The sequence below is a fragment of the Pangasianodon hypophthalmus genome, chromosome 19 (genome assembly GCF_027358585.1).
Source record: "Pangasianodon hypophthalmus isolate fPanHyp1 chromosome 19, fPanHyp1.pri, whole genome shotgun sequence".
Taxonomy (NCBI): Eukaryota; Metazoa; Chordata; class Actinopteri; order Siluriformes; family Pangasiidae; genus Pangasianodon; species Pangasianodon hypophthalmus.
Window position 1 is genome coordinate 12,678,974 of NC_069728.1, and position 274,875 is coordinate 12,953,848.

The window sequence follows — 274,875 nt, forward strand, 5'->3', positions numbered from 1 at the left end:
TAACTGTAGACCATCATGCTTGAGCGGAATCTGAAAGAGCGGCGAGCTTGTACAATAGCCAAGTAGCGGTCTAAACTGATGCAAGCCAGCAGTAGGGTGCCGCTGTACAGGTTGATGCTGTAGACTCCACGCAACAGCTTGCAGGACCAATCACCCAATGCCCAGCCACTCTGCTCACTAAAGATGATCAGAGGCAGGGCCACTACAAACAGGACATCTGCTATGGCCACGTTAAGTAGGTAAACATCTGTCATGGACTTGGTGCGCTTATAGAAAGCATATGTAAGGATCACCAGGACATTGCCAATGAAACCTACAATGCAGATAAGGGAGTGCACGTAGACCTGGAGATAGTACTTAACGTGAAGGTTTACTGAATTACTATTCATCTCACATGGACTCTCCATACTGTCATAGCTGTCATATTCCCCAGTCATATTCATCTTTGACACTGTGGAGAAAAGAAGAATGGAAATATGAGGGAAAAACATTTAACTAAAATTAACACAATTATGACTGTCCTTGCTTTTTCACCCACCTGATGTTTTTATAGATTTTTTTTTACATAATATGCTGCAACAAGGGATGTCTAATTGGCTCTGCCTAATAAACACAAGTGATTACATTTCTCAGTTTGCCAGATTTGATCCAAATTGATTTAGTAAGGCATAATGAAAGTCCGAGAACTAAAGGTCTTGCTCATGGGTGTCCTGGAATTTGAACAACACAACCTTCAGATCACTAACATAAGGTCTTAAACATGGAAACATAAATAACACATGGTACATCTTAAATAAGTGCAATGCAGACTGACAGCTGGCAGGTTTGATTCTCTCCCCAAAAATGTCATTTTTAAACTTGGCAACATGGTATGTATACACACACACACACACACGTCATGACATTCCAAAGTAATAAAAAATAAAAGTAAAAAAAAAACCTTATCAAGATGAAAAATCTGAAGGTTTAATGTTGCTTTAAAGTAAGTTGTCATTTTCATGAAGAAATTTGCAGGAACCATGCCACGTACATGTTCTAAAAGCCAGTGAGTCAATGTACCAGAACTCACGCACACTAAGGGACTGTGTAATTTAGTTTGTTCGGCAGCATTGCTTTCCTTTAGCAGTTTTTAAATAAATAGTCTCAAATATGGCAAAACACATGACAGGATAATACCACAGAAACTATGAATCAGTGGGATTTTTTTGAATAAGCAGAACTAAAAGTAACGTAGACTAGTTTTACTAACAAAATATGTTCTGTGCATGATTAATTCAAGAAAAAAAAGCAATCAGGTTCCCATAAAAAAGCCAATTATTATTGCACAGATTTAAATAACAAGCCTAACATTTGAACAATGTTTGAATAATGAATAATTGACTAATTCAGGCTGTTATAAACTTTATGTTTTTCCTTACCGGTCATGGAACAAGTAAATGAATTGAGCCAATAAAAGCAGAGAGATGAATATATAGAGCAAAATATATGTTCAGTTTAGATTTCAAATGGAGTGCCTTAGACAATTTACAATGACCATTTGAAACATTAATTAAGTGTTACCAATTACTTGGTCTAAATTCCACTTTTTTAAATCCAAATATTATCAATTTTGCTTATGTGACAATATAGACCATTCCTTTTTAAATAGATCATAGTTTAGCTAGACAATATATAATAAATATATAATATATAGACTGTAAAACAGTTTGACCCATTATCTTGTGTTTACCTTAAATATAATTAAGGTGCTATATTTTGTCTATTATATATAATAAAATATATAATAGACAAAATATAGCACCTTAATTATATTTAAGGTAAACACAAGATAACGGGACAAACTGTTTTACAGTCTAACTGGACAATTCAGTGGGTAAAAACAAGCCAATAAAATATAAAAAAAAAAAATACAAAAAAATAAAATAATGAAAGCAAGTTAAGAGGAAACAAGCATCTACCAGCCTGGCTGCAAGTCTTCTTCACAACTGATTTGTCCTGCGTAACTGCACGATCGGCACCATGTGCATACATGTACTTGAATGAGGTGGAGTTTTTGATACAATCTGAAAGTCTTTTGAATACATTACTTGATGTTTAGGCTGTTAGTATTCATAACCAGCATCACACTGAGGTTTATAGTCACATGCACACAGCAATTTTGGGCTAATTTACACTGTTGATGGGTTTAATACACCAAAAATGTCAATGTCTCGGTTCAAACTGTGAAGAAAACTTGAAATATACAACATAAGAAAAAGGAACGCAACACCGAACAATAGAGCTTTAACACGCACTACCGACATAAAGTTTACACAAATACATACATAAATACCCAAAAGGAGGATTAGCTGTTGTCTGCTTGTCACGCCACACCTTCCATGTAAACTGCAGCCTGACTTGTCTGAGACGCGCTCACGTCCTGAGTGATCTCTTCAAGCTGAAGAAAGACCAAGAAAAGTTGAATTTTTGACATCTGTTATGCTGGTAAAGAACCACAACATGCAAAAAAGCAAAAAAAAAAAAAAAAAAAAAAAAGTTATGCTCTTGCAAGGGTCAGGTTTACATTTTTCCCAAGCCTGAAAATTCTAATTCATTTCACCCCATTTAATGCCTGCTTTACCAACACTCTCTTCCTGCTTATCGTAGAATACCCAGCATCATGAGAGCAACCACACTGTCTTATCAAAGCCACAATCTGACGCCATGTGAAGGAGATTCATCAGGAGTTACCCTGTCACTGAGATCTGGTCCCTCAACAGAGGCCTCTTCAATCTCCTCCCTGATGCTCAGTTCACTCTGAGTTATGACTGTGGAAGAAGTGGAAGATAAGTGAAAAAACAACAGGAGTGAAACATTTTTGGCTGAGTATTCTGTTACTCTCACCTTGTTTTGTTTTTTTTTATTTGTGCTCTACAACAACCAGCTACACACTCAGACAAGTTTGTTTTATATAAGCTGCCTATAACAAAACACGAGCCATGGCAAATTATAAAGGAAATAAAAAAACGTATAAAATTATGTAAGGGATAAAACACATGGGGCGTGCTGTTATAGGAAAACAATTAAGGTCAGCATGGTATGATGCCCCGATGTGGATTATTTTCCAATAACAGCACATCCTAAAGTGTTTTATTCTTCTTATACTACAGCAATTTGCTAATGATTAAAATGTTTTAATCTATTAATAAATGTCATTTTAAATGTTAGTTTTAATGTTAGTTCTGGTTATCATTTAAGTTATAGCAGCTACAAACAGTCGTTCCCTCACCAACTTTTTTCCCCTCTTTCTTGAAGTTAATAAGACAAACTTTTGTTCTAATAACATTTTTTAATGTTTACTTATTAACCTTAGATTATGTTGTGTATAGATCTCTGAGTTACTATAGAAAAGATGATGTATTCTTTTTTTAATGGCGATTAAATTTTAAAAAATTTTATTGCTCACAAGATAATAGTAGTTTGTAACATGAATAAATAATGATGAACAATGTCTCATGATTTAGAAAAACTGCCAATATTTTAATATTTCAATATTTTAAATATCTCAGATTAAATGACTGAAACATTCATTTAATTCACTGGTTCAATGGAAGTCAATGCAGTTTAATCAGTTTCTGTTTTTTTATCACTCAATTCAATTTTATCAGTTTGTTTTACTTTCACCTCTCACATTGGAAATAGTAGAAGACACACTGTACAGAGCAGAATGAAATTAACTTGTTGAAGTCGTAATCGAGTTCTTCATCTGCTCAAACAATGGAAGGAGGCATCATAAAATAGAATGCTATAAACATGTTATATATACTTAATATAAAACACACTCAAAAAAAAAAAAAAAAAAAAACATGAATTTTTTTAACATATGCAACACTAGAAGTGACTCAAGAATTAAAAATCTCTCACCAAGCAGAGGGGATCCAGTTTTCTCTTCCAGTGTTTAAACCCTGAAGGCCCTTTTCTTTAGAGTCTGATGTGTGCAGGAGAAGAGAAAAAAATGTGAACATTAAAAACCACACTCTCAATCCGCGGCAAGACAAGTTATCAGGTTCCCACACTGTGACTGAATACACACTCTACCTTAACGTTTAGCTCTATGTTTAGTGCAGACATTTTCTGACTGATGGTGACATTTCTGGTGCTTAGAACAATTGCATTGTGTTTCCAGTGGCCTCATTCTTCTATCTTAAACAGCCTGTTTTGTTGTGTGTAATTTATTTGCACATGGGTCAAAGACAAAATGAGTGTGAGAATGTTTTAAAAACAACAAAATTTATGTATATATATATATATATATATATATATATATATATATATATATATATACACACCGATCAGCCATAACATTATGACAATCTGCCTAATATTGTGTTGGTCCCCCTTTTGCTGCCAAAACAGCTCTGACCCGTCGAGGCACGGACTCCACTTTTTTATGTCCTGTAAGTTGTGAGGTGGGGCCTCCATGGATCGGACTTGATGGCTAGCACACCCCACAGATGTTCTATTGGACTGAGATCTGGGGAATTTGGAGGCCAAGTCAACACCTTGAACTCTTTGTCATGTTCCTTGAACCATTCCTGAACAATTTTTACAGTGTGGCAGGGCGCATTATCCTGCTTAAAGAGATCACTTCCATTAGGGAATACCATTGCCATGAAGGGGTGTACCTGGTCTGCAACAATGTTTAGGTAGGTGGTATGTGTCAAAATAGCATCCACAAGAATGCCAGAACCCAAGGTTTCCCAGCAAAACATTACCCAGAGCATCACACTGCCTCCGCCAGCTTGCGTTCTTCCCATAGTGCATGCTGGTGCCATCTCTACCCCAGGTAAACGATGCACATGCACCCAGCCTTCCACATGATGTAAAAGAAAATGTGATTTATCGGACCAGGCCACCTTCTTCCATTGCTCCGCGGTCCAGTTCTGATGCTGAAGTGCCCATTGTAGGCACTTTTGGCAGTGGACAGAAGTCAGCATGGGCACTCTGACAGGTCTGTGGCTACACAGCCCCATACGCAGCAAGCTGCGATGCACTGTGTGTTCTGACACCTTTCTATCATAGCCAGCTTTAACTTTTCAGCAATTTGTGCTACAATAGCTCCTGTGGGATCAGACCAGGTGGACTAGCCTTCACTCCTCACGCGCATTCCTTGTCCTTCCTTGGACCACTTTTGGTAGGTACTAACCACTGCATACCAGGAACACCCCACAAGGCCTGCTGTTTTAAAGATGCTCTGACCCAGTCCTCCAGCCACCAATTTGGCCGCCGTTGTCAAAGTCTCTCTAATCCTTACGCTTGCCCATTTTTCCTGTTTCCAACACATCAACTTCGAGAACAGACTGGTCACCTGCTGCCTAATATATCTCAACCCTTTTGTAACGAGATAATCAATATTATTCACTTCACTTGTCAGTGGTCATAATGTTATAGCTGATCGGTGTGTGTGTACATATATATATATACACACACATGCTTTCACCATTAATAAAACAAATACACCAACACAAAATACATTTCTAGCATGGCTTATCCTTTTGTCAGATCTAACTGAAAACCATTTTAACATGTTTCATCATGAAATTCTAATATTGAATGAAGAGAGTAGACTCAGTAAACCTGACTAAATATTAAGATATTGGTAACGTAACTAATTTCTTACAGCAATAACCGTCATGCTCCGCTCCGACACCACACTTGCACTTCCGCATTCCAGCCCGGAGTTTTACTCCCGCCTCGACATCCGCCCTGCTTAAGCGCGAGCACACCTGTTTGCCATTTTCCCCACTGATTGCTATCTGTATAAATAAGCTACACGCCTCCACACATCGTTGGATTATCGAGTGCTTTTGATTTGGAATCACTGGCGGTCAGCATAATTTGACCCTCTTCCTCCCCAGTGGGAGTGGGATTTCTTTGTTGAAAAGGACAAATCACTGTGACCCTGTATTGATTATAATGGACTCAATGACCTCACCATCAAGAACTGTTACCTGTTACCTCTCATGACCACAGCCTTTGATCTTGTACTTTCACCAAACTAGAGACGCTCGGAGACGCTTATCAACTGGTCCAAATAAGAGAGTGGAAAACAGCTTTCAAGACCCCATCTGGCCATTATGAACATCTGGTAGTTCTCTTCGGGTTAACGAACGCACCTGCTGTCTTCCAGAACTACTGTATTGGGGATCGAGAGCTCCTTGCCATCAAATTGGCCTTGAAAGAATGGAGGCATTGGTTGGAGGGCACCCAACTTCCTTTTCTAGTCTGGACGGACCACCGAAATCTGGAGTATATCAGGACAGCCAAGAGATGTTCTTCTCGAGGTTTAACTTCACCATTTCTTACCGGCCTGGCTCCAAGAATACCAAGCCTGACGCCCTCTCATGGCAGTTCGCTCCTCCTCAAGAGTCCTCACCCATCGAAACTGTTCCACCCTCCCAGTGCCTTGTGGCCGCTTTTGTCTTCAATATTGAGCAAAAAGTCTGAGAGGCCCTGGAACATGAACCTGGTCCCAGCAACGTTCCCCTGAATCACCTGTTCTTACTTGTGTCCATGTGCCCACAGGTATTGGAATAATATAACAACTCCAAGTTAGCTTGCCACCTGGGAGGGACCCGCACCCACTTCCTCATTCAGCAACGTTGTGGGCCATCAGGAAGGAGGTCAATGGCTCATATGAAAGTAGAGACTCAGGGCTTTAAGAATTTGCAGTCTTTTGTAAGTATTTCTTTTTTAACTAGCCTACTAGGCTTAAATGTTCTCATTTTATTGTGGCAGTTGTATACATTGTTTTACTATCAAAAAGCTTTAGTTGTGCTGTCTGTTTTATCTCTGTACCAATATTATTGTGGAGAGGTGTGAATTGTTTGCCCAGCAAGGGGCTCACCCTCCTCCCTTTTCCCATTGCCCTGCCCACCAGCAGCTAAACACAGTCATAATACTCTACACATAGAAACCCAATAGTGTCCTGACTAATCTTATAACAGACTTGAGGAGATAAAATAATTCATTTGTTTATACTGATTGAAAATGTCTAAGTTGATTTCCATTCCGCCAGCGGTGTACTGTGAGAAATGGTTAATGTCTAAGTTGTTAATAGGTGAGTAGTTGGTAAGTAGGATCAAATGAAATTGAAGAGTAAAATATGTTGTAGTGCTGTTTTGAGGCAAACAGGGTCCAAATTAACCCGCAAACATCAATGATGTAGCTGATTTGTGAACATAATAGGAGGGTTAAGAGCCTCCTAACAAAGTTTTTTGTGCAATAGATTTTATGTTAACTTAATTAACTCTAATTTAAATATGCATAAATGTATCATGTTGAAATATCTTGCATTTTGTCCTATAAAGCTTACTTTCTTCATCTAGAAAATCTATCTCTGATGAACAGGTTGAGTGCTTTCCTGTGAAGGATACATGACTTCTGGCTGCAGTGTGAAGGTGTCTTGTGGTGGATGTTGTCCATCATGCTGCAGGCAGACATATCTCCACAACTGGGGTTTTAAAATAGAAGATTGTTCCTGTGAAATCTACTTTGGTGTGAGGTACCATGTAGTCACCTATCATTTTCTATTTATTGCAAAATAATACAGAAAATACATGGCATTTATTTAAAAGTGCACGTGTGTGCACGTGTGTGCGCTTTAACTCCCTCAATGACTGACCCTCTCTTTTTTTCCCATTTGCTTCAAACCACCAAAACCATGAATTTGTAAATGTTTCAAAACTGGCTATACCTAAATTCAAACTAAATGAATAAGAATATGGATTTTAAATTAAGAGCAGTTAGCTAAGTAACAAATACTGTATTTAACTAAGTCCAAACCCTAAAAATGACATGCTGTAGACAAACAGAAAATTGCCACATTTATCAAGTTGGACATGAACAAATTTATCCATAAATCAATCGTAGGAGCATTTACACAAGAAATGTAGTATTTATGAAATCCTGTTAGTTCAGAAAAATGTTAATATCCAACAAGAGCTCCTGAATTTGCATAAATGTATGTATAAGGTGACTCACAAACATGAACCTCAAATGATTAGCTTCAAGTCATATAATTGGTGATGAGTTACTGCAATTTTATACACGGATTATGCTGTCATGTTTTAATTGCTTATTTCAATTACACACAAATTTAATTAAAAAAATAGTGAAAATCATTTCAGGTTAATGGAATTAAAATATTCATATAAGAAGAGTCATTCAGTTAAGACAAAAACACCACTGTATAAAAGGAGGAAGGGCTGCAATGACTCAGCTGGCATATACAGTTAGTCAGTTCCATTTGCAATGGCATTTTCTTTTAATGCTGTGAAACACTTCATTAAAGGCACGACTAAGTGATCAATAAGTGGCCGATCTGGTATGTCTCTATCTGCAATGTGCCACACACGCCCTATTGTGCTGCATGCCATCAGGCTTCTTCCGAATTTCAATTCTTCAGGATTACATAGAACACATTCCCTCCTGCTTTTCCAAGACCTCATCATGGAGAGTTCACTGGTGTGCAAGAGGCTGAAGAGCATGTTGGCATGAGAGAGTTCTGGTCAAAGTCACCAAGACCTTTAAAACAATGAAACAAAATGAGTTTCCTTGTGTGAGGTGCTTGATGTCCATGATTACTTGCATATAGTGTAGATATATATTTTTCTCCTTTTTCATGCTGAACCCTTTTCACCTCACTTAATACATGTTTAATTCATCTTTTCTGTAATTTGCTGGTCTTATATTTTTTTATTTGCATAGTCAAAATGAAATTGAACTTAAGCCTGTGACAAATTCCTTTTCTTGCACCATTTTCCTTATTGCACGATTTTCAGCTCTCTGTAAGGATTACCTTTTCTGTTTTTTTTTTTGTTTGTTTTGTTTTTGGGTTTTTTTGGCACTAAATGCAAATGAACTGTGACATGAATGTGCTTTGCACTTTACCTCTAAGAAAAGATTGAGCCTGTAAAAAAAAAATAAATAAATAAAAATAAAAATAAGTAAGAAAACATGTTGATATTTGCATGGGACAACAAGGCATTTCCTCTCTCTCTTTCAGCACACATTAATTTTACAGCACACTGAATTAGTCCACTATCCCTAGCTAGTTGGCTAAAATAGAGTCTGAGTATTTTAATGTCTAACTGTTTTTTTTTCTACAGGCTGTCAAACATGTTAGACATGAGGCAGATAGTGTTAGCATGCTAGCTAAATTCATTCATTCATTCATTTCATTCATCTTCAGTAACCTCTTTATCCTGGTCAGGGTATGAACACTTGGTGTGAATACTCCCTGGATGGGACACCAGTCCATCACAAGGGACCATGCACACACATTCACATGATCCTTCACACCTAGACTCAATTTAGCACAGCCAATTAACCTACTGGCATGCCTTTGGGAGCTGGAAGAAAACCAAAAGTCCTGAGGAAAACCTTGCAGACATGCTGAGAATGGTGTGTCTTTGCACAGAAAATAACTCGAGCTCTTTAAACCACCCTTTAAGGAGTTTTTAAAGCTATTGATCCAATCAGAACAGTCCACAATTTCAAAATGTCCAATCACATGTGACACTGGGCCTGGTTTTCTACTGAACACAAGTTCATTTGACCTCACTGTCTCGTTTTCTCTTCAGCAGCAACAATGATCACACTTCTTGCTATTTTTGGCCTCTTCATAACTGGTGAGTGACAGTTTGAATGTTCTCATTGCAAGCAACAATACTGCATGTTAATTATTTTATTGATCAATATACTTTTTATTTTTCAGTTAAAACATTTGACATCAATGAGATTCAGGTGCAAACTGTGAGGCGTGGAGATAGTTACATTATCAAATGTAGTGAAAACTTGCTGAGAGACAACAAAGATAATTTAGTTTGGTACAAGCAGAGTTTTGGAAAGGTGCCTCAGTATGTAGCGAGAAAAATGAAAAGCACCTACAGATTTAATGACGCATTTAATGATGGCCGCTTCCATATTACTCAGAATGAAAAAAGATTTGATCTCAACATTGCTAGAACCAAGGAAGAGGATGCAGCAACATATTTCTGTGTACAAATCCTGGAAAATGTGATGGAGTTTATATCTGGAACACTTTTGGTTTTTCAGGGTATGTAGATGTTTTCTGCCAACATGCCTCTTTACTGTATCTGTATTTTACTGTATTTGTGGCTAAATATTTCACACTGCTAAATATTATTTCTCCTTATTTTATGCCTTCAGCATTCATTTTAAAGCAGAGAAGGCCAACCACCAGGCTCCAACTCTAACAGTTATCACGAGTGGAGAGTCTGACACACTTCAGTGCTCAGTACAAGCAATTACTTCAAGCTGTGCAGATGAACAGAGTGTGTACTGGTTTAAACATGGTTCAGGAGAATTCTCGAATACAGGAATCATTTACACTCATGGAGACAGCAGTGATCAGTGTAAGAAGAGCTCTGAGGCTGGTTTTCCCACACAGAGCTGCAGCTACACTCTTCCCAAGAGCAACCTTGGACCTGCTGGAATTTACTACTGTGCTGTGGCTGCATGTGGAAAGGTACTCTTTGGGAATGGGACAAAAGTTGATGGAAAAGGTCAGAGTTTTAAAATAAAGCTTCTCCCCATAATAAAATTTTACTCAGTGGCAATATGAATATATCATAATCTTATGAAAATTCTACTATTCATATAACTCTGTATGGTCCATCATATCTTCTAGCATGTCATGTGTTCAAAAAAAAAAAAAAAAAAAAAAAAATATATATATATATATATATATATATATATATATATATATATATATATATATATATATATATAATTTTTTTATTTTTATTTTTTTCTGTGCAGGTAACAACTGTACTAATCAGAAAGAGGGGTTGTGCTGTAACTTCATTTTAAGACTTGGACTTCTTGTCATGCTTATAATTCATATGATACTTCATGTTGTTTTTAAAATAAGTACTAATATTACATAAACTGATGTCCAATCCAAGAAATACTGACATACAAGAAATGCAGTGCACTGATATTTTGGATATGACATAGGTCTAACTGTAGTGAAGAACCATTTCCTAGCTACACTTGCCTTTGCATGAAATATATTTGTATTTATAATTTTTAAAGCATTTTTTTGAGAATTCTTTTTTAAGAATAATAAAGAACACATTTAAAAACATACGCATGACCAAGTAAGAGCTAAAATAAGCGTATACTGCAGCAGCTCTACTGTTATCTTCCTGTTGTCTCTTTTATGCATTCTTGTAATGTTTTCTAAAATAACACTTTATATATTATGGATTGTGGAAATTATGGTGTTCAATATAAAATGTTACTAGCCTGCTAAAATCCAGGATCTACATAGTCATGTACATTGTGTGTAATGTAATAATATAGTGCAGAGTCTGCCACAGATGTCAGTACATCTCTAAGGGTCTTCACCAGTGTTCAGATTATGCCAAAACTCACGCTGCCATGAGACCATAGGCATCTTATTAGGACTGTGATGTAGTTTTGATAAGACGCTATTAAACTGCAATCTATAGTGTCATATTTTGAGAATCTGGCCTGTTTACTGTAGGCTAAGATCTAAAACATCTGGTTAACTTTCCTTAATGTGTTAGTGCCTCTTATTGAACATGGAAACATTCGATTTAGTGAAAAATTTTCTATTTAATTTACAAAGGAATTGATAAAATAGTCCTGATCCTGTATCTTAGCCTGCAGTGTGCGTGGGTATTGTTCCCCATTTTCTCATTTGACTGTCAATGCAACTATTACGGGTCTTGGCGCTAGGATGTATAATAGCGTCGTGCAGGGAGAGCCCGCTTATCCGAGACAACAATATATAGTGTGGAGGTGAACCGCAAACCAGTTCCGCGTAATACACGAACACCTCGAAAGGGACACGAACCAGGTAGGTTACATACACCAATCCGTAGTGCTAGCAGCTGAGCTAACTCAGGAGGTCAGAGGTGTGAGGGTCGTAGGATACAAGCTTGGGAAATTCAAAGCCTATGGTTCAACACAAAAACACCACAGCGTGAGGGAAAATAACACAAAATGGCCCTGTCGTTTGGCCGAACTTGAAAGAACTAAATCTTTCCTTAATATTAAATATATCCAGACCCGAACCTTAATATTCGCTTTTTTTATACATATACCTCAATCTACACTAGACGGAGCAGCCTGCCGCCATTCTGCTGTCTGACAGCGCTGTGTCCGCGCGCGCAGTGCGGCGCTCGGAGGGCTTATGTGGAGGCGTGGCCAGGTGCTGCACGTTTACGCTGATTAGCTGCGTGAGAACGCCGCGTCATAAAAGCCCGTGCAGGTGGCCGCGGATTTGCCTGAGAAGGTACCTGCGGTGTTACAGCAACAGTGACATTACAATTGAACTGTAAGGATAAATAAGGAATTGGTCATACTCTTGTTCTAAAGCACACTTGCCTGCAGATGGAACGATCTTATTAATATAAGAAAACCAAAATTACGATGACTGTCTAGGCAGCATATTCTGGCTACACTAACTTGACCTCCCTTAGCTTGACTAAACATGGATGTCTTCTGACACTATTGTCATTTGCGTTTTTTTTTGTTGTTGTTGTTTTTTTTTGTGTGTTTTTTTTTTTTAGGAGGGGGTGGTATTTGGTTTTTGTTGCTGTTGCCTGTGAATATGGTAATATGTGATATGGTAACTCGTAGATGTGTGCAAGTCAAATGTACATTTCAATTGAACAGATACGATTTTCTGGAGTGTATATTGCTTTACCAATTCCTTTAATTCCTTTATTTACTAGTACAGTATACAGTTTAATGACAACAGTACACAGATAGATTATGACAGTGTAAGTAGTGCCCAAGTGTAATTAGTAAAATTCATTAATACATGATTTCCTGTTGAGTGAAGGGGTGAGAAGAAGCTGCCAGTGCACAGCATAGCAGATGTGCTGTTAACTTCAGCCAGAGGTGTAGCTGCAGGGCAGGCAAGGCAGACAATTGCCTGGGGCCCTGCATTCTGAGAGGGTCCCTAAGGGCTGACCATTTAAATAATCAGAAATTTTCAAATTAAATTAATGCAGTGTTTACTCTAGCTAAGGCTAGTAAGCAGTGTTTTTAAGGCGACAATGTACTGGACATTTTGCTTCCTCACTGGGGTTTGATTTCCTATTTGTAAAACACACCATGATGCTGTAAAAAATAAACAATTTATGTTCTATTAGATGTGTTTTGACTCCTTTTAAATGTACATTGTATATCTCTGGATAACATGACATAAAAATCTGTCAGAAGGGCCCCATGCATTTATTTTGACTAGGGCCCCCACATAATCTAGGTTCACCTCTGACTTCAGCACCTCAGCAGATCACTGAATAACATTTCAATCAACACACATTAGAAACACATTGTTATGTCTTGGATTGTTCACAAATTTAAGTAAAAGTAAATCGCTCATCTCATTTTCATTTTTAACAAGATACGGGTGGACGGGCAAAGCAGAACAGGCTCATATAGACAGGCAGAGCACAGAGCTTCTTGTCCCTTGCCATGTGAAAACCCCCTAACAGTTTCAGAAAATCTATCTGCTGTTTGTCATGCACCAAAACAGTGGTTTGGCTGTTTGCAAAAGTTTGCTATGTGTTAAGTTTTCCACCCACAATAGTGACCAAGCCATCTGTTTACTCACACCTTTGCTGCAAAACCACAAATGCACTGCAAACCCATATTTCCACTGTAAAGATATTGTAGGTTGTTACTCAGTTAGTACTTGAATATGAGTGCAGTTCCAGCAACTGGATATTTTCATTCGTCACACCTGCATAGCACAATAGAAAAGCATGTGGCCTATAATCAAACATTTGCAAGTTTGAATCGCAACAAAACCACAGTCATCCATGGTGGGGAGACTAAGGCATTCTCTCTCATCTGTCAAACATGGGTGCTAATGTATGTGAAAGAGGGCTCATAGTGATTTCCTGTGTGTTAAGTGTGTTAAGCTGCCCTGTGAGGTAGCATAAGCAACAGTTCAAAATGTAGAGGTCTTGGAGGAAGCACATGATAGGTTTCGCCCTTGCTGATTGGTAGCTGTTATGTGATAGGGGAGAGCTAACTAGTGGGTGGGAATTGGCATATGACCAAATGGGAGAAAACAGGGTTAAAAAAAAAATCCAAACAAAATTCACTCCCATTTTACACATTTTTTTTTTTTTTGCAATTTGTATAAACACTTATGTGACAGTAAATATCAATTTAAATTAACTTCAGGCATAGCTTTCAGCTCAAACACCACTGATGGTTTCTCTGTTCATTGTGTGCAGTATGTTACAGAACATTTTACTATGCAGTATCTTAAACGTGTGTTAGAACTTGATAGTTTAAACTTGCTAAGACCAAATCAATAGTTCTACTTCTAGTGTGTACGAAGCGGCCACTGGGTCTCACTTATTTGTGGTCAGCTTCTTACTGTGCAGCAAAACATCTCCCTGTGTTGAAACATGAAAATATTAAAATTGGTTCATTAAATACTAAAATGCATTTTTATTAATGCACAAATAATTATCTGATTTAAAATTCCAAATGTCAATGAATTATGGGCATTTAAAGAAGGCCTCTAGAAATGCATTAAACTTTATTGTATGACCTTGCCCCGAGAAGCTGCAACAACATCTCTAGGCTCATCAGTTCTAAATTGCAATGTGTGACTGGAATGATCCACCAAACTCCTCCCAAAAGATTAAAGAAGGCAGTCATCCAATTGAAGGCAGTCTGGGAACCACTGCTTTCTGCAACAATTTGTTGTAGTGGGGCTGAGGATCAGGCTAAAGCAATCATTGATGGTGGTCTGAGTTAATTATTACATTATTATTAATTATTACCATTAACAATAACATTGGGAGCTGCTGCTACTGTGATCAGAGTGTTCTCCATGAGCAAATAGGGTTTCCATTCACAGGAACAGATCAAATACAAGAGTTCCTCACTGATTCCCAGTGGTACAGCTCTGAGAACCTGAGAAATGGCTGCCCTCACTCCTGAGGCCAAAGAGAAGACATCAGTTACCATGGGTCATGGGTTGTGGCAGTTTAGTGTAATGTTGTTTAAGCTAGGTGAAGCCTCTGTTCCCTTTGGGTAGATGATGGAGAAAGTACTTACTGGATGGCATTGACTACTATATCTGTTGCCTGAACAGAGCAAATAGAAACAATTAAAAATCACCTATTAATAAAAAGAGCAGCAGTCCATCCCCTACATCCTGCATCCTCATTCACCATCCCAGCAACCAGGGTTATCACAATAATGCTTTTAATACATGGCACTACACTCCCTCTACAGATATGCTCTACTTGCCAGTGAAATAACTTTTTGCCAGCAAGTATACATGAATTGGACCAATCACAGCAATCTACAAGTTCAAAATGTCCAATCACATGTGACACTGGGCCTGGTTTTCTACTGAACACAAGTTCATTAGACCTCACTATCTCCTTTTCTCTTTAGCAGGAACAATGATCACACTTCTTGCTATTTTTGGCCTCTTCATAACTGGTGAGTGATAGTTTGAATGTTCTCATTCAAAACAACAATACTGCATATTATTTATTTTATTGATCAATATACTTTTTATTTTTCAGTTAAAACATCTGACATCAATGAGATTCGGGTGCAAACTGTGAGGCGTGGAGATAATGTAACTATCAAATGTAGTGAAAACTTGCTGAGAGACAACAAAGATAATTTAGTTTGGTACAAGCAGAGTTTTGGAAAGGTGCCTCAGTATGTAGGGAGAAAAATAAAAAATGCCTACAGATTTAATGACGCATTTAATGATGGCCACTTCCATATTACTCAGGATGAAAAAATATTTAATATTAACATTGCTAGAACCAAAGAAGAGGATGCAGCAACATATTTCTGTGTCCAAATCCTGGAAAATGTGATGGAGTTTATATCTGGAACACTTTTGGTTTTTCAGGGTATGTAGATGTTTTCTGCCAACATGCCTCTTTACTGTATCTGTATTTTACTGTATTTGTGGCTAAATATTTCACACTGCTAAATATTATTTCTCCTTATTTTATGCCTTCAATATTCACTTTAAAGCTGAGAAGGCCAACCACCAGGCTCCAACTCTAACAGTTATCACGAGTGGAGAGTCTGACACACTTCAGTGCTCAGTACAAGCAATTACTTCAAGCTGTGCAGATGAACAGAGTGTGTACTGGTTTAAACATGGTTCAGGAGAATTCTCGAATACAGGAATCATTTACACTCATGGAGACAGCAGTGATCAGTGTAAGAAGAGCTCTGAGGCTGGTTTTCCCACACAGAGCTGCAGCTACACTCTTCCCAAGAGCAACCTTGGACCCGCTAATGCAATTTACTACTGTGCTGTGGCTGCATGTGGAAAGGTACTCTTTGGGAATGGGACAAAAGTTGATGGAAAAGGTAAGACATTTGAATTACTAAAACATAATTTTAGTTTAGGGCAATTATCTCAATACATGATGCTACAGTCATTCATGCCCCAAAGTTTTTGTTGGGTAATTTTTCAATTTATCTACAACAAAATATAATTGTAAGGCATTAAAAATATGGGTACATCCTGCAAACTGATAGCAGTTTAAAGAACGAGACAAAATCAGTTATTAGAGAGTTATCAGTTATTAATCATTTAGAGAATATTTATTAAAGAATATTAATACCATATTCTGAATGGGAAATGCAAACCGTAGAACTGCTAGCATTCATTTTTACTATTGATATCTTAACATACACTATATCTTTTATGCTATTACTTGTCAGAATAAAGGAAACTAACATACTAAATGTCATGTTGGTATGAAATTTAAATAAATTTTGAGCCGTATATAAACCTTTCTATATTTAACTGTATATTAATCCACATTAATATATAAGTGCATTTTTTTTTTTTTTTTTTTTTTAGAAAAATGCATTTCAGAAAGTAACCACTGGAATGTCATTGTCTTGACAACATCCAATATAATATCTGGTATTATAATCATTGTTCTGGTTGGAGTTATACTTAAAAATAGGAAAGGTCAGTTTGTTTTTATTATTTGTCTCTGTTATTTTTGTTATGTGTTTAGTTATTATACACCATTCCCAACAAAATATGAACATGTTTATTATTGTTCTAAAGGTGCCACCGATAGCCATCCAAGTCACACAAATCAGGTAATCCAATATTCCATAAAGTAGATATTTCTTCAAATAAAGCCATATCTGTCCTAGAATTCGCAGTGCATTTAAAACTGGTGCTAGATTAAAAATTGACACAAATTTGCAAACTGTTACTTTAAATTTACATTATGGAAATTCAGTGACATTTAGAAAGTGGTGTTTTGAACATTGGCCAAACACAGACAGAATCTTGTTATACTGTAAGCTTAATTACTCTTTGGTTTTATAAGGTTTTCTCTGACTGTTTATAAAGCAATCTCCTAATCTTATTAAATAACTAAGAAATTGTATCACTTGGTGGCAGAAAACATTTTGAGCCTATTAAGACTACATTATGATCATAAATGTTTTTCAACAAGCTTTATTTTGAAGCTTTACTTTAAATAAAGCTTTATTTTATTTATAATGTATTCTCTAAGATTTAAATACACCTTTTTTTTATTAATTTATTTTATTTAAGCCGACATTATTCCTAAACACAACATTTCAATTTTTGAAACTTCAGCTTATTAAGCACATTACATGTAGCTTGATAATGTCAGTAATATTTAATATTATTGTTATCTGATGTGTGCCATAAAGTTAGCTTTCTGCTATGCTGAAGACTTTATTATTTGCCAGAATGTTTAAACACTGGAAAACCAGCAAATACAGTAGACCTATACTGTTTTTTACACTTACTTTTGTTACCGTCATAGAAAGCACAGAGAAGACATCTTCAGCTAAAAATGACTTTATCCTCTGGCTCACCATACGGAGGCCTCATGTCTGGTCTTTTCTGTTGGAGTGTAAATAGAACTTGGATATTGATTGGTTGAGGCTACCTATGTTGCTATGTTCATCCCGGATGATGACTGTCTGGCAGATGGAATCTTACAAAACCAAGTTTATCTGTGGAGATAAAATCTTTCTTTCTGTTTTTTCAAATATTCCATCAAAATCAGTGATTAAGTTTATGTGGTTTACTGATGTTCAACCAATGAGCAAGATAGAACCTTATAATACTAAGGTCATGAAGTTATAAGATTTTGTTTATAAGATTCATTTGTCTTCTAGTAATCTGTTCTCTGTGTGTGTTGTAATGACTGCACTTTTTTGTCAGGCCGAAGCTGAAAATGACTTGAACTATGCAACTGTGAGCTTTGCGAAGAAACCTTCTTCCTCCAGACTACACACGAGAGCCAAGACTGATCAAGACACTTATTCGGAGGTCAAATACAGTAGCTAAAAGAATGTGTGAATTATTCTCCCATTTTAGATAAGTTGTTGTCTCAGATAAAAATTATTCATGATCAACGCATGACCCAAAAGATGGTAGGCAGACTCTACTGCTGATTTTTATTTATTTTTGTCATACATGGTGTAAGCAGTTCTTAAACGAATAATGACTGTAATAATGAACCATTACTTATTTCACCTTGGCACGTGACCACTGTGACAAAAACAGAAAACCCGGAAAGTAAATATTGATCAAATATATACCGTTGGGTCATATACATGTTATGAAATATGCTTCACTTATTTATTATTATTTTACATTCATCTTTTTTGTCCTCCTAATAAAGTTTATATAAGCCATATTGCAGTGCAGACCATTGTCATTTTTGTACATGCAGTTAAATAATTCTGTATTTACTCCTGACTTCTCTGGACTAGAAACCTTGCGTATCTCACTCAAAAAATAAAGAGGCAATAAAGAGGAGCTGCATTTTATTAAAATTATACACTTATTGCAAACACCAGAATATATTGGGTGAATGTGATGAGCTGCATAATTTCTGGATCTTTAGTTTTATTAACCCACTATATTAGTTTTTGTTTTTGTTTCGGTTTGCATGCTTTTTGTTTCTTATGTTCTGTAAAGCTGCTTTGAGACAATGTTCATTGTTAAAAGCGCTATACAAATAAAATTGAATTGAATTGAATATTAATTATAAGAAAATGTGTCTCTGAGGCCTAGCCTTTGTAACATTGATCAAAGTATTACAGTGAACCACACTTCATCTAATGAACTATTAACCAGAAATGTTTAAATCTCTTGCCATATAAAACTATAATGTTACTTGTGGCCCTGATCATTTTCATTTCATGCTTTAAACAGTGGTCATGGTTCCATTAACTCTGACATACATTCTCTGATGTGAAATGGAAAAGGCTTCAAATTGAACAGCAATGGTGTTAAGGTGCAAGGTTTTAACCACATCAAAGATGTTCAAACTACCAGTCTCCTAGACTACAGCATTTCAGAACACTTGCTGAGTTTCCCCAACTTCTACCAGTTAATCATATCTAGCAAAATGTGAGCTGAATGATCATTTAATTCTTTTTCTTTGTTGAATATAAAATGCTTTGCTCATACTATTACCTAATAAATCTTATTGTGAATTAAACAGATTTATTTATGCATCTCTGCAACTGTTAATTATTCTTCACTCAATATCAATTTTCCTTAACGCCAGTTGCATCATTTAGATTTCATCAACCAGGAAAGATCAACTCCTATTTTGAATTTACCAAGGACAGATGGATGGTGCGCCATAAAAATTAGTAAAATTAAGTTTTAACAGTTTGAATGGATACTGCTCTTAATTCAATATTATATACAAATTTCATTTGCATGTCTACTGCATGCCATTACTTTCCTTTTAATAAACAGTACTGTGCAAAAGTCTTAGACACCTTTTTTTAATTTTAGGTTTCCAACCATTCATTATCCATTAAAAATAAAATGTTACAGAGAAATGTTTTGATGTCATTAAAGGTATTAATATTTTAAGTAACATACCACTTTTTAGATTAAAAACAACCTGAAGGTTGTCTTGTACAGGAGAAACAGAAGCAAGTGAAAAGTGTCCAGGAGAACAGTGGCAGAATCTCCATGATGCTTGGAAAAACTTACCAGTCAATTTCCTAATAAAACTTCTAAATATTCATAAAACATATAAAAATATATTTTTATGTTTCATTATTTTTGAGGGCATCTTTTCTTTACAGGATTTCTAAGACTTTTGCATAGCACTGTATATATTGAAGCATTTTTGGGTATTGCAGTAGGTGTCAATACTAGAAGCTGATGGTTAAAAAGTTTTTTTGTTCCTTGTTCGAAATGTTCATGATGCTTATAGTTATCACTTTACATATCACACATTACATTGTGTAGAATGTCTATTTGATACAACTACATACAACTTGATATTTTATTTTCAGTATGTGATCTACAAAGCAATATAGTAAAGTTTGAAATGTTGATTACACAATACTTTGTGTGCTTGTGACAGAACATTGATATTCACTGTATATAAGGTGATGCAAATAAATTATATGTTTTTATTTCTATGAGACTAGGTTTGTTTTCCAAGGTTGCCACAAAAATCAGTAGTACACAATATAGCTAGGTGTTTGTGAACACCTAACCTTCACACCCATATGTGCTTGTTGTACATGCTATTCCAGAAGTAGTAGCTAAAAATAATAGAAAAAACATACATAACTGATGACTGATTAAATAAAATATAAGTTGAATATAAATTACACCAGCTCTCATCTGATCTTCTACAGGGTTTCACTGTATAGTCCTCCTCTATCTTCTTATTCATTTGAAGGTCTTTTTGGATGAAAGTGGGGGTCACAGGTCTGAGGCCAAATATATCTAAAACCACAAACCACTGAAGGAATGATAGCAGCAGACATCTATATAAGGCAACTGTGTCAGTGGAACCTTACTGAAGAGGAGGCAGTGACTGATCTGTCATTTCCTGTTGAGCACTGAGATAGGAAGAAGCATGATGTGATCTTCAGAGGACCAGAATACACATGTAGAATTAATTTATGATACACATCAAAGAAGAAAAAGAAATGATATTGTACATACATACATACAGTACTGTGTGTGTGTGTGTGTGTGTGTGTGTATATATATATATATATATATATATATATATGTGTGTGTGTGTGTGTGTGTGTAACACTTTGCATAAAACAATGTGTGTGTGTGTGTATGTTGCTCTTTTTGTTGTTGTTGCTCTTGCATGCATGTCACCCACACAACTGCTTCCTTCTCTTTTTTCAATCTCTTTACAACACCAAAACCACAACAAATCATTTCTCTCCAGTGATGCTTCACTCTTTTTCTATAAACAGGAACTAAACTAGCCCAGTTTGTTACAGATTTGTAGCCACTCCTGTAATATCTGTACGCTTGATATGTTTTCATGGGCCATCTTTAGTAATGACACTAAACTTAAATTACTGGGTGTGAGTGAGTGAGTGAGTGAGTGAGTGAGTGAGAAGCTCTACAGAAACACAACCTGGATGTCAGTTTCTGTAATTTGTACAGGGGAACCAATTGTGTATTGGTTCAGACATGGCTCAGGAGAATCACATCTTGATTTGATCACATCCTGATCCCAATGACAGAAGAGGATGGTTCCACAGACCCTCTGACAATCAAAGTTTTGTTCTTTGGAAATGGTACTAAAGCTGACATAGAAGGTACCATTTTGATAATACCAAAGCTAGACTTTCCACAATATACTGTAATTCTAATCTGAGGCAAATCTCCATATGAATACATCATCTGATTTGATCTTTTTAGACAACCACTGAACTGATATTGTCCACAGTATTGTCTAAGGGTGAAACTCCCTCTTCCCGAATGGCAAAACTGATCAGGTCAAAATACATTAGTTAATAAGAAATTGGTAAACACCATTGTGGCACTACCAATGTGGGATTATTCTCCAAATTTGTATCAAGCTGTGTGTCTCAATTACAATTTACTCATATTCAGAGCAGATTAAGAGCCCTATTAGCTGAAGAGGAAAGGTATTCTGCATTTAAAGTACAAACACTGAGATGTAACATTACTTGTATGAACTTTTATGTTTATGTATAAATATATATTACATGGCTAATATTTTAAGAGAATATTTTAAGAGAGCCTTTTGACCATCTATGTCTACAGAATACATATTACAGTACAGTTTGATATAAGATCATTTTCTTAATGTTTCGTCCCCCTGTGATTAGATAATAAGCCTCCATAATTATATAGATTGCTGTATGTCTTACACTTCATACTGAGTGATGTTATGTCCTTTATGTCCACAAGAGGGCAAACATGGACTACAACATTGTAAAGCATTGCCACAATTTCACAAACCCAGTGTTTACAACTAATCAGTATTCAAGTGGTTTTCAAGTTGCTCCCACTCTTACAATATTTATATGATTTTACCCTCATGCACTGTATATCTTGCTTCTTTTGTTTGTTTATTTCAAGTTTATTTCTATGTCTTTTAACACTATGAACACTGTGGAAGGCTGTGCATGTTTAATATTAAAATTTTAACTTTGCCTATAAATGCATAATCTGATATTAATCCACATATTTTTATATAATTTCACAAAACAGCCACTCCATTGTTATTCTGTTGAAAACATAAATATACAAATTGTGGTCCAGGATAAACTCAATATAAAAATTAAAGCATTTCATTATTATTATTATTATTATTATTATTATTATTATTATTTCAGTGACTGCTAGCATAATCAACAAAATGTCAGCATTTCCAACAGGAAAAACAGAATATATGTTTATTACTGATTTATAAAGGTTATCCCAATGTCTGTGCGAGTCAAACAATACATGTAATCTAGTATATTATCAAGTTCTTCATATTCATTCGAATAATGACAGATCTCTGCTAGAATCAACAATATACATAGTGTTATTTTAAGAATAGCACTATATTTTTATTCTAAGAATTATAAAATTGCTAAAGATTTCTTGTAATTTGCACACTATGCAAGTAATTAATCTTATTATTAGTCAGGCTGAATTATTTGAATCTATAATATAATAAAAATAATTTTAAGGACTTACACACAAAAACCTGAATGCAAAAGCTGGCAATTGCTATATAACTCATCAGAAATACTAACTCTACTGTGTAATTCATCATTCCATTGTTTCACCTGAAATGAAATTCCACTAAATTCCTGTGTGTGAAATGTCACTTTTTAGTGGGTTTTATATGTTAATGAATGAATGAATGAATTATCGTATTCCAAACAACATATAAAATATTAGGACACGTCCCTTAGATGTTAGATGTTAGATGCTCCTAACAGGCCTCCATGACAGTAGAAATTATCTGAGTACAGTCTGCATTACTGGTGTTATCTATTATCTAATATTATCTATTATTATGACATAATATTAATATTAGTGTGATTTTCTATTATTTATTAGATGTTTATGAGATGTTTTTCCTGACAAATTTATAATAAAAAGTAAATAAAAAACATAACTAGATTACAAGTTTAGTTTCATTCTCTCAACTCTCACACTTTAAATGACAGGTGGTGAACTGCATCTTAAAACATTACTGTGTGGATTAGTTTTATTAACCCATGAATATAGCCTTAATTTAGAGACTATATCATAGAGACTACAAAGCACTTCTATAAGTCACTCTGGAGAAAAGAGTCTGTCATATGTTGTAAATGTAAATGTAATTTCTGGGTCAGATATTATACAAGTTTCTCTTGGCTGTGGCTTGTTTTGTGGCCTTGGCCTAGATTTTTGTATTTTTTTGGCACTTTTAGTCTGCAATACTTGGAGAATAACCAAACTTGTGAATCCTTCAGAGCAATTTGGTTGTCCTGCACAGTAGAAAACATCCACAAAGTGTCAGACTCAAGCTCTTTTTTCACAGATAAGAGCAAGATGGGCTCTTCCTGACTGCAGGATGCAGATGATACAGACGGCATGAAGTTCTCTGCCATGTTTGATAAAACTATTTGTGCCATTCTTTGCTTCTTTGTATTCTGAGCTTATCGTAGTTGGCAACACAGACATACAATTTTTCATGCAGGGTTCTGATGCAGCATCACATCGTTTCTCCTACTGTATGTTGTTATGCTTGAGTGAGGTAAAACTTTCACAGCATAGAACAGGGATCAATAATAAATGATTTACTTAATAGTATTATTTAATATTAGTAACTGTTTTTAACTGTACTTGACTATATCTTTCTATAAGAGTTCCCAGTTTAAGTCAATCTACATAGACTTTAGATTTCAGAGCCTCTCACCATTTCTAACGAAAACAGTCATAGGACTTACTAGTTGTTTTTTTTTTTGTTTTTGTTTTTTTCGCAAAGAATACAAAAAAATAATCCAAAGCATAAAAATGCATTCATGAAGAGCACATCCAATATACCATAGCAAAATAGTGCTGATCATAGATTATTAAGCAAACAGTGAATATCTTGGCACACTAAGCTTAAATACTGCAATGACAGGAAGGAGATGGGTTGCATCACTCTGACCAGAATCAAAGCACTGACTTGAATACAAACAGTCAGAGTTTTATTTAAACATAAAGCAAATCAATCCACTCATGTGGGCTTCTGATGTCCCCTGGGTTCCCTCAACCTTTCTGCTGTTGAAACAAACAGGTCTTTTGATAACATGGCAATTATGCTGTTCTTTTTGCCTGATTTTTTGCCAAATCTAATGACAAAAGCTAAGAAAAGCTGAGGGAGTTCACTCACTTCCCAGTCAGGCTCACATTCTCCACCATGAATTGGTGTATTTATCTGACCAGTTAACAAGCATGCATATAGCCCAATAATGGCACAACAGTGGCTAATAGTGTGTCAAGATATGAGCCTCTTCCTTACCTCATATTTAAGTGAACAGTGAGTAGGCATTTTTCCACCTGGGCCTTATTATAGAAAAATGACCAAAGGCTTAACCCCTTAAATTCCCAGGACTATCAGTGGGTCCAGACCACATTCCTCACTCTTTTAACTCCATATCTTTCCTATTAGTGTAACTGCAGTTACATAGTACTGTCAGAGTTCATGCTATATAGCACATAGTACATCAAAGTACTGTGTTTTAAGATTGATAGCAGAAATATAAGACTTTTAGGGGTTAAAATGGATATATGACTTTTGGTAAAAGTGGGCACACACTGGTTACATTCATTCCTAAAAATGTTTTTGATCTAGGTCAAGGGAGTCCAATCTTATCCACAAAAGGCCGGTGCAGCTGCAGGTTTTTGTTCCACCCAATCCAGAGCCATACTTGATTGCAATCTACTATCAGGTGTGGCTCCTTTGGAGTGCACTTTCAGGTCATTACAGATAGATTGCTTCTTTTTTTTCAGTGACATAATCAGATTTCAAACCATGGTGCCATTTATCATTCTGTCTATCAGTTGCTCAGTTCTGATTGGAGCACTGAACACACTCCCCCACCAGGCTTAATGTTGTTTAGACATCAAGGCCATTGAGGCAACACAACTTCCTGTTCCTGTTCAAAAAATAGAAAGTGGAAGATAAACAGTAGGTGTAGCTTATGATCTGTGAGTGCATCACTGTGAAGATGACTTCTTTTCCTTACTTATTAGCACTTGACATCATATGTCATAAATATTGCAAACTGTTAGACATTTAAGTGGTTACTTGATGTCACAATCATTCAGTGCTGATAAATAATCATCCTCAAGGGTTTCTGCAGCTGAAATTACTGGAATGTGATACAGACATTCACCAGGCTGCAGGTCAGTAACAGGCTATGTGAATTCCTTCCCATCAGCTCCATGCCGTTAAATCTGTTCACCATTATGGCATGTCAAAAGGGCTTGTCCATTATCTTTACTCAGAAATCCCATGTGTGGGTCCTACACACATATATAATCTGATGTGTTTGAGTCTAGCTCTTTAATGTTGGGAATTCAGAGTTTACTCACTTGTGTCTATGTTTGAAACATGTTCAGTAATCTGAGACAGTCTGATGGACAGTGGGCCATGAAATAATCATGATATTTTGAAGATTTTGTTTAAACACATGGGTTTAATTAAGCAAAAAATAATTCACACACCATCACTATCCACCCTTCCACATTTTCCTCTCTATGTAGCTATGATGTATTAATGGCATGTATATGCACTCACATATGCACATGCATACACTTTGCGTGAGAAGCCATGTCTCACATTCCTTCTCTCGGTTTTATAACTGACATGCCTCTCACTAATCTTTGTCTTCCTGTACACAGAAACCCACTCCCCATTTTCCTACTGCCAGGATGTTTTTTTCTATTTCTTTCTAGTCGCAATCATTTCAGTTTCTACACAGATGCACTGATAAGGAGGTTGTAGCCAGAGTTTCGCTGCTAAAGGAAGGGTGGGCCGTGGGACGTTAAAGTCAAGATGACGATATTTATATACTGTTAAAAGGTTATCAGAAAGGACTACGAATTCCTTGACAGCAGTGAGACTATATCAAGAACTGTATTTCACACATTTTGTTTATACCCAAAAATGAAAGAGTCACAAATAAAATATGATGAGGTAAAAGTACAGAATATAACATTTCTGTTCTGTGGGGTGTGGTGTTGTTTTTTATGAACTGTAACACATTTTATGGCTAAATGCAGAGCAGGTTAGAATCAGTCGGCCAAATGTTTTTGACTGATGAAAACAAAAATTTACTTTTATAGAAATAAAAGCACAACCAGAAACAATCATCCTTAACTGTTTCTGAAAATTTGAAATCTCTCATACTGGCTTATAATGTTTTTCAGTTGCTCCATGCAGCTTATTGTTTGTCTTACCTTAAAACCTAAATGTTTTCGGATCAACATCATGTCTGATTTCATTCAGTCATTTTACGTATGCTATGCAGCACAGGCTATAACATTACAGTTCATGGATTAAGAAACAAATTACACTCACTATAAATGTTTTCTTGGTGTAAAAGTTTTATGTTAAAACATTATTTAATATTTATTACAATTATGTAAATGCATTAGACAGACAAGCCTGTTTGCTAATGTGCCTGAGGTGAGTGAGAGAGCTGGAATGATGAAAGGGCTGTTTTAGAGAGATGAAGCAAGGGCTAATTCCCACCTGCACCACTATCAGCGAGTACTCAGATGGCATTGTGGGTAATGTAGGAAACTGCTTAAAATAAAACAGCAAGTTAAAATAAAACAGCATGTTGATGAAAAAACTTTAAACCAAAAAGTCAGCTAAGAATGTCATCATGAAAATAAATAGCCTTTTTCCAATGGACATCATTGAATCTCACATTTTAATTAAATATTAATTAAAATGTTAATGTGCAAGTTGTTCCAGTTGGATTGTTTTTCTTTAATTTACCAGGCATCTAGTAACCTTGCATGGCTGCTCATATTCTAACAGGAGTTATTATTTAGTCTGTGTACAGTATTTACTGCTTGTAGTGCATCTTCTTTTACATTAGTTGTCTTAGCTTGATCATTTCCCTAAATTAAGGATTATGGGTCTTGCTCAAGGGTATAACAGTGATTTTTCTGCCACTTCCACCAATCCTCATTAGTCAATCATTAGTTCAGAACCTCCACCACCAAGCTGTCACTGTCCTGAATCAGTGTGTGTGAGCTGCCCTTTCTCATTGATTATTTGTTTTCTGTATTTGTTTCATGGTATGTTGTAATCATACCAATCAAATACTAGTTTCAATATTCTCATTAATTTATTTATGAAAAAAACATTAATTTCAACAATACTACAGTAAATAGTGAATGGAAAAATACAATAATTTACAATTTAAAAGCCAAGAGGATCAAAATAGTAAATGTAGTGGTTGGAAACTGTACAGAAATAAACTGCTCAGCTCATTTATCAATTATAATTTTGTCTATCTTAAATCAGATTAAATTGACCCCACTACTAGCACTTATGTACATCTACACACAATAAAATAATGATATACTTCTTTTAACCAACTGAGTATGTTGTGCATCTCCGGTTGACAATAATGAGGGGGAATGGATTTGCTTTTAACTATCTTATGAGGATGAATCCACAGCCACTTCAAGGCCAGCAGAGACACACGGAGCATGTGGCAGGGCATCCAGGCCATCACCAACTACAGGACAACATCACCTGCCTGTGACAGTGATGTCTCCCTCCCAGATGCGCTGAACAACTTCTACGCTCCGTTTGAGGCACAGAATGGCGTGACGGCGAGGAAGACCACCCCTCCTCCCAATGACCAGGTGCTGTGTCTAACCACGGCCGATGTGAGGAAGACTCTACACAGAGTCAACCCGCGGAAGGCTGCTGGACCAGACAACATTCCTGGCAGGATGCTCAGAGGATGTGCAGACCAGCCGGCAGATGTTTTCATGGACATCTTCAACACCTCCCTGAGCAGCACTGTTGTTCCGACGTGCTTCAAGGCCACCACCATCGTTCCCGTGCCAAAGAAGTCTCCAGTGTCCTGCCTCAACGACTACTGTCCCGTTGCACTCACACCCATCATTATGAAGTGCTTCGAGAGGCTCGTCATGAGGCACATCAAGACCCTGCTGCCCCCTTCACTGGACCCCCTGCAATTCGCTTACCGCCCCAACCGCTCAACAGATGACGCCATCACCACCACCCTTCATCTGGCCCTCACCCACCTGGACAATAAAGACACATATGTACCAATGCTGTTCATAGACTTCAGTTCAGCATTCAACACAATCATTTCTCAGCACCTGCTTGGAAAGCTGAACCTGCTGGGCCTGAACACCTCCCTCTATAACTGGATCCTGGACTTCCTGACTGGGAGACCTCAGTCAGTCTGGATCAGGAACAGCATCTCCAACATCACCACACTGAGCACTGGGGCCCCCCAGGGCTGTGTGCTCAGTCCATTGCTGTTCACTCTGCTGACTCACGACTGTGTAGCAATGCACAGCTTGAATCACATCATCAAGTTCACCGATGACACGACCGTGGTGGGTCTTATCAGCAAGAACGACGAGTCAGCATACAGAGAGGAGGTGCAGCGGCTAACGGACTGGTGCAGAGCCAACAACCTGTCTCTGAACGTGGACAAAACTAAAGAGATGGTTGTTGACTTCAGAAGAGCACAGAATGACCACTCTCCGCTGAACATCAGCGGCTTCTCCGTGGAGATCGTCAAGAGCACCAAGTTTCTTGGTGTTCACCTGGCGGAGAACCTCACCTGGTCGCTCAACACCAGTTTCATAACGAAGAAAGCCCAGCAGAACCTGTACTTTCTGCGAAGGCTGAGGACAGCACATCTCCCACCCCCCATCCTCACCATGTTCTACAGAGGGACTCTCGAGAGCATCCTGTGCAGCTGCATCACTGCCTGGTTTGGGAATTGCACCGTCTCGGACCGCAAGACCCTGCAGCAGATAGTGAGGGCAGCTGAGAAGATCATTGGGGTCTCTCTTCCCTCCATCACGGACATTTACACCTCACGCTGCATCCGCAAAGCCAGCAGCATTGTGGATGACCCCACACACCCCTCTCACACACTCTTTACCCTCGTGCCATCTGGTAAATGGTACCGAAGCATTCGGGCCCTCACGACCAGACTGTGCAATAGTTTCTTCCCCCATGCATTCAGACTCCTCAATACTCAGAAACTGGACTGAAGGAACACACACACACACATACATATATACACACAACTGAGCATCCTCCATCCTCTCTGCAATTTTTTGCAAGTTTTTGCACATGTTTATGCTGCTACAATACTTATTATACTGTACATAGGCTGCTACTCTTATGTTTACACTTATGTTTACACTATTTCAGCTACTCTTGTACTATTTGCACTATTGTCACAGGTTCACTTTTAAATAGAACTGTGTACTGGTTGGCGCTGCACTGGGACTTACTATGCCCATTGTCTGTCCCAGTAGTCATTGTACTGTCTTGTACTGTCTGCACATGTTTGCACTTGTGCACTTTATGTATAAATTATGTAGTCCCTTGTAGTTCTGTGTTGTTCTGTGTTTGTCTTATGTAGCACCTTGGTCCTGGAGAAACGTTGTTTCGTTTCACTATGTACTTGTATATGGTTGAAATGACAATAAACTCCACTTGAACTTGAACTTGAAGGAAGCCGCACAGATAAGTAAAAAGTAATTAGCAAATTAGCTAAAGATTTTTTTCTTTTTTGCAGAAAGAATGGAATGCACATGAATATTTTAAACTATTATCCTCTGATCAAAACAACCAATTTTAACTGTTTATTAAAAGTGGAAAAATAGAAGGTTATAAGTTCAAATCCCAGCACCACCAAGCTCTCACTTTTTGATCCATCACAACTGTACAGCCCCTCCCAAACACCCTTAAGTTCCTTCACCTTCAAAGCATGCTGGAAGCTTGGAAGAACTTTGAGCCTACCTTGCGTAGAGGGGCAAACAGATGGCTGGGGTATGTGGAATCCCAGGTATGTTCAGAGCCTTTCTAGAGATCCTTTGTTATTAATGTTATATATGGCTAGGAGAGGCATCCCAGTTGCTTCTCTGAACTGTTCAGTCAAACATTATGAACCTACCCTACTCGAATACATTGTCTCTGTCATATCTGTAGAATTTTGGGGGATTTGTGGGTGTTGGTTGACTTTTCTCAGCTTCCTAAGGAAGCATTGGCATTGTACATGAAATAACAGGAAATGTGTAGGGCCTATAAGTTATGTGTTATAGTTATAGTTATAGTTTCGAGTTATGTGGTCTCTTGAAGTTTGAAGATGTCAAAACTCTACAGCTGTCCCTTTGTTGAGAACCATTTTGAGGTTCACACTAATCTGACTGAAGTCAGCAATAAGCTTGTCTTGCTGAAATTGAGGTACAGGCTGCTTTCAGTACACTGGTCTGTTGGCAATTCTACTACTTCTCCATAGGCTATCACATCATTGCTGACTTGATGAGGCCTACCACCATAGTAATATTTGCAAGTTTATTATTTAAAATTTATGATAGAGTTTAGATCATTCTAGAAGGTGGTCTTGGTGGTTGGCTGGTTATGTTACCAGTTCAAGTTCTATCAGTTCTTCTATCGGTGCACACTGGGCACTCTGAGGTGTGATTCCTTTAGATATCCTTCAACTGATATGAGCAGTTTTGCTACGATGGCTTAGGACTACAGTTGCTATGATAGATTTAGGACTGCAATTCCCACTAACAGTTTTGCACTCAAGTCTCCATCAATGAACGGTTGATAACTTCAACAAAATAGACTTCACATGAAAACTATAATGAATTTCCATGGTTACACAATTACGCTTTCTGACCATGTAGTACACGGTTATAGAAGGGAAATTATTTATAATCACACTATCTGGCATCACTCAGATGGGGATGGGTTCCCTTTTGAGTCTGGTTCCTTTCAAGGTTTCTTCCTCATATCGTCTCAGGGAGTTTTTCCTCGCCACCGTCGCCTCTGGCTTGCTCATTAGGGATAAATTTGCAAATTTAAAATTTATATCTTGAATTTATGTATTTCTTTAAAGCTGCTTTGTGACAATGTCCATTGTTAAAAGTGCTATACAAATAAAACTTAATTGAATTGAGTTGAGATATGCACATGTAGGCGCTTTCACATACTGTACACGTTTGACACTATAAATGGTTCAAAAACAGAAAAAAATGATAATTTCAAAGCATTTCATTTTTATACACGTGCTAAACGTGAAAAAAGAAGAATGGGTGTAATAAAAAGGGTATATATACAGAGAGATAGATAGATAGATAGATAGACAGACATGTTGAGATCACAGACACATATGATCCAGCATCAGAGTAGCAGTAAAGTCTATGCATTGCAAGGTAACGTTTTTGTGCTTCTTTTGAATACATTTCAATCTAGTTAAAACAAGGATAAATAAAATGTTATTAGCAGCCATGTCATGTAGCAATATGTTTCATTAGCAGAAAGTTTTCTTTTTCTCAGTTTTGTGGTGTTTATAGGCCTGTTAACTGTTTTATTTACATGTTGACTCTGTGCAAAAATGTAAATTAAATGTTAATTCATTTTACCTGCTGTTGTCATTCTTGTATAGCCCTATATTTCAGTGATTTTTCGCAGCAGTAGTAATTAACATATGACCAGAATTATACTCATTTGTAAACTGAATCTTTCCTGGACACTGTGATTGGCACCAAAAATTCCTAGCAGAAACTCTGGATACAACAGCAGAAGACCACTTCAGGTTCCACTCCTGTCAGCCAAGAACAAGAATCCGAGCCTGTCATGGGCACAGACTCACCAAAACTGGACACGTGAATACTGGAAAAAGACCAGGTAATTTTTCAGTTTCGGTGAGACTGTGGCCATGATAGCCTCAGATTCTTGTCCAACTCTGACGAAACATTATATCTGACGTAACTTATATAACTTAACTTATTTAAACGTATAAATAAAGATGAAGTTCAGTGTAGCCTATTTAAAATAATATTAATGGTTAGGAGATCATTAACTAATAGTAATATAGTAATAAAAGTAATAAAGTAAAAAGTAATAATAGTAATAAAAGTTTGCCTCAAATGATTTCTCTTCTGACTCCACAAGCTGAAACAACACCCAGCCATAATCACAGATACTGTTGGTAAATTCTGTTGATGGTGTATCTCTGTATTTCTTCTCTGTCCACATCTCTCATTCTTTACTTCACAGATTACAGACCGCTATCCTTAAAAGGGAGGGCAGGAAGAAACAAAGCCCCCCAAGGACTTTCCTCCAAGATTTGTGATTTGTTCTGTTTCAGAGGTGACCCACCCTCACTCTTACATACCATTCCATCCTCAAACGTGCTCTGGATTATGTCTCACACACAAACATGTATTGCTGTACTTCTGGGGAACAAATGTTGTCCTAAGCAAAGTAAGTTGACAAAGTGACTAATGAGGTCCTTTTGTTGGTCCAACAAAAAGGTTGTTAATAATAAAGAGAATTTCTAGGGCTCATGGCTTCTCATTGATTAGATGTTCCCATGAAAAGATGAAAGAGGGGTGTCAATTTAAGTACACCATCTGGTCAAAGTTGTCAGTGAAAATTGCCAGTGCACAGATTTTGCTAAATTGCCTCAAAAGCAGGGGCTTATACAGATATACTATATTGTATGACACTGAGCAGTCAGCTTGAGACATAATTTCTCACTTTAGCAAAGTGAAATAAATACAGTGAAATAAATAATAGATCAGCAGCATTCAGAATCAGCAACATTAGAATATTTATGATATCTTCATTACTATAATGTTGCTAGCTATATTGGTAGCTAGCTATTCTCTCTAGCTTATTCATTTCTCAAACTAGTTGTAGCCTGATGTTATTAAAGAATTATAAACATGACAGATAGTTCTCTTGTTTGTTTTCATGACAGACAGGATTTGGGGATCATGTGCATTCCAGCAGGAATCTCTCCAGTGGAAAGGTCTTGTAGTTTGTCAGCCTCCTCTGCAGGCGATCATGTAGTGTGCACACCCCTACAAAACCAAAAAACTGCTTGCAAGCGATTCAAGACATGTAGTGTAAAAGGGTCAGCAATTCTGTGATTTTGAAAGTAATGTAGAATGCACTTGGCATTTGCAATTTGCATAGTCGTAGAATCTGGATTTCATAATGAAAGTAAATAGGCGGGTGGAAGCACTTCTGTGGAAGCACTACATCAAGTAATTTCATTCATTCATTCATTCATTAATCTTCAGTAACCGCTTTATCCTGGCCCGCTGTGGAAGACATCAAGATGGTCATGGCTTTAATTGATCCACTGGAAAAACTGTGTGCGAGGTAGGAATACACCTGGAATGGGATGCGAATTCATTGCAGGGCACCACACACACACACACACACACACACACACTTTGGGGCAATTTTATAGTAGTCAAAAAGTGGGAGGAAACCAAAGAAACCCTGCTCGCGTGGACACACATACAAAACTCCACACAGACTGTAACCCAAGCTTAGTTTAGAACTGAGAATGTTTCGAATTTAGAATGGTTAAATTTTAGAATGCTTAGAATTTAGAATATTTCAATTAAAGAATGTTTCAAATTTAGAATGTTTAGATTTTACGTTTTCTAGATTTTAGAATCGTTAAAATTTAAAATGTTTCTATTTTATGATGTTTAGAATTTAGAAAGTTTCTAGTAGCTGGACAACATGCTTGTGAAACATCACAGAGAACATAAGCAGTTGTAGTATTATGTGCTAACCAGTTAAGAGGCACCGTTGTGAACAAGTAAGTTGGTGCTAGTGTGATCAGAGATGTGGTCAGGCTGAGGCTGGGGCAGGAAAGCAAGGAAGTAAAGAAGTAAACAGGAGGCCCTTGTGACCAGATCACACATGTACAGGACACAGGAAACATGCACCCCTCGCTTTCAAAATAACTTAATTCTATATCGCACACTCTTTAATAATGTGTTAAACAGAATTAGTTCTCCATATGTGCGCAAAGTTTGTCAGTTCTTGAATATCCATTTAAATCCTGCATACAAATGGAAGCTTCAGAAACAATGTTGATACTCAACATTCCCTCTTGCTACTTACTGCCCATTGCAGAGGTTTACATGCCAACCCGGCTCTTCAACCTCACAATACCTAGCATGTCTTTCTCTGAGATCTAAACGTGTTCGTAGTGCAAGATCGCGCTTCCTCTCACTGCAGAAGATATGCTGCCTCTCACTACGCAAGATCTCACTGCCACTCACTGCACTCTCACTGCTTCTGGTTAAGCCAGATCTCGCTGCCTCTTGCTGCCCAAGATCTCACTGCTTCTCACTGCGCAAGATCTGACTGCCTCTCGCTGTGGAAGATCTTGTTGCTGCTCACTATGCTAGATCATGCTAGATCATGCTGTCTGGAATGAGCTACCCACTCTGAACAACCATCTCTGCTCCTTATGCAAACACCTTATTGCACTTACCATGCACGAAACGATTTTGTATTACTTCTGGATATTTAATTTTATTTAACAGTACTATTACTTAATGCATGGACATTTGAATTTGTACCTATGGTACTGATTGTCTTTTGTATTGTCTATACACTGATGTTGAAATTGTCTTTTTGTAACTACCCACATCATACTAGCACTTGAAGAAACTAGCATTTGATATTTGTATTTCTGGCCTTGATTCTTTGCCAGTGCTTTAGGTGCTTTGTATCACAGCATTTGCACACCATTTGCATGTTTCAAGAGTTTCAAGTCTGATAAATGAAATGAAATAAAGATGTAAATGTTTTAGCAGTCTCAGACTAAGCCATAGACAGGATTTACCTTACATCTCTAACTATAAGGCTGCCTTTTGTGCAGTGGGGGTAAATATAAAAAAGGACACCAAAAAAGATAAAGCTGGCTATCTAGATCATTTTGGCCGTGCACTTGAACACTACATATATCGTAATTACGACTTGGCAAATGTGAAATAAGTCCATCCAATAACAACGTCAGCACTAGACATTTGAAAATGACCTTGAAAATGATCACATATGAAGACACACATGTAGTGGTTCTGTCATTTTTTTGGTTAACACGCCCTTCTGCTGTAAATCACACACTCCACCTTTCCTGTGGTGAAATATTTGTGCATGCTGATAAGGAGGCAGAGAGGAAAAACCAACACAAACCCTCAATCAGCAAGCTAAATGTTAGTAATCAAGAACAATCGCTTTATTTTTGTGTTTGTTTTTACACATGGTCCCCATACATTTGTTGCACAATGCACAGTGCTGCTTTGCAAGTGCAGATAAAGTGTCAATACCATTAAATGTGGCATGCATTCATTCATGGCATTCATTCCACGTGGCCATTGAATACATTAACGTATTCTTTTCATTAAAGGTTACTATTTCGTACTTTTCTAATTTATTTATCTCCTTAACCATTTCCTTTATCAGTGACTCTAAAAGTTAATAAAATAAAATGAGTAAATGAATGAGGAGTTTGCATGTTCTCCCCGTGCTTTGGGGATACGCCGGTTTCCTCCCCAGTCCAAAGACATGCATTGTAGGCTGATTGGCATCTCTAAATTGTCCGTAGTGTGTGCTATTGTGCCCTGCGATGGATTAGCACCCCGTCCAGGGTGTCCCCCGACTTGTGCCCCGAGTCCCCTGGGATAGGCTCCAGGATCCCCATGACCCTGTGTAGGATAAGTGGTACAGAAAATGAATGGTTGGATGGATGGATGGATGGATGGAGTGAATAACTGAAAAGATTTTAACATTTTAATTAACAGTCATAAGCAGCCTGGTGCTGCTGCGGTTTGTGTTTGAGCCCAACAGTTCTAAGGTTCCTGAGCTCAGGTTACTGAGTTGGGGTGTCCATGGGAGTTTCCCCACATCCATGTGAGTTCCAAAAGGTTCTCCAGTGTCCCCCAACTGTCGATATTTTAAATTACCTCTAAGTGAGAATGAATAGTGAGTATCATCAGCTTTGCTTCTCTTTTTCATAAAGCTTTTTCAGTAACCTCTGCACAGTTAAACCTATAGTATTTTAATTTGTGCTATAAAACTTGTAGCTTTTCTACCAACAGTAGTACATGCTCAAAAGTCAACATATAGCCCTGTTTTTAGTGTCTGGTTTGTGTTATTTAGATCTGTACTGTATACATTTTTATCCAGTAAAAGAGTATAGTATATGTTTCTGCATTTTCTCCACTTTCATGCTTACTTGATAACTAAGATTAAAAACATCAGACATGCAAGAATGGCAAATGTCATTTCAACATGGATGAATGTTGCCATTTGTCTAAATATTGAGACCAATAAGAATCCATTTAATTTATATAGTTGCTTTTCAAAAATCAAGGATGTTTCAGACAATATTACAATAATACTGCAATCACTATAATGTACTACAGGGCACAGACACACACCCAAGCATTGTTATAATTGACCTCTTTTCCACCACATTGTTATGATTGAGCTCTGAGATATTTTCCACAAACCCTCTCACATCACATACCTCAGAGTTCATCTGTAATTACTGTAGACCAGAGGTGTCCGATCTTATATAGGCCAGTGTGGGTGCAGGTTTTCATTCCAACCAAGCAGAAGCCACACGACAGTCTTTGAATATCATGATCAACTGATTAAACAGGTGGAATCAGGTCTCAACACTGTGCATGCTGAATATCACATTACAATTAAATACTGGTACATAACTAGAACATGAGAAATAGAGGATGGAAATATGGAAAAAAAAAATATTGTGAAACACAAAACTGACTGGTATCAACTTTTCTGATCTTGGTCTACAGTAGGGGTGCCCAGTCTTATCCAGAAAGTGGTGGTGTGGATGCAGGTTTCAAAAGGAAATATATCAACATACAGAATCAATTAATGACTCTCAAGCCATTTCATTAGAACTTTAATGCCAATTAGTTATTACACAGCAAAACCAGTAATCTAAATGAGGCTACAGCCACGTGTGGTGACAGCTGTAAGTAGATCAATGTGACATGCTCAATCTGCTAGAAATGATGACTTATCCTCAAGCTGAATCTTGAATGAGGTGCTGCCAGGGTTTAATTACAGTTAATCCTTCCAAATGCAAACAGCTTCAGGTAAACAGAGTCCTTGTGTTTGCGTGAAGAAGATATAAATGCATTAATAAAGTAGCTGCACGGTTTCAGTGATCCCAAAGGAGGCAAAGAAAAACAAAGTTTGCTTGAAATGAAGCAGGAAGCAAAGAGAATGATTAGCGTCACCTGTGTCATGGTGTGTTGTATGATGTATGATGATCTGAAGTACACACATCCTGTGTTTCGTTTTCATAAGACAACCACATTCCTCTATTGTGTGATATGCAAATATCTGGAGGATGTCAGTGTTGTTTGGCCTGGATCATCTCCATAGTTCAGTACACTATTTTTATTAAGTTGTTTTTTTTTTGCTTTTTTTTTTTAAATTTATTTATTTACTTATTTATTTATTTAATGGGTGATACATATATACAATTTACTGGGTCCCTGGAGGGCTAGCGGTTAGGCCACAGCGATCTCACCGCTGCAGCCCAGGTTCGATTCCCAGCCAGGGAACCAAGCCCAGCCACTGGGGTTGCGTGCAACAGTGTGCTTTCAGCGCCAGTCCCAAGCCTGGATAAAAATTTGGGGCGGGTTGCGTCAGGAAGGGCATCCGGCATAAAAACTGTGCCAAATCAAATATATGCAGACCAATGATCCGCTGTGGCGACCCCTAATGGGAGCAGCCGAAAGAGGAACAACAACAGATATACAATTAATCAAAGCAAACAACTTAGGCCAATATTCAGGTTTAAACGTAGAATACCAGTAGCAGGATATTTCAGCTGTGAAACCTGCATGCCTCTGCCATGCTCAAAGGCAACACTGAAATGGCTACAGAAACCCAAATGGCCATCTAAGTCTCTGAATATAAACCTGTGGTCTGAATTCAAGAGGAAAGTCCATATGCACAAACCTAAAACCAACTAAGAAGATGATGGACAGTAAAAGACAAGGTAATGTTAAAACCATAGGCAACCTATGCATGTGTATAAGTTATAGCCAATGTTGAGTAATCATCATGTCGTATCAGCAAGTTTTATTTAGCCTCATTTAATGCAGTAGATTATGAAAGACAATATATTTTATAAGAATCAACTAAGAATGTGGATCAAGATCCCTCTCCAATGGCTCCAACTTCGTTAAACCAACCAGTGCTCTTATTCTCTCAATGCCTTCACTATAAGTGCTGAAACCAATCATTTGAAAACAAAGTTTTGCAGACATTGAACTACTTAGAAAATCTTATGTTTGAAAAATTATTGTAGTTGGTGTCAGTTTACATACATTAATATTCCTCTATCTCTCCTGATCCAGTTTCCTGTTTTTCTCATGGTTTATTTGGCTCTGTCCTGACCACTCCTTATAGTCATTGTTTGCACCTTTCCATTTAGCTCACTGTGTCTTGTTAGTCACAGTGTGTGTGTGTGTGTGTGTGTGTGTGTGCTTCTTTGTTTGGAGCGTGTCCTTCCTCTGTAAAAAGCTGCAGTTATGAACAAAATTAAATTTGTTTAGATTATATTAAAGTTCCAATTTCTGTATTTCATTTTTAGTACATGAAACTGTTTATGTACATATAGTATTAGTGAGCTAAACAATATGACAATGCAACATTACCCTTGTATCCTTGCAGTTCCAGTGCAAAATTACAAATGCAAACGTCACATACCAACATATACCATATATCTAAAAAATAAGCAAGAACTATGTAAAAATAAAAAATTTGGCAGAACTATGCTTGCATATTGTTTCAACTCATGTGGCCAGAAAAAAGCAAACTTTACATTTATTCTTTTGGAAGATCGTTTAATCCAATATAAGATCCAATACACACATACAGTATCACTGCTTGTGCTTTGTTGGAGCTGCCAAGGTTTATTCCACACAATGTTGTTATCTGCTGTTCCACTGGCCCTACAGTGAATAATAGTTGAAGTTGCTCAGTTTCCTTATATCATTTGGGCAGCTGCCTGTCATACTTCCTATTAGCTATTATTCATCATACTGGAATAATAGTGGCACCAATAGCACCATTCACTTGTTTAAACAATCAAATTAACTTCACATAGAAACATTCAGTTAGGTTTCTTGTTGCCAAGATATGAAAGTGTGTTAACAAAATCTTTCCAGAGAGAATTGGCCACAATCCATTGATTACTCTTTGCTCCAAACTTTAGTGTAGCACTTGCAAAGATATTTAACATTTTTTGCACGCTTAAAAAAGCTTCATGAATTACATTTTAATGCATTATTTTCAAATATGTGTAGTAGTGTAGTAAAAGTGTAAAGTTAGACAGAAAACTACATAACTGGTACAACTGGTACAGCTATTGTTGTGTATCATTGTATACAATGCAACATTAAAGATGATGGACAGTAAAAGAGAAGGTAATGTTAATACTAATGTAAACTGTGAGCAACCTATCCATGTGTATAGGCTATAGCCCATGTAGACTAACCATCATAAGTCATAACAGCAAATTTAATGTAGTTTTATTTATATGCTGTAGATTATAATTCAGTTTAATTTAGTATGTCATTAATGTTTTATTTTTACATAAATGAGAAATACAATTAAATTGCTTTTGATTGTTTATTTGCTATCTACAGCACAGTCCACCATTGTGTCCCATTAAAACAGTGAGTCCAGGAAAGGCCCTGATTTTTGGAGTTTTTACTAGCAAACTGAAAGAAACCCTGTGTAGCTTATTGAGACATACCTGACTGGCTCTGACAGTTTATATTAATGCACTCACTCTAATGTTATTATTCCTTTAGTAACTGCTAATTCACAGTGAATCTTATGGCAGACACTCCACTCTCAATGCCTAATAATAGTAATAAATGAATTAGGTGGCACAGTGGGTAGCACTGAACCAAAAGGGGATTGTACATTGTGATTGTTATATAGTTGTCTTTACTATCAATTTTTAATGTGCATTAAGGGAGAATTTCTCACCTCTATTCCCAGAGGCCCATTGTCCTGAAGAGTTTTACTTTTGATCATTTGATAAGATGTTGGGAGTAGAGCAAACTCCTGCATGGCAGTAGAAAAAATCTGCCTGAAGGCATGTTCAGGCCTTCGCTCTGTCTCCAAGTGAATTGTTTATATAATTTCTGTCTTGATCCATATCTTCTTGCAATCAGAATTTCCTCTCTCTTAATCTGTTCTCCTTCTAGTAAGCAAAGTATCTAAACCAGTAGTGTTAAACTTCCTCCCATGACACCCTACTGGGTTGCATTATCATAATCTAATACCTTGACATTACAGTATATAACTTTACAAGTCAGCGAGATTAAAAAGGTCTGTTTTCAGTTCCAGATGAAAAAGACTAAATTAGTAAGCAATACCAAGACATTCATAGCATAGATGTGCTTTGGCTAATATCTATATTTCTATCTTCAGGGGAAAACAAGAAAGAGCTAACCATAACACAAATAAAATGACCAGTTTATACAAGAACATACTCTAAATAACTCAACAGGCTAAAAAATAGTATAATTTTCTCTACAGCACCAGCTCTAGAATTAGTTTGCTATAATGATTTTGCAAATTATTTAGTTAAATATTATCTGTGTGTATCCTAAAGCTGATCCATCAGCAACCAAAGCAAATAGTTTATTTTACCTAACAAAAATCTTTAATGAAGAACCTAAAAACTTTCATTTTTAATTCAAATCTTTTTTAACTTCGATTTTTTTAACAACTCTTTTTAGGAGTTTTCATTCTCATACCAGGAAAAATGCAAGACCTCTACAATTACATGCAAAACCTTTCTACAATTATAGTTCAGTTACTCTAAAAGTTGTTTGTGAAAACATGAACACTGTGTGGAGGTAATTTACTAAAGCTAATGACACTGTCACATTACTTACATGATGTATTACACAGTGGAAACTAGCTATAGTACTCCAGTGGTTTGAATCCTGTGAACATAACAAGATTTCTGATGAATGGATCCTAATCTGTCTTATTTAACCTACATTAACATACACCATGTTACAGTGGCAATATCTTTATGTGAAACCATATATTTATTACAGTCAGGTCAATAAGTATTTGGACAGTGACACAATTTTTGTAATTTTGCCTCTGTACACCACCACAGTGGATTTGAAATGAAGCAATCAAGATGTGATTGAAGTGTAGACTTTCAGCTTTACTTCAAGGAGTTTAACAAAAATATTGCATTAACTGTTTAGAAATTACAGCCATTTTTTACAGAGTCCCTCCGTTCTCACAGACTCAAAAGTAATTGGACAAACTAACATAATCATAAATATTAGGATTATTTTTAAGACTTGGATGCAAATCCTTTGCAGTCAATGACTCCCTGAAGTCTGGAACCCACGGACATCACCAAATGCTGAGTTTCCTCCCTTGAGATGCTTTGCCAGGCCTTTACTGCAGCTGCCTTCAGTAGCTGCTTGTTTGTGAGTCTTTCTGCCTTCACTTTTGTCTTCAGTAAGTTAATGCAATATTTAATGCAACGGTTAATGCAATATTTTTGTTAAACCCTTTGAATCAAAGCTGAAAGTCTACACGTCAATCATATCTTGATTGCTTCATTTCAAATCCACTGAGGTGGTGTATAGAGGCAATATTATGAAAATTGTGTCATTGTCCAAATACTTATGGACCTGACTGAATATATTAGCACCAACTTCTTATCAGTCCTTGCTTATCAGGGATTTAGCCAATATACTGATGCAAATCTAAATTCATGCATTTGCTAAGAGCAATGACCCTTAAAGTCACATCACTACACCATTGTTGCTTTTATGCAGAAGCTTTCAATTTAAGTTGAGGCTAAATGTAGGGTTGGAGGATCAGTGACTACTGTTGATTAACATACAGTAGTTAATAGTCATCTGGCTTTTTATCCAGTGTTTAATATGGAATAATTTGAATCTGTCATCTCCTAAAACCCATGGCCTACAGTATGTATACTGGTTAGAGATGTGAACATGGTTAGAGATGTGAACATCATGCCCGAATGACAACTTTTCTAAGAACATCAGCAGATTGAGGGCCCTTTTCTGGTTCATGACCTTTTGAATATTTTTCTCATGAGGTATTCTGAAATTTCTCACGGCTAAAGAGCAGAAAATATGAACAGAATTCTGTTTTAACAAGCAAATAAACAAAAGTGCGTGAGAGCACATGTTTTATAGGTCAGCCATGGGAAGGGTAACAGTAATGTTTCTACAGTGTTAGTTCTAGCTGTGAATGTTGTGTGAGCAACATTTACTAGCTAGATTCATGTGTAGTGTGTTAAGTCTGCACAGGCTAATTAATTTCATGGTTCCAAGTATACACCTTTAGATAGAATGCAAGGCTGTGTCCCAAACCACACATTGCACACTAAGAAGTATACCTAAATGCTGTTCTATCTTCCATACATCATGCCATTCTATCTTCCATACTAGTAAACTTAAATACTTGCTTCCCACAAAATTAGAGAATGTGTGCTTTACCTGTTCAGTAAGAAAAATATTAAAAATCTTTTTCCTCTTAATGTGTAGTATGAACTCTTACACTCTCTCCCTCCTTTAAATAAACTTTTATGAATAGAACTACATCTACCTGTTGAGTCTGTCTTGGTATAATTGTTTGTGTTCGTTGATCAAAATTGTAGGTTTAATAAAATGCTGACATGTTATGAGCCCTTTTTGGGAAATTTAAGGCATTCCAAAGAGGTCACAAGCTCTCACTTTGATGTTTTCCTATGGCTGTGCCCCTTCAACACTCATAGTTTCCCAATTGACTAACAGCAATTTAATAGAGACTGGGGATTGTGTTTTTAATAGGGCATGAGAAACATCCATGGGAGCATACATAGTGTGTAAGTGTGTAGTATAAAGTAAAATGTATGCACATATAGTACACTGATATAATGTATGTATGCACATTGATATTGATTCATGTCATGTACTAGTATAATGAGTATTGCTCTGACAGTCTTCTCCAGCTTCACACGCTAAACAAAATATGGCACCTGTACTTTAACAAATGGGAGCCAGAGGCAGCTGAATGTACATGCTGTTTGTGTATTCAAGTGTTTCCTATTAACATGCTCAGAATGTGTTGCAGTTTCATCAGACGTTTGGACAAATCCATAATCATTATCCAGACAAGCAGGGAGAAGTTAAAATCAGGAAACACCTGAAGCATGACTTGGATGGAAAGCATAGAACCATGAGAACCACAGAGCTACAACTAGGAGCTAGGAGACAGATGAATGAGAAACTGGGAAATTCTGGGACTATAACTCAGGACTGAAGAGATATCACTTAAACAAACTTTAAACTTTTGAACTTTAAGCTACTGACCCACTGTTTATCAGATGTTATTTGGATGGTGGATCATCCTAAACACAGCAGTGGTACTGATAAGGTAGCATGTGTTACTGGAATGAGTGTAAACCCAAACCTCATTGCTGGGTCCTGAATCCATCTGACAGCAGACTTGTTGTCAAAAACTGACACAGATGAAAGGGTGAAATGTTTGACATACACTATGCATGAAAAAATGAGATACAACCTCTATCTGTAGTCCTACAAGGTGCAATAACAAGGAGGGTGTGTCTAATAAAGTGGCCAGTGAAAACTGCTGCTATGCCTGATACACTTGTAGCACCTCAGCATACACTACCATGTCAGTCTCAGCATTTACCCAGATGCCTGTTTCCTTTTCTATATGCAGCAAGTGTGTCTTTGAATTATTTTTATGTAGTCTTTGAAACCAGAGAATCAGGTTCAACTCTGATGACTATATTTATAGTTTGCATTTTATTTTAAATATATAATCTTATTCTATGACTTTTTGTTTTGAAACTCATTTTGTAGTAATGTTTCACTTAAAGAAAATATAAACTAATGTGTCATTTTGATCCAAATTGAGTATGAGTTAACCCCTGACTGTCATTTCTGTAGTAGCAACATTCTCTAAAATCTGCTACTGTGTTTTCCTGTGCAGCAAAGGACACTCCTTGTTTGTTTAGTTTTTTTAAGCAGACTTCAGTAGGAGGTGTGACCATTGGCCTTTTCTTTCCAGCGTCTATCATTGGTCGTCCTCAAACCTGCAGCCAATTTAAACTCAGACATCACTCTGAGGCCCCTCTCACAACCCACACACACACACAAACACACACTCACACACACTATAGATAGTGAGGAAGTGTGAAGCAGGAGAGCTAGGGTAGAACCATGCCGGCGTTTTCAACCAACATGAGGCTGAAGTTTCCGATTGTGGCCTTGCTGCTGGAGGCCATCACCATTGCCCTGTATGCTGTGTTTGTGGTGTACGAAACTGGAGATGCCCACCATGCTTCAGCTCATCATGGCACTGAAAATAAATCTGATGAGGCAAGCCCAATGACTCTCTACCCTAGTAAGTACCCATACATACTGCATCTGAAAGATCTTTACAGTTAACTAGAGATAAATATACAGACTATTAGGTATCTTATGATGCTGTTTGGGGAATTGCATTCCAGCATCAAAAATATAGCATATAATAAATACAAAAGTAAATACAAAAGTATACAATATATGACACTGTCTTTCTGTAATGTTTCTGAAAATAATAATGTAATAAGCATTAAATAAGGCATTAGTCAAAAGACAGATGATGTGTTGCATTATGAATATACATTTTATTGCCTTTATGGTTTATATCACTGCATGTAAACTGAAGTCAAGATAATGTCAACTTCATCAAAACTCAAATAGTAAGTTAACAGAATGTAAAACTGATTATTATGTTATATGTTATTGTAACCACTTAAGTTATTATTTTATTTTGGAGAAAAAAACAGAGAGCGATAGGGTGGATAGATTAATAACAACTAACTTTAACCAACACTAACAGTTTAATTGCCTTTATTAGAAAGATTCTCCATTTTAATAACCTTCTCAATAGGGAGAAAGAGAGAGAGAGAGGGATGTAAAGAGAGACAAAGTGAGAGAAAATATGAGGCAGAGAGACAAAAAATGGAGTGAAATACAGAGTCCATTTTCATAATTCATAAAACATCCATGTTTATTCACATGGCTGTATATACACTACTCTATAATGTGGTCTAAAATGAAGGTCTGGATGCCTTTAAATGATAACTTTATTGAAACTCAAAATAATTGGATATCAAACCTGATTTGAAAGGCTTGCATTAAGATTTCTTGTTCTTTTAAAACTGCCACTTCCAGATATTTATTTTACCAATGAATTCTGCCTGTGGGAAGCCAACTGAAGATGGTGTGTGTTTGTAGTGCAATATTCAAACAGTAAAAGCGTGCAGACATTGAGGGTCATGTGCAGGTCATCGGTTGAGAGCAGATGGAGAGATGATGAGGAATTAATGGAGACGTTCACAGTGTAACACACGCAAACCTCAAGCATACACGCAAGAAACAGGAGAAGCTGCATTCCCTCCCTGTGAGGGGGGATTAAAAGGGAGACAGAAAGCAAGACAGCCATCTTTTTCACGTCATTTAAACATCTTCTTGCTAACTAGGGAAAAAGGAAAATAGACAGACAGAAAGAATTAGTGAAACAGGACAAACAGAAAAAGACAGCATCAGAATGAAAGACAGAGAAATAGAGTGCAGAGAAAAAATGAGAGAATGAGTGAATAAAGAAAGAAAGAAAGAAAACAAAATAAAAAAGAGACTGTGTGAGGGAGTTAAAGGAAGAGAGGATAGAAAAGGGGAAAGAAGAAATAAAGAGAGAAAAAAGCAGAAAGAAGGAGGAGAGGAGACAGTGTCAAGATAATGAAACGGATTTATAGAAAGAAATATAGATAAATATTATTCTACAATATTATTAATATTGTTAATATTATTAATATTTTAGCATTAATGATTATTGTTGTTTTGTTAGTCACGATTATTTTCAAATTATATGTGGTAGATTTGTCGTGTTTTCTCTCCAGCTATAAATTGGGCCGTTTGAGTAGGTTTTTTATCTCCACGGTGCAGTAACAGCTTTAGGGGCGGGAAGGGTGTGAACGAGCAAGATTAACTTCCACGTCATATCTGAGCTCTAAACTTTCCATTTGTGTTGCGAAGTCATTATATGATCTCATATTAGTCAAATATAAGCTTATAGATTTAATGAGAATTACAAAACTTCCAGAACAGAGGATAAATTTAATGATGTCTAATGCAAATTCAGAATATCATGTCACAATATTGAAGTGTCTATGATAATACTGTGCATGTAGATTATTGCGGTGTAGCAGAAAACCAGTAATACACTAATTCATGCATAACTTTCTAATCAGTCATTAACTTCATGTTAATGCAAAGAAAATTAACTTGTTTCCTTCACTTTTGAAAAGAATGGACCCCAGAAGTGAAGGATCCTAGCAGGGAAAGGGAAGGGAGTGGGGGAGAGAGATGGAGAAAGGAGCCAGATGTTTTAGCAGTCTGGGAAAATCTTATGGATCAATCTCTTTGGGCTGAGGTCAAAAGTAGCATGATTACGGTTTCAAAGAAATAAAAACAAACTGAGGAATGCAGCTTTGAGAAAAAGCACACACCCATACAAAGATAAGCTTTGTCATCAAGCATCAAATTAGTGCTGATAGAAAGTAATTGAGTCGCTCTGCAGATCCAGCGGCGAAAAAAGAAACCTTCTTCCTGTTTGGCAACAAGCTTTTGAGATTTTTATCACGAGTTGTATTATGCATGATGGACAGCAAATAAAAGATGTGAAAAGTTTGAATTATACTGAAACTCTTAGTGTCCCACGCTAGGCCTTAATTGCCATGTTTTCCACACTCAGTGAGCCTAGTATAATCCATGTTCGAGTGCATATTGGATTATCTGCTACTGGATGGATGAAAATACTCACAAACACTCATTTAGAATGATCATGCAAATAAGATTGATCTAATCTAGGCTAGAATAAATTAGAGTTTGAGATTTAATTGTCTTCTACTTATTAAAAACCACAAAGATGGATAACTTCATGATGTTAGGTTCTATTGAGTTTTTCACTTTTTGAAGTTGTACGTTCCTTGGTTAAAGAATGAGCTAAGTGTACTTGATCCTATTTCTACATCATGCAGCCTGTTTTTGTATTTGTGTGAACAAGTGATACCAGCTGTATTCTTTTTTCTAATAGTTACATTTCAATGGTTCCAAACTTTTCATTTGCTAGCGATCATAGCTGATGTTTGATCCTTGGACCAACTGAGTGGGAAAAAAGAGCCAGAATTATGCTTTTTGAGTGCAAAAGCTGAACTAATGTGCTGGAATTTATGTACCAGCTTGATGATAATTTTTTTTTCATGGAGACTACAAAGCATTTCTGTAAGTCACTCTAGATAAGAGCATCTGGCAAATGCTGCAAATGTAATTGCAAGCATACACAGTTGCGTCCATCACAGGGCCCCACACATTCATACATTCATGGAGGCGGGAAGAAACCAGAGAACACAGAAACCTACACGGACATGGGGAGAACATGAAAAACACTGCACAGACATTAAACTGAGCTCAGGATTGAAATGGAGACCCTGAAGCTGTGAGGCAGCAACACTACCTGCTGTACCACCATGCCACCTGGAATCATTATTAAGTTATTATTATTATTATTATTATTATTATTGCTACATTTGTTAGCAACAGCAACTCAGAAGCCCCTGTGAAATACATTAACTTCAGACAGTCGCCCAAGAGAACCAGATCCATCAAGTTGTTGAATTAGGCTCAGTACTAGTATCATTATTCATCCAGTCACTGTGCACCAGACAGACCAGTTAATAAGCTCTGGATGGTTCTTCAGAGTGGCACCATCCTAAACAGATCTCTTCTTTCATAACTTGTGTTTATGATAAGATATCTGGCATTTGTTTTGAAGCCATCTTTTTTCCTGTTTAGTCTGTGCCTCTATCTCAGCATAAACATCTCTGAGCAGTTACTATGAAAATGCCATTGACCACAAGGGGCAGTCTTAGCAACTCCACAGTACTATATGTTCACAGTTTTACATGTTGGCTTTTTTTTCACATGGTTTGCATTGGAAATGATCTTTCAGAGATTATCTTTAATTCACTCATCTTCAGTAACCACTTTATCCTGGTCAGAGTTGCAGTGGCTCCAGGGCCTATCCCAGTAACACTGGGCACAAGGCAGAATACACCCTGGATGGGATGCTGATCACACAACACCCAAGCTTACATAGTCAGCCACAATAATACAATACAATAATGAGCAAAACAAACTTTTGTGGACAGCCAATAGTCAATGCCCAAATGATTCATTAATGTCTGTTAGCATGTCAAAGTAAACCATGACATTATCTTTACATTCATGTAAAACAGTTACTCGACTGTCGTTGTGAAAATGATCACTAAACAATTTAACCATTACAGGTGTACAAGTTGTTTCCACTTCTGACTGTGGACCTTAAAATGCGACGAGACTGCTCTGAGCTGTTTAAACTTGTATACATTTTCCAGATGTGATACCTAAAGCACAGACTCTGATTACATGCAGAGTTTAATGGCTTCCTCCAGTAGAAAGCAAGTGGAAGGGTTGGAAGGTTTTCAGAGAAAGCTGGGCGTCTATATATGTCCCAGCAACACCACACCTCAGACACCTCCAGATTTCATTGTTTGGTGTCAGTCTCTGGGGAGTTGACTTTATAGCCTGTTATCCAAAGAAGATGCTGTGATGTAGACTTATACACTATACACAGTACACTGGTTTCAGTGAATACGCTGAGGTGACATTATGGTCTGACCACAAATTAAAATATTATGGCAAAGATTTTATGACTACAAAGTACCTAACACAAGGCAGATACAGTGTTTTTAAATGAGGAGACAGAAATCAATTGAATTGAAATTAATTGAATTGTGGCCACAGGAACCTGGAGATGATTGTAAGTAATAACCTTAAAAATAATATTACACTGATAATATTACACTTTACATCAGTCTTGGTATGATGCATAAAGACAGCGTCATTGCATCATAGATATACAATTAGCCCACGTCACCTTAAGCAAGTGAATTCACCTATTCCAGTCAAATATTTAACTGATAATTAAATAATTCAGGGGGTCAAGTTACACAATTCATGGCCACAATTTTGGTATCTTGTGGCCACAACATAATAATTTGACCATCAGATACTTACCACACATTATTTAAAAAAATAAATAAAAAAACATTACCTCAGAGGCTCTTTAGGGTATAGTACTAAAGACGAGAGGAGACTTTAATTTTATCTTTTCCACAGGCCTCATTCACAAACTGATTGAGCAGCTTGAGTCTAAATGTGCTTATTTTGACCAAGACCAGACTGAGCACTATGGCAGCTCTTTAATCTGCTCCCTATTTTCTAAATTTTAAGTGTTTCAGGATGTGCATGTGATGATCTTCATCGGTTTTGGCTTCCTCATGACCTTCCTGAAACGGTACGGCTTCAGCAGCGTGGGCATGAACCTGCTCCTTGCTGCCTTTGGCCTTCAGTGGGGTTTACTACTGCAGAATATCTGGCACCTAAAAGATGGAAAAATTAGGGTTTCAATCTCAAGGTAAGTTCATCTCTATCTATCTGTCTATCTATCTATCTATACAGGAGTGTCAAACTAAAAAAATGCTGTCTAAATGTAAAATGATGAAACAATTTCTACAGTAAATTGCACACTGTGTAAGACTACAGTGGGGAAAAGATGTGGGGTTTCTATCACTTTGTGTGATATGTTTTTACTTTGTCACTATGTGGTGGTGGCATTAGATCTTTGGATTGTCTGTGCTTCTGTACAGCCAATATTACCATAATATCTCAAGAATGAGTGGTTGAATATTCATAAGATTAGTATGGAATTATCATTGTAACCAGCAGATGAGCTGATTAGCTTTTGGAATAGATCCAAACAAGGTCAAGGTCACAGCAAGGTCAAATGTCTGAAATAGTTTTTCTCTAATAGCTTCTTTCCTGTTTGAAGTATATTTTAAAGGTATTTCAAGCCTACAAATTAGTAAGAAGTTGATGCCATTGGCATCAGGTTCTACTTGTTTTAATTAGGCGTACTGGTCAACTGTTAAAAATTAATAACACCATGAAAGACATTTTAGAAGCACTCACAAGGGCTGGTATACTAAGAGCATACATGTCCTTAGTCTCCCATCTCTTTTGTCTTGTTTCAATTTTTATTTGTAGGTCTCTACTCTGGATGATACATTTCTTGATTTATAGTTAATCACTGAATAATCACTAAAAGCCAGCACCCTATGACAGCATTTTAAGGCCACTGTTTAAAAAATAAAACATACAAAAACACAAGTCATACTATTTCAAGGAAAAAGTCATAATATATCAAGAAAAAAGGCACAATGGCTGATATTATGAGGGAAAAATTTGCAATATTTTGAGAATAAATACTCTGACAAAATAGTGCATATCATATCATTGTTTACTATTGGTTTTACAATCTTTAGTGTTGGTTTTACAAATAAAGAAACACTTAATCTACTGGGGCATTAGCACCAGAAGAATCCTGGAAGTAACTATATTCCGCAACTAGATATAGAATCCAGGAAGTAAGTGTTCTTCAGTGCTTCTGAGGCTGTAGTGAAACCAGTGGATCTATTTTATGGATGGATGGATGGATGGATAGGCAATTAATGTTGCATATTATGGTATATCATATAACTAAACTGACTGATCTTCTACATTAAACCAAATTAAATATTCCTTTACTTTCCTGTCTTTCACTTTCTCTCCAGCATGATTAATGCAGATTTCAGCACGGCAACAGTGCTCATCTCATTCGGTGCAGTTTTGGGGAAGACGAGCCCAGTGCAGCTGCTCATCATGACCCTGCTGGAAATCACCACATTCTGCATGAATGAGCACATTGTTGTTGAAGTTCTGCAAGTACGAATTAATAATTATTTGTCCATTAATTAAGTCAAGTTTTATTATCATCCCATCCATTTACTTTTATGTGACGTATGATGACTTCTCCAGAATCATTATGCAAGACATGATACTGTACACATCTACAAGCAGAAAAGAAGGGGTGTGGGGGTAGTGTAGAGGAAGGATTCCTCCCAGATAAAATGCATGACTTTTCCATAATGGGCTATGAAATTATATTTCAAGCATTTATTTTTTAGAAAATAGCCATAATTATCTGACAATAGTATAATACAATTTTATACTTGAAATAAGGAACTATATCTAGAAATAAGCTTAATAACCATAGAATTATTTATATATAGTTCATAATAAGAAGTATTAGGTCAATTTGCCAAAATCCAAGATGTTTTCACTCGCTAAGATTTCGTTTTTCATGATATAGTCATTACGAGACCAGTTTACATGTACCAAAGTTTGAATGAATCTTTTTAGACTGTATAACTTTTTAATGCAAAATTTGATTGAATGTGCAGTAGTATTGAAATAACTTTATGCATTAATTTAATCTCATTTCATTAGTTTTTTCTTAATAATTGAAGAAGACATCATTTACAGTACTGCAGAGATACAAAAGCATAATACTTAGAGCCATATAGAAATGTTTCTTTGTGTCCAGGCATCTGATATTGGTGCTTCCATGACCATCCATGCGTTTGGAGCTTACTTCGGTCTTGCTGTTGCTCGTATGCTTTACCGCCCAGGACTTCGCAATGGCCACGACAACGAGGGATCTGTTTATCACTCTGATCTGTTTGCAATGATTGGTACATCTACATCATACGCTTACACAACTGCAATTAGTGTCCCATTGCCAGTGGATGACTATATTTACATTACAGCATCTGTTTTATGTTCTCCTACATTTATGTTGCTATAAATATGTGTATTAATGTGTATAAATGTAAATATAGAAATCTACATATAAAAAGGTAGGGTATTATTATTGGTTATCTCCATGCATATTATTACACATACAAATGAATTTATAAGAAAATACAAAACTCTATAATATGCAGAGTCATGTATATGTGACAGGTGAAACAAATTAAAGGAAAAAACAAACACCAAGTGTCTTAGTAAGGGGTTGGGCCACCATGAGCTACCAAAACAGCTTCACTGCACCATGGCATTGATTCTGTACAGCTTTCAAGCTGTACTGAAGGGATGGAAGCCATTTTCCAAAAGATATTCCCTTAATTGGTGTTTTGATGATGGTAGTGGAGAGCGTTGTATAACACGTCACTCCCACAGATGTTCAATTGGGTTGAGATATGATGACTGTGAAGGCATGATTTACTTTATTTTCATCCTCATCAAACCATTCAGTCACCCATCGTGCCCTGTAGATATGGGCGGGGTCATTCTGGAAGAGACCACTCCCATCAGAATACAAATGTTTCATTACATATACATCATTCCTATATATACATATCTGTATATTCATCATTTACATCATTATAGATAGATAGATAGACTAGATAGACTGTACGTATATTCATCATCTACATGATGGAAATCGTGTAATGTAAAAGCAAGATTCTGTGTATTGATCCCCATCATTTATGCTCCCAGTGAACATGGAAGATTAGGCAGAATGTTTGTATATGCATATGTTGCACAGGATAGTTTCTTTTATGACTAAATTAGATTTTTGTGTTCTTTGCATAATGTTATAATTCATTTACTCTTTCATTCATCAACTAATATAACAGTCTTATTGGAATAAATAGTGTGAATGTGCTGTATTTTTTTCTGTCTATAGGTACTGTATTTCTGTGGATGTTCTGGCCAAGTTTTAACTCTGCTATTGCCAACCCTGGAGATGCACAACTCACTGCCATCATTAATACTTATTTCTCTCTGGCCGCCTGTGCACTCGCTGCTTACGCTACATCCAGCCTGGTGGAGGAGAAAGGCAAACTGGACATGGTGAGACAAACCAGAAATCTAGTCATTTTGGTTATTAGTTGTAATAAATTAAAACCAAAACTATTAAATAAAAATGCTGTTTACCAAGATGGAATAACTTCCGTTCACCTGAATTGAATTCTTAATTGCCAACCAACATTTTTTTCTGTATTGTCAAGAATTTAAGCCTGAAACATGTATGCATTATAATCAACCTATCTTGTCAATTTGACAATTAAATGTTTAGCTTACAGGATATTTAGATAGAGGCAGGGCTTTATTAGCTTTATGTGGTCCCTAAGTAGCTCAACAACACTACATGGAAAACTGAAGTCATGAAAGGAAAAATACTACATACATGTCACACATTTGTAAGTTATGAACTTTGATCCTCTTACAAAACTACAAAAAAAAGCTGCTGACTGTAGTGTAAACCTATCAACTACACAATTTATTGGGGCTGCCTGTGGGATACTTGTATATTGTACTTTGTCAACGTTCCTAGAGTATATATATATATGCCATATATAAGAAAATGACAGCAACATGATGGCAACGTCTTCCGCAATTAATTATGTAATATAATTACAATCACAGTAAAATGCAATGTACTTACAAAATATTAAGACCTAGAACATTTAATTATTTTTCACACTAGTTATGTAATCCACAATACAGCTCATGCAATCAAAAATCAACAAAACACAAACATTAGTCTAGTTACTATTAGTCCTTAGGGGTGATTCAGTATATCATACATTGAAATTTTAAAGGATGCATCATTTTTGGAATAGTGATGTTGCTGGCACAGTGCTGCCATTATGTGCATCAATGTACCATAGAAAAATATCATAAAAAGATATGGACTGCTGGGATTTACAATTATTTAAACTCAAGAATAATGGCGGCACTCTGAGAAGACCATCTGTTTGAGCGGAAAATCAGTATTTCTTTAATCAGCCATTCCAACATCATTGAAAGGTTTGTGTGTTATTATGCCATTGTTATTTACTTTGCTGGCTTACTTCACTTATGCCTTGGGCTGGCCCTGGATTGGGACTGGAGTTTTCCAACATTGTGACTAGCAAAATAACTACCAATGCCTAGTGCTAGTATGCTTGCTAGCTAATGTTAATGTAAATTGTAAAACTTTATGTAATGTCGCAACAAACACATCAAAAAAACTTTTATCATTGTAACATGGTCATTTTTAATAGGAGGTATGCATGATGATTAGAGCCTGTAGTCATGGCTAGGCTTGTAAAATAATTCCCTGCTCCCCGAGCAGCTGCATTATTTTATTAACTGGTGGCTAACTAGATGACCCAGAAAGGCATGATAACTAGAAGCCTCGGTTTTAAATAATGTCTTGTGCTTGAATTACTTGCATGCTTCTGATACAAAACCCACACAAACTTCTGACATTATCATGAATGTATCATATTTAAGTGTTTAGATATTTAGCGTGTATCATATTTAACAGAAACTATCACAGTGGATATTACTAACGGAATAATAAGATGGAATAACCGTGCCCTTCCAAAGAAAATCTGAAGGTTAAACATGCCAGTTTTCTCTCACAGGTTCACATTCAGAATGCAACTCTGGCCGGTGGAGTCGCTGTGGGAACGTGTGCTGATATGAGCATTGCGCCGTATGGAGCCATGCTGATCGGCGTTATTGCCGGAATCATCTCTACTCTCGGCTTCAAATTCCTCACTGTAAGCACCCGAATACACTTACACAATTCACAACTTAATATTTCTGAAGTGTCAACATGTAGTACACATATTAGTTCATAGTAAAGTGTAATAAAACATAAAACACTAATTCAGTCATACATTATAACAGCATATTTATTGGTATTTTCTTTGTTATTCTCTTGTTTATTTTATCTGTAGCCTGTCCTTGCATCAAGCTTGGGAATTCAGGATACGTGTGGAGTGCATAACCTTCATGGCATGCCTGGGATTTTGGGTGGTCTGGCTGGCATCGTAGCAGCATCGCTGGGCAGAAAAGCCAAGTAAGACTGGCACCGAAACAAACACAGTGTTTTCCAAACTATAGGATACATTCAAAGGAAAAGGAAAATAAACCGTTCTAAGCAAGAACATGGCCAGAAATAAGCATTGCTGGAAATAGCACATACCCAGTGTGACCACTCCTGAATTATTACCAGTTCCTCCTTTTGATTTATTTTTTCTCTCAGAAAAAAAGGAGAGCACAGCCCACCCTCTTGTTGCCTCTTGGCCCATGTGAAATGACCTGATGCCTAGTCAAAGTCCACCTTCACATTTCCCAATGTTCTTCCCCATTCAAATGAATGAACCTTTTCATCAGGCTAATTTTGTTCACTTGTAGTCGGAACAATTCAGACTTGTTATAGCCTAAACGTGAAATGCACTTGAAATCAGCTGTCCTGTTTCTTATGTTTAACAGTGAAATTAAAGATGACAGACAAAAACAAAGACTGAAATCAAAAACAAAAACAGAAAGAGGATCATTGTTAAATATAGACAGAATAAAAGAGTATATACACATGCTGTGTGTACAGGAAGTGATAACGGACACACATTTTCGGACCAAAATTAGTTTGAAAATCCAACTGCACCAGTGGATTTTAAATTCCACATGCCCACGCCAGGACACCACATTCATTTATGACCATAAAAACATGTTTTTTTTTTTGTTTTTGTTTTTTAAATGGCTTGCACCAAACTAAAATGACAATGCATTATCAAGCATTAATAAGCAACTACTCTTGCACCAGCATGAAACTAGAGCCCCAGGACTACAGCTTAAAAAAAATTGCAGCACTGCTCTAGGGCAACACTAACAGGACAAACACTAAACTAAACTTCAATAGTAGAGGTGGCAGATGTGAAACAAATTAAGAGAGAGAATGATTAACGAGAACAGGAAACAAAGACTAAATATGGAAATTTGGAAACCAAAAAAGTGTTAGGTGGGCATACAGAATTTGCCAAAAGAGTCCGGATCATAGTGATGGTTTAGGTTGATAGTTGTGGACCATATAAATAGTATTTATCTCTAATAGGTGCAATTAATTGATTGATATTGCTGCTGTTGATCAGCAACATGTTTACAGACAAAAGAGTGGCAACCATATAATTTTAATACTCTGAGAATTGTTCTTGATACTGCGAGAATTGTTCTTTCTCTCTCTCTCTCTCTCATTGTTCTTGTGTTTGTATAATAGCATTACCATTAGGATAATACATAATGTAAATATCTCTTCATTTCCTATCTTTAGCATTACTGCTGGTTATCAGGCTGCTGCTTTAGCTTCATCCCTTGGGTTCGCCCTCGTCGGAGGAGCCATCACAGGTGCGTACACACAGGCTTTTACAGTTTTATCTATCTTCATAACCACCATTAAAAAATCTAAATAACTGAAGTAGTGATGGAAACATTGAATATGTCTGTAATTCAGTGTTCACACATTTTCCACTTTCACTAAGAGAGTAGGAATCAGAGGACATGAACTTACACTGAATACTTATAGCATGTAAAAGCTATTACATATTTTAAGATTGTTCACATGAAACTGAGCTCATGTTGTGTTAGAAGAGCCAAAATGATAAAGTACCCAACTTCCCCACACTCCAAATGTAGCTGATCAGACAGAAGATGTTTGATGTCTACAGTCTACTACTAGTTTTGCACTGGAGCTGCAAGCTAATGTAGCTAACATGAAAGAGGAGCTTATACACTCCAGTTTAGCATTGTGCTAACTACATTTCAAAATCATCACTGCTTCACTTCACACAGCTTCACAGACTTGCTTACATAAGTGGATTATGATACTGTACGATACATTGTTATCTATAAACTGCACACAGTGACACTGCAGAACTAAAAACAGTAGTTGCAGTCATATTAGTATCTGAAGTATTTTGGCTGATAATATAGCTCCAATATGATATGTATATTTATTTTCTTTAAGAAGGACTTCTGTAACTTTATGAAACAGTTGAACTATATGTGGTATTCTTGAGCCAAAGAATGTGCAGTGTCAAATGTGTCATAATTGTATGCCATGCAGTTTAGATTAAACTAAACTGGAGGTGATAAGCTTCCTCCACTATTGTACTATTAGCATATACATGTATGTAGCTGTGTGTTATTTTTGTGTACCTGAGTAGAGGGATGTAAGGCAAAAAATTCACTTGATTTGATTTGATGCTACAGGTCTTATACTGAAGCTGCCATTTTGGGGACAGCCACCTGATCAGAACTGCTTTGATGACTCTCTCTACTGGGAGGTGAGAACATCAGAAACTGACTGGTCCTTGTAAATATGAATAAGAAAGGTGATGTAAGTGATGACATGTTGTTCCTGAAACCATGTGGGTTTCCTGGGATTCTCAGGTTTTCCCCCACCTACAAAAAACAAGCTGCTAGGTGGATTGGCTGCTCTAAATTGCCCCTAGGTGTGAATGAGTGTGTGAATGTGTGTGCAGGGTGTACTTCCGCCTCACACCTAGTGCTCCTGCGATAGGCTCCTGATCCACTGCAACCCTGACTAGGATAAAGCGGTTACTGAAAATGAATGAAAGAATAAAGGAAGGAAGGTATGACAGAATGAATAGTAAGCAATCCCTTTTAATCAGAAGAAAGAAAGACAAAAAGCAAGAAATCCCTTTTAATCATCCCTTTTAATCAGGATTTTTCTATATTAATGTTCAATGATCATCATGAAGACATGATGTTACATTTGTATTGCTATGCATCTATGCAGTAGGAACAGAATACCTTTAAGCAGAAAACACTGCACGATCTGTGTATCATTATTCTATAATTAATTATCATTAATTTGATGTTTTTTTTCTGCAGGTACCTGAGGAAGAGGAGGCTGGTGAAAGTCTTACTCACACTGATCACTCTAAGAACAAAGCAGAGGCTTAAAACTCTGACTTTGTGCTCTTCACACATAACTCAAATCCAAAATCCATAACCAACTCAGGGACCTTGAACAATATTCATTTTTTTAAGCAGCTCAAACAAACTCTAATCTCCAAAGCAACCACTGCTCAGTAACTAACACATATAGACATCTGTCCCTGCATTCTTCCACTATACACTTCCATTCAGGGAACACACATTATCCACAGATGGAGCTGCATTTGCAAACTAAATACGATTATGCAGCAAAAATTAGTATAAGAAAAAATGATCGCAATTTATAGGACATATTCCTGATTACAGATTTAGGAAGCAGCTTTAAAAAACTTCCTTCAGCTACTTAATCTTCCATTATGCATATTGTGATATTTTTTAACTCCTACGACTGACAGTTTGTGCCTGTCTGCAACTGATCTCAGATTGGTCTATGTAAAAACATGTCTATTTGCATGCTTTACTATTACCTTTATTTTATACCTTTATTCCTTACCGTGTTTGACACAGTCAGTCACTTTTCTGCTCTTGTTCATATCAGGATCATATCTTTGAGTTCACTACCTTCAAAACAGGTTTTCATTTCATCAGCTATTAAACACTAACAGAGTTTGTTCACATGATATGTCTCAAACAAGATACCACAATCATTTACGAACCTAAATTCAAGCCTAGGACAGTGTGTTCTTACTAAATGAAAGCAGTAGGAATGATCAAACAAAACTGAGTCAAGTGATGTTAGAAGCGTGTTAGGAGAATACGTGCATATTTGTTTAAATGAAATGTTATGACATCACAAATTTTTGAATAATAATGATTTGAAACAGTTGTTGTTAGTGAACTCAGACATTTGGTCCTGATTGTACATTAAACATCACAGATAGGTGACTGAATTTGAATGTGTGTGTGTGTGTGTGTGTGTGTGTTAGTATAATTTTCTCAGCATAGTTAGGATGTAGGTAGCTTGGCAGCACCACAAAATATTATTAAAAGGATAAAAATGTAACAAACATATTATTTCATTAATAAATGTTTTTATACAACTTTCCTGCATTACTCAGAGTATTGTTTTGTGTTCAGTGTTAAATAAGGAATAAAGTACATTGGGACATGATGTCATAGGAAAATAATCAATGATGTGCTGGTGTAATGAGGCCGGATGAGAAATAGATTTTCTTATAACAGCACGTCGCAAAGTGTTTGTAATTAACACGATTCGGAGAGAGTGTGCGTATCCACGTACAGGAGGATTAATAACAAAATCCACAATCCAAAAACACAACTTGAAACAGGCCAAGATCAACACACAATAGTCCACATGATTGAATCCAATATGGAAGGGTGAATTAAAAGAGTAGTTAAAAGGCAAAGCAAGAGTCAAACATGATAAGGCAATAATAATAATAATAATAATAATAATAATAATAATTATAATACAAAAGGCTCAGAACGAGAGAGAACTATTGGCAAGTCTTCTTAATGAACATAAGCATGTGGTTGAAAGGTGGTGAACAGTGATAAAGTGTGTGATAAATGAGGAAGAGTCTCTAAAATGCATATATCAGCTGAACAAACAGGTAGGTGTATTTTGCTCCAGTCTCTCAGTGGAAAACAGTGGATTTAGACATCATGACCGGTCGGGTTACAGCAGATCCCCACTAACACTAGAACAGTCCAAATTACCTGCTATAATGGCAGTGGAACCTCCAAGTGCCATACATACACTGATGCAAAAACTGTCAGGAACACACCCTGGCATATAAACTTTCCACTTTATATTTTTTCTGAAACAGACAGAATTTACAGCCATATTACTGAATCTGTGGCAGGCATCCTCCCCTTTAAGGAGCTTATTAGATCAGTAATAAGTGATCTTCTGCCTATTCATTTTTAAAATCACCCAAAACTTGTTTAAATCTTATAATTTTTCTGTACTGAAGAATACATTGGTGTAGTCTACTGAAAAAAGTCACACAACCACCTACTTTTTTTCTTTCTTTCCTTTTTTTTTTTTTTTTTTTACAACATACAGATATCCAGCTACAATGAATATGCATATATATATCAAGAAGCTCCGTACACGACACAAATGAACCCCCTCCCCCTGGTTTGGCCTTCATTTGCATATTAGAGTATGCTATTTTATGACAGAATAACACTTGCTAGTCAATGGTTTATTACTAAACAAGCCTCTCCTTTTAACACTCTGACCAGCCTGTGCGCTCAATTTAATTTCCCTGTTTTATGAAGTTCTTCCTCCTTAGATCGTTCTTTGGTCACATTGCCAAGTGACTGGTGTTTTTATTGGGTTCATATGTTCTTCCTACACCTTTTGGCATGTATAATACTGTCTGTACTATTAACTGAGTACTACATAAGGGAAGCTGTAGACATACAATAACAGATGTATAGGCTACACACATTATAGAGGGTTTTCACAATGACAAAAAAATACAGTTTACATTATTTAATAAACATTGCTGTGTATCTTGCAATTCCACACAGTGGAACTAGTGCAAAGCTGCTCTATCATGACAAACAAAGGAAAGTATTTTGGAGATTTTGGTCGAAATTTTAGGAAATCCAGGTTAGGCTATTGTTGCAGTACCGCAGAGGGACGGTAGAGGGCAGTAGTACAATGAATACTACTTAGTGAACAGTTAGTAGAAGAAGTACAAAATTACGTAATCTTAGTAGGCTCATAAAATGGCCTCCTAGTGGACATGTAGTCCACTAGGCGCTCCGTAGAATGTCATTCTTTCAGACTCAATGTAGTGCACAGATGTAGGGAGTAGGGAGAGATTTCGTATTTAACCGCAATGAATGACGGGAAAACGGGTTGACAATAATGGCTTCGCTCTGGTTGTGATCTTATTGAAAGTTTGAGTAAACCTCTTGTCTAAAAATAATAGGAATTAAACAAAAGTAAAAATTTTATATAATGAAGCAGGTATCGTCTGAATAGTAGGAGCGTTTTCGTCACGATTTACACCGCTTCATCCAGACCGGCCTTTCCTTTTTCACTATGGTAAGGTGTAAATATAATTAGCATTAGCCTAGTGCTAACTGAACAAAACACTCCATTCTAACTTATTCGCCCGTCAGTTCTTATTAAGGTGCAAATGAGATATGCACAGAGACATTCTCTGGTGGGATTGTTTGGAAACCACGCATTCAGTGTTAATGTTACCCTCATTATAAACTTACCTTTATTGTTAGCTTTACGGAGGAAAATGCGACTGAAGTTGAGCCACAGTGAACTTAGTGGAATACAAGTAGCTGTTCTTGCAGCAGTTTTTCTTTTACGCTCAACAGAAATCCATTTAACAAATTTCTACACATGACTGTACACCCTGTAGCTTTACACAACCCTGTGTGTCCGCTAGTGATACTCCTGTATGCCTGAGACAACAGGAAAGCTGTTTGTTCACTGGCTCTCTGTCATTCATGTGTTAAACACCGTTGACTTTGTTGATAAAACTGAAGCTGGTGTTCTAAACATTTATCCTACCGCTTTAAAGTGTCCTATAAACCATTAGCGCCGGTATTTTGTGCTGTTTTATCTCCTTTATTACTGTAACCTCATCTGAAACATAAAACTATAGGCAGCATGTTTTGCTAGGCTATTTTATATTCAGACAATGGTGAGGCATGAAGTTGTGAACGTGCAACAGTGGAGTGCGCATGCGCAGAAACCCTGGCGCGTGTGTTGTGGATTTGGGGTTTCAGGGATAAAATGGAGGATAAAGTTTGCTAGCTAGCTAAAGTGACAAAAAGTATTTGGTTCAGTATTTGGTCACTTGTTTGTGTTTGGCTTTATCACTTAAGATTGCAGATTATTTAATTAAACTACAATTAAATTTTATCTGGAGCCATAGTTTTGTCTAAATATTAGTTTCTTCACACTTTGTATGTAAGCATGTGACAATTTGATCCATTTTTTAACATATTTTGGAAAGAATCTGTGACTGAAGGTGCTAAATCCACTCTAATAAAATGGTTTAAAACACTACTGATTATAACAGATCATTAGCTGTTTATAAGATTTGGATAGCCCCCTTTCATAGCAGTGATGTTGCAGGGCTTCATGATGTGTGTTTGTGAAACAGTTCAGTGATCATCCTTTCAACAAACTTATTACTGTATGACTTTACTCCATACAGTCATGGAAGAGAAATAATTTATAATCACGCTATCCGGTGTCACTCAGAAGAGGCTGGGTTCCCTTTTGAGTCAGGTTCCTCTCAAGGTTTCTTCCTCATGTTGTCTCAGGGGGTTTTTCCTTGCCAATGTCGCCTCTGGTTTGCTCATTAGGGATCGAAATCTGCATCCATATTTCTGTTAAGCTGCTGGATGTGAAGGTCTGTTGTTATAAGTGCTATAATGTAAAATGGAATTGAATTGAATCGATTAGATTATGCACTGCCTCTTGTATAAGTCAATTTAGGCCTACGGTGTCTGTCACTTGAGTAAATGTAAGTCTTTATGTTTAACAGTCTGCAAAAGTGGATCGCCAGGAGAGCAGCAGGTCAAGCACAGACACGAAGGAGCGGAGACGCTCGAGAAGCAGAGGTTAGTGTTTATGAATCAGAGACACCCTGCACATTCATAGTGATTTTCTTTCTTTAAAACAAAGCTCAGAAGTTAACCAGGCTTAGTAGGTGTGTTAGAGTAAGGTGTGTGTGCGTGTGTGAATATGTATGTTTGCATATGTTGTTGTCGAGAGAGTGGAAAATACTTGTAAATATATAGCACTTTGGTCAACAGACATTGTTTTAAATGTGCTTTATAATTTAAATTTATTTAAGTATGTCTATATTTCTGCTTGACACAAACAGAAGCAAGAGTATAACCCAGAGTTGTCATATTGATCAAAAAAGGGTGCTGTCAGTCACAGAGAATCTGATGCTGACCTTCATTATTCTCAGTCAAGTTTTCCCACCACTGTTCCTACTTTTGAGATGTGGGCAAGAGTGCTGGGAAATTTGTTATATCTGGAAGAAATAAGATTTGCTATAAGGGACAAATTAAGCAATTTTAATAAGATTTGAAAAAAAAAATTAGATCCCACTTGGAAAGAAATGTTTAAGGACAAATAAATGTCTTGGTATTTGATCTGAAGAAGTCTACAATTTGTCATTAGTGTTTTTTTTGTTTTGTTTTTTTTTAATAATTTTTACTGGCCGATAACTATGTGTAAAAATTAACTATTGTTATTGTTGTAATTTTTCATTTAGAGCATATTCAATATACTACTTATGTTCTGCTGTGTTGAAAGCCTTCCATATAATGAGTAGTTTAAGGGAATGTTTGTAACTGTTAATATGTTTTTCAGGTATTATGTAAGTAAGCAATGATGTGTAAAGTTCTGATAAGTGGTGTTAGGTTAGTATTTGTGTATTTTGTGAGAAGTATCTTTGATTCTGTTAACTACATTACATTGCTTGGTTTATTCTTTTGATGTTTATTTGAAGGAATACAGAATATTTGCAGCAGCTGTATTATGCTGCAAAATTAAAAAAAAGTTTTGCCACAACTGAAATTTAACATCCATGGTGCCAGATTTTTTACAGCAGTTACTGCATTTGTTTATGAGCAGTTGTAAGCTTTAAGTTACATAACAATGTTTAGAAGGCTGCAATCTATGCTGCAATGTTTAGAATGATGCAAACATTTATTAGTGTATAAACTTTATTAGTGTTTGTATTTTAACTCTGGGTGACTACAGGAAAGGTGGCGCCGTCTGGCAGCGGGTAACATTGCCACCTCACAGTTTCAGGGTCTGCAGTTCAATCCTGTGCTCTGGTTACTGTCTGTGCAGAGTTTCGCATGTTCTCCCAGTGTCTGTGTGGGTTCTCTGGTTTCCTCCCACTTTACTAAAACATGATGGTGAGTGGATTGGCTACTCTAAACTGCCCGTAGGTGTGACTGTATGAGTGAATGTGTGTATGCCATAGCACTCTGTGATGTACTGGCGACCCTTGTGTCTGTAAACCAAGAGTGTTCATACGCACAGACTACTGAAGGGTATGCCATTCAGTAGTGTAGATACCGTAGAGAGAGTGTTATTGAGAACAGGAAGCCATGACCAGATATGGAAAGCAGAAAGAGGTCAGCACAATAGAAGTACTAAACAATACATTCATATTGACTGAGAGCAGCAGGGACAGTAACACAACACGAAGCAGGCAAGATCATGTCTTTAAGAGGTCACAACAACCAATGGCATCTGTGTTACAGTTCACAACACTGAACAGTAGATCTGTCTCAGTATTAGTCTTTCTCAGTAATGGAGTCTTGAATAACAAGATCGGATTTAATTACTGAGGTTTTGACTGAAAAGGGTTTGTCTGTTTTTTGTTTCTGTGTTGGACTGATTGACAGGAAGAGACGAAAAGAATCGAAAACGCAGCCGAAGCAGATCCTCATCTGTCAGTTCATCTTCCTCCTCACCATCATCCTCCTCTTCATCGTCATCATCTTCATCTTGCTCCTCTTCTAGCAGTGACTCGTCACGCAGCAGGAGCAGCTCTAGTAGCAGTGGTGAGTTCATATGTAACTGAACAAACTTTGTTTTTAAGTACAGAATGCAGTAGAGCAGATTTACAGAGAACAACAACTTGGTGTATAGTTGGAGCAGTTGCACAAGTTTATTACTGGTGAAACCCAAAATCACCAGATTTTATAGAAAGACTGCAGGCCTCTGTGTCTCAGTCCCAGTGAGGGAGGAATTGATAGTATCATCATATTGAAACAGCTCTTAATTAGATCATGTACTGAAATGTTGGCATCTTTTAGATATTGTACAGGGGTCATTGTCATCCTGGAAAGATGTACTTCTGCAAACTGTTAGTCATACATGTCAAAAATATTGAGAAATAAATGTTATATAAAATCACTTAATTCATGTTAGCCATATATTTATTTGTGAAGTTACTAATATAAAATGTACCAAGTCCTCATTGCAGCTTTGATGGGGGAAAGTTGACATGTCACTTTATTCTTTCTCGCCAGATTCATGCCGAAAGAAAAGAAAGGTTTCAAAGAAAAGAAAAAAGGAAAAGCCTGGCAAAAAGGTATGTTTTTGTTATTGGACATAGTTGTATTGTGATGTCAAATATTCACCTGTGTGTGACTGCAAGTGAATCACCTAGAAAGTCATTCACTGATTTTGCACAGTTAATCTCAGTTTAGTTGCTTAACGTGCCCAAGACACCCCCCCCCCCCCCCCCCCCCCCCCCCCCCCCCCACACACACACACACACACACACACACACACACACACACACACACACACACCCTACAGTAATGACATGCTCAGTGTTCTTCCTCCATAGATAAATCAGTTGCTCTCTTTTTTTTTTTTTTTTTTTTTTTTTATAAATAGAAGCAGAAAAAAGACAAAGCACGCAAGCGAAAGAAGGACAAGAAACATAAAGGAGAGGAAGACGCCTCTGGTCCTGTTCAGATTTCAAAGGTAGTTTTATAACTCATAATCTACACTAGAGTTCAATAATAAATTCCTGTCACGCTGATGTGTGTCTGTGTTGCAGTACCTGAAGGAGAAGAAGCGGAGTGGCAAGTACAGCATGATCTCAGGGAAGAAGATCAAAATGAAGGTGAAGAAATCAAAGAAGGACAAGCAAGTGAGTCGTCAACTTAATAATATTGTATTTTTATAGTATTATACAGTGATGTTATACTGTATGATGTTATGAACCATTTTGTACTACACAACATTTACTGTTGTTGTGTATACTATGTAAAATAAATTATAAATAAATTGTATTTATTTATTTATTTTATTTTATCTTTTTTTTTTTTTTTTCCTCGTTTCAGAGAGACAAGAACCGCGCTGAGCTGTTGGAGTTTCTGAACTCGACTTGCTAATTTGGACTCTCTACTTCCACTTTCCCCATAATTATTTTATTTTTTTATTTTTATTGACTTTGTCTTGGCCAATCAGCTCTCAGGGAAATGCCTGTAATTTCCTGTAATGGACAGCACTGTGGGGCCTCATACAGCTCACCACAACTGGAGAAACATTTTATTTTGTTATCTTGTTATCTTTCTACATTATTTTGTTAACATCCAATGCTATTCACATATTATTCCTGTTATAAAGCATCACTCTCGTATGTGCTTGCTATTTTGGACTTTTTAATACAGTTAAGTTTTTAATCCACCTGCATTTAGACCACTGTTACTGTAACAAGATTGCCCGGGTTTTTAAAATGAGAAAAACACAGTGACTTTTTTTTTTATCCAGACTGACTTTTTTTCTTCAATACCCCAAATTTCAGAATTACAGCAAAAACCAGTATCACCTAAAAAGACGTATGAGACATTGAAAGTGACATGTAAAAAATATCCATAGACACAGTGATGGCACATATTACATAAATATGAAAAAAGTGGTGCAGCATTCACAAAATGTGTGTTATTTGTCGTGTTAAATTTAAGTGGGTAAGAATTGAGAACATGCAGACAACTGTAAGGATTCTTAGATAAATAAAAATAAATCAGTCCAAATGTGCTGCTGGATTTATTTAAAGAATTTCTTTAGCTGTGCAATGCAAAAAATGACAAAGGCATACTGGGCATGTACTGCATGTTTCCAGTGCTTTTGAAGTTGCTCCTTCTCACTTGTTAACAGTGCGCTTTTTGTCTGTAGCCATGACTAAATATCATTCAGTAAATTAATTTGCAGGTGTAGTCAGAGGGGGAAAAAAAGGCTCTTTCAATCTAGCTGAGTTAACACAGTCTGCTGGAGGTCATCTAACATTCAAACATTTAACATCTGTCCACTGACTTTGGACACTCTGGATGATTTTTATCTTAAACTAAGTCATTTTGCCTGAAAACTTCATGCAATCTCTGTAAGTTTGCAGTATTTGCCATTAACTAGGATTTGACCTGCTGCCTAGCCAATTTATGTTAGCTACTGGAATGGAAGCTAGTCTGTCCTGGCATTAGCAAAGGAAACAGACTAACTCCGTTGAATATATTTCAGTTAATGCTAATATTAGCAAATTAGTGAAACTTATTTCAACAAAATATTTCAGATGCCTTCCAGGGAGGTAAAGAAGATGCATTTTGTATGAGTATTTGTTTAATCTAGCATATTGTAAAATTTTACTGAGGTAGGCCCATGGTTGCTCATCCTCAACTCCATCTTCATACACACATGGATAACTATAGCTCTAACTACAATTATATAAATGACATAAAACTGATATTTATATTGAAATGACAATATCAAGAATTTAGGACATCCTTTGTCTGTCCTAAGCACTCCTATCCATTTTTTGGTCAAATTAGTATTATAAATGCCTATAGTTCTATTTAAGATTGCCTTTATTATCATTTCTATGCACTTGCATACAAAAAAAATGAATATTTAAATATCTACATTAATATAAAACCTCAAGTACAATGTAACAACATGACATCACTTTAAGTGTTGATGTGGCACAAATCCAGACAAATTGTTTTTGTTTAAATTGAACAAATCAGAACTGTCTCACAGCTGTGTGGGTAAATCTTTACACATCAGATCTGTGTTGCTTGTATATGCTGTTCTCGATTGAATACATATACAGTCTGGGGTTGTGCATTAAATAAATAAATAAATAAAACAGATAAGGGCCGGCAGCTTTGGGTAATGTTTACATCAGCCACTGGAATGAGGAAAATTGTGATCTCAGTGATTTTGACCATGGCGTGATTATTGGCGCCAGACAGGCTGGTTTGAGTGTTTCTATAACTGCTGATGTCCTGGGATTTTCACACACACCAGTCAGACTTGAATATTAACGCTTGTATAATTAATGTAGCAACTACATTATACATGTAATATAATAAAGCTAGAACATTTTTCTGCCATTTTTCTTTTATCACAATTGATATACACGCCTATCTGTCATCAGTGGAATGGTTTAAATAGAGTAATTAATTTATCAATTTATTTATCATTTGATTAAAAAAATTCACATTTCACACTTACTGAAGATTTGGAAAATGCTACTATTTTTTTTTTAAAAAAACATTGCTTTAATTTAACATATTGTACAACATTCTAAGCTTCTGTATGTAATCTTTAGGTTTGTGTCTTAGAAAAAGATTTTTTTGCAATTTAAAAAGTGGTTTGTCAGGTACAGACTGCTAAATGCCATACAAACCAGCCCCTGAAAACATCCTCCACTGAAATTCACAGCTGTTAAAGGATCTATAAGTTTAAATTTTTCAATTTTTAGCACTAAACCTAAACCATATACATGGCATTTACATAGAGTAAGTGCCAAACTGTCTTTGGAAACTCAGCAGGAGTGTTACAATACCATCAGTATGAAGGTATGTTGCAATCAGAGAAATCATTACATATATATATAATTACCATTTTTATATAGAAAATGAAATAAAAAGGTTATTTATTGTTGTGCTTTTGAAAATGGAAAGTGATGTGCAGAAAACTATTGTACGATGTTTGGTGAATTTACCTTCTAGGGTTTTTTTTGTTTGTTTGTTTGTTTTTTTGTTTTTTTTATCCCCAGTGCAGCTCCATTCGTGAAGTTGCGTTTTTGGAGTCCAAACATCCATCACACATGACCATTAATGCCTTTGTGTCTGAAATCAGGCATGCTAAACACACGTTGTGTCTTTTCAGCTGTGTGTCCAAGTCCTTTTTCGACATCCTGAGATATGGTGTGGACTTCCTCTAATCCAGAACTGCTGGAGGTGAGAGCCACAGAGCTGCCGAACGGATTGATTCTCATTCGAGATTTGAATGTAAGCATGGACAGGCTGATGGAGCGCTTGTTATTCCACTGCCGAGCCAAACGCTGTGCCTCTTTCTCCTCCTGAATGCGCTCCAGTGTCTCGAGAAGAACGGCACGGAAAAGCCCGGAAACCTCTTGCACCTCTGGCTCGTTCTCTGTCAGGACCTGACGAAACCTGCCAAGAAAAAAGAATGTCAGGTTTAAGAGATCACTAGCTACTAAGGTGCCCAGATATAACATACAAATGCTCCAACAATATCACTGAGTTAAAAAGCTGAATATTGGTGCTGGGACTTCAACAATTTACTGTGGCCAGTCCAACTACCTGCATGCTTTTGGACTAATGAAAAAATAAAATAAAGAGTGTTGTGGAAGATAATGCCCGGGATGGCATGGTTGTGCATTAATAACTGTGTGCTTGGACTGTGTTTTCTCTCTTCACTTGTAGAAGTATGCCAGTTTGTCAGTGTATTAAGCTTACTGATCTAGTAGCTAAAAAGCTGACACTGTATGACGGTTAGCTGTTCCAGAAGAGTGGGTGTTAGTGTAGGATGGGTTTGTGCTAAAGTGTAAATTTATGCTTGTTATATAACAGGGAAACATGTCTTCTGAGTTCAACTCACATTTCTTTTTTTTTTTTGGTTTGACTAGATGTCACAAACAGAGGTATCTAGCACTGTATGACTCCAGCACAGTTTGTTGTCTTTGCTGCTTTAACATAACAACTAAACCTGTTAATTAATTGACTGGTTCATTTATGAGATTTACAACCTAGATAAAATACAGTCAGGATGATGTGGTTGTGCAGTGGGTAGCCTAAGGGATTAAAGGATCATTTTGGACCCCTAGATTCGACCAAGAACTTTCAGATAGTGTGCAATCTGTATCTGCTAACTGTATTGGCCTTTGTTTATCCAGAAAAGCTCTCAAGCTCATTAGGGCCAGAGGTTATAATGGTTCTGTCGTGTGTTCCACAAAGCCACTTTGGCAAAGCCACTCGTTCTACCCTCAAGAGACCTAGATGTTCTTAGGGAGCCTTAAAATAGCTCACCGTGGTAGGTTTTATCTCTATAATTGAATCATTCTGTGTGTGTTTGCTGCATGTGCCTCCTAGGCATGGACATATACAAAGCTCTTCCTGCATCTGAGGGTGTGAGTGGAAAAACTAAAAAAGAAAAACTATATTTATAAATACTGACTCTCAGCTTCTTCGATTTGGTATAATATTCTTTTATGCAAAATGATGCAGCTATCAATTTTTAAAACACATCTGCATGCACCAACCCATATACTGCTCATATTGATACTTAGCCATTATGGCATGTCCCATTTCCCAAACTAAATCCATTTTTCTAGATTTAGATTTTATAGTAATACAGCTGTGACATTAATTTTTTTAATTCCCAATCTATATTCTTTTAATCACAATAATGGTGAATATGAACAATCTTGATGGTTATGGAGCCCCTGGTGTGTGAGCACAGAAAGATTAGCACTGATCACATAAACACTCTGGAATATAGCTGAAAAGATCAGCACTGACTACACACATGTCCAGGCAACCTGTTCCACAAACTCAGGAAAGAGATTAGGATAAGCATTAGAACAAGTATCACATATATATTCACATAAAACAGGACAGACAAGACAAGGTATGATGATGACATAAGTATCAGAGTTATGGGCAAATCCCCTTGCTAGCCTATTCACACATCAGTTTAAAATATGGAATATTTTTTACACACTAGTGGCCTGTCATTTTTAATAATAATCTATTTCAAATTAATTATAATGAATTATAATTTTTAATAATCTATTGATGATCAATTAATTCCAACTGGTGCCTTTTAAATCGACACATCAATCCAAATCGTCCTATCATTACACTCCTAACATGGAGTATTATACATAACCTTTGTTTGTTGTCGATGGGAGTTCTATAAGGCCCAAGTGTAACTGCAATTACAATTAAAAAAAAGTGAAAAATGGCTCCAATTGCTTTGGTGTTTAATTAACCATCAGGGATAAACATGTTCTCTTCATGCCAAATTATTACAGTTTTAACTACTACTACTACTACTACAATAATAATAAAAAAAAAATAATAATAATAATATTTTTTTAGGTTTAAAATATATAGGCATATTTGTTCATATGTTTATAGTTGGCATTAGGTAATAGTATGTAAAATATACATAAACATACTACTCACATGTAGAAAACATGTGAAGGTGTATTTTACTATGTTATGAAAATAATATAGCCCAGAAATCACATAGGAATTCAACATATGTGGCATCATGTGAATATGTGACCATGTCTGGAAAAAAAAATGGAAAAAAAATGAAAAAATTGCATGTGAAATAAATGAATTGTGGGGAAAAATCACATGCGGAAAAAATATAAGCACATGAAATGTCCACATGTCATGGCATGTCTAAAATGATCTGTGTAAACTTCACATGTGAGGTTGGTGTGAGGGTAAGCTGGGGTAGATTACTGTAACTGCTGCAGGCAGGGGAAATAAGCTGAGGAGAGGGGCTGTTATAGGACATTTTCACGACTTGCACCCGTTTTACCGGCGCCCTTGATTTCATCACTAGTAGCTGAGCATTTTCCCGGAAGTCTGAAACACTGTGTGTGTAGTTACAGGTGTCTGATGTTGTGAGTCTGAGATAAAGAGGAAAGATGTATAATTAGAAAGGAGTGATAAGGTGAGGCGGTGCTGTGGTGCTGTGGTGTGATTACCGGAGGATCACGGCTCCGCAGTAGGACGGATGTACTTTGCTGCACAGGTCCTCGAGCGCCAGTCTCTCTCCGTGGCTGATGTCGTAGGACACGCGCGGCGCGCTCACCAGCCAGCTGTAGTCCACGCCGGTGCGCAGCCGCCGGTACTCGTTATCGCGCTCGCGCTGCAGCCGCTCCGCCTCTTTCATCTGCCAGCTGAGCTCGAGCATCAGCGTGTCCGTCACCACCTCAGCCGGCTCGCGCCGCGCGCTCCGGTACTGAGGCTCGCTCCAGCCGAACCACGACATGGCCACGTCACGTGCGCACGTGCTCCTTCCTCACACTGAGCCTGGAAAGATAAAGTTACGGATTAGTCATTTCCGGCTAATCTGTGTGGATTTACTTCAGTTTAATATCTCAGTAACGGAAACGTTATGCAAATTTACCTCGAAACAAAGTCACACAAAAGTCACACGTGGAAAAGCAGAAGCATCAGTTTTCAGATACTTAGCATGTTATGTTTCACACGTTTCACTGCTTGTAATTTTAGTTTTATGTGATTTTGTCACGATTCACTTTCATGATTACTTTTTCACGTACAGGGCACGTGGTTTCATTTCTCAGTGATAATTCATTTTCACCTGACTCCATATTATTCACATGATGTCGTGTGTTTAGTTGAATTCACATGGGCAATTTCAGGGCATAATAACATGTGGAAATGTGCCTTCACTTGTTTTTCCACTTATGATCACATGGTTGGAAAGTTATGTGATTTATTGCATGAGTGAGATTACAACAGTCATGTTTTGGGCATTTTTTTAATTACCACACACCCTGTAGACGTTTGATGTTACCATTGTATTTAGATTACAATCAGATTTAAAAACTTGTTTATTTATTTATTTATTTATTTATTTATTTATTTATTTATTTATTTATTTTTAACAAAATGTGTAAAGACAATGGGTAAGTTGCAGATACTGGGTTATAATAGTTCTCATGCCATTTAACTATAAGGCTATAGACAAGACTATTATAATAGGTAAAATCTAAATGTGATATTCTTCTGATCTGTTTGGATTTTATTTATTCCTTCTGAAATTGGTCACTAGTATAAAAATGACCATATCTTTCAGAAAAATATATGTCTATCGGTCTTTGAAAACAGCCAAAAATGACTAATCTGATTTTGACTACAAGTAATATACTGTGAAATCTCTACTTACAGAAAATATAAACACATTTTAACCAAGTGACATGGAAATGATTCCATTTAACAAACACAGCTGTTAAATCAGGCAGTCTGACTATCTATGTCTAAAACCTTGCTAGGTAATTGTGCTTTACTCACACAGTGTATGTCACGATTTGATCAAGCTGTTGGAAAGCCATGTGCCATAGCACAATGGACATAAGCCTAATTATTTCAGATTGCAATGAGATGCCAATTGTGAAAATGTAAATAATACTCCTTCACCATTATATCATCATCAAAACAGAGAAAAGCACTTGCACATTCTTTACAGATGACAGAGGAGAAAGTTTTAAAAATGTCTAAATGACCTAATAAAAGCATATTAATGAAAAAGAAATTTCCTCAGCAGAACAGAACTGACTGAACTGAATTAATCAGCAATGATTCCCCCACTAATGTGAGCATGAACAGAGAGCAGAGATCAGTCGAGTGAACAGACGATGGTGTTTGATGTGCTTGATGTGAACGAGACTGATATGGATGATGCTGATGATGAAAGTGATGAGTCATTTCCCACTTTTAACTCAATCCATAATCCTTTAAAATTTGGCAGTGACAGTGTTGTGTGTAACATATTAAAAATATTGTATATGTGTTTTATACAGTGTGTGTGTGTGTGTTACTTTAAAGTAAATGGATCATAACATGTTTAATTTCAAGGCACAAGGAATGAAAACAAGGCGAGAATGTAAAATGATCCCAAAAGAGAAGGTCTGGAGGTCTGTAGCTGAAACCTTCACCAGTAAAAGAGAACATTATCATGTGCGTGCAGAGTAAATATCAGTCATCAAGCTTGAGGCACAAACAAGATATTTACCATGTTATGGGGGGTTGAGATATATATATATAGGTATGATTATATTTCTAGCAGTTTCTCTCACCCACTACTCACAGAGTCCTCACACTATTGTAGTGTTAAATGCTGTTTGATGTCATGCTGATTTGGACGATTATCACACTTTGATTTAATATAACAGCTACTCTATTGTATCACTCTGTATCACTCTAACTTTTTTTGCATTTATATTGTATTGATATGATAGATTTATAAGTTATCATTAAAGTGTGATCATTAAATGAACACACTGCAGGTACTGTAGCAGCTGAAATAATAAGCTGTTACAAAAATAATCCGCCATTGTTGGTACATACCTTAAACTCTTTTCTTAACACTTCAGACTTTGAGAATGAATAAACTCCAACTCCAAATCTTCACCAGACTTCAGGTTGCAAATTTCAAGATGTGGCAATTTGGTTTGCTTATTGCTTTCCAGTGACTGTTTTTGTATACTGTACTCTCTCTCTCCTTCTCTCTCCCTCCTTCTCTCTCTCTCTCTTTCTCTCAGTACACAGTACAGTCCACCCACTTTTCTATCTCTTTCTGTTTAACTTTCTTGCCCTCTCCCTTGTGCTCTTTACTTCAGTCCACTCTCTCTCTCTCTCTCTCTCTCTCTCTCTCTCTCTTTCTGCTCGTCCCTGGAGCGCTGATCCAGCACAGGCTGCTTTATAGTGAACGGCCTAATTCACATTCTCCCTTCCTCCCTCCCTCACTGAAGTAGCTCCTCACTCACAGTTGCTATAGCAATGTTGTGTAAGCCTTACAAAGACAAGAGGCTGACGCACAGAGAGACAGAGAGAGAGAGAGAGAGAGAGAGAGAGAGAGACAGAGGTCACACAGGCTGTAAATAGATTACATGCATCCATGTGGGCTATGACGGCAGTGTTCTGCAGCATTAAACTCATTAAAAGTCATTATTTAACATGTTTATTTCACTTTGTATCGAGGAGTGTGATGAGTATGATGAGTCATTTACAATGATTTTTAAAAATGTGATTTCAAACTAATAATTAAATGTTTTTAGAGATTCAAGGTGGATATTTTGTTATTATTAAAGCTTTCCTGTGTTTCAGCAATAATTAATATGGGTTTTGCTGTACAGGTAAGATTTGCATACCATTTGGTATTCACACACCCACTGTTTGAAGAAAAGAAGAGCTGAGCCAAAAACATATGTTTTTTTTTTTTTTTGCCCTGGATCTATGAGTGTAATTAATTTAGGGATGTCTATTAAACCGAAGGTAGTAACCAATGGACAACTAAATGTTATTTAGAGATCCAATGCAGAGATTTTGTCATTATGAAAGCTTTCGTGTCTTTCAGCAATAATTAACATGGGTTTTATTGTACAAATAAGAATCACTTGCTAGGAATTTTGCATTTGCACACCCACTGTTAGAAGAAAAGAACAGCTCAGCCAAAAATATATGTTTCTTTGCACTGAAGCTATGAGGCTATTTCACTTAAAACAGCCTTCTGAATGGATGCTGAAGGCATCGACTGGTAGACACTTTGCTCTTCATTTTCTATTCAGTGTTTTCACCTATAAATCACCTAGAGAAAAAGTTCTAGCAGAAATCATATTACCATTCAATTTAGGAATAATATAATATATGCCACAGCAGGGCGGCTACCTCCACAGAGCTGTGCTGGTCATATTCTGCTTATATTAATGCAGATTATAGCATATAGCAAGATAATGTACCTCAGACCTAGCCATGCTTAGAAAAAACTACAGAAGCCAGAAGGCTGACAGATGGATAAGAGATGGATAAAGCTCTAAATCCAAACATATGTCTCAGCTAATCAGGATTACACACACACACAAACACACACACACCTGCATGAGCCCCTCTTCTCAGTACTGCTCCCGAAGACAGGTCAACTGTCGGCTAAAAATCAGTTAGTATTAAATTACTTAAATTCCCATCTCCAGGGCCGCGGGTTCAATCCTGAGCTTGGGTTAATTTCTGTGTATCATTTTGCATGTTACTTCCACCTCCCAAAAATATGCCATCAAGGCATGGTGGATTAAATACTCTAAATTGCCCGTAGCTGCAATTGTGTGTGAGTGTGTTTGTTCATGGTGCCCTGCAATGGACTGGACCCATTGTTCCCATAATAGGCTCTGGATTCACCACAGCCCTGGCCCAAATAAAGTAGTTACTAAAGATGAATTCATTAATTTAATTACACCAGTTTGCTTTGCAGTGGCATCATTGCATAATAAATCATTTTTCTCCATTCTCAGAAGTGATACCTTCTGTAGCAAATGTATATGATTGCTTTATTTGTTTAGGTTGTTGACTACTGGACAACAGTTTGTTTGTTTAGTCTTTGGCATTATTGTTATGTATTTAAAGTAACTTCATACAGTATCTCCAACTGTACCATTTAGAAATCTGAAAGTCAGAATTTTATCACCCTGAAACCCCAAAGTGTATCTTTAACTGTGTATCATTGCTGTGTGAAATTGCTGTAATAGGCCTGTGAGAGAAAGTACTGCAGGTTTGGATTACAGGTTTGGATTAGCCCAGTGCTATTGAAGCAACAGTTTGCTGAAAAATGAAATGTACATCATGTTTACTTCACCTGAAATGTAACTGATCAACTAGGGCATGTTTGGTGTCTGAAGTTTGCTTCTTCGGGGTATAGAGAATATTTTGACATGAAATCAAAAACTATATATATATACGTTGTTTAATTTCTTTTATTTAAAGCATATATATATATATATATATATATATATATATATATATATATATGTATATATATATATATATATATATATATATATATATATATATATATATATATATATACACACTTTATTTACTGTACCCAGGCGAACCTGGACACCAAGCAGTGTCTCAGCGACTGTCAGCAAGAGGTCTAGCGTGCACCAATGGGCCCTCCCTGATGCCACGTTGGAAAAGCAGAAGAGAATATGTCATTAGGTTGGCATAAGTTGGCAGACAGCACATTGCAGCTTGAGACATACCAGATCAGTCACTTAATCCTGGCTCTGAAGTGTTGCACAGCATTAAAAAAAGATGCTATGATAAAAGGAACTGATTAATACACTGATCCATTGCAGCATGGCCTCCTTTTATATAGCAGCATTTCTTCTTAATTAAATGACTGGTCTTATTTATCTTACTTTATGGTTTTGTGTTGGCTTACTTTCTATAATTTATTACATATGTAATACTTCTTTGGTTAATGCCATTAATATGAAATGACTGGGTTTCACAAAACTCTTGTGTGTAAACAAATAAGCTATTTAAATGGACAGAGTAATTCAAGTTTAAAATTGTAGTAACTCATTGCAGATTATACGATTTGAAGGTGAACAGTTAGGTAGTCATATTAGGTAGTCTGCTTAAGTGTGAATTTACACATAATCAGGAACATGAGAAGGATACAAACATTTTTCTGAAATTACTGAAATGCTCTTATGAACAATTTTGAATGAATCCGTTCATATCTAGTTCATATCTATTTCATATAAATGAGGGCCAAGGCTCTGTGAGCAGATGTCAGTTTTAATACTGAGAAATGTCTGAGAGCACTGATCCTCAAGGATGTAACGTTCAAATGACTATATAATGAAATAAAGTTAAGTTTTCAGGACAAATAAGAACCTGTCTATCAAACAGTAGTGTAGATAACTTTAAGCAGCGACTGCCAAGAAGCTAGCAAATGCACACACCCACTAAACTAAGACGGTGTGTTTAAGATCTCTACCATTGCACTTCCCGCTGTGTCTCAGGAGAGCCCTCCACTACACACTTTTCTGTTTTCCCAAGCCTAACACATCTGATTCAGCTTCATTAAGAGTGTGACCTTTAGCTGTGGAGAATCAGCTGTAGTAGCTTACTAAACTCTGAGTGTGAAAGTCCTTAGAGGGCTGAAGACATTTTTTTTTTGCTGATGAGATTGCTAGGAAGTACGTGAGGTCATCAGAACACATAAGGATATCTATGCACTATGCTTAATTTTTACTCAATCTACTATATATAGTATATTTTCTCATCCACTTGTCCGATTCACGAACAAATAGTTCTTTTGAATTGATTATTTAAAATAAATCACATGAATCAGTTTAGAAGTCAGTCTTACTCAAACTTTGTGTGACATCACAGCAATGTTAGTGCTATTGATTTAACCTAATCAAAAAAGCTCAGTTCTATGCACTAAAACCTGAATAGCAATGCCAGACTGAGCCAATAATGCACACAGGTCGAAATGATTAACTTACTCAGTGAATGAAATGTCACTGTGAGTGGCTATGTTAGACTAAAGGAACCGAAAACCTGTGATTCTAGTGGTTGTGCCAATTTACAATGGCCGTTCATAAGCTCTACAAGATTAATGTCATGGATTGACTCACTCACTGAGGCTAACCAGTTGGGCGAATTGGTTTCTGCATATTCAATTGAAATCCACTGATAAGCACAAACTCAAGAGCCGATCCTCATAAACCAATGAGGCTGGTAGAATAGACTGTTTATAAAAGTTAGATATTGTATATATTTATGAAATAATTAATAATTAGCCTGTGACAATTATAAAAATATATTAAATGTTTTCAACATTTAATCACAACAGCTGGTGTTATAAATTCATGAAACAACTGTTATGTGGCACAATTTAGAGGTTTTAAATTTCTCAAGTTAAACAGAATCAGTTGAATACATTTAAATACACAATTTGCTAGAATTGGCTCAATAAATAGAATTGAACTTCCTATCTCTGTCTTTCATCCATACACTTCATACATCCTGAACTTCACTGTCTTTTCTGCTCCACTGCAATTAATTTCTTTACCCACTTCAGATTATTAAATGATTAAATCATTAAATTTGTTATTAATTATTACATTTGTACACAATTATTTGATTCAATTTAAGTGTATTCTAGTCAATTAACATTTTTCTTTTCTTTTTAGGTAAAAGCTGCAAAAATCCAGCTTCATAGCAGTTTCTGTGTTTTTGTACTATTCTAGTCATTGTTTGTTGTGTACATAACTGTATAACTGTACATAACTTGTGTACATAACTGTGTTCACACTGAGAAATACAAACAAATGTAGTACAGTAAAAAGAGCCTGGTGATGGATTATAGTTGTCAAACTTCTATGCAAAATGGTTAGTGTTCTTAATAATTTAATAAACCCCAGGTATTAAGAAATGCCTCATAACAACTGTTGCCATATTTTTTTCAATTAAGCTATAATTTAAAAGAGTGAAAAAAGTGTGATCATGGTCCAAACTATTACATATTACATATTACTAAATAGTATTTTGAATAGTAATCTAATCAGTTATGGTGATGCATCTGTACCTATACTGGTGTACCATTTGGACGTAGTATTTAGTGTAGTAATTTGGGGTTTTGGACACAGCCCATACCTTGAAATTAATAACCTGAGCCAATTACGCCAGTTGTTTTGGCTTTTAGTTAGGAAATAATTAATGATCGATCTGGATCAGTTATCTGTAAAATTGTAACTTAGTTAGGACCTCACAAATATCTGATGTGTGAATGATTGTATCCAGCGTAATTCAGGTTAAATTAGCCAGATAGTAATTTGTTATTTACACAACTCTTCTTTTAGTTATTTACAGTAATCTACAAAGCACAGGCTAAACTAGGTAGCTACTGTTTAAGTTACAAATGTTTGTGGTGCCACTGTTCCATATCATGACAGCAATAGAAATCAGTAAAGCCATTTTAAATAAAGAATACAGGATTGAAAAATTATTCATCTCAGGGAGTATTTTAAAGGTGGTGTAAGTGCACAGGGAAGTGTTATGGCTGCTGAAATATATTGCTGATTTACAATAATGTGACTTCTGGATATTCATGCTGTTAGAACATCATGCAGGATTGTGGCTGGTACTCACAGAATCAGATGTGTGTCAACCAAAGCTTTAAGGCTCACACAAGAGCTTTAAATGCTGTAACGGATATAACCAATTCACTTTCTGACCACTAGATGAAGCTCTTTTCCCACTTATTTTGCTACATCAGTCAGCTGGGAAACAATTTTTCTAGCACACCTGGTTCAGTCACATTATATATTTTTACTAGATGCATATCCGAGCTAAATATACAAATACTTTAAAGAACTTATAGATGGGTGTATGGATGGCACTAAAAAAACACAACAAAAAAACAAAACAATGGAGACCAAGGACGGATTAGATAATCCTTAGGTTCCTAGCCAGGGGCCCCTCCCCACCCCACTATGCATGAACCACTGCTGGGAGTACTCATTACAAATGTCGAAGATCTCTTCTTCGCTCATCCAGACAGTGACTGTATACTATGCATCAACAGAATTGGCTCAGTTTAGCATCCAATCGTTTCAGTTTAGCATCCAATCATTTCACCTCCAATGGACAGTTTGATCTCCAATTAAATTAATCAGTGTAGAAAAAAACTATCAAGAATTGTGCCAATTCATCATCTGTAGTGAGCTTCACGTGCTACACAATGTAGTTAGCACTACAGCTATCTGTGTGTATTTAAACATACAGTATGTACCTCAGTAAAATGTTTCAATACGCTGGAGCAAGCAAATACTTGTATAAAATGAGGCGTCATCTTTGCCTTCCTATAAGCCATGAACTCTAATTTGAAAAAGCATGTTTAGGAGAGTTTCACTAATAATTACTAACATTAACTGGGTTTATTCAACTAGGTTAGCCTGTTTTCTTTGCTAATGCTGTGTTAGATTAGCATTGATTCCAGTAGCTAATATAAATCATCTAAGCAGCAAATCTAATTCTAGCTAATGATGCCTTTAGGCAAAACAGCATAGTTGCTTTAAAAAAAAATCAGTTTTAGAGCAGTAATAGTTACATTCACATTAAAAAAAGATTAAATTAATTTCATCAATTAAAACATTTACTTTTACTTTTAATATTTGAGTGCATTTAAAAGTAGCAACTATTCACTTTCACTTGAGTACATTTTTGGCTGGATATTTCCACTTTTGTGTAAGACTTTGACATATTATCTATATTTTTATAGTATTTATATTCACTTAAGTATAATTTCTCAGTACTCTGTCCACCCCTGGCTACGCAGAAGGTCTTTATTTCTTTTCACCTCACGATCTCATTCACCAAATCATCAAGTCCAGCTCTTTAACCAGCTCTGACTGGGTAGTAGTCTTCTTCGGCCCATTTTAGACTGGAGTTCATTTTTAATCAGACCCATTGGAGAAAATGAACATTCTCTGCCTTCTCTTTGCTTTTTAAGTTTTCTTTTCATTGACACACTTGGTTTTACATATATATCCTTTTTTTTTTTACCCACTAATCTAGCTCCAGTTAAAAAGTTAGGTCATAACTGACTGCTCATTGGTTACAAATTCAGAACCACACACCAAAAACATTCCGGATTTTTTATTTATTTATTTATTTATTTCATATTCTGTGACTTTACATTCATTGGCTCATGTTGCGTGTGACAATGTAATGGCCTAATCATTTACTTCAATTCTATGCTCGGTGAGGGCCCCCTAGTGGCCAGGAACCCTGGGCATTTGCTTTGCAACAGTGTCTATTGTTAAATGTTTGTCTATTGCTAAAAAGACAAATAAAATTGAATTAAATAATAATAGGGACAGTAAATATATTATAGCCATTAACTACAACAAGTATAGCCATATATACCATCTTCATCTAATCCTCACAGCCCCATTGAATCAGCCTTGTTAATCCTATAATATCTTGGGGGGTTATATGAACCAGTGGCTGAACTAATGATGGAGTAAGATATTTCAAACCCCGTTAAACACCTGGCAGCTCTCAGGTGACTTATCAGTGTGGACTGAGACATTGCTTACTGTACTCAGTGAACTCGGCATGCGATCAAAGTCTGAGGCACACACACAAATTTAACTTACCATACAGTCCTTATCTTGTGACCTAGGTCAAAATGTAGATATGCACATTTTTATTGTACTCAGTCACATCACCAACTGATTAAATGAAATATTTAAACCAAGTAAAATAATAAGAAGGTAATAAGAGATGTCACATACATAAAAACAAAAACTAAAGATACCTAAGCAGCATTGGAATGATGATGAATATGGAGTGAACTACTGAGACTTAACTCCATTAAACTACAATACAATAAAAATAAAATAATTAACAATAAAAATACTTTTCAAACTTTATGCATTAAATGCCCTGTGGTGGCTCATCCAACCTTCTTTTTTGACTAGTGCTTTTTTCCTGTTCTTTTTTCTTCTCTAATTCTAACTAGAATATTGATCATATTCAGAGAAGTCCTAAACACAAAATCATGTTTTGTTTTGGTTTTTTTTGCCAGGGAATATTCATACAGTGTTAATCTGAGTGGCCATGGCTTTAAAGGGCTGAAATAAAGCTTAAAGCTAGCTACTTCATCTGTAATCCATACTGTAGTTAAAGGTCGTGTGTTTTCAGCATCTCTATGTCCTGCCAGGCTTTAGCTGGGTGTTCTGTAATAACTGCTAAACTGCCTAAAGATATTAGCTATCTACTAGTAACGCTGGAAACTTATAGTAATCCTGGCTAGCAGTAATAGAACTTATCATTCTTCTCCTCTTATCATTTAAAAGTGGGTTTTGGCTATTTAAGAACATATAGGTAGCAATGTACAGTCATGTGAAAAAATTAGGACATCCCATGAAAGCCTGTGCTTTTTTTTTAACATAGTTAAAAATATGGACATTTGATCTTCATTTTAACAATATTGGGAGATTCAAGCAATATAACTAAACAAATAAAACCAAAGAAAAGCCTTTTTAAAATGATCTGTACAATGTAATTTAAAAAAAATCCAATCTCTTGTGAGGAAAAAGTAAGGACACCCCCACATTTATCTGTACTTAAAATGGCAAAATTATCTACAGGTGTATCACATCAGGTGCAAATTATTAGAACATCGTTACAGAGCATTTTGAAGGAGGCTTGCCTTATTTAAACCTCAGACATTTAGTTTGGTTCGCTCTTAATTGTTGAAGTGTCACCATGGTGAGATCCAAAGAGCTCTCTGAGGCCTTCAGAAAGAAGATTGTTGATGCTTATGAGTCTGGTAAGGGATATAAAAAGATCTCAAAAGAATTTGTAATCAGCCATTCCACTGTCCGGAAAATCATTTACAAGTGGAGAGCATTTAAAACAACTGCCAACATGGCCAGGTCAGGCCGTCCAAGCAAATTCACCCCTAGAGCAGACCGCAAGAAGCTTAAAGAAGTCTCCAAAAACCCTAAAATATCATGGGACCTACAGCAAGCTCTTGCTATAGCTGATGTCAAAGTGCATGAATCTACAGTCAGAAAGAGACTGCACAACTTTAATTATCACGGGAGGTGTGCAAAAAGGAAACCTTTGCTGTCAAAGAAAAACATGAGGGCAAGACTGAGGTTTGCCAAAGAACACATAGTTAAAGGGCAAGACTTCTGGAATAATGTGCTTTGGACAGATGAGTCTGTCCAAAGCACATTATTCATTAGATCATTTGGACACCACAACAGAGGGTATACAATACAGTATAATATATAATATAATATATACAGTATATAATACAGGAATTTCAGCAAAAGAACCTCATACCAACTGTGAAACAATGAGGTGGAAGTGTTATGGTGTTGGGGATGCTTTGCTGCAGCAGGACCTGGCCAGCTCACCATCACAGAATCCACTATGAATTCTACATTGTGTCAGAAGGTGCTTGAGGAACATGTGAGACCATCTGTCAAAAAATTGAAGCTGAAGCAGACCTGGACCTTGCAATATGACAATGACCCAAAACATACCAGTAAATCCAGCAAGGACTGGCTGAAAAATAAAAAATGGAGAGTTCTGGAATGGCCAAGTCAAAGCCCAGATCTAAATCCTATTGAGATCCTGTGGGGTGATTTGAAACGGACTTTGCATGCAAGAAACCCCTCAAACATCACACAGCTGAAAGAATTCTGCATTGAGGAGTGCTGGAAACTTTCTTCCAGTCGATGTCAGAAACTGGTAGATGGCTACAAGAAACGTCTCACTGAGGTTATTTCAGCCAAAGGGGCAAACACTAGTTATTAGGGCATAGGGTGTCCTAACTTTTTCCTCAGTTGAAATACTCATTTTTGTTGATTTCTTTTGTTTAATAAGTGAAAACAAAGTGATTTTTGTACAAAATTAAAACAAGTCCTAATTTTTTCACATAACTGTGCACATATATATAATATGGGCAACACTGCTAGCTTGATAATTAGCTGGTATAGTTGGATATTGCAGTGTTGCTAGCGCTTATTCTACATGTACATTCTTGTTAAGGGATAACTTTTGTTCTAGCAGCTCTTCATTGTGATGCAGTATCTATGTGCACCATTCCAAACCACATTCCCTTAACATCCATTATATTTTACACTGATTTTTAACAAAAACTCTCCTATCAGACTTTGATAGCAACTAGTGTTTGGGATGCACTGAACCTGGTTATTTCCTCTGCATCACAGTCATTAAAAATGTAGCCTGAAGCAACAACAAGTATCATAGTGGACTCATGTAGCATTACATAACTCATAGTCACGAGTCACACTTTGCTTTGCTGGCTTTGAATTCCTCTTTTATTTCCTGTTTGTTCATCAAATTCCATATATGAAACAATGCCCTGTGTTCTACTGCTGTTACTACATGCCCTTGTCACACACAAGTGTGTGTCAGTTCGAAGTGGGAGCAGATTTACCAACAGGAACTCTATGAAGTTGGTAGTAAGAACAATGCAGCTGTAGCGACGACTTCTGAGATTCTTGGGATGATCCTATGTTATGTTAAGTTTCTTGTGCACTGCTAACATGAGCCAGTTAGCCAGTTTGAGCTACAGTACATTGATGTCTTTCTAACTTTTCCCGATATTGTAAAAATGTGCATAATGCAACCAGTGATTAGAAATATAAGACTAATTGTGGCTATGGCCTAATCACTGGTTTAAAAAAATCTGTACAGAAAAAAAAACTGGATCAAAAGAAAATGGTCAGTAACAGCTCAGAAGTTCAAATATCAAAATTGTTTCCAATATTGCCAGTTGTAATTACAGTTTATAGGGACTTTATGTGCTACTTTTAGGTTGGGAGCTCTAAAACATGTATTGTATTGGTCCTATTTACTGAGCAATTGTAAACCGTTTTAATGGCTTGTTGATATGCAATGGGAAAAACACTTCACACTTTTCAGTTTCGCAACATGGACTGAAATAGCACTGTCAACATTTCAAAGGAACACCAAAATCACGCCACTGTCCCCCCCCCCCCCCCCGACACTTCTAGCTTGTAAATCTAGCATAGTTAAGTTACAATTGTACTGCGCATACTTGAAAAAGTATGGAAAAGAATGGAAAAGGCTTGGCCAATTGTGAAGCAGATACTGTTTATGAATCCCAATTTGTTGTACAGAAACGTGTTTTTTTTTTGTTTGTTTGTTTTTTTTTTTAAAAACACGAGCATTTTAATCTCAAATTCTGTGGAAAGTTTTCTGTTCAACATGGTATGTTCCTAGTATAAGCTGCACAAAAAAAGGAAGTAGAGCGTGAAATGGGATTGGTCAGTGATTAATGGGCATTTTATCAGTTTTTTTTTTTTTTTTAAATAAAAGGTTTTTAATATCCCCAATCTAATCAAAAAATCTCTGTCCCCCTTGCCATGTCTATTAGAAATATCTATGTTAATGGGATGCAGGAATCCTTTCTTTGAAAGTATTGTGTTATCATTTCTCATGTCCTTTTTAAAAATATTTTGTGGTACTTTGGCTAAATTTGTCAAACTTGTAACTCTTAATTAATCATGTTCAGGGCTGTTGAGGGTCCAGCTGCTATACACAATTACCTTCAAAACCTGAAATACGATGACAATTTTATCTAGACATCTTTAGCAAGATATGGTTTAAGTCAAACAGCAAAAGAAATTACATATCATGCTATATTTATCTTTATAAAGTCTTAGTTCAGGAATAATGAATAAAGTTAATGTAGGCCAATGATTGGCAAAAGCTTCAGAAAATGCAATGCAATTTTGAAAGCTGATGAATCTCTTCTTCCTTCCTTTTTTTCTGCAAATTTTAGTGTGTCAGTCAATTCTGAAAAGAGGAAGCTTCTTCACTTTGGCTTGATGGTGGTTTAGACATGGAGTCCAATTTTCCTATTCATTAACTATTTGTTTTTCTCTTGAATTGTATTGGGTTCTAGGTCACATTAAACATGGAAAATTGTGATTTTTATCATGATTTCTGGCTTTTCACCACTAAAACCTGTGATTTCAATAAGTGTAGACTTTATATCCAATGTATGCCATTCTTATGCTAACCATTAAAATATAGGATTGTTTCTCTAACCATAAAAATATGCATTGTTTTAAACTTTATGTTAGAAATACATCACAAATCTTTTTTTAAACCATAAGAAATATTCTTTAAAACCATATGTATCAACTGTTGTGCGTGAAATCCCAGAAGATTAGACGTTTCTGAAATACTCAAACCACCCTGTCTGGTACAAATAACCATGCCTTGGTCAACGTCACTGAGATCCTGATTTCCATTTGATTTGAAGTAAACCCGAGCTTTTGACCTGTACCTGTGCTATTTTATGCACTGCACTACAACCACGTGATTTGGCTGATTGGATAATTGCATGAATGTGCAGGTGTCCAGGCAAGGTGTCTTTCAGGATTCCTGTTAATGCAGCTGATAAAATAATAATAATAATAATAATAATAATAATAATAATAATAATACTACACAAACTTTAATATAGAGTATTTTTGAGAAGTCCAATTTTGGAGTGCTGCCATCAACTTAAGATAAAAAAATTTTTTTTTTTTTTTTTTTAAATTGAGAACAGCGCTAGTACAGTTCCAGGGACATGTAGAATCTTGTAGATCTTTTCCAACCATAAAAATATCAATGGCATTATGATTATATTTAGGAATGACATTAGTACACACTGTAAATACACTTACATCAGGAAAAACACAGAGGGCTGATGGACAGTGAATACTGAACAGCCATGTTTAATTCACAATTACATATATCCAACATGAAAATATCAAAAACATTTCAGCTGGTGTGTTCTAGCCTAAAATCCTTACAACTACAATATATAGAAAGAGGATGTGTGTTCATTTGTTTAAAAAAAAAAAAAAAATACAAGTCAGAGTAACTATTGAGTACAAACACGAAGGCATGTTGCATATGTTCTCATCAGGAATATAAAATGCATCGGATGGATCATTAGTTAAATAATAATAAAGAGAATGGCCAATTTAAGGACATGCTGAGCATTTTGAAAACCACATTTTATCATCGCAAATTAATTTCACAGTAGCTGCTAATTGTTTGTATGACATATTGTGATATTTAATGTGCACAATATTATTGTAAAGGCTAAAGTAGCCCTCAGGAGGCTGCCAGGACAGGTACCATGTTTTGGCATCTCTGATAGTTTTCAAAGTGTTTCCATTTTGGACAAATTTGAAAGAAAATCATGTGCCCTTCTTAGATAAGGCAGTTCTTACTTCCTTATTCCACCTACACACATAGCTTCCTCCCAAATACAGCATTTGGGTTAGTAACAATGTTGTGCTTGATAAATATCTCAATATATTGTATAATTGATTAAACGGCAGTTATTACTAATTTTAATTTACTAATATTGAGTGTTAGCAAGCAAAACCTTAAAGTTCCTGTGTGTCCAAACCATTCAAAGATTCAGTGTTTGTTTCTTTGTACATCGAAAAATTCAGTTTCAAGCAACAATTTGGCCAAAAAAAAAAAAATACACAATTGTACAATGTTGCCCTTAAATCAAAATGTCTTTTATAGCAAAAAAAATGTTTGGTGTTTGAAGCTTGCTTCTTTAGTTTTGTACTGCAGCTGTGAGGCTGATACAGAGGCAAAGGCAGCGTACAGCCTCCAGTTTAGCATTGTGCATACTGTATGTCTAACTCAGCTCACACTCGCTTCAATACATCACAAAATCAAATTAAATAGCATAAAATAAGAATACGTCCAAATGAATAAAAAGAAGCAACAAAAATTCTGAACAAAATTCTGTCCTCAAGCTTTTTGCCAAACTTCATGTACGAGTAATACATATATATATGATAAACTATGTGCTGAGGAAGATATCATTCTGGCTTCAACATGGCCGCTACTGCTGTTTAACTCTGTGACATTCATCATTTTGAACATTTAATGATTACAGACTCCATTTACACTTGGTTGTTTCATGCGTCATGAGTATCAGAATTATATCTGCATAGCAATGTTTTACATAAAAAATGAACGACGCAATGACTGCTTAAATTACTTCCGGTGGTCTGAGACACTTTTTAGCCATATTTGACAACCAAAACCAGCCCCAATAGGTGCGGCACAACACTGAACATTGGAGTTCGAATGTAATGAGCTAATCTGTATTTTAACAGACACAGCTATCAGATTTCAGTCTGTCTGAACACTACGAGTGTAAATGCATGTGATTAAATTCTCATCAGAATACAATCCAAGATATAAGATGCATGAAATTGCCAGGTATAAATCAGCTCACGGTGTCAGAACACGCATAAACAAATCTATTTGAGATACTAACTAACTAACAAAAACCCTTTGAGGTGAGCATTTCAAAAAATAAGGGAATGGGTACACTGTATACATGCAGTTTTGTATGACGCAAAATTGGAAATAAGCTAAACAAATGTGTACATTCAATTTCTGGCCAAAATGTTCCATTAATTTATATTACGTGGAGGGAAAACAATGAGGACTTTGTACTGCTTAAGCCCAGCTCAAGCATTACAGAATGAGGACAGACAGGAGATCCAAACACCTGGGAACTCTGGTTTGCATGCTGAAACTGATGAGATGGAAATAACTGACATGAGACACAAATTATTGTGGCTAAATATCAAGTTAAAAATACGTGTCCTTCTGTGTGCGTCGATGAACAAAATGGTGGCTGTGCTTTAGTGCCCTGTATACAGAGCTCAGCATTACTGGAATAAAAGAAATCTTATGCTGAATACCTTCTAATGCATCCTCGTTGACTTTTCCGTGACTTGGCCACCATCACAGGGCTGTGCACTTACTGCACAAGGGTTAGGAGTGTGTACTGGGGAGCGGACTTAACAAAAGGAACACACGACACAGGCACCACATTTACATCCACACCAGTGCTTCATACATTGTTGGTCGGTTCATATATGATCAAGTAAACAGCACAATCTGATTCTCACAGTCCTACTGATTCACTAAAGTACGTCTCCATCAACATATACCAATTCTGGTATATGTTTTTTATTATTACGTATACTACAGTGTTGTTGAAATCTCAAATCCGATTAGTCCGAATCTCAGATTACAGCAGCACTGACAGTAGTTCCAGCTCTAATTCAAATAATAGGTTTATATTAATGCGCTCATTTTAACAAGTTATAATTTCTCTAGTAGCAGTAGTATTTACACACTCCACAAGCCTAATAATAAACAGGTTTTAAATAGCATTGTTATTTAACAAAGAAACATGTGTAGTCACGCTTTCCATAACATTTATGGAAGGAGTCTCCAGTGTCAGCACTTTGTAACAGTCAGTACGTTTTCTGCCATAGGAAAGTCTTCATGACAGAGTGATAACGGTTAAATAGCATGAAGCGTCATACATTAATAAATTAAATAATGTATTCGTTGGCAAATTGCTGTGGCACAGGAGGAATAAATCACTCTGTGGTGTGCTGTTATAGGAAAATAAACCACTTCAGGGTGGTAACAGTAACTCCTTCATGCTTCATGTCGGGTTGCATCGCACCGATTAGTTTCCTGTAACAACACACGCTGTCATGTTTTATTCCTTATGTAATTCCATGTTATCAAAAATACAATGGAGTGGGTGAGTCTGTTTTCTTAATCATAATGTGCATCAGCTGTCCATGCTCTTCCAATTCATTTGAAATGTCAGTTTTGAAATGATGCTTAGTTATTTTTTCAGATATTACAAAGTGAATGAGCAGCTCCAAGGTATGATGCTTGGATATGAATTAATAATTGTTTTGTTGGCAGTCATAATGACCAGCAGTCTACCCTGTCCTGTTTGGATTAACACAATCAGACAGAGATTTCTACTGAGATGGACAAAATGCTGCATGCGAACACGTACTGTTAGTCAACCTAGACTCTATCTCGGCTCAGATATACACTTAGATTGCACTGAGGTGAACTTTAGAGCCACTCTCAATGAAAATGAAAGCAGCGGAACACAGCATTTCTAATAATCATTACTACTGCGGAGTGAACTGCATAGTCTGGTAGCAGTTTGAAAAGGATGGTAACTTGTAGAGGTGTATAGGAGGAGCACAGTCAGCCTGCGCTGGAGTGCAAACAGGTCCAGAAAAGGACTAGCATTTTACACAACTCAAAAATATCTTGCTTCAGTCTAGAAAAGGAGAGATCTTTTGGCTATTTTGTGCATGTAAAGGCAGTTTGTTGCTAAAGCAGCTGAAGCGATGTCCTTGTAGATTTCTCACATCCACTTGCTAAACTTGCTAACATGCTAATTGGCTGTCACGTACAGATGGACAGGCCAAAGTAATAAAACCATGCCTGAACAACTAATTATCCATTTTTTGATCAGACTTGGTAATTTCTACACCAGTGATGCATCTTAAACTTCACTTCAGCTGTTAGACTGATGCAACAGCCCTTAAGATGGTGGCAGGGATTCAATCAAGGGGAAGTCAGTGAGGGCACCTTAAAACTAGTTTCAAAACACAGCCATAGTGTTAGTACTAACTAAGCTATTGATGTTTGGTCATGCAAGAACTGTAGGTACGAATGTTTAAGGAACTCGAGCCAGCTGTCTCTCGGCATTTTTCCAAACCCTCCAGCATTGTTCAACACTGCTTTTAATGCTTCAACATGGACTTGTGAGTCATGCTCGTGTGACACGAACACCACGACTCATGAAGCATCAGCATTTCCCATAAATGAGGAAACGAAAAGATTGCAAAATTCATTTCAGCATTAAAGACTTGCTGAAATGGTATTCAAACTGCATTTATCTGTCAGAAATACAACAAGTCTCAGCAGCACAGTTTAAAATACTAGTACAAATATTCTACCTTACAGCATAGTTTCTTTAAAAAAAGGATGTGAGCCTCTTTTTAAATGCATTACCAAATCTAAATATTATCAAAGTCTCTGGAAAGGAAAACAAAATCATTACTAATAAATTAAACACATAAATTATTATTTGTTTATGAAATAAATTGCTTATGGATGTATCCAGAAGGGGAAAAGAATATGTATTTATCATTACAATAATACAAAAAAAAAAAAAAAAAAAAAAGTCCTTAAACGTGAGCCAGCAGCTGGATTTTGCATGCCTGTGTTGCACTAGATCCACAAGATAATGACGACACAGCAGGTTCTCAAACGCGAGAAGCTTTTTGCATAGACACACGCACACACATGCTTAGACTTAGACAACGCTTCACAAACACAGCACTCGCAACGCACACATGCAGCAGCAGGCCTGATCAGAGTTCAGCCAGCCATCAGGTAGTGACGGCTCAAGGTTCAGAGTGTGTGTGTGTGTGTGTGTGTGTGTGTGTAGGGAACATGTGGAATGTGTTTGGACCCCAGAGCAGATTTGTTTCACTTGTCAGAACAGCAATCAGGAAATTTCTCTTGCAAATCTTTTTCCAGTTGATTCACTCCATGTTTGAAGCGAGAGACAGCTCTCTTGTCTTATTTCACTCTCTATGGACACACCGATCCAATTTTAGCTTCAGGATCCACTGCGTCCCTGAACAGGATGAAGTGGTCACTGAAGACAAACATATGAATAAATGAATAAATTAGAAAATGAAGCCTTTTCAATGCTCCTTCTCCTGGCAACAGTGTTGTCACACCTTCTGCCACTCGAATGAGCTTATTGTGTGTTCCCGTGTCAAAAGCACAAATTCATGAGCTCCATTTGAACCAACCATTGTCTCCATGTAACTGCCAATAACCACAAAAGACTGTGTGTGTTGGGGGGAGGGGGGGGGGGGGTTGGGGGTAAACGCCCCATTTGCCATTATTCCCTTTCAGGTAATGGTGAGCTAGTATAGAAATAATGACCATTGCTTGTGGTTTCACTCTCAGCCGCCGAGTGCAACGCGTCTTCACAGTGAGCTCGCTGTCCCTCAGTTAGCTTCTGTCGAGAGGTGTGCGCAAAGATTTGTGTTCTGTGTTTACATGCAAGTTCAGTCGATATCTCTTGATGAAATAAAATACAGCAAGTGGTCAGATGATGTGTCAAATCAGATCCAATATGATCCAGCGTTTCGATATTGATGCTCAACATCGGATTGGTGCATCCCTCTTTGTCTCAAATGGCTCTGATTTTCTAATTCATCAAATTTGCAAGTCCTTTTGGATATATTTATGTTTTGTGGTATCTTTATTAATGAATTCTTTGTATTCATTCTTCCTTATAAAGATGACTCCACTTCTCTGCTGACGGTCACTTCCTGTGGAGCCACTTGAACGTTAGGCTCACTTTCCAGAGACTCACTGATGACCTCCAGAGTGGTGGAGACAGGGGGTTCGGCTTCACTCCCGCTCTCCATACTTGTGTTTTTGTTGTCGGGGGCTTTGGCATTTTGACAGCAGAGTTTAGCGGCGCACTGCGTGCGGCAGGAGAGCTCACAGAGCGAGGCGTGTGACTCAGAGCTCACCATGACGAACTCAGGCTGGATGGTGGTGGCATGGATGCCCTCGTCATGGAAGAAGGCCTTGAGGCGCTTGGCCACACTCATGTAGGAGGCAGGGTCTCGGCATTTGATGTGTGCCGTGGCGATGATGCGACTCCCGGCGAGCTGCCAGATATGGAGCTCGTGCACAGCCAGAACGCCATCAAGCTGGCGCAGGCGAGTGCTCAGGAGGCTCACGTCGATCTGCTTGGGTACAGTCTGCAGCAGGATGAGCGCTGACTCCTTCAAGAGCGGGTACGTCGTGTACAGAAGAATGCAGACCATGATGAGGCACAGAGTCGGGTCCAGGTACAGCACCCAGCAGGGCCCAGCTGTGGAGAATGCGGAGGCGCTCGCATTGCTGTCTTCTGCCTCGCCAAAGCCCACAAGCGTGTGGTTAAGGTGTTGGTGGTCACTGCAGTGTGTGTTGGCACTGCATGGGTTGTTGCAGGGAACACCGGGGTCACACGGACGCCACACAAAGGTGAAGATGATGGCGTTGACCACGACGATGACGGAGCCAAGCGCGTCACCCAGAACATGAAGGAAAACACCACGCATGTTCAGCTGGGATGACGAGGATGAATCATGATCATGCTCAAGGTCGTGCTCGTGATCCAGCTCACCGTTCAGCTGCACAGCTGATAACTCTGCTACACCAACACAAAAAACACAGTTAGACAAAGCACAAAGAAAACATTAAACACATAAGTGGTTCATGTTCAAAATTACGAATAACTAAATTTCTCTAACTGTTAACAATACCTCTATCAGTTAAACAAATTAACCAGTATTAGTCACTCAAAGTACAACTGGGAATTTTAATCAATAAATTATGAATAAAAGAAGATGGTGGTAAAAAATAAAATAAAATAATAAAAATCTGCTCAAACACCTGAATGGAACAAGAGAGAGGTTAACATTTAAACAATCTTTCATTGGTTTAATTAGAAAATCAATGACAAATAAAATGTAAAAGATATATTTCTCACCCATAAATGATCCTTCATTTAAAAAAAAAAATCAAGAAATCAAGAATTCAGTTAAGAAAATGAATTAGCCGACTTCACCTAGCCAGCAGGTTTAGGGACATTCAGTGAATGAAGGGGTTTCTGAATCCAAAGAGATTTTCCAAAACTGCCATATAAGATTTTATGCCAACACTACCTGGTCAAAAACTACGTGACTAACATTAATATGGATTTTTAACAAAAACTGTAAGTGAACATGTAGTTTATCATTTAAGAGAAAAAATTGGTTGACTTGGTATAATAAGAGTTTTTTCAGAAATCATGTAAAAAATGGCTTCAAATTTAAGCATAATCCTTTAAGATAAATGTTGAAAGAGAACAAATATCCAGAAAACTCCCAAAAGTAGACCCAAAAAGCTTTATGCTGAAATGGATTAACAAATAAGAAACTGCATTTCTGCAAACAAATTAACTTATTAATTTCTATTTGTAGTTTGAACTGCTTCAACAGTTGCAAAAAACATAAATCTTCCAAAATAAAACTTCACACTAATTACCACAGTCACATGTTATTGAAGTACTTTAATTAGAATCACAGATATTAATCCTAAAATAGTCTAAAAAGTAGTTATTTTAGGGCACATAGTCTGTCACGACAATATAATATTCAAACCCATGTGTTTCTTTGTGTGCTAAGGAATATGAGATCTATTACCACAGACTAATGTAATTATTTATTCATTATTTATTTATTCATTGAGTGGTATGGCATGCACAGATTATCAGCCTTTTTTTTGCACTGCTACATGCCCTGCATTCTCACAAAACGACATTTGATGTTTCCGTGTGACCCAGTTAAGATTGGAATCCATGCAGAGGTAACTCTGTGTGTGTGTGTGTGTGTGTGTGTGTTTGTGCGTGCCCTTACATTGTGCGTTTTTTAATACAGGGTGGACAGATCATAAATTCATTAACTAGCGCACCAGGCAACAGAAAGTTCCAATGTGCTAGCCCAGTTTTTAACAAGGCTAAAAAAAAAAAAAAGCACAGCTTACGTAACTCAGTAGTGTGATGAGCTAATTATGTGCATTAATTCAGACTGTGGAAAATAAGCAAGTACTTGAATCCCTGTGGGGGCGACATTTTGCAGCCAAGCCTGATCATCTTCTGATCATGTCTCTGGTGATGAAACATCGTGTTTGCACCCTTTGTCTATGTGTTCTATGTTTCTAGCTATCATTTTCATTTTTACTCAATGAATGGCTTAAATGTGGACTGACTGTGCGTTGTGCTAGCATTAGACTTACAGTATATAACAGTTTTGTGTTGCACTTTACTGTATTTTGGTCAGTGTGTTACTGTATTCACAGCCTTTTGTTTCGGATGGGCTAGCCAAACCTGCCAACTCCAGTGAGCAGTTCTGCCGGGAGTCTCTTATCTAAGGTAGAAACTGTGTTTTCATACTGGGTTATACGATAACTAAAACAGACGGGTTGGTGGTTAAGATGTAGACACTAGAAAAGTTTACGTGCAGGAAATGAGGAAAAGGTTATTCTAAGAGCAGTTCTAGGACAAAAGATGTTACACATAAGAAAGTGCACATATTTTAATAAGACGTTGCATACCTCTATTAATAAGAAGGTGTGCATGTAAACTTTTCTAATGTCTATATTTTAACTAAAACAGATGAGCGGCAACTTTTTCCCCAAGCGCCTAGTTGTGACTGTACAACGTTGTATATACGCACACTCCAGATTTTACCATGACAGGCTTTAGTGCGCTGTGTGAACAGTGATTTAATCACTTCTGAATTATCACTACCAATTAGAAGTATTTGTAAACTGTTAGATTTGACACTTCATTGTAGGCTTATTTAATCTTTTCCCCTTTTTTTCTCTTTCATCCAAAAAAATGTCTCTTTCGACTGAAAAAAAAAAAGTGACATTTTTGACCATTTAACCAAATGAACTCGGCTGAAAATAGTCAAAAACATCACTTTAAGATTAATTTTTTGTGGTATTCCTAATAAATAAATAATATAGTTCAGTGATGTTCACTATACTTGAGCAGTGATATTCAAGTCAAACACAAACTGATACTTTATTTCACATTAATGAACCCAAAATACTCTCCATTTACCACTGCTTCTGCGTCTTTCAGGCAAAAAGATGAAAACGAAACAAGATATTAATATGAAATGGGAGTAAAGAGGTGGGGCTTAATATCGAAGTGTTTGAAACAACTGTCAATCATTCCAAATTCATGTGGCTACGTGCACCTCCGATGTTGAAATGTGGAGGGTGGCAAGTTTGTCCAGCATTTGTTCAAGGTAATTAACATACCTAGCAAAAATAGTTCCTCCCAACAGCGAGACTGTGTAGGAGGCAGGACTAGAAGAAGAGTAGCATACACCGTATCACAGAAATGCTCTGCACCACTGAAAGTTTTTCCATCAAGTTGTTAGATCAATGAAGTAAAAAAATAAATAAATAAATAAAAAATGCTGATGACAATTATATCAACGGCCCACTAAACCTGCTTGTTCACTGTGAATGAATAAGTGATATGTGATGATACATAAAAATCTGATAATCTGATAAAATCTGATGTCCTGGCACCAGGGATTAGCGATTTGTCCACCCTTCTTAATATAAGCAAACCAGAAGTAAAAATTGTGTTCCTGGGATGAGTGATATGAGATATATTACGATAAATTACATCCCAAGCCATCTTTCTGATCGTATCTCATGTGTGGTTAGTACAGTGATGGCTGAACACAGACCGAACTTTAGTGACTGAAAGGCTACTGTGTGATAACAGTTATCAATTGTGCAGATGTGCTGTGTGTCACTGATAGGAGTCCAGGAGTGATGAACTTGAAACAGCTACTCTTAACCCAGTTTATTATTGCATTACACAAGAAAGCGCTTTTCCAAGAACATGAGTTTGGATTAAGAGTCCAGGTTTCAGAGCTCATGCTGAAACATGCCAGACAATAAACTCACCTGTGAACACTACATAAGCAGTCTTTAGAGCGAGTCCCACAGGCCTGCCACTCTTATTGCATATATTTGTCTGCACACAATTATTTTGTATAAATTTGTTGTCCTTCATGTGAATATTTTTACCATACACTGCGTCCAGCAGGATCTTTATTTGCTGGTAACACAGAGTTTTTACAGTAAAATACGCTATATATAATGAGCTGCTGTTATAAGTGAATTTCCCCACTGTGGGATCAATAAAGTTTATCTTATCTTATCTTACTGTCTATTTTGGGTGAGTCTGTGCCAGTGATAGCCTCAGGTTCCTGTTCTTGGCTGACAGGAGTGGAACTTAATGTGGTATTCTGCTGTTGTAGCCCATCCACCTCAAGGTTCAATGTTTGAGCATGTTAGATGCTTTTCTGCTCACTATGGTTGTAAAGAGTGATTATTTGAGTTTCTATATCCTTCCTGGCAGCTCGAACCAATCTGGCCATTTTCCTCTCTTATCAACATCAACCTCTCTGATCAACAAGGTGTTTCCACCCACAGAACTGTTGCTAACTCAATGCTTTTTGTTTTCCGCACCATTATGCATAAACTCTAGAGACTTGCTGTGTGTGAAATTCCCATGAGATCAGCAGTTTCTGAAATACTCAAACCAGCCCTTCTGGTACCATCATCCATGCCACACTCAAAGTCACAGAGATCACACTTTTTCTGATGTTTGATCTGAACATTAACTGAAGCTCTTGACCTGTATATGCATGATTTATACATTGTGCTGCTACGTGACTGCATATACATATACAGTGTATATATATATATATATATATATATATATATATATATATATATAGAGAGAGAGAGAGGACTTGAAGATATAAAATAATGAATATGAGCTGATTATATATATATATATATATATATATATATATATATATATATATATATATATATATATATATATATATATACACATATATATATATATATATATATATATATATACACACACACACACATACACAATATATATATAGAGGAGTTGAAGATATAAAATAATGAATATGAGCTGAATGTAATTAATTTGAGGGTATTTACAATAGGAATAACAACACTTTTTATATGTGGTCCCTGCTATTTCAGAGACCAACAGTAACTGGACAAACTAACAATCATAAATTAATTTGTCTTTTATGAATTGCATTTGGTTGCAAATTCACTTTTAAGAATTTCAAGAAAGGTTTTCCATGCTTAGTGGTCAACCCTTCTCAGTGTTAACTCTGCACTTTTTGTCTGTAGCCATGATTAAATATCATTCAGGAAATTAATTTGCAGCTGTAGTCAGAGAAAAAAGACTCTTGCATTTTAGCTAACTGTATCAACACAGTCTGATGCCACCGTCAGGAGAAAAGAAAAACTGCAACGTGCTGGCCAACAGGCCACCAATCATACGTTCTAATAGAGACGCTGCGGGCCAGTTAACATCTCTCCACGGGCCACTTTTGGCCCTGGGGTCGGACATTGGACACCGCTGGCCTAAAGTCATGTGCTTATTTCTGTAGCACATTAATACGAAGGCTAAAATTAAATAATTTGTAGCAAGCACACAATGCAACTTTTTCTTTTCCAACAGAGATACTGAAAAAACTTGCCAGTGATGCATTACAGCGGATTTATCATAAAGAAACAACTAAATATTTAACAAGCTGTTAATTATTAGCTGCTCTAATATGGATTTATAAATCACAGTTACATATTGGTCAGGATTTAGGCTACTGCATTAAAATGAGCAGTAAATCTGCACACAGATGAGCTGTCAAACATCTGCTAGGACAATGTAGCCACAAAAGTTTGCTACAGTAATGTAAGCATTTAATAAATATACATATTGTTTACTAAACTGGCCATGTGTGTCAATTCTGATTTCAATTCTAAACACAATGTTATGCTGTTTGAAAAGCAAGAATGTGCTATTTTAATTCAAAGCCTGCAGAAATGTTCATTCATTCATTCATTCATTTTCAGTAAGCGTCAGGGTCGTGGTGGATCCAAAGCCTACCCAGAGAACACTGTGTGTGAGTTGGGAATACAGTCGGGAGGAGATGCCAATCACACACACATTCCCACCTAATATTTTTCTAAAATCATGCTGAACAAACAGAAACATTTCAGCTGACGAAATGACCTATCAGTCAGATCAATAACTGATTGTTAGGTTTGATGTAAACAGAGCTACTGTGACTTTTTCAGTCCTCTCTCTAGTGAGTGAAAAATGACCTGGAACACCAAAGTTCCACTGGTTCCTGTTTGGACCACTTCGTGCATGTACTGCAGGAAAGCATCCAAAGTCCTAGGTTATTCACATGTTCATGTAAACTGCCAACGAAAATATCTTATATCAGAATAAAGCCTAATAAACTAGTTAATCATTGCTTGGTTAGTGGAGTTCATTAATCTGGTATCTTTTGTTCTTCCATGTTTGCAGAATCGTAACTGAAGAAACAGAAAACAGCTGCCTTGTACACATCCACAGGCTGCCCAAAAAAAATTAAAAATTGCAAGTAAAGCAGTCCACATGAAACGAGCAGGAAAATTTGAATTTCGTGTCACATCCTTTTTCTTTGGTAGTTTTGTTGCCTGGCTGCAAATGGGACTGTAGATATACCACTTTATGAATGTAAGAAAGACATCCAACTACCGACACAAAATTATTTTATGTATTTACAACTATTTTTTTTTCTCAAAATTATTTTATGTATACAACTTTGTGTTACTTTGACTAACACATGTTTAAATGGTAAACCTGCTACCTCAACAATGGTGCAACAATAATCATTAGAAACATGTTGCACAACATGAAGACGAATGACTAATATTGTAACATATTATGGTGGTTTAGTTAATCGCTGCTAAAATGATAACTACATTTGTCATCCTTCAATCTTAACATTATTTGTAAAAAAAAAAAAAAAAAATCCAAGGTCCTTATTCTTTGTCTTTTTGCTAGTCATGCGTCTCCCATGTGACAGTCAGTAGGGGGAAGCCTGAAGCTTGTCTCTGACTGATTATCCAGTAGACCTTCTCTTTTATGCACTAGACTAAATCACGTGATTGTTGTTATATGCTGTCCCTGAAGGAGTTATTGTAGTTGGGTGGTGTGCGTGTGTGTGTGAGTGTGTGTGTGTGTGTGGGATGATTCTACTTCTTGTGCTTTCACCGTTATGGTGTAAACGTGTCACAGCATTACTCGGTGTCCTAGCGCTGTGTGATTTTCACACGAGTGTTTGACGCAAGAACATTTCCGGCCCGCAGCGGTTCAAGGTCCTTTAACATAATTCCAAAACCAACCCATATATTAAAGTTACACAGTTAACACTGACTTACCTGAACTGAACAATGTGCTTAGGATTATACCATGCTCTAAGGGTACTTGGTCTGAGACGGAGTAAAAATGTGAATCTTCAGAGCGCATTTATCGAAACTGTTAGCCCTTTTCACCAATAAGGTAGTGGAGTTGAGCTGAATCGCAACCCATTCTGTACAGAATTGGTTCATTTTCCACACAAAAATGCTGAACCAGTGATATCAGGAGCTCGAAGGCATCATCCTTCGGTCGCCATGATAACAACGCTATCGTTATGACCACCATTAAACAAGATATAAAGATATATAAGAGAATTATCAGTGAGAACACTTTGTGAAACTGAAATCACATTGACAAATCAAAGATGTGAAGAAGAAACAACTATTGAACAGGAGACACATTGGTAATGTTGATAAAACTTCCTTTAAAGTGCTACACACCTCAGAAAAAAAACAGCTAAAACCAATCATTTGTGTACTTCATTATCTTGTAATTGCGTAATTGCTGTCTATAACACTGTCGCTGTGCTGTGTGTAGACGCTAAAGAATTTGACTTTGAATAGTAAAAAATGTTCTGAAAGAAAATATAGTTGTATGGGGTATTTTCTTAGTGAACAGTTTTTAACAGGTATGGAAATAGGCCCATAACTCTGATACTTAAAAATAGTCATTTTTTTATGTCATCATTCATGAATTAACAGTAGGCCTGTCCAAATTCTGAACAAAATCAGTCACGTATCCATCGGAGGCTTATAAACTGAATCATATCTTAGCAGATTCAGTGATGTCAAATATCAATTTAGTATTATATCACATATAATATTATATCATATAATATTATATCACAGGTTTACACCTTTAATCCTGACATATGAAACAGTGGAAATTACAACCCACTAATATCAAAGTTGTACCTATTATTGAGTCTTTATAATTATTAGCCTGTTTGACAGCTCACTTAACTTAATTTGGTTTAATCCAAACCTTAATACCTGAAAAACAAGAACATCTGTAAATCAGTCAACTGGGACCTGTTGTGTCAGTGGAAGGTTTAGGAATAAAAACTAAAAAATAAACAGCCAAAATCTTACAGTACATATTGAATAAAGAGACTATTATTTAATTATTACATAAAATAATTCTGTACTGAGGAGCATATGGATTTTTTGCTTACAGTTGATGGGGTCTCAGGCTACAAAACGTCTGAGAACTCCAAGTACAAAAGATTTAAAGGCTAGTCAGCTAAATAGTTAGCAGAAGTCTTTAGCTAGCATATACGAGGAGTCCATGGTGCCTGGTTGCCTAGCAACCGCGTTCACGTTACTTGAACCACTTGAACAGTGACCCGTTCATTTCCGGTTCCTAACACACCTGAGCAGGTATTAAAGCTGATTAAAGATTACCTGGAAAATACTGAGGAAAAACCATCTGGTTTGAAGTAAACTCTGATTTAGAGCCCTACAGTGCTGTAATGGGCCTCTTTAAGCCTGAGCAGGTTAATGAATGAAAACTGAAAAGCACATGAATGGAGAATGAGGTGAAAGGTGAAAGGTGGAAGTGTGGACTGAAAGCCCGCTCTCACCGGAGGCTCCCCTGCTCTCGGTGTTCACGCCGTTCGGGCTGCTGCTCCCGGGACCTCCGACCAGGTTGTTGGTCTCCTCCGCGGCGGACCCGCAGTCAGTGGAGGTCTCGCTCTTGCTGGTGTTCGCCCTGGAGTGCTTCCCCTTGCCGTGGCTGTGCGAGTGAGCGTGGCCGTGGAAGAGACACAGCCCTAGCAGGTTCACCACGAGCCCCGCGGCCCCGACGGCGATCACCACGAGCGGGCTCTCGATCTCGTGCGGCTCGGTGAAGCGCTCGATGGCCTCGAGCACGATGGTGAAGCAGAGCGCGGTGAGGAACACGGCGTTGACCAGGGCGCCCATCACCTCGGCGCGGATCCAGCCGAACGTGTTCTTGTTGGTGGACTGGGTGCGCTCGGCGAAACGCACCGCCACCAGCGCCACGATCAGCGCCATCACATCCGACAGCATGTGGAAGGAGTCCGAGAGCATCGCGAGCGACGCCGTGAGCCGGCTCACCACCACCTCGACCACGAAGAACCCGAACGTTAACGACAGCATGCACAGCAACCGGGCGCGGTTCGGTTCACAAGCCATGGTTTCCTCCGAGAGCGTCTCAGCTACCACACACACGCGCGCACACACGCACAGCTAACACAACATACAAACAAAACAATGCTAACCGGCACTGGCTAGCGAATTCACCCCAGTCACACGAGATTTCGCCTTCACTTCTGATCTATTCCCGCAAAACCCAACAGAACTCGGGTGATAAACCTCACTCGCGACGTCTCGCGCCTCGTTCAAGCGAATCGTGACAAACGAAGAAAAGCACCGAGCGGCGTTTTGCAGACGGAGTTCAAACTTTGCACCCGGACCGGCAAAGTTTCCACACGGAACAAGGCAGATTCTCGTGACCACGCCCACTGAATCACACGTCATTAGCCAGCGGTTAGGGATCGAGTGTAAATTACAATGTGGAGAAAATTCCGTTTGTTCCTGCAGCTGTATTGTTAACAAGTGAAATGAGATCCATTCTTTCCATGAAATCTCCTTTTGGCTGCATCTAATTTATGAACAATTTGCAAATAATAAAAGGAAGCACGTATATATTGAATGTAAACATTCACACACTGTCTTGTTTAATGGGATTTTAATGTTCTTTTTCATATAAAGAGATTAGAGATTAGAATATAAATATTTTATTAAAATTCCACCACTGTTACAATAGAAGAGAAATGAACCCCTGGTTATGTTTCATGCACCTCACTTTATGAACAATGGGTTTATTGGTTGTTGGCTGAGTTCAGCGCTGTGTTTAGAAAGCGATTGTACTCTGAAAAAAAAATGTCTTTAATTTAAAAATAATACAAAAAAACTTGAACTGTGTTTAAATATCCTGAGTCCAGGGGTGGCTGGTATAAGGGGGATAGCATTTAAAGGTAAAAAGACATCAATATCAGGTTGAGGGGAGTTAGCGGGGCCTTTAATCATTCGGGGCTGAGCCCAGATTCTTCTGTATCAAAAAACGTTTAAAATGTACTTCTAAATAGACTGTTTTTTTTTTATTTTTATTTTTTCTTGTATATGAGGGCTAATTGCTTAAAAAATGTGAAAATTGGAGAAGGAAGGAATGGTTTGGATTCGATTTACCATATAATCTGCCCATGAATAATCCAGCCATTCGAATGTCTCAAACCAGTGTCATATCAGATACCTAGTACCAGACCGATAAAATATAAAACTTTTTGGCAATCTAACACGAGACTAGGCTAGTTTGGTGTCACTAAGCTATCTTTGTATCGGTTTAGCTGGCTACAGTACCATGCAAAGTATGTTAGCTGTCCTTATGTTCTGCTCATATTATGTTCACGTAACTTGGAACTCATATAGACATTTACACAATTGAGACCTGTCAGCCAATAAGACACGAGTATTTCCACATATTTTCATGTAAATCCTGTCTGATTGGTCTTACTTCCATTCACTGAAGTTAAAATGCACCTCTCTGTGTACTGAAGATACAACATTACAGCACTGATGTCTTCTTTTACTGACTTTCAGTTACATAGTGACAAACTGCTCCAAGTGGAGAAGTATTTGGGCTAAAGAAAAAAATCTTCAGGTCTACAGCCCTGAATGCACAGGCCAGGTTACGCCCCTGATCAGGTTTAATTTTTGGCATCTGCATCACATTATTTGTTGTTAAAAATGTCTAAAAGTGGATCATTTTGGATTTTTGTGGAACCAAATGCCACCAGTGGTCATAAGAAAAATACATAGAATGGCATGAAGAAGCAAGGCTAGGGCTGATTTCTTTCTTGCCCAGAGTGTAGATTCATGCAGCCTATCAGTGTCAGGTGATTAAACAGAGTGAAATGGCCCCTAGATTTGAGCTCCATTTGGGCTGATATTTTCAGAGGAGAAATTAAAATTACAAAGCCTGAGCACACATTGTTCAAAGCACAAAGACAGGAAAGACAAGAGAACTGTAAGTTTAGTGGGGTTTTTTTGTTTGTTTGTTGGAATGAAAGGGTTAGAGCTTTTCTGTTTACTGTAGTTGATATTCAGAGGAAACACGGCAGTAACCCAGTAGAGTCGAGTAGAATCCAGTAGATCATTACAGACTTGAAACACACAAATGCAGCTCCCTATCTGTTTGCAGGTGTGTGTGTAATAGTTTGTTCCATATTATTATTGAATTTTCAATCCCTTTATATTTATTACATTGCACACTGTATATACACTGGATATAAAAAAAGTCTACACACCCCTGTCAAAATGTCAGGTTTTTGTGATGTAAAAAATGAAACCTAGATAAATCATGTCAGATCTTTTTAAACCTTTAATGTGAAAAACAAATAGAAAGGTTTTAGGGCAAAAAGAAGAAAAAGGAAAACAAAACTCACAATAAACTGGTTGCATAAGTGCACACACCCCTTGCCTAATACTTTATTAAAGCACTTTTTGCTTGCAACAGAGCACTCAGTCTTTTTGTATCAGTCTACCAGCTTAGCACTTACACTCACCAATACTGGAGTTTTTCAGCAGTATAGGAATTTATACACAGCCCCTAACCTCTACAGTCCGAATGAAACCCGTAATCCGCGCTGCTTTGCTCTCACTCGTTTTTACACGCGCCTGTTTTTTGCAAGTGGCACAAAAGGATAGAGCAAAACCGAGCGCGTGTGCACAGCTTAAAGATACATGTTATGATTTCAAATTAAAAAAAAAAAAAAGCAAGTAACGGATCAAGACTGTTAGCAGAAGTGACTGGTTTTTCTGACAGATGTGTTTTAAAACACATTAATGGAACAGTTCCTGTCTGAAAGACTCATCAGTCCACACATTCATCTTCCATCATTCAGGGAATCACGGTGCGACTTGTTGCATGTTTTCGGGGGAAAGAGGAAAAGAGGGATCAAAACACACACTTTTGTGTAATGTGTGCTTATAACGTTGCTGTTCACACGTTTCGCAACATACCGTGTAACGGTTGCCAAGCAGCGGGTGACGTGCTGGAATTCAGCAGCTGTGGTGTGTAAGATCTCTGACCTTAAGCAAAGTCCTCCATACAGTCTCTGCCAAGTCGCTCGTGCCTGCACCAGCCTGCATGGTATAACTCAATATTTGGGTCCCTAATGTTCCAGTTTTAAAAATATGTTTCAGCTTTCTAGCTAAAAGGGTGTTTTCACTATAGTTCTTGAACCAAACTGGACCCGAAAGGAAGCTAATGCAAATGGCCTCAGTGCCTTTAGTGTTCACAGTATTCACAATACTCCCAGTACAAAACCAACTCATGCCCCAGATGAAGAACCCAGCCTGGTCTGGACAGCTACGAGCCACCTAAACACAGGCCAAGCTGGTCAGACTGGTAGACCATCTTCACCAACTGGTGTTATTTTAACTAACTTTATCAATAAAGGTTTCAGTTTTCTAATTGATTTATTGTTGTGCAATATTAGTAGCAGTAATTCAGAGACAGTTTCCTTTCTATCAGCTTGAACCACATACATAGTGTTGATCATTATGGCTAAATAGTTCAGTTTTTGTTTCATCTAACCAGAGAACACTCATTCAAAAGGCTGGTGATCACCTGTAAACTTCAGGCAGTCAGAATTACTCCTAATGAGGAACCAGACATGTGGAGCCAGAGGAGGAACCAGACATCCACAATTTATTTTCTGAAATCTTGGCTTAGTTACTTGTATTTCCTCATGTATCAAGGGCAAAAAGGCAACAAAATGACAACAAAAATGAAAACTGGCCAATCAGAAGCTTCTAAACGTCATTCGATCAATTTCTTCAATCTTCCCAACAGTTTAAAAAGACAATCAACTTGGTGAATGTAAACTTTTGACCCACTGGAATGAATTAAAGCTGAAATATACAGTATATGGCCAAAAGTATGTGGACACCTGACCATTCCACCTATATGTGGGTCTTTCCTAAACTGTTGCCACAAAGTTGGAAACATGCAATTGTATAGGATGTCTTTGTATGCTGTAGCTTTTACTGGAACTAAGAGGCCCAAACCTGTTCCAGCATGACAACGCCCCTGTGCATAAAGTGAGGTCCATGAAGACATGATTTGCAAAGGTTGGAGTGGAAATCTAAATCTAATTTTTTTCTTTTTTCATCAATAATTTTGTGCTATTGTTTTCATTTGTTGTATTTTTTACTTTCCCCTTGTGCTGCATAATTATTATTTACAGACCCCCAGGCCCATATTCTGAATTTCTTTATGAATCTGCAGATTTCATCTCAAATCTGCTTGTTCCTGTAGACAAAGCATTAATTGTTGGAGACTTTAATATTCATTTTGATATTCCACAAGACCCTCTGCGAACAATGTTTGTGTTCATTCTAGATTCATTAGGGGTCAATCAGAACATAATAGGACCCACTCATAACGGTGGTCACACACTTGATTTAATACTAGATTAAACCTAGAAAATATAGTCACATCTAAATTTAAATGTGTCTTTGTCATAATATATGCACTTTGCCACGCTACTGCATCAAACATATATTCACGTCAGCTACTGCACATAGCTTTATCAATAATCTCCCAGAGTTATCAACCCATGGAACTCAATCAGGCGACTGAATGCTTAGAGTCAGTGTTCCGCTACACTCTAGACAATGTAGCTCCATTTAAAAGAAAAATAATTACAGAGAAAAAACTAGCACCCTGGTATAATGATCACATGCACACCTTAAAAAGACCACTCGAAAATTAGAACGTAAGTGGCATCAAACTACATTGGTAGAATTCCAAACAGCATGAAAGGAGAGCCGTCTTAGCTATAGAAAGACTCTTAGTGCTCTTAGTACTCTTAGACTCTTAGATTAGCATATCTCTCCATCTGAACAGAAGATAACAGAAATAATCCTAGATTCTTACTTAATACTTCTATTTAGGAATAAGACCACCACAGAAGCATGCACATCATCAATCGATGGTGAAAAATTCAGACTATTAATTTAAAGTCGGACAATTTGATAACTTACCATGTAGATAACAATATAACCACATCAGAACCGTGATTAGAATGTATTACTCGCCTTCGAGAGACTGAACTAATTTCACTAATTTCCTCATCAAAATCATCAACCTGTGTACTAGATCCATTTACCCACACATTTCTTCAAACAGATACTACCAAAAGTAATCAAACCTCTTTAATTTTTATACAAATAATCACAGTTATCAAACCCCTGATTAAAATACTTGATCTCGACCCATGTCACCTTTCTATAGGCCAATATCAAACCTCCCTCCCCTTTATCTCCAAGATCCTAGAAAAGGTTGTAGCACAAAAGTTACACTCATACCTATGTAAGAATAACATTCATGAAATGTAGCAGTCAGGATTTAGGCCTCATCATAGCACAGAGACAGCGCTGGTTAAAGTGGTAAATGACCTACTACTGGGCTCTGATCAGGGTTGTGTCTCCTTGCTTGTGTTGCTTGACCTTGGTTTTGGCACCATTGATCATATTATTGTCCTTGATAGGCTAGAAAATGTTGGACTTAAAAGAACATCCCTTTCTTGGCTCAGGTCTTATTTGACTGATCATTATCAATTTGTAGATGTAAATATTGAGTTCTGTGCATACTATGGTATGGTTTGGTGTTCCACAAAGAAGTACTTGAGTTAGGACCACAGGCAGCTAGAAGTAATATTTCTGATTACATAGTAACTCTGGGTGGCCTTTCTGTTACATCATGTGTAGCAGTAAAAGACCTTGGTGTAATTATTGACTCTAGTCTCTCATTTGAAGCTCATGTAGATAATATTACTAGGATAGCCGAAAAATAAGTTCATACTTTTCTTACCTTGGTTGGATTATTGTAATGGCTTGCTATCTGTATGTTCCAGTAGGTGCATAAACAAGCTCCAGGTAGTCCAGAATGCAGCAGCCAGAGTCCTTACTATAACCAAAAGATATGACCACATCACCCCTATCTTATCCACACTGCATTGGCTTCCAGTAAAATTTCACATTGATTATAAAATACTACTACTGACGTATAAAGCACTGAATGGTCTTGTGCTGCAGTACATGAGCAAACCTATGGACTTTCATGAACTGCCACTCCTAATTCTACCAAAAGTAGAAGGCTCTTTGTTGGTACCTAGAAAAATGAAGGCAGAGCTTTCTCTTACAAAGCCCCACAGTTAAGGAACAGCCTTCCAATTAGTGTCAGGGATTCAGACACAGTCTCAGTGTTTAAGTCTAGGCTGAAAACATATTTGTTTAGTCAAGCCTTTTGTTAATAGCTTTTCTCTTAGGTAAAGGTGCAGATCTGAAGGGTTCATGGGCATAGAGTGGTTTGGTGACCTGGGATGTTTGGCTGCTGTCACCCCCCCACTCTCACACATTCACTCAGGTGTGTTGATGGTGGAGTCGCTGGCTGCATAATGTCCAAGGGCACCCTCATATCTATGTAACCTTATGGTTCTCCCTTTTAGTTATGCTGTTGTAGCTATGCTGTTGCCAGAGTCCCTACTTGCATTCTGCGCACAATGTACATTTTCTTAAACCATTACAGAACAAGAGCATACCTAATAACCCATGTTATTTTCCCCCTACACATGATACTCCTGAGATACCAGTGATCCTGACTCCTTCTACCCTCAGGAACTGCCTGATCCATCTTGATTCCCCACTTTTGCATGGAGGTTTCATGACCTGAAAATCACCCGCTGCTGCTAAGGATGGCCCCACCTAGACAGCCTAAAGATCACCAAGAGATTTACTGTGGATGATACCACATAGAAACCATAAAGTTGACTGTGGATGTTCTTACTTGGATAGACATAGGACTGCAATTGCTAAGAAAAGTTTGCACTCAAGTCTCTATTCAACGGTTAATAACTTCAGTTTGATAGGATAAACTTAAAGTTAAAACTATAACGTTGCTCATAATCAAGTTCCTGTAAGCACAATTGGTACTTTTTGACTATATAGTATACAGTTATAGATATATAAATGATATATAATCAGGTGTCACCCAGATGAAGATACGTTCCCTTTTGAGTCTGGTTCCTCTCAAGGTTTCTTCCTCTTGTTGCCTCAGGGAGTTCTTCTTTGCCACCATGGCCTGTGGCTTGCTCATTTGGGATAAATTTATAAATTTCAAAATTAAAATTTATAGCCAGATTTCTTAAAAACTGCTTTGCGACAATATCCATTGTTAAAAGATATAAACAAAACTGAATTAAATCTACAATGGGATGTTCAACAAACACATATAGGTGTGATTGGTCAAGTGTCCATATACTGTTGGCAATATAGTGTATCTGTCGCTAATCCATTGTTTTAAACTGACTTCTGATGTGAAGGTAGATGCCCTAATTGACTTGCAAAAAAGGTATGGTAACCTGAAATGTGGAGTTTTGAAAAAAATGAGATTGAATCTCTTCAGCCTAGGTGTATATAAAATTTGGGCCTCATGCTTAGGTCAACACTATGAGTCTCATTTTCTATTAATTATTTTTTCAATTAATAATCATAACTGCACAACAATTTTTTAAAGATTTCCTAATATGTTTGAAAGAACCGCATGGCAAAAACAACTGCAAAATAACCAGACAAGAAAGTTTTTTTCTCTTCTTTTGATCTACACAATAAATGTACAAACATTTACAACATACAACACTACTAAAAATAAAATGACTAAAATAAAGTTAAGCACCAACACAATTTACACTCACATTCTCAGAAACACATAACTAACATTAAATACAATTATCCAGTGTTAGACCTTTGGCCAAACTTCACTTTCTAAAACACAATAAATATAACACTTCTTGAAATCCTTGATATTAAGCTGTATGAAAAGGCATGAACTTAAAACAAGGCCAAGTTGTCCAGCTAAGATTGATTTCGTGTCTTATAAGGAAAGCCCACAATCTTTCTGAAGCCTTTCACAATGAAGTCTTTAGTAGATGCTTCTGATGCTTTGTGGAGAGTTTATGTCATTTTTCAGGGATGATACATTGTGCTGAAATCAGGATTTGCTTGTAATCCGTCAGTGTTAGCGAATACCCTGCATGGGCCTGCACTTCAGCTGATAATTCCTCTCCATTTCTCCTATATTAACGGCCTGCAGTTTCTTAATGAGCACACGCTCCTGAGTTCTGATGCCGAGTTTCTGCTCAGGACACATGTTCTCTTTGCTGTCACCCGCAAAATGGACTTTCTTCTTTCCAGGTGACATGTTCTTGCTCTCATCTGGAAGTCAAGACACAAACATGATCAGCATCATTCGCCTGCAAGACGGAAGTGAACTAGAATAAAGCACTGGGTGGACAAGATCATGAGGGGTGAAGCAATGAGATTTAAATAGTACTTAACCAGACATTGAATATGGACTCAGTGAACATTTAGAGGATTTATTTAAACTGAAATAAAGCCATTTGATGTGGCCCATTAATGATGTTTCTGCACTTCATTTTCTGTATGGCCTTGTCACAAGACAACCCCACCTCCCTTTTATAGTGGATATAATGAAAAATATTAAGTGTGTTTGTATGATACTAGGGAAGAAAAATCATAGTCAACACTTGGTGCCAGTAGTAGGTGAGGCTGTGACAAAGTTTTCCAACACAGTTAAAGTCTTCAGGATGGAGGGCTTTTTGCAGTTTCTCTAACATGAAAAGCTGTGTTTTTTGTATTATTAACTTCAGGAGAGAGAAAAAAGGAGACGCTACTGAGGGAATGATGTTTTATGGCTCCTGTAAGATGTGCAACAACATATACAAATAAAAAGTATGTCACTCCTACGTTAAGAAAAGTTATATCACTGGAAATTTGCTGTGGTATAAGAGGAATAAAACACCTCAGGATGTGCTGTCGTCCCCCCCCCCCCCCCCCTTACTCCTCATAATGTTTTTATTCTGATTCAGAGATTTGTACATTTTAAGCATTATAATCTGTCTTAACCATGTGAGATTGTGAAATAAAAGGCTGTGTTCTGTTAGAAAAAAATTGTCAGTACAATAAAAGTATTTAATTTCTAACTTGGCTGAAGGATAGTGATCCATAATTATGATTTTAATGCTGAGAAAGAGATTCATTTTAATATTGTGAATCATTTAACAACTAAGCAGCCTGACTGGAATCTTTTGGAATCCCTGCAGTTGCGAATGTCAGTTTGTGGCCCGTTTGCAGGCATTTTATTAATTATTAAAATCATGTATAAAAAAACAAACAAACAAACAAACAAAATCATATAAAACACACAAAACCAACATGTAGCACATTCGAAACAACACTGAACACATTCATTTACACAAGCCATGGTTAGCTGTTCTCTGTGTTCAGAGGGTGCAGCGGCTTCCGTTTCACCTGCATACCTCTGTCTTCTGTAAACAGTGGAGAGTGTGCCCTCTGCTGCCTCATCACATTATAGGCCTTCATCAAACTCTCTGCTCTGTGGAGAGGGAGAGGGACATTATTTCCATTTCAAATTTAAAGCATTCATTTTAGAGCAAAGGTGTGACACCACAAATGTATTAATGCAAAACAAAATGTAGTTTTAGGGACATGTTTTGTGTCTGAAGTACAACAGTTTAATAGCTAATATTAACAGCAGTGGTGGAAATCTGGTGAAAATGTCCTTTAGTTATTTACATTTTAGGTCTATATTTGATACAACTAATCTGACAATGTTCCCGTCTATTCTGCTCTTACGTTAACTAAATGTAGCATGGTTGAAGATTCTCTTTTCTTTTCAAAAACTATGACTTAATTCCACTCAAAAAAGTTACTGTGAATCATGTCCTCAAGTACTGTATGTCCTCAAGGAGAGTACATGCAGTTACTTTGCACCCCCTGACTAACAGCAACCTGCATTCATAAACCAGCACACTGGCATGCGCACATTCCTTCAGTCACACGCACACAGTGTGGTCTAAAGATTAAGGGTGGATTGTACTTGAATATTTCTTATCATTATTATACATTTTATAAAAAGTACAAACTGTATTAGAAATTATGTACTTTTTATTTATGCCCAAACTGTCTAACTCTGGCACAACGAACAGCCTTTAAAGGTTTACCTGGTCAGCTTCTCGTTCGCTAGTCTCTCTCTAATGCACAGCTCCTGCTCCTTCTCTGCGAGAGGAAGAGAAAACATGAACAGTTACAGTGTAGTAACAATGCAGGATCTGGGTGATGGGCGTCAGAAGATGAGTGTACAGAAGATGGTTTCTTTGTAAAAAGCAGTTAGCAAATCAGAGCAGTGGGGACAGTTGAGAGACAGGGAGAGTTTACTGCACTAATGACCCCATTCTGCTCTGCTCATACTCGGCCACACTTATCACTTATCTTCTCAGTGGAATGTGTGAGTTCAGGCCCTGGATTTGAACCCTATTTAAAACCTTTGGTCTGAACTGAAAAGGACGTCTACATGTGTAACCTGAGCTCTAAACATTCTGCATGTACAAGACATTTCTAAAAGTATCTCCAAGTTGTTAGACATTACAGGAGGAGATTCAGTGCTGTTATTCTTTTCCAAATATTAACTGTGCAGGTGCAGATAATATTGTAACCACATATCTAAATATTACTCACTGCATGAGTGGTTTGGTTTTGCTCAATTGCAAAGGTGCCAACAACACTGGATAGGACTGTGTTACTTTATTATAGCATGAGAGCTAAAAATGAAGACAGCTATTTAGCTATTCTAGTAACACTGATGAAACACCAGATTGTGTTACGTAAAGTCTTATTTTATGACGTCATTAGCTAACTTATGTTTAGCTAACCTAATGACCCTCATTACAATGCTATCTTTTCTAAAAGGTAAGGAAACAATGTAGCTAGTTTTAGTGTACAGAAAAATCTAGTCAAATTTGCCATTTAATTCAAATACTGACTGGCATACAGACAAACTGAAGCAACAATTATAATTAAGCAATATCGCACAAGCTAGAGTACTGCTATACTGAAACTCATCCTGCGGCCTCGTGCCTACAGCCAAATCGCAGCCATGCTGATGTTCAGTAAAACAGCATGATGTGATAATAGAACTGTGGTATAAAAGCAATAAAAAATGAGTATCAAGTAACAGACATTTTAGACACACTATATGGCAAAATATTTGTTACTTTATTTTTGCTCCATCAATGAAAACAGTTCCCAAAGAAGCCGCAGCTGGATAGAGCGTTGCTTGTTGCCATGCCAACGCACAGACTGACTGACAGCCCTTAGTAAGTGCAGTTACGTTTTCAACGTAACGAACTATTGCAAGAATTGGAATTTTATGTAGCAGTGATACACAGTACTAAATATCATCACTCTTTGAAGGCCACTTGACCAATCAAATTAGTGGACAAGAAATAACTTGTATAATTAAGTATAATTAAGATTATAATTAAGAATAATTATTCTTACGCTCCAGTCTCTCTTCTCGCTCCTTAAGGTCCTGCTCGCGCTGGCGTAGTGCCTGCTCCTTCAGCTTCAGTTCCACCAGTTTAGGCTGCTCCAGGTCACATGACCCCCGCTGCTGCCTCGCCTGAGCCTTCTTCTGCTCCTGAGTCACATACGTGGAGATTAACAAGCTCTGGAGGATCGAGTCCACCGAGGGACGCAGGTAATCCTGACAACAGAGCCAGGCAGAATGAGAAACTGGTTTGAGCAGAAAGCATTTCAAGGTTATATTAAAAACAGTGTATTATCCAGACTATAAGATTATTTAGTCCTCGATCAAGTGGCACATGCTGCAAAATTCTCGAATCTGATTGGTCAGAATGTATTGATTAATTTTCTATAACAGCAGCTCTGATAGTCGTTCCAGATGTAATTAAAATCATAAGTATATACTAATATGCACATTCTAATGTTGCTGTTGTTTCCATAGTAACAGCTAATTCACAGGGACTTGTACAGTGGACTACATAATCTAAGCCTGATAAGGAAGAATGTGTTTAACAAAGAAAAACATTATTTGCAAGTGTGAAGCTTTCTATAAGGAAACATTTATTTAAATGTTTATGTAAGGAGTCTCCACTGCCAGTGCTTTTCTCCCTGCAGCAGATCTTAAATGATGCAGCAAACCTGGATTTTTTTTTTTATTTTTTAAATTTAACATCTAAACAGACCTTTAGATGCAGCATCCTGCACAGCAGCGTGTTCAGCTCATCCGAGTATCGGTATGGAATCCTCCTGAACTTCCCCTCGTTGATCTTCTCAGCCAGTTCCTCCTGGTTATAGGCTGTGAAGGGGGGACTGCGAATTCCAAGAGGGATTAAAAACAAAACGTAACCCCAAAAAAAAAAAAAAAAAAACCACACACAAATGTACAACCTCATAAGAAGCTGTGACACCAAAATGTTTGATGGGGAATGTTTGACTACTCACGACAAGGCACAGAGTTCATACAGCAAACATCCTAATGACCAGATGTCTGACTTTTCGTTGTAGGACATGCGATTCATTTGTTCCTGTGGGCAAAACCAGCATGCAGTCACTACTAGAGTAATGCAAATGGCTAATAAGGTAAAGCACTGTAAAGACTTTAAAGGCTCCTGCTATCTAACATGGAGGACATCCAGCTTCCAGTGCAAAAGTTCTGGGTTGAGTTTCCCAAAAACATATCAAAATTAAGATCATCTTAACTGGGAGAGAGAGTATTTATTCTGATGCGTACTCTACCTATTTAACATCATCTTTGTGCTGTGATGCTTTGAGGAAACATGGCCCTGTTCAATTACTCAAATACACAAATGAGTAGAATATTTGGAAGGAACGAGAGACAGTGTTTTTTTTGTGTGGGATGTGGGACTAATCTTCAATTACAGGAACTACAGGATGTTGCCGTGAAATTCAGGACAGTGGTCAGCTTACTCTCTAAGCACTGAAGCTAACAGTGAGTATGTAGCATGTAGCATTCTTACAGGAATTTGTGTAAAATACCAGCGATTTTGAAAAGGGTTTTTTTTTAAAAAAAAAAAAAAAAAAAAAAAAGAGTGCCTTACTTACAGGTGACATGTAATACGGAGTCCCCACAAAGGTTTTAGCAAAGCTTGTGTCATGTTTAAGAATCCTTGCCAGGCCAAAATCGCCGAGTTTTACATTTTGCTTGGCATCGAGGAAGATGTTAGCAGGTTTCAGATCACGATGAAGGACCGTGCTGCCTCCATCATTCCGGCCATGACACTCCTTCAGGGCCAGAGACAGCTGAGCCATGACGCGTAGGATAAACTCCTCCTCCAGATACCTCCTGTCAGACAGCAGCACGCACAGACACACACCACAGACAGTAGAAAATACAGAAGAGAGAAGATTTAGTGTTACTATAAATAAAAATAACAGAACACACAAAGAATAAAACAATAAAACGCATTCTGTTACAGGCAAATAATCAATGACGAGGTAGTGCGATACAGCCTGACGTGAACCCCAAAAGTTGATTATTTTCCAAATGACAGCATGTCCTGAAGTGTTTTATTCCTCTTACATCACAGCAAATTGCCAAAAAACACAAATTTTAATTCATTAATGACTGAAGCATCATACATTTAACAGTTCCTATTTTGGTTTTATTGCATTTACCTTCACCTTTACCTGGATTGTCCACCTTACGAGTCCCTGTGAATGAGTTGTTTCTATAACATGTTAGCATTAATATACATAAACTATAAATTCAAGAATTCAACAATGCTGTTATAAAGAGTAACATGACCAACATGGCAATAAGCCAATATTCAGTTTAAATATTATAACTGCCTAAGCTAATCATTATGGAACTCAACAGTGTTTAATTCAGAATTCATGCTCATTAAAAACAAACAGAATTATGGGATTAGGATTATGTCACGCTCCTTGAAATTTGTTCAAAACAAAATGCATTAGAAGGCAGCTGTCATTAGTTATGCTTGGACAGAGTTCACCTTGTGAGCTATGTCTCCTCCATAGGCTGCATCTTCCTTCCAAATGGAGTTAAAGAGCCCAAACTAAATGAGGCATTCTGAATATTTCAGTATAACATATAACCAATGCCTAATACACCGTGCTAAAAGGATATACATAAGCAGTTACCTCTCTTTAATGCACTTGCTTATGAGAGTGGCCAGGTCACCGCCCTCGCAGAACTCCATCACGATATACAGAGTGGTGTTGGTGCGGTCGATGATGCGGTCGTAGTATCTGACGATGTTAGGGTGTCTCAGCTCCCGCAGCAGGTTCACTTCCGACACCAACATCTGCTTCTCCACCTCTGCCATGGTGCCATAATCCAGCTCCTTCCACACCAGGATCTAACACACAAAACACTTCAGCTTCACGTGTGCCATATTAATAATTAAAAGACTGACTGTTCCTTTGTTTATTTTCTCTATCAATCCACACATCCTTTTTTTTTTTTTATCCACAGACAGGAAACACAGATGATGAAGGAACTATAACCAAAAACAGTCCAGTTATCAATAAACATAATAAATAAACATACATTTTAATGTATCTGTCCATCATCTGTTTTACATTGTGGTCTCAATTATTTATTTTCTTTAAAAGATGTTTTTGGCCTTAATATCAACATGTAATTGCCTAAAAAAAATGGAGAGAAGTTTTTTTAAAAAACATGTCAAATTCATTCAAACAAGTCAAACAGGTTTACGGCACTGAATAAAAAAAGGAAACTGTAAGATAGTATAAAAGTGTGAATGTAGCTTATAAATCACACAGTGCTGTTGAATTCTTGAATCTGATTGGTCAGAAGGTGTTGATTAATTTTCTCTAGCAGCAGCTCTGACAGTAGTTCCGGCTGCAAGGCGAATCACAGGTTTATATCAATGCGCTCGTCCTAATAGCTTATCGTTTCTATAGTAACAGCTCAGCCACATCTCCAGATGATCTAATATTAATAATAGACTGATAAAAAGCGTGTTATTTAACCTAACAGCGAGATTATTTCTTACTTAACCAAGTTCAACTCTACCTCACATAACTTCCCAAAGCAATACTGTGTATGTTAGGGTACTGTGTGTGTGTGTGTGTGTGTGTGTGAGGAGAAAACAGACGGTTTAACAGCAGTGTGTGAGTCAGAAACGCGGTGTTACACCAGCTTCAGCTTGAGGAGGTTTCTCAATTGTATTTCCTTATTTTTAAGCAGGAGAAGTTGTTTACTGTAAAGAGTGTAGGAGTTTTATACGTTGTTTCTCATACAATAGCACGATAATCTTTTTTTTTTTCCCTAAAGCGTTAAATTCCTGGGTATTTTACTAGCATTGCTAACATGCTAACTCACTGCGGCTACAAACACAAAGCGACACGGTGAAGCGGGGTCACTAGGTCAGCTCTAGTTACCTTTCCGTCGGATTTTCTCCTAATTTTCTGGCATTTTCCGTACGAGCCGGAGCCTATGGTGCTGAGAACTTCGTAGTCCTCCGTGCGGGACGGCATTGTGGCGACAAAAGCGCTGAAACATACAACAACCCTGAAATGTTTGGAAGAGCAACGTAGCGTTAATTTAATGAAGGGCAAACACTACACTAGCTGCTCAGCTGCACTCATTCAAAGTATAAAGCTTAACTTTAATATTATAGCGTTCCGGTCTTATAGCAACATTAAACTTTTCACTATGAAAACACACGTCCTAACTCACTCAACAAGGTGTGCAAATGTTCCACCTTTTATACTGACAGCGACAAAGTTGACTAGGCTGAATCTCAAACGCCTTCTTACGCCCTATATAAGTACACTACATAGTGTGTAACAGTACAGCTCTTGTCCCCTGAGTAGTGCACACTACAACCGATAATCAGCAGTTTTAGATCGAACCCGAAAGAACAATTTTTAAACTGCCACTCAAACCCTGAAATCTGATTGGCTCACAGAGCGAAGCTGGCGATGATTTCATTGGTCGAAAGCAGCGAAACAAACGCTGCAGGTCGCCTAGCACCAGTAACCTACCAACCAGATTTAACCGCGAGAGCACGCGGGACAGGAGTGGGCGTGTCGCCATTTTTAAAGGAACCGCATAGAGTATGTAAATAAACCCTAATCATTCTAGGGATAAATAAATCCTTTTAAAACGGAAAATCCAAGTAGATTAGCTCAGTGATTCGCCCAGAGCAGAGCAGGAGAAGTCTATATTTTTAAAATAGAGTTTCAGTGCCGACTTCTAGATGTTTCTTTGCCTTATTTTGACTTATATGATATATATATATATATATATATATTCTACTCATCTGATATGGGCCTGCTTGCAAGGAAAAAACAAAACAAAACCCAAACAAACAAACAAACAAAAAAACCTTTAGCTTCTTTTTCTTCTTCTTTTATTTATTTATTTTTTTACTCATTAACACGATTGTCTTGATTCACTGATCTTTCTAAATTTATAATTTAATCGAAATGTGGAATTGAAATTCTTTGGAATAAACTCACCGTTTACACTCATGAAAACTGAAAACTTCATAGAAATAAAAAATATATAATTTTTGTTAACTACATAAACTATTTGTATTATCTTATTAACTTCAGTACAAATATAAAGATGTGATATATCAGGGGTTTTTTTTTTCCAAAAACAAAAAGATCACTACACAACACATTGTATATATGTAAATCAAACATTATTTTCAAAGTAAACAAAGAAGGATTTGGACAGCAAATGTATTATGAGCAATCATTTGGCTTTAACGATGACAACCTTGCACAAGTATGCCAACGGGGACTCTGTATCTTGGAGGCATTTCTCCATGGCCCATATCATCTCCATGGGCCATAACTTATCCCCTGTAGGCACTGAAATACCGAACTAATGACAGCAGACTGCTTTGGGTTTCAGCCAGGGAATGGTTTTCATCACCTGTACTTTATGGTAAAAGGAGGGAAGTCAGATCATTTTTTTCTGAGTAATTGAATATAATATTGTATATCCAGACTTTTATTTAAAAAATCATAATCGAAACATCCATGAATACCTCATGAAGTGTTTTTGTATGTTTTTAGTAACGTGTGTGTGTTTTTTTTTAATAATGTTGACAACCGTCCTATTAAATCACACTGAAATCTTAGGTGCAGAAACTAATACAGTAAACCAGTTAAACACAGCAACAGCTTCACACTCAGACACTTGGTGGTTCATTGATATTTATCGTTTTTATTCCAGCACAATTAAACCGTGTTGTAAAATGGCTGGGCAGCTGGAAAGAGAAGGGCAACAGGAGTACAAAATGAAAACTAAAGACCAGTCTAGCATAATTTGTTAAAATTCCTAAAAACAAACAAACAAACAAAAAAGGTAAAACTAAAAGACAGGGATGACATGATGAGGGTTGAGTTCCCTTTCCTTTTCTGTTGGATGGAAGTCCTCGCATGTTCATCAGTCTGAACAGCCATGAATGTATTCCGCATCTTTCTTCTGTGAAGCTGCATCATACACATTTCAGACTTCAGCAAGCTGGGCAAAAACACAAAGACACTCCCACAAGTGGCACATTTAGGCAAGCTCTGGTCTGTTAATTAGTCTAGTGGTTTGTACAGCTCAATTGCTTCCTACTGTTGCACCTTATTGCTAGACGATGGACAAATTTCATTTAGACAACACAGAAGCTTCGTTCTTCTCATTATTACTAAATGCTAATAGCCCATAGGTCAAATTTAACCCCTGGCTGATCCAGCTACTCTATATCTAGTCACAGGCCCTGTTCCAATACTGTTTTTATGCACCCTTGTCCAAACATCCTTGTCAGTTTCACTTGGTTGAATCCTGAGGAGCAGAACTTCATTAGAAGGCATTCCTGCAGTCTAAGAAAGTTGCATTTTCAAAACAGTGAAAATGGCAGATGAAGCTGTATATATAAAAACAGAAGCAAAAAAAAAAAAAAAAAAAAAAACCTTCATATTTAAAAATGACCCAACGCCTCCATCTCCATGTACATAACAACTGATGCAATTTGGCAAGACAACATGAGTCAAAGGAAAAAGACTGTGCAAAAGTCAACAACAGGGCATTAAAGGAACAGTTCCTCTAAAAATGAAATGTATACAATGATCCCCTTGTGCAAAAAGTAGTCAATGAGCCAAGAAATGTCTGGTGTCTGAAGTTTGCTTCTTTAGTTTTGCTCTGGACCTAGAAGGCTAATGTAGCTAATGTAGCTGACAAGAATGCAAGCTTGTAGTTTCCAGTTTATCATCATACATAAACATAACATTACATAACAGCATAAGTTCAATATTTGACTAATTGGAGATGAATTACTTTTAACAAACAATTCCCCAATCCTCGAACTGATGTGCTGAGGAAGAATAGAAAATTCCAAAGAAGAAAAACAGAATTCTGACAGCACACAAAGGCAGCACGAGTCCAGAAGAAGTGAGAAGCTTGGAGGATGTAGGCCATTAATGAGTAAAGACGCACACCAGCTGTGTCTTTTCCTCCTCCCTGCTATTGTCTTCTTCCCTATTTCAACTTTCTGTCCTCAGAAACTCACCATGAATGCTATCTATGGGTGCACGACTTCCTCTCTTTAAGCCCTACTCTTCACACTACTCACCAATCGTCAGTTGGCTTGGGACATATTTGGTGCATGTTTGATGCAACATTTCAGTACTGCTCTGTGATAAATACTTCCTGTGAAGGATGTTTGTACTGTGTAACATTAGGATGAGTTTGGGAGTCTATCTGCCAACTTCAGCTTCCCTTTCTCTCTCTTTGTTGTCTCCAAGCAGACCATATTGTTTTATAAATTGAGCTTGTTTCTGAGGTCACACCCTGATTGTGAGACTGCTTGTTCTGCAATGTCCATTTGTCTGTTCATAGATAATGGTGCATCATATTTGTGTGGTGGTCTGGGAAAACCCATCGAATGATGCTGTGGCTGAAAAAGACAAAAAAAATCGAGTTTTTCTGCCTATAATGTATTTTGGCACTAGGCTTGTGCAATATTTATTTTTCCTTATTCGCGATTTACCCTTTAAAAAATCGTGATAAACGATTTAACTGTCCACAACCAACAGAAACAAGCATTTCCACCATTTCAGGCTTAAGGAGAATAGGGGAGGAAGTAATATTACTACCAGCTGTGCAGCTGTGGAACTGCTTGCTGGCAGTGGCAATCGTGAAAACTCAGCTGGACGGTGGATTTTTTTTTTTTTTAGGTGATTCCGCTAACAATCTTTTCTAGATCAAAATTTTTGGCTTTTTTTAATCTTTTGGCCGAAACCCAAAAGAACAGTTTTTGACCGTTTTAAGCTGAGATTTTCAGTGGCATATAGATATAGTTAATAGATTCTGTTTTATTCCATGAGTATGAAAAACAAACATGAGTATGTTCTTTGGCGTATTTCTTGAGCAAGCACTCATAATAGCATACACCGATGTTAAATCGGAGCTACTACGCAAAACACGTAAAGCTTGGCAGGTCTGGTAATATAATCTGAGTAAACGTCGCTGGATATTGAGGGAATGTAAAATCTATTAGGGACGATTAAATCATTATATGGCACAAGCCTATTTGACACATCAACTTTAAGAAACAATAAATATATTTAACCAAAACGGCAGAGGAATGTTTTTATTTATGTTCTGATCTCGCATTTTTGGTTGGTAATAAGCCTATGTAACAAACACAGTGGTAAATGCAGTCAGTCTGCCTAAAGATGTCAAAACACTTGCTAGCTAAGAGTGATTTCCTCACACTGTGACGGCCAGGGCTTGATCAAGTTGTTGGATAACTACATGCTGTAGTGAAACAGACATAAGAGTAATCAGGTTTGGAATCAGATACCGGCTGTTAAATTGTCTGCGATTCACACACACTGCAAAAAGCCTGTTGTCAGAACTATATATAGTACATAATTTCACCAAGTGAAGGGTTTTCCCAGGTTCTCTCTCTGTCTCTCTCTCTCACACAAAAACAGTTTTAGTGCTAAACTAAATACTTTGCCATTTTTTTCTCTCTCATTCCCCACTTATGCATATTGTATTTTGTTTATTGTAGTCCCATCGTACTTATTTTATTCTGTTTTAAGCTTTATTTTTTTCTATTTAAGCTCTTCTGTGTGTTTTCTGCTACACATAAAAATTTTTCTGAGCCTTAAGCATACATAAGTCTCAACATACTGTACAAATGATACATCATCCTGACTTGACTTAAACTAAACAAGCAAACTTCAGACGCCAGGCTAGTCTTGGCTAATTGACTAAATTTGGCGTAAAAGAGAACATTGTTTACATTTCATTTTTGGATGAACTATGAGTCAGTATTGAAAGACAGAGTCAGATTTCCTCACAGAACATGGAAAGCAGGTTATTATGAGCCAGACAGACAGCTCTGTCCTAACAGGCAGCAATAATAATAATAATAATAATAATAATAATAATAATAATCTCTACTCTTTGATGTGAAATAACTAAACAGTAAACTGCAGTTGGTCAAACTAATCAGGCTCACGCACCACCATTTATGTTTCTTTAAACCGCAGAAAGAGAAATTTCTAGAAACACCAGCACAGAGGGGTATCATTATATTTTTTATCCTTTTATCTTAACATTCAGGATATTTTGAAACTAAAAACAACTGAAATGCCGCAGTCACGACATGGATTCTATCTCAGCGTTTATAATACCAAATGTTCATGTTAATAATAATAATAATAATAATAATAAAAAAAAAAATTAAAATAAACAGTGATTCGCAGAGTGAGCGCTGAGAGAACATACAGCAAACAGACGTTAATCTAAAAAAAAACAAAACAAAAAAAAAACAAAACAAAAAAAAAAAAACAAACAAAAAAACGTTGACCGGCACACTTCGGCAGGTTACGCTGTTCTAATTTTACAGTAATGACACCTGGGCCCTAATTTCACACTTCATTCAGTCAACATTGAGTCCTTCCCGGTATCGGTCCTCACATACGAAGCATATGGCTTAATTATATCTGTAAAACACCAACATGATTTCAACTAGGGCGACAAAGAGGGGTTTTATCTCTACTAGAAAGCAGTTCAGTGTTATGAAATGTGTGAGATGCGGAGCGGAAAAACAAGGTCCCCTACTGAGACAGAAGGTGAATTGGAGATCATCCGGCGATGTCTAAGTGTCCAGTGTAAACGAGAGCAAACTGCAATACTGTCTAGACACAGAGACAAAAACAGAGCACACAGGACAATGAAGGAAAAGCAGGAGAGAGGAGGACAGAAATGACGACAAGAAGTCCAGAGCACAATCCGTTTCAGTACGTTTGCAGGACGTTCTCCTCACGACATAGATGTAAGCAAGACAATGTTACTGATGGCAGGTGAATGAAATTGGCTTATTCCTGAGCCTAATTTATGATTGGAATTAAAATTAAAACATGATGTGTCAGCATGTGCATGAGTAAACATTGAGATATAGAATTATATATATATATTTATATGGACATGTATATGTGTAAACATGATGTCACTGTTCACCTATTTCATTGAATGGATGTTCGTATTGCAGAACTGCATGTGTGTGTCTGAGTGTGTGTGTGTGTGTGTGTGTATGTGTGTGTGTGCGCGCATGTGTGCCCAGATGGGATGCAGGTTTGGGATTTAGGATCAAATACAATTTTCCTCCATGATCATCTTGCCATCCAGTGAGTTAAGACAGCGTCTGTGGCATTCCAACAGATCCAAGATCGTCATTGATGGCTGTTCCTCCTTCCTCTATCATCGTCCCTCTTTCCATCCCTTTCTCCCTCTCTCTATCTTTCTCTTCACCACAGCAGTGAGCAGAGCCAGCAGTAGACGTATTGAAGTATGCTGTACCACATGTAGCCCGAGATAAAGGCAAACGACTGGACAGCACACAGCCACGCTAGGTCCAGTGTCATCGCCCGGGAAACGGCCTCCTTCTGACCTTTCGATGGAGGGAACACTCCTGCAAAACACACAGCACATTGTGTTATTATTCATATGCGTGGGGTAGGTACATAGAGAGTGACACAGAGATTGATAGATGGAAATATCAGACAGGTATAAAGATAGTCATGTTTACAGACGCACAGAAAGATCGATACACAGAAATACAGACAGGTATAAAAATAGGCAGGTATATAGGCAGAGGTTCAATAGACAGAAATATCAGACAGACTGGTATAAAGATAGGCTTGTAGATAAACAAACATACAGACTGATAAACAAAAAATATCAGACTGACTTGTTTAAAGATAGTCAGGCATAAAGACAGTATACTGGATAAATTATCTGGTATAAAAAAAAGTATAAAAAGAGGCAGGTATATAGACAGACAGTTCAACAGACAGAAATAATAGATAGACTGGCATAGTCAAGTCTACAGACAGACAGGTATAAAGATATCAGGTATATAGACAGACAAATCAATAAATAAACAGAAATATTAGACAGACAGGTAACTATGTATGTAGATATGTAGAAAGACAGATATTAGACCGGTAACTAACAAACAGATAAACAGAAAGACAGATATTAGACAGGTAGATTGATAGACATAAATATATCAGACAGACAGGTATAAAGATAGTCTGGTATATAGACAAACAGACAGACGGACATATCAGCTAGAGAAATGATGAAAGATGAACAGACAGAAAAACAGTCATATAGGACAGAGATGAACAGACTAAACCTAGACCCACAGCCTTATAGAAAGACAGATAAACAGGCAGACACACACACAAAGGGAAAGCAGATGAATAAAAAAAAAACAAAAAGCACATATGGGTGTGATGGTCAGATGCCCACATACTTTCAGCCATATAATGTAGATATACACATAGTCAGATATATAGACCGACAGATAGAAACACAGATATATCAAACAGACCCACACACCCTAGACACACATCCTGACAGACAGCCAGAATAAGAACAAAGATGTAAAGATAGACAGATTATTCTTTATTAGTGGTGTTGTAAGAAGACATTAAACAGCCAGAATGGCATGTTCAAGAACAGAAGAAGTCTGAGCTGGTGTAACCCCTCACCTGTCTGATAGAAGTGTGCGAGAAGTTCTTCTTTCTCCACAAACCTCTGATAGAGCCAATCTGTGAGAGCCTCCGTCTCCACCGGCACCTCTTTTACCGGGTAGATCCTGACACAGGCAAACACACAGACAAACAAACACATACTCAAATGTTTGTAAAGTAACTGTTTGTGGTTATGTATTTGTTCTGTTGAATATTGTGGACAGGGAGACACACAGATCCGGGTTGTCTCATGCCATGTCATAAACAGTGTGTTGAAGTAGCACACTACCACTGCTACGTACACTTTAGCACACACTGTTAGCTAGTAAACATGAAGCTTTTCTGTTTTACTTTATGGGTTTACACATTACCATTTATACCATTTAACAAGCAGTTTTAGTAGTTTATGACTCATAGAACTGTTTATTTCAGTTCCTCACCTCTCTGCAACAATGCACCTGGCTCAGTCCTCTCAGCTGCCTAGACACATCCTGAACCTCAAGGTTTCCACCAGGCTCTCACTGGTGCCATCCCCCTCACCTGCCCCCTCAGTTCCTGGGGCCATCCAGATGGCTCCATCCTCCTCAACTCCCAGGAACCATCCATCTAGCCATACCCCCTCAACTCTCAGGAGCCATCCAATAGCCAAGCCCCTTCAGTTCCTGGGACCATCCACATGGCTCAGTTTTCAGGAAACATCCACCTGGCCATGCCCCCTCTGTTTCAGGGGCCATCCACCTCGCCCCACCCCCTCAGCTCTGTAGAGCGAACCAGCTATCTAAAGCACTTGCATCTAGGGCCATCCCCCTCATAATGAAACATTTCAGGTGATACACTCAAGTTTGGTGATTCATAAATGTACTAGGAACAATATACCCATCAATCCATTCATTTTCCATACCGCTTATCCTACACAGGGAAGTGGGGGGGCCTGGAGCCTATCCCAGGGAACTCAAGGCAAAAGGGGAGACCCTGGACGGGATGCCAACCCATCACAGGACACAATCGCGTGCACACACACACACACACACACACACACACATTAGGCATATTATTTCAGCATACTCCATGGCATATTGGTGCTACGGTATTATGTGGTTTGGGAAACTGGATCATACATTACATTATCTATTCCAAACCATCATCTATTTCAAAAATCTCTTTCCATTTCCCATTACCACATCTTTTTTTTTATCCACACCTCAACTTTTCCAGTTCAGACAAATTTTAGACATGCTTTCTTCTCAAAAAATTCTCATTACAAAAGTTGGATGATACACTACTGAGGGACACTGCAGGAGGAGAAGAAAAATCATTAACGGTGAATCTGTGATTATGAGTCAGAGTCCAACCAAACCACGTGTGATTAGCAAGCTTCTGAAAAAGCACTACACTCTGCTCAGTGTTTTAAAAAAAGCACCACGCAGATGTGCAGCTTTCGAACTATTTCCGCTGATGAAGAGCTTGTGTGTGTGAACAGCTTGGCGAAATGCAGCCGTGGCACTGCAAGAAACGCTGAGAAGGAAACACAAACGGCTAACAGGCGACTAAATCCACCAACATCATCAATTATTCACCGGGAGATTGAAAAACAATACACATGCAGCAAACACAACAAAAAAACAACACACAACCTATGTGTACAAAACAGAGAGGGACTGAGGAGAACCTTACTTATGAAAATGTAAATACATACTGCTTCTATGACTGCAAAGAGTTTGAGAGTGACAAAAGATTAGAAAAATACAACACAATATTAGAGTTGTATACAGTGCCCTCTAGATATATTGGCACCCTTCACAAAAATGATTGTATAAAATATATCTTAGACATAATAATTCACATGTTCCATTCAAACAACAAGAGAAACTATATTTACTTGAGCAAAAAAAAAAAAAAAAAAAACCAAAACTTTAGAACGTCTCATTAGAACTTTACAGTAATAGTATTTTCTCTCGAAAATATGTCACAATGGTCAAAACTCCTTAGAAATAGTTTAAATAAATGGAAACAAACTGTCATTTTTGAAAAACCTATAAATAAAATATTATGTTTCTTTTGCTTCAACCAGGTCTTGTTTCTCTGGGGTATAAATATGAGGTTGCACACCTGTAAAATCCCTTCATCCTCCATTACTAAAAATGTGCAACACAAAAGGACAGATAGTTGTTGACCTGCACAAATCAGGGAAGGCTTAAGGTTTCACAGTCATTTACACATCCAAAAGAATGAGGTCCAAAAGTCTGAGAGCACACTGAAAATCTAATTTTTTTCATTTAAAACTGTAAATATTTGAGAATTGAGAAAAGGCGATTTGAGATATTGACCATGTTAACTCCTTTGTAGAAAAGGTCAGATTTTCCTTAAGCATTATTCTTTGAATTATCTACTGAAGCATGTGTTCAGACTCTGAGACATTTGATCTCACATGGATAATCAGGTTTTATACAAACTTCTGGAGTGGATGCCAGCTCAAGTGCACACTGTCATCAAAGCAAAAGAGGGATGCACCAAATACTAAGAAATTCTGAAATTCATGTAAATATTTCTAAGAGTCTGCTTTTCACTCAAGTTACTGTTAATATTATAATTTTTATTTAATATGAGAAATTCAATTAATGAAGAATGCAAGATAAAAGCATTTTCACTGATGGTCTCAGATCTAAGACCATAATCTTGCTATCAGTAATCGTAATCATGAAAGCTAAAATTTGAGAGTGTTCAGTAAAGCGGCCTCCGCATGACTCTAATCAGCTGAGCGAGCTCTCTAATGGATGTTTACTGCTCGCTGATGATGCTGTTCCTGTTGAGTGAAAAAAATCACAGCTGCTTTCACAGCCTGAAGAAAAATCAGGCAGAGAGTGTTGGGAAACAGAAGAACTGCTATTTACACACACACACACACACACACACACACACACACACACACACACACACCATATCATGATGATGGTAAATTAATTTTAAAATTACTGACTTATAATTGAATTATATTTATATATTATAATTGACTTATTGAATTATATACACTTAACGTTATATACACACCATAACTGTGAATAATGTGCATGATGGTGAGGGATGGCGGTGTGAATCTCACTGCCACACCTCCCATGTCCTGAAGTGAACTCACTATTCAGTCATTCAGAGAGGCAGACTTTAACCAGCTAAACTCGATTTGGAAGCATACAGCACATTTCACACTCGTATTTAATCAGATTATTCCTTATAACTCTGAATCGATGAGTGGAGATGATGGAGTGAACCGACTCGGAGCTCGCTCTGTACTGCCTGATAGCTCAGATTAGCCTGCGCTGTTTACAGGGTCTTATTTCACTTTTATCCAATTGATTCGGAATTGTTCTAGGAATTGTTGTTGGTCCTTTTCTTACCATACGTGGTTGGAATAATAATAACTATATCTATATTTCCAGAAGCTAATACCTTTTATTGCATGTGCAATAAAAGACACAACAGTGAGGGACTTCAATCAAGCAACCAACCTATCAATCAAAAATGTAATATCTTTCTTTCTATCATGTCTTTAGACACACATTAGTTTCTACATTATGTTCTATCCTAAGTAGCCAGTTGGTATTTGGCCCAACTAGAAGATTTTACTTGGACCACAGGGAGGAAATGTAAGATCACGCAGTAAAAAAGTTACTGTAGGTAAATAAGTTAAAATGAATCTGAATCATTAAATGGCCTGCATGATGGTGCAGCGGGTAGCATTGCTGCTTCACAGCTCCAGGGTTCACGGTTCGATCCTGAGCTCGAGTTACTGTCTGTAAAGTGCTTCTTTAAAGTGCTTTAAATTGTCCCTAGGTGTGAATGATTGTGTGTGTGTGTGTGCACGTGGTGCCCTGCAATGGACTGGTGTCCCATCCTGGGGGTATTCCCACCTCCTGCCCAGTGTTCCTGGGATAGGCTCCAGATCCATTGTGACCCTGACCAGAATAAGCTATTACTGATGATAATAATAACAAGAAGAAGAAGAAAAGGAAGAATGAATGAATAACAATAATAGATAACAGAAAGATAAAACTTCTTAAATTACCTAAATTGCTGGTCTTTTAGATCTATCCCAAAAGGCACTTTAGAAAAGAATGAGAGTGGTAGTAAAGATATTTGTGCTGGTAGAGACGTAACTTCAGGACGTCTGTGCAACTGTGTTTGATCAGCACTATTTTTAGCTAAACCCGTATGCACCAGCTCAGCGCACATGGTACCTAGGTAAGAAGAGTAGCCAAATTCAGCATGGCTTCTTAAGTACAGCACAGCTTGCTTGGTGGTGGAACATATGACAACAGGGATGATAATATAGTAATCGGCTGAGCTGAGTGGTGAAAAAGCGCTATAAATGTGGCCCAGAACAACCGACTTTCTCTGGAAGAGGCTGTTACACTGACATCATGTTTACTCACTGCCTTTTCAATCAAAACCTAATAACATTTATTTACAAGACAAAATGAAACGAGCTCTTTTTCCATCTAGACTATATGCTGTGTTGAGAAGCTTATTGTGTCACAGAGTTCAAATATTTGTTTTCCTGTTTGAACCTGTTCTAAAGCTTGTAGACACTTAAGTGTACAGAAAATATCAGACAAATGTTGCTATGCAGTGTTGCAATTTATCAGCGTTGCCTCCCTCTGAACAGTGTTGTGGTATTTGGTTTAAAAAAGGAAATTGTGTCAGATCACAATGTCTTGAGCAAGCTGTGTTCCCAAAGTCTACAGTGATGTCGACTCCTTGAGCTGATGAACTACTGGAACAGCCCTTAAAATGGCAAAGGGGATTCAAGCATGGGGAAAATGGAGAGGAAAAGTTATAAATAGATTTAGGATGCAGCCTGGTAATGGTAATGGAGCCATATTAGCATTCATTAGCATGGAATCAGATATAGTGTAATGCAGCAACTTCTTTAAACAGCATGGTAATGCAGATCTATGCAACCCTGTACTGTACAACCAGGATATCAGGAAACTTGTATAACAACATGTCAGTTTCTTATTGATAACTATTACAGATATACAATAATAGTTAGTAAGCAGCTAGCATAAATCTGTCCGGGCCCAGCTGTGATTGAGGACTCAGGGCTTTTAGCTCAAGTCACTGAAGTTAAGCTACTTATTCATTTTTATCAGAAGGTGACACTTCAGAGTTATCTGAGCAAGATGTTTCATTCTCAAAGTGTCTGTGTGTGTGTGTGTGTGTGTGTGTGTGTGTGTGTGTGTGTGTGTGTGGCCCCAACAACACTTTGTCTCCTGCTGGGCTAAAAACAGCTTTCAGGCAGCTTCACAGTCTCACACTTGTGCCCAGAATACAGAGGTAGCATCTTTTCCTTAGCCTAGCAAAACTAAACTAGCATTTTTAATAGCAAAGTGCTTTTCAATGTAACTGGTAAATTCATAAAAACCCTGATTAATTCTATCACATTTTAATTTAACTTCCTTTCCTGAGAATCACATCTGGAATTGTGTATTATGATCAGAAGAGTGTGAAGTCAAACCTTTTGGCCACATACACCATTAGCACATTTAGAGAGAAAATTGGGACCAAGTACAAGATAATGGCCCCAAAAGCCACTGTTAAACATTGGGGGTGTTGGTGTGATGCAGCTGGTGATCAAGGGACTATAGTGAAGACTGAATCACAGTATGTAGAAGAATATTTTAGCCAAAAACCTGGTTGCCTCTGCCAAGAGATTGAGACTTCCTCGTAGATGGACCTTTCATTAAAATGAATAAATAAATAAATAAATAAATCAACATACATATAGATGCAGGACACAAAATCAATGTTTGGAGTGGCGATCTCAGTCTCTGGATTTGAGCCCTATTGAAAACCTCTGGTCTGAAATGAAGAGGACGTCTACTTCTGTAAACATAACAATATATCTCTAACCTTGTTAGACATTACAGGAAGAGACTCAGTGCTGTTAAAATAGTGTTAAAATTAAAACTACACAATGTCCACGTACATTATATGGCCAAATGTATATTGACACCTGAACGGCACACATATATGTGCTCACTGAACATCCCATTCCAAGTTTAGTCCCCTCTTTGCTGTTATAATAACCTCCACTCTTCTGGGAAGGCTTTCCACTAGATTTTGGAGTATGGCTGTGGGGATTTGTGCTCATTCAGCCACAAGAGCAATAGTGAGGTTAAGCATTGATGCTGGGTGAGGAAACCTGGAGTGCAGTCAGGGTTGAAGTCAGGTCTCTGTGCAGGACACTCGAGTTCTTCCACACTAACCTTGGCAAACCATGTCTTCATGTAGCTCATGTTGTGCACAGGGGCATTGACATGCTGGAACAGGTTTGGGCCTCTTAGATCCAGTGAAGGGAAATTGTAATGCTACAGCATACAGTGACATTCTATACAATTGTATGCTTCCAACTTTGTGACAACAGTTTGGGGAAGAGCCACATATGGGTGTGATGATCAAGTGTCCACATACTTTTGGCCATATAGCGTACGTTTAAGTATTGCTCGCTGCATGGGTTATTAATTGTTTTTGATCAATTCTTTAATGAATGATGCCAATAATTCTAGAGTTCATTGTAGCTGGGTGCAGTAGTAGAAGTTAGTAGTAGAGATTATGGCATGAAGGCCTGATTCTGCCTGATTAATCCTGATTCTCATCATAGCACTTAGCAGCCAATAAAATGTAATTAAACAAACTAAGGGACTAGTTCATTTGACATCTGGGGAAGTTTAATATTGAGGACTTGTAATGATGATGTAATTTATGAATACCATAAGGAAAATCTCAGGGTCAACTACGGTGGAAAACCTCAGGGTCAACTACGGTGAACGCTGATAAATATTTGAGTATCTATGATGTTGATGAGCACAGCAGTCTACATACACAGAGTAAAAGTCTAAAAGCCTTAGCAGTGCCATGCAGGGCCTAAGAGGAAAGAAAGACATTCTGACTTCTCCTTTATCTTTCCTGTAAACCTCCTGTAAACCTGTGGTTGTCAGTTCCTTCAACAAATACACTGAACACTGAACAGTCACCCACACACCTCCAACATTCAGCACATCTAATGAGGACACCGAAGAAATGTTCTGTTTCAAGAGGAACACCCTACATGCTCTCTGCATACACACAGACATTCACAGCACATACACACACACATAAATGAGTTTAGTGAAATTATTATGGGCTTTTTATCCCTCTTGACCTGGGCTATAACATCATATTATTATTTTTTTTTTTTTTTACCCCATGATCCGTACAATTATACTGATACGTGTGACACTCTCATGTATGCTGGGTGGATGCCAGGTAGTAGTAGTAGTTAGTAGCACAGATTATGGCATGAAGGCCTGATTCTGTCTGATTAATCCCGTTTCTCATCATAGCACTTAGCAGCCAATAAAATGTGATTAAACAAACTAAGGGACTAGTTCATTTGACATCTGGGGCAGTTTAATATTGAGGACTTGTAATGATGATGTAATTTATGAATACCATTATTGTGTAATTACTCCACAAAACATTGTTATTTGCGATGTATATAGTCAGCTGTGCTTTGTGCAGTTCCAGATCCTGACACACTTCTACTGCTCAGGCTCCTCTCACCCTCCGGATCTGTCAGATTCATGTTCTGGACCTTTCTAAGCTCCTCTAGTTGTGGATAATCCCACGTGGATACTGTAGACTCGCATAGATATATTCTTTGCTCAATCCGAGACTCCTATTCTTAATGTGATCACACTGAACATTCTGTATCCTTTCAACATGATTTATAATCGCGCTATCCGGTGTCACCCGAAGAGGTTCCCTATTGAGTCTGGTTGCATTTATTTGGGCCAAATACACTTGATGCGCAGGTCCTTCTCTTTTTTTGTTGCTCACACACACATGCGCGCGTACACACACACACACACACACACACACACACACACACACACACACACACACACACACACACACACACACACACACACACACACAAAGCCTTCATTTAAATAATAATTAAAAAAAAGTACATATGCGATGTTGCCTTCTTTGCATGACTGGCCATATGCCTACTGCCCTTGAATGCTGCATACCTAGTGAGCTACATCTAAAATAAAACACAGGGTAGTCAGGATATCTGTAAGCATCTCTGATATTAATATCACGCATGTGATCATTAAAATAACAGAGCATTGGCAGATAGTAATTTTGCGGTATATAAAGAGTTGTTAGACATCAGTTCAGTGACAGCAGAGCAAAAACAGTATGTGAATGTGAAATGAAATCTTCAGAAGCTCAACAGCAGGAGAATGTAATCAGACTCAACAGCAGGAGAATGTAACCTGACCTTGTTTAAATTCGGTTTGGTTTTGGCTTTGGTGATGGATTAAAAAATGTTTAGCAGAAAAAAAGAAACCCAGATAACCAGTAGTAACAAAAATTGCCAAATGATAATTTGCTGTGACGAGACAAGCTGATCTACGGTGACTATCTGTCCTGATTTATTGAACAACTAGCACTTTGTGTTTTCTTGCCGTCATCAATATCAACTTGTGAGCTATGTGCTGTAAGACCTTAGAGGTGTTATTCCTGAGGCTATCACCATGGCAACATTTACATAGCTGCATGTTGTCTTCAGACGCCCCTTTGCTACATCATCATATACTAAACTTACCCCAAATTTCACACTAGAGCCTGATGCAGGATGGCTGTAAACTCACTGAGCTTCAACACTTTACACAACCACCCAACTGACACACTGTGAGCTTACACACACCTCTTACACTGTTATATATTTCCCAACTGGTCAGCTGTGCTTGTGCTCTTTACTTCACTTTAACTGGCTTTGCTGAGCTCAGCTGCCATCTGCTCGGCCATTTCTGCACTTCCTCAACAATCGAACGTGCTCCTGAGCTAAGCGACATTCTGTCCTGTCCTCTTTACATTCTGCACTGGTATTTATGCTGAAGAATCAGAATGAGGAGGTAACATGGTTACATTTAGTTATTAATAAAAACACTGAGGAAAAAGAATACACAGACAGGGATAGACAGACAGAGACAGACAGACAGACAGACAGACAGAGACAGAGACAGACAGAAAGACAAATAACCACATGCATGGACAGACAGGGACAGATAAACAGAGAGACAGACAGACTGATAAAAAGATTTATAGCCACATGCATAGACAAACAGGGATCAATAGAAAGAGACAGACAGGAATACACAGACAGACAGACAGACAAACAGGAATACACAGACAGACAGACAGACAGACAAACAGGAATACACAGACAGACAGACAGACACACAGATATACAGCCAGATGTATAGACTGAGAGGGATAGTTACACAGAAAGACAGACAGACAGACAGACAGACAGATAGACAGACAGATAGACAAAACTGATGGGCAGCAACAGACAAACAAGACTGAGCAATGGACAAACAGTCAGGAATCTGTTGTGATTAAATGAATAAATCATTGAAAAAACAGTGAATAAGCAAGGAGTCCAATCACACACCCTGGCTGATGGCCACGTCTCATTAAATCATTCATACAGTCCTGTTCCAATCACCCAAGTGCAGAGAGCCGGACTCCCAACCTCACTCACCTGTTCACCTGAAACCCACAAACCCCAGCCGGTAAAACAATACCACAGAAAACAGCAACACAGGAACAGTGCTGACTAGAAGGCTGTGGGTTCAAATCCCCCACTTCTGGGCTTTGATTAAGAACCTTAACCTTAACTGCTCATCTCTACTCTTGACTGGATTTCCAGGATTCTGTGCAGAGCAAATACTCCAAAATGTAGATTCAAAATAAAGACTCTATTAATATTACATATCAAATAGTACATAAAAGCTAGTCAGTGCCAGACTGTAACAGATGAATAATGAGACAATGAGACGATGCATGCAGATGAGAATGAGACAAATTTTTGGTGCTCTCCAAAAAAAAACTTCACTGCTATGTGAATGTAGTTTTTCTTCCACACAGCATCTTGTCATCTCTATTTTTTTCACTTGTGTATGAGAGTTAAGTGTAACCTTCATCATACAATCTATGCAGTATAAACGTAACTTTCAATTAATTTGAGTGTCTAGCCAAAAATATTGTTATCTGCTAGTTATTCAGTTTGATTCTGTGGCTAGGCAAGATTTTTTCCCCCATGTTCTCCCCAGCTTCGTCACCTGCCAATTCCCATCCACCAGCCAGCTCTGTCTTATCATATGACAGCTGTCGACCCGGGGAGGGTGATGGCTGATGTGTTTCCCCCGAGACATGTGAAGCCAAACAAATGCATCTTTTTAAACTGCTGCTCATGCCACGTCACAGGGCAGCATAACGGAGAATGTTATCTACCCTCTTCCGCATACATGAGTTCACAGACACCCATGATTGGCTAGTGTCATGTGATTGACAGGGTAGAGGGAGTATTAAATCCCTCCCACCCAGAAAGCACGGACGAATTTGCTCCCTTGGCTCTCGACCACCGATGGCTGGGGCAAATGTTTTTTGGTTGCGTTACTTGGGAGCGTACACAAATTTTTAATTGGAATGTCCTATAATGGTATACAACCACAGTATTTCATGATCCAGTGAAGGTGTCTTAAACGGAACTTCATAATTGTATGAGAAATATAAGTTTTTCCATTTTTATTTACCCACAGTAATCCTCATACTACACATCTGCATCATCCATCATGTATATGGTTTATATGCTCAAACCAGAGTGTCTACTGAAAAACTGCAATAATAAAAAGAACTTTATATTTTCTCACCCTGGGATCTTCTCAGAGTGAGTGCATAGAGTGCAGTGTGCAGCGCTCACCCATAAAGACACCGTTACTCACTTACAGCTCAGGTTAGGGGCGATAGCTATCACCTGCCAACTTTTATTTCAGTTCCTGCCAGGTAATAAGGACAAGGCAAGTGTGTTGGTGTCACAGTTTGACCGACTGTTAACATTTATAACAATCAGCTGATAACTTGGTGAAACTGGTTACTGTTCACACTACAGGACAATGACCAAAATTTCTGACATACCGCAAGTTCATCCAGCCTCTGCAAACAGCCTCGTGGTATTTTTGCTTAGTAAAACAAAACATACTCCTTAATTAGATGTCCCTCTCTTCCTCTTAATTCACTTTAATTACAGCTTGACAGCCAGCTGCTATATAGGATCCTTCCCTAATTATATCGATATGGTGTTATACTCGGAGGTGTGATATTCTTACTAACACATTGCATACTAACTGATAATATAATACAATCAGTTGTCATGATACCTAATACACACTAAGAACTAATATAATATTTAATACAATAATATAGTATTATATTTAAGATTAACATAAAGTAATACTGGTGACTGAACGGAACAGTAGTTTCCAGTAGTAGTTAAAAGATAGAACATGCCTGGATTAAATCACATACTTGGAAAGGAGCTGAGGGTGTTTCTGCAGATGCTCTTGGGAGAACTGAGTCTCCAGACATTTGTGCCCTGCTACATAAAGTTTCCATCCCCCATCCCTTCTGGTTAAAAAAAGAAAAGGAAAAAAAAGAAAAATTTGCCTATAGTTCTAACTTTATAAAGGTAATATGAAACGTGAGCATATCCCTCCCTTCCTCAATCCCAAATATAAAGCAAGGCCAACAGAAATGTAAATTACATAAACCACAGAAACCAGAAATCAAAGTTTTATCGTGACCCTCTTGGTCTCCAGACCTGATATGAGAAAGATAGTGAACTTGTGACCTGATCTGAATAACGGCTAGTGATCTAGTGACCTGATCTGAATAACGGCTGCAGCACGTCTGACATAGTTTGTACAGGTTTCTGGCCACAAGCTTCAGGCTAAGTGACAGTTTCAAGCATGTTCCAAATGAGTAAACAAACTTTTAAACACTGATACACAATAAGTTTCTCAAAGCAAGTTGAAAGAAATAGCAAGGAAGTTTTTAAATGTTATTTAAGAGCTTTCTTTGAAATAGTTAATAGTTGATAAATGAAAAGGTATATGGTTTCTCAGTTTCAAAGGAAGTCAATTGAAAGTAGGCACATACTGGTCATGTTTAGTGAGACAAACACCAGACCTTATAGTGAAAGCTAGTGTTGCAGTTTGCAAGACATAGAGAGTTTTCACGCTTGGTTCGAATACTTGACTGCACAATCAGGACCGATTCTGGGCTTGTTCGTATTATCACAAGTTTACCATCACAAAGAAGAATTCCTTCCACGACTGTGGAATTCCCTCACATTAGTGCATGCTGGGCTGCAAAGTGGTAGGCATGAGTTTCATCCGTTTGCCATTTATTAATTATTTTCCTGTGGTACCAACACTCATGTTGCATCACAAAAGTAGAAACAAGACATAACGTGACAAGTTGAACCAACTGCGTTACTTAACAAGACAGCCCTGAGCAAGCATAGCTTCCATAACTGATGTGGACTCCACCATGGTTCATTTAAACTAACTCCAAACCACTGTTTTCAAGAGAGCCAAGGATCGGGTCTGTGGACTGCTCCCGGGCTCAAAAACAGCATTCACACTTTCATTAACTGTACCAAACTCTGGGCTCAAATGGCCCCAAATCCAGAAAAACGTACAAGTGTTAAAACCTAAGTAGTGTATAATGTGTAGTGTATGAGGTGGCAATGAGGTCTGACTGAGGGGCAACTGTTACAACTGAAAGGATCCAAAAGCTGCTCAGTAGATATAAAAGCAGTTGGAGGCACTTACAAAAGCAAAGACTGGTATTATATTATTTATATATTACTTATACATAATAGATATACAGCATACATACGTATATAAGCTCTTTTTGTTGACTAATATGTAAGATTAATGATTAATATAAACAGCTAAAAGAAGAGACAGAGACAGCAATAAAGAAGAAGAGAGACACAAAGAGAAAGGAGGTGGATAGAATGAGAGAGACAGAAAGAGAGGAAGAGACAGAGAAATGAGAAAGAAGGGGGGCAGGGAGGTACTGTTAACCACAAATCATTGCAGTTGACAATGTTAGAGCATTATTATCCAGATCCAGGCTTAAAAGAGAAAGCACAACTACAAAGAGGTGACTGATAGAGAGAGGAGAGAGGGCCTCTGTAAAACAAGGTCTTAAAGGCCTGGGGTAAAATGAGGTCATTGGGGACAAAGCAGCAGCAGTCAGCTGAGAGCGAGTAAGGTGAGTGTGTGTGAGAGCAATAATGTGTGTGTGTGTGTGTGAGACAGAGCATGATTGCTGCAGGTCATTCAGCCGGCTCATCAGTGAGCAGAAAAAAGTTTATGGCTCATCATTTCTCTGTTTATTTCTTATAGTAATCCTGGAATTCTCCATCCATTGTGAAACGCCAATCAGTTGTTAACTCTGCTGAGTAAAATAATCATTTACTCAGGAAAGTTTTTTTTTTTTTTTTACAAAACGTTCATACAGGATGGGTCAGGAATATTTTGCAGTTGTTTGCACTGTCTATGACAATACAAAAAAAAAAATACAGTATTTGAACATGCTAATATGAAAATGTTCTCTTTGGTCTTATTATCTTCGACCGATATAAAAAAAAAAAAAAAAAAAAGACAAGCTGGTAGGAAATGACTTTTTATAGCTCATATAAGTGATAACAGGAACTAACTGGTTTCAGGGACATTTCACAACATTAAACATACCTATAAACAGATAAAATGTATGACAGTGCTCGTTAATAAATAAAAGATTGCTAGCAAATTGCTGTGGTATAAAGCAAAGGGTACGATACGAGCCCGAAGTTGATTCACTTCCAATATAAGCATGTCCTGAACTGTTTTATTCCTTACATATTAAACACTCAAGCTATTTCCATCTTGCTTTGTTTGGTTGTGTTCTAATTTCCATGTCCTGCTTTGTTTTTAACCTGATTTCCTGTGCCCTCGTCCAAGATGATGACCAGGCGTGTTACAAAACCTCGGTAAATCACAGCAGCTCTCCTGAGAGCGACATGCTGTATCAGCAAGAATGCAGAGTGAAAAAGTGAGAGAGAACGAGAGATGATGACACTGCCTACGAGGAGAGAAGACGGGACACGGAACCTGAGCATTAACACACAATCCCATGTACAGATTATCCAGCGACACAGATATGAAAATAAGATTGCAGAGAGAGAGAGAGAGATTAACAACAGTGATGCAACAGAAAAGCGCTGGCCCTACTGGAGGTCGTAAGTTTGAATCCTGATGATGCCACAACCATCTTGGAGTTTAAGGGAGCAAATCTAACTATGGTATCTGGACGGGAGGGATGGCATACTCATTCTCCCCTGTCAATCACAGCGACACTAGCCAATCGTGGGCGTCTGTGAGCTCATGTATGTGGAAAAGGGTGGATAGCAGCATGACGCAGCATGAACAGGAGCTCGAAAAGATGCAATCTTTTATAATTATTATAATAAATTATAAGGCTGGTAAGTTTCTTCTGTAGACTTTGTCGCACCCGATAGCCAGTATTTTTAGCCAGTGGTCTATTACATAGTATTTTACTTTCTTTACTGATATACAAACTTTTTTTGGGTAACATTTCATTTTTGTTGGAAAAGTAATGTTTGGAAATCTAAAATATGTTTAAGATTTTGATCCAATATTGCAGAAGTCATAAAACAAACATCCAAGACAAGTATACAGTACTGTACAATACAGCTACATATTTATTTGATGATGATAATAATAATAATAATAATAATAATAATAATAATAATAATGTTGATTGCATGATAATACGGTCATCTGGGATAGATTTATCATGAGAATTTAATCCAGCACCTTCTGTGATTGTAAGCAGTACTGTATGATTTGAAATTTTGTTTTAGCCATATTATTTCTGAAGATTTATGTGAAATATGGTTTAACTGCAGCTACAGTACTAACATTTACCTCTATTTCAATTTAAAGTGCATTAAATTGTAATGCAAAGTGCATTAAATTGCAACGCAAAGTGCATTATGGGAGTTTTGTATGCTCTAGGGCACATCATTTAGACACTAACCCTTAACAGAGCACTGTGGAATTTCTTGAGCACACTAGATATTCCCCACTGTGCTTTTGGACATAACCGCAAAATAGCAAACTGCTTGCTATTTTCTGTCTTGCTAACCTGCCTGCGGTTGTTTAATCCATTTGCATGGTTTTAATTAATATGATTACTCTAAAATATAAGCACTGAGCAGGATATACTCCTCTTCTGAGAAAACAAATACTGAATATTAAAATGACTCTGGTTTAAACTGCAGATCTGTAAATTCTGCATAATTATTGTCACAGTGAGTTTTTTAATAAAATGTTACTCATATGATGAGTTTTTTTTGTCCAGCCTAAGGGAAAAAACACACAGCTTTGAGACAAGCCAGATAAATGAAGATAACAGGTACTGTTGCTACAACAACTGAAAGTAGGCATTACAATCCTTCAGAGATCAAAGATCAACACACGCACAACAACAACAACAACAACAACAACAACAACAACAACATGAGCTTCAAGCCACAGAGCTCATATGCTCACTGCTGGTAACTTTCAGCACAGTGTGTGAAAACACAGCTAGAGCACAGACACACTGTGTAACGTGACAACATGAGCATGAAAACGTTCCGCTCAGACGCACCGAGCCTCGATAGTCCAAAATCATAAAAGTTACAGTTAGAATTTCATCATATGCTGCGTCACAAAGAAGAGTCACTAGAAAAGAGAACTTTTCCTTATTGTAGCATACTCAGTAGTTAAATCAGGAGACTTAGCTAACAGAAAACACAGCGATGCGCAACAGATCCTTTATCAATATACTCAATTTACACACTCATTTCATTGTTATATTTATATTTTTAACATATATTTTATATTTTTTGGCGGCTGAGATTTCTTATTAAAACAGATACTATGTGTTATAGTGTATGAGTTTTTTTCTTTTTTCTTTTAAATAAATAATTATTCTACTAAGAAGTCCAGTGTTTGGGACAGAGCATGGTTTTACCTGTAGTGCACGTGTGTGACAGTGGGACTTCTGTAGCCAAAAATCCACGTCTGGATATCCATGGGTTTGGCTTCGGGGTATGCTACTGTCACATCCACTACCCACTGTAGGCCTCTGGATTTACTATCTACAAACACACACACATACACACACAGTTTAAGAGAGTCTAGAAAAAGAAACTGTATTTGCAAAAACAAGTGTGTTTACATAGTTGAGAATTTCTATTTCAGGCTAAACGGCAGAAACTTATTTTTAAAAATTTAATTTACACACCGTAATGTGATTATTATTGCTGCTATTTAGCTCACCTTCACATAGTACATTTATTTATTTATTTATTTAGAACTCCTCCAACATCCTGCCAATCCACTACATATGCTCACAACATAGGGTACAACACAGTAACCTAAGACCTACACAGTGCTCTATACGCCCAGCAGAACTCCATTTGAGATTCAGATACAGTAAAAGTATTAACTTTACATCCTGTTAGAAATGAACTGTTTCAAAGTACTAGCACTTTTAGGGCACATACTTTGCTTGCTTTTTAATAATTAACTGTAAACATCATAAAATGAAAATTAAGTTGCCATGCATTTATTCACAGCTTTTTAATCAAGTAGCAAGCATTTTGGCTTTTAGATAGATGTACATATGCTGTTTATCTTGGCACGTCAAACCCTGCCCAAAAATGCTGCTTACTTGGCAGCCTGCTATCAAATCCCCTTCACAAATGTCATTAGATATTGTAACTAAAGGTCACTGAACATGAAATTAGTATCGGCCTGGATTATTATTTTTTTTAAACAAATGTTTCCTCTTTATCCCACCCACATAACAAAGTGCATTAATCTCAGTTATGACTGATTTTACAGTGAGGAGGATGAAGAGGATTACAGAGTTTCAAGCTTTGTATATTTAGGGATCAACTCCAAGTAAAAAAATCCCACCAGCAGGCATTAAAAGTGAGCAAAATGCAGTGTATCTAACTTCAGATGTACTGAAGGAAGTCGCAGCATGGATGTTGGCATAATCAATCGTAATCATGACCATAATCATAATCATAATCATAATCGTAACCATAGCAACAATCATAAATAATTGTTTAAAATAAGCCTATGTTTACAATGGCCTAAAAAAGTATTTGGACACTTCAGCCATACTTACAAATGTGTAGATTTCACTGCATTAGGGAAAAAAAAAAACCCAAAACAATTCAAGTAGCATTTATTTTAAAGAAAGATACCACTTTTCCAACAAACTATTTCCCCCAAAATAGACTGTTATGCTTAAAATAACTGTGATTCATTAAAGATCACAGTTACAGTGTTTTAGTATTTAGTTTGCCATGCTTTGTTTCGCAGAACTTCTTGACAGTACCTGGGCATGGAATCGATCAGCTTCTGTCACCGTTGTGGTGGACGTTTTCTCCAAGTTTCAAGCAACAAATCTTTCGGTTCATCCACACTAGAGCAACAACAATCTGCTAACTTCATCTTTATTACATGCTCTGGGAGAGCCGCTCTAAGACATTCATTTTCTTTTAGGGAAAAAAGAAGGACGGCTGGTACGTTCTGGATGATTATCCTCCTGAAGAATTCTGTCGCTTGAATAATTTGTTCACGAAATTTCTCAGTTCATCAATAAACACAAGCATGTTTTTTTTTTTTTTTTTTTCCCGCAAATTTCTTATTCTCGAGGCTGATGAATGGTTTCTGCCGCATTCCTCTCCCTCTCTCATTGATCCTGTTTTGAATAGTTTGTGCTCTATTGTATCTGGAAATTCTCATTGATCTCTGAAGCAGTCCTTGCTGCTGTTTCTCGCCTGTTTCTCTTGATTTTACTCACATTTATCCTGCCCAATCTGCTGGTAGTCTGCTGGGTCTGCCGGTACGTTGTCTGTTTCCATTCACAAGTCCTTCAACTTTGATTTTTTTTTCTTGCTGCTTGCTGAACTGCGATTATTATCTATTGAGTGGCCTTCTTTGTGCAAACAGATGATGCTAGACCTTTTCTCAAAACTTACTTCCCTTTTCTTAGCCATTTTTGCAATTACTTTTAAGCAGTTGGTCCCAGGGTAATTTATAGTGGATGTATGTAGTCAGTTACCTTCCATTTCATACAGGTGCCCCTAGCAGAGAAACCAAATGGTGTAGTTCATCACATTAACTATGGGTTAACTGTGACAACCAGAATTATCTTAAGTGTCCAAATACTTTTTGGTCTAAATATGAACAGTATCTCTCTTATTTTCTATATTTTTAAATATAACTATAATATATAATCTATTTTTTTTTAAAGTTATGCTTGAAAAATATGCTTGTGGGATCTTTCTCTAAAATAAATGCCACTTGGTTTGGTTGTATTCTAATGCAGTGAAATTTATACATTCGTAAGTGTGGCTTAAGTGTCCAAATACTTTTCTGGGCTACAATTAAACGAAGGCCACAGTGTGTGTAAATATTTTAATTTGAAAGTATCACGTATCAGATCTCAGCCAAAAACCCAATAAGTGGTGGAATTGGTGCATCCTTAACCTCTTATGTTCTTACCTTTCTGTGCTGACGAGCTGGTGTCGTTTCCCAGCATGCCATTCTCCTGCTGTGGTCCAAGTGTCTTCAGGATTACCTGAGTGGCCCCGAGACGTGGCAGCGTCACATGTGTTAAATGGGGTAAATCATTCTTCTTGGCAAATGACTGACTCGTCTCTCGCCTTTTTCTCAGGAAGCCACCCTCAGGAAACAGAACAATCCACTTCCTGTCTCGGCTGTAGTAATACTTGTCCAGGTGACTCTTCAGGTAAATGAGCTGCTTATCCCGATGCGCTTTGCCCTGTGCATGATACAAGATACACTAGTTTTACTAACTCCATTTATGATTTTTTACATTTCTCCATCTGTAGTATGGACTTTGTTGGCTCACCTGTCTGATGAAGAAATCTCCATGGATCAGAGACACCAGGCCAAAGTTGGTGTATTTAAATACATGGTCCATTAACCACATCATCTTCCGCACCACCTAGCAAAGACAATAATGGTTATAAAACATGAGAAACTTTTTTTTTTAATTAAAAAAAAGAAGAAAAAAACAGTTCTAGTGTTAGCTTGCTGTAAAATAAACTAGCTAGCAATGCAAAAAAGAGGCTGTCATTAACCAAATATTCTTTCCACTGGAGGAAACGTGTTGGTGGCTGCCAGGGAACAAAGGAGAACTAGCTAGTGGGTGGAAATTGGGGACGAAAGTAACAAAAATGGGGTAAAAAATTGAATGAATGAATGAATGAATGAATTGAATGAAGTTCCAATAACATTTCATTAAATATAAATAAGGTAAAAATAAAATAAAATAAAAATAAATTTATCCTGGAAGCACTATTACAGAGAACAACTTCCAAATTTCATTGTAACTCTTTCTTTATCTGAATCTCAAATGGTGATCTACTGGGCACTATGTAGGTTCTACAGCACCAATATGTTAGACCTTACGTAGTGAACAGGTGTAGTGAATAGGAAGCCATTTGGGATTTGTCCTAACTGTGTGTTGGAAGCTAAATCAAACCAGTTACTGCTGCAAGAAGACAAGTTGAAGGTGACAGATTTTTAAACAGATCACGGATCACCTGTTTTGCTTCACTGCAGCTGGCCAATAATACAGTAGGGTCATGTTTACATATACTCTGGAAACTAAGGAGCAACTATTCGGGGGAAAAAAATTAAAAAGAACTCATAGAAAAGAAGTACTCTGCCATAATTCATCATAATCATATCACCCATAAGTAGGCTACAGAGTAGAGATGGCACCAATCCAATACCCAGGATCGGTATTGGCTTGACCCCAGCAAAAGATGGTGGATCAGATATCGGGGGGAAAAAAGAATGAACTCAAGCCAATCCTGTCATAAATGGAAAAGACTGGAATTGGATATGGAAAAGATTTTTTTTTTAACTGGAAATGTTTACATATAAACACACTACAGTAGAATTTATACTTTATTATATTTATTACATAAGAGATTTTTGTGTGAAAGTTAAAAAAAAATTCAATTCAATTCAAAAAACTTTCTAAAGCTTAGTAATTTTTAAAGAAAAAAAATGGATGGGTATCAATATCAGCTGATGCTCAATGTTTCAGTAATGGTAAAGAAAAAACTTGTATCGTGCCATCTCCGTATTATTTATACGTAATGTAGCCTTTACAGATTCTCTCAATCCTCAGCTATTTACACCTACACAATGTTTATCTATAATCTCACTACATAAGACCATTTTCCCGCAGGAATTTCAGAGGTGTGACTACACACAGCACACCCGCAGGCATGTGGGCATGCGGGTTTATGAGTGAGAGTTCAGCCAGGGCTAAAGAGACTTCGACGTCTTCCGTCTGCGTGTCGGAGTTGATCTCCTGATCTCTGTTCTTCCCACATAAAAACACAGGCTTTCAATGAAGTCACTGTTTAAATAAACGCAATATGTTCTGCGAAATCCACCTGCCATTAAACACTTCCAGGGTGCATATACCGCATACTCTTATTTATATAAAGAATATATTCTAATACTTCTTGCTGAACACTATTTAGTGCACTACATTCTGCACCTACAGCTAGCAAAGAAACTGCGGCAGCTTGACGTGTCTTCAGCCCACATCCCTGTACCACGGAATCACCAGAGAGATTTGTTTATCAAACCGGTTTCACCTGCAGCGGTTTTACATGCACTTGCCTTGGACTTCCTTGTAGATATGCAAATGTGAGGACCAGCCTGTGCCTCACACAAGCAACCTGAATCAAGTCCCTTACACCTGCACACGGTTAATGGACTGTAACTAACAACCTTTAATCTCTCTCAAAGTACACAAACACACACAGTGGACCTCATTACACAGACTGTTACACATTCACTCATTGCTCCACACTCTAACAGTGTTAGTGACCATACAGTGTGAACAACTGCGTTATTGCACTGTCACGTTAGAACATTTGAGGCCTAAGTGACATTTCTTTTGGTCAGTAAGACACAATGGGGAGTGCTGTTAGAGGAAAATCATTAAGTGAAGTAAAGTGACGTGTAGCCAAGTATGGTGAACCATACTCAGAATTTGTGCTCTGCATTTAACCCATCCAAGTGCACATGCACAGTAGTGAACACACACACAGTAGCGAACACACACCCGGTGGGCAGCCTTTTTTGCTGCGGGGAGCAGTCGGGGGTTCGGTGGGGGTCCCTTGCTCAAGGGTCTCACCTCAGTGGTGGTATTGAGGGTGGGAGAGAGCGCTGGTCATTCACTCCCCCCACCTACAATCCCTGCCGGACCTGAGACTCAAACCCATGACCTTCAGGTCCACCTACGGGTTACAAGTCCGAGACTCTAACCATTACGCCACGACTGCCCCAGACAGCTTTTTATCCATTTATAGTTACATTTAATGTTGTGTAAAACAAGCTTCTTAATAAGCCATAAAGAAAAAAAAAAAACAATTTGGTATTGAGAAACTACAAAACATGGCAGAGAACGTAAAGGAACAGCTTTACCTCTTGACTGTTAAGTGCTGACAGTGGAGACTCCTTCCAAAAATGCTACGGAAACATCTCCTTACAGAAAAATTATATCTCTTATAAAATATCATATACTTATATCATCAAGTATACAAGCATGTTATTCCTTGTTAAATAAAGACATGTTTTTCAACCTATTATTTATTATATGGAGCATCTGCCAAGTCCTTGTGAATAAGCTGTTACTACAGAAACGATAACTTCTTATAACAAGTGCATTAATATATACCCGTGATCTCTGTAGCAGGAAGAATTACTGTCAGAACCGTGTTATTGAAAATTAATCAACACCATCTGACCAGTCAGACTCGACAACTTAACAGCGCTGAGGTATAATAAGGTATATTAACATTTAAGTTATTGACTTATCTTGAAATTAAATTATAAGCGGATATAATGTTTTCATGTTTGTTTCTGTTTCTGCTGTTTATCATATCAGTAAAGCCCTGTTTTTTAACCCAGTGATATCAAATATCAAAAAGATTTCAAAAAGATATCAAAAGGAACACAACCGCTGGAGGTCAAACGAAGTCCGTTACGCTCTGATATCAGGTCGGCTTGATGCTGTTGTCTAGTTTAGCTTCCTTATAACTGTGTATGCTGTGGTTATGATGTTGCTATGGTAACGTCTCTGAGGTGGTCACTCCTTAATTAAATCTTTTTCATGAATTGTCAACAATAATTATCTTCCGCCAAATGAAAAGATAACGCTTTAATTGAAAAAGTAATTTTGTTAGGACAAATAATTGAGGTAATTAAACAACAACATTTAGTGAGTTTCTGTTTGTCATCCATCTTTTCCCCCCGCTTTTGCTGCAGGAACCTTCACGGCAATAAAAACGAATTCAACCTTTTCACTGATGTGGAATTTATCCGTGAAATAGACAGAGCATGGTGTTTAGATGTTTTCGATAGGGATTAGTCCCTGTCAGCATTAGGATAGACAGTGGAGTGTTTTTGCTGCCAGATCGAGGGTGATGAATTACAACACTTCCACACACTGCAGTTTAATAAGCATTCCTTTCTGTCCTTTCTGCCTAATTGAAATAATTAGCTTAATTGTGATAGAAGAGTGTAAATAGTGGTCTAGTCCTGAACCGTTATTTATGCTTATTGTCATGGTCAGTAAGTATCCTTACGTAGTATCAGGAGCATTGATGTACTGATGCATCGAATGCATTTTGGTCCAATTTAGAGAAGTCTCAATATAAGAGCATAACACACACCTAACACACACCTAACACACAACTAACACACAACTAACACACATCTAACACACATCTAACACACACCTAACACACACCTAACACACACCTAACACACACCTAACACATACATAACACACATCTAACACACATCTAACCAGCTAATCAGTAACTAGAATTTCAGTGGCCCTGATGGATATTGATTATTATGATTTTTAGCTCCTAAAACTGCCAATGGTGACAAAAATGTTCATATCAATATATTTCATACTTCATATTTTCATATTGTATACTTCGTATTTTCGTACTTCATATTGCATTCAACATTAACCTGCTCTGCTGGTTATGTAATGAGATGTCTGCACTAATCCTTTAGCATTTCCCTAGAAATTGAATTGTACCAAGAATGTGTGTGTTATTCCATCTCTCAAACATGTAGGCAACCTAAGACTTTATAATGTGTAATGTGAAAAACAAAACTGATTGCGCAGACACTCGATATACTGGACAGATGACTTCCAGAGAAGGAGGAGACATTTCCGCAATCAGATGCAAAACAAAATGGTGGATGATTCCATTTATGGTTTATAACTTCTGGGACTTCATTACTGTACTCTCCTAGCTAACTGGCAGTCTGGAATATGTTTGTTGAAACACAGGGTTAGAAGCTGACATGAGGCTGTATAAATCCATACAGAGTCAAATCTCAGATAAAGTCACCAATTGTATGACACAGTTCATATAAAGATGATGATGAAGGCACTGGGTCAGTAATAAAAACAACAAAAACAACAACACAATAGCTTTTTTAAGCACTACTGAGTCATAATACACTCATAAAACTGTATCATAGTAAAATAACCAAGAAGTAGGATGTTTTCTCTGACCTCTGTCTTACTAAAGCTTAGTGGCCCCAGACATTTTAACCTGCACACTCTTTATAATAGAGAATTTCAACCATCTTGACTAATCAGAGGCTCAGGCTCTGTGTTTGATAGCAGAGTGATTAAGGTCAGTGGCTCTTCATCTGCCCTAGCTGGGTCTAAGCCACCCTGACTACTTACTCACTCTCTAAAGCCTAGAACTGAGATTGACTCGGGTGCTGCTGTGTGTGCGTAATGGAGCTGTGCCATTATTTGCAATTTTTAAGCTGTTTTTTTGAAGCCTTTCAACAATGTGCTTTGTGGAAATGTGTCGAGATTAAAAATAATAATAATAATACAATTAATCATGCAGCCCTACTAGTTAAGAGTAGTGAATGACCTAAGAAGCTTCATAATATTTACAGTACTTTTGCATTAAGGCTCAGTTATTCTTCCAAATAATACATTAAGTAAAAGGAGCAGAATCTCTAACCATTTCATTATTATTTATTTAATCTGGCATTGATACCATAGAAGAGGAAGTTAGCCATCTTTACATCTCTCCACCTTCTCCAAGTTCATGGGTCCACACACTTGTGACAAAACTTTACCTGACTGGCAAAACGCAACACAGCATCACATTGTGCTCTGAAAATTTGCTGTGAGCCACATTTAGCAATCGGAACACAAGACTTTAAGGAACTACAACAATTAACGCCATGTCTTCAGAGTGTACGTGTGTTAGTGTTTGAATGAAAAACATGGTGACAACAATAAAAAAAAATAATAATAAATAAATAAATGAAGAGAACAGTGTGTGAAGATAAATTTTAAGTAAGCATTTCTCACACATCTAAACACTGCTTCTATCGCAGCGTTTAACACCATGACCCTTAAATAACACGGGATGAGTTTATATTAGTGTTTGGTAAGTGATGGAATAAAAATGGCTCCCGGTAGAAGACACAGACTTTTGGATCCTAATGATTATGTGCTGCCTTCCTTCTAGCACTTAGTGAGTTGATATGTAACTTGAATATGTTGTGCTAAAATGATCACAGCGACCAGGGAAACAGTCTGCACTGACTAAACAGTCTGATACTGTTCACTGATCACACACACACACACACACACACACACGCACACAAACGTTCGCAACATGGCTGAGTAAATATACTAAAGCCAGAGAATGAAATGAATCATCAGTGACAGCAGTTCCTGTGCTGATAGGAGAAAGGGGGGGGGTTCACATTTCTGTTACTGTATCGTTTGATATCCTTCACGGTCTATTAAAAAGAGAAAGAGATGGAATGATATCTTTAGTGGTGTATTAAAAAATAAGAAAGGATGGAACGATAACTTTAGTGTTCTAATAGTAAGAGGAAGGGGATGCCAATAATCAGTTACACAATATAATCTCAATATTTGTACATGCAAGATATTTTGGCCAGTAATTGGAAATCTCAGCCTGTGTACTTTGCGTACTTAATTGAGACTATTTAGTGAGAGTTTTGTGAAATATAGCACACTATTAATACCCAGATCACTTGCCAAAATTGCCAAGAAATTGTCTACACCATGTATAACTCGGAGGCATTTTAAAAATGAATGATATACCAACCCAGAATGCTGAAAAAAAATGAGGAAAGCAAAGTTTCAGGCTGTGATTTTCTCACGCAAAAGTGATATCCTTTCTATTTAGTGCAAAATGTTTGTGCTTGATTTGAGAAGATACTGCTTTACAAACATCCACGTACTTGTCAGTCAAGTATATAGTGTAAACATATAGTGCATAAAGAGTGATTTTATGCAAGGCCAACGCCGACAGCTGTGCCACCAACAAGTCTGGGCCTTCTTCTTACTAATTTATATGCCAGAAATACCCTTAAAATATACTGCAAACAGGGGAGAAGGTACTGGAGAAAAACTATTTCCGAGACTTAACCTTGCTGTGACCTTGTTTAGATCAACTCAAAATCTAATCAGTTCATCTGCTGGTTACAATGAAAATTCCTTACCAATCATACAAACATTCACTTGTTCTTGAGATATCGCGCTAAAGGAATCTCAGATGGACGACCTGAAAACACAATGAATGCCTCAACCACCTACTTCAACACTAAAAATGACTTTTCCAACATTAAGCTTGCATGCTTTTGGCTCAACTTCTCAAATTCTCTGTTATATAAAAAAAGTTTCCTTCTACAGAGGTGATGTTCTAGTCTTCTTGAGTCTGTGAGTAACAACGTGAAATCAGTGTTGGTAATTCCATCCCATTTTCTCCGTTTCTCATTTCCACTTGCCTTCAGCATTAGCCCAGAGCATGACTAGAGACTTTAGTCTCTGTTTATATCAGCACTGTTTATATTGAGAAGTGGATTAAATAGATACATAAAATAAATCTAAAATCTAATAGTCTAAAGTGATGCCCTATGTGTTGGATAACAGCTCAATGTAAACAATTTAGTCTCAGCTCGTACCGTTCCTTTATCCTGCAAGCACATCATTAGAGTGCAGACGTCCCCGGTGGCCTGATGGTTGACGATGACCATCGCTTCGTCTTCAGATATCGGCCTCACGTCGTCGCCCCACTCCGTCACTGAGCAACGAGAGAAAGAGAGCGATCAGACAAATTACTACTAAGCAGAATTTCAAGCAATCAGAATAAACCTATTTATAGATAAAGATAAAGTGCATGAAAATAGAACTGTAGTACTCTATATTTAGTGCAGTTCATATTTCACTATTTAAAATGCAGAATATTAGTAAATCCATCAATGAGGTTCTACAGATATATCAGCATCTGGGAAAATCACAGGGGTAATATCTCTTTAAAACTGGCTAGGAACTAAAAACACTCTCTGAAATGGTGTAATGCTTAGTATTCAATAATTAATAATATTGCAATAATTAATATAAAATTACATATTATAATATTATATTAAAATCATCCTAAATGCATTTTTAAGGTTGTGTAGGTTTTATGTAATGCTATTAAAGTTTCTCTTTTATTTGTTCATTTTAATCTTTCTCTAAAGCACATAATTTTTTAAATTCCCATGTATCATTGATACATCAAGCATTATTGCTAAAGATTATTGCTGAAGATCTGACAAGTTTTGCCATGATTTCTTTATGCTATTGTGGAAATTATGTACTCTCATCCGTGATGTTCCCTCATGACTCAAGCATTTACGAGCAAGGTGAAATATGATCCACAGCACACTTGTGTCGACTTGTACAGACGTTCGAGATCGATGCTCGCCTGTCAGACAGCATAGAGCTACACAGACGCACATCAGGCTGCCATGTTCACTACGTGAAGTGGCTAAGTGGATTAGAACGTATCCATCAACACTGATTTACAGTCTGAAGTGGATAAGAGTGTCTGGTTTAAGCAATGCTGTGTTGTTATTTTCATGATCAGTTACATGCAAGGGTGTTACAATACACAAAGTTCAAATTTGATATAATACAACACATTTTCAATACAGCGAAAATAAGCATAGCCTGAATATGTGCCTAAGGTTTCCATTTTCACTTGAATAAAACATTCAACATTATAAAACAACTGTAACTGTACAATAAATGACAGTGTTTGTCAGATCCTTTTAGGCTTGCAGCAGCATATAATGAAACAAAAGCTGTGCATGAGAATGTAACAAAAAAATTTAGATAACTTTCCAAGGGGCATGTCTGAAGCACTGGCTTTTTATTAATCTGCTGTTAGCTAGATATGCTCTCAGAGTCATGTAGCTCTCTGTGGCCCTAGATGAGTGAACTTCCCAGCTGCTGCTGTGATTCCTTTAGCCTGGATTGAATCAGCGAGGAAAGGCTTTCTGAGTGAGGAGAGAGAGCTGTGAGTGCATGCACATGTGTTGCTTCATGTTTTCATCTAGTTTTAGAGACCAACATAGAAGGGGAATCTCAGATATCTTTGTGGTATTAGCACCAGCCTATGGTATGCTTAATTTGCAGATTCGGCACTTTGTAATATTTCGGTCCACTACTCACTGGTCAGCGTCGTAACTTACCGGGAAGCTGAAGTGCTCCCACATACCAGATCATAAAGATTTATAGCAGTCTTCCAGTTCCTGCCTGCTGCAGAATCTAGCCTTTCCCAAGCTGCTACACTAGTACACTTGTATGAAAAACAGTGTGTTTAGGAGATTTAAAATAAAGAGGAAGCTACGCTTTGAGAGGAGGGAGTGTGTGCTTGATCAAGTCAAACTGTTTTACACCTCAAGTAATATAAGCAGTATTTTCTGATGAATAACATATTTTATTATCTAGTCTCTTTAATGCATTGCATTGAAAGCATGATATTGAATGATATGATATGCTGTATCTTCTTATTCTACTTATTATTTATATCTTTTATAGTGAAATTACTATCAGTTTCAAAAGAACGTATAATGTTTCTAACCTCATGCATTAATAAGAACTATGAATAAGAGGTCAAGACCATTAAGCAAGAAAGTTAAAGGTAATTAAACATTAAAGGTAAAGAGAATTAATGTTGCAGAAATGTTCCCTACACGTTTAAGCCGAGTGCTGAAAAAGGTAGTCTTGAGGTTAATTAACCTCTACCTGCGGCTGTGCAGTCAGCGTGAGAGTAGGCAGTTAAATGCGAGGGAAGTAAAACTCATTTTAGACGCAAAGGCACTAACTGTACAACAATACAATGCTGATCAGTGTAGCTGTTTAAACCACACATGAAGCGGTGGAGCAGCAATCAACACACAAAACCCCAATCAAAGCTTATTTTGTCACTTGTCATGAGTGTTTAACTATAAAACCAAAAGTTCCTAAGTATAAATTATTTCAAAGCATGCTGACAACAGCATCAGTTTAAACCACTTAGATGAGAGCTTCTCAATCCAGACCTCCAGCAAATGCACATTTCAGTTCTGTTTCAACACTTCAGATTAGATTAGATTAGATTAGATTAGATTCAGCTTTATTGGCATTGTGCAGAGTACGAGTACAGAGCCAATGAAATGCAGTTTTTCACATATCCCAGCTGATTAGGAAGCTAGGGTCAGAGCGCAGGGTCAGCCATGATACAGCGCCCCTGGAGCAGATGTGGTTAAGGGCCTTGCTCAAGGGCCCAACAGCAGCAGCTTGACAGTGCTGGGGTTTAAACCCCCCGACCTTCTGATCAGTAACCCAATGCCTTAACTGTTCAGCCACCACTGCCACTTCTAACCACATAATAGCATTTTTTTTTTTAACCAAACCATGTTAGAAGCTGGAGGACTTCCTCAGGGATGAAGGTATGTAAGCTAAAATATTATTATATTATTTTGTAATTCTGAACTGTTACTCTGAAATGCATCCATATTAAATAAATTAGCAAACAGGTCTTTAACATACAGCACTTTAGCACTATGTGAGAGTTGCACATTTTATCTGTAAGGAAAATAAAGGTTGAGAAGCCCAGAAATAATCAGTGCATATAGCAAGACGATGTGAATTTAGTTTTTTTGTCAGCTAGATTTCAGATTAACCAGCATTGTGCCTAAATAAAATTACATAAAATAAAACAAAAAACAACAAAGATATGACTTAATTTAATACAAAAACAAAGAATAAAAAATTATATTAAGTTCAAATATAAATTGAGTTTAGTATGATATGGTTATGATTACACAAGGTTATGCAACATTTATATGCTCGTATTACAACAGAGGCCAGACTCTTCAGAGCCAAAATAGCAGTCACATGTTTGTCGATGTTGTATTTCTATGCCGAGTATAATCGCACGGAGAGTGATTCCTCGTGAGTGCCATGCAGGACATAAGTGGTGTATCGTCCCGTCATGTCTCTGTGTCATGTCTCCGTCATTCTCATGGAGACGATTCTTGACATTTGAAATCTGATAATTATTGACTTGAATGGAGCTCCAACGGAGGTGTAATATCAGAGCCGTTCGTTTTAGTCGTGACGGTGCAATATCTTTGTCTTGCAGGGGTAAATAATGAGATAAAAAGCCCTAGTTTGTCGAAAATCGTCATGTTAGGGCTCATAGGTTCACTGTGGCTACAGTCCAATATTGCTTACTGTAATGCAAAAGGCTGCTGTTTTGGAAATTAGCATGTTTACTCATTATGTACTGCTATGGCCAAAAATTAACAGTAGACCTATTAAAGTATACATTCATATGGTTACATCATCACAGCTGTGGTTCATGATGGTGTTAGGTATATAGTATGTATGTTAAGCAATTTTTCTATTCATCTTGAGATTGTTATTACTAATACTACTTTAATTATTAATACCCATTCATAGTCATATTTATTACTCTACCACTCATAAGCACTCTAACTTTCAAAGGGACAGAAACATGAATCTGTGCTATCCCTGGTTATCTGTCTAATCTGGGCTAATTAGCATGACCCGTGTGACGTCCCTGGACACATGCCAACGTTTTCGTGAATTTCTCTCTCAAGCCCTCTCCTGTGCCGCTGGAAGACTGACAGATATGAAGCCGTGACAGAGCAAACATCATCATAGTGTTCGAAATGTGTGGAAAGGAGGCAAGTGGAGCTGTGTCTGAGAGCCTTCTCACGTATGTCTTTTTGTACATTTTTGAAAATACCAGCTTTAAGCTAGCCTTCATCTGCAGATTCTAGGTTACGTTAGATATAAGATACTGAATACTATGTAGATTGCTTTTTAGATCATTGTAATGAGGTTACCACATGAAAACCATTGTGGTGAGTGCTGATTATTTCGAGATAACTGGGTTCTCTCCTGTTCTTGCTTTGGTAGTGATAAAGGTTTAATCATTGTATTTTCTTTTGTTGTAGTCAAGAGTGCCTGACATCCCTCATGTTTCCCTCTCTAGAACACTTTCGACAAGGTTACTTGGTCCTTTTTCCTCACTCAGCTCTGGAATAGTCAGTCAGTTCAGGGGTTTTAGTCATCAGAGTCCCTGTACAAAAGGGCAACCTAAAAACAAATCAGCATGTGCTGGCTGGCAGCCATCTTTTCTCTCCTGTATTGACCTCAAAGAGCTGTCAGAACACTTAGTCTGCAGTCCAGAGTGTTAGAATACTCAACAGAATAAGAATAAATTAAAAGAATGTCTTTAATTTTTTTTTCTTGCAAGTACAACATAATTATGCTTGTGAGTTTAATGCTTACAGAAAAATAAATAAATAAATAAGTACATACATACATACATACATACACATACAGATGAGTGACAAATTAAAGGGGAGAAAATTTTTTTTTAAAAAATCACACGAATGTGTTAGGCTGAGGGGGGAAATTTGGTAGCATGGTTTGGGTCCAATTGTCCCCTTTGACGGAACAGTCACTGCAAATCAATACACAGTTACTCTGACTGATCACATTTATCCTATACAGTATATGAAACTTTTCTACTCCAATGGTCTCTTCCAGGATGACCCCACCCACATCCACAGGACATGAGGGCTGACTGAATGGTTTGATGAGGATAAAAAAAGATGTAAATATGCTATATGCATATCCATATGCTACGACCTTCATATCCACCCACCAGATCTCAACCCAAGTGATCACCTATGGGAGAGTCTGGAGTAATGTGATAGACAGTGCTCTCTACCACCATCATCAAAACAGCAGCTGGGGCAATACCATTTGGACGAATGCTGTTCATCACTCCAGTAAAGTTCCAGAGACTTATATAATCTTTTCCAAGGTGCACTGAAACTGTTCTGGTGGCAAATGGTGTCCCAGAACCATCCAAAGACACCTTGTTGTCTTTCCTTTAATTTGTCAGCCATGTGCGTATAGAAATGCATGAACATAAACAATATTAATATGCTGGAACACTTTTCTATATATACACCTATATATATATACACACACACACACACATTGTATATATACTGTATATATATATGTGTGTATGTGTGTATGTGTATATATATATATATATATATATATATATATATATATATATATATATATATACACATATATATACATATATATACACACACACACATATATTTCTATATTTCTATATTTATCTATCTCGCCTCTCCCTCAATGACCTCAGAGAGCTGTCAAAGCACTTAGCATGCAGTGCAGTGTGTTAACAGGAGTGTGTCCTTCCCTAAAGGCTTGGCAAACAGCACAGAAGCTCTCAAAATCATCAACTCATTTAATGCATGTGACTCTCAGCATAGACTCATATCTCTGAATAACAAAGACCAGGGCTGACTATTTCCAGGATAGTCTAGGCTAGTTGCACTGTGACATAAAATTTTCATATCATGACAGTTGTCTAAGCTTCTGGAGTTTATATTTATATTATGAATTTATATTTTATTATTTATATTATCAATTATTTTTCATTATTAATGACAAAAGGATCAGTATTTTAACTGAACCTGTCGGTTACTGAGACTAATGATGATTTAAAATGCTGCAAGTTTTATTTTTGAAAATTTTAAAAATAAACACGTCAAGTGCTGCTTATTATCTGATGGTTTCGAAATTCACACTTATTCTTGATTATGTTAGCAACATATGACCTGCCTGTTGAGTTGTGTTACCTGGTGATCTGCAAACACAAATATGTCGTAAGCTAACTCACATCTGTAAACATATTCATCAGCGACAGTTCTGTTTGCCATGGTTTTTTTTTCATTTGCCCAAAATAACAATCCAGAGAAAAGAGCTGTCTTTATGCCGTGGATCAAACACTACTCGAAAATTATACCTACCTAGCCAGCCTACTAATGAATGGGGCATTCAATTCACAATAAACCAAAAACAATAATAAATAGTGATAACAGGGATATACTGTATATCAAATTATTGCCATATACCTAATCTAAACCAGCAATTTGCCAATATCTCTAATCATGAAAAGTGATATCAGTGCCTCATGCAATATATTAAAAATCCACCCACTCTGATCTCTTCAGATATTCATAAAGCTCGATGGTGGTTTTTCTAGATTAACAGTCCTGGCATTCAATATGCACAAGGCAGGTTCTCTGCACAATACCAACAGAGAAAGCAGAACAGAATTCCATTCCCTGCTCATCTTTTTCAATAGGCATTTAAGCTGTTCAATAACCACTCCACTCCAAGCATTTCCCACAATTTACATTTCTGAAAGCTTAAAAAGAGCTGTAAATACTGCAGACATGTCCCTTTGTATTCCAAACTGCAAATCAAATGGCAAGCAAAAATTAACGGTTGATCAACCAAAGTGCAATACTAAAAGGTGTAGCTAACAAGTAAGAAATGTCCATCTCCCACCAAAAGTAAAGCCTATTTACCAAAACGAAGTCTCAAAAGACCCTCACCTCTAAAAATCCATGTACCATAAAAATGTCCATCTCAACTCACTCTGACAAGAAGTCCATTTTCCATAAAAGAAAAGTCCACCTATACCAGAAGAAGCCAATTTCTTATCACCCAAACCAAAAGTCCATCTCACCCAAAAGAAAAATTCAATCTCACCTGAATCCATCTACTCCAAAGATAAGTCTATCTCCCAAAAGAAAAGTCCATATCACCCAAAAGATTAGTCCATCTTACCTAAAAGAAGAATCCATCTCATCTCACCCAAAAGAACAGTCCATTTTCCCTAAAACTACACCAGAAGAAAATCTTCCCCAAAAGAAAAGTCAATCTCTTATCACTCAAAGCAAGTCACTCAATCTCAAAAGTCCATCTCATTCAAAAGAAAAAGTCCCTCCACCACAAAAGAACAGTGAATCCCAAAGATAAGTTCATCTCCCAAAAAGAAATTCCTATCTCACCCCAAAGATTAGCCCCATCTCATCTAAAAGAAAAGTCCATCTCAGTTCACAAAAATGTCCATCTCAATTCACCCAAAAGAAAAGTCCATCTCAATTCACCCAAATGTCCATCAATTCACCCAAAAGAAAAGTCCATTTCACCCATTCCAACTACCCCAAAAGAAAAGTCCATCTCAATTCACCCAAATGTCCATCTCAATTCACCCAAATGTCCATCTCAATTCACACAAATGTCCATCTCAATCCACCCAAATGTCCATCTCAATTCACACAAATGTCCATCTCAATCCACCCAAAAGAAAAGTCCATCTCAATTCACCCAAAAGAAAAGTCCATCTCAATTCACCCAAAAGAAAAGTCCATCTCAATTCACACAAATGTCCATCTCAATCCACCCAAATGTCCATCTCAATCCACCCAAATGTCCATCTCAATTCACACAAATGTCCATCTCAATCCACCCAAAAGAAAAGTCCATCTCAATTCACCCAAAAGAAAAGTCCATCTCAATTCACCCAAAAGAAAAGTCCATCTCAATTCACACAAATGTCCATCTCAATCCACCCAAATGTCCATCTCAATTCACACAAATGTCCATCTCAATCCACCCAAAAGAAAAGTCCATCTCAATTCACCCAAAAGAAAAGTCCATCTCAATTCACACAAATGTCCATCTCAATTCACACAAATGTCCATCTCAATCTACCCAAATGTCCATCTCAATTCACACAAATGTCCATCTCAATTCACCCAAAAGAAAAGTCCATCTCAATTCACCCAAAAGAAAAGTCCATCTCACCCAAATGTCCATCCCAACTACCCCAAAAGAAAACAGAATTTTACTGAAACATATTGTAAATATGACAAGGTGGTTATAGTGGAACATAGTATTTATTGTAATCTATGAAAAATAAGCTAAAGTAAATTTGGAGGGGTAATTGTACCAGAAAGCTAGAAGTGATACAAATGATACTGTTTTATGTAAAATCCATAAATAAGACTATCCCTGAGATTTTACGCAAACAGCTTATTTGCGATGTGGTTAAGCAACTATACGGACATTTGAGCTTATACTAGCTGAATAGGTGAAACCTCAAACAAAACATGGCTGAATGACTACATTTAGGGCAAGGGGAATATTGTGCAACTTAGACGTTTTACAGAAATATTCATTTGAGGAGTAAGGGTTATTGATTTGAACATGTAAAGGTAATTGAGGACAGCTGAAACAGCATGAGGTTTGGCAAGGTATACATGTACACCATCTCAAAGAAGTTACTAGAAAAGGGAATATAATAACTTCACACTATACAGCAGTTAGCTAATAGGCTAATTAATCTTTAGAGTAGCTGAAACCTGACATAAGACACAAAGATGCTTAAGACACATTAGCTCCAGCTGTACGTTACAGATAACTAAGCTAACAGGGATGATTTATTACATAATCATTGACTGTTACGTTTGTAAACTGACTGCGCTCAGCCATTTTTCAGTGTTCAATCTGACGCACGCTCACAGTACTTTATGTCTCTCAGCCACTGAGAACAACAATGTATGAACACAATAACAAAAACACCACTATCAAGATTTTTTTGTTCAAACACGCTCCATGTATTCTAGTGTTATATGCTGTGACATTTTAGTAAGAAAACAGGTGTAGACATGATCGCTAGCATATATGACAGAGCCACTGTGTCTCAGTGCAGTCACTTGGTAAAAGCAAAGCAGAATGCAGATAAATAAATCATTAATCAAGTAGTCTTTCCTTGTCATTCATCGCATATGTAACCTGCACTTTGCTCCCAGTTCACCATGACCAGCCTCGGGTGGTCATGACATGACACTTGTAGCAACTTTCATTCCAACTATTACATGCTAATATTTATTTCTGTCTTTTCCATAATCCATTGCCTAGTTTTTTCAGCAGATCGATTTCCCAACGGTAAAGTTTGACTACGCTTGTAAACACATTTAGATGAGTATCGTGTCCCCTCTGTCACTGAACAGACTGCACGTCTGGCTGAAGAAATCCATTCAGACTACAACAACAGAAGGAAATGGCAATACTGCTACTTCTTAATGAGGGGTTCTGAGAACTGTCTATATTTTCAGAGAAGATCTTATGCACATGCTCTGTGTTGCATTCTTTTAGTTGAAATCCTGGTACAATAACATCATCTAACATAAAATATTTCTATCATCACTATTATTATAGATAATGCAATTCAGTGAAACATTCTTTTACCTAGTAATGTACAGTATTCTAGGTATTTAAAAGCAGATTTGATTACCTGTGTATCCTGCACACCAGCCCCACGACGCCACCATGGCCAGTAGCCACCGGAACATGACGCCCTCGATGTGCCAGAAAGCAGAGCTGTGTACCATCCTCAGCGGCTGCAAGACGATCAGGTACAAGCAGTAGGATGGAATCGCCACGCAGTTATTGATGAACATGAAGGTGAAGCGCAGCAGAGCTTTGATGAGAATCCAGCCCAGTCTGCGCAGCTCTTCAACCAGCGGGGCCATTCTGCTACAAGCAAACTGCACAACATAAAGAATAAAGCACCAGTAAGGGAAGGATGTGCTGAGTGTATAAACATTAGGAATGAGCCAATAGCTATATAATTCCCTGCAATAATAATTAGTAAGGCTTCAAAATATTGTTATTTCCCCTGTGGTCTAATTGGAAAGGAAGCTGCCTAGGTAGTAGCAGTGTGACACAATGCCTGTGACTGTATCTGTGTAGTGCTCCAAATATTCATATCTGTACTCAAATATGAAAATATGAAGTGTTGTGCCATATCTCTATTTAAAAAAAAAAATCTTCTGGTTTAGGCTGCGCATACTCACTCCCCCTGTCAATCACAGCGACACTAGCCAATTGTGGGAGTCATGTATGCAGAAGAGGGTAGATAGCGCTTTCCTCCTGACTTGTGTGCAACTCAGTTTTTTTTTTTTTAAATCCCACTCACACAATACTATTTTTGTTTGTAATTGCTTGCGACATTTTCCAAGGAATTGAGTTTGTTCCATTTTCAAAAACATACACACACTAGTAGCCTAATTTAAACCACCTCAATCCTGACCTGAATTAATTCTGTAACTACATCGTTCATCATTACTTTAAAGAATATGGTCTTTCTCTGTCATGCAAGCTTTACAGTTGGCCGTTCTCTCATGCCCATAAGCTTTATATGTGACCGCTTACCCACACAAAAGTAAAAACCATCCGTTTGCGTGACTCTTTTGTTGCATCATGCGGGATCCCAGTGCCAATGCACGCTTCTTGTCTCAACCAGATTTCTGGCAAGCTCTCTTAAACAAACAAACAAACAGCGTGCCTCCTATTCGCATCTGTATTTGTATCTGCTTACTACACATCATCTGTTCATGAATAATGCATTCATATTTGCTTACATCCCTACTAGCTAGGCAAGATGTCTTGGGAAGAATTTGTGTGTAGTCCCACTATACAGACAGCTGTCTAGGGTCACTAATCCTGGACAAATCTGAATGGTCTTTTACCGTTACAATTCTACAGAATAACATGGGGGCATAAAGTAAAAATCAGTATTAGATGAAATTTTACACATTTTAAAATTTTAAAGTTTACACATTTCTTGTATAATAAAATAAGATGTATGAGCATATGTGTATAGTATGCATATAATAAGTGTATAACTAATGTACAATACAATGTGTATAATAAGAGTACTATTTGTGCATAACAATTGGATAAAATAGATTATGTGTTTTAATATAATATTATTAGTATTACTAGAACTGAGCTTTTAGAATCTATTGTCGGGCAGTTATTTGAAAATGAGATGTTCGAGATGTTCTCTTTTGATTAATATACATTTAAATCATTCAGTTTATCTAATTACAAAATGCACTCTCTCATTTTTAAAGATATCACCCCCCACCCCCCAAATAAAATAAGATATAATAAGATTATGAGATATGGGGACACAAATAATAATGTATTGCCTCTGTGAAGTGCCTGCACAAAATACCGCCAGTACTGCAGGCACAGAGCTACTGAAGTATTAACTATTACACCACTCTTGATTCTGATTGGTTAGAAGGTGTTGATCAACAGCAGCTCTGACAGTTGCAATGGCTGCAAGTCAAAATCACAGGTTTATACTAATGTGCTCATTTTAATATGTTAGCGTTTCTATAGTAACTACTAATTCACAGAGACAATTACACAGAGGCTAAATACACACAGACGATCCAAATAATCCAAGAGGAATAATAAACGTGTTAAAAAATGTGCTGTCATTTAACAAAGAAAATGACATTTCCTGTTAAGGGATTTTATTTAACATTTATGGAAGGAGTCTCCAGTGTCAGAGCTTTGTAACAGTCAGAAATAATGCTGGATTTGTGCTTTGCAGTTTTTCGGTAGTATGACAAGTTGCTATACTGAAAAGAGAGGCTGGTGAGAGAAGGACTGCTTAAAGCGGCTGTAAGTGGATAACAGTAACTGGATAACAGTAACTGGAAACTGATTAAAAAATAATAATAGTAATCTTAAAAAAATATAATCATTGGCAAATTGCTGTGGTATAAGAGAAATAAAACACTTCAGAATGTGCTGTTACTGAGAAATAATCAACAGTGGGGTGGGATCAGTAAGTCTGTTTCACGTTAGGTCACATCACATCACCCAGTTGCTGAGAAAATAAAGGTTCTCGGCAGTGGACTCAGACTTTCGAACTTACTGTACAGAGTCATCTGAAGACACGCCTTGGAAATAAAAGCTAATTTTATTGCCTAATGTGAACTCCATAATCGCCTACAGACTTACAGTATTATACATTCCCAGCATACTAAGCATCCAAGCAAATCTGATGGTTTGCACTACGGTTTGTTCAAAGAAGATATAAAAGTGCAGAGACGGTGTGAGGGCTCATCATGCCCCTAATTTACACACAGTCTAGTTAATCTCTGGTGTAATACCAGGGCAGATACAGCTAACTACTGGCCAAAGCATACCCTACTGATTGGCTGGGGAAAACTGTAATCAATGAGGCAGAATATGTTCACATTCACGGATATTACATTTTCACAAGACAATAACTTCCTAATCTTGTAATGCAGTTTAAAATATCACAACACCATTTTTACCATTTTAAAAATCTGTACAGAGATTTTTCTCAGATTATATCTGAAACCTTCCGCTCAAAGGAGAACAGAATTTTGACCTTTTGAATACGGATACTTATGCAAAAACAGCAGAAAAACTAAAAAGCTCTAAAAAGTGTGCACAATAACAGTATTGTGCATTACGAATACAGCAATATGCCAACTATAGCTAAAAGTATTTTACAGAGTCGTTTTAGATTTTAGTCTTAACAAAGCCTACAAAATCAAAGTGAAGTCCAAAATGTAGACGAGACAGAGTACGACAAAGGGTCAAGTTAACGATCAAAACACAGAAATATAGCTGGCATGCTTCAGTCATGTTAGTTAAATATATAGCAAAATAGTACATATTGCAAACCTAAGGATATTAAAGAGTATCTCAAAAGTGCTGTGCTGAGTTAATCTGAACCAAACAGCTCACCTACAGGGCTCTTCCTCTGTGTGTGTCCTCAGTGCTCAATAAAGACAATCACAGACAAACCCTCACAGCCCTATGCTTCTATCAGTTACGGCCTTAGACACGGCGACTTAATGATTAACCTGCAAGTCACTAACACACTTTGCTTTTTGAATCACTTAGCCATTACTGGAAAAGCGTGCAATTGTAACATAAAGAGGGAGGAGCAAGTTAGGTTCACTGAGGTGAGAGTTCACTGGTGCTGAAACACTGCGCAACTACACAATGTGATTCAAACGGCTTGGCGACACAACCAGCTTAAATACAAAGTTTTTTGTACAAAACGTTAGGCTGTCTAAATCGCGTTGTTCCATATAAGAAAGTTTAATATTTAAATAGGTTATATACAGATGAGTGACAAATTAAAGGAAATAAGGTAGCTTTGTTATGCTAAGGGGCATTTTATGGGCATGGCTGGTTTCTCCCATGAGACTGAAGAGTCACTGCAAATCAATACAAGTTTTTCTGATTCTATACTGATGGGAGTGGTCTCTTCCAGAAAGACCACACCCTCATCCACAGGACACGAGGGCTGCCTGAATGGTTTCATGTATATGAAAATGCTGTGGCAGATCTCAATCGAATTTGAACACCAATGGGAGATTCTGGCGTGACTTTTTAGACAGAATTGTGAACAGAATTATGTTTATCCTTCCAGTACAGCTCCAGAGACTTGCCAAGGCACATATAAGATTAATATATAGACACACACACACACACACACACACACAGAGTTTTTACTATTTGCATTAATGGAAAAATAACCCTTAATCTCTAACCCTAACTCTAGCACAAAACTCAATGTCCAATTATTAACCTCCAAGCATCAACGTCCAAGCGTCAATGTCGGAGACTCAGCCGCCAAGCGCCAAACTTGAAACGTCAAGCTCCAAGACTCATCCACCAAACAAACTTCCAAGTGTCAAGCATGGAAGAAATTTTGTCTCATGCTTGAGATTTTCATGTATGAACAAAAAGCTATTGTAAGGTTAGGGAACTTAGCAGAAGAATGGTAGAAACTTGTTTGCAACAGCCTGTGCTGTTCAGAGGATAGGAGGAAGCGGCTCTGTGTGTGTGTGGGTGTGTGTGTGTGCGTACGTGTGCTGGGGGGGAAGTTGGGGGGATGTTTACGTAGTAATATGAACAAAGATAGAAAAGTAGCCACTGTCCTCATGGATAAGGATGGCTAAGCAACAGTGCAGGTGGAATATGCATGCAACTATGGGGTAACTTGTTTAATTTGCCTTTTTAACCAATGAAATATGATTTTTTGGTCTGTAATAACCAATCACATGAGACAATAACCTATGTGAAAAGTTATATAATCTTTGCTTTTTCTACAAACTGGTGGAGATGATCTGAGGTCAGACTCCCTGGCTATGAGTATTGCAATAAAGAAATTTGTTCATGAAGAAGAGACCTCATTCTGTCTTAAGGTGAATTTCCATCACACAAGCTCCAAGCATCACCCTCCTAGCGTCACCCTCCATGCATCACCCTCCTAGCGTCACCCTCCAAGACTCATCCCCCAAGCGTCACCCTCCAAGACTCATCCCCCAAGCGTCACCCTTGAAGCGTCATCCAGCGAGACTCTACCTCCGAGACTCTACCTCCGAGACTCACCTTAGGTGTGATTTATACAACAGTGACTGTATGTGCAGACATCTGCACTGACATCTGCCAACACACTTGCACATAAAGTTAAAATGAACACTGTGGGGCAAACCAGGAAAAGGAAAAACAATAAAGAAATTCTGTTATTTCACTGTAGAAGAAGTAGTAAAGGACTAAAAGTGATAGCATACTTTTAGTGATATTTAGGACTTTTAACTCAGCAGGAAGAGAAACGAATCCACGAAATGGATTCCTTTTTAAATACTGTTAAATACTTCAGCTGGGTGGAGCCATAGTTATCTCTGCTGGAGTAGTCAAGCATGCCTGGAATGGGGGTTGGGGGGGTTGTCCCATGGTTCAGGTCTCAACCCTACTGAATACAGTGACCTCCTCAACCAATTAGCATGTGTGTGATGCACAGTACCACAGATTCACACAGAACAATAAAGGATTTTGGAGGTGCATGCTGGCTCCTCTGTGGACCTCTGCAAACTCTGCTTACACAAAAACTCCCTTTTTGCATCATAACACAGATACACAGAAATGCAGCAATATAAATGAGCTTTAACCTCCAACTCTAATCTTCACCAACACTAACTTTTAAACGTAACCCCAGTGGACCCCCAAACCTTAAACACTCCCCACAAATAAATACCACTAACCACAAATACTCCCAAACTACAAACCCTCCCCACAACCAAATACCACCAACCACAAATACCTCCAAACTACAAACCCTCCCCACAACCAAATACCACCAACCACAAATACCTCCAAACTACAAACACTTCCCACAACCAATCACCACCAACCACAAATACCTCCAAACTACAAACACTTCCCACAACCAAATACCACCAACCACAAATACCTCCAAACTACAAACACTTCCCACAACCAATCACCACCAACCACAAATACCTCCAAACTACAAACACTTCCCACAACCAATCACCACCAACCACAAATACCTCCAAACTACAAACACTTCCCACAACCAATCACCACCAACCACAAATACCTCCAAACTACAAACACTTCCCACAACCAAATACCACCAACCACAAATACCTCCAAACTACAAACACTTCCCACAACCAATCACCACCAACCACAAATACCTCCAAACTACAAACACTTCCCACAACCAATCACCACCAACCACAAATACCTCCAAACTACAAACACTTCCCACAACCAATCACCACCAACCACAAATACCCCCAAACTACAAACACTTCCCACAACCAAATATCACCAACCACAAATACCTCCAAACTACAAACACTTCCCACAACCAATCACCACCAACCACAAATACCTCCAAACTACAAACACTTCCCACAACCAATCACCACCAACCACAAATACCCCCAGACTACAAACACTTCCCACAACCAAATACCACCAACCACAAATACCTCCAAACTACAAACACTTCCCACAACCAATCACCACCAACCACAAATACCTCCAAACTACAAACACTTCCCACAACCAAATACCACCAACCACAAATACCTCCAAACTACAAACACACCCCACAACCAAATACCACCAACCACAAATACCTCCAAACTACAAACACTTTCCACAACCAAATACCACCAACCACAAATACCTCCAAACTACAAACACTTCCCACAACCAAAACACCTCCAAACTACAAACACTTCCCACAACCAATCACCACCAACCACAAATACCTCCAAACTACAAACACTTCCCACAACCAATCACCACCAACCACAAATACCCCCAAACTACAAACACTTCCCACAACCAAATATCACCAACCACAAATACCTCCAAACTACAAACACTTCCCACAACCAATCACCACCAACCACAAATACCTCCAAACTACAAACACTTCCCACAACCAATCACCACCAACCACAAATACCCCCAAACTACAAACACTTCCCACAACCAAATACCACCAACCACAAATACCTCCAAACTACAAACACTTCCCACAACCAAATACCACCAACCACAAATACCTCCAAACTACAAACACACCCCACAACCAAATACCACCAACCACAAATACCTCCAAACTACAAACACTTTCCACAACCAAATACCACCAACCACAAATACCTCCAAACTACAAACACTTCCCACAACCAAAACACCTCCAAACTACAAACACTTCCCACAACCAATCACCACCAACCACAAATACCTCCAAACTACAAACACTTCCCACAACCAAATACCACCAACCACAAATACCTCCAAACTACAAACACTTTCCACAACCAAATACCACCAACCACAAATACCCCAAAACTACAAACACTTCCCACAACCAAAACACCTCCAAACTACAAACACTTCCCACAACCAATCACCACCAACCACAAATACCCCCACACTACAAACACTAGCAACAGCCAAACACCTCCAACCACAAATACCCCCAAACTGCAAACAGCCCTCACAACCAAGTATCTCCAACCACAAATACCACTACATCCAAACACCCCTACATCTAAAAGCACTGCTCACCAATACCACCTACATTTAAAAAACCCTGACCACAAATACCCCTACATCTAAAAGCTCTGTCCATCCTACATCCACACCCACTTTACTTCCAAATACCCTAACCAGATATATCACAGCCACCAAAAATACTGTCTCAATCCAAAAGTCAAATTTTAAACAAGCTGATCTTGAATGCTCACTTTTCTAATCCCCAGATATCGCCTCAGGCCTGGAAATTAGCAAAACCTCTAGAACTTTAAAAGTTTAATCCCACCAAAATACTTCAGGCTCTTCACCCAAACAGCTTAACTCTCTTACCGTATAAAATGATTGTTGTGCTATAAATGACCAACAAATAAAATAAAATTCTCATTGTTACTCTCTCAAAAACTAGTGGGAGTTTGAGGCACTAAAACGGTATACTTTAAAAGTTTGCGGATACAAATTCTGAAAGAAAAAAAATTTTTTTTTTTTTTTTTTTTGAGGAAGAAGCAGCCAGCAAACGGCTAAGCGGTTAGCATAAAACATGGAAAAGAAGAAACTCAACAATGGCATTACGCGGCTTAGCATCGCTAAAACATGTATAATTAGTTGTGTTTGAGCACATAATTAGGTCAAAGGCTTTAAAATTTAAACAGGCAGTGTAACTAATGCTAGCTAACTAAGGAAGTAAGAAATGTGCCGCTTGTTTCTGAAAGACTGAAGGACGAAGCTGCAGTTGTGTTCAGTTGTGCAGGACTTTGAGGACTAGACCATTAGCAGCACTACAGACTTGTACAAGGTCACTAAAGCTAAACCGAGCTGACAGCTGGACAGGACACAGAATACTGTTTACTATAATCATGATCAAATCCAACATGACTAAAGCTAATCAGAGGTGGATCATCTGCCAGTCCCATGCACACAGGAAGCTTATTCATCCCCAGTGATCATAAAACGTAGAGGTCACAGCAATAATAATAATAATAAGAAGAAGAAGAATGCAAGGAAGAGAATTTCTGAGCATTGAAGCTCACTGGCTTTAACTGAGCTGTGTTAGTGCAGTTGATCTGGAGACAGCATTAGTACTCACAGTGGGTGCAAATGCCGGACGATGAAAGGAGAAAATGAGCCAGCTGAGAGGAGCTGGGCTAAACCACACACTGATGCAAAGTCACATGGAGATTACGATGATTATTCTAGATTAGATTTGATACAGCTAAATAATCCGGGCCGCTGAAGAAGTCGTTGCCATGTCAACCACGCCGGTGTGCACGAGCCCTTCCCGCTGCATCTGCTTTAGTCAATCGATCGATCAATCAATCGATCAATCAATCAATCAAAGCATCGATTAATCAGTAGTGCTGGAGTAATAATTTGTGCGATGCATCCAAGTGAGGTCTGAGCAGGAAGCAGACAGATGAATGAAGCTCCTCTGATGATGATGATGAAGATGATGATGATGATGGTGGTGCCGCTCGCTGATGTCAAATCCCCTCCAAAAAACTACGAGGTCGAGCGAAGAAAAAATATAATAAAGGAAGGTACAATTCCGTTATTTTTGCTCCCCGGATAAAACACCTAACGTTTCAGGTAAAAATGCAAATGGTCAAGATGAATAATTCGTAATTATCATTTTAATGAACGGAAAAGCGGAGACTTTTGCAGATGGAGGAGCGTCGAGTGAAAAACGCAACGGGCTGCTGCTGCTTCTTCTTCGTGCGCTTCTTCCTCCGCTTAATTCTTCTTCTTCTTCGCTCGCTCGCTCGCTCGCTCTATTGTGTGGGTTACCAGAGCAACGCGAGTCAATCTACCGCCACCACACGGCCAAACAAGGAACTAATCTTTGTTCTTTGCACATTTTGTGATTTCCAGCTTGATCAGATCCAAATAAATCACAGAAAGGATTTGATAAATATAAAATTCTCAGTTAAATCACGTGGATTAGAGCAGGAAAAAAGCAATAATACAGGGTGAAATATAGGTCACTCCAGCTGGGAGTGATGGTCAATGCTGTCCCTCAGCTTTGTAACCAATAACATCAACTTTCAATAAAAAAAATCACAGAAAAATGTGTTTATATTTATATGTACCACTTATAATCACAGCAAAGCATCTAAAGTAACACCTAATTCAAGTTTTAAAAAAAAATACACATACAAGGAATTTGTCTTGGGTTGGGTTGGTCTCACTCTGCTTGCATCCACATTTGGTGAAGACTGGACAAAAGTTGTAGAAGAAGAAGCCAAAAAAAAACCTGTTTCAAATAATTCAAAATGGCAGAAAATCTAATATGGCGAAAATTAACATTATCATTATGGTATCCGTTGAACTTTGCATGACCTGGCAAATCAGAGGAAAGTAGAATCACATTTCTATGACATTGTGTTGTGAAGTTATTATTGTAAAAGTAAGTGAAAATTTGCCTTATTGATGGCGCTAGAGCACTTGAGAAGAGTATGTCAAAATTGGTGCTTAGGTAGCTGAGACTGTCCTCAATCATTACGGCAAATTTCACAAAAAGCGTATGATGCGTTCTATGGGGTGCCATAGAGTCCAATATCAACGTATAAAAATTAATAATAAAGAAAATATATTCTAATTTCAATAGGGTGTCTACTTGCCTTTGGTGCCTGGACCCCTAATTACAGTAAAATAAAAGAAAGGAGAATAAAGGGGGGAAAGTAGACAAAGGACTTTTAGGAAGAGTCATGGTGTAGAATTGCTAAACAATGGGTACTGAACATGTGTATTTGTGCATGAACTGGTCTACTGTATCCTAGTGCACATTTGTAGAATGTTATATATATCGAAACAATGAAACAGGGAAAATACTGAAGTGAAATACTGAACTCTGAAGTGTTGTGGCTCTCCAGGACTGAGGTCTGGTACGATAACACCTGTTCGGACATTTTAAATAGAATATGTCACAGTGTGCTTTAAATATCACATCTCAAATATCACAATCAGTCCTTCACTGGAACATCACAGAGACTGAAAGGCACAAAAGCCACACCCCCTTTACTGGGTCAGCCAGGCCACACCCCCTGAGAGTGTGTGAATTGTCTGGTGTTAATTTTTCTAAATGCTAATACATTTGCAATAAAAAGAGCTGTGAATGTGTGTGTGTGTGTGTGTGTGTGTGTGTATGTGTGTGGTATCAGACTTATTCAACTCAGTATTATTAGCTTATTTGGATCAAACAGATGATGATTTAATCACAGAATCACCCAGTGGCCTGCACTGTAAAGATTAACGACAGTTAAGTTGCATGTCTGGGGAAAAAAAAATCATATCAAGATCAGTTTGTATGTTTGTACAATAAAGATTGTACAATGAGCTTAGGTTTATGCTATGCTACAAAAAAATAAATTCACAAATCAATAAAAAGAACAATGACAATAAAGAAAACTAAAACAAGAAAAATCATACTAGTTTGTCCCCTAGATGCTTTTTTGACATATGATTGAAATCGGGATGTGACTCACAACATCTTGAAAGCATTCATGTGTATACATTCTGAAGTGTGTGTGTGTTTTGGAGATGTCACAGTCAGAACGTAGCTATATCCAAATCCACACGGTGGCCTATACTGTATGATGTCAAAATAACGTCAGTAGAAGCAAGTAGAGTCTTGCTGCAGTTTCATCAGAGAATTTATTCCACAGAGCTCATCCGTATTCAGCCTTATGTTTATGGAACAGACTGTAGAACAGTTGCTACGCTTGAAATAGGCACAAAAAAGTGGCAGCTGAGGTGCTTTAAGGGTGTGGGCATGACTGGGAATGCACAGCAATGGTCTACATTCTGCTGAACTGAACAATGAGGTACAGATTCCAGAAGTTTGATTAACTCAACACCTCATCGTTAGTCATCTACACAGCCAGCACAGTGAACCTAACAGCTGCCAGGAGAATACGCTGTACACGTAGGAGGCTGCATGAGCACAAAAATGACAACACACACAGACAACAGAACATATTGTACAGATCCCATTCCCAGCCTTATGCTAATTAAATAGACTGCATGATAGCAGTTAGAATATTTAAAATATGCAGCGGAGGAATTTTTTTCTTACCCATGAGAAAATTGCAGTGTGAAAAGTTTCAATCCCGACTGCATATTTGATTACAATAGATCTGATTAGGTTTGCGTCCATTTTGCTTTGGCATGTAGCTATGCAAAAACATCAGCAATACATGACGAGCACTTTGTAAAGAAATCACACGCTTGAAAGGTTAGATATCTCGAAGCAGACTGTTCTGGTCATCTGTGTTCCTTCAACTGGCTACTTGTATAAATGTGACACAGCGCTCCAGAAAGAAGCGATATTTCAATTGAGATTTTCTTCATTTTATGCAAATGAATTCAATTGCCATAAAAGGAACAAACCACATTCATGATTTCAGTACATTTCTCTGACTAATTCCTCCAAATTCTCTACTTTTCCTCCCAGTTCCTCTCTAAGTTTAGTTCACATTCAGCTGTTTCAGGTAAAAACATGATTTAAATTGAAAGACCCTTTTTTTATTATTATTAACAACAAAGTTTAAACTTAATAAATTTTTAACATTTGAATTTTTTTTTTCAAAACCTGTAATTACAAAATATCAAAGAAACAGGGCTTTTTTTTTTTCCAGGTCTGTAAATTAGCTGAAAGAGAACTGCTCACCTCTTCCTTTGCCCCATAAAAAGGCATACATTGTTTCAACAGAGGAGGGTGAGGTCGATCTGGAGGGGTAGAAAGTTTTCTTTGCAAATGCATTTTACCTCATAGGCAGCAGAAAGCACAAAAATGACAAACTGCTTCTTTAAACAGAAGTAAATCGGTCATGTGTAGAAATTATACAGTAGAACGTAGACATTTTTTGCTCCTACCATTTGTTGAATTCTCAAACCTGATTGGTAAGAAGGATGTTGCTTTATTTTTCTATAACAAATATAGAAAAGCCAAATCACAAGTTTCTAGTAATGCGCTAGTTGTAATATATTATCACTTCAAAGTGATCATGGTATCGTTGTTTATTTTCCTATAACAGCATAACCTGAGTGTGAGACTTGCTAGTCTGAACACTGGACCAAGTATGCAAGTGTCACTGGATGGACATCTGGTAGAGGGATGAACTACAAATGCAGGCGTCTGAAACACAAGGCTGAAATGTTACTGGAAGCGGGCGGTGACGTTGCGCTGAGCTGCCTGAGCTCCAGCCTGCTGATGGCGGAGCTGTTGTGAGAACGGATCCTCCATGGATTTAACGCTCACTGTACTCTTGGGCCCGGTTTTCCACTGTACCCCGCTCTCATCCACCACACACGCCTCCACCGTCACACTGTGGGTCCCCGGCACAGAGAAGTTCAGCAGGAACTGAGTGCTGAAGTAGTCGTTATGAGGCTCCACCTGCTGCTCGATCTCATTGGCCTTGGACTCGAGAGGAATCTAAAGGGAAGATATGAAGGAGTTAGGGCTGGGTGATATGACTACGCAATATCAATATCGTCATGAATTCTCTCGCAATCCACTTTTCTGAAATGTTCTAGATATCATGATATCTTTTTATTAAATTAAAAAAAAAAATTATTCATTTTTTTAGTTACTAACTGACTGGAAGCAGCTGAGCTGATTATTTATAATACATTTTTTAAATATAAAAAATAAAAATCCAATTGTTTTTGTAGACATTAAATAAAGTAGCAAAATAAAGAAAGTACCAAAGTACCAATGCAACACTTTTACTGTCAGCAAACCTATGTACTGTGATGCATTTCATGTATCTTAGAAATGTCTTTGAGAATCATATGATACTTTCCATCACAAGCTACAGTATTGTATATTTCACAGTCAGAGACAGAGCCTCTATAGAGAAAGCTCAAATCTTATAGTTCCACATGACCAAGATGGAGTAGGTAAAACTCAAATTTCACCGTATGATACAAATAATCTCCGATGTTATAGAAGAGTAAAATACTGTTGATAATAGCAACATCTTCATTTACAACACTTGAACTGATCAAAATCATGTTGAAAGTGAAAAAAAAATCCACATTGATTCATGAATATTTATAGATTTTTTTTAAACAGTCTGGACACACTTTTTGATTTTTAAAAAGTCAAAAAGAGCAAAAGATAAAACATAGCATATGTCATCAGAGAAGATGTGGATATTGTGGATAATATGGGAATATCTAAAGACAATGGATTTCGAAACATTTCTGAACGTTCATCCTTTCCTAGCACTGAAAATGAGTGCCTTTAAATTCCTCAAGAACCCCTTTTTAATGCGACAATCCTCACTTCAAGCCTATGCATTCAGTTTAAGACATCTGACATCTGTAAATTTATTTATTTAGCTTTTGTCAGTAACTTAAACATGTGACAGACTGTAAAAACCTGTTGAATGCCATTATGGGTGGGTATTGGAAAACAACCAAAAACAGACGACCAAAATTGGGTTTTTCTGCATGATAACTTCACCTCAGCCATAAATATACTTCACCAAAGCAATGCGGAAATGTTTTTATTTACTTTTTAATCTTGCGTTGAGTGTCTTCATGCAGAGATCGTGTTGGGTAAGACTGACTGGATAACTGCATGAACATCCTGGTGTACAGGTATTCCTATTAAAGTGAATGGTGAGTGGATTTCTATTGCATTCTGGTGTTTGAAAATGTGTTGCTTTACTCCACTTGAAAGAGATTATAGCACTATGCAGTGTCACAGGGGAAGAAAATATATTTGCTGTTAGTGTTTTATACTATATTCCAGTGGATTGGCTTCTTTAAAGCTCTGCTATATTTTCCAGTTACATCTCCGTGACTGAGTCTCCAAGAGACAATCCTTGATGTGAAACTTGATCATTATAGACGTGTAATGGTGGTGTAATATCACAGCTCTAAGCCAGTCACTGTAGTCATAATGCAGCTGCATCCTCACAGCACACAAAGTCTGTTGGAAATGTCTGTGTTGAGTTCATTGCTTCACTATAGTTACTGTTTGTAACACACCCTTCTCAACTTCCTCTCTATACTTCACCTTGGTTGAACTCCTGACTCCACTTGTTTCATTAGTGAATAAGTAAAGCTCAATCCCCAGCACCACCAAGCTGCCACTGGTGGGCCCTTAACCCTCAACTGCTCAGTTGTATAAAATGAGATAAATGTAAGTCGCTCTGGATAAGGGCATCTGCCAAATGCCATGAACGTAAATGAGTAAAGGAAATAGATCAGTTTGCGGAACAGACGGAGGGATAAAATATATAGAATCCTAAATACTACCCATAAAATTTAAAGTAGTAAACACTAGTACTTTTAATTTAGTAACTAGCTTAGCAGGAGAGAGTTAAGCACTTTCTGCTATAGCCATGAACTGCACCATGTACACAAACATTTTACAGATTTAGCTTACTAATTATATTCCTTCATTATAGAAACTGAATCTTGGCCAATTAAACACACATAAGCGCAGTAGTGCAGAAGTGTAGAATTAACCTCATCAATTCAATTTCATGACTCCTGTGTTGAAAAGCAACAACTTAACAGCAGACCAACATTATTTTGCAAAAGGCTTGGTCACAAGTTTGCCTGTCCTGAATTAGACCATACAAAATATTCCAAGAATCATTTGAGCTACATTTTCTTCCTGAGGTCGAGTGTGTTCTGGTACATACTCGTGATGTTTTCAAATAGTAAGGGACGTTGATGAGAATGTGTTTACTTGGAATTACAGATTTAGACATTTTTCTGTTGCATAGCCTCTGAAGGCTCTGTGCCTGCACAATGGATTGGCATAGTGAGATTTAAAACACACACTGATATAATCTTTTTACTTCCTACCACCTGAACTGTTTACAAATGATAGACTGAGTACTAAAGGATTTGGATAACAACATTTAGTAAAGACATGATATTTAACCCTCTGAATAATGCTGGGAGATTGACTCCTTGCTCAGAGGAACAATTTAATCTTGATGAATAATGAATAGACCTTCATCTTGTATCTCTTTATCTCCATTCACAGATTACATTCAATAATTCTTCCATATAATAGAACATTGTAAGCTGTAACAGAAGCTTTTGATCATGATTTGGGACTTTAACCCCACCTTGAAGTCAGGAGTAGGTTTGGACTGCAGCGTGGAGCTGGCGTTCAGGCAGACCGAGAGGATTTTGCGGAAAAGGCCGGGAGTGGAGCCGTGCTGAATGACTCCCTCAACCTTTAGCGTGAGCTGCTGTGTGTTCTGCACCGGGATTGGCTCATTGGGTGTGCGAGGAGATGGAGACAGAGCCAGCTGTGGGAGCAATCAGAGGTCAGCAAAAATGAGGTCACAGCTTATAAGACTGACGCTGCATTCAACTTACCTTGGAAATGGGAAATCGGAAGCAGGAATTACATAATTTTTTGACCTCTGTGTGAGCAAATTGTATTAGTTAACGTTATAGATTTAACAAGCGAATAAGTCTGTATGTTGATTGATCTAAAGCAAATGCTTGTATATACAGTATAACTCATTTAAAGGTAAGAAGTGGGACTTTGCTGACTCTTCATGCTTTGAGCAGGATTTTTATTATTAATCAGTTATCAGTTATTTGTATTTACTAATATACAGTATATCTGTTCACTGCTGCACTTTGTAACACTGTATGTCAAACATTTAGACTCAATATATTTTTTAATTATTATTTAAATATTTAATACTGTTATATCTTACATGTAAGTGTGATATTTATGCAATAATATACTACCTTATATCCTACCTTGTACTTACTTTTTATTTTGCTCTACCTTTTATCTTACCTTACGTAAAAATATGTCCAAATAATCAAGAACATAATTATTGATAGAACAGAATAGTACTGATAGATCATCCAATAAATATATATTAGAAAATCATGACAAAGCAATAGTTATCTTGTATAAATGTTAACAGACAAGAAGTGTCAGTTATATCTGCTAACAGGCTCGTGACCAGATGTCACAAAGGAAGTAACATGGAGGAAGTGCTATTATTGTAATGAAATAAAAGGACTGGTTACGGGGGAAATATAATTATCTTTTACAAAGGCTAATTAATCCATAATAATCTTATATAAAATGTTACATTATAACTGTCAATTATAGATGCATTATGAATGTAACAATGTTTTGTTAAGGAGTCACTATTGCTATAGTAACAATATGGATCACTGGGCACTTGATTACTGAGACTTGATTAAACAGCGCACTGACTCACTTTGATACTGGTTGACTGCAGTTTTTGGAAGAAATACCTCTGGAAGGACAGTGGCACTTTAAGCAGAGCAATAACAGCGTCACACAGACAGCCAGTGTGCTGAAGAGAAACAGAAGGAGAAAGAGTTTCTCAACAACAACTTATTTATTATTATTAATAAGCAGAAAATCAAGGTTTATATGTAGGCCACTCCAGCAGCTGCTTTTATACTCTACCAGGTAAGAAACAGGAGGGTGCTTCCTGCTCAGTGACTCCACTTCCTCCAGAACGAGGTTGAACACAGACTGCATCCTGCGCTCATACTTGCTCTCTGCCTGAACTGAACTCAGCGGGCCAAAATCCTGCAAACTGGGACAAATAAACCAGTGCAATGATGTGAAAAAACAGTATTTACATTCCAAGTTTTACCAAGCTGCAGACAGTAAGAGGAATATTAACAGTATTTGTTCATATTATATATGGTATACCATATTCCCAGGGAATAAAGTGTGAAGTAATAAAAAGGTTTGTTGGAGCCCAAACGTGATTTATATTAAATGTCAAGGATTAACTTAGAAATGTTACAAAACACTGTTCAAATGCCAAATGAACAGGCCTAATATTCTAGAAAGCATGCCTGATTAGCATCTTCCTGTCCAAGAATCCCAGGATTCTTGGACAGATTCATGAAGAACTAGACACAAACGCGTAAGGAGAACTGGAATTGTGCAAGCTGATATGGATAAACCTACCCATTATAGACAAGAAGTTCTGTGCACTAGTTAGCTTTTTCTGGTTAGTAAGCATTTGCCAGGTTGCTTAGATGCAAAGAGACCGAGCATGCAAACAAGAACTTAGTAAAAACAGATATATCAGATATAAAATCATACACAGAAGAAGCCACCTTTATTTGTCACATATACACTACAGCACAGTGAAATTCTTTTCTTCGCATATCCCAACTTGTTAGGAAGCTGGGGTCAGAGAGCAGAGTCAGCTATGTTATGATGCCCCTGGAGCAGAGAGGGTTGAGGGCCTTGCTCAAGGGCCCAACAGTGGAAGCTTGACAGTGCTGGGGCTTGAACACCCGACCTTCTGATTAGTAACCCAAAGCCTTAACCACTGAGCCACCACTGCCCCTAACAAATCTAAATCCAATGACTTAATGGCGTCAGCTGAATTCATGCCAATAAAGCAGCAATACGATATTCTATAGTAAAACCACATTCATCATATTATCAAACTGTTTTAAAGTCATACTACGTTGCATTTGTAAGTGGCCTGTGTTCATAGTCATTTAGATTTCAGTAAAGCCCTGTTTAACTTCAACTATTACTGTCTATGTCATTTGATATTGGGACATTCAGCATTAGAATTTTTTAAATAGTTAATAAAAAGTTCATACTGGTTGGGGCATAGCAACAACAAAAATTCCTACTAACCCCTGTCACATGGCAATAAAGATTCTGGCCTGTTTAAATGAAAGTTTTCGTAAGCTCTGTGCATGTGTGTTCACTCTTACCTGGCAGTGTGAGGGTCGAGTATTAAAGCCTCAATCACATAGGAGATAAGCAGGCAGCTCTGCTGTTGCCTAATAAATGAGTTGAGGGAAACGTTGCATTTTGTTTTTAATTAAATGGTGCTAAATAGTGTCAGAAGTTGCTCAGTCTTGTTTTGAGTGCTATCACAATCAGCAGTTAAGAACTAAAAGTTAAAAAATGAAAAACTGCAAAGGTTTTGTCCATTTTGTGTTCTCTTATAACTGACATAACTGAACGATTTTAAACTAGCAAATAAACTGTACCAATGTAAAAAAAAAAAAAAAAAAGCCAGCCAATCAGAAATTGTTATTTTTTTTTTTTTGAAAATGTTTTTTATTTTTCATGCCTGTACCTGTAATGTGTTCTCAATTTGCACTCTTTCTCGAGTCTGTCTTTGCCCTAAAGGATACAGTTCGACATTTCGGAGTGTAGCTGAATCAGCATCAAAAGAGGACTGGTACAAATCAGAGTAGCGACTGGCAAGACTCCGGAATTCATCCATGGAGAGCTTCATCTGTGCAAGAGCAAAGGAAATATCCTATTATTTTAATAAATGTAAAGATATGATACATTTCCTGGTATAATTCTCTTCCAACTCAATCTGATGCATTAATAGTCAAAACATTAATGGTCTGTGCTGACAAAGCCCAGTGCTCAACTAAAAATGTACAACTAAGTGTACAACTAAAAATGAAGACAAATCATGAGTGTAAATTTTTTTTTGTTTACCTGTATGTTTGTGTGTGTGTGTGTGTGTGTGTGTAGCACCTGCTGGGAGATGCGTCCGCAGCGCTGCAGTTCATTCCCGGAGGACAGGGCCATGCTGGCAGCAATGGCAGGTGGAGGACTCGTCTTTAGGCTGTTACAGGTGCAGATAAGCTGGGCCAGAGCCTGCAGCGTGTCAATTCGCAGCTTCACAAACTCACACTGGAACACCAGGGGACTCAGGGGGGTGCTTGCAGCCTGGATACACACAGACACGCGCACACACGCACACGCAAAACACAATACTCAAGTAAGTTTTACTATTCATCCACGGTGTGATGAAATAGCAAGTCTCCAAACTATGTGCAAAATATAAGACAACACAAAACTATACAATACACACAACTGCATACAGTGCATATAAAGACAGGAACACTTATCAGTCAAGGTGATGAACAGCTACATATATTCACATTTTCAGAATCTGTGACTAATCTTGAATGAAAAGTAAAAAAACAATAAGGTTGGAGCATCTATAAATATTCAGAGGTTGTAATTTGTTTTTTAATAATACAATTTCAGCCAATTTACACACTAAGAACACTTTTTTAAACAAGTATATTTAAGCCATAGTTATCAAAGAGGGCTGCGGGGAAGCCCAGGGTCCGTCAAGTATAGTCAGGGGGTCTGTGATTTTTTTTTTTTCGTTTTCCTACAGTTGTGGAAAAATCCCAATCCAAATTATTATTATTTATTTGTTTAATAAGTTCTTATAGTTATCAGCCTCTTGGTCTGAAGTGCATGGGTGTAATCTAATCATCAATAACTCAAAAATAAGTTTAAGTCAATAACTTAAATATAATGGCAGTTTTAATAGAAATGTGTTCTGTGAGTGCAAAGTTCAGGAACTAAAAGCTCTGTGGCCAAAACACTATTATGGTACACCTTTGACTAATGAGCCTTATATGTGAATAGCTGGACTGAGAGCTTGAGCTCAGGGGGTTTCTCTGAGAAGTGTGTGAACTGTACTAGACTCTGACCGTGAGGGAAGTGAAGCCTTTCTGGTAGGATTTGAGGGCATCGGTGATGGCAGTGATGGCTCCGCTGTAGTCTCCGTCAGTCAGGCCGGTCAGGCAGTGCTCAGCCTGCGAGAACTCCATCAGTGCGTTCAGCCAGAAGTAGAAGTGCTCAGAGGCAACGCGTGTGCGCAGACTTTGGTACAGCTCGCTGGAGAACTCGTGGCAGCCCTGCAACAAGATTCAAATAATAATCTTACTATTTATTCTTCTTAATATTAAAGGAAGAGCAACCAGTATACCTGAAACTTTGTGTACAGTGTACAGTGTGAAGACTTGGCCAGTACTGCACTCCATTTTTAATTCTATTCAGGGCCCTTTATTGGCATGACATACAATGGCTCATTTTTACCCAGTTTTTGAATATTAAAGAATATTATATATTTCTCAAGATTTGAAAAGTGCAAGCGCAGCTGTGTTTCAGGTGAGTTTTGTTGGCATTGCTGGTATTTTCGCTTCTCTTATGCAGTCAGGATTATATCAGCCAGCTGAAAGTAAGTCTGTATTATGTCAGAGTGGTTCAGTCAGCATGCTCAGGTAATGTGTCATGCTCCAAGCATCTTTTTTTAGGGCAGAATAGCACTGCATTTGGCTCCGTGATATTATCTATTACTATTTAGTTGAACTTTTCCACAAGGCTTGTATAAAACCACATAATATGTATTATCAAGTAGTTCACTGTTTTAGAAGTCCACCATTTTACAAAAGTCCATACACTATTCTTTCCCCTGCTCCAGTCCTTTAACCAAGCATTAATTACTGAACTGATGCCTCAGTATTAAAACGAGTCAGAACCTTAGTGAGCAGCTCACCATGCGCGAGGCCTGACGTGCAATGCGGTAGACGGTCCAGCCATTAGCCGAGGCTTCCAGCTGCGGTCGAATCACGGCTTTTACCTCAGCACTCAGAGACGACTGACTTGCCACAAACACCACTGTAGCCAAACACACCTGAGAAACAGAGAAAGCAGAAGACCCCATTGAACATTATATTATTTATTATTTAATATCTAAATAAACATTACACATCTTAATACACTTAATAAAGTGTTAATTACATTCTAAAACATTACTTTGGTGAGCAATTTATTTCTTTCAGTGTAGACACCAACCAAAATTTCCTGCTGTTTATCAGAGCTCCTGTGAGTGGCACTGCTGTACAGCTCCAAAAGATTTCCCAGCATGCTCTCCCCCAGCACTGGCAGCTGAGTAACGATGGCGGCCAGAGCATGGCAGATAGCAGTGCACGCCGAGTCACAGGAGTGATGCAGCTGTGCCAAGAGGAGCTCTACACACATCTGACTGAGGAGAGGACGCGCCCTCAACATCCTCACCAGACACACCAGCACCGTCTGAGTGAGAGTGAGAGAGAGAGAGAGAGAGAGAACTGAACTGATATTATCTATATCTAAAATCATATTTTCATTACTAGTATTAGTACAGTTCTCCTTGTAATAATTATGACAATACTACATGTAAATCAGTGATTAAACAAAGCACATTACACTTTAACTGACAGGGCAAGAGAGACAAGGAGTGCGGCAGAGAATGAGAGGTAGATTGAGAGTAAATTAAAGAGGAGAAAGGGACAAAAGGGAAAGCTAGGAAGGAAAAAGAGCAATGCAGGTGTGTACAGAATGAGAGAGAGAAGACAGAGAGCACAACAAAAGTAGGACAGCACGAGAGAAATAGTGAGAGAGTAGGGGAGAGAAAGATAGAAGACAGTTGAGAGACAATGAGAACAGGTGATTGTCAGCCATAAATTGCAAAGAAAGCATGAAGCTTTAAACCTAGTAAAAGTTTTAAAACCTGTATAAAGAAATTTCCTACATAAAAAGTCAGAGGAAAGGTGTGAAGATTTCTGTTTACTTTTTAATGCTACTTTAAGTGTAATACAAGACTTTGATGGTACACAATGATGGTACACAAAATATACAAACCTGTCTTTTCCTGGTATTTGGGGAGAAAAACAACGCATAAAAATGTGGTGAAAAAAGGGAGCTATATGACCCTCCCTCTAAATGGACATTAATAGAAGGGAGGAAAGTGCTCCCATGTACAAAATCTCTGTAACAATCCTATAAGAATAACATTTCCTACCATATGTAATACTTCTAAACTACATATGTAGAACTAGCACTCATGATTACAGCATGCATGTTATAATACATACGTACAGTCAAAAATACCACTGTAAGTATGATTGCATATGTGAAAAATAAATGACTGTATAGAAACAAAAAGGCTAAAAAGTTGTGCAGTTTATTACAAAACACACTTAACATTGACACTTCGCCTACTTAAAATCTCAAGACACATTATTTAGGTTGAAGTGGTTCAGCTGACTATAATGTTTGGGACACCTGTTGTATATGAATGAGGCCATATCTATGTTTGTAGCATAAAATATTTATTAATATTTTAATTAGCATTTTATACTGAAGTCTTAAATTTCATAAATGTAATTTCATGCAAATTAGGACCCACAGACACCCTGAACTAAACAACCTAAAGTGTAATGAGTGTGTACACGCAGTGCAGCCATGCTGTACTCACTTTCAGCGTGGTCTGAGCGGACGCACTGTCGTCCTGACTGCACAGCAACAGTAAAGACTCCATCCCCATCACCGTGTCCTGCTCCAACTGTACAACATCTACACCAAGAGAAAAAGAGTGAGAGACAATCAAAAAGTAAGGGAGAGGGGAAGTCTATAAGGTGCTGTATTAGGGACATGAACCAGGAGTAAGTCTAGAGCAAACACTGGCTTAATGTCTCAAATGGCACAGAATGCACTATAGTCTTATATTCTTATTATTCTTATGTAAGGTCCAACGATTTCTGTGATGGATGGAGTGCACAGAAAGAACCACAGATTTGAGACATAAAACAGATTCCAGATATGGATTTACTAAAAAAACGTTGTGTAAATAAAACCTTAAATACATTTTGCATAATAATTCTGCTAAAAAAAAAAAAGTCTGGAAATAAGCTGGGGCAGCCCAGAGTGGAGCGCCGGTGCATGGCTCTCAGTGGCGTGATGTGAAGAGGCTCCACCATATTCACGAGTGCACAAGGAACCTGAACATTCAACATATATAACATACATAGCATATACACTATTCTGTTTAGACTATATGCACACTGTAATGCCAATGCTTACTATAGTACTATACTGTCACACTGCACACACTGTAGATATTACAGACACCCAAATAAAATATTCAATTATTCAACCTTTTGTGAACAACTGCCAAAATTCCCTGAATCTCAAAATCCATTATGAATTATTCATTCATTCCTTCATTCATTTTCCGTTTATCCTGGTCAGGGTTGCAGTGGATCCAGAGCCTATCCCAGGAACACCAGGTCTGAGGCAGAAATACATCCTGGATAGATGCAATCCATCACATGGCACCACACACACACAATCACACATTAAAGGGAAATTTAAAAAAGTCTAGATATAAGCTATATTTTCGCTCCATGTATCTCATGTCATTTAAAAAAATTATTAAACTGAAATTTGGAGGAAAATAAGTCAGACTGCACAGAGCCCTTGAATAGTACCAGAATATCTGTAAGATAGAAGTGTCTTGAATCACAGAACTTCAGAAGAATACGTGCACACTTTACAACCCAAAAAGCTTTAATTATGTGCCTAGTTTGTGTGTCTTTTGCATAGCTGTATTCTCACTCCCTGTATCGTGTCATTTTTAAATATTGTAAACCAACACTTATGCTATGTAGATTTGTACATTAACTGTACAGTACATCAGAGTTCTGCAAAAACTATATCAACTGTGCGATTTGAGACACGGCTACAGTGTTAAACATGGACTTTGTGTGTTTGGGTACTACCTTTCTCAGGGCAGGAAATGGCAATGTTAGCTAGCACAGTTATGCCGTGAGCCGCCACGGCCAGGTTGCTATGGTAACAGCACTCCTGCGCCAGCTTGACAATATCAGTCAGGTGAGGAGATGGTGGGGATTCACCTGAAAGTAAAGAAAACAATTATCTTGTTAATTTTGAAGACAGGCGCTTACAGAGTAGGCATGTTTCACATGATCTGTAGGAAGCCGTTAAAAGAAAAAAAGGAAATGTTTATTTCTCAGCTGTATATATAATTGATGTAAGAAAGGAACCCAGTCTGCACTATGTAATCGGGGTGGACAAAGTACTGATAAAGAAATTATACATTGAAGTGCAATAGTCGATTTTTTTATTCCTCACTTGCACAAATAACCTGGAAGATATGTAGAACATGATTTTAAAAAAACCCAATGGATTAAGCCATGGCCTTAGCAAAAGTATATTAAATCGCTGGAAACCCTGTTTGGAAAACTGACTGACTCCAAAATGCTTGTCTGAGTTTGGATGCGCTTCCTGTAAGTTATTTTATAGACATTCTACATACAACCATAGACCCTGGGGGCAGTGCTTCGTGAACATGGGGGGAATCATTCAAGTGTCGAACCTACCTAACTGTTATAAATCTAATCTTAAAATAATGAATCTTACCTAATGCACCTTTCTCTTAAAGTATAGATTACTCAGTTAAAAGAAAACAGGTTACTTTGTTAAATATAGCCTGATAATGCTACCTCAACATGCTTTTCAAATTAGATGGAGTTCATGCCTTCTAGGATGGCGAGGAGTCTTTGCTTACTTGAGTTTGCTTACTTCAGCATATTGAGGTAGTGCCAGGGGCGTTCATCCTCAAGTTCAACACTACTCTGAGCAGCATGAGAAAGTCACAGTCGGTGACAAATAGCCACAATTTTTATAAAACTGATTGGATGCAAAAGTGAAATGACTGAATACCAAACTGAGCCCATTTCACTGATGCTTAGCGTACAGTCATTGGCTGGATAAGAGAAGAAGAGACCTTTGAGATTTGAAACAACTACTTTGAAGGTCTAAATAAATGTGAGGAGTAAGGAAATTTTGTTCTTGGAAATGTAACTAAATAAGAGTACAAGCATTCAATTTCATTAATACTCAAATAAAGTATAAACACTCTAAAAGAAATACTGTTTAGTAATACTTTTTACTCTTTAGAAAGTATAGTAAATGAAGCACAATATGTACTTTAGGTTATAAAGTACTGAAAAGGTGACCATCAGCTTTGAGGGCAGCCATCTGTTACAGCTCTGTCCAGGTAGTGTGTGCTCTGTCTGATGTGTGTGTATGCGTGTGTTACCTGTGGTAGGGCTGAAGTACTGCTTGATGGCAACGGTTCCAGAGAGTGTAGAGAGGACAGAGGCCATGCCGAGTTTTAGACCATCATAAGGGGTGCTGAGGGCACTCTCACACAACAGCTACACAACACACATACACATACAGTCACACACAATCTGAATATAACATATAAAATAAGATGATAAAAAAAAACACATAAAATAGCACTGCTAAATGTTAACTGGTTAACTGATTAAACACGTAGCATTAATTTCTGAAGACGTGCACAAGCGACAATCCAAAAGACCTCAGGATACACAAGACAGCAACCTGACATACAAAAAACAAGAGTAATCCAGCCTTTATGACCCCCACTTCGGTGAAAGTGTGAATGTTCTCACCTGTATGTTCTTTCTGCTCCACATGTGAGGAGTTTTCTTAGCCAGGAGTTTCAGGTCCTGAATGGCGAGTTTTTTCACTGCTTTTCTCGGGTCTTCCTTCAGATACTGCAGAAGCAAATCAATCTGCAGAAAAATAATACAATTAATAAGGAATAAAACATGATCAGGTATGCCGTTAGTGGAAAATAGTGGGGTTTATATGGCCTGATGTAAATACTTTCTTTATTAAATACCAAACCTTTTTTCCCCACCATACAAGACCAAGTGAATTTATGGCGTATTACACATAGCGTATTACACATAGCGTATTACACATAGCGTATTACTGTGATTTGCCGTGTAGCCTGAACTACAATCAGAGCTGCTGTTATAGAAAATGAATGCAAAATTTCTGACCAATGAGATTTGAAAATTCAGCAGTGCTGAGGTAATGCATTATTTTACACCATGTCTTTACTGCTTCTAAAACATAGTCAGCAGTGTATTGTTGTGTACATGTCTGGAGTACAGTAAGAGAGGAGATTTAAACACACCTGTTTGGGGATGTGGATGAGAGCTGAGAGGGAAAGCTGCGTGAAGGTGTGCAGTGTGACGATCACCATGGGCGTGGAGGGGTACGAGGATACGAGCTTCTGCAGCAGCTCCCTGCTCCGGGAGGCCAAAGCAGCATCGTGGTGCATGTACTGGAGCATGGGGATCAGCTTTAACTTCAGGTCTACTGGAGTGGCCAGGCCTGACCAAAACACACACACACACACACACACACAGTTAGGATGAACGCTAATAAGAGCTCTTCTATCAGGCGCTGGGGTTTTAAAATATATTTTTCACCAAATGGTGAAGTGATTAGTGTAATAATGCAAAAATACCACACAGACACGTACACAGTGACTCAAAAAACACAGACTGGTGCCTCTCAATAAAATGAAAACACAGTCTAAAACCTGCTAAATATACAGAATTAATGATTTTTACCTTGAATCATCTCACTGATCTTGTTGCAAATCCCCGCTGCAAAGTCTCTGAAAAACAAAAAATTATGATTTTGTAGTCAAGTGGCGAAACACTGCAGCTAGTCAAATATTACTGCTCGTTTGCTGTTTGTTTGTTTGTAATTATAATTACAACAAGTAATAAAAGTGTAATACTTAATAAAAACACATGAAAAGGGCAAATGTAGATAAATATTGTTCAGCATGCACCACTTTTAACACGAGCGTGCAGATCTTAAGGCTCGTACTTCGAGTGGGATGAGAAACTGGCTGCTGCAAAGATGGCGGCCTCCACTTCCATGTTGTCATGGGAGTCCAAGCTCTGGCGAATGCTGTGATGGGCGTTTTTCCTTTCCGGGATAATGGACGCCAGGCTGCCCAGCATTCTGCATTAAATATGAATAAACACTTTCAGTAAATACGGCCATGTTTATATTCATCTTACAATTAGCCACATCACAAACTTTATTAAAAATATCACCATGCAAGACAACACCATGATTTTGTCTTAGTTCTGACACACATTTGCTGTCTGAAGCTGGAGCTACAAATGTAATGCAGCTAAACAAGCAATGTCAGGATTGTACATGCATGTCTAAGGCCACCTGATTGCTGTGTGTACCTGAGTGTGATGGCTCTGGCTACGGGATCATTACTGTGGATGACAGAAAAGACTCGTTTAACAAACTCGTCCACGTTCAGGATCTTCTCCAGGTGCTTCTCACTCTGCTGGGTCACTTTCAGCACACACATCCGGAGGAAGTTGTTCCTGTGGAAAGTTTTAAATAAAGTAAGTTTCTCTTCAAACTTTCAGATGCAAATCTGGCCATACATGAGATTATCAGCCAAAAAAAGTTGCGTGACCAGCCATCAGAGTGACCAGAACTTTCCTTACACCTATTAACAGTGTATAACAACTAGTGATGCCATTATATTTCCTAACCGTTAATAATTGTATTGGTGGACATCTTAAATCTCAAGACTTTAATAAACAGGGCTGTTGCTAGTGCAGTGGAAGTTGGTAACGTTGCAGTGTATTTAATAACTAATGAGACAGAACAGTATTAGACAGAAGAAGAAACCAGTGTGCACAACTGTCTGTAATCTGTCACATCGTGGCCTGGTGAGTACGTACCCAAGTCTGAAAATATCGGCCAGTTTCAGGAAGGCTGAGTTGATGAGGATGGGGAAGGGATATTTCTGGAAGAGCTTGGGAAAGAGGACCACAGCTTCACACTGTTCCCCCAGATTGCACGATCTCAAGCCTTGAGTTAGAGACACGAAAGCAAAATTATTAATCAGTAGCAGAATCACTTCTCTGTTACTGAGAGCTGGACACTACAGCTGAAACCTCATTTGTTCTATATTGTTGTATGTGGTGTGAACATGCTCATTCTCAATAAAAAAAGAATGCTGACAATGTGCATTTCATTTTAAAAAAAAGTGCTGGTGAAATTGCTACTGTATTTCTATTGCTACAGTACCTGGAAGCAGTGTTTTGGAGACATTTTAGATCCCTATAGCTAATTTATTAAGAGTCCAACAACAAATCTAGCAAGTGTCCAGCACTCGGTACAGCTCTCCAGCTCGCATCACAGCTATTAGATATATATTAGTTAAGAAAGATTTTCCATTTTAAAACATTGCAGATGCAGTTTAATCTTCCACAACCAAAACACCTCCACAAATCACCCCAGATTCATATGTCTACTGGCTCTTCTCCCATCTCCCACTTACTACTTAACAGCCAGTAGTCCTTTACTGCCACTTCCGGTCATTTAGATATTTACCATTCAGATTTACTGGACACTTGGATATTTACTATTCAGATTGACTATGTACTATTTACTGTACTCGCATTTACTGTTCTGCCTTATTTAATAGCACATATCACTTTACTCATTTACCTTATTACATTGCCGCATCATCTCAGCCAATCATGTCCAAATATACGTTTGTTCATATCTAATAAGTGTTTGTACTGTCAATGTCTAAATCTGAGCCTCGTCACAAGCATTTCTATGCCCAGTGTTCCCAGTGTAGCTGTGCGATAGACAAATGAATGACTCTTGACTTGACTCTTGACTTCACTGGGGAGACAAAGACTGCTCTTTTGGCATATTTTTGAATAATAACTAATATGAATGTAGTACGATGTGAAATTGTGGAGCTCTGACACAACATGTATACAGGTTGGCAGGTCTGGTAATATAATATAATCAGCACAAGTGTCACTGGATATCTGGATACTGTCACATTTAAACAGCATATAGCTCTGTCCTTTGGCTCAGTTTGCGCTTCATAGCTCATTCTGGCAACTCTACAGAGAAACTTCTTCCACAAACCAAAACACACAGCATGTTTCGTTCACGTCTTGTCTTTAAGTCGATTTAGGTCTCATGGCTTTCTTCCTGCAATCGAACCACGCTGGAGTTTGATTGGAACCGTACCGAGACCAGCTCACCGAGAGGGTTTAGGATCGGCTGTTTTGGTCCGCACCTGACTGCCATTGCTGTGTTTACAAACGAACCACACCAAAGGGTTCCATTCAGACATGAAAGCTCCTTAAGTGTCTTCAGTAACTCCTCCTTCTTCACGTATAACCATTATGACAATCCAGTGAATGTGCAAACTAGCCCATGACGTCATCCGGCGAGTTTTCGCGACCTTGTGAGCATGCATTAGCTACTTTCCCCTGAAAAGAGTTGGCAACACAGGAGACGTAGCAATACCATACAATATTTCTTATTTCCTCAGGTGGTGCCATACCACCTTTTCATTAACCTCAACTACAATTATACAGGCGAGAGAAGCTATTTTTTTTATCATGTTTTTGTTACATAATGTGCCTGAATGGTCATGAAGTGAACCGCTAGTTTATGAACAAAAGTACTGTAACAGATAACAAGCTCCATAACACTGTTCTATAACCTGCATACACTTTACACCTAGCTAGCATACATTTCAGGAAATAGTTAATTCAGGAAGTATTAGCTACTTCTATAGAATGCATGTATAAAAAGTTAACATTTAGCAGCTGTTCAGTAGAATAACTGTGTTAGCTAGCTTTGGTTAATTATATTAGCATCTTAATGGCAGACCTTTGTCCAGCTCCATGAGAGCCGAATTAGCATCTAACTCCTGTTCCCCATAACCGGCCTCCGACAAGAAAGAGCGCGCAGTTGAAAGAGACATTTTCTTCACAAGAATGGATTATTTCTTCCTTTTTGAGAATGGCACTTAGTAACTTTATTTTAAACTAGCTGCATAAATACAGCTTAGTGTTATATTCACACCGGTATTCCGAAATAATATGGCGTCCACACAAACAGAACTGTGATTGGTGGACTGCTGGAGAGTGTGGACTATAAGCCAATCATGGTGCAGAAAGCAGGATGATGCTAGCCAATCATAAGAAGGGATATAGGATTTGTCGCAATGTGGGTGGGAAAACAAAAAAACCGCAGTTTTTCATTGACCGCCATCTCACCGGATGTGACGTTTATAAAAAAGGCGTGGCTTCCACTGTGCACCAATGAGAAAGCGGAACGTGATATTAGCGGGATTTTTGTCTCCTCTCTTGTGATGATCAGTTTCGCGGGAACTCCAGTGTAGGCGGCTTTATTCTCAGTTAGTACAGGATTAAAGCGTCTCAGGATTTTATTTTTGATTTAAAACAAGGCGTCTAGCTGTTCAGGATGCTGTTTCGATTTGTTGTCGATCGAGGAGTGGGGAAAAGAAGAAGTAACGGTGAGCAGATTTACTTTCTTTAATAGGAGAAGCGTTTTCCAGACAACGCTGGGTAGTGAAGGGACGAAGCCCAAACGCCCATCTAGTGCCTACACTGGTGCACTCTCTAGGGCTCGAAGTAATGGCGCGCTACAGTATGTGTAGGGGACTTAATGTCCTGCAGGGTGACATTCGCGATTCGGCCTCTGTTCCTGCTCTGTGTGTCAGGAAACCGCCTAGCAGAGATCAGATTAATCCAAACATGTATTTATTAAAACAGTATTTAAAAGTGATTTAAATATCTATAGTTTAGATTTTGTTAGATTTTTCACTGAAGAATTAGTTAGATCAATATGTATTTAATGACTAACAGCTCTGAAGATTTATATCTTCAAATTATATATATCTATATTCTGGACTTCATAATGATCACCATTATTAGAGCTATATAAAATAATGTGCCGTGGGTAATTTAAAGAGATTTTGTTGTTTTCTTTTATTGTTCAGTGATAAAGGCCAGGAGCATACACATGTAGTCATGGAGAGAGACAGAGAGATCATGCTTTAATCTAAAGGATGGGATGTGAAAATGTCACCCAGTGAATGCATGATTAATTGTGCAGGTGTGAGAAATAAACATCTGTAAAAAGTTTTGGTGAAGCTGCTCAAATGTGTTGCCTTGTTCAGCCACACAAATGTGTCAGTTTCATGTGAACAGAGACATGCTGATCCAGGACTAAATGTTGGGTCGAAATTGTCCTGAAACACCGAATGTGACATTTTCCTGTCCTGTCCTGAACGCATGCCAGCATCATGCCTGTGATGTGTTGCATAACTTGGCAACAGGAATAGTGAAGAGTTGCCTTGTTTACTATCAGGGCATCAGTACTGAATATTATAAAACGGGGGGAAAATGGTGGATCTGTGCACCTTTGTGGTGTTCTTCCACACTTCCCTGCTCACATTTGGTTTTTTTTTTTCCTGATGCAACAGAAGAAATCATTATCAGCCATCTATTTAATATTACAGAGGATATCAAAATCCTTCCTGTTAAGCAATCTGGTGATATTTTGCTCTAAAGTAACACCAAAATCAGTAACTACTGTACCAGGTAATATTGTGAATTTTAATAAATTCATACATTTACGTTAATAAAATCATTGTCACACTTACAGACATTGTAAAAACACATTGGTTAAAAAGCTTTTGGGCCAAAGTCCCAGTAACAGAGTGAGTTTGGGGAATGAAGTCACCACCAGTTATATATTATATTAGTGTGGAGCAGACCTGTACTGTACCACGTAATCAGACTATAACTAAATTCTATACTGCGATATTCAGTTGTGATTTAAGAACTTCCATGCACTCCCTTAAGTTAGCCAGTTGTTCTTCCTCCCATTTTCTTTTTTTCCTTTCTTTTTTGTGCACCTGACTTCTGCGACATCTTAGCAAACTAGTGTGAATGAAAAGCTCTCACTGCAAAACCATGGCAGACCAAACCATTTCACAAAATGGGGAAATAAAACCTTATCGGATGAGCTGCAAGTGTTGCATAGGACTATCATCAGACTTTGCTGTAATAGACATATTTCAGACCCTCCACACACACACACACACACACACACACACACACACACACACAAAACCCCCAATTCCACCCCCAGATGACCCCCCAGACCTGGGACATTCACCAAGCCTGCTGTTGTTTTAGAGTGAAATCATTTAGTTAAATCCTATTGCATTAAATAACTCCTTGTGTTCCTTTCTGTTGTAGATAAGCATGGGGATTACCCTCTGTCATCTCTGCTGGAGTGTTTCGGGTGTGCCAGTCATGATGAACACGTGTCTTACGGAGACTCGGGCACCGCTGTTCCTCCGTTTGGATGCACATTCTCCACAGGTGAAGCTCTAGCAGTTTGGTCAGATGCAAGATTAGTGCAGATGAAGCGTGTGAATCTTACCCATTATAATGGTGTTAGGACATACAAATAATGTTTCTCAAACACTAAAATTTCTTTTGAGGAGGCAAGAAATGTATGGTTCCTTTTAGATTCTTTTTTTAATGCTTGAACTGTATCTGCATGAGTGTATGCATTGCACTTCTACCACACAACTGGCTAATTGGAAAATATCATGGAGGTCCAGTTGGTCAAGTCATGTGGGTTTTTATTGTCATTCCTCTATGTAGATGTATACACCGGAAGGAAATGTCATTTTTTTCCAGGACCATGGTGCAACACAACAGTACACAAGACTACATAAAGTGCAAATATACAACAGTGTGAGATGAGTGCAGGACAATATATGCACAGGACAATAAATGCCAGAACATGGGCTGTAAACTATTGATAGAGTAGCAGCAATAGGTATATATGTAGCAGCAATTATATTTAGAGTTTCATAAAGTATCTTACACAGATTTGTAAAATGTGGTGTGCAGTGGTAGTGTTCTTAATAAAGTGGCCTGTGAGTTTATATGATGTGTATATAAAAAGATGTTCTGATCACTTTTCCTTGACTCTAAATGTGTATTTGGCACTTAATGCAGTTAAAATGTCTGATCTCTTATGATTGTAAAACACACAGATAATACATCCATAAATACAACAATTCCATAACACGTTCCTTCACTTCTGCTTTTTTCATATTTGTGCAAAGAACTGTCTTAAATGTTGTAACTGGCTGAAGTCTGACATCTCTATGCACTTGAATGGCGTGTGTCTGGCGTGTGTCTGGCGTGTGTCTGGCGTGTGTCTGGCAGCTCCCGGGCAGGGCAGCACGCTGGCTGTAGCGAATGAGGAAGGGATCGTGAGCCTTTATAACACTGAGAGACGCAGCACTGTACTGAAAGGTGAGTAAACCTTCATCAGAGTCAGGGACTGCAATGTTCCGAAAACCCTCGCTGTGTTTCTGTAAAATTTAGACTTGTTAAGACACACCTTGCAACACACTCCATGTGTTGTGCATTGTATTGTAAGAATATTTCGGAACATTTGTCTTTCACAAACCACGTTATTTGCTGACAGCCCCAAAATCTTGTGGTGCATCTTGTGATGATCAGTATCACTCAGGCCTTTAAAAAAAATCTCTCAGGTCTTCAAGGAGTCATGTTTCATCCTTGCATCCTTCACTCCATTGAGCTAAGTGTTAAGGGTAAGATGGTGCATTATGCTGAATTTGACTAAAACTTGGACACTAGGAGTAGGAAAACCAAAAGAAAAACTCTCAACATGGAATTCCTACTCATAAACTCGGGACAATCTCCTCAACCCCAAGTTCAGCATCACTCGTGGTGGTCAAAAATGTTGTAGTTCTGAGATAAGTGGAACGCAGCATTAAACCATGGAAATGGCGTGAAGAGGTTAAATAGAAACAGCACTGGAATGCAGGGGGAAATTCATCTTAGCCAAGGCCTAAGCGATGCTGTTTCTTATCCACAGAATGGCTGGCGCATGATAACGCGGTGTTTGATATCGCCTGGGTCCCAGGAGCAAACAGCCTAGTGAGTTCTTCAGCAGCTCAGATTGATCTTTCAGATACTTTAAGATGACTTGTAAGAGTAAGTAATGTTTTGGTGTGAAGGTGACAGCGTCAGGTGATCAGACAGCCCGGCTGTGGGACGTGATCTCCGGAGAGCTGCTGGGAAGCTTTAAAGGGCATCAGTGCAGCCTGAAGAGTGTGGCCTTTCCCAAACAGGAGAAAGGTAATCCCTTCATTCTGGCTGCTCTGTGCTTCATCAGTCTGTCTGCTCTGAGGAATATTTTTACTTCCTGTTATGTTTGGCTAAAATGCTTCAGTCTTGCAATATTAATTAATCAAGGCAATTAATCGTTTTTCTCAGAGGAGTTTTTTCCCCTGTCTGAAAGCTTTCATTGGAATGTTGGGAATGTTTTATGTTAAAGCCACATTTTGTTCCCTCAGCTGTTTTCTGCACCGGAGGCAGGGACGGGAACATCATGCTGTGGGACATGAGGTGTAGTAAGAAAGGTAAGAGTGGGAACGTTGGATAATGACAGCTTAATCAGGTTACGATTCTTATACAAGTCTGCATGCCTGTCTGTCTGTGTCTGTCTTTGTTGTCTTTGTCCCTCTGTCTTTAAGTGTTTTTGTCTCTCTGTCGGGGCATCTGTCTGTCTCTCTCGCTCTCTCGCTCTCTCTGTTGGGGCCTCTATCTGTTGCTCGCTCTCTCTCTCTCTGTCGGTGTCTGTCTGTCTCTCTTGCCCTCTCTGTCTGTCTGTCTGTCTCTCTCGCTCTCTCTCTCTCTCTGTTGGTGTCTGTCTGTCTCTCTCGCTCTCTCTCTCTCTGTGTCGGTGTCTATCTCTCTCACTCACGCTCTCTCTCTCTCTCTCTCTCTCTCTCTCTCTCTCTCTCTCTCTCTCTCTCTGAAGGTGTTTGTCTGTCTCTTTCGCTTGCTCTCTCTCTGTCTGTGTTTGTCTCACACTCTCTCTCTGTCAGTGTCTGTTTGTCTCTCTCTCTCTCTCTCTCTCTCTCTCTCCCACTCTGTCTGTCGGTGTCTGTCTGACAGTTTCTGCCTCTGTCTGTCTGGTGTCTGTTTGTCGGTGTCTGTTTTTGTCTCTGTCTCTCGGTGTCTGACCCAAATGATCCCTGTCCTTTTTCACACAGATGGCTTCTACAGGCAGATGAAACAGATAAGTGGAGCTCATATGAAGATGGAGAGAAACACACCGCAAACGAAGAAAAAACGAGTGACATCCAGAGGAATGGCTCCTTCTGTGGTGAGAAGGCTTTTAGTGCTACAGTGCTGATGTACGCTGGGGGAATAGAGATAATTATATAATCAACGTTAGATAATAAAATAGTTATCAACAAATTTCATCATCGATGTTATCATTAAGCACGCTGTGACAGACATTACATCGTTTCATTTAGTCATGTGATCTTGATATCAGATCTAGGTGGCAAATAATGGTAAGACTTTATTTGAGAGGTTCTTTTATTAGGGCTTTGTAACACATGTATAAGCATTGCGTACATCATTTATAATGCCGTGTTAGAGAATTTCATTATGCGAGCTTTAATATATTATGTTTACTATGTTTTTTTCCTGTAAATTCTATAATATTCCTTTATCTCTCTTGCTGTGCAGGATTCTCAGAGAGGCGTGACGGCTGTTCTTTTCCGTGACGAGAACACGCTCATCTCGTCAGGAGCAGTAGATGGGTATGTGGTGAATTAGAAACACTTTCTGTGGTTTAAGAAGCCAAATCCTTTAATTATATACTGATACTCAGCTTACGCCTGGTCTCTGTACAGGACGATTAAGATGTGGGATTTAAGGAAGAGTTACACGGCGTACCAGCAGAACCCCACCCCACTCCAGATTTATCAGTACCCAGGATCCTCCACACGCAAACTAGGTACATAAATGCTTGCTGACTTGCACAGCAGTCACTCAAACACCCCGACTACAGATCAAAATGTGGGTTGAAACCTTTGATAATAGAGGTGGGTTAATATGGCCTAATAATGAAAGCACGATATTTTTGTATTGTTTTAGTGGCAGCACTGTGCTTCTATCAGTATTGCAACAAAATCAGTCTACTGTACAACAATGCCTGTCTCACATGTATTCCATTTTTGGCAATGTTTTTAACCAGACTCATTCTCATTGGCCGTTTAATCGGATTCACTTTATGTCCAGGTTATTCAGGCCTGACGTTAGACTCGATGAGCTCCAGACTGTTCTGCAACTGCACAGATGACAACATTTACATGTTTGATATCAGTGGATTGAAAACTACACCAGGTAAAGAGTGCCACTTATCAGATTTGGCCGCCATCATGGTCCGATATGTAAGGAATAAAACTCTATGGGGAGTGCTGTTATAGGAAAACAATCAATCCTTGGGTGGTGTGATGCGGCCTGATGCAAAGTTACTGTTTCCACCCCGAAGTAGATTATTTTCCTTTAAAAGCACATCCCAGTGTGTGTTTTTCCCCCTCTTATACCACAATTTGTCAGTGTTAACGATTTTTTTTATTGTTTAGAAACATGTATATTTTATCCATTTCATGTTGTACAGCGTCTGCAAAACAAGTTAGTTCCTGTAATTGCCTACATTCTAACAGCTATAAACAGTTGTTCTCTCACCAGCCTGTCTTTCATTTCCTCTCTCTTGAAGATAATGACAGAAAAACAGAGCTTACCATGTTACTGCAAAGTCCTCTGTCTTAAGATATACTGTGTCGGAAAGCTTTAACCAAGTCTTATGTCTGACTGTTACAGAGCCCTAACACCGGAGGCTTCTTCCAAAAATACTAAATAAATATCTCCTCGCATAAAACTTGATGAACAAGTACACACAATTTTAAAATTCATTTATGTAGAGCGTCTGCCATACAAGTCGCTGTGTACTTTGTTACTATAGAAGCGATAAGGCATAATAACTAGTCTGAGCTGTGCTCTTATGGAAAATTAATCATAATTCATTACATAAGTGTTGAGAATTCAATAGCGTTGTGGTATAACACTAAATCATACAATTAATAAAGGATAAAGACACTGCGACTGGACATTTCTAACTACAGACCCTACATGCTAACTACTTTAGTTTCCTTTAAATTCATAATCATAAGAGGATTCACATTTATTATCAGCTTTATTGTTCTGAAATTTCTGAACGTGTGCACTTTTTTAAAAAAAAAAAAAAAAAAAAAAAAAAAAACACTCCATCTTCTGTCTGTTCGTCCAGCGGCTGTGTTCAGTGGCCATCGTAACTCCTCGTTCTATGTGAAGTCCAGCGTGAGTCCAGATGATCAGTTCCTGGCCAGTGGGTCGAGCGATAGCCACGCTTATATCTGGAAGGTGAGGGGCTTGAGCTTTGTTTACATGTGATTTTTAGTTTTAAATTTCTTTACGTGTGGAATTTGTGTGGCTCTCTTAATGGTCTCTTAAATGGTCTGAATCTTCTCTCTGTAGATCTCTGACCCAGATCAGGCTCCTGTGATGCTTCAGGGGCACAGCCAGGAAGTGACATCAGTCACCTGGAGCCCCTCTGATTTCACAAAGGTGAGCAATTTGCTGGGAGCTTTTATATGTAATAGAGCTGCGGAAACTTTTTACTAGCTGTCTGTGTTCCCTAGCTGTCCCTAATACTTATCTAAATGCTGGATGGGGAAAGGTCACACTGCTTTACGTTGGTCTCGAGTTTAATTGCTTGGTTCCAGATGTATAAAGTGCCTTCTTACAAAGGCATTCTGGGACAACACTATGTGCTATGTAGTATTGCATAGCTATGTATTGCTTTTTCTCAACCTCAGCATTTACACAGAATTAACTAAATAATCTAAAATCTCCCACAGCGACTAATATTGGCCTTTGTAAAACAGCGACTAATATTGGCCTTTGTAAAACTCAGGCTGGGTTTCAGTGACTAGTACAAACCTTCACACATTCTGCATAGTGGCTCCACATGTTAAGATTGGAGTACGCCAATATAAGTACTCCAAAGAGCAATCGTACGTTTTCAAAATGAAAAAAGCCAAAAGCCAAGCAACATACAATATGAATCTGACATTTGTGTAGGTGTTTTGAAGTCTCAATAACAAATACGCCTGGAGGCCCTGCCCCCTTTTCCCAATCTCACATTAACAACATCTTGTCTCAAACCCAAAAACTTCAGGAAAACCAGGAAAAAGCTGACACTTTTAGACGCTAGAAAGGTTTACACACACACTTTCTTATTAACTGCTGTACATAATATCTTTTTCCTAGAATAGGAAGAAAGTGTGCATTTTATCTTGTCTAGTGTCTATATCTGGTGTCTATATAAGCACATGGCTTTCATAGCGCCTCGTTCCTATATCCCTCTAAACTAAATTTGTCCTGTCATGGTGATGTTCAGAAGCTCTATTAAACTATGCATTTGACATTTTCATCCCTATACAGATCGCGACCTGCTCTGATGATAACACCGTGCGGATCTGGAGGCTCAGCCGCAGTGTAGACAGAGAATCATCAGCAGGAGATTTAAACCTTGTAGGCTGGGCACGCCGCAAAATCCAGACACCCTCCCGACCATCTGGTAATAATAATAATAATTATTCATATTTCTATAATTTACTTTCAGACTTTACACACCTTATTTTGTTAGTAGCATGAATCATGAATGAGTAGTAAAGCTAACCTGTTTATTCTACAGTGCATTTTACTGTATTTCACCTTTCATCTGTATTCTTGAGAAATCTGGCTTATAAAAAGCTGTTATTAAAAATTTGATGCAATCTTGAAAATTTGCCACGTAAAATTACATGGCTACAAAATCATTACTATTGCTGTAGGACTAAGTATAAAATGATATCGTCTTACTCTGCTGCTCTCCTATGACCAGGGACAGAAATGGGCCCAGCTGAAGGTTAAATGTGTGTTTTAACTTTATTACTTAACATCTGACTCTGATATTCGAATCACTTAAGTATCTGAATCCAATAATTACTTAGATTAGCCATCTTTTTAGTTAAATTAATAAAAGAATAAAATCTGTGTTGAAGTTACATTTAATCTAAAATGGCTTCATACTAATCTTTCAGTATAAAGTGAGGTTCCTACGTCAGAGGCTTTTATATAGCCTATTTATTAAACAATTATTCGGTTAGCTCAGAGGTTTCTATCAACACGCAAGCCCAGGCCTTTCTTATTTACTTGTCAGAGGTGTTTATTTAAATCTGCAACTTCAGCTAGAAACTATTTCTAGTAATCATACAAATCAACCAAATCACACTATTAATGCACCATACTTTTCTCCAAAGGAACTACTCAGTATTTTATAGGTAGCGAAATTACGAAGTTTATTATAGATCGCATAATACAAGAATAAAATGTAATAAGTAAAAGTGGAAACTTTGACAGAATGAATAGATGGACCTGTGTGGCTAGAATAGGATGCGGGTGGAATCGCATCAGAAAGAGATCAGATGAGATTAGATGAGACCGGATGGTAAAAATCTCTTCCTCAAGATCTTCTCCTTACTAGAGCTAACTCTCATACCCTACTTGTACCCCATGCACCTCTTTGAACCAAAGTATCAAATGGGAGAGATATATTTTATGGCAGCATGGACCCCCAGCCTTGTAAACTCACCCCAAGGTGTTGTATGCTAATTCAGTTTCTGGGAATGAGTTTGTGAAACAATGGGAAAAGGTCCCCTTTGTAGACCAGTTGGCTCCAGTATATATGTGTGTATGTGTGTGTGTATGTGTGTGTGTATGTGTGTGTGTATGTGTGTGTATGTGTGTGTATGTGTGTGTATGTGTGTGTGTATGTGTGTGTGTATGTGTGTGTGTATGTGTGTGTATGTGTGTGTATGTGTGTGTATGTGTGTGTGTGTGTGTGTGTGTGTGTGTGTGTGTGTGTGTGTGTGTGTATGTGTGTATGTGAAAGACAACCTAAATATAAAACCATACAGTACCCTGTAATTGTTATTTTGTAAACTTGTACAATACTTGTACAATTAAATTGATACCAAACATGCACTAAGGAATATTTTGGTTAACACAATGGAAGTAACCAGATTTATTCCACATGTTCTCATCCACATGTTAATCTGACCACAATTTATAAATCTACTCCAGCACATCTGAAAACATGTCCATGTGTTGTTTTGTTTTTTTTTTTGTGCAATATTGGCAGCTCTGCCAGGATCTCTGTGTTTGATGTTAGTAAAGAGCTGACAGTTCTTCTCGCTTAGATCTGCTATGTATTGTGATTACTGGATTTGGGATGCTATCATGACCTCTTTTTAATGGTTCTCCGTTTGTGTCTGTCAGGCTCCTTCCCTCAGGCTGATGTAACCCCCGTTCGGAGTGGCAGGTCAGGCAGCGCTGACTCTCTGTTGTCCCCTCAGCCTGGCTCGTGCGCCCCCAGCGGTGCTGACTTCCCTCTTCCATCTGTCACCTCCTCTCCTGATACACCCTGCCTGCCCCAGACCAAAACTCCGCTCTCCATCCCCGTCATTAACACCCTCGGCTCTGAGAGGCGCGCCAAACGCCGCCTGGACACGAGCGACAAGACGATGGGGGAAGACGAGAGCGATGGAGTGTCTGAGCTCTATCCGGACTGTAAGAGGAGTCGGGAGTCTGGGAGCGCTTTCTGCACATCAGCAGAGGAAAGAACAGAAGAGAAGGAAGAGAGGATCAGCTCATCTACTCAGGCTGATAAGGAGAACAGCTCGCCACTGAAAGCTGACTGGCTTTCTGCAATGAGCCGGAAACTGAAACAGTCTCACAGCAGAGCCGCGTTACCTAAAAGCCCTAATGCAGTGAAGAGACAAGACTCGAGGACACAGTCCCTCTCTGTAAGTCACAATAAATACTGATATACTGTATAATAACCATTTAACATCACAGTATCCGCTTCACTATCTCAACAACGATGACCTTAAATGCCATATAACAGTGCAGCAGCAGTGAGGATTCAGTTGGAAACTGCTAGTTTGAGTTTTCAAAATGGAAGGGAAAAAAAAACACCTCTTTATACAGTTTAAGCATTTTATTGCAGATACACTATATAGCCAAAAGTTTGCAGACACCTGACCATCACACCCATATGTGGTTCTTCCCCAAACTGGTGCCACAAATTTGGAAGCCCACAATTGTATAGAATGTCTTTGTAGGCTATAACATTACAATTTCCCTACACTGGAATTAAGGGGCACAAACCTGTTCCAGCACTGCAGTGCCCCTGTGCACATTATCATTATCACATGAAGACATGTTTTGCCAATGTTGGAGTGATAGAACTCGAGTGGCCTGTACAGAGCCCTGACCTCAACCCCACTGAACACCTTTGGGATGAACTGGAACAGTGACTGCCCCCCAGGCCTCCTCACCCAACATCAGTACCTGACCTCACTCATGCTGTTGTGGCTGAATGGGCAAATCCCCACAGTCATGATCCAAAATGTAGTGGAAAACCTTCCCAGAAGAGTGGAGAATAACAGCAAATTGAGACTAAATCAGGAATGGGATGTTCAACAAGCACATGCTGTATGAATGTTATGGTCAGGTGTCCACAAACTTTTAGCCATATAGTGTATCATGGGAGATGCCACTTGGCAATAAAGTTATCTTTTAGTCAGCTAAATATTTAATGTACAGTGTAACATTAACTATAGACCAACTCTGATATCCTTTTCTGTCACTTTGGTTTCTGTTTCTGTATTTCCTTTCTTTCAGACTGTCTCTTCTGTATTTATGTTTGTCCTTCTGTCTTCCTGATCTTTGAGTTACTGTCTATGCTGTTTGAATATATGATTGTCTTGTCTGAAAGTCTTTTCTGTCTTTTGCTTCAGACAGACAGCTCAAATCTAATTTACTGGCATGTCTGATTTGAGCTAGAAAGATTTTCTGCAGTCTAAAATGTAATAAAAAGAAACAGACTTTGAAACTGACTTTGGAAAACGTCAAATTTCATGCAGTCAGTTTTCTAATCAAGCTACCATATATGTGGTTTTCAGATCTGATTAAAATCATATTTGAGGTCATGTGACAGTTTGTCCTGTAAAATCAGGTTTCATGTTTTTTTTTTTTTCTATGTCTAAATATCAGATCTGAGAAATACAGTACATCAGTTTTGGTTTTTTCGTGAAAACAGCCTGGCTTTGCTCGTCTTTTCTGTCTTGGTCTTGTCTTTCTGATTAAAAGACAAAGACAGACTAAGGACATTGGTCTTTAATTCTGTCTCACCTATACTTCTGTCTGTCTATCCAAACCGCAATGTTCTCAACCCAGCATCTGTATGCTCTTTGTGATTTCATCAGATTTGTTGGAGGATAACTCCTGTTGTCTCTCTTCCTCCTGCTTAGGCACTGAGCTCTCCGCAGTCTGGGAAGAAGGCCTCGTCCCCGCAGACGAAGAGAATTTCCTCTCCAACTTCTATGAAAAAGATTTCTGCATATTTTCAGAAAACACCACAAGACTGATCCTTATGCATGTTCGCTTTCTTGGGAAAATCTGACCAAGGCTTGGGAAAAAAACTACACTAAGTTTTTAAAGAACTATCCAGCACAGCGTTATACTGTGTGAATTTTACCCTCCATCTTTGTCTTTTAGCAAGACAAATTTTAGAGGGAATGTTTTTATGCAAATGGACAAATTATATTTGAGAATTATATATATATATAAGACTGTGTATTTAACTTTACCATTCCTAAAATCTACTTGCAAAGCTGTCATTAACTGAGTGTTCACAAATGTTGAATGCAAGTGTATGAGATGTGTGTTGTCACCTGTATTCCTAAAGCATGCTTTTTGTATTATGGGTTTTTTTATTTGGTTTGTCTTTTTTCTACTTCTTCTTTTAACTGTTGGATACTGTGTTGGTTTGAACTGGCGATTAAATGCATGCACTCTGTTTGGTAAAGTCTGAACTGTTCCACTGTTATACTGAGTGTACTGAGACTCATGACCGTGAAATACACTATATAGCCAAAAGTTTGCAGACACCTGACCATCACACCCATATGTGGTTCTTCCCCAAACTGGTGCCACAAATTTGGAAGCACACAATTGTATAGAATGTCTTTGTAGGCTATAACATTACAATTTCCCTTCACTGGAACTAAGGGGCACAAACCTGTTCCAGCATGGCAGTGCCCCTGTGCACATTGTCATTATCACATGAAGACATGTTTTGCCAATGTTGGAGTGGTAGAACTCGAGTGGCCTTTACAGAGCCCTGACCTCAACCCCACTGAACACCTTTGGGATGAACTGGAACAGTGACTGCCCCCCAGGCCTCCTCACCCAACATCAGTACCTGACCTCACTCATGCTGTTGTGGCTGAATGGACAAATCCCCACAGTCATGATCCAAAATGTAGTGGAAAACCTTCCCAGAAGAGTGGAGAATAACAGCAAATTGGGACTAAATCAGGAATGGGATGTTCAACAAGCACATGCTGTATGAATGTTATGGTCAGGTGTCCGCAAACTTTTGGCCATAGAGTGTATCTCTACATGAAGCTTTCTTGAAATGCGACAATGAGTTTAAAAAATTTACTAAGTCTAAGTATATACAGCATGTCTTCACAAATCGCTGGTCTCACTGATTAAGAACAGTATGGAACTGTTTGTTTGATGATGGTAACCAAATCGATCCGATTGTCTATGCATCTGTACAAATCTTTTATTCGTGGTGTTTATTTAGAAATATTATCAAATGAGTTTCCGGAGAGCGAGACGTGCCACCTGTGCCTGTCAGTCCGAGTGAAATGGGTGTCACTGCATCAATTTGTATCGCTTTAGTATCATTGTTGATTAAGCTTCCGTTTCTTTGCTATTGCTGCTCTTAAATTAGAAAAGGTCTATTTTTCCCCTTATATTTTCACTCATTCATTCATATTCAGTAATTATTTTATCCTGGTTAGGGTCATGGTGGAGCAGCAATGCTGTCTTCCTAATCGTGGTGTTGATGTGGTGTGGTCAGAGAAGTTATGCTATTTCTTGGCAGTGTGGGCTGGATGGTCTGTCAAGGTATCTGGCCATTAGGAGGTCCATATATAGGAGATTTTCAGCAAACAATGACCAATTTTTATTTAAAGTAAAAGATTTCTTATTTATGGGGGCACGGTGGCTTAGTTAGGTTAGGTTAGCACTGTTGCCTCACACCTATGGGTGTGCGTGGAGTTTGCATCTTTTCCCTGTGCTTCGGGGGTTTCCTCCGGGTACTCCGGTTTCCTCTCCGAGTCCAAAGACATGCGTTGTAGGCTGATTATGGACAATTTGGAGATGCCAGAGTGTGAATGGGAGTGTGTGCACGATTGTGCCCTGTGATGGGTTGGCAACCCATCCAGAGTGTCCCACGACTTGTGCCCTGAGTTCCCTGGGATAGGCTCCAGGTTCCCCCGTGACCCTGTGTAGTATAAGCGGTACAGAGGATGGATGGAAGGATGGATGGAAGGATGGATGGATGGATGGATGGATGAATGGATGGATGGATTCTTATTTATGATTGTGAGAGCTACTTTGGGTTTGCAGCACCAGGGGGCGACAGACACATTCTCATGGCTCTTGAGCACCTGTTGACCTTGAAACCAAAACTACATACAGGCTATAATCTCTAAGCATAGAGGATAAGAATCTCCTATTCCCCTGATGTGATTCCAGTTTTAATACCACACAAGCCCAGTGGAATGTTTCAAATGAATAACATGCTTGGAAGTCTGCAGTACACATGAACATAGTGACAACTTGACATTAATGAGCTACAACCACACAGCATGCTGGGACTTGGAGTTTATAAACAGGAAGCTGCAGTCAGATTACAGTAACACAAAAACTGAAGAAGCTTTTAGGAATATTCCAAGAAATGTTCAAGGATTTCTTACAGGTCATGATTTTAATCATTGTAAGGCGTGGAACATATGTCTATAACTCCATCTTCAACAAGAAGGTGTTTACAGATGAAACCTTGTCATTCACATTGTATAGAGTTTTTGTTACAAAAATGCTATTTTGCTCTACTACAGCTCTGAAATATGTAGTGTAATGTTAGCTAATGCCATCACTGTAAAAAAAAAAAAACTACTTATTTACAGCAAAATACTGTTTTATTATTTTACAGGATTGTATTGTAAACAATTAGGCAATTAGAGAAGTGCACTGGTTTACAGTAAAATGCCAGAAAACACAATGCACGGTGGGATATCTAACATTTTGACAGGGGTGAGAAGGGTAATAAATTAGTTTAACTTTATTTGCTAGTAAAGTTATGAATCAGTGCACAGCAGTTGACCTAGTTGGGGTTAAGGCTTTGAGTTACAGGTTAGGTCGTGTGTTCAAATCTCAGCAAAGCCAAACTGCCATGGTTGCAACCTTATCCCTTAACCCTTAACCTTCTGCGCAGTTGTATCCTGCCTTGAGCAAATGTACTGGATTATGCTTTATTTTATACTATAATTATATTTACAAGTATTTCACTTGCAAAAATTAAGTGTATTACTGGAAACAGAGAGAAATGTAAATAACAGGAGCGTAAAGATATTACAGTAATTTATGGTTAGTATAGTTTACAGTTAGTTACTGTATGTTTAAAAGTACTTTTCTGGCAACTTTGATTACAGTAAATTACTGTAAATGTTTTACACTGTAGTGTTAATATACCACAGATGACCGTAATTGTTTGAGTAGCTTGCCTACCATAAAAACTGATGGAGACCTGAAGGAGAGGACGCACCTTCCTGAGGGCTAAAAAAAAAAACCATTTTAAGGATCACATGCAGTTCGTCCAACATTTTCTGCTGTTTATGGCTTTTAGTTATATCATACAGTGCAGTGTAGAGTCTAGTTGTGTGTTCAGTAAGTGTTCAGAGAGGACAGACAAGTTAAACCAGTCCTGGCTGATGGACGCCGGTGTCTGCTGTCCTCAGGGCTTTATGGGGGAAAAATGCAGGTCACTGAGCAGAGCTACAAAGCAAAGCAATGTGTCCTCAGTCCCAAAAGCTGTAAGATACACTGGTTCTTTGTTTCAGAAGTGCACTCAGGCATGTGATGTGCAGCATTGTATACATATTTGTGCATGAATAGGCCACATTTGCTTTATGGCTCATTTACTGACTTCTCTATTGAGCATTGAGCTGACACACTTCATTTAAACTCAGTTTTAAAAAAAGTGTTGAACAATAATAATTAAAAAATACTGACATAATATAAACTATAATTAAAAAAAATAGATCTGTGACACTATGATCAACTGAGGGTATGCTATTTTTTTCGATATCATCTTACAGAAAATATGGTTGTGGTTGTATCCCAAATCATTGCCTATGCCCTACAAAAGTGCCCTATAATCCCATAAAAGCTAACAGGTTTTACGTCTCACTCTACGTCCAACATTTGGGAAACAGACGCTGGCTTGTGGAACGCGACCAAGTAGGAATCTGATTGGTCGATGCTTTTCCGACCCTTGCATTTAATTGGATGAACGCACTGTCCATCAAATACCAGCAGCGTAGTACTCAGGCAGCAGGCTGAAATGACTGTAGCTGTCAATTACAATGTAGAGTTTTCGTCCTGTGCGTTCACCTTAAAGGTCAGTTCTCGGTTAAACAGCACTGCATGGCTCTGAAATGCGCTAGGATAGACTCTAACACTGCTCTTGATTAGATTTTGACGTGGATGTAATGTGAAGAGGGTATTGGTTGTGGGATAATCTGTAATATTTACACCAGCGGCGTTTAAAAAAAAAGTCCTGAAGTGATGTAAGGGAATTATGACTGAACCCGGCACGACGGCGGCGGCGACGGCGGCTTGGTGTTTTCATACAGCGACACTCCAAATGAGCGACTTTTACTTGGCAGGAACCGGTTTGGAAACCTGTGGATGACTTTCTGAAGTGAAGCCGTATGGTGCGAAAACTTTTCACGACAGGAGACTGTGAACACTGCGAGCGGCTGCTCATTCACATGTAAACGGTATTCCGATGTGCGACTGTCGGGGTAAAACTTCTCTGTTGGTGGGTTAGAGCGTACTTCAGGTTAGCTATCACTAGCTCCAGCGACCGGGGCGAACATGTCGGCGGTCTCCGCCACCGAGAAAGTGGACGGCTTCACTCGGAGGTCCGTGAAGAAGGCGCAGAAGCAGCGGAAATCCCCCAGCTCATCCCGCTTTCGGAGCCACAGCTCCTCCGGGGAGCTGTCAGCCCTGCCGCAGCTCCGAGCCAACGTTCACGGTAAGAGGATCATCAGAGACTGTGCGTTAAAGCTCATGTTAATACCGAGCATTTCTAAACATATCCTCCACATTTCCACTCTCGCCATTAGCCTAACTCTCACAACAGAGCGCCAGGTCTCTTCTGGGTGCCTTATAATTATCGTATAATATTTATTTCATTCCTAAAAATTCAGATATGCACCATAAAATTGACACTTCTATCATCTACCAATTAAAATATTTCAGATTCAAAGTAGTATATCAGCCTGAAGGCCTGCAGTTACACTGTTAACTTAGTATAGGAAAACTCGGCTGGTGATTGGTCGGCAAATCAACCAATCAACGCGCAGCTTCTGCTCACGGGGCGGGATTGGACCAATCATAACTTTTAGCTTTGTATCGCATTGTCTTCAGTTCATAGTTCGGCAGTTAGTTTCTATGGCAGCACACGCCGCCATTTTGAAAAAAATTCAAAATATATATTCTGAAATTTAGAATATACTCCAATGTTTGGAACTGATAAAGAAAACATACATTCAGACCCACATTTAATAACGTACAGCGTTATAAATAATGTATTTGTTAATGAATATAGTTCCTTCATAGTAAAATGTCAAAATATTCATGACAGTATGTTCAGCACCATGACAGATACATTATTTATACTGTATTATACTCTTAAATATAGGTTCAGATGTGATTCATTCATTCATCTTCACTCACTCAGGGTTGTGGTGGATCCCAGGTGGGAATACACTGAATGGGATGCCAATCCATTACACACAGTACACACACTCATTCACACACTCATTCACACACACAGTACACACACTCATTCACAACTAGGAGTAATTTAGAGTTGTCAAGGGAGGAAAACAGAGAACCCAGAGGAACCCCACACTAATACAGGGAGACCATGTGAAACCCCATACAGATAGTAAGCCGAGTAAGATACAGGATTGAAGCTATGAGGTGGCAGTGCTACCTGCTGTGCCAAAATAACACTGCTATTTTTGCCCAATTTTTAAACATTTTGCAAGTATCCTAAAATATATATTCCTCTTCCTCCTCTTGCATCATATCAGAATGCAATGTCGCTGACACTTTGGTGTTTCTTAGCATCACAACTGTTGCTGAGGTCTCATGTGATCTGCACCATCTGGCTTTTTGTGCTCCTGAAAAGAAAGAAATGGTAGCTGCCAAGATATTTAGGGTATTGTACATTTCTATGTGTGTTGAGTGAAGTGCCATGGCTCATTGAGTAGGCTAAGAGTCAGAGAATACCAGCAGACCAAATATGCATAAAGCCTATAACTTCTCTACAGTTCTCTCCAAATAACAGTTCTCTCCAGTAAAGGTAAAAAGTCAGAAGAAAAGAATGTATTTATAATATTCATGAAATAACAAATATGACAATAATAAAAAAGAGCAAAAAAAGTAGAGAAAAATTGGTAGAAGTCAAACAATCCAAGTCGTTTGTCTGGATTCGTTACATCAACACGTGATGACTATTTTGCAGAAAACAGACAAAGTCTCTGATGTTCTGCTTGTTGCAATGGGCAGAATTTCAATAAGTGACAAATAGTCATCTGTTCCTTTATCAATCACTACTGCACACATGAGCAAATCACTAGCTGGTTTTAGGCTGGGTGTTTTTTGTTTTTTTTTGGTTTTTTTTGGTCGTCGCAGACAAGTGGGTACAAAAACCAGACAAAAAGAAATAAACCCTACTTCCTATTGACTTTTCATTTTGTGTGTATGTATAAATGTAATGCAATTCACAATGGTGCAGTCCGCCTCAATGCTGTACCTATAGTGCTTACTCGTTCCAAATCCCACCGCTTACTGCACAATGCACATCGGCTAACACACATTCTGGCTGATGGTAGAATGTAATGATGGAGATATTAATAATAAAATTTGTTTCATTTATATAGCACCTTCATCAAACCAAAGGTCACATTACAGTACACAAGTACTAGACAAGCACACTTTGTACTTGCCTGGAGGGCTAGATAATACGTTTACCCCTATAATGTGTAATTTAATGTGAGAACAATGTGAGTATTTCCTTCAACGCTGGAAGAGAAAAAAGCATTTTTTTCGTGCACTAGATTTCTGCCTCACATGAGCTGTTGCTTAACTCATCATTCAGTGTGAAACTGAGTTTAGAGTTCGTATCACATGGATCAGGAAATGCAAGACAGCTAGAGATAAACATTTAATGTTTAACAGCACAGTAGTGTGGTGATATCACGAACTGTGATAATACTGTAGGTAAAATGATTAGAATATGAATCTGAATATTTTGTATCAGCGCACGCTTCATATAAATGCATGCTCTACCCTTAATAGAAATGCTGGTCTTTTTAAGCTGTTCAAAATAGCTGTGTGTGTGTGTGTGTGTGTGTGTGTGTGTGTGTGTGTGTGTGTAAAACTGATAGATCAGTTACTCATGATTTGATTATATAACAAAGTATCATAGGATATTCTGAAAAAAAAAAAAAAAACATATGGCTGCTTTTGGAGTTACAAAGTTAGAAGCCTATCAGTAAAGGTAAAAATAAAATAGGACAGGCCCCTAAGGGTTGAATGTACTTTAGTTAAACCTGATTTCTTGTGTCTTTGCCATGCTCGAGTGGTCTGAATCAAGCCAAGGCTTTGTTTCTGATATAAATTAGATAATCTCTCTGTCCTCAGTGGTGCAAACCCGAGTCTTACCATTTATCACTGCAAGCACACATGAACGTTTACATTAATTTATTAATCTAAAGTTACTCAGATTTGAGGCAGAATCCCACCCAAGCACAAAGCTGAGTCCAGTCCAGGGTTAAAGGAAACCACCCTGAAACACAAGACATGCTTATATTGAAATATTTGCAGCATACCTAGTGATTCTGATGCTAATTTTTCAGCTGGTGCTGTATTTCTGTTATTTTCCGATGGGAAGTTAATGGTTGTCTGCAGCAATGCCGTCACAGATCGCATATCAATTCTTATAATTAATATGCCGATTGGTTTTTCCTTGACTACTAGGGATGACCTAGGGATGCATTGATACAATTTTTTCAGACTGAGTATGAGTACATGTTTTTGGTACTCGCTGATAATAATACTGGAAATGCCTCAGCTGAGTTTCTGTATGAACTTCTGGCAGGAGAAAGAGCAACAGCGCATTTCGACTGTAAGCTGTAGCTTGATCCTTCCGTTCTGGAAAGACCTGAAACTAGCCCAAACAATTCCAGCACTGGAAAAGTGCCTGGAGACACATTTTCTTTTCTTTTTCTTTCTCAGTCTTTGCACGGGAAACAAGGTTGATCTATGGACATTATCCACTCCATAAGCCCTCTTGCTCTCACCAAATCTTTGTAATATATCTTACAAAAGAAATGCAGTTAAACTTTGGCTGCAGAAATATTAGACTTTATTTAAACTAGCCCAATTTGGCAACCCTAACCCTGTCAATAGCTGCTCTGTCCTCTCCTCCTCCCCCGAGCATGGGGCAGCGTGAGTCCTGCCCCAATGTGTCTCTGTTAGCAGTTGTTGCAGTTCACATATTTGACCACTAGGTGCAGTAATAACTTTATGGAGATAAATGGGGCAGTAAGAACACTGTCTCACTATTGTGTAACATCTAGAAAGGCGAGTAAATAAATGCAATATCAACTTATATCTGTCAAATAGCGACATTTTTAAATTTGTTGGTTGCTCAAAGAGCTAAGTAGTATAATTTAAAATGTTTAGAGTTGTGATAGAAGACTCTTACATTTGTTGAATGGTTGATATACTGTGTATATGCCTCAATGGACAAGCCGCCACTGTTTGATTGCCTCTGTTAATAGTGAAATCGCTGAGATTGCTGTAAATTTGAGTAAACTATTAACTAGCATGACAGTATACACTAGGCTTAGGTCACACAGTATCACATGGTATCGGATGTTAGTGTCAGGGCATCTTTTATGAGTAGCTATATGAGCACAGTATTGGCTTGATACCAGTATCGGTACCGATGCATCCCTGATTTGAACCCATAACCTTCTGGTGACTTTCACAGAATTGAACTACCACTTACTTACATTAGGTGACTACAAACATCCAGGCATGGATTAGTGACGACAGTTCTGAGATCTTTAGAGGAAATGCATTAGGACTAGTGTTTTTCATGATAGATGAAAATGAGATTATGTTTTAAAAGTAACAAATACTTACTAGAAAAAAGCCAAAAAAACTTGCTTATTATCATCAAGGCTGCTGCGTTTGTCTGTTTATTATTCTGTGTGAAGACAGAGCGGAAGTGAGAGAGGGATGTGATCACAATTGCCTCTCCTGGGCCTATTATACTGCTATTAGTCATTAACTATGCAGTAATAATGTAGTTAGTCATAAATTCAGCACAGATTGTGTACACGCCTGTTGAAACGGAGGTGTTGTTTCCATCCACCTGTTTTCATGCAGATTTTGAATCAACATAAGAAAGCTGTGAGGAAACAAGAAAAAAAATATAACTATCATTGTAAAACCCTGGTGTGTGAGGGTGTGCAAGAAGACTCGAGAGACAGGCGGAATCTTAACTGAGCTCCGGGCTCACGTATATTCAGACCGCGGTTTTCAGTGCACTTTCAAAACTCATCAGAAAACACTCGCAGCTTTCACTTGCTCAGGTTCAAGTTCACGCTTCTTGGCATGTGTACGTAGGCTTGCACTCTGTCTCTCTCTCACGCACGGGCTACGTGAGACTGAAAGCAGAAACAGACAAAAATAAGTAGACTGCCAGTAATCAGACACGGGTGAGAATCTTCACATGTTACCTGCCGGTTCAACCCGCCTCTTCTCCGTCCACAGCTGATGCTCGACCACACCCTGCTGCCGCAATCATACCTTTAGGCTAGCCAGTGCCTTAGGGAGTGTGTGTTCTCGGCTTTTTATGACTGTGTATGATCACTCTTTTGCTGACGCTGTTTCTTCTTCTTCAGAAGAGGAATTTATGGAAACAAACACAAGCATTTGCAGTTTCTTTTGGGGGGGATGCTTCAGAAATCTGTTTAGGGTTTAAGAAAATGTTTAGCTGGAAATGTGTCTAGTCAGCCGACGGACTCCAGGCTTTATTAGCTACAGTTGTGACCAGTACATTGCATTTCAACTGACAACATGCAGGTGTGTTAATGGACAGCCACCAAAACAAGACATATAAAAACATTAATTCTCCATTTGAAAAGGTCAGCAGAGTTTTCTGTTTTTGGACGTAACCATGATTCAGCCAGTCGTCAATGACAACTATGATAATGTGGAATTTCTGGAATTGAGCATCATTGTTTGAATGAGATTCCTGGTGACATAAATCCCTGTCTTGTCAGAAGAATAATCAGTGTCCACCCACAAAGCCGTAGCCAACCAACAACATACAATCACTTTTGTGATGTCAAAATGTCCTTGTGTGCAAAGTTTCTCACGGCAGACTTCTAATGTTTAAAAGAGAGTCTTATATATTTTGACATAAACACGTCAAGAGCATGGCCATTTGACTGACATGAACAACCTCAGACCATATGCTGTAGCCCATCAGCAAACGTCAGATAATCTCATTTGCACCAATACACAACTGCATCAAACAAAGCTTTTTAATATCTTTTTTAAGACGGAAGTCTATGAAACATTTTTTTAATCCAGTGACTATATCTTGCTCGCTGAATGCATATACACAAAAGTGTGGAGAGCCAATCAGATTGCAGCCTTTAAGAGACTGAATCTTGTGTCGAGTTTTGAACAAAGGTACTGTCTTTGTGCCATTAATCAAAAAATCCTATGGTACGGTTATTTTTTAAAAAAAATCAAAACAATTGGTTCATCTTTAAACCTACTATAGTGGTTGCGTAATAAAAATAATAATAAAACATCGTGATAGTATCATAACCATGATAAATGGTAAATATAAAGTAAGTTCCCAGTTGACCTCGTTAAGCTGAATGAGGTTGTAAATTATTATTTATGTCATGCTTTTTATCTTGTTCAGAATCTGCAGTGAAAAACAGGATGTCTGAGAGTGGCATTTCAAAAACAAGGAACCATGATGGACTTTGGTTGGCTCTGCAGCCTTTGAGTCAATCATTAAATAAGATATCTCTGCCATCTGGCTCCAACTCATTCAGAGCTAAAAATGGCTGTGCTGATATTAAGTAAGGACTAAAACACAACAAGTCATGCTGTTATAGGAAAATAATCCAAGACGTGTGATTATGTGATGAGGCCATTACCAACCCAAAATGGATCATTTTTCTAGAATCTTGGAGTGTTTTATATCATGGGGATTTGCCAACCATGACAATTTTAATTTATTACTGAATCACACAGCAAGCTTTTTAATAATTTATAGTCAGCATCAAGTTAGTTCCTGCTATCGCTTATGTTATAACAGCTATAAACAGTCATTCCCTCAGCAGCCTCTGTTTTTTTTCTCTGTTGTAAAGTTAATAAAACAAAAAAACGCAATTTATGTTACCAATAATAAGTCCTCTGTCCTGAAGACTTATAATTCCAGTAACTGTATAATTACTGTTACACTCAAGACTCCTTCTATAAATGTTAAACAAATGTCAACATAAATGTTAAACAAATGTTAACTTCACCATATCAAGGTTTAGCCTTTTTTTTTTGTTGTTAAATAAGAACATTTTTAATGTTTATTATGAGCCTTAGATTATGTGGCGCGTCCACCAAAATGACATTTTGCCCTACTGAAGAGTATGTCAACTACATAATACATAAGTTCAGAGAGTCAGAACAAGCAGAACCATGAGTATGCAGACCAGACCAGAAGCGTAAAGCTGTCCAAACATATCTCCTAAACGTTTTGGATATAGGACCTTTAGATCTTTAAAGGCTTTGAATGAACACACAACATTTATTGCATACTTTTGACAGTTCTTATTATGTATAATTGTTCTAATTAAGTACAGACAATGAACAAACATTGTGTCCTAGTGCACTATGTAGGTCCTACAATGTCATTATTTCCCAAATTTCCCTTTTTGGATATTAAAAGTCAATAAAGTACGATAAAGTATAATAGTACATCTATCTATATCTGCCATACCTTTTGTAGTGAGCATGTCTAGTGAATATGAAGCCTTTTGGTGTTTGTACTGTATTGAAAATGAATGATCACTAATCTATGATGACTAATGTATAATTTACCTAAGGATCACTGACGAGAAAACATTTCTATGGGTAAATAAGTAAAACCAATTCAGAAACATTGAACTTTGAACTGACAGGAAGTCTATAGAAACTCAAACACTCCTTACAACTGTGGTGAGCAGAAAAGCATCTCAGAGTGCAAGACATCAAACCTTGCAGAGTGGAACCTGATGTGGTCTTCTGCTTTTGTAGCCCATCCGCCTCAAGGTTCGATGTCTTGTGCATGCTGAGATGCTTTTCAGCTCACCACAGTTGTAAAGAGTGATTATTTGAGTTACTATATCCCTCCTGGCAGCTGGAACCAATCTGGCCATTTTCCTCTGACTGCTCTTATCAACAAGGCATTTCCACCCATAGGACTGTTGCTCACTCAGTGTTTATTGTTTTTCACACCATTCTGCATAAACTCTAGAGACTTGTTGTGTGTGAAATTCCCAGGAGATCAGCAGTTTCTGAAATACTCAAACCAGCCCTTCTGCTACCATCATCCATGCCACACTCAAAGTCACAAAGATCACACTTTTTCTTCATTCTGATGTTTAATAAGAACATGAACTGAAGCTCTTGATGTGTATCTGCATGATTTTATACATTGCGCTGCTGCCACATGATTGGCTGATTGGATAACTGCATGAATGTGCAGGTGTTCCTAATAAATTGGACTGTGAGTGTCTATGATTTGTTTAATTAAGAAAGCAACACCGTTTTCAGCTGCTGTGATTTGGGATACAAACTATAGCACTACTGCTAAAGTTTGTCTGTGGCTGAATAAATCTGTATGCTCATTAATATTTAAAAGCATTCAAATACCAAATCTTCTCATTAATTAAAATCCAAACGCAGTGTTACAGCAGTGTGAGAGTCGGTGTTCAGGCTGTGGCTTTACTGGAGCTGGACTTCAGCCAGAGAGTGCATTTCAGCCTGTAAAACACAGGTTGCTTATTTTAGTATGCTTATACTCTTTGGTGATGGTGGATTTAGTGCTTAAATTCAGTAAACACTGCTTCAGAGAACACACACACACACACACACACACACACACACACACACACACACACACACTGTAATGACACTGTGGGTCTTAACTCCAGTTATGTTTCGGAAGTGAGTTTCCTACTGTAGTGGAAAGGCGTGTGTTTACTTCCACAGATGTGACACAGATACCGACATCATGACTCACCATGAACAACAATCGCTCCGTTGCCATGGCAGCCACAAACCTGAAGTGCTAATGGCGATCCTTGGGTGACTGGCAGGCTGTGTTTGTGTGTGTGTGTGAGTGTGACTCGTCTGCGTGTGCGTTTGTGCGTGTGTGTGCGTTTGTGCGCGTGTGTGTGTGTGAGAGAGAGAGAAGGAGAGAGAGAGAAAGAGAATCATTGGGTAGGTTTGATATGATCAAAGAGGCCGAGTTGTCTTTCATGTCAAAGGGCCCTTGATTTAGACAAGTGTTTACTTGCAGCCTACGTTGTGCAGATGAGCTCCATCTACGGCATCACGTGCGAACGGCTCAGGCCTGAGAAGTCAAATCAAATTTATTAAGAAGTCAGGTTATCTTTATTTGATTCAGATTTGTTAGCAGAGTTTATTTATTTCACTTTTTCCGTCTTAAGCAGTCTGTATAAAGAATGTTTATGCACTACTTTGTATACACACTACATACTGCATATAATTGCATATGCATTTCTGTTTATACACACTTTCATACGCAATTCCCTATATACACCCTTCTGTGTATACTCATTACACTGTATGTGCATTTTTGTTTATACACACTTTCATATGTACACAATTCCTTATATATGCACTTCCGTGTATACACGCTACACTGTACACGTACTTCTGTTTATACACACTTTCCTGTATACACATTTCTGTGTATACGCACTTCTGTGTATACACATTTCTGTGTATACGCGATTCTGAGTATACACCCTTCTCTGTATATGCGCTTCCCTTTTTACACACTACTATTTACATATCCTTGTGTGTATACACACTTGTGTGAATATGCACGTCTGTGTATACACACTGAAGTGTATACGCAGGTCTATGTGCGAGTTTTCAGAGGGTATCCGGAGCAAGATGGTCACTGGGCTGAAAAACATTCATGGGATGCTGTCGTTAAAAGTTAGTAGTTTGGTTTGAAGCAGTTCGTGGTGAATAATCACGACAACATGCTACGGGAAAAGGTCTGTGGTTTGTCATGTGCCATGTCTGCCAGTCAAATGATCTGTTTCTTTGAGAGTAAACAGTTCTTGGCCACATTCATTGAAGAAACGTACCAGACTCTCTAGCGGACGCTAGAATTATCTACTGTACAGTAGAAATGCACATTGCTAGTAAATATGAGATGATAGTTGAACTTTTCCAGAGTTTCTGCTCTTTCCCATAGCAAGCAACATTAACCATGTAGCTTCAGATTTTGCTCTGCTCTGTCCCTCTACCAGCATAAAAAGAAGTCAGTAAAAAACCAAGTTGATGTTCTTCATCCTTTCTTCATCCTGGGAAAGGTGTAAGCAGACTGATGTGTTTGAATTAATGCACCAAAGTCAGTAAACTTTGAAATCCTGCAACTGGCAATTAGCAAATTGTAACCAAACAGTAACAGTTGATTTTGTTAAATTATTTGATGAAGGCAGAATTCGTGAGGGATAGACATTACATTTCATCCAAAGCCTCTTCAGGAATTGGCAGACTAATGAAATTCTCTTCTCTGCTGTTCATGACCAGTTGAACCTTTTACCTCGTTGCAGTTGTATACATAAGGGAAATGAATACCATTTGAGCACTTTTTGTGTTTAAACTGTTTAACAAGTGCAGTATTGTAAATAGTAACACACACTCAGGTATTGCTCTGGTCTGTTAGCGGTGTTGTCTCAGGTTGCTTTGGTTGCTGAAGCTGTTAATGCAGTGCTGAAGGTTTGTTATTGGAAACGAGGCTGTGAGGAGGTAGAACAGGCCACACTAAAGCAGCGTTTCAACCCCTGAAAATGTGTCCCTTAAATCCAAAGTGGGTAAATCTGAAATGCTGATGTATGACTGGTGATGTGTTCTTTTGATTTGATAACACTGGTCTTTGGGAAATTATCGACCTCCGAGATAAAATGTGCTAATTCTTACATATTTTGATTAGTGAATTAGAAAACAGGTGATAAAGATGCTGGTTGGCTAAAGTTTTCAAGATGTTTCGCGATAAAGATTTATAATTATCTATACACAGGCGAGTATATTTGCCTACAAGGGAGGGGGGTGTCTGATGATCATGATGCCTCGTAACTTCTAGGTGGTACCATATGAAAGTTGATAAACGTGCCTTCACTTTACCTAACTGTAATTTATTGGTCTTAATTTATTGCAGAGTACATTTGTCTTGGCCAGATAACTTCTGCTACATTTGTGGCGAGGTTACATTTGCATCTCAAAAGTGCAGTATGACGGCAGTGGTAAAAAAGGCATGCCACCTATATTTTGGATGCAGAATAGGGGATCAGGACAAGAGTTGGGCCCCTCATTATTGTTGCATTACATGCGTCAATTCAAATGTGTAGATTCGGTCAGTTTTTCATGAAAAAAAGCATGAAAATGTTACATAAAAAAAACAAATGAATGGAAAGTTACGTTATTGGTATCAATAAAAAGATAAATTTATAATGATTGGTGTGGCACCATTATCATTATCATTGCTATATCACATTTTGCAGAAAAGTTATGGAGCATAATCGCACACCCCCCTTCTAAATTTGAATTATTTTGATAAAATTTTGACCTGAAGCTGTATCTTGGAAACTGGAGCCAATTAACACTTAATTTTCCTTTATTAGTGACCCAATTCTGGTAAAATTTAGCTACTTTCATTTCCAAGGCTTTCTCCTTGTAGACTAGTGTAATTTTATACTGTTTAGTGTATTAATTTCATGTTGGACAGTTTTGTACAGTGCACAGATGACACTGGCCTTTCAAGAAAGTGCATTGTCAAAACAAACATGGCAGAAATGACATAAATGTCAATGGATTAGTTACCCACGGTGCATGCCTAGCATGCCTTTTCTGTCACTATATTCTCAGAATAGAATGTTCACATCACAGAGTAGCAATATGCAAGTCATCATGATCATATAATATATACATAAGCAAATAAACAAAAAACAACATGCAAAACATCCCACACAATATACAAAATCAAAATATCCCTGCTCACTGTGGACAGAAACCTTTGGGAAACATATTGAAAATGCAGTTGTGGCTAAAACACAAATACAGTTTTTAAACTGAATTGCATTACTGTGTACTACGCCTTAGTGTCCACATTCAATCAGATATGCCAAGAATCTTGCATTGCCTGTCTGAACATAGCTATGGAGTCGCTTGTATAAGAGATTATTCACTTGATACAGCTAAAATACAAGGATGTGTCAAATGAAAAACTTAAAGGAGTGACATAAATTAGAATTAAATTAAATACACTTTTGTGACACCTATTCGCAATAAACCTACCCCACCCCACTAACCTATAACTATCCTTAACATGATGACAAGATACATAGTTCAGATTCATTACACAGAAATCATCCACAGCTCTGCATCCATTACTGGTACTGAGAGACACAGAGGCCATGCCTCCTTCACTGTGACTGACACATAGAGGCCATGCCTCCTTCACTGTAACTGACACATAGAGGCCATGCCTCCTTCACTGTGACTGACACATAGAGGCCATGCCTCCTTCACTGTAACTGACACATAGAGGCCATGCCTCCTTCACTGTGACTGACACATAGAGGCCATGCCTCCTTCACTGTGACTGACACATAGAGGCCATGCCTCCTTCACTGTGACTGACACATAGAGGCCACGCCTCCTTCACTGTGACTGACACATAGAGGCCATGCCTCCTTCTCTGTAACTGACAAAAACAGAGGCCATGCCTCCTTCACTGACACTGACAGACACAGAGGCCACGCCTCCTTCACTGGTACTGACAGACACAGAGGCCACGCCTCCTTCAGTGTGTCTGTCCGACACAGAGGCCACGCCTCCTTCACTGTGACTTACAGATTAGAAGCCATGCCTCCCTCTCCGTTACTGACAGACACAGAGGCCACGCCTCCTTCACTGGTACTGACAGACACAGAGGCCACGCCTCCTTCACTGGTACTGACAGACACAGAGGCCATGCCTCCTTCACTGTTACTGACATAGAGGCCATGCCTCCTTTTCTGTTAATGACAGACACAGAGGCCACGCCTTCTTCACTGTTACTGACAGACACAGAGGCCACGCCTCCTTCACTGTTACTGACAGACACAGAGGCCACGCCTCCTTCACTGTGACTGACAGACACAGAGGCCACGCCTCCTTCACTGTTACTGACAGACACATAGGCCACGCCTCCTTCACTGTGACTGATAGACACAGAGGCCACGCCTCCTTCACTGTGACTGATAGACACAGAGGCCTCGCCTCCTTCACTGTGACTGACAGACACAGAGGCCACGCCTTCTTCACTGTGACTGACAGACACAGAGGCCACGCCTTCTTCACTGTGACTGACAGACACAGAGGCCACGCCTCCTTCACTGGTACTGACAGACACAGAGGCCACGCCTCCTTCTCTGTTACTGATAGACACAGAGGCCACGCCTTCTTCTCTGTGACTGATAGACACAGAGGCCACGCCTTCTTCTCTGTGACTGATAGACACAGAGGCCACTCATTTTTCACTGATGTTTCTTTGTAAATTTTTTCTTTGCAAATGTGTATTTGATATCAGATTAAGTGTCAGTATTCTGTCTTGTAACAGTATATCATGGACTGTGTTGTGCCCTGCCCTGTGCGTGTGCGTGCGTGTGTGTGTGCATATCTGAGGTCATGTCGGGGTTTCATTATTAATTAACACCCAACACTTTTTTTTATCCTTGTGGCTCTGAGTCTCATTGATACAGTGTGTGTAACATGGCACACAGTGTACAGACTGATTTTGTTGATTTTATTGAACTCACTAACCCCACGCTACATCACACACAGTTCTGTCTGAATATGCCCTTAAGGACTGGTCACACACACCACAGCGTTGCAGCTAGCATGTCCTTGCTAAAGAGGCAGAATCAGAAGAGTAATGTTAATTAAATATAGTTAATCTATTGGATGACGCAGCAAACAAGCAAAAGTATATGCGACAGTCAGCTCCAGAATTATTGGCACCCTCTGTAAAGATGGGTTAAAAATAGGTTATGGGATTATTGGCTTAAACTCACACTGAAAATATGAAAATGAAAAATTCTAACATTTAATTAAACTAAATTTATTCCATGAAAATTAAAAAAAAAAAAAAAAAAAAAAAAAACATAAAACAGTTGAAAATCATATTTTGTTAAATTTATCATGAAATTTGCTGGAGTTGCCCTTGAAACACTTTTTTTTGTGTAAAACTCACAATCTTACGTGAGAATTCACAAGACCAAATTGGGGGAAGTTGGGATTTAAAAAATGGTCTTAAAGCTGGACCATCATCTGAAGTGAAACAGGGTTATGAATAACGATATTGATCAGTGTGATCGATGAGTGTCCACAGGCTTGAATGTATCGAACCCTTTCAGTTTGACCCAGTTAGACATCTACTGCAGTATGATTTCCAAATATAAATCTAAATGAAGACAGAAATGGTTGTGAATACAAAATCATGTTTTGCAATGGCTCTAGATTTGAACCCTACTAAAAATGGTCCACATGTGCAAACCTAGGACTATAAATGGGCTTGAGATGTTTTGCATGGAGGAGTGGATAAGATTCCTCTACAAGTGTCTGCAACCTTGTTAGACCTTGTCATTAGAGGAAATGACTCAGAGCTGTTATTCTGTTCAGGAGACACTTCACCAGGTATTAATTGCGAGGGTTCTGATAATTTAAAAACAAGTGTTTTGAAGAAAAATCGTGCTGCTAAATAAAACCTTCGGGGTTTAAAAAGAAAAGTTTGAATAATTGCTCATTACTTATTTTTATTCCTGAAAGGTGACCAGGGATGGTGTTCAGGAGGGCACTGAAGCTGATTTTACAGAAATAGTCTTGTGCTATTTTTTTTTTCCATGAAGGAACTGACCAAACCACTCTAAACGTCATTCATATTTGAATTCAAAATGACAAAAGTTTTGTACAGATTTGTGATAAGTGTTTTCAAGCACTTGTGTAACAGAGATCCATGTTTATCGACATCGTCAGAGTGCAGACTTGATGGAGGACTGCAGGGTTTAGGATGCCATTTGGGACAGGGCTAAAAAGCGAAGGGAAAGGTAGAGAAAACAAATACAGTTGTCTATAATCGACAAGCAAAATAATAAACAGATAATGGACAGAACTAACTTCAGCCTGAGAAGAATGATGTGGTAATGTCTGATGATTGCTGTAGTGATGGATGAGGTGAGAATGAGTTCAGTGCTGGATCTGTAGGAATATGGTCGAACTGGTGGGAGACACTGAAGTTCCACGGCTATTGTGGGAAAAAAACAATCTTGTTAATGATGGCAGTGTCTTTCTTCCATTTGAGATTAGAGGTGTGTCTACCAAATTTAAGTCTGTGTGTGGTGTTTGTGTTTCAGATGCTCCATCTACAGAGCAGCAGGAGCTGTTTGTGCAGAAGCTGCAGCAGTGTTGTGTGCTCTTTGACTTCTTCGACTCGGTCACTGATCTGAAGAGTAAAGAGGTGAAGAGGGCCACTCTCAACGAACTGGTAGAATATGTGTCTACCAGCAGGGGCATACTGGTGGAGTCCGCCTACCCTGACATCATTAACATGGTCAGCACACATCTTTTTCTTGTTGCTCATGCCGTGATTAAACTGCCACTTTTATACAACAGAGAGATGTGTACATTGATTCTTCTCCAAGAAAACAGCATTTGGGGTGTATGTGTCTGACTCTTTGACTTACAGTAGTCAAACAATAGAGTATATTTTACAAATTAGTCCACATCTGATCAAAGAATATAAAACAAGTGTGAATTAGTCAGCTAATTACTGAATACAACACTGAGGAGAAATGTGCATGTGTTGAAGTTTGGAATTGACTCAGTATCATAGTCTATTGGGTTGCAGGTTGGCCACATGCAGGTAGTATTAAGGCTTCTTTTTTTTTTTTTTTTTTTTTTTTTTTTTTTTTTTTTTTTTTTTGCACAACAGTTGCTTTGTATAGGATGAAGAGTGCCATAAATTTGAAAAGGTAATTTGTAAAATATATATATTTTTTAAATTGGTAAGTGTAATTCAGTTCAAAGAGAAATAAACAGCCATTTAATTATTAATAAAATAATGTAATATTTATATGGTTAATTCACACTTATAGTTGTTGAATTATTCCATTTCCTTTTCCTTTTGCCTTAGAAGTAAATAAGAAGAGAAACTGGAAAATAATAATAATTTAAAAAAAATAATAAGTGAATAAGTGATAAAAAATAAGTAAAATAATAGTTAGTAAAGTAATATTATAATACTTTACTCTGCACATTAACAGGATTAATATTTAATTAATGTATAATTTAGTTTATTAATTTTTATTTATTTACACTAATTATTTAACTAATTACTTGTATAATTAGTTAATTATATTATATATTAGTTAATAATTAATTTATAATTATTTTACAATTTTTTTATTATTATTATTTTCAGATTGTGTTATTATTTACTTTTTTAATTCAATAGCATTAGTTATGGCATATATATAAAGTAATGTATAGCATAATACAGTAGGAAATGTGTAAAAATTTGACTATTCAATTCAATATTCAAGAATATTCAAGATTGCACTATTTCTAGGTCCCAATTTAAATTTAACCAAATTTGTGATATTGACCATGTTAGCTCTTTTGTACAAATGGTCAGTTTCAGATCTTATATCTCATAAGCGTATGTTCAGACGACACTCCGATGGAGTTTTACACAAACTTGTGGAGTGGGGGTCACCTCGACTGCACATTGTCATTAAAGCAAAAAGGGGACGTAACCAATGTACTTAGAAATTCTGAAACTCACGTAAATATTTTTAAGAGTCTACTTTTCACTCAGGTTGTTGCTGATAATATCATTCGTAATGAAAACCTTTGTGTTAAATTGAAAAAGATATATCTTGGTTATGTGCATGAGTATACAAATACCAGGTTAACCGTTTGTGCAGTATTACTGAAACCAGAAGGTCAGTGAATAAAGCCACATTTGGCAGTATTTTGATTCAAAAAGTAGCACTGTAATGATGTGCAAGTTAGAGGTGCACTGGGATTAAAACAGTCTTGGTAATGGACAGGTTTTACTCTCATGCAGACAGGAGCACGTGGTCTGATACAAATCAAGCAGACAAAAGACAGATGATAAATTTCCAGCAACATGCAGTACAAATGCCCTAAACGTCTTAAACTAGAATGCACACAAATGGGCTTTACAGATACAGATTCCATTAAGCCCATTTCAACCAGAAGCAACACTGCATGTATGGCACGCCACAACCATTCTGCAAGTAATATGCCAAATTAAACACGGCTCTAGTAGCAGTTGAAAATAAACATATATTCATTAACTCCTATGGATATGCAAATTTTGAAATTAGGCAGAAAGCACATTCCTTCTCCTCATCCTTCATATACTTCAACATTGTGTCACTGGTTATGGATTTTTATATACTGTTTAAAAAAAAAAAAAAAAGAATTCCCCACGTTTACTTGTAGCTTTTCTCATTGGGTAGCATTTTAAGTGTAACTGAACTCGGCAGGGTCTCGTTCAAGACTGTTAAGGAGCATGAGAACGAGGTGTCTTGTCCTCCTCATTTTATGTGTAGGGGTTTTCTGTTTTTTTGCTATACAATCTTTTGCATATATAAAATTTAGCATTGCTTTAGAAGGGAAGGAGAATATTATCTGAAAACAGTTGGTATTTTCTCCAAATAACAGCATTATAAATGACAAAAACAACGACTATTCCAGAAGAAGTACAGGAAATAGATGCGGACCCTAAAGCTGATCTTCATTTGAAATTGAAATTGCTGTAGTCTTTTTTATGCAGAGTCGCACTTAACACTCAGAGATCAGAGAGAAGTGTTTACAGTTACGTTCATACTGCAGCGTCAGAGACACACTGAGCTTATAGGTGTGAGTTTTTTTTCATCTGTGTCATTATAGAGCATGCTTTGTAAAGATCCAGGAAAGCCAGTGTGTCTTTCACAAAGCACTTGTTTATTGAACCTAATGTGAAGTCTGTTTGGATGATGATAAGCTCCATAATAAAGATGAGCTCAGATCTCTATAACACACCTAATATGCAAATATTTGTTTTGGTATGTATTAATCACACAGTATTTGAGTTCTCTGTAGCAGTGGCTTTGCTTAGCAGCCTGTTACAGGATTGTGGCTTGTTGATTTAGCTGGAGTGACTGAAGAAATATAACAGATATTACACAAGTGTAATGTAATGTAAACTTTTTTAACTTTATATTTACTATCCCTTTTACAATTCACAGCTTAAAGGAAATGTACTGTCAAATATAAATTAATATGATACCAAATATAAATTGTATGATACCGAACTTGAGTATTATATTGAACATTTGACGAATAACAATAAAACAAAGAAGTGTAGAAGAACACAGCTATACTGATCTGAAAGCTGTTTGGGTAGTTGGGCGTGGCTTATTATGCTAACAAACTTGCTTGATGGCCAACAATATTTTTGTTGACTTTCCTTTTGGTACAAGCCATGTTGTAACTATAGTAATCAGATCAGAGAGTGTAAATAAAACAAAAGATCTATGAAAATTTCTTTCTTTCTGACCTAATGTAGCTTGCCATGCCTGCAGCTAGTCTCTGGACTGATGAGCTGCCTTTAGCTAAATAATTAACATAAGTGTTTGTGATTGGATCTGCCACAACAGAGAATCTGCTACAAAAGCCAAGCTGGTTCATTAGAAATCTGGAGTCACTGAACTAGAGCCACAGTGAATGCCCTGCTTCAGTATTTTTCATTTTGATCCAATAAGATATGTCCACATCGGGACCTTGGTCCACCAGGTGGAGACTTTAAAGGTAGACTATGCCCACTACATTAGCTTTCACTTGCATGTTAATGTTGGCACACTGGTTAGTTTTCACTTGCTTGTTAGCTTTCGCTTGTTTGTTCATAGGATTGAATAAAGAGAGGGATGAGCAAAAACATCCTTGTAACTGGTAACTGTGAATCCAAGCGTTTCTCAAGATCAGCCACACCCACTTCACATGAAAAAGTTCAGCTAAGTTAAACTACATCTAGACATTGGAAGGTCAGATAGGTATTCAGAGTTTGTGCTGCAGATTGTGGCCACAGACCAACTTAATTAGAAAGCAAATCAGTAGATACTGGAACACACTTTTCTTGTTTGTACATCATGAGCCTCTATAGAAACATTTTGTCTGTTAACCTTTGTGCATCAGTCCACCTTTATATTCACAGATGTTCTGTATCTGAGTAAGCTTCTGTAGAGTGGATTCAATGCATAAATGTTCTCTGTGATCTCCCTCAGTATCAGAAACAGCCATCATACTGCATGCGGCTGAAGTGAGTGGCTTGCCATGCTTCATTTGTGATTCGTGTGTGGCTTTGTGGACGCTTTTGTGTGATGTGGCTATTGCAATTTTGAAAATGGGAAACGCACTTTAAAGCATGCACTCCTCGTCCTTTTTCTGCTGCGGCACTCTTTGCAAATTATGCAAATTCTCTTGACTTGGCACTTTTCCAGAGTGTGTATTTTAACACCCACACTGCAACATTGTCAGAGTTTCTCCCAACATAATACATCGGATATGGGCCTTACGTTACGGGTGGGACGATATGTCAGTGTGACAGTATACTGTGATATGGAAATCAGCCATTTGTACTGTTAAGAGCAAAAATGTACTGTCTTCCACACATGTTCAGACGTGTTTTTCCACGTGTTTTCACATTGTTGTGAAAAACTATTGAAGGATAAATGTTATATTCCACAAAGTCCACTTTAAACAGTATTCTAACAGTTTCCCAAACCGAATAACTCAAAACTCAAACTGCAGCTGCATTGTTATATGGGGTTTAATACACCGAGTTGTCATGTTTGAAAACGGGAAGCTGTAAGCACATACAGAAAAACTGTCATCTGGGTGCCAGTTGTCTTAGGACTTATGTTCACACACGTTCTCACAAGTCCTCTAGCCTTCATTCAGTGCTGCATGACTGTTCAGAATAATCGGATGGATAAAAAAACGTTTATAGACTTGTAGGCTTTCTCATGTGCCCCGATTTTGTCCTCATTCAAGCTTCATAATCTGTGCAGTTTTCCTACTGTGTCCTTTCCTTATATAGCCTGTTTCCTGTTCTGTTTTTTTCCCTGTTGCCATGGCAGTTAATTAGTCACACCTGTTTTGTCCTTATACCTCATTACAGACTATATTTATACCCTGTTTGATTTTCTGTGCATTTTTCTGTGCAAGTAGTTTGTGTTTAGCTGCATTACAAGGCTGGATTTTTCCTCTGTCCCAGTCTCTAGTGCTTCGTGTTGAGGCTTAGTTTTTAGGTTTTCATTTCATTTGAGCAGTTGTGTGTTTGTTTTTGATGTGTATGTGTGATTAGCTGTGTATGATTAGCGGATAGTGTTGTTTAGGTTCTGGTTTAGTCTGTAGTATTGCAGTGCTTAGGTTTTGTTTTAGTGTCTGGCTCTTTAGGTTTTGTGGTAAGGTTTTTGTTTTAGTATTAAACTGGTCAGTCAGTCAGTTATAGATTGTCCCAGGGTGAATGGTATCGGTTGTTAATTGGTGCAGATCAACATTTGACATGTAGCATATGTAGACAGTGCAGGTCCACAACTAGAAGAGAAGATTCATATAAATTAAAGTTAAAAAAAAAACAAAAAAAAAAAAACAGTGTAAAATACATTATTTGTAATAGACATTATATGTGATGTACATAAATTATATATAATGGACATGACAATGTGGCACAACATTCTAGTTTCACATTTACATTAGAAGTCTCAATGTTTTTGCATACCTTTGTGATTTGCATGCTCATGTTATTTTCACCCATAATACAACAGTCAGTTGCAGTGCACTAATTTGATTGCTCAGATAGTTCCAAGAGTGCTGATATTTAGTCTAGCACTGGTACATTTCACTGTTTGTATCACTGCACTTGTCTGTTTTCGCTACATAAAATTCCTAATTTCTAGCAATAGTTCATTACATTAAAATCATTGCTACACGTACTACAAGCCGTCAGTGGCATTCAATATAACAGCACTCTTCCTGGTGCAATATTTCTTAAATATACATCCCTAGATTCAGCACAACCTCCGCTAATAAACTATGTAAACATTTGCATTAATTTATTTGGCAAAGAGACAATCCAGTTACAGAGCTGTACACTGGAGGCTTACGGATCCATCAGGGGCTCTCTGGCAGAACTAGGATTTAAACTTTCTGACCACCAGGACAGAACCTTAATTGCTGATCTACCACAAAACTACAATTATAGGAAATATTGGTCCACACACAATGATTGGCTATTGTTTCTGCTACCAGTGCCAAAATATACAACAACATTGCTGAGACCACCCATTATGTGCGCTTTTCTGGCCACAACCTTCAGAATCCCGAAGTTCTGCGATTATAACTCATTAACCTTTTCAAAGCAGGATTTTGAAACTGGATTGAAAAGTCATTGGTGGCATTTTGACTTATGAAAATGAAATGAAAATTTAGGTTATTTAGTTTATTAGGAGTTTTGTTAAATGCTGTACAGGCAAATACATGTGACACCAATTTGGCCACATTTAGTGACAGAATGTACCAGCCTTTATAGCAAAGGCTAGAGATCTAGTTTGCAAGACTGTTCATTATGGTAACAAGAAAGACAGTTAATGCCAACTGAACTATATCCAAAAATGTTCAGTTTATTACAGTAATAATAGGCTATACTGGCCATGCTTAGTGAGTAGGAAGGATAGCCTTCCTCTCTCAGCATGGGTGAGAAATTGGACTGGTGTTTTGTCTTTCTTCTTTAAGCTAATGATGAGTTTAAGAATAAAAGAAAAAGAATCCTTACTGCGATAGCTGACTTTGCATAAAAAGCAGTCAGTCCATATCACATATTAATGGTACAGGTTTTAAAAATGTTAGTGGATTAGAATGGAAAATATGATTGACATGGATTCAATCTTTTAGTCCAGTGTTGCTGTGATACTGATAGGTTTGGTGTGTTCCAAGTAATGACAGAACTCTTACTTTCAAAAACTTTGACATCACCTTTCTCTAGTCTGTGTAATTTCTGTGATCTGACATGTGGACAGTTAACAACAAGGTTGTAGAGGTACCTGTTGTGCCGTAAGACTGACATCCTCAGTTTGCAACCTCTTCACCGACTCTCTTAGCTCAGTGCTACAGTAGTATTAGTGTGTAATCTAAGAGTAGGACTGGGAGACGGCCTAATAAGAGAAGGCCTGGGTGAATGCAGTAGTGGCCTCTACATGAGGTTAAACCTCTGTCAGCCTCCGTCAGGGAGATGAGTGATGACTCATGGGCATTGCTGCCATGTCCTTGGAATAATTACAGCTCAGCATATCAGAAGGTCAGTTCCCAATAGGTATAGGCGTTCAGCCTGGCTAACGTTGCTCAGATGCCAATCCATGAGCCTGTGGACTTAAATCACCCTGAGAAGGTTTTCCTTGTGTCTCAGTTAGAGGGTGGAAAACGTAATGAAAAATTATACTATAGTGGAAGTATTCAGCCAAAAATGTCTTCAAGTGAAAGTAAAACTGTTGCAACTTTTAAACGTACTCAGGTATTAAAAACTAAATGTTAGAACCTGTTAGAAGATTATTATCGTTTTAAAAGTAATATAGTCAAAAAAAAAATTCATTTCTTACTAGCACAAATAATGTTGGAAAATTTGGAAATGCTAAAAAGTAATAGTTTAAGCCATTGTGTCGGAACAAGTGTATTACACAGCTGGAAAAAAAATAGTTTGGAAACCTGCCTTCCAGTCAGGAATGTTTGTTTGTATTTGGATTTGCCTTTTTTCAGTCATTTTGTAGACACGCCCCCAACACCCTTTCACATTCTCATAAATAATTGAGTCGCGTGTTTATAGAGTGGTAACTTGGCTTTCAAGCAGGTGAATGTCTGAGTGCACATGAAAGTGATGTCATGACAGTCCTCGCTAATGGTAACTCTAGTTAGCATGCTAACTCCAGTTGAACGACCATAAGTTTTGGGGGCGGAGCTTTGTGTACATGAGTGGAAATGGGACAGGCTCAATAAGTTTAAAAAAAAAAAAAAAAAAAATCATTCAAATCTAATTCAACTCCTCCCAATTAACCATGAGATTTTTTTTTTTCCCCAAATGCCTTTTTGTCTGAAAACATCATTCAGTCTCTGTAGGTTTGCTGGCCATACGCATGACTAATGATAATAATGATTTTAATCAGAAGTAAAATATCATGTAAATAGGCAGTATTTACTATTAGCTAGAATTTGACTTACTGCCTAGCCATTCTGTATTAGCTACTGGAATCAGTGCTAGTCTAACCTGGCGTTAGCAAGAAAACACAGGCTAACTTAATTGAATATACCCGGTTAATATTAGCAAATAGTAAAACTTACCTCAGCATGTGTTTTCAAATTAGATGGAGTGTGTGCCTTCTAAGGAGGCAAAGACGACGGCTCATTTTATACATGTATTGGTTTACATAAGCATACTGAAACACTGACCTGAAGTAGGGCCAGGTGCTTATCCTTCAGATTACAATTTGGCAAGATACTTGATAGTTTTTTCTATATTAATTGGATGCTAAACTGAAATGATTGGATGCTAAACTGAGCCATTGGACTGATATGAAGCATAGAGTCATTGGCTGGATGAGAGAAGAAGAGATTTCGAGATTTAGTACTTTAAAAGTCCAAATATAAAAGTAAAGAGTAAAAAAATCCATTTTTCTTGGAAATGTAATTAAGTAAGAGTACAAGAATTCAGTTCCAATAATATTCAAGTAAATTATAAATATAAAGATTAAACTGTTAAAATAAGATATCTCACGTGTTTTTTTTTATGTGTCAGTTTCATCATATGGCCCAAATTACACCTGCAAAGTGCGGGAAAAGAGCAGGAGTGTTTATGGGAAGTGAACTGGAACCCACTTGCTTTTAAGTCCAACCAATCTTCTGCCAGAAGATTCCTCACTTTCTCCAGTTCTGACTGTCTGAATGACTTTTTTCTCTTTCTGGATTTGTTTGTCTTGTCTTTTTCTTTCGCTACCCTTGCTCACACACACACACACACAAACACACACACACACACACACACACACACACACACACAGGCACACACGCACAGACAGAGCTGTGTGTTAGAATGTTTTGTGTCAGTTTTCGTTGTCCGGTTGTGTGTACAGATCTCTCAGGTGTAGCCCTCCTGTAATTTGTAGGTGCTAAAAATATGGCATGGTTGTCATGGTGATAACCTTCTTCCTTTAGCATGAGAAACTGAACGAGTAACAGGCTGGTTTGATTCCAGTACGTTTTTATTTCATAGTGTTCAGTAGTAATGGCCTCATGGACAGAGGCTTAATTAAAAGAAGAAAAAAAAAACGAGAAGTCTAAACTTGCACTCAGGCAAAATAACAAACACCACAGACTCTCCTTCATCATTGTTTTACATTATTGTTTAGGCATGTCCTCTACAGTGTTTCCTCAGACATGCATGTTCACGTCACACAGCTCCATGACAGCAGTGTGAGATAATGAATATTTATGAATATAGTTTTGTATAAAACTGACATTTCTGACCCTTCTTATGTAGATGTAGAAGTGATCAGGTTGAGCAGTGGTGTAGGGGTTACTCCCTCACACAATCACTGTCAGTAACCGCTCTATCCTGGTCGGGGTTATGGTGGATCTGAAGCCTATTCCAGGAATAGGTGCGAGGTGGGAATACACCCTGAATGGGATGCCAGTCCATCTCAGGGCACCATGCACACACATTCACACATATATTCACCTGAGCACCTGGGGGAAACTGTAGGGGTTTCTAAACATCTTAATTTAACTGATATTCTCCCATAGTGGCTTATAGAAATAGTCTGGGTGGAGGCGGGGCAGACAAACTGTACAGAGGAGCAGATTGTATTCTACAAAGTGCATATATGGAAAGTAGAGCTGATAGACTGGTGACTCAATAATTGTGCTTTGACTAATTTGTATCTAGTTATATAATCATACAAGTTACTAGTGTTGTAGCAGTATTCAAATAATACAAAAAGACCCTGTGCGATTCAAATGTGTGCTAGAGTTTTAATCACTACCTGGCTTGAGTTGTGAAATATTTTCATGGCATAATGAGCATTATTGGCATCACTAACAAGACTCACCTTGTTTCTTCCTAGATCAGCACCAACTTATTCAGAACTCTGCCTCCGAGTGACAACCCTGATTTCGACCCTGAAGAAGACGAGCCCACACTGGAGGCTTCATGGCCACACATGCAGGTACAACAGCACTGTAAACATGTGTGTGATGCATCAGTAACACTTTTCTGATTACTACCTGTCAGACTGCTAAAGAGTAAGTGAGGAGGGACTTAGCATTCTTAACATGATATATCTTACATGTAGTTTGCATAAATAACTTTTAATATCATGAGCATAGCAAGATACAGTATGGAAAAATAATTTCTGGCAGTTTATATTTATACGTACAGGGCACCAAGTGTTTGAAAAGATGCAGTGGTTTTACGTATGTAGGAGGAAACGAGTCTTAGCCTTTGTTCTGCTGAATTATCATATTATGCTCTAGAAGGTAGTAATTAGCAACAACTAAATTATGAATAAAACCTTTATGAAAGCAGACTGGACACTGATGATGTCACTTCCTGACCCTAATTATGACTTGTGTTTACACTTATTTTTTTGTTTTCACTGTGCTTTATTTTCATAGCTGGTGTACGAGTTTTTCCTTCGTTTCTTAGAAAACCCGGATTTTCAGGCGAGCACAGCCAAACGCTACATCGACCAGAAGTTTGTCCTGCAGGTGTGTGTCTTGTGTGTGTAAAAAGCTTAGTTATCTTAGCTTTAATAAGTTATTATATCTAATAACATCACATCCTGAAGTGTTTTTTTTATTTCTCTTATTCCACAGCAATTTGTCAATAATAACAATTTTTTAATTTATTAAAGAATGGCACATTTTACATTTCATCTGTTTATAGTTACATTTAATGTTGTGGAACATTCACAAAACAGGTTAATTCCTGTTATCACTTACAGTACATTATAACATACTGCTATAAACTGCTCTTATCTCACTGGCACACGTTTTACTGTCCCTTGAGGTTAATGAGAGAAAAAAATAATGCAGCTTATCACACTCTCGGAATTACAGAATTAAAGGTACTGAACTATAGTTGTCACTGGGGTGATACCACCAAGGCTGCAGCTTTCGTGCCTTTAGTATGTAAACACACACACACACACACACACACACACAGTAGACCAGTAGAGCAGCTGTTTAAGGTTGTAAGTTCAAATCCCAATGATGCCACAGCCCTTTGTAGAGCATACCTGTCCTGCCGTGCGTGGTCCATCACAGGTGTCTGTTGGGTCATACATGCAGGTTAGGGTAGAATCCGAATGCTATGACACACCACTAGCAGTAATTTGAGACATGGTGGCTTGAGTGTGTTAACCTGTACGCTCCAGGACTGGTAACGTGGTAGAGTTTAGCGAGTGAGAATTGCATATGAAGTAAATAGTCACTATCACTAAACGCCTAATCATTTCAGTTTTGTAGTAGGAATTATTGATGAACGACAGAACGTGCCACTGTTGAATTCTTAATTCTGATTGGTCAAAAAGTGTTGATTCATTTTCTACAAAAGCAGTTCTGACAATAGTGCAAACTGCAAGGCAAAGCACAGGTTTATATTAATGCACTCGTTCTAATATGTTAATATTTCTATAGTAACAGGGGATGCTCGGCATAATTTAAGGCTAATGGATTACAAAAGGTGCTGTTACATAACAAAGAAAAACATATTGTTTTATGGTGAAGTTTCTTTAAGTTGACATTTATGGAAGGAGTCTCCAGTGTCAGTGCTTTGTAGCAGTCAGAGGTAAAGCTGTAATCTTAGGTTTTCCACCATGGCCCAGTCTTTCAGGACAGAGGACTTTGCGCTTTCTTGTTTCTCACCAACATGACAAGCTGCATTTTTTTTTTGTCTTATTAACTTCAAAAGAGTCAAAAGAGTTATAACATAGGCAATATCAGAAATAAACCTGTTTTGCTGATGTTCCACAACATTAAATGTAGCTGATAATCATTGGCAATGTAATCATTGCTGTGGTATATAAGAGGAATGAAACACTTCACTTCTTCACTGTTGTGCTTAAATCATGTTTTGAATATATCATATAAAATTCTAGTTTATCACTCTTTTTATCCCTCATTATCCATGATTTTATCGGCTCAACTTTTACTTTGCATGTATTTCATGTTTATTATTTTCACCCCTCATACATAAAAAGTGTGCTGCTATTTCTGCCCCTGGATCAATAAACAACAGTTTGAATAACCAAGTCTTGAACATAGCTTTACGTTCAACACACAGTCAGACCCATCCAGCGCTCTTGCATTGTTGTTTGTGTACATATACTGTACGTAGTAAATTGACTCTGCACCTAGATGTGTTTAGTAGAAACTGCTTATATCATGTTACAAACACATGTGGAGAAGACCAGAGTATCCAGATGGAGTTTTGTTACTCTCCTGAGGGATTTCCTCTGCTCGTCTCAAAACTGGATCTTTCCCCTGTGAGAATGCAGGCCTGGCTCGGACAGGGCCGAAAGCTGAAGGTGACGAGCGAGTTTCCATGATGCGAGAGCTTCCCGCCAGAGCTTTAAATAGCACACTAATGTTTACTCTGCAGGAAGAGGAGAGAGAGTAGTGCGGTCAGACAGAGAGGAAGAGAAAGACTGGCTTAGGAAGATTAGCAAAGAGAGTGAGTGTGGAATGGGAAAATCTTTAAAGCCCAATGTTCCACATAACTGCCTCATTTTTTTAGTGCAAGCTGTGACTTTAGGCTTGTATTATTTAAAAGGATTTTTGAACACTACTGTAGCTTGCAGTGATCTTGTTTCATTTGTAGTTAAAGCCCTAGGGAACTTACTGTAAATCCATGATTGCTTTCTAATGAGGTTAATGCTGGTCTTGGTGGCACAACCTACAGTAACCTACACAATTCATAAGAACTTTAAGTATGTTGTTAAAACTTTTCTCGTTTCCACGTAAAGTGAGTGGGACTAATCTGAACACTGATGTCACTCATCCCTCCCACAGAGCACCATGCATTCCTGGTTAATTTGAAGTTTGCTGGTTGTGTAATATGTGTAACACTCAGGATTGGTGTCATACAGACTTTATTATTTTTTTTTTTTTTTTATTTCACCGTATATTCCCTGAGGATAGTATGCACTGTACACAATACATAGTGGCAGTCACCTCTGTAATATTTACATGAACAGAATGTATAGAAAGATTACAGGAGCGATTCAATATTTAGATTGCAGTAATGGATATAAACTCGTATATTCAATCACTCGGGCATGTTCGTAGTGTCATTGAACTAAGGCTACGTTCATATTACAATTCCAGATTGAATCTGTCTATCTTTATGGGTTTACATTCATAGCCGCAAGTGACTCTTATGTGTCTTTAATATGACTGCACCTGTCCCCTAATATGCCCCGCATGCTCACATCAATTTCTTGGGCAAATCTTTCACTACACTACTTTCTGTCAGCATGTTCCTTCCAGTTTTGCTTGAGTCAGTTCCCCAAATATCAGTTAATTCACTAATTTCTCCATCTTTCCACTGAATATGGTCATTTTTGCTGCCTTCCAATGTTCCTTCCGTACAAACACTGATACGGGATTTAGAATCAGCCGTTAATAATGTCTCTGTCATTCCCTCTTCTCCCTTCTTCTCACTTCTCATTTTCTCTCCCACATTTTTTCTATTTTTTCTTTGTCTATTTTTTCTTTGCCTCTCTTGTTCTATCCCTTTCCTTTTCTTCTTCTCTGCAATATTCTCTTCTGTCCTCCTATCTCTTCCTGTCTCTGTATTTCTGCCCCCTAACTTTTTTCTTATTTCCTCCCACGTTCTCTCTGTGCCTTTTAATGTCTCTCCTTCTCTGTGTATCTGTCTCTCTCCCCTACCTTTCTTACTCTTTTATCCTGTCCCCACCCGTTTACCCCCTACTCTGCCTCAGCTGTTGGAGCTGTTTGACACCGAAGACCCCCGGGAGCGAGACTTCCTGAAAACCATCCTGCATCGCATCTATGGAAAATTCTTGGGCCTGCGTGCCTTCATCCGCAAACAAATCAACAACATTTTCTTACGGTAAAGTTACACACTGGGAACACACAAGCATGGCAGCTCCATTACCAAAATATACTGATAGAGAAACAGATGCTGCACCTGTTGTTAACACAACTTGAATTAACGTGGGTTCCTTTTCTAACTAAAATCCAGTGGGGTTCTGTTAGTATCAGCTTATGTGGAGTTAGATTTTATTGGATGGATGGATGGATGGATGGATAGATAGATAGACCTTTATTGTCATTGTAATGCACATGTACAGTACAACGAAATTGGATGGCTGTCCTTAGCCGGTGCAAATAGTGCAAAATAGCTTAAAAATACTGTTAACAATAAATAAATAAATAAATAAATAAATAAATAAATAATGCAACCAAGCTAAAACACTATAAATTATAGATTCCAAAACAAATTGCCAGAAGCCTTAAACTGTGACTGGCATACACAGAGGCCACGCCCTCTTTATTAGGACTGACAGGCACAAGACCATGCCTTGTTCATTAGGACTGACAGGCACAGAGGCCACGCCCCGTTCATTAGGACTGATAGGCAGAGAGGCCACGCCTCCTTTATTATGACTGACAGGCAGAGAGGCCATGCCGCCTTCATTAGGACTGACAGACACAGAGGCCACACCTCTTTTATTAGGACGACTGACAGGCACAGAGGCCACACCTCCTTCATTAGGACTGACAGGCACAGAGGTCAGGTGACTGTGTCTGTTTCTTTTCTTGCCTCTCTCGCTCTCTCTGTCTGTGTGTGTGATGTGTGTATCCTACACTGTGTCCTGCAGTTGTGTGTGTGTTTTTGGATGCACCTACCCTGACCATCTGCTACATTGTTTAAAATAGAAGTGTCTGTTGGAGTGTTCCAGCATTATAAGTGGGCACAGTAAGGTATACTCATTCACCCCTCAGACCAAAATAGATCACCAGAATGACAAAGCCTTGTTTATTTATTTAGGGTTTCCACCATGCTGATGCTCCTTTACCTTCACTGCACGTGCAGAGCTCTCCCTCAGTGCAAAATCCACTTTGAAAATTTTAACCTGCCATGGCCCTTGTTGCTTCAGTCTCTACATAGAAGAGACTGTGAGCATGGAGTGTAAAAAGTGCCCGGTGTTGCACACTTCATATTATAACTGTTGTAGCATGTAATCTAGATGATATTAATCCACTGCATCTCGCTGAGTGAACATATTCACTTAAAGTAGGTCTCGTACACTATTTGAAACCGAATAAGTGACATAGAATACAGCAATCAAAGCTGACAGTGTAGCACAACTGTTGGAATAAGTGCTAATGCAGAGGAACAGTCTGCAGAGTGTGAGTAAATGTAGAAACTGTGATGTGTGTCAGTGCTAAGTGTGTGTTCTCTACTCAGGTTTATCTACGAGACCGAACATTTCAATGGAGTAGCTGAACTTCTGGAGATCCTGGGCAGGTCAGATCATGCTAAAAAATTTCAGCATGCACTTTTTTAGGCATGTGTTGTTGATGTATGATTACAATATACACCTCATATTCAACACACAATATTGGTATTATGTGATTTTTTTTATGTTTGTTTTGGATTACTTATTACAGTACTTATAAAAATAACTAAATCAGAGTAGAGATTTATGTATGATGATGTAAAAATGTCTTCGCAACATATTCAGCATAAAATTAATGTAGTGAAGTTAGGTTGAGGTGTAACATTAGTTTTAGCTGTAAGAAGTTACATGACAGTAAACATAGCAGATAAACTAAATCAGTGGTAAAATCTCTTGTAAAACGAAAATTCAAATTCGAGCTCAAGCCTTTTTTCTGTGATTCCTGAAAAGTGATTGTTCTCCTTTTTTGTGGTGTGGGGCGAAAGCACTCACATGCTGCACAGAGTTCTGAAATATTTGTAAAGATTTTAGTTAATGTTTGAAATTCAGTTCACCTCAGTCATGTGTCTGGTTGAGCCAAGTGAGGCATTCATATTCATGGTAGAAACATTTACACGCATCAAATTATATAACGTGTATTGACATTACTATTATTTTTGGTTTTTTTCTCCACCAAGTCTGTACATCATATACCATCACTACAAAAAAGATCATGGGTAGCTTTGTCAACCCCTTGGAGGGGGTTGTGTTATTTTTGGCTGAGGACCCTAGCAGCTCTCCGATGATTTAAACCCACACACGTCTCTTTGCTGTTACATGTCTACTTTGTGTGCATCACTTCTGGAAAAGAGAAATTTCAGACCAAACAGGTCCTCACATGTTGCCTTTCAGTAGATTTTACTGCATGCTTTAGTTTTTATTTGTTGAATCCCCATTGCCGTTTTAAGGGACATAATAGTACTGGATGCATCAATAGGTTTCACTGATTAATCATTAATGATTTCAGCTTTCATTAATTATTAATGAGGTTTTTTTAAATAATTAATATGTTTAATTTAGTATGAAACAGCAGCCATGGTGAGTACAGTACTAAACACAGTGAACCCCACCGTCATTGGTGCTTATTGATCTAAGATCCCAGTAGAAGTTTTTTATTAGAAGAATCGCTGTTGAGTTTCTTTTTTTTTTTCCCCTCGCAGTCCTTCTGATTTTTCCCCTCACCTTGTGATTCACTTCAGTCAGGACCATAAATCTGAGTACACTACGAAGAATTATTTTCATGTGATTAGTTATGAAAGCAGATTTTTCAAATTACAGGGACATAATGTCTGCCCTCCGTGGCCACTTTATTGGGTACACCTATCTTTTAGTTATACTCTTATGAACAAAAAAACGGTTCCTCTATAATGGAGTTATAGATAGAATTTTTTCTCTTAGGCTGCTTTCACATTTGGCATTTTTCTCAATTGCCAGTGCATGTTTTACATTTAATCCTATGGCAGGAGGAATGTGGCTAACAAGACCAGCAATATGTCCTGCATTTTGTTTTTCTGTTGACCCCTCAACTCTGTGCGTTTCTGAAATGTTTTTGTCTTATAAAAAGCCCTGCCCTGGCTTTTTTGTTGGTTGGGTGGTTTGTTTTCCTCACAGCAGAGCTTCCAAAGTTTGAAAAAGTACAGTGTGAGCTGGGGGCAAGGAAAACAAAAATGGAGAACAGAGTGTCAGAGGAAAAAAAATTGTTAGTGAATGAATATAAGGAAATTTACAAGAAATGTCAGCATATGTAAATAAAAATAACAACCTGGCTCATTTTGGGATAGATTGCACCTGCAGCTCTTGATTTTTTGCCACCAAAGCTATAGTGAATGCAACATTGTCAATGCCAGAGATAAACAGATCATTATTTTATCATAATTACTGATAATAAATCATATCTAGCTTGCAAGCTAGGCTAGTTAATTAGATGATACTAGCTAGAACTGGTTAGAGCTTTATTTTGGTTACAGTGTGTGCATCACAAAAGTCGCAGTGCTTTTTCTGTAAAAATAAAAAAGTATGAAAGTGACATTTTATCAGGTACACCTGCAATACACTTCCTTCTGTAGGTACACAATCACTGCAAATATCAACTATCAATATATAACAGCTTCATAGAAGGATTTCTCACATATCTATCCACTGGATCTCTCTATTTTGATAGATGGTAGTATAAAACTATAAGGCCATCATATTGTGACTTCATGTGACAGCTTTATGAGAAACCTGCAGCTTCCTCAACAAAGATGCTGTTTATCAACAAGCTTCAAAGCCCTAATGAAAAGTGACTCATTTCTCTGTGAAGATGTGTGTAATCACTGTTTCTACTCTCACAGCATCATCAATGGGTTCGCGTTGCCACTGAAGGCTGAACACAAGCAGTTCCTGATGAAGGTGCTCATTCCGATGCACACTGCCAAAACCCTAGCGCTCTTCCACGCACAGGTAAATTCAGAACATTTATTAACAATGTACATGCAGAAAATTATATCTACACACAATATAAAGGAAGCTAATTACATGCTATATTTGTAACAATACTTAAAGTAAGTGCTGTCCAGTCACATCATTGCACTTAATCACCCATTAACTTGGTCACCCTTTGGACTCAGTGCTGGTGTCTTTAGGTTGTGGTTAGACTACATATTCAGAGAAGCATCAGCACTGGACAATTTTTTTCCTAATACACGCTGTTCTGAATTATAAATACAGACTAATGATTTGAATTGTTCTATCTTTAGCCCTGTTTCTTTCTGCTCAGTTTAAAATGGGTACAAATTGGACAACAGCACCACCCAGTGGTATTATTTATATGTTATTATTATTATTATTATTATTATTATTATTATTATTATTATATTATATTTATATTTGAGCAGATGATGACCTATGGATTGGATTCAACATTTTAAAATCAGTATTTTAAAGACATTAAGAATGGCCTATACAGTGTTAGGTATTCAGATGTAGTTTTACAGCTCAAAAATCAAATCATTCCTAACCAGATCTTCTAATAAAGATATGTAATTGTTCTCATTTAAATGTTCTCATGTTGGGTTCCTGAGTTTCTCAGTGCCACAGCCGTCTGTAGCTGGGAATACAAGAAAGCGCAATCAGCCGATCTCACTGGATGGGAGAGATAGCATTACTCTCTCTCCTGTCAGTCAGAGCGACACTAGAAAATCGTGACAATCTGTGAGCTCATGTATGCTCTGTGAGGAGGAAGCATGTGCTAGTGTTCCTCCTCCCTAGTTGTTAGATGTCGTGTGATAGGGGAAAGCTAGTTAGTGGTTAGCTAAAATGCAAAAAAAAAAAATTCTCATGTTGTTGTTGTCTGATGTTTTTCTGTTTCAGTTGGCGTACTGTGTGGTTCAGTTCTTGGAGAAGGACGCCACGCTCACAGAGCCGGTATGACTCAACATCCTATAGATCCTCTATGACTGTGTTTCTCACTGCTGCCCCTGCGTTTTATACCTACACATAGCATTTTAGCCACTTTAATATTAACAACTGTACCCCAAAACTGTACAGCTGAAGATCGTCTGGTCTTTTTGTGATCTTCAGCTGCCCAGTGTCAGTGAGCCTGTTATGCTGTTGGAGCCCGTCTGACTCAACATGCTGTGACATGACATGTCTTGCGTTCTGAGATGCTTTTCTGCTCAGCACGGTTGTAAAGAGTGGTTATTTAAGTTACTGTAGCATGTCGTTTCTGCCTGTAGAATTGCCACTCGATGGACCATTTGCACCATTCTGTCTAAACTCTAGAGACTGTTTTGTGGGAAAATCTCAGAAGCTCAGCAGTTTCTGAAATACTCAAATAAAATAGGACAGCCCAGAGCTGCAGACTAAAGCAGCATGGAGACATTAAGAATATTTTCTGTGCAAGCTGCTAGTATAGAAGATGCTGGTATAGTACAGATGATTTATTAGGACATTCAGTACCTTTAGGCTGGTTCTTCCAGATCTCTTAGTATATGACTAAACCTCATAACAGGCTTGTGTATTCATATTAAAATGGTGATGTAATATATATACTAAAGAAATCTTCTAGAAGAGTAGATAAGTATGTGATTTGAGACACAGCTAGAGTTTGTTCCAGTTTATGGTGGTATTGCACCACATGGAGAGGGAGCATTCGATTCTGAGGACACTCACATCTTCCCCATGCATTCACATAGTTTACATTCAGTATAACACTGTGACCATCACTGCATTTAGCTTTGTTTGTGTCCCTGCAGGTGATCCGGGGGCTTCTGAAATTCTGGCCCAAGACCTGCAGCCAGAAAGAGGTAAAACTGATAACGCCTTAATATGAATGTGTTCAGGAAGTGTGTAGGGAAAAAACAACTCTGTACACTTTTTTTTACAGTTTACTTTATAAAGGTTAACATACTTTAATCAGATGTCACTGTAGGTGAGTAATAGCCAACAGCCAAAAATCCACAAAAAAATCAGAGTTTGACTTTATTTTTATGTTATTTTATGTTGTTCGCTTTCAGACAATCAGAATGTTGCTGTTTTTTAGTGGACTGTGAATCTTTAAATGCAATTATCTTTCCACTTTTGGGTGTAAACAGACTTTAAAATGGTACAAAAAGGGAAATATATTTTAGATAAAGAAAGCCTGCAGTTGTCAGAACTTCATATGCATAAAAGGCTTTTCCAAGCCTCCTAACCAAAGTGTGCTGTGTTTGCTCTGCTTGGGTGTGTAGGTCATGTTCCTGGGCGAAATCGAGGAGATTCTGGACGTCATTGAGCCGACACAGTTTAAGAAGATTCAGGAGCTGCTGTTTAAGCAGATCTCCAAGTGTGTAGCTAGTCCTCATTTTCAGGTACAAACAAACTGAAATGATCTCAACTATAGTCAGTTTCTCATGTTAAACTTTCTGTATGGTAGAAATATCAGCAGGTTTTACAGGCCAGAAATCTGATAAGCTTAGGCTGTAGCTTGACTCTAACATTGAATCCTGAGTATAGTGAATTCTGACTGCTCACTACGTGGAACCTTTAAAAAAAAAGATTCTGTGTTGTGCAGGTAGCAGAACGGTCACTGTACTTCTGGAACAACGAGTACATTTTGAGCCTGATCGAGGAGAATATAGACAAGATCCTGCCCGTCATGTTCAACAGCCTGTACCGCGTCTCTAAAGAGCACTGGAACCAGTAAGTGCTGTCTAGATTACGTACAACATGCGTGTATTGAATATTAGGTGGTGATCTAGATTAAAAATACTTTTCCTTTACATATGCGCAGTGGTTAGCATCACTGCTTCACAGCTCGAAGGTCCCTGGTTCGGTCCTGAGCTCAGGTTCTGTGTGTGTGGGTTTCCTCCAGATTTCCAGTTTCATCCCACCTCCCAGTAGACATCCCAGTAGGTGTATTGGCTATAATAAATTGTCCCGAAGTGTGAATGTGTGTGTGTGTGCATGGCACCCTGCCATGGACTGGTGCCCCATCTGGGTTATATTCCCACCTCACTCTCAGTGTTCCTGGGCTAGGCTCCGGGTCCACTGCAGCCCTGATCAGGATAACGCAGGTACTGAAAGTGAGTGCAGGAAAGTCAGTGCTATTCCACATAAATCCACAAGAGTGCGCTCTGAAATAAAGTAAACCATCCAAAACAGCTCGATGATATTACAATGATTGCAAAAGTAATGTAATTGTAAAAGAGTCTAATTACAATGTTTTTAAACATTTTGCACTCAGTTATGCTTATCAGGTAAGTCTCTTACTTGTACAGTTTGCACTCTTTCTTATTCTTGTTGGTCATCTCTTTTCCAAAGCTCCAAAATCCAAAATAGCCGAAAATAATTGATCAGGATCTTTTCTGCACAGTTCTGTTTATTTGTCATTTTTCTTGCTACAGCCCTAACCTTTAGCAGACAGAAGAAGGAAAACATTCAAAACGTAAATTTCTGTTCATCAAATTCACCCAACATTTACTTTATTTTTTTTTTTAACAGCCCTGTTATATAGTATGTTATCTGTTCTACACTTTCTGTGTTTTTGTTTTTGCTTTCAGAGTCTGAAGTATTAAAGTAAACGTACAGTATACTAACTTTAAATGTCTTTTTCTATCCCCTCCTTATCCTTCAGGACGATTGTAGCACTGGTGTACAATGTGTTGAAAACGCTGATGGAGATGAACAGCAAACTGTTTGATGAGCTCACAGCCTCGTACAAAGCAGACAGACATCGGTGAGAACATGGGAGATGCTCTGCCTTTTTCTTCACTGATTGACACTCCAGTCAGGATTTTGTCTATGTTACTGTATCTACCTGGGTGGAAAAAGTACTGAAATTATATTTAAGTCAAAGTATATATATAAGGTGCCGAAATTTCCTCAAATAAAAAGGGGAGGAATCCAACTAAAAATGCACTCAAGTGAAAGTAAAATCAGTTTTTAATACACCAAAATAATACTTCAGTATAGTTGCAGGTTATAATTACTCAAGTGTTTTCCACCCCTGCTATCTGATCTCAGAGATTATGTTAGGAAGATAAGGAGACAATTTACCAAATGCAGCTGCAGAGCAGTCAGTCTGCTGAAATATGTTTTAATTGCTAGCTTGCTAGCTTAGTGTGCTTTCCTCACACAGTGAATGGTATGCTTTGTTTAGCACACTCCCAGAGGAAAACCTGGCGGTGACATCAGCAGCTTCTCCTAACGTTAACTCAGGTTAAGTTAAGGAACGATGAACTGCCACTGTGTTAACGTTCTCACTCTTACATCCTCAGAGAGAAGAAGAAGGAGCAGGAGAGAGAGGAGCTGTGGAAGAAGCTAGAGGAGCTGAAGATCTCCAAGAGCCAGAACAACAGCCATGGCCTTCTGAACTCAGAGAACAGCAACAATAACAACAACCAATCAGAGGAGCAGAACAGCTCAGTCATCACCGCTACAGACAGCGTCAACACACACACACACAATACTGACCACTGTGCCAAATGACACAGGACCAGCTGTCGGATTGATACCAGCAGCACTCTGTCACAGAGATGTGGACGTTTCAACTGAAAATGCGCTCTATAGATCTACATAGACCAACCTTATCTATAAAAATGAAATATTTTAGTTATGTAAGTCTATTTTTGGATGTTAAGTGCAGTCACGTTATTTCGTATATTAAAACTTCACTCACAGATAGACGTGTGCCGTCATACACCATTATTGTGGACATTACTGCGTTCCATTACTGCAGTTTTGAGCAGTGTTCTTGCTCTAAGATAAATCCTCTTTTATTCAGGATTAGACAGCATTAGGATGGCTGTTTTCTAAATTCTCATAATCTGTACAGAATTCACACCTTTTCTGCACAATTCTGTTCAGCAGATAAGAATTAGAGAATTATGAAAATGCAGTATGGGGACATCCAACTCACACGATCTGATTCAGAGTTTGACAAGAGTTTGACATGTGCAAGAGCACGTTCTTAATGTCACACTGGAGTTCTGACGAGTGTGCATGCTGGTATGTACACACGGGCCTAAAAGAGAGAAAAAGAATTAGTGGTATAATGAGAGCTCAAATTTCATGATATATCAGTGTCAGCTATGTGGGATATTTATAATTCTTCAGTCAGTTAAAAAAGCTCCAAACATGTCCTAGCAATGGTTACACTCTGTTACTGTGTAGTTTTGATATGGTTTTGACCAGGGAGAGTGGATTAATGATGTTGAAATTCATATTGCTGTTTATTGTAAACTGATCTTTGCATAATACTGATGCCAGGTGTTTTCTTGAACCAGACATTTTAAAGGAGCAGTTTGTAATTTTTAGAGTCGTCTCCGAATTGCAAAGAAAATCTAAATAAAGCCTTCTCTTTCCCCACTATAAACCCCATTCTTCTGCGACTCAATTACATGTTTTACTGGTTGTTTTTTTTGGGGTGCAAAAAAGGACAGAGCTGAATAGTTTTCATCCTGGAAAAATTTAAATAAAAGCCTGTAACAAAGAACCTAGAAAAATTCTTGCATTGTAGTCACAGTTTTACTCTATCCATCCATTTTCCATACTGCTTATCCTACACAGAGTCGCAGGGAGCCTGAACCTATCCCAGGGAACTAGTGGCACAAGGCCTTAGATGGGTGATCCAGGGCACAATCACACACTTTGGACAATTTGGATATGACAATCAACCTACAACGCATGGGGGAGGAAACCGGACTACCCAGAGGAAACCCCTGAAGTATGGGGAGAACACGCAAACTCCATGCACACAGGGCGGAGGTGGAATTGAAGCCCCCAACCCCGGTGGTGCAAGGAAAGCGTGCTAACCACCAAGCCACTGTATCCCCTGCAGTCTGTCGGACATTAGCTGTGTGTGGATTAAGTAAGGAATAAAACACTTGAGCACATGTTGTTGTAGGAAAATAATCAACGACAAGGTGGAGTGATGGTAGAGTGAAATGGAGTTACTTTTACCACATCAAAGTTGATTATTTTCCTATAACAGGACATCCCAAAGTGTTTTATTCCTCTTATACCATAGCAATTTGCCAACGCTAACATTTTTTTAAAAATTATTAAATATGGACATGTCATATTGTGGTGTAACAGGAAGTGCTGCTGGTTGAATTCCAATCTGTGTGGAGTTTCATATGCTCTCCCTCCAGGGTCTCCAGTTTCCTCCCACCTCCCAAACACATGCCAGTATGTTGATTGGCTACAATAAATTGCACCATGTGTGAATTAGTGTGTGACTGTGTGTATGATGTCCTGTGATGGACTGGCATCCCATCCAGTTTCCACCTCCCACCCAGCGATACCAAGTGGCTCCAGATCCGCTTGGATCCTGACCAAGATGAATGAAGAAAATGTCATAAATTATAAATGTATAAAATGTGCCATTCTTTCAGACAGTTTCATGAGGGACACTTTTCTAACACTCATGCTGTAAGTCACATGCTGGGTATTTGGTGGCAGATTTTCCTGTGTTTTAAACTGAAACTCCATTTCAATTCCAGGTTAAATTTAGACAGTAGCTTTATGATTTATATTTGAAACACAAAAATTAAAACAATTCAAATCCAAATGACTTTAAAGACCATGAAAACACACTCAGTCGTGTCAGCATGTTGGACTGGTACTGTACATAGGCTTAGACTGAACGAATCTTAATTAAGTATTGACAGATTTGTCTGTGAGGAGCTCGTTCAAGTAGTTCTTAGTAGTTGAATATCAACAAACTGAGTCATGAATGAACAATATTAGGAGTGTAACTGTTAATCTGAAATCAGAAATGAAGTTAGAGTGTGTCCACTGATTGAGATCATTACAGAAAAACATAATAATCAGCATTGCTGAAATGTTTAAAACAGGGCGGCCTACTTTATAAAGATCTGAATAAAAACATAGCAGTATATCCACAGTCTCCTGATCAATAGCTATTAATAAGTCCATTTTTAACAATTGTTCTAGTAGTTTTCATCATAACTGAACCCACACACTGTTATATGGAGTTTAATAGATGGATTTTGAACAATTGGAAGCTGTAAGCGCATACTGTGATATACTAAAGAAAACACTCTTTTTGGTTGGGACAGTTATCATATTTTAGTTTACTGTATTTATCAATTAGGAGTTGTATCAAATGTAGTTCTACCCTTAGTTGTTAAAATAACAAAAATCCGTCAATTTTTGAGTAAAGCATAATCTTCCCAAAAACTAACAGCTGTTCTATATATTTAATGATTCATCATGTTTACTAATGAAACTCCATTTTAAAAAGTTGTAGGATATATTTTCATTTAAATGCAGTAAGAGTGAATGACTCAGAGTAAATAAAACGTAAATAAATAGTGTTATAAACAGCAGGTGGACGGAAAATCAATGGGATGATTAAGAGTATAACTGTATGAGATGAAAAGCATAACAAAGTGTCATGAACCTCGGCCAAAAAAATACCCATATTTCAGTATTTTAGGGAACACGTCCCATTAATTTATTTTAGTTACTCTCTTCGGAGAAGGATATTGAAGTCTCCCATTTAAGTCAAGTGTCAACACACATTTAAGAACATGCTTTTGTACCATGAATATGTAAATCCAGCATTCTCTTTCATTGACAGACTTGATGTTTAGGCTTTTTCACACAAATTTTCTATCAAACCTTTAGAGTTAGAGATTATTGAACACTGAGGAGGCACCAAGTGTGTACTTTTCACCTTAAGACCACAGTGATAGAGTGAGGTTTTTCTTTTGCTCCACCTAGTTCATCAGGATGAGCAATTCACACCAAGGGTGTGTTCCAATGCTGTTTTGAAAACGCCCTTGTCAACTTCCTCTCTCTGCTTCCCCTCGATTGACTTAACCATTTTATTAGCCTTAAGTGAGGTTTATTAGTTGAGTCAGCATCACTGCAGACTTCAGGAGCACACATTACCCAGAATTCATTGTTCTTGTTATTCTTCTTCTTATTTTTTGGGGGAGGGGGGGTCGGGGGGGGGGGGGGGGGTAAACAGGAGCAATAACACTGCTTAGCTATGACATTTGATTGTGTGTTTAGATGTGTGTTTAGGGTTTTATTACTCTAAATATGTATGTGACAGCTGATAAGAGTCTGTATAGGAAATATAATCCATCACAAATGCTAGATTTCATGTCAACCTAGTGTCCTTACTAGAACATAAGCCATTTTACGAAAAATCTCAAATGTTAAAACACACAAAATCCGCTACAAGACTCATAGATTTGTTTATTCTGAGTATTAATATGGTAGTATTGTTTTTACCCATAATGCACTGCATACATGAGTGGCAAGTGAGATTACAGATGTAACATTTATATGGTTGTGTAATGAAATTAAAAGTAAAGTTAGTTACTTTATCTGTAATATATAGCTAGAGTTCGTTTATGTTTAGAGTCTCTATGTTAGGCTATGTTAGGCTCTGGACCCACCACATCCCTCACCAAGATGAATGAATATAAGGTATGTCATATTTTTCTAATACATTTATAGTACGTTTAATGTTGTGGAAGGTCTGTGAAGCAGTTCAGTTCCTGTTATGACTTATGTTATAGCAGCTAAAAAACAGTTGTTCCACCACCATGTTCTCTTTTTTCTGAATCCTGAAATTAATAATACAAAAAAATCAGCTTGTCATGTTACAGAGAATCTGCAAAGCCCTCCCATGACGAAAGACTTTCCTTTCTAAGAAAACTTCAAGTTACAGATTTGTATCTGAGTGTTACGAAGTGCTGGCACTGGAGATCATTAATTAATAAAAGAAGAAAATTAATCAACACCTTCTGACCAATCTGAATTAAGAATTTAACAGTACTGTGGTATAATGTATGGTACTACCTCACAGGCTGATCACTAAACAGCTGATTAGTGATTAGATTGGGGTTTTTTTCTTTTTTTTTTTTTTTTTTTTGCAATCTTCTGTTGTCGAAGTCCCCTTTGATTTGTTGTATGTCTCTAATACGTCTCTTAATATGAACTTAAACAAACTCAAAGTTATATTTGTACAGCCAGTTCTATCAGTGACTTTCTCTTCCTCAGCCTTATAGAGAACACTGTGAAGGTCAATGTGCGCTTTAAATCATCAGTTCACTGTTCATAGGAACTGTGTTCTCTTCAAGTGTGTTTGAAAGCTTTTCTTTTAACGCAGTGCTTGTTGCTTCAAATGAGATCACACGATGCTATTTGTTGAGTAGAGTGTAAATGTAGCAGTACTGATCACAGCTAGACCACAAAGTCTACAGAGAGACAGGCCATTTCTGACCACAGCTTGAGAACTATTGGCACCCATCATGAAAATTGGCAAAAAAAAAAAATTTGTATAAAATGAAAATGAAACACATTGTTTAAATAACTGGTAAATACTCCACTGAAATGACTTTGCAGCAGTTCTTAGTAGTTAAAGGTTCTAAGGTTCTGCCAAGTGTTCCACTGAGCGCTTCAGAAGATCCTTTATCCCTGTGGCAATCAAGCTGTACAACTCCTCTCTATAAGTGCTGGGACTTTCATGTGTAATGCATATGCAATACATGTTCAATTCATGTGCAATAAGGGACGTTCTCTATATATATATTTATAAAATAGGTATATATTTATTTTATTTTCTACTTTCTTTCTTTCTTTCTTTCTTTTTGAGAGCAATTGTAACATGGCAAAGCAATTTCCCCCTGGGATTAATAAAGTTCTTTGAATCTTGAATCTTAGCTTCCTACAAAAGTTTATTTCTGTAACTTTGTAGAGTAGTTTGAGTAGTTGTACTTTGTAGGGATCTATGTAAATCTATGATATGAAATATGATTTCCCCAGACGTAATAATAGTAGGAGGAGGAGTTGGAGTAGTGATAGTAGCAATAGTAGGAAGAGGAGGAGTATCTGTAATAAGAGTATCCTGATATGAATACTGACATGCTCTCTAGAAAAAACCTTGAGTTTTGTTTTAGGTTCTCCAAAAGGATAAAAACATGTTGTACAACATTTAAGATGACTTTAATAAAGCTCTGTTTATGGATCCACACTACTATTTCTTTTTTGCTATTTTTCCTTTTGTAGAACTGAATAAAGTGAAATATTTCATTTCTGACACCGGATTGTTGTTCATGAGGTCTTCTGAATGTAATGGCAAATAGAATGATGTTTATGAGGATGATGAGTATGTGATTTTGTGTGTGTGTGTGTGTGTGTGTGCGCGCGTATTTCTGTCTCTCAAACAGCTTGTTTCTGTGCACACAGCCTGTCAAACTTACAACCTGAGTCAGTTTCGAAGTGTGTGGGCAGAGGTGGATTTCTGAGGTAAATTTCTGTGAAATTATCCCCTGTGTGTAAATATCCTGTGAAATCTTAATGACGTTCTTCATTAAAAACAATAAAATGGAACTTCACAGAAATGGAAACTGTTTTTATTGAAACGGCATAAAATATTCCCATTTAGAAAATTCAATAAAAGTATAAAGACTTAAAGGGGTGCAAACATTATTGAATACAATCATGATCTTAATGATATTGATGATGCTGTTTTAGTCTCTGTGTGAATGTGGACATATATATTTTTATTCTTATAAAAAGACACACCAAATGAGCATCATCCAGCTCACAGATTTACATTCTGTTTTTAAAATCTAAATCTTATCAACTCACCTGAACGTCAGCAGACACACAGAGAGAGACCAGGCCATCACATACTCATGTCTTCTTCAGGTGGACATGTCTGTCTTCATCCTCACATCCTTCATCATCCTCACTTCTAAAGTCACAGACCCAAAGCTGCTCCAGGTGAACTCTGTGTTTTAGTCTGTAGCTGCCTTTGGATCTGAATATTCATCATTAGTGTTGCAACAATTTTCTAAATTAATAATATGTAAGGAATAAAACAGCTATAGGAAAACAATCCAAAATCCTTCAGCAGCTTCTGCACCTCATGTCCAGTGTTCCCAGGATAGATTCACACACTCCTGATGAGAACAAAGTGTTTCCTAAATATGAGTGAAGGGATGAAAATCTCTCATGTCCCTCATATTTAAGGAAAGGAAAAAGTGTCGTTTTCTCTGTATTCTTAACATTATCTATTGGACTGGTGTATTTCTTAGTAAAATAATTATTAGTAATAATATATAGTAAATTTTTTTTTTATTTCCTTGTGTTTAACACCTCACTACACATACACCAGGAGGTTTGTGCGTGGACGCTGTCTCAGTCATTCCCTTCATGGCTGCTCTTTCTCTGCTGCGTCATTAACACCATCCTCATTAACTTACATCACCGCAGAGCTGGAAACGAGCTCAGAGTCTCGTCCTCATCCTGTCTCACCGCCTGGGGAGGAGTTTTAGAAGCCCTTCATTGTTTCCAGCCTCATTAATGTACTCTGTATAAAGCGAGGAAGGGAGCTTAGACACTCACTTTTGGACTGGAGAGTGAAGGAGCTCTCTATACTGACCTGCTTGCTGCTATGAGGAGGGGAAGCTATGATGAAGTTACTGCTGAAATACGACCGGTGAGTGATTTATCTGCAGATTTATCTGCACAACATAAAGCTGACTGTTCAGTTCAGAAATTTCAGTTTGAACATATGAGCCTGCATTTTTAAACCTCCAAATGGAATTATTGCCATGATTCCAGCTGCTAAAACAATTTTTTTTAGTTTTCTCACTCTAATGCTTGCTATTTATTAAGGCTTGACCAGTACAAAACTAGTAATATAGATTCTTAGTTACTAAACTTGATGCAAAATAATATCAGTCAGTGTGAGTTTCATCTGGCTAAAGATGTTACGCTTACAGTTTTATTTTAACAGTGCTTCAGTGATATGTAATAGTAATTACACAAACAGAACATATTACACAACCAGAACCACAGAACATAAACAGCAACATACAATTAAAAGCACGCCACGAATGAGCAACTGTAACTTCACAAGTCGAAAATCAACTCTTAAGCAGGCAATTTTGTCGGATGATTACAAGTTTGAATCTCTCTGATGTCACAGCCATCCAGAAATACATAACTGCACCTTACATATAGATTGTGTTCACAAAAAAATCACTTTCAATGCCTTACAGTGTGTACAGCTGCTGTTTAAAATAGCATTACCTTTATTACTGCAGTTTAACTACAAAATATTTAAATTGAGCAGTTATCCTGATGGTAATAATGATGATCAAGCGATCAACCAATCAGGCGATCAGTCTGTGACTAGTATTTCTGTATGACTGTATTTGAGCTTCTTCTGAAAGGACAATTTTCCAAATGAGACAAGCTCCAATAATAAATATTAATATAATGACAATTATATTTATCACAATTAACAATATGACAACAGAAGTGTATTTTTAATGATTACAAAAAATTATTCCACAGTTGGCGTGCCACTATTAACTATTAACTAATGGCATGAGTTAAGGCATTCTCCATCCATTTCTCTTCTAATCCCACTGTAGTACTAGTCCGTGCTCTGGGTGGCTAGGGCCCGGGGCACTGCTCCTTACCCACAAGGGTGAAATGAATACAGTAACATTTAATCATTTAGCAGCCGCTATTATCTATTAACATTTAAAACCAGTGTTCTATAAGATGACTTTCCAGTGTTTTAGTCTGAGAATGATGGAGAATGGGGCAAAACAGGTTGATATGAAATCATTGGTGTTTATTTTATGTTTATTGGTGTATTTTTAGTGCATATTTCTATGTTTGAAAAGGATGATCAGTGTAAATTAATGAAAATTATTCAGCGCCATCCAATGATGTTTGTGTATGCAGTGGCATATGGCAAATTATATAAACAATTTGAAATTACGCACATTTAATTCATATTTTTTCTTATAAAGAATGTTTGATTTAGTTTACTCCTAGGGCTGGATGTTTCTTATTCCTGAGATACAGGATGGATGGATTTAGTCTGAGAATGATGGAGAATGAGGTAAAACAGGTTGCGATGAAACTGTCCCTCCAACCGAGGAATCATTTTTTAAAACACATCATCATAGTAACATCATAAGTTTCATATGTAAGGAATAAAATACAGCAAGAAGTAATGTATAGGAAAATAATTTACAACAGTGTAGTTGATCAATGAATTACTGTTACCACCCCAAAGTTGATTATTTTCCAATAACAGCACACCTCGAAGTGTTTTATTCCTCTTATTGCACAGCAATACAAAAATTATATAAAAACTTAGAGAACAATACTTTGTACTTTCTTTGTCCTTGAACAAAAAATACAACTTATTAAAAAAGAAACCTAAAAGTGACACATCCGCTGCAATTAGACTTTTCTGTGGCAGAAAACGTAAAGGAACAGCTTTACCTCTGACTGTTACAAAGTGCTGACACTGGAGACTCCTTCCTAAGATGTTAAACAAACGGCACCTTCCAGAAACCTTCACCAGATCAATGATTTGATTTTCTTTGTTAAATAATGTTTATTTTTAATCTGTTTATTACTAGTCCTACATTATGTGCCTTACAAGCCCTTATGAATGAGCTGTTACTATAGAAATGATAATGTATTAGAATCAGTGCACGCAATGTCTGAAAACTAATCAACACCCTCAGAGCAATCAGTTTTTACAATTCAAAAGTGCCTTGGTATGAATTTTTATATGAAACAAAAAATTATGCAAATACAAATACAAAAACAGAACTAAAAGCCCAGTAGAATTTGGCAAATGGTGCACTGATACTGGTTATACACAGACAACCAGTGTATCATCACACTGACAGACTGCAGACTGAGTGTATTTATGGTGTCTCTGTTGTTTCCGTTGTCTCGCACTAGGCTACTAGGTCACGTTTAGCACTAATATGCTGTTGATAATTGCTGTCTACTGTGTTTTTGTCACTTGACCCACTTCCCTTGCTGATGTAATCACAAATAAAATCCAAAACCCGGACCACGGTATTGAAGTCATCTGTTAAAGTCATTAAAGCAGAGTGCTGTCTGTATTTCTGTTCCAGGATTTCAGCTTTATAATCATCATTCCAAATGCTTAATTAACTTTTTTTTTTTTTTTTTTGGACTGTTTTTATTTATGGAACATTAAGGAGTTTAGTATTGGTTGTGAGTGTGTGTTCAGAATCTGCAGCTGAGTTGAGTATATAGGAATAAATACACTGATTATAAGTGTGGAATTATTCATAACACTCTTTTTTTTTTATTTACTAAAAACCTGTATACAGTAGAGCTAAATGATATAAACCAGTCAGTAAATGGTACATAAAATGTTTTGCTATTTTACATTTTAAAAGCATCTCAAGTAGTTTGTGTTAAAAATGTTACTAAATAATTACTGATGTATTGAATTAGTAAGATTTAATCAAGCACTCCAACTGATTCAGGATACGCTCATGTTGTGCCCTTGTTAATTTGGAAAAAAAATACCAAGAAGACTTGATTATGCATATTTCTGGAGCTGAACAAGATATCAGATAAAAGCAGGTTGTTATGAATTCCAGCTAAAACACATTGTCCTCAGTTTAAAAGAGCGACTACGAGAATTATCAGCAAGGAAGCAAGTTAAGCATTGTAGCTTTTTAAATGAAGCACATCTAGAATGATATCTTGCTGTCTGCATGTGTTAACCCTTAGCACTCATTTGGCTGTGAGCCAAATGTGAATGACAGACTATTGTTACTTGAACAAGTGAGTGTTGTTTCAAAAATGAATGGCTGCCCCAGAATGCACTGGTGCACATGAAAAGTCCTCATCAGGAGCATGCTGTAATCATGCTGTGTGTCTGTGTGTTTCACATTCAGCAGCTGAGTTTAATGATTTGCCTTGTTCTATACAAAAACAAATAGTTTTGTTGGTCAAAAAAAGGAAAGGAAAATAAATCAGTCTTTTAGACAGAAGTGGGCAGTAATGTGTTATGCATCCCTAAAGATCTACTTCAATTCAATTTAATTTTATTAGTATAGCGCTTTTAACAATGGCCATTGTCACAAAGCAGCTTTACAGGAATATATAAATATATAAATATATAGTTTTAAACTTATAAATGCAATAATTTATCCCTAATGAGCAAGCAAGAGGCAATTGCTGCAAGGGAAAAACTCCCTGAGACGACATGAGGAAGAAACCTCGGGCGACAGCATCCTTCACTCTAATACTTCACACATATACATCTAACAAGTGTGAGAGAGTATAATGGTGTGTGAGAAAGTTTAATTATGCATTAAGGTATCATAACTCTAATATTTTTAACTTCACTACTATGGTAGTTCACTAACATCAGCAGGAAACCAAATGCACTGAGAAGTGTCATAAAAGTCAAAGTCAGAGCAAATAGTTTGATTTTTTACAACCTGATATGCTGAAGATGGGAAACAGTCTTTTACTACACGTTCTATAGTATTGTATTATTTAGAATGAGCAGTAACAGTTCTGTTACACTTTTTCATTTTTTTCAGCACTTGCGCAGTCTGGCCCAGAGAAGACAATCAGCACCATGTGTGGTGTTTGGGAAGACTCTGGGAAGGTCTTGGCCCTCCATCAAGTAGGAACTATTTCCTTAAATGCATTTATATAGAAAAAATAGGAGTTTAAGCTGTATTGTGGATGGTCTGCAGTTTAATTAATATTGTTTTAATTTGCAGGTATGGCAGTGACTACACGACGTAGTTAAGGCCTCCATTCACTCATCACGTAGATTAGAAAATATGCTGCATTCAAGACAGTGGTGGCCTTTAGACAAATGTTAAGGTCTTCATTCACAACTCCATAAATTTTACATTCCATTTAAATACTAATTACCTATTTTGAGTGACCAATCGTTTTAAAACCATTATGAAAATCATTATGTTATTATTTGACAGATATAAGCTGATGTTCCATTTATTCGCCTTTCTAGATGTTGTGTGATCATGGGACAGCGTGCTCACTGCCCCACTTAACTTCCATAGACTTATTATTACACATAGTGGTCACAAATGGGAACTACAACAAGTGTTAATAGAGGCCCACTGGAGCAGGAATCATGCTGGCTCATGCCTGGGGAGGAAGAGAGAACAGGACAGTTAATGACATGGTTGACAGGATGGAGTACTTTAAAAATGCTCCATGGCAACCAAGATCTTGTTTTATAGCAAATTATCTGAAGTAAATCTAATAATTTTCCACAAACAGCACTTACAAGGCAAAGTGCATACAGTGGGTCCATGATGTACAGAACCATTTCTATTGTCAGATATAGTGCAAAGATTATGAGAGGGAAAGGGAGCTTATGGAGTGGAAAACATACATCAGAAATGTGTGTGCGCATTGTGACACTTCAAGTTAAGTCAAGTAGCTTTATTGTTATTTCAAGCATATACAGCTAGTTAGTACACAGTGAAATGAAACAATGTTCCTCCAGGACCATGGTGCTACATAAAATAACACAGAACTACAAGAGACTCCACATTACTACATAAAGTACATGTGCAAACATGTACAAACAGCACAAGACACTACAATGAGTACCAAAACAGGCCAATATGCACAGTAAGAGACAGTGCAGCACCGACTAGCACACAGTTCTAGTATGAAAGTTAAAGACTGAAAAAAAGAAGAAAAATGTGTCTTCCTTTTCCGATGCCCGAAATATATTATCTAGACTAATTTCAAGACTTTTGTGTGTTTTTTAGAGATATAGTTCAGCTCAAAATTTCGCTGAAACCTGGCAACCCTGTTTAATGACGTGAGCTCTTCAGGAAAAACACCTGCTTTATCAAAAATAAGTCAAAAATGCTCAAAATGAGCTGCTAGACCATGTGTTATTGACTCTCAATTGGTTACTGTAAAAATTCATTAGATAGTAGCATACAGCAGAAGTCAAGTGTTTTAGCCTCTTGACCTTATTTTGTTTGAGGCTATGTCATGATTAACATTGTCCTGTCCCACCAAAATCTATGGTCACGAGCTGCTCCTGGTGCATGAACAGGACATGAGTGTGATGTGTGTGCTGCTGTGTCATGCAGGGAGGAGTGTATGTCAGCGATCGTGATAGATCAGTGTCCGTTTGTGCTCGGTCTGAGCAGTGAGGACTCGGAGCTCATCCTGGATGACACAGTGCAGCTGACCGAGGGAATGAAGAAGAGGGAGAGACATGTATTCCTCTTCAGTGATGTGTTGGTCATCGCTAAGCTCAAGTAAGACTGCAGCACGGATACACACATACAGTCAATTAAAATGACTGCTAGTGACAAACATCTTCCAGGCCTGACAGACTCCACCACTTTAATTCAGTCCCATGCAAATCTATACACACTTCTCTCCAAAGTCCTCCATATGTACTGTGTGTACATGCACTTGTTCTATGCAAGTAGTTGCACACGTCATTCAGATTCCTAAATGTATCTCTTGTAAGACATCATTTTATCTACTGTTTAGCTTCTCTTTGTGGCAATATCAGCTCTATTAGTGCACACGCTTCAGGCCACTGTGGTTTTGTTCATGTGTTCTGTCTCTGCTGATTTTAGAACATGATAATTTCACTGTATGTTTCAGTTTGGTGTTACAAAGGTGTTTAAATACTCACAGCTTGCATAAAGATAACAAAAGTATATCTTTTTACACTAAATTAAACTAGAGATACTATTTGCTAAAATTACACAAGTGCATGTGTTGCATGCATACCAGTGTTACATTATTATAGCTTGTTTTATCAGTAATTACAAAATCGGGTACAGAAGATTGTATCTAAAATCTTGAGAAGATAAATATGAAATGTGTCCCACACCAAGACACCAGTGTAAAACATAAGCAAGAAGCAAAAAAAAAAACACAAAAACAAAAGGTAAAGTACTAGAAAGAAATCTTTTTTGGAATGAGGAAGGGGACAGGATATCTACTATAGCTTAACATGCACTAATTGGCCATTTTTGTTATTGTTATTCTTCTTTTGGCTGCTCCCGTTAGGGGTCACCACAGTGGATCACTGATCCGCATATTTTACTCGGTACAGTTTTAATTTCAAGATGCCCTTGCCAGGAATCGAACCAGGGCCAGGGCAGTGAGAGCACCGTGGTCTAACCACTAGTCCTCCAGGGGCATTTGGTCATTGTGGTTATTTCTGATAAATAAAGGAATGCGAAACCTAACACAAAAACTGTCTTATTAGTATAACTTTGAATTCTTTGCTTCTTCATCTTTATTTTGTCCTGAGTATGCAAGATTTCGCTGTCTGTAAAATGCAGCAGGATTGATATATTTATACATTTTATTTTTATGAAAGACAGTCTGTATGATTTATAACATTTCCCTAATGCTTATTTAATTGATCATTTATTGCACATTATCTACCCCCATATGGAAAATGATGTCATCCAGGCCATCATTTGTGTCTTCTTCATCTTGTCTTTATCCCAGAAGCCTCTCCAGGACACTTTCAAGGCCAGTGCACAGTATTAATGTTGATGGCAAAATCAGTCTAGATTAAAACCATGAAACATGTTTTTTTTACTGGCCACACAGTAGTATACTGTATATACATATCAAATGGATTGCATATACAAGGGATTCTGATTGGTCAAATGCTGTTGATTAATTTTCATTACCAGCAGCTCTGACAGTACTTTAGCTCCAAGGCAAGTGACAGTTTTTTACTAATGCACTTGTTTTAATCCAGTGTTTCTAGTATAACAACATACAGAGGGACTTGTATGGCCAACACTCCACATAAACAGATTAAAAACATGTGTAATTGTTCATATGGTGAGGTTTTCTGTGAGGAGACATTTATATATCATTTATATAAGGAGTCTAAAAGCGTGTCAGTGCTTAGAGTGTAAGAATCAGAGGTAAAACAGTAACTTTAAGTTTTCTGACACTGGAAAGTCTTCAGGACAGAGGACTGCATGTGTTTCTGTTTCTCTCTTTTTCTGTGTTAATATCTTCAAGAGAGAAAAAAAAGAGAAGCTTGTGAAAGAGTGGCTTTACAGGAACTAACTTGTTTCGTGGACATTCCACAACATCAAATGTAATTTGGACAAATCGTATGTCATCATGTTTGCTTATAAGTGAAAAGGTGGTAATTTTTTTAAAAAGAGGAATAAATCACCTTGAAATGCACTGTTATTGGGAAATAATCAACTTCAGGTTGTAACATTATACCACCCTGACTTGGGTTGTTTTCCCATGGGAGCACGTTCCAAAGTGTTTTCTTCTTTTACGTGTTATTAATAAAGAAAATTGTTCACTAATTACACCAATGATGAACTCATGATGATTACCCTGCTTCCTTGCTTCCTCTTCAGATCCAGAGGCAGCTACAGACTAAAACACAGAGTTAACCTGGAGCAGCTTTGGGTCTCTGACTTTAGAAGTGAGGATGATGAAGGATGTGAGGATGAAGATGGACATGTCCACCTGAAGAGGACAATCGTTCTGGCCTGGTCTCTCTCTGTGTGTCTGCTGACGTTCAGGTGAGTAGATAAAATTTGGATTTTAAAAACAGAACGTAAAAAATATATGTCCACATTCACACAGAGACTAAAACAGCATCATCAGTATCATTAAGATCATGACTGTATTCAATAATGTTTGCACCCCTTTAAGTCTTTAAACTTTTTTTTTTTTTTTCATTTTCTAAATGGGAATATTCTATGCCATTTCAATAAAAACAGTTTCCTTTTCTTTGAAGCTCAATGTTATTGTTTTTAATGAAGGACGTCATTTTGGGGGATAATTTCACAGAAATGTACCTCAAAAATCCACCTCCACCCACGCACTTCAAAACTGACTCAGGTTTTAACTGAAGTTTGGCAGGCTGTGTGCACTGAAACAGGCTGTTTGAGAGACAAAAGTAGACATACACACACACACACATGCACACGTCATCATAAACATCATTACGTTTGCCATTACATTTAAAAGACCTCATGAACAGCAATCCGGTGGCAGAAATAAAATATTTCACTTTATTCAGTTCTACAAAAGGAGAAATAGTGAAAAAAAAAATAGCAGTGTGGATCCATAAACAGAGCTTTATTAAAGTCATCCTAAATGTTGTACAACATGTTTTTTTTAGATAACTTAAAAACCTTAAGGTCATTTTTTCTAGTTTGCCAGTAATTTGCCAGTTTGCCAGGAAATTGCTACTCCTACTCCCCCTACTACTGCTCCTACTACTATTCCTTCTCCTAATACTACTTCTACTACTAGTAGTATTTCTACTCCTATTCCTACTACTACAATTCCTACTGTTACACCTCCTACAAATACTACTCTTACTAGTAATATTACTACTATTGCTCCTATTACTCCTACTACTTCTATTTCTACTCTTTCTCCTACTACTTCTCCTACTAGTCATACTCATACTACTACTACTACTACTACTACTATTAAGATTTTCAGGAATCATGGAGGGAAAATAAAAAGTTTAAATAAGCAACCAGAAATGAGGAACCATTTGTTAAATTAACAAATCGAAAGTGTGAGAATGAACATATATAGAAATGGCATCACATTTGGAGGACATTTATACACAACCTCAAAAATTTATGTCCACTGCCTGCTTAATTTTTTTTTAAGTTTGTCAAGTAGCGTGCTTTTTTACGTACAGTACACATAGAGAAGCAAACACCATAACATCACTGTTATACTCAGAAATTCATGGCCTACTTCATGTAAACCAAACCAGCAGAAGTTGTTTTTTCAGTTCTTTAAAAGGGAAATTCTACATGAAATAATTTAATACCTTAAGTTTTTATGTGAATACTACCATATTTGGGGAATATTGTTGCTGAAGTGTACCTCAATATCTGTTTTCTTACAAATTGTTAAATTTTTGTTTGTGTAAACTGTAATTTAAACTGTATTTAAAAATCCATGAAAAGATGATACCATGGTCATAATTTTTTTATTGCCAAGCACTCAGGCTTCCTGTAGATGGATAAAAACATGCAGAAAGTTTAACAGAAAGTTTAACAAACAAACAGATAGTAAAACTATAATGAAAAATTAGTTTTCTATGTAACTGGCTACAAACACACCAACACATCTCCAAAAGTATGTGGACACCTGACCATCATGCCCATATGTGCTTTTGGAAGGTACCATTCCAGATTTATTCCCCCTTTGCTCTTATAATAACCTCCACTCTTCTGGGAAGGCATTACGCTAGATTTTGGAGCGTGTGTGTGGGGATTTGTGTTCATTCAGCCACAAGAGCATTAGTGAGGAGGTCAGGCACTGGTGTTGGGCGAGGAGACTTGGGACGCATTTGGTGTTTCACTTCATCCCAAAGGTGTTCGGTGAGGTTGAGGTCAGGGTTCTGTGCAGGACACTCGTGTTCTTCCACTCCAACCTTGGCAAAGCATGTCTTGATGGAGCTCGCTTTGTGCACAGGGGCATTGTCATGCTGGAACAGATTTGGGCCTCTTAGTTCCAGTGAAATTGTAATGCTACAACATACGAAGACATCCTATACAATTGTGTGTTTCCAACTTTGTGAGAACAGTTTGGAGAACAACCACATATGGGTCTGTTGACCAGGTGTCCACATATTTTTGGCCATACAGCTTCTTCAAGCTGTTTCTTTCTTTCACATGCACATTGGCTAAATATGTTTTGGTTCCTCCACGACTGTCACCATCACCATCCAAAAAAACATAGTCAGCAAAATTATCACACTCATCGCAACCATGTTTGTGATTTCTTATTTAAGTTTTCATATTCTTATTTGAATTTTCCATATTTTGAAGGTTTAATATGAAGATTTGTTGGGTCATGACACATGAATTACTGCCCACTGACCATGCGTGTGTTGCTGAATGGATAGTAAAAGCTGAATAGGAAGTAAAAAAAAAAACTGAATGGGAACTGAAGTTGAGAGAAGAGAGAAGTTGGTGGTGGGGGAATGATCTGAGAAATTTGTTAGAGCCAATCAGCAGTAAACATTACTTTACATTAAAACCAAATTCGCATTAAACTAAGAAAGTCTCTATTCAAATGGCATATTTCACCATGTCACTTGGCATTGTCGCTATCAATGTCATGACTGTACACAGGAAATGAATGGCCTGTTGGTTTGTCAGCTCAGTATAAAGCAGTATTCAAGGCTTCATGTGTGTACAATGTTCATAAGAGGGAATATGTATTCTTGGTCTTTATCATTTGTATTGATGATAATAGTGCCTTTTTTTTCTCCTCCACATTTGACCAACTGCCTCTTCATAGTGTAACAGCGTAGAGTGAGATCTGTGACCAATAAAAAGGGAAGTAATTCAGGGGAAGCTAAATTTCCTCAGCCACCACAAAGCTGTTTTCTAACACAAAGCTATATTCTGGACTGCTCACATGCTGTCTGACGGGGTATTCCACGTCACAGAGAAACACACAGAGGGAAATCAGCCATCTATAGGAAAAGAAAAGAGGGACTTTTGGTATATACCAACAATGTACTACTGCAAATGTACATAGTTTTGACATTTTCCCAGTAATGTTCAACTTTAGTTTTTTTGTGTCTATACAATACAGACATATTAGCAAACTAGTTACACCAGTTATCAATTCCTGTTATTATAACTGTCCTGTTTTTGTTTTTGTTTCCTATATATTGGCAATGAGAAACTGAGAGCTCACCCTATATCAAATAACCACTGTTATTTATTGGAGCCCTTGAGCTTTTTATTCTTAAACTTTCCACAGACACAGCACATTACATCTAAATTGACATTATATAGGTCAGCTTTTGTTTCTGAGTTATTGAGGTTTGGATTCAATTCAAGCAACCAGTCAAATGAGCTAATTACTATACGAACTGAAAAATATGACTATTTTGATAATGTGGGTTGTGATTTTTTTTTTAAATCGCAGACCCATGGCTATGTTTCTTGGACCACCAGGGCAAATCCTGGGGGATCATGATATTTCACATTTGGTTAGAGTGATGGAAATCACAACCAGTTATATGTATTATTTGAGTTATCATAGTTATTAGCCTGTTTCACTGATCATTTGAATTAAACTGGTTTCATTCAAACCCATATCTCAAAAAACCAGTCAAAATCAAGGCTGGACTTCTGTCAGTGGAAATTTCAGTAATAGAAAATTGTATTGCTTTAGGTAATAACTAGTCAGAATATTATTTTACACATTTGGATAATGAGCCTAAGGTTTGAATAGTAAATAATTCTCTACTAAGGGGGCAGAGGTTTTTTTTTTAATATACATTTTTACTTTCATTTATGACTTACAACACAGTACACATCTAGCACATGATATACACACATCCCACATGACCCACTATTGCAACTTTCAAAACAACACAGAAGCAGTTTACACACATCTCACACGTTCTGTCAGTGCACACGCCTCCTAAAACCCAACACGTGACTGGTGTGACTGTTACAGCCAGTATTCAGAGCTCAGACATTTTCATGTTAAATTTGCTGTGAAATATTTCATAGCAAGACACATACATGCCAATAACATATTTATAACAATGGATAAAATCAGACATAGAGATGGATAGATAGATAGATAGATAGATAGGAAGACAGACAGACATTCAGGCAGAAAGCACCACTAGTATGATGAGTAGGCGTGTTTGTAAACTAGTATGGTGTGTTGATGTGTTTGTAGGCCTCTGTGCTGTGAAACACATTTAATCTCACATGATCCTTTATTTCATCTTCCAAACCACCACAGCTGATAATTTGCACTCGTCTAAACTCTATTCGTGAATGCACTTCCTGCTGTCCCATATAAACCTCTAACACCTAGTCAGGTGCTTGGCCACCATACAGGGAGAATTTCCACTCGTCGACACAGTATTAGGGCGAAAAGAGGAAGTGGCGGTGTTACCATGACGCTGCATCCTGTCCCCATGACTTGGTGCAGTTTCCGCTTGTTAAAAAGAGACCGCATGTGTGCAGCCGGTCCATCAGTGGGTGCAGTTTGTGCTTCAGTGTCACATGTATGAGCTCTGTGGATCAGTAACTCAAACCATGCTGTTATTTTACCTGCAGTTCGCCTGAAGTTAAAGAACGCTGGTTAGATACTGTTCACAGGTACGTGTCTCTCTCTGATAATATATTATTATTCTGTTTATCAGTACTATATTTATTAGCAAATCATACATAAAGTTACTTATACAAAATCAATAAGTATGCAATGTGGCACACTATTCAATTCAGTAACCATACAAATTTGTAATAAGTAAAAATAATGTGAAAAAATCAGCATTGTTTTGTTTAAGGGATTACATTTGACTAAGGATTCATAACACTAGAATTTATTCCATTAATTATCTCTATTAATGCTGTTAAAATACATGTGTTTACGTAATACATCTGATTTCTGATTGAATTCATTTTCGTCATGATTCAGTGTTTTCTGATCAATTTATATAAGTATTAGTTGATGTTCATTTGATATTGTTATTGTGATATTTTATGGTATATCTCTTATTAATGTTTTCCTGGTGCATAGCTTAGCTTGTCTTTTCACTTTTTTTATTAATTTAGATGTTTTTGTTTGTGGTCACTGACAAAATAGTAAAATAAAATCTAAACTACAATACACACAATATGCTTTTATGCCAAAGTTGTACGTGAAAGTTACTGACGATAAAGGTCACAGCATTTACAAAATGTCATCAGGTCCTTACCTTTAGTGTTTAACCCAATTTTACTATTATGTGATTGGCTATGAAGTTGAATCACTTTCTTTACAACAAAAAGATTTTGTCTTTGATTGCAGGAACATCATAAAGGTTCTATGTTTTGCCTGGTAGAAATTTGAAAGGGATTGTTGATATAAAACCACTAACCACACTGTAAATGATAACAGGAAAATTACAGAGGCTAGGAAAAGGAGCGCTACAATTTCACCACCTCCAAGTGTCCTCATGAAGGTCTTGAGCACCACCACCACAGTAAGTGCACCAATAAGTTAGTTTGCATTAAACGTCTATTGACTTGTACTTGATGGATTTTATCTTAATATTCCCTATTAAGTGTTCAAATGCTTGCTCTGAAGTTAGAATTTAATCCAAGATCCCTTTAAGTGTCTAGGAACTTTCATTCTAAGTTCTCAGTTAATTGTTTGTGGATTTTTGCTTGTTGGATTTTAGGTTCACTATGAAGTGTTCACTGATTTAATTCTGAGTGCTCTGTCCTTGTGTGGTGTGTTGCAGAATAAAGCTCTGAGTGGAGGAGGAATGGAGGACAGTGTCATTGACCTGCAAGTTAATGTGAGTATTGACTTTTAAAATATAACACTAATGAAGGCAGTCAGTTTGTTTATTTGAAAAAAAACAAGACTGGTGGGTGTGGTGGGCATGTAGCACAACATCAGTGTGGTTATGAGGGTGTGTATGTAGTTACACTGTGTACACACTCACTTCTCGCTGTTTCCCAGGCTCTCCAAGGCAACAGCAGCATCTCCTCCCAGCAGTGCAAGAAGGAGCCACCAATTGGTGAGTTCAAACTCAAATCAAAAAGGCGGTTCTTGACCACAAGTGCGGTTAGGGGCCCTCCAGAGTGTGCCAGTGAAACTGAGTGGGAGAGAATAGTAGGGGTGTAAGAAGAAGAAGAGAGAAAGACAGATAAAGGACAGTAGAGATAAAAGTGCATGACTTTATGAATTTATACCTGAAGATTTAACTCATGTGTGCCCATTGTAGTGTAAACTGAAGTACACACTTTAAGTCTCAGCTCTGTGTCAGTCTGATATATTCTTACCAACTCCCCCTTTTCACTCTGACTCACAATCATGTGCTGATTTATTTTTGACCTTAGCAGAACATGATGCTGGTAAGAGGAGCCTGTTCTCCAAGCTGAAGAGAAGAGACACACACACAGGCATACCCACAAGGCCAGGACACAAGACGAGCCTGCTGTTTGGCCAGCCTCTCGCTGGAGATGCTAAAATCCCCAAACCCATTGCTGTACGTCTCTCTCCTTCTTCTTCTTCTTTGTAATAAATATACTGTATAGGCATGCACATTACTGTTATTCTTAATTCTCATCTTCTTCATCTTACTATTATTTATGTATTTCTGCAACTAACCCATTAATATATAGGTTGAGTAAGGACTACAAGATGGAATACTGATATAGAAAAAATGGTGATGTGACAAGTTCCCACCCCAGAATTGATTATTTACGTATAACAGCATATCCCAAAGTGTTTTATTACTTTTATACCACAGCAATTAACCAAAAATTAATTTTTAAATTATTAACTAACAACTTCATTCTTGTCATCACTTAACTTATAACAGTTTCCTATACAAATAATAAATGCCCATGATTTGCCTTGCAGACTTTGTTCAAAATTTCTTTAGTAAAAATCGCACCAACACTTTTCAGCTCTGTGCAACACACAGGCAATGAAGAACTAGTTTCTTCTCTCGTTTAATTCCTCTCTTTCATTCATGCATACATGCAAGTTATTCCTCATTTTGCCCTAGCATTAATATATAAACTTTTTTCAGATATCTATTTTATTAAGATATCTTTCAGCGATACTTCTACCTAGAGGTATTTGCTACATGTAGCCTTATAACATTTCTACTTGTATAACACAGTAAATAAGAGAAGATTCATATCATCAAAGGCAGAGGCAAGGAGACAGGCAGTGCAATCTATTCTCAGGACTATGACTGATATCAGTGACTCAGAAATTACATTATGTAGAAAACTCCATTGTTATAACTAAACTGCTGTTCCCACACGTGTGCACAAGTTTAGTCTAAGATCTAATCAATAGGAAATATTCAATCAGATAAACTGAAAGTGGCGTTTTCTGTTGTAGCAAATCTCATGTTAACATCTCCACCGCAGTTTAAACATCTCAAAAAGATGAGAGATGGAAAGCTGCCAAGTCCATCTGACAGGGTATAGAGGGTTTTTTTAATCTTTCATGGGGATTTTAGTATCACCTTTTGTAGGAATAAGAATAACAAATATGAGGAATAACAAAACACCACAATACACAACTTAAAATCCATATGAGTTCTTCTTATGTTAACTTATCTTCATCTGTGTCCATCCAGGAGCTTCTTGTGCTGTTGTGGAGGAAAGGTCCCAGTACAGAGGGAGTTTTCCGGACAGCGTGTAACAGCAAGAACCTGAGTGCTGTCCGTGATCAACTCAACTCTGGGGTTGCGGTGGACTTGGAAGCACTGCCTGTGACACTGCTGGTCGGATTGTTAAAGGTAAACATGCTCTCCCTATTGCAGCATATAACCATTCATACAACCATTTATACAACCATATGCATTGTTAGGATTATCCCATCCATATCCCAGTACATACTGGGGAAAAGTACCAAGTCTCCAGGATCTTTCAGTATTGTAGTTGTATGTAATGACTAATTGTGTATTGTCTTGTGTGTTGCACCGTGATCCTGGAAACCTGATATTTGATGAAATGGCATGATAGACTCATTTCCAACACAATGACAAAAGTAGCAAAATGTTCATCAGTTGTGGAAGATATAAGTCAGCAAATGAATAATAATGATGTCACGCTATTGGCAGACTTTCCTGAGGGAGCTTCCAGGAAGTCTCCTGGTGGCTGAGCGTTATGCTGAGTGGATGGAAGCACTGGAGAAAAAGAAGAAAGAGGAGACACATGCTGAATTGAGAAGGTAAGCATGGAGTAGAGAGAAAGAGAAAGCAAGTAGAGAGAAAGAGACAGTTAGGTGCTTTTTTATTTCAAGAAAGCACCTAATCCTCTGGGCCCAAAACAAAAAGAGGAATAGAAAGTGGGGTTTTCAGTGGACTTTTCTCTTTCAAATAGGGAACAACCGAATGTCAAAGCTTGTTAAAATGGCAGAACACCACTTCTGCTTTTGGAGTAGAATGAGACAGAGTCTGGCAAAAAAAAAAAAAAAAAAAAAAGACTGACTAACTGATTTATTGTTCTTCCTCTTTTTTGCCTGGTCCCTTCCCTCTGTGTTTAGGATTGTTTCCAAACTCCCTGAAGCCAACAGCAACCTGCTGCAGCACCTGCTCTGTTTGCTGTGCCACATTATCCAGCAATCAGAGAAGAACAAAATGGAGCCCAAAAACTTGGCTATCTGCATTGCACCAACTCTGCTACAGCTCAGCAGCCAGACGCTGGACGTGAACACGGTCGAAAAGGTTAGACACCTGTCATCTCACTCTTACTCATAAACCCAATAAAGATCAAAGTGTGGTTTGTTGATGCATGACAAACCGCAGCATTCTAGTTTTTACTAGGCAAATATTTTTGTTTGCTCTAGTATGAGTGTGAATTGTATGAGAAAAACAGTTTAAAGAAATAGTTTAAAGAAAGAAACAAAGACAGCTGCACAAAATGGATTTCCACATTGAAAGAAAATCTATATCAGAACTGTCTATAAATACCCACGAACTACTAGCTTAGGACAATTTTTGCAGCACTGTAATGGTAATATTCAGAAGGAACAAGACAATCTCACTTCTAGACAAATCTTTTTGAACACCTCTCAGATCCTTATAGGGCTCTAAAACAGGTTAAAAAAACAAGCTAGGCCTGTAGACACTCAGAGTATCCACTGTAGTTAGTAAGTGTTTAATTAGAGTAGTCAAATAAGCTTTTTCCAAATAGATTCACATTATTTCAAATAAACTATAAAATGTTTTGATGTATTTTTTTTTTTCAATTTTAGATTCCACTGCTAAAAGTCTGACAAAAATGTGAATGCAGGGTGTTGAAATTTTCTACTATATACTTTATGAGACACAACTACCTTATAGGTTAGCAGTGGTCCCTTTCAATTGGTGGATAAGATAGAGAGGGGCTGATGCATTGCTAGTAATTTTGTCTATATACTATGTACAGTAAATATCTAAAAACCGAATTTTGCTTACAAAAAAACTCTTCATGCTTGCATGATGTTTACCTCAGACCTGCAGGGAAACTCACCAAAACACTGCTTCTCACCACTAACCATGTACAACTAGCCTACACTGATAGGCAATGCTATATTTCTATCCTTAACATCATAATTGTCATTTTGCATTTTAGGTGACAAACTTAACCCAGTTCCTGATTGAAAATTGTTGTGAAATCTTTGGAGAAAAGATCCTGACTCTGCTTGGAGACCCAGAAGAAGAGCGGGAACAAAACACAGGTACAGAAAACCGAGCTAATAAAACTTGTGCTTTTACCTCATGAACCAGCTTACTTATAAAATCATATTCCGTGTATCGCCGGATTCCTAGAGTTTCAAGCTCTTTTATTTTTAATCTTCTATTATTTTTGAAGAACATTTTATGAATTCACTATAGGAGTAAGAGACACCAAAATCCTTGAAGGTCTAACTTACAAAATTAAAATCCATGTGTCATTTGGAATGTAAATGAATCAGTTCCAATCATTAAATGACTTACTGTGATTTGACTTGAGGCTTATTCAAGAATATGAACATATCTGCTAAGTCATAACGCAAGTTTGATTTTACACAGATACCAAGTCTTCACACCAGCATGATTCAGCATATGACAGCACTGATGGAGAGAGTGGAGAGGCAACAGGATACACACAGCAAGCATGTCCTCAGATCCAAATCCAGTGTTCAGTCAATCATTCCCACTCCTCGGAAGACATTTTCGAGGCTTTCATCAAGCCCTTCGACCGGCGCAGCTCTGAGCCTGCCATCTTTTCCTCGGTCGGGGTGAAGGACCGCCGATATCTGGCACGGAGTCAAGATGACTGTTCTTCTGCTAAAGAGTATGAAGAACAGACGCTGAAGAAGCAAAATTCGGATGACTCGTTCCTACAAGCACAGAGGAGACAGTTGCAACCTTTACTGAGAAAAACAACTGGCAGTCTAAACCTTGAAGTACCGGTCATCACCAAAACCCTCTCCTGCTCCTCATCTTGTTCTCTGGAAAGCACTAACTCGAACTTATCTGAGACTTCAGTGTTTGTCAACTCACCTGAGCCTTCTCCATCCAGCCCTCGGAAAATACAGCCTGAGAGACACATGCCTCTTAACGTAAAATCCAGAGTGGACACAAATTCAAGGCGTCCATTTAAGCGAGCCAAAAGCCTAGGCAGTTTCTCCATTAACAGGGCAAGCAGCAAGAAAACAGAGGCACAAAAAGAGGGCACTTTTCCATGTGGAACATTGCAGGAGGACACTCAGAATGAGGCAGAGGTTCTGGATGAGCCGGTGAGGCGCCAAAGGCCACTCTCTGCCATAGAGGTCTTTGAGCATGTGGACAGACGTGACCCTGGCAGTCCACCATCCTACCAACAGGCTGTAATTTCTGGAGTCCTGCAGGCACCTCCAGAATACCGTTCCATGACTGTCCATGATGCAAGAGAGCTAGGCCAAAGATCTCGGCCTGTCTCTATGAATGATTACATTCTGGACTCTTCTCCTGTTAGCCAAATTTTGGACAATTTTAACTTCTCAAACGGAGTTTCACCTCAGCAGAGCTCATTTAGGCAAAGAGCCATGTCTGAGTCGATAAGCTGCACCAGGATTGAAAAACTCCATCGTCGCTGCAGTCAGCCTGTGTTCGAGGAGCTCTCATATGCTAAGGAGTCATATGTGTAAATTAGTACTTAGCTTTTTGTTGTTTTCACAATGCACTTGTTAGTCTGAGACATTACCTGTAAGGCAGTGTCATTTTTCGGTTTCTAAAAGCTATTTAATATGCTAATGTAAGAATGATATCACCAGTGTGAAGCTATGTTTATGTAAATATAACAATATGTAAACAGAACAATCTATGGTATGGAATGGTTTGGCAAAATCAGTTATTTACTTTTGCACTGGAGATACAAGGCTAATAATGCTAACAAGTAAGAGAGTCTCACCAAAAGTAAATAGCAGCCTCAAATCACATCAATGACTTCAGTAATATCATGCAGATTTAACAGTGTAGTTTAGGACAATCTATAATCTATAAACATGAACAAAACTTCACTGTGTAGCTGAACACTGTAACATTATGGGGCAGCCATCTTGAAATGCAAATCACTGCTTTCCTTAACTTAATTTGGCATCATTCTGCACCTTGGCCATGCCTGGGCAATTCTACCAGAAACTGGAAGTTTTGCTGATAGGCACAGACTATTCATGCTGTTTTACAAAATCATTTATTTTACAATTATATAATCATATTTGGAATATGATTATGTGAATATGTGAAGATTTGAGCATGTGTAAGTAAAAAGAAACTGGGTCACCTACACTGTTAGATCTGTGGCTCAGGTTCAAAACTAAAGAAGCAAACGTCAACACCAGTCATGTCCTGGCTGATTGACTACATTTGCACAAATTTGTGCATATTTTGTTTTAACCATACTATTCCTGACTACTTGACTAAAGAGTCTATTCTTAGTTTTCTTCATCTGCCTCTGGCACTTTCATGATGACACTTGTACATTAGATATATGTATGTTTGTGTATGTATGTATTTGTGTTAATATCCCACTTTCCTTCACTACAATAAACTTCATGTTCTATGAATTCAGAGCATCTCGTCCTTTGGTATTATATGACACAATTTTGTGCAATCATTATGTATTTTGTGTAATGTTAAAACTTTACATTAGCCTGAAGCTCTGAAGCTCACACAGTATATGTGCTGTTCCACTTCTATAAGTGATTTGCGTAATGGAGACAAAGCCTCATTGAGAACAGCATGTTCTGCTTAAGAGCTCTGCACAGAGGAAGTCCGCATTGATCACATGGGCTGATTTGGTTTTTCTCTGAATTCAGTCTGCTTGTTGAACATGTGCCACCATTTCCTCCTTCGCAGCTAAGAGCGCTGCTACCGGTAGACAGCTGTATAGTGTAAATGTAGTTGGTTTTCTTCTGGTTTTGCCTTCTGAAAATAGTTTAGCTGATAGAGAGCTCATTGATGTTGTACATACTTCAGTGAGAGTGTGATTTTCAGAGAGCGTACTATCCTGTTCCTGTGAAAAGTGTCAGCTCTCAGAATAGATGCATACCATGAGCATGATTTGCTAATACCCCATGTCTCAATACATTTATAAAATGCTACATATCTTGGCCTCCTCGGTGAATATGCACATGAACAGACACGGCCATCTTGCATAATGCAGTGGCACATTTTCTATCTGTAAGCTGTTGATTATAGAGTAATGCTTCAGTGCATGCTTTGCCTTCAAAGGCCATTAACGATCTTTTACTGGTGACAGAGCAACAAAACGGTTCATTGTGAGAAATTATGGGACCAAATGTCCTGTTTTTGGAAGTGAATGCCTGTCATAGACATGGACAGCCTAAATAAAGTACAATAAAGAGTTTTAAAAAGTGTTCAATGGCCTGTGTGATCTATACCACATGCAACAAAGTCGTATAACTGTTTAAAGTATTTTTTACCGCACTGACACCTTGGAAACAGAACCAGTCAAAAGAAGTGTCCAAAATCTACTGATGAAACTGATTTAGTCTCAGTATTGTCTAAATAATATGTGCAAACTAATCTGAAAGTTTTTGCTAATAATTGGATAAACACATAAACAAGCACTTCAGTAATGCTCTAAAGGGGAAAAAATCACAACCTACCTCAACTTTGCTACTGGTATTGATTACAGAGCATAATACCCTAATGTTTGCTTGCTTGCCAGTTTGCTTGCTTGCTACGTGCACAAAAAATAGTATACTTATAACTTAACATTAACTTAGCTATACAGAGAACAGTCTGTTAGACCAGGGCTGTGTTTATGTAGCTGTTGATGAACTGTTTTGTTGTGCAACTAAAACTAGTATTTTATGCTAAAATATACATTGAGCCAAGGAAGCGAACGTAAAAGCTGGGGGAAAAGCTGATGTCGCATGATCAAATTTGCAATTGGCTGAGTAATTTTAACTTAAGCTCTACCCTGAACTAGGAAACATGCAGAGAAAATCATTGCTGACCCATCATATCCCAGCCATCATCTGTTCCAGCTCTTTCCCTCAGGCAGGCGCTTCAGCCAAACGAGAATTAAAACAGCCCGACTGCTGAAAAGCTTCTTCTCGCACTCCATCACACTCACACACAATTGAACATAAGAATTTCACAAAACTCCCCATCTTCTATACTTTTTCATTCATTTTTCCTCATTTTTATTGTATTTCCTTCATATTTATCTCAATCTACCCTACTATCTCTAATCCACCTGCAGCACTCAGCACCTTAAACAATTCTCACCACTGTATGGATGTGCAAGGTTTACAGGTATGAATGTGTGTGTTTGTGTGTCTGTGTGTGTGTGTGTCTATGTGTGCAGTTAAACTCAGGTAGGAATGTGTGCTAGTTTACTAGTGTGTAACATTTATTGTCACTTATGTATACTGTGAGCTACTGCGTAACCAAATACAAATTCCTTGCATGTGTATGCATATTTGAAGCATACTTGTGTATGCATACTTAAAGCCTGGTTCTGGTTCTGACCCTTGCTGACCCATGGAGGCCAGTCACATCAGGCAACCCATATACATGCAAGTAATGACCCAATTATTGGACTAAAATTCAGTATTTCTTTTAGGGATGTATCTGAATAGAGATACATTATTTGGATTGAACAGATTGAGAGGTTCCTCCTGTCATACGGGCATGTGGACAGATATGAAACTTGCAGGACAAAGAAACACCATCTTCATTTATATGAACGAGAGTCACGTGATGCATCTACCATTCATTCATCCTTAGTAGTGGCCAGGTCAAAGTCCTGGTAGTTTCAGTTAGGCTACTAGTTTTTGGAAACCAACTCAATTTGTTTAAAATACCACACTGTGCAAAAAAATGTACTAAAATTTAAAAAACATAAAAAAAAATAATAAAAAAAAAAGCCCTGTGCACATCTCTCGATGTAGCTGAGGTTAAGAAAGACCATGCTGATAGTGCTGGCATTTCTGCCTTTGGGGATTTTTCCAATGTGTTTCTGGGGCATAGTGGTAGGGTTCATATTTAAAAACAAAAATCATCTGGTATAGACCACGCCCACTTTGGGTTTAAATCCCTATACAGATAGAGATATAAAAATTTGGAGCACGAAACAGATACAGATAAAGATACAGGTAGTGGCATTGCATTACATCCCTAATATCCTGAAATCCAAAAACAGCCAAAATCACAATATACCACCTTTTTATGAACTCATAAAAACATGGCAGTGAGAGACATCATGGCTTAGTGCCTAAAGTTCTGCACTGGTGAACAGAAAGTCCCAGGACTTTGACAGATAGGTTCTTGAGGTAGGCCCTTAACTCTCAACTGCTCAGCTTAGTTTGGATTGTGTCATGCTTTGTATAAAAGCATCTGCAAAATACATGTTGAATCAAAGTACACTACAGGAGCAAGTCACACATGACTCTGATTTTGAGAATGTGACTATACAGAAACATGGATGTCTAGGAAATGTGGATATAAAAAGTCTTAGCATTTAAAGCACTGTCTTTGGGCTGGATGTTTGTGTCAATGCAATCTTGCAGTTAATAAGAGCATTACAAAACTTACATGTTTCACCTTTTCACCAACAAGTCGCCTCCACAGTGTTTCCTGTGTTATCTCTTTTCCTCTCTCAGTCTCTCTCTCTGTCTTTCTCAGGTGTCAGAGCAAAAGGCTTTGTGGCTTTTGTAACATTTACATGCAAACTCTGCACTGAATAATCCTTGCATTTCACAATAGTGGTAATTGAAACTCTCTGATGAACCCAAAGAAGTCCACAGTGTAAAACATAACATGATGAAACAAAACATGTAGGCACTTTTCATGTCATGCAACATTGGATTCATCACCTTAACAACACAATAATAAATCAGGTACAAGGTAGTGCATAGTGAGGAACAGTCTCAACTCCAGAGGCACATTTTTAACTTGAGGGAACTGAATGTTCTCTGTCTCACTATGGGTATAGTTGGTTTTTGTGTGTGTGTGTG

At 37.8% G+C, this 274,875-nt stretch overlaps 12 protein-coding genes across 18 annotated transcripts in view; 6 read left to right on the forward strand and 6 right to left on the reverse strand.

Moving 5' to 3' along the window:
* Positions 1 to 428, reverse strand: part of LOC113531840 (C-C chemokine receptor type 6-like) — a 1,216-nt gene extending 788 nt beyond the window's left edge. The window contains exon 1 of the mRNA XM_026922766.3: positions 1 to 428. This exon is cut by the window's left edge and continues 788 nt beyond it. Within this exon, the coding sequence (XP_026778567.3) occupies positions 1 to 407 (407 nt within the window). The 5' untranslated portion in view covers positions 408 to 428.
* A 15,030-nt stretch (positions 429 to 15,458) lies between these two features.
* On the forward strand, positions 15,459 to 19,133 carry LOC113532202 (uncharacterized). 3 transcript variants are annotated; one of them, XM_034313519.2, is made up of 6 exons: positions 15,459 to 15,516; positions 15,603 to 15,944; positions 16,072 to 16,416; positions 16,916 to 17,029; positions 17,132 to 17,166; positions 18,275 to 19,133. In XM_034313519.2, exons 1-6 carry the CDS (start codon positions 15,477 to 15,479, stop codon positions 18,398 to 18,400), a joined length of 1,002 nt encoding a protein of 333 aa, XP_034169410.2. In that variant the 5' UTR covers positions 15,459 to 15,476; the 3' UTR covers positions 18,401 to 19,133. The 3 variants fall into 3 exon arrangements, with proteins under 3 accessions (XP_034169410.2, XP_053097962.1, XP_053097963.1); XM_053241987.1 differs by lacking the exon at positions 15,459 to 15,516 and having other exon boundaries at positions 15,526 to 15,944; XM_053241988.1 differs by lacking the exons at positions 15,459 to 15,516; positions 16,916 to 17,029 and having other exon boundaries at positions 15,526 to 15,944.
* Positions 19,134 to 44,599: 25,466 nt separating this feature from the next.
* Positions 44,600 to 59,329, forward strand: rhag (Rh associated glycoprotein). Its single transcript, XM_026923008.3, has 10 exons — positions 44,600 to 44,900; positions 49,874 to 50,057; positions 51,253 to 51,403; positions 52,065 to 52,212; positions 53,211 to 53,377; positions 54,940 to 55,077; positions 55,258 to 55,379; positions 56,631 to 56,704; positions 57,569 to 57,642; positions 58,214 to 59,329. The coding sequence occupies exons 1-10, from the start codon at positions 44,717 to 44,719 to the stop codon at positions 58,283 to 58,285; spliced, it is 1,314 nt and encodes a 437-aa protein (XP_026778809.2). The 5' UTR covers positions 44,600 to 44,716; the 3' UTR covers positions 58,286 to 59,329.
* Positions 59,330 to 61,006: 1,677 nt separating this feature from the next.
* si:ch211-22i13.2 (uncharacterized protein LOC553945 homolog) lies at positions 61,007 to 66,812 on the forward strand. The gene is made up of 7 exons (XM_026922636.3): positions 61,007 to 61,304; positions 62,773 to 62,848; positions 64,661 to 64,819; positions 65,291 to 65,352; positions 65,664 to 65,753; positions 65,830 to 65,922; positions 66,116 to 66,812. Exons 1-7 carry the CDS (start codon positions 61,302 to 61,304, stop codon positions 66,164 to 66,166), a joined length of 534 nt encoding a protein of 177 aa, XP_026778437.1. The 5' UTR covers positions 61,007 to 61,301; the 3' UTR covers positions 66,167 to 66,812.
* Positions 66,494 to 74,555, reverse strand: rd3 (retinal degeneration 3, GUCY2D regulator). Its single transcript, XM_026922635.3, has 3 exons — positions 74,192 to 74,555; positions 71,803 to 72,130; positions 66,494 to 69,229 (listed from the first exon to the last, which is right to left on the reverse strand). Exons 2-3 carry the CDS (start codon positions 72,087 to 72,089, stop codon positions 68,875 to 68,877), a joined length of 642 nt encoding a protein of 213 aa, XP_026778436.1. The 5' UTR covers positions 72,090 to 72,130; positions 74,192 to 74,555; the 3' UTR covers positions 66,494 to 68,874.
* A 12,357-nt stretch (positions 74,556 to 86,912) lies between these two features.
* slc30a1a (solute carrier family 30 member 1a) lies at positions 86,913 to 102,452 on the reverse strand. 2 transcript variants are annotated; one of them, XM_026923236.3, is made up of 2 exons: positions 101,563 to 102,452; positions 86,913 to 93,305 (listed from the first exon to the last, which is right to left on the reverse strand). In XM_026923236.3, the coding sequence occupies exons 1-2, from the start codon at positions 102,134 to 102,136 to the stop codon at positions 92,395 to 92,397; spliced, it is 1,485 nt and encodes a 494-aa protein (XP_026779037.1). In that variant the 5' UTR covers positions 102,137 to 102,452; the 3' UTR covers positions 86,913 to 92,394. The 2 variants fall into 2 exon arrangements, with proteins under 2 accessions (XP_026779037.1, XP_026779036.1); XM_026923235.3 differs by having other exon boundaries at positions 86,913 to 93,308.
* A 7,182-nt stretch (positions 102,453 to 109,634) lies between these two features.
* On the reverse strand, positions 109,635 to 117,827 carry nek2 (NIMA-related kinase 2). The gene is made up of 9 exons (XM_026922755.3): positions 117,362 to 117,827; positions 116,096 to 116,313; positions 115,037 to 115,277; positions 114,416 to 114,498; positions 114,157 to 114,283; positions 113,450 to 113,654; positions 112,114 to 112,168; positions 111,409 to 111,485; positions 109,635 to 110,284 (listed from the first exon to the last, which is right to left on the reverse strand). Exons 1-9 carry the CDS (start codon positions 117,455 to 117,457, stop codon positions 110,088 to 110,090), a joined length of 1,299 nt encoding a protein of 432 aa, XP_026778556.3. The 5' UTR covers positions 117,458 to 117,827; the 3' UTR covers positions 109,635 to 110,087.
* A 1,101-nt stretch (positions 117,828 to 118,928) lies between these two features.
* lpgat1 (lysophosphatidylglycerol acyltransferase 1) lies at positions 118,929 to 169,819 on the reverse strand. 3 transcript variants are annotated; one of them, XM_026923826.3, is made up of 8 exons: positions 169,158 to 169,819; positions 160,653 to 160,905; positions 151,069 to 151,187; positions 143,891 to 143,986; positions 143,521 to 143,800; positions 140,969 to 141,095; positions 125,000 to 125,106; positions 118,929 to 123,912 (listed from the first exon to the last, which is right to left on the reverse strand). In XM_026923826.3, exons 2-8 carry the CDS (start codon positions 160,888 to 160,890, stop codon positions 123,749 to 123,751), a joined length of 1,131 nt encoding a protein of 376 aa, XP_026779627.1. In that variant the 5' UTR covers positions 160,891 to 160,905; positions 169,158 to 169,819; the 3' UTR covers positions 118,929 to 123,748. The 3 variants fall into 3 exon arrangements, with proteins under 3 accessions (XP_026779627.1, XP_026779628.1, XP_034169825.1); XM_026923827.3 differs by lacking the exon at positions 169,158 to 169,819 and adding an exon at positions 163,940 to 164,324; XM_034313934.2 differs by lacking the exon at positions 169,158 to 169,819 and adding an exon at positions 163,944 to 163,992.
* A 3,147-nt stretch (positions 169,820 to 172,966) lies between these two features.
* ints7 (integrator complex subunit 7) lies at positions 172,967 to 190,486 on the reverse strand. Its single transcript, XM_026923785.3, has 20 exons — positions 190,266 to 190,486; positions 188,300 to 188,429; positions 187,787 to 187,933; positions 187,413 to 187,550; positions 187,148 to 187,194; positions 186,706 to 186,905; positions 186,173 to 186,295; positions 185,794 to 185,911; positions 184,451 to 184,585; positions 183,148 to 183,245; positions 181,704 to 181,943; positions 181,405 to 181,542; positions 180,557 to 180,763; positions 179,580 to 179,774; positions 179,222 to 179,325; positions 178,793 to 178,861; positions 177,507 to 177,639; positions 177,292 to 177,390; positions 176,164 to 176,349; positions 172,967 to 173,501 (listed from the first exon to the last, which is right to left on the reverse strand). Exons 1-20 carry the CDS (start codon positions 190,357 to 190,359, stop codon positions 173,226 to 173,228), a joined length of 2,877 nt encoding a protein of 958 aa, XP_026779586.3. The 5' UTR covers positions 190,360 to 190,486; the 3' UTR covers positions 172,967 to 173,225.
* Positions 190,487 to 190,691: 205 nt separating this feature from the next.
* On the forward strand, positions 190,692 to 204,139 carry dtl (denticleless E3 ubiquitin protein ligase homolog (Drosophila)). The gene is made up of 15 exons (XM_026923460.3): positions 190,692 to 190,914; positions 192,668 to 192,793; positions 193,655 to 193,744; positions 194,334 to 194,395; positions 194,476 to 194,596; positions 194,815 to 194,880; positions 195,517 to 195,629; positions 196,001 to 196,074; positions 196,168 to 196,271; positions 196,556 to 196,660; positions 197,607 to 197,719; positions 197,834 to 197,923; positions 198,803 to 198,938; positions 200,681 to 201,207; positions 202,717 to 204,139. The coding sequence occupies exons 1-15, from the start codon at positions 190,863 to 190,865 to the stop codon at positions 202,831 to 202,833; spliced, it is 1,896 nt and encodes a 631-aa protein (XP_026779261.3). The 5' UTR covers positions 190,692 to 190,862; the 3' UTR covers positions 202,834 to 204,139.
* Positions 204,140 to 206,847: 2,708 nt separating this feature from the next.
* Positions 206,848 to 245,410, forward strand: ppp2r5a (protein phosphatase 2, regulatory subunit B', alpha isoform). The gene is made up of 13 exons (XM_026923042.3): positions 206,848 to 207,581; positions 222,349 to 222,545; positions 232,174 to 232,275; positions 232,724 to 232,816; positions 236,053 to 236,183; positions 237,546 to 237,605; positions 239,910 to 240,018; positions 240,928 to 240,981; positions 241,812 to 241,862; positions 242,286 to 242,405; positions 242,609 to 242,736; positions 243,671 to 243,772; positions 244,314 to 245,410. The coding sequence occupies exons 1-13, from the start codon at positions 207,422 to 207,424 to the stop codon at positions 244,522 to 244,524; spliced, it is 1,518 nt and encodes a 505-aa protein (XP_026778843.3). The 5' UTR covers positions 206,848 to 207,421; the 3' UTR covers positions 244,525 to 245,410.
* Positions 245,411 to 251,406: 5,996 nt separating this feature from the next.
* Positions 251,407 to 271,456, forward strand: tagapb (T cell activation RhoGTPase activating protein b). 2 transcript variants are annotated; one of them, XM_026923283.3, is made up of 14 exons: positions 251,407 to 251,524; positions 255,438 to 255,523; positions 256,986 to 257,156; positions 259,263 to 259,430; positions 263,982 to 264,023; positions 264,805 to 264,889; positions 265,151 to 265,207; positions 265,375 to 265,432; positions 265,758 to 265,903; positions 267,014 to 267,175; positions 267,500 to 267,609; positions 267,925 to 268,105; positions 268,995 to 269,100; positions 269,435 to 271,456. In XM_026923283.3, the coding sequence occupies exons 1-14, from the start codon at positions 251,480 to 251,482 to the stop codon at positions 270,532 to 270,534; spliced, it is 2,517 nt and encodes an 838-aa protein (XP_026779084.3). In that variant the 5' UTR covers positions 251,407 to 251,479; the 3' UTR covers positions 270,535 to 271,456. The 2 variants fall into 2 exon arrangements, with proteins under 2 accessions (XP_026779084.3, XP_026779082.3); XM_026923281.3 differs by having other exon boundaries at positions 251,408 to 251,524; positions 265,755 to 265,903.
* Positions 271,457 to 274,875: the final 3,419 nt, after the last annotated feature.

Excerpts from the sequence above, each read along its gene's own strand:
- ints7 (XM_026923785.3), bottom strand. The coding sequence starts at position 190,359 with ATGTCTCTTTCAACTGCGCGCTCTTTCTTGTCGGAGGCCGGTTATGGG. Across the intron at positions 185,912-186,172 it reads GGAGCAGAAAGAACATACAG|CTGTTGTGTGAGAGTGCCCT; the intron begins GTGAGAACATTC and ends TGTGTTGTGTAG. Across the intron at positions 181,944-183,147 it reads CCGCTCAGACCACGCTGAAA|ACGGTGCTGGTGTGTCTGGT; the intron begins GTGAGTACAGCA and ends ACTCTCACTCAG.
- rd3 (XM_026922635.3), bottom strand. The coding sequence starts at position 72,089 with ATGTCGTGGTTCGGCTGGAGCGAGCCTCAGTACCGGAGCGCGCGGCGC. Across the intron at positions 69,230-71,802 it reads TGCGGAGCCGTGATCCTCCG|GTTTCGTCAGGTCCTGACAG; the intron begins GTAATCACACCA and ends TTTTCTTGGCAG.
- dtl (XM_026923460.3), top strand. The coding sequence starts at position 190,863 with ATGCTGTTTCGATTTGTTGTCGATCGAGGAGTGGGGAAAAGAAGAAGT. Across the intron at positions 196,272-196,555 it reads ATCCTCCACACGCAAACTAG|GTTATTCAGGCCTGACGTTA; the intron begins GTACATAAATGC and ends CTTTATGTCCAG. Across the intron at positions 196,661-197,606 it reads TGGATTGAAAACTACACCAG|CGGCTGTGTTCAGTGGCCAT; the intron begins GTAAAGAGTGCC and ends CTGTTCGTCCAG.
- rhag (XM_026923008.3), top strand. The coding sequence starts at position 44,717 with ATGCCGGCGTTTTCAACCAACATGAGGCTGAAGTTTCCGATTGTGGCC. Across the intron at positions 53,378-54,939 it reads AGAAAGGCAAACTGGACATG|GTTCACATTCAGAATGCAAC; the intron begins GTGAGACAAACC and ends TTTCTCTCACAG. Across the intron at positions 55,078-55,257 it reads TCGGCTTCAAATTCCTCACT|CCTGTCCTTGCATCAAGCTT; the intron begins GTAAGCACCCGA and ends TTTTATCTGTAG.
- ppp2r5a (XM_026923042.3), top strand. The coding sequence starts at position 207,422 with ATGTCGGCGGTCTCCGCCACCGAGAAAGTGGACGGCTTCACTCGGAGG. Across the intron at positions 240,019-240,927 it reads TAGCGCTCTTCCACGCACAG|TTGGCGTACTGTGTGGTTCA; the intron begins GTAAATTCAGAA and ends TTTCTGTTTCAG. Across the intron at positions 242,406-242,608 it reads TAGCTAGTCCTCATTTTCAG|GTAGCAGAACGGTCACTGTA; the intron begins GTACAAACAAAC and ends TGTGTTGTGCAG.
- nek2 (XM_026922755.3), bottom strand. The coding sequence starts at position 117,457 with ATGCCGTCCCGCACGGAGGACTACGAAGTTCTCAGCACCATAGGCTCC. Across the intron at positions 116,314-117,361 it reads GGAGAAAATCCGACGGAAAG|ATCCTGGTGTGGAAGGAGCT; the intron begins GTAACTAGAGCT and ends TTTGTGTGTTAG. Across the intron at positions 111,486-112,113 it reads GCGAACGAGAAGCTGACCAG|AGCAGAGAGTTTGATGAAGG; the intron begins GTAAACCTTTAA and ends CCCTCTCCACAG.
- LOC113532202 (XM_053241987.1), top strand. The coding sequence starts at position 15,533 with ATGTTCTCATTCAAAACAACAATACTGCATATTATTTATTTTATTGAT. Across the intron at positions 15,945-16,071 it reads AACACTTTTGGTTTTTCAGG|CTGAGAAGGCCAACCACCAG; the intron begins GTATGTAGATGT and ends TTCACTTTAAAG. Across the intron at positions 17,167-18,274 it reads ATCCAAGTCACACAAATCAG|GCCGAAGCTGAAAATGACTT; the intron begins GTAATCCAATAT and ends CTTTTTTGTCAG.
- tagapb (XM_026923281.3), top strand. The coding sequence starts at position 251,480 with ATGAGGAGGGGAAGCTATGATGAAGTTACTGCTGAAATACGACCG. Across the intron at positions 257,157-259,262 it reads TTGGTCATCGCTAAGCTCAA|ATCCAGAGGCAGCTACAGAC; the intron begins GTAAGACTGCAG and ends CTTCCTCTTCAG. Across the intron at positions 264,024-264,804 it reads TGGTTAGATACTGTTCACAG|GAAAATTACAGAGGCTAGGA; the intron begins GTACGTGTCTCT and ends AAATGATAACAG.
- si:ch211-22i13.2 (XM_026922636.3), top strand. Across the intron at positions 62,849-64,660 it reads GAGACGCTCGAGAAGCAGAG|GAAGAGACGAAAAGAATCGA; the intron begins GTTAGTGTTTAT and ends ACTGATTGACAG. Across the intron at positions 65,754-65,829 it reads GTCCTGTTCAGATTTCAAAG|TACCTGAAGGAGAAGAAGCG; the intron begins GTAGTTTTATAA and ends TCTGTGTTGCAG.
- slc30a1a (XM_026923235.3), bottom strand. The coding sequence starts at position 102,136 with ATGGCTTGTGAACCGAACCGCGCCCGGTTGCTGTGCATGCTGTCGTTA. Across the intron at positions 93,309-101,562 it reads CGAGAGCAGGGGAGCCTCCG|CAGAGTTATCAGCTGTGCAG; the intron begins GTGAGAGCGGGC and ends GTGTTGGTGTAG.
- lpgat1 (XM_026923826.3), bottom strand. The coding sequence starts at position 160,890 with ATGGCCCCGCTGGTTGAAGAGCTGCGCAGACTGGGCTGGATTCTCATC. Across the intron at positions 143,987-151,068 it reads GCTTGCAGGATAAAGGAACG|GTGGTGCGGAAGATGATGTG; the intron begins GTACGAGCTGAG and ends TGTCTTTGCTAG. Across the intron at positions 123,913-124,999 it reads CGCACACTTCTATCAGACAG|GAGTGTTCCCTCCATCGAAA; the intron begins GTGAGGGGTTAC and ends TGTGTTTTGCAG.